Source organism: Phyllostomus hastatus, unplaced genomic scaffold, assembly GCF_019186645.2.
Source record: "Phyllostomus hastatus isolate PE091 unplaced genomic scaffold, TTU_PhHast_1.1 phas_scaffold_501, whole genome shotgun sequence".
In the NCBI taxonomy this organism is placed as follows: Eukaryota; Metazoa; Chordata; class Mammalia; order Chiroptera; family Phyllostomidae; genus Phyllostomus; species Phyllostomus hastatus.
The window spans coordinates 23,719,622-23,989,272 of NW_025334033.1; the positions used below are offsets into that span (position 1 = coordinate 23,719,622).

The 269,651-nt window shown below is 43.2% G+C and overlaps 2 protein-coding genes and 1 non-coding gene across 3 annotated transcripts; 2 read left to right on the plus strand and 1 right to left on the minus strand.

Annotated features, from left to right (window-relative positions):
- Positions 1 to 7,929: 7,929 nt before the first annotated feature.
- Positions 7,930 to 26,421, plus strand: CCNB2 (cyclin B2). Its single transcript, XM_045823061.1, has 9 exons — positions 7,930 to 8,112; positions 10,438 to 10,566; positions 10,649 to 10,762; positions 14,786 to 14,956; positions 15,060 to 15,218; positions 16,873 to 17,109; positions 17,419 to 17,559; positions 24,940 to 25,050; positions 26,139 to 26,421. Exons 1-9 carry the CDS (start codon positions 8,089 to 8,091, stop codon positions 26,247 to 26,249), a joined length of 1,197 nt encoding a protein of 398 aa, XP_045679017.1. The 5' UTR covers positions 7,930 to 8,088; the 3' UTR covers positions 26,250 to 26,421.
- A 5,984-nt stretch (positions 26,422 to 32,405) lies between these two features.
- Positions 32,406 to 232,091, minus strand: MYO1E (myosin IE). The gene is made up of 28 exons (XM_045823123.1): positions 231,707 to 232,091; positions 151,251 to 151,394; positions 143,002 to 143,091; positions 140,125 to 140,219; positions 123,062 to 123,149; positions 119,381 to 119,470; positions 108,254 to 108,385; positions 105,330 to 105,464; positions 103,747 to 103,879; positions 98,030 to 98,226; positions 94,837 to 94,917; positions 94,434 to 94,520; positions 92,051 to 92,137; positions 90,876 to 91,043; positions 89,813 to 89,898; positions 87,714 to 87,795; positions 82,611 to 82,717; positions 77,702 to 77,800; positions 72,355 to 72,499; positions 67,502 to 67,616; positions 67,135 to 67,304; positions 65,046 to 65,191; positions 56,145 to 56,291; positions 54,481 to 54,638; positions 52,001 to 52,093; positions 49,332 to 49,533; positions 37,486 to 37,655; positions 32,406 to 33,502 (listed from the first exon to the last, which is right to left on the minus strand). The coding sequence occupies exons 1-28, from the start codon at positions 231,707 to 231,709 to the stop codon at positions 33,426 to 33,428; spliced, it is 3,327 nt and encodes a 1,108-aa protein (XP_045679079.1). The 5' UTR covers positions 231,710 to 232,091; the 3' UTR covers positions 32,406 to 33,425.
- A 9,242-nt stretch (positions 232,092 to 241,333) lies between these two features.
- Positions 241,334 to 241,436, plus strand: LOC123808991. The gene has a single exon (XR_006783876.1). It is a non-coding gene; the product is annotated as a U6 spliceosomal RNA (small nuclear RNA).
- The last annotated feature ends 28,215 nt before the right edge of the window (positions 241,437 to 269,651 follow it).

Consider the following 269,651-nt stretch of genomic DNA (forward strand, 5'->3'; position numbering starts at 1 on the left):
ATCTTTGGGAGTTGTGAAAAAAATTCAGGCTTTGGTGTCAGGCAGACTTGGGCTTTGAATTGTGCAGCTTTGAACAACTGAAGTGTTCTGAGCCTCATCTTATTTAGAAAACACCAATAGGTTGTTGTTAGAATTAAGTGAGATGATGAGTATGATGAGCATATAGTACGTACTTACGATTATAAGTGGCCGGGTGCTTGCTCCATCCAGCTCTACCACCCAAATACCTGTGCCTTTGATAACAGATGGCAGCACACAGCAAGGCGCTGAGCTGCACATCAGGATTTGCTCCGCATTTTTCCCATACAATCCAAGCAGTTTATTATTAGATTAAAAGGAACACTTCTCTGCAGCCCTTTTCTGATGGGTTAGAATGTTTCTAATACTGCAGAAGATTCCCAGCACACGCGCTCTCCCTTGCCTTGCAGTCAGTATGGGAGTGCGCGGCTGCCCATCAAAACCCTCCCTTGCCTTGTAGGCAGCTACTGCCGGTGGACCCCGGTTGGCACAAGGTATGAAACCATGTGTTCTCTCCGATCGAAAAGAAAATTTTGTGCAGAAACTAACAACTGGAATTTCTCATTCTCTCCTGATTTTTCTTCGCACTGAATTGTGTTGAGCAGGAACTCGGTGCCTGTTAAGAGCTAACAAAGCGCATCCCACTGAGCTGTCTGTGTTGTGTCGGCCTCTGGGGGGTGGGGGGCTTCCTCTTCTGACTAATGGGTGGTGCGGGCTTTCAGGAGAAGCTTTTACTTAGCCCAAATTCCTTCTTTTACTTTTTATTATTAAATGTAGTTGACATATAATGAATTCCAGGTGTACAATGTAGTTATTATTTATTTAACATTTATACACCTTAGGATGTGTCACCATGCGAGATCTAGTGATGATGTCACCGAAGTTAACGCTACTGCTCACTGTGTTCCCTGTGCTGTACATTACCTCTCCATGATTTATTTACTTTATAGCAGCAAGTTTGCCCCTCTTACTTACTTCCCTTCCCCTTGTTCACCCTGTGTCAAGACCCAGTCTGCAGGGTTGGTGGGCTGGGATGGGGGTAAAAGGCAGAAAACTGTACTTGAACAACAATTAAAATAAAATTTAAGAAAAAAAGACCCAGTCTACAGACATCAGGACTTGGGTGGCCCAAAGTTCAGTCAAACTGGCTTCAGTGGTGGTTCCCAAAGCTCTGGGTTACCTCTGATCTGTGGTTTAGCACCAAATAAACTGCCCTCGGGTGTCAGCCAAATGCCAAGATATCTGGCAATGGCTTGTGTCCCAAGCAAATAATGGAAATAACATTGAGAATTCAGAGTTTACAAGTAATTATAAATTCTAACTATTTTGCTGTGTTTTTCTCAATTGTAACATAATGAGAAACCAATAAGATACAAGACTAGTCCAGCAAACAAAAGGACGTATTTGGTGCAAGGATTGGGGATGCTCCAGATAAGCATATCTCTTAACTGTTGTGTAGCGAACCACCCCAAATCTTACTTGCTCATACTTGTGTGATTTGGGCAGGGCTCGGGGCAGGAGTATCGCATCTCACAGTGTGGTATGACCAGCATTCCTCATGTGGCTGCATTCAGCTGGCATCTCTACTAGGATCGAGTGTCCAGTTTGGCCTCCTTTAGATGTCTGATGCTTCAGCTCTGGGGGCTGGGACAGCTGAGAACGCACTGGGTGTTTCTCTAAATGCGGCCTCTGTAGGGAGGGATAGCTAGACAGACCTGTTCACGTGCTGGCTCAGAGCGCCAAGAAAGAAGAAACTGCTAGGCCTGGCACTGGCACAGTATCATCTGATCACTGTCTGTTGGTCAAAGCGAGTAACAAGGCTAGCGCAGATTCAAGTGGGCGGGGAAGGAGAGAGCACCTGTGATAGAAGTGGTAGCAAGAAACTGGTCATCTTGAATCTATCGCAGCAATGTAAAACAGACCCCATTGCTTTGTTAGAATTTCAAGGGCAAACTTCCAGAGCATACGTAGTTTCCCCCACCCGCCTTAACCAAAGTGTAGAATATGGAGGAGCCATATGTGCAAAATGATCTTTGTTTTCAAGTATAATCAGAGGAATCAGTAGTGGAGACACTTTCACTTTCCTGTGCTGATATTTGAGAAGAACTAACAGGGTGGAGATAGCTAAGTTTTTCTGGTCCTTTGATTGTCATATCTTTGTGTAATTCAGAAGTTCTTTGCCCTCCCTGGTGTGGCTCAGTGGATTGAGTGCCAACTTGTGAACCAAAGGGTCGCTGGTTTGATTCCCAGTCAGAGCACATGCCTGGGTTGGGAGCCATGTCCCCAGAAGGGGACGCATGAAGGCAACCACACATCGATGTTTCTCTCCTTCTCTTTCTCCCTCCCTTTCCCTCTCTAAAAATAAATAAATAAAATCTTACCAAAAAAATGGTAATCATCTATTCACAGGTGTTGTGAATAGATGATTGTGATGGTTAATTTTGTGTCAACTTCACTGCACCATGGAGAGCCTAGACATTTGCTCAAACGTTATTCTGGGTGTGTCTGGGGGTGTTTCTGGATGAGATTAACATCTGAATCAGTAGGCTTACGTAAATCAGATTGCCTTTCCCAGTGTGGGTGGGCCCCATCCAATCAGTTGAAGGCCCCAATAGAAAAAAAGACTTGCCACCCCAACCCCTCACCTGTAAGTGAGGGAGAATCCCTCCCGCCTGACTGTCTTTGAGCTGGGACATCACTTTTCTCCTGCTTTTGGACTCAGACTGAAACATGGGCTCTTCCCATGTCTCCAGCCTACCCGTCTTTGGACTGGAACTAAACCATTGGCTCTTCTACATCTTCAGACGTCAGACTGGAAATAATGGGGCTTGCAAGCTTCCATAATCGTGTGAGCCAATTCCATATCTGTCTGGAGGACCCTGACTAATGCAGTTATCCTGCCTCTAGTTATTTGTTCCAGTGATGGTGAGGTCACCACTTACTGAAGCACATTTCTTTTAAAGACAATCATTTTTCTTTGGTAGGTCTTCCTATAACCTCACTTAGGGTCCTATTCTATATATTCTAGAGCAATACAAAAATAAATCTGGTTTCTTGCTATATGCTAGCTTCTCAGATATTTTTTGTAGGACAGTTATCTTGACTTATTTAGGTCTTACACAAGTGAAATATCCTCAGTACCTTTGTTTTTTTGCTTAAACTGGATCTTAAGCTTCTTTGCTATCTTTATTACCATTTTCTGGATACTTCTAGTTTATTGATGTTTCCCAAAGTATGATACCTATTTATGATCATTACTGCAGATGTGATCTGAGCATTAGGAAGGATGGAATTACCTTATTTCATATTATGCGTTAGGTCTTAGACTGGTGGTATTTTTAAAGGGAGCACCGGCTTCCCAAAGGACACATGTGGCAATGGAAGGAATAAGAATGAATGGAAAAAGATTACAAACTGAAGAGACATGGTTTCCGCTCTGTCATCTGTGTGACGGTGGGACCGGCTCTGGTGTCTGCATAGACCTGTGCACCCCACAGGTGCAGCATAGCCCACGATTGGGCCTGCAACTGGAAAAGTCAACTTGATATGCCAACTCAGACATTCTCCACGTTCTTCAGCTTCTTAGTACTCCACTGAAGCTGATTAGGAAATGATACAAAACTTAGAGTGTGTCTCAAAGTTTATCCATTGTAATAGAGAACCAGAAATGCATGAATAATTGAACAGCATACTGTTTTCAATTCTCAGCAGATCTTCTCAAACCTTTTTACTCCCTCTCCAAGCATGAGTGAGTTACAGTGCTCTTCTTCCATGCACCTTATCTCTGTTTTAAGCACCGTGAGGACAGAGACCCAGTGTTTATGCCTTTTTTTCCCTTCGAAGTAGTATGGATAGTACCTTACTTACGGAAGGTATTTGGTTGATTAAAAAGCACTAACAACAAAACAGATAATCCACAAGCTTGAGGTCCAGATTTTAAAGAATTGTTTTGAGTGGAGGCTCATGAAGACTCTGGGAAAGTGTTTCTTTCCACCTCTCTGGGCCTCCCTGCTTCTGGGAAAACGTGCAGGCCCTAGACTAGGACATACCCAAGCACCCTGCCTGGCCAGCTGTAGATTACCTGGTTACCTTCATGCAAGGGACAGTTGGTCAAGGTGAAAGTAATAGGGCAAGATGGGTGCAAGCAGTGCAGAGCAAAGGCTTTCTTTTAGTAAGAAGAACAATTCACCTGCCCCTCCAAAGAAGTTAGCAATGACATTTACTATAATTATTTATAATAACTTAGTTCAGGTAGCTCTTGAGAGAAAATTTTAACCTAACCACTCAAAGTTTTTAAATTATTGTCCTGGCGGGTTGTGGCTCAGTGGGTTGTAGGAATCGTCCTGCAAACCAAAAGGCCGGTCACCAGTTCGATTCCCAGTCCTAAGTGGCTGGCCAGGTTCCTGGGGAGCAGGTCCCTAGGGGGCGCCTACAAGAAGTAACCACACATTAATGTTTCTGTCCTCTTCCTCCCTGCCTTTCCCTCTCTCTAAAAATAAAAATCTTTTAAAACACTTTTAAAAGTTACCATTGTTATCTTTATTACTCACATTCAGTAAATTGCCAAGGTTCTGCTGTTTCTCATAAAATGCCCCTCACACTTTTTTCCCCTCATTCTCCACACTCATCTAGGTCTCACTTGGGAAACCGTTAGCCCCCCAGTGCCCTCTAGTCCATCCTCCATGTGTTTCAGGTTTAGCTTTCTAGACCAAGATTCTGACAGTCGTTATCTTTCTTAAAAGCTTGCCTTGATTCCTCATTTTCTGGACTTTTGCAGCTTTAACATTTCTGTGATCCAAACACTTTAGATTACTTGGTTTTATTCTTGTTGTCCCCACTTCTTGAATGCCTTTGCCATCTCCGCCTGCTAGAATCTATCCATTCTGACAAAGTCCAGCTCAAAAGTCCCCATTCTAGTAAGCCTTCCTTTATCTCCCTCATTTTGAATGAATCTCTCCTTTGTGCTCTGTTTTTTCTTTAGATTCTGCCTCTTAATTTTGTTTCTATGTGTATCCCCTTTCTTGTTTTGAACTTGAAGGAGTGTCTCATACTATATTATTCTGTGTTCCCTGCAGTGCCTGGCACACAGACATTTTATTTTCAGTATATCAAATCTAGTTTGTTTTATCTCCTAGCTAGTTGAAAGAAGGGAGGAAATCAGAACTGGTAGACAGAAGCGGGTGGGGGTGGGAAACGGAAATGGGATCAGAGCAACTGAGGGAGGGAACTTGGTGCTATATTGGGAAGATACCTGGGTTCTGATAAAAATCAGCTGATGAAAGTCATCATTTGTCAATTGTCTCCTTCACTAATGGTGTATAAATTACACTGTGATCTGGAATAATGGCTGCCGAAAGTCACCCAGAAGGGTAAAGTATTCTTCAAGGACATGAGGTGAGTTGGTATGTAACCCAAGTGAATCCTAGTAAAAAGTTTAACAATAAATAAGCACCTTATCTTGTCACAGGCACTGGAGAAGGAATGGGGCACAAAACCAGCCCCTCTGCCCATGTGGAGCACTCGTTCTAGTGCATTTGTTGAAATTAAGCAGCACCTGGGGTTGAGTTTGAGCTGGCCCTGGTGGTCTGCAGATGGGACTTTTAGGAGGGCTGTGAGGGTTCCAGACCTGACCTGACCTGGGCAATTTTTGCCTGCTGAAGTTCTTGAATTCTCCATTAACAGTGGCTATCTGACTGTGAAGTAGTCTCAATGGGGGAAAGTCCTGGGAGTCTGAGAAAAAGAGTCCCAAGACTGGGAGAAAGAGGTGGGAATCTGAATAAGAAATTGGGAGTGTGGAGAGTCTGACAAATAGCAAGCAAACCTTTGGTGATTCAGAAGGATCATCCTCACAGCCATGACTCCAAGACTCTGCCCCTAACTGGGGAATTTAGGTGTCAGAACAAAAGAGGCTCTCCAGGACCAGAACATTTGTGTTGGAATCTCAGAACCTCTGTCTGTTCCCGACTCCCCTTCCATGGGGCTGGACGACACTAGGCAATAGCCACCTTGAGCACCAATGGTTCCTGCTGAACCAAGCCACTCACCTGGTTTCCCATCATGCCAGTCCAGTACTGGTGGTCTGTGCTTTTGTGTGGAGTGCTTTTTGCCTGCAATATTTTCCCTTCACCTCATATTCACTGCAATTTACATGCAGTTCTTTTTGAAGCAGTAAGTCCTTGACCAAGAAATGAAAATAAAGTGAATTGATCGTAGCATTTTACCATACTGCAAAGGGCCATTAGCCTTCAAGAAATTTATCCTTCATTAATTTCTGATTTGATAGCCTTCCCGACTGTTTCAAACTTTCCCCACTCTTTCTACCAAATGTAAATAGAGTGGACAAGTGGTCAATGTAGTAGAAAGAGCACAGGCTTTGGCAACAGATCCAATCACAAATCCTAGCTCTGAAAGTCGTAAGTGCTATGATTGTAGCCAAGATATTTATTTAACTGCTCTGAAACCTAGTTTCTTCGAACTGAGATAATATATGACAGATGTTAATTAGAATTATTGTGATGATCATTTTGCAATATATACATATAGAATTATGTTGTACACCTAAAATATATCAATTATACCTCCTTAAAAATGACAAAAAATTGGGATACTACCAGCTTTGTAAGGATTGTTATGAGGCTTCAAGGAAAAAATTATGTAAATTAGTAGATAGGAGGAGCGATCAATGTTATCTAAGGCAGGAAGGAACAGATCATAAAGAAGTAGGACTAAATGCATTAAACCAGAGGTTGAATCAAAAAGTTTATTTGTAAGCTTCTAGGTTAGTTGCAGTGAGGGACAGAAAAGAAATATTACTCTTATTTTTAATGAAAACACAATCTAGTATAAATTAAAGTAATTGATTATGACAATGTCAAGTCAGTTAATAAGAACACTTTACCATTCATAGCATTTCTGTTTACAAAGCCCTGTATGTCGGCTAAGATTACTTTAGGGCGATGGACACCCTAACATCTCCCCATGCTGCATAGTAGCTGTAATTATTCCTGTTTTATAGAAGAGGAAACAGGTTTAGAAATGTCAGATGCAAGGGTAAAGAATTTAATCCAGGTTATTTAACTTTATTTAAGGCTCATTGGTACCCCAGTAACAGAGAGGTAAACCGTTTTACAAAGAGTTGAATAGGCGTGATAGGAATTCTTGCTCAAATCCTTAAATGGAGCCTGTTACCAGGAGTCATTCCACTACCTTTACTGTGGGCGTTGGACTTTTCCTTACCGCTTCCTTCTCCCCTTTCCATTTCTCACTTTTTCCTCTCTTGTCTTGACCTGATCCTCTTACCCTTCTTCTGCCCAAGGCTGGAACACACCTTCTCTTTCATTTTAAAGCGTTCTGCACATCACAGGATCATTTATTCGACGAGAATTTATTGAGCACCGACCATAACACATACCAAGCAATAGTGCTATTATCATCAGTATTCTGCTTCTCCTGGGAATCTTAGCTTTTGAATAAACGCCACAATTCCCACTTCTTTAGCACACGTTTGAGTCTCAACCACCTAGTACAGTGCAGCCCTGAGCCACCCAGAGGCGTCAGTTCAGGACCCAAACCAAGCCGTACTCCAACTCGAAATTCCCGGAAGAGGAATAAGGAAGAAGTGGCATTTTCCGGGTGTTCCCAAGAACCAACTTCCGCCCACCCAGTACAAGCGTAGCTGAGGCCTTGTCAACATTCAGAGAAGGCGTGCTACGTCTGCTTTTGCAATGAGACAGTTCATTTTTGTTTATCTTGGAGATCAAGGTTTTTTTTTTTAAAGACAGTAGGCAGAAAAACAACCGGTTGTTAGGACAAACTGGTCTGAAAATTTCAGCCAATCAGCATGCGCGAATGCCTCCTCTAAGCCAATGGGAAGAGCGCGCCGTACGTAGGACCGCCCAATAGGGCGCGAGAGGTGCGGTATTTGAATCCTGAAACGAGACCGTAGCCGAACTTTTCCAGCGGTGCGGGATCGGAGCGCTTATCTAACGGCGCCGCGGACATTTGTGTCCTCCCTCTGCAGTCCGCGTCTCTCCTTGGGCTGGACTGGCACTCTTGCCTGTCCTGTCCCTCATGGCGCTGCTCCGACGCCCGACAGTGAGTGTATCGGCAATCCCTTACCTGGGCCAAGGGTTTCGGCCCTCCCCCACCCCCACCCCAGTCCCCTCGGCCGCCGCTCGCTCCTCTCTTCTACTCCAGCTTCTTTGTCCCAGCCGGCGCTGCTTTCCCCTTCTTCCGGCTGTCCGTTTCCCCTGTGGCCTCTCCCGGCCTTGGTTCCGATTTCTGGTTCCCCGCCCCTGCGGGTCTCTGCGCTGGGTTGGGGGAACTCCTGCAAAGCGCCTCGGAAGTGGCACCTGGAAAGCGATCCCCTCGAGCCTGGGCCTAGGAGTCAGGAAACGATCCCGAGTGCTCATTATTGTTAGAGAGCTGTCTAAATACAGGGTTCTTGGGATTTCCTTCCTGTTTTCTGAACCTGTTTTCAGATTCCTTACCCGCTAAGGCATCCGTGGTGGGGATGGGAAGAAGGACAGGAAGAAATACCGTGATCGGTAGTGTTCTGAATGTTGTATCATTTATTTCATCGTTGCAAAAATCAAAGTGTTGATAGTGTTTTGGATATTTTTTCTGCAGGCTTGAATTGTACTTGGATCTACTTTTCCTTTGCTGAAAAATAGAGGGTCAAAACACCTGAGTTCCAACCTCCTGGCTTTAAGACTAGTGTAAAAAGCTGATTTAAATTTAATCACATTACCAGGCTTCCCCCTGTGAGCATTAAACTTCCAAACACTTTTAAAAGTTTCTAGCAATTACTGCTAGAAAAATTGAACAGCATGACTGAATACATTCCGTTTTTACTTTCTACCCTTTTGCGTATTTAAGTCGAACTGACAAGTAATTTTTGTTTAATCTATTCCATGAAGTTCTTTCATAGTCAAATTCTTTCTCTCCGGTAGGTCCATTCATATCCCCTGTTGCGAGATACTTTAGGATTAGAACTCCCAATTTCTGGGAGATAGGCTGTGCCGTTTTTCTTTCTGTGACATGGTTTTCACTTCTATAATAAAATTAACTTTTTAGGTATGAATTACTTTTCCTAAACTCATTTCGTCTAAAACAGGCTAAGATCAACTAGTTTTATTTCATACAATTCCAACTTTCTCTGAATTGGAGAGTAAAACACTTAACCACAAAAACTTTCCTTTGTAAGTAGCCTTAACATGAGGTAATCTATGTTATGGTAACTTCATTTTAAAGGTTGTATCTCTACAAGATCATGTCTACATAAGCACTTAACTATTTCTAGCATGGCATAAGAATCAAAGCTAGCCCTTGCTGGTGTGGCTCAGTGGATTGAGTGCAGACCTGCAATCCAAAGGGTCCCTGGTTGGACTCGCTCTCCAGGCACACGCCTGGGTTGCTGGCCAGGTCCCAAGTAGGGGGCGTGCGAGAGACAACCACACATTGATATTTCTCTTCCTCTCTCCCACCCTTCCCCTTTGTCTAAAAATAAATAAAATATTTTAAAAAATTTTTTAAAAAGAATCAAAGCTAGTTTAGTTTTTTTAATCCTCACCTGAGGATATATTTTTACTGATTTTACTGATATTTTTACTGATTTGAGAGAGATTGATTGGTTGCTTCCCATATACCCATATTTGCTGGACAGGGGATAGAACTGGAAACGTAGGTATGTACCCTGACTGGGAATCAAATCCACAACATTCTGGTGTATGGACAATGCTCTAACCAACTGCACCCCCTGGCCAGTGCGCTAGTTTAGGTTTTAAACACCTTGTTTTTAAAAAGCCTGACTCACTATAACTTTTTAATAATTGTGTTTTAACTGCACTTGTTACTAATCTCTGTAAAGGAAGGTTTTTAAATACTGTGGTACCTTTAATATATAGAGCTCTGTAACAGGTGACATGGGGGCTATATGGGAAATAAGCACTTATCTGTTAAGCTCTTAGTGGGATTATTTTTATAGGTAACATAGATGAGTGATCTGCCTAATTTAGAGTGATGTTATCAAATTCAAATAGTATTTTTAGACTTCCTGAAATATGCCTTTTTACTCTTACAAATAGACCTCAGCATATTAACCTTCCCTAAAGCAATTCTGAATGTGGGTATCTGACACTAATCAGGTATTTTCAATTGTCTCAACTCTTTTCTTTTTTTAAAGATTTTATTTATTTATTTTTAGAGAGAGGGGAAGGGAGAAAAAGAGGGAGAGAAACATCAATGTGTGAGAGATACATCCATCAGTTGCCTCTTATATACCCCTAGCTGGGGACCTGGCTTGCAACCCAGGCATGTGCCCTGACTGGAACCAAACCAGCAACCTTTTGGTTCACATGCTGGTACTCAATCCATTGAGCCACACCAGCCAGGGCTCAACTTTTTATTATTTTTTTTTAGGTGTCCACTGATTTAGAGAATATTGACACAGGAGTTAATTCTAAAACGAAGAGTCATGTGACACTCCGTCGAGCAGTTTTAGAAGAAATTGGAAATAGGGTTACAACCAGAGCAACACAAGTAGCTAAGGTAAGAAACGTGAGGACTGTACGTGTGCCCACTGAGGGCAACATTGCTGTCTTGCCCTGTTCACATTTCTTTTTCCTTGTAGAAAGCTCCGAATATGAAAGTACCTGTTCAACCCACCAAAACAACAAATGCCAACAAACAGCTGAAACCTGTTGCTTCTGTGAAACCAGTACAGATGAAAATGTTGGCTCCGAAGGTAGGAAGCTCTGAATTAACTAACTTACTTAATGAAGTAGACCATTTCTGGCTAGACTGCAAGGTGCCTTTTTCCATACTGCAACTTCTGAAGACCATTCACAGCTAGAGTTCTACTGTGAAACAACTTTTGAATATATACAACGTTTTCAGTGATGATGCCCTTAATTTAATATTTATGACCTTGAATAACAAAATTAATTATCATATATCTAAATAAATGTAGTGATCTCCTAGTGAAATTTGGTTTTATTAAAATAATCCACCATAAGAATGAATTTTCCCATGAAGCTGTGGAATCTCACAGTTCTGAAACCCACACTCATGTAAGAACAAGGAAATACCAACATTCTGTGTTGATAAATTGTAGTCTCTGTGACTGGTTAACTCTGCCTGTTCCCCTTCCACCGTGTTCAAGTTCATGCATGCTCTCACTCCTAGATGAAATACATTCATGTAATTACTCTGAGACTAGCACTGTTGTAGGTGCTGAGACTGCAAAAACTACTTTGCTTTTTCCAGCTCAAAGATATATATATGTAATTGTATGAAATTTTTCAAAATAAAACATTGGTTATATTTGAGAAATATATACACTAAACACTTACTATACACATCCAGTTATATTAAGGCTGAAAAAGAGGCGTCTTGTCTTCAGAATGTTTATCTAGAAGGGACATACATACCTGAAAATTAAAGCACTAATCCTAGGGAATGATGCTGTGGGTAATGCATTTGATGGAATGTCCAATTACTGGGACTGGTGGAAGTGCTGTCCCTTGGAAAGGGCATCGGAAGCGGGGAGAGAACACAGCGGGAGGCAGTAGTCAGGGGAAGCTTCATGGAATGAATGACATTTGTAAGGACAGGGAGAAGCTGATAGGGAAAAGCACCTTTTGGGGGAAGGAAGCAGTAGCAAGAATTAAGGCACCAAAGTGGGAACAGGCCTACAATCACACTCTTCAGGTAAGGAGACTACAAATCTAAACTGGGTCAGGAAGTGAACTGGGGAGTGGCAGCTAGAAATCCGTGTTAGATTTTAGTTTTACAGATTTGATTTCAACACTAAATTCAGGGATAGTCATTATTTTCAAACATAAGAATATTTTATGACCTAACTTTCCCTAATGCAAAAAGTATGTATAAAAGGGAATTAAGCACAACCGTTCATATTAAATCAAAAAGAGTGCCTTTCATTTTTAAATACCCAAGAAATATAGTCATAAAAATGCAAGACAATGCAGAAGTATGTACAGTGCACAGAACCAAAAAGGTCAGTTCATTTTTACTACTCTCCATACCCCCAACATTTCATTCCACTGCATAATGCCTTCCCTAAAGCTAATCACAGTAACCAGTTTTACCTTTCTGCAGCTGTGGGCGCCCGTGTGTTCCCCAGTACACACTCACTGCCGCAGATCATGGGCTGATTAGAATCAGCAGTCTTACTCGGAGTCCTTCCTTGTTGCACTTAATTGACATTGATTTATGACGTAAATGTTATAAATTTAGTAAATAAAAGAACTCTTGTGTTTTACCAAGACTTGTGTAAATATCTGTATATTTGCCTATGAATATTAATCGTTCTCTCAAGACTCAACTCATTCAATGTCAGTACTTGGAGAACTTCAGTAGCCTTTACTTACACTCCACCCTGTCCCTGATCAAACACGAGTTTCTCAAGTTCAGCAAAATCTCACATCTTCATTGTTTCTCTCTCTTTTTTTAAGATTTTATTTTTTAGGGAGAGGAGAAGGGAGGGAGACAGGGAGGGAAACACCAATATGTGAGTGATACATCGATCAGTTGCCTCTTGCACACCCCCAACCGGGGACCTGGGCTGAAACTCAAGCATGGGCCCTGACTGGGAATCTAACCTTTCGGTTTGCAGGCCAGCACTCAGTCCACTGAGCCACACCAGCCTGGGCTCACATCTTCATTGTTTTTAGTTATCTCTTGACAGCCCACACTTGAAAGTTTTTACTCTTTAGGCTGATTTTGTCATTCAGAGGTTTGTGCCACTTAACTAGCTGATACATTTTTTAGTTTTGCATATAGCAGGCACTGGGCAGAGGGTTGTACAATTGGTTCATAGGGCTTAGGCTACCACCCACATGGATGAGTGGGATCTTAGAAAGGATTTTAGAATAATTATGTTGGAGTCCCAAAGGAAAGCTTTTAGGAAATTCTAAACTAAGGACCAAGGCAATTATGTTTGTATTATCCCAGTGGTTTTTGGATATAGCAAAACTCAGGTGTACTTCTGAATAGACAGGTAAATGTTTCAAGCTGCTAATGCAGCCCATGATGATAACCTCTGCCTCCTTAAGCCAGCTTCCTGGAACTGACTGCCCTTCCTGGGGAGAGTGATAACACTTATCCTTGAAAAGTAACCTTAAACTGAAGCTACATGTGCTTATTAAAATGCACATCAGATTCTCATCAATCTTGCTCAGTTCCTTCAGTGGGTTCACTTACCTTAGAGTGAAATCTAAACTCCTTGCTTGCCTTTCTAGCACACCTTTGCATACCTCACACGCGCTCTCCTGCCGTCCCAGGTTAACGTGTCGTCCCCAGACTTGCCTGTACCTCTTGGCTTCCCCTGGGACTTTGTACAGGCGTACCTTTTGCCTACTCATTTTCCTGAGGGTCTTCCCCACTCTGGTAACCTTCTCTGGGTTCCTCCCCGGTACCCCAAGTAGCGTTTCTTACTTATTCTAGCCCCTCGAGGTTCTTAGATTCTTGAACAAATTGCATGCCTACCAGTATACCTCTTGTTCTCTGGCCCTTCCTCAGTTTCATAACTGATGTAAGAGGGAAGGGCTGTTTGAAATGCTATGTGTATTTTGTTGTTATTTTATCCTTCTTGAATAATCATTGAGCTTTCATGTAAATCAAAATTGTTTATTATACAGTCTTCTCTTTCTTTCTATATTTTATTACTTTAATACATATTCTTTATAGCCTAGCAATTCTGTTAGGTTTTACTTTGAGAAGTACCTCTCATTCTTTTAAAAAGTAATGGTTTATTTATACTTCATTACTAAACACTTCTTTTAACTTAATGTATTTTTAGAGGGTGTTCTTTTAAATAAATAATCACTGTCAGTATAAGACAGTCATTACTGGGTGTGCACTTGCTCAGCCTTTGCCCCTCCTCCTATGTTTTTCCTAGGCTGGCATGTGCTTTCCTTCTTTTTAGTTGCCAGACATTTTCTCAATTTAGAATAAATCAGTTGGTGAGAAGAAAACATCACACTTGTAGAAAAGGCCTCTGCTGAAGTGAACTGTCAGCTCTAGGACCCTCTAAACCCAGGTGTCTTAAGTTTCTTCCCATAAATGTTTATCGAGCACCTACTGTGTACTAGGGATGATATAGACACTTGAGATACTTAGTAGACAAAATCAATTTAAATAAATGTAAGCTTAGAGAGCTTACATTCTAGCAGAGGTAAACAAAGTAATACACACCATACGTATGTAAACTCGGTTAGAAGGTTTTAGGTTATACAGGGAAAAACACAGAGAAATGAAATTGCGGGGGGAATAGAAATCAGATGGTCATTTTAAATACAAGTCAGGATAGACCTCACTGAGAAGGTAACATTTAAACAAACTTGAAGGTGAGGGAATTACCCATGTGAATACAGGGACAGGAGTGTCTGGGAAGGGGGAGCCTGTTTGCGAGGAGGGAGGCCAGTAGGCTGGTCAGAGCGAGGGGGGAGAAGCCAGAGGCGGGCGGCAAGGGAAGGGGGACAGCTGGGCGATGCAGGGCCCACAGGCCGTCGTGAAGGTTTAAGTTTTCACTCTGAGTGTAATTAGAGAGTTTTAAACAAAGGAGTAGATCTCTAAAAACATCTGCTATATTGTGAATTATTCACCAATTACTCTGAAATGTATTCGTTTTGGCTTTAACGTATTTCGAAAATGCGTACAATACTTTTAAGCCAGTGGGCTCTGCATGTGTTTGTGATGAAAGCTACTCCTAAGGGGGTGACACATGCACTTTCACTTGTCTGTGTAGGGTCCTTCGCCCACGCCTGAGGATAGCTCCATGAAGGAAGAGAACCTCTGTCAAGCTTTCTCTGAGGCCTTGCTGTGCAAAATCGAGGATATTGATACTGAAGACTGGGAGAACCCTCAGCTCTGCAGCGACTACGTTAAGGATATCTACCAGTACCTACGGCAGCTAGAGGTGCGTGGTCTTTAGTGTTTTTGTTGTGTAAGCAGTACAGAATGTACCACACAGCTGGAAAGGAAGCAAGGTCAGCTTTCTAAACTTTTAATTCTACCAACAGGTTTTGCAGTCCATAAATCCACATTTCTTAGATGGAAGAGATATAAATGGACGGATGCGTGCCATCCTGGTGGACTGGCTGGTGCAAGTCCATTCCAAGTTTAGGCTGCTGCAGGAAACCCTGTACATGTGCATCGCCATTATGGATCGATTTTTACAGGCAAGTGTGACTTCCGGGACTTTGTACCAGTGGCTCACAGAACGTTTCGTTTTTGCAGTGCCTAGATGTGGTAGCTCTGAAGAAATGATGAAAAGCCAATTTATGAGACGCCAAAGAAATTTAGGTGCTAGGATGGGAAGCAGTCCAAGTGTGTCAAACCTCTGATGATGGTGACCAACGTGGACATGTTTGTCAGGTCAGCCTGCTGAAAAGTGCTCAGGGAGATGCTGCATCGCCACAGTCATTCATCAAAGGAAATACACCAGCAGATGGTCTGCCAGTCAGTCTGGAGCTTGTGATGCCTTCAGATGCTGGTGTTCTGGGCCTGCTTGCATGGTTTCTGTAGCTCGGTATTCTTTGCTGTTAAGTTTCCTCTGAAAAGTGAGGAGTTTGTCTAGAGAACTAAACGGTTCCAGTCAGCTGTGGCATTGAATCACGATAGAATTGGGAGGAGGCAGAATATTTTTTTAAAAGGTTTTATTTATTTATTTTTAGAGAGGGAAGGGAGGGAGATACAGAGAGAGAGAGAGAAACATCAATGTGCAGTTGCTGGGGGTCATGGCCTGCAACCCAGGCATGTACCCTGACTGGGAATCGAACCTGCGACACTAGAATACTTTTTTTAAAGGGGAGTATAATCCAGTGTTCTTAGTGTATTAAAAAAAAAGGGGGGGGTGTGTGTGTGGGAAGTGTACCAGAATGTGAAGTCTCAAGTAAAGAGAAATATAGAAAATTAAGCTGAAAGGCAGAAGTAATCATCAAAATATTTATCAATTGGTAATGCAAAACACCAACCACTTAGGAGAAATTCCAGCCATAAACCATTGGTGTGTTATCTACCAAACAATAGCCTTGCAAATTGGATTGATTTATTTAAAGTCAACATTTGTGATATAGATTTAGGTCAGGTACAAAGAATACAATAACTGTGTTTATAATAATGACCCCGAGATACTAAAAAATCCTAAGAAACCATATATTTTGTAGATTTTATTATTCAAGTGGTTGATATTATATAGTCTTTTTTGAGGGGTAGATTTTCAATAATTAGAGTTGAAGCATGAAAAGCAAAGTTCCCTTTTTTTAAAGGGAATTAATGGCAACACTGAGTCTTGACTGAGATTTTCATTGAATCTGAAGCACCTGTGAAAGATCCTTTAGTGAGTAATAAAAGCACTTTTGGGGAGGATTAAGGAAACATTTGAGAACCCCCGTCCTTGTCCCCAGGCGTCCGTTAAACCCCTGCTTTTTGGCATGGCCTCCTCCTGACTCAGACTGTGTTGCGTGCCACGTAGGGGCTTCCCAGACACTCAGACCAGGATGGCGGTCATGGAACAGCGACAGCAGTTGAGTAATCTCAGACTGCTCTCTGGGCCTTTTCTCAGAGGCCATCTGCTTGCAAGTGGGGGGGAAACAGGTAATTCCTACGGTTTTTGTGACAATTTAATGAGAGGATTGTTGGGGTCTTCGTGTTGTTCCTGGCACATAGCGCGTACAGTAACAGACAGCTGTGGTTGTATTGCTATTAGCAGTTAGGTTTCCTGTGTGAGCAGAGTTGACGTCCGAGTCTCTGGGACTCGGTTCCCTCCCTTTCTCTTCCACCCAGATTCTCCGTCTTGTTAGATATGACTCTGACACATTCTTCTTCAACTAGGTTCAGCCAGTCTCTCGCAAGAAGCTTCAACTGGTTGGGATCACAGCTTTGCTCTTGGCTTCCAAGTATGAGGAGATGTTTTCTCCAAATATTGAAGACTTCGTTTATATCACGGACAATGCGTATACCGGTGCCCAAATCCGAGAAATGGAAGCTCTAATTTTGAAAGAACTGAAATTTGAGTTGGGTCGGCCTTTGCCACTACATTTCTTAAGGCGGGCATCAAAAGCTGGGGAGGTAAGTGCCGCCAGTTCTGTGAGGAACTTGTTGATTCTGTTGCTTGTTGTCTCACTCAGAAACACTAATCTGTTTAAAAAGAAGCTTATAATTTATAGGAAACATCTTTTAGGTAAGTCCTAATACTTACCTCATCGGTTCTGAAAATGAAAGACCTCATGTTCTCTGTTGTAACATACTGTGGAATAGAGCAGTTTCTGAGAAGCCAAAGTGAATTATGTGGATTTGAGTCCTTAAGTCTTACCCCCAGAATTTTGCAAGATAAAAATTTTGCTGTGCTCCTTACTGTCCCTGGCTCTTCTTTCATAGGTTGATGTTGAACAGCACACTTTAGCCAAATACCTGATGGAGCTGACGCTCATCGACTACGACATGGTGCATTACCACCCTTCCAAGGTGGCAGCGGCTGCTTCCTGCCTGTCCCAGAAGGTTCTAGGCCGAGGAAAATGGGTGAGTGTTGGATTTAAGAAGAAATTAGGTCGTATTTTAGGCCCTCTTGATAGGGAAGGGCTTAGCATATTCACAACACTATCCTTAAACAATTGTTAAAGTCCAAAGGCCTCAAAGAAAGCTGCTGGGAATGATTCGGGTGGAGAGTAGGTGATGACACCATGGTACACAATACATTATAGAGTTGTAAAGAATGAAGAAGATCACTAAGAACTGATATGCTAAGATTTCTGGGACATTTTGTTAAGTGAAACAAGCAAGTTATGAAGTACACAAGACAAAGCAAGGCCAGGGCCAGACAGATTTTCCAGTACAGATAAAATGAGCCACTTTTAGATTCATACAAGGAGCCAGATGCTAGCTCCATGCCTCACGCACCAAAGAGGACAACACTGAATGAAATAAGAGGGGCAGGGTGAGTGCAGTGCGGGCGTGGGATACCGTTTCGGGCACGAGCAGTGCTAGGCTCCCACTATGCAGCTGCATAGTCTGTAGCTGAATCCTGAGGCTTCAGCAGAGTAAACGCCTCTTCAGAACTCAGGAGGGGGTGAGAAATGGTCTCCTAACAGCCTCCCAGCGGAGGCAGGAGGTGAGTGGGAGCAGGCCTGGGGGCAGCTCCTTCCAAGCCGACCATCCCTTCAGGTTCTGGGAGGATCACAGAGCATTTTGCCAAGACAGATAAACCCTGGTTCGGGCCCTCGCCTGCATGGCCAGTGTGGATACGTGCAAGATGACCAAGGCGCCATGGTGGAGCTGCTGCTTCTACTCAAGTGTGCACAGTGTACATTTTATGTGAGAAAGAAGGGAAATAGAGAGTATATGTTTCTGTGTTTATGTATTTACTAATTTTACAAAAACAGAGGAAATAGACCAGAAACTACTGTAAAGGGATACCTGTGAGGTTAGGTGGGAACAGAGAATGGAGCAGGACAGCTGGTTTGAATTTTTGTTAACTTGTATACAATATAATGTAACTTTTTTGACTTCTGAACAATAGGAATGTTTTATGCAAACCCTGAAATGGAATTAAGCAAAGACAATGTCATTATGTATCAAGTTGGTAACAGAGCATAGGGAAAAATTAATTCAAGTAACTTGTGAACACAGCATTCTACCCTTGAAGTTAGACAAAACAAAGGACCAAAAAAGCTAACATACTTAAAGTTTACTTAGGAGGTTTGTTGTTAATCTGTTGTAATTCTGAAACTATTTTTATGTATTTTGTAGGATAACATAAATAAACATGAATGTTATTTAGGACAAATTTTTACTGTAAGAAGAAAGATAAAATATTGTTAACAATTAAAAACAAAAGGGAAAACCCTATATATTAAGTCTATTTTTGGAAATGTCAGTAAAGGCATAATGAAAGGGCCGAGAAACAAAAACAATGACCACCTAGTGGCAAACAAGATACCTGGTACCCACAACTTGGATACGACCCTGGCTCCTCTGAGAAACAGCTGATCTCAGGGCTATGGCAGAGGAGTTCACAGTGAGCCTAGATCAAATTATAGCAGATAGCAACCAAAGATCCATGCAATGGGGTCACATCTAAAAGAAATGAGAACTCACTTGAAAAGGCTTTTATTTTTTAAATCTGAGCATTACGAAGAATAGTGAAAGTGATAGATTATAATGCATTTTTTGAAAATCCATAGGTCCATACTGATGAAGGAAGAAAGGAACGAAAGTAGATGGAAGGAAGGGAGAGAGGGAAAGAATGGGGTGGGGGGCTTTTTTCTAAGCGGTAGAATGCCAGCTGATTAAAGTAGAAAGAATGGTAGAATTAGAAAATAACCAGTTTAATTTGTCAATTGATGCAAATGTCATTAGGTGAAATAATATTGGGGAACAAGATTCACATTCTTCCAAAATACCACCTCATGGATAGGTAGTAACACTGAAGAAAAACTACTTGTGCGATGCAGAGGTGAGGGAGTTACCACTTTACCCTGCTGATCACATTTGGCATCACCCGTTGGGGGACCTCCTGGTTTGACCTGCCTTCTGGTGCAATAGAACGTACACATTGTGCTGGCTGGCGTAGCTCAGTGGATTGAGCTCGGGCTGCGAACCAAAGTGTCGCAGGTTCGATTCCCAGTCAGGGTACATGCCTAGGTTGCAGGCCATGATTCCCAGCAACTGCACATTGATGTTTCTCTCTCTCTCTTTCTCTCTCTCTCTCTCTCTCTCTCTCTCTTTCCCTCCCTTCCTTCCCTCTCTAAAAAATAAATAAATAAAATCTTAAAAAAAAAAAAAGAAAGAAAGTACACATTGACATTACCCAAGATTAAAATTAAGGAGAGAACCCTAGAGGCAGCAAGAGAAAAGGAGACAGTTACCTACAAAGGAGTTCCCATCAGACTGTCAGCTGATTTCTCCAAAGAGACCTTGCAGGCAAGAAGGGGCTGGAAAGAAGTATTCCAAGTCATGAAAGGCAAGGACTTATATCCAAGATTGCTCTATCTAGCAAAGCTTTCATTTAGAATGGAAAGGCAGATCAAGTGCTTCCCAGATAAAGTCAAATTAAAGGAGTTCATCATCACCAAGCCCTTATATGAAATATTAAAAGGATTTATTTAAGAAAAAGAAGATAAAAAATATGAACAGTAAAATGACAGCAACCTCACAATTATTAACAACCACACCTAACACGAAAACAAAAGTAAACTAAGCAAACAGCTAGAACAGGAGCAGAACCGCAGAAATGGAGATGACATGCAAGATTATCAACAGGGGAGGGCAGGGGAAGGTACAGAGAATAAGTAGCATAGATAGTAGGTAGAAAATAGACGGGGAGGTTAAGAATAGTACAGGAAATGTGGAAGCCAAAGAACTTATATGTATGACCCATGCACATGAACTAAGGTGGGGAATGATGGTGGGAGGGGGGAGTACAGGGCAGAGGGGAATAAAGGGGAGGAAAAAATGGGACAACTGTAATGCCATAATCAATAAAATGTATTTAAAAAAAAAAAAGAAAGTACGCATTGTCCCCCACATAGAATTCATGCCCAAGGTGTTGACACAGCTCCAGTTGTTAGGAAAACTCTCAGACAAATCTAAAATGTGGAATGTTCTAAAAGCAAAGTGGCCTGGATTCTTTAAAAAATTGGACATTATGCCCTGGCTGGCATAGCTCAGTGGATTGAGCATGGACTGGGAACCAAAGTGTCCCAGGTTCGATTTCCAGCCAGGGTACATTCCTGGGTTGCAGGCCATAACCCCCAGCAACCGCACATTGATGTTTCTCTCTCCCTCTCTCTCTCTCTCTCTCTCTCTCTCTCTCTCTCTCTCTCTCTCTCTCTCCCCCTTCCCTCTCTAAAAATAAATAAATAAAATCTTTAAAAAAAATTGGACATTATTTAAAGCCAAGAAAATGAAAAATTTTTTAAAGATTTTATTTATTTTCAGAGAGGGGAAGGGAGGAAGAAAGGGAGAGAATACTGATTGGTCGTCTCTTGTACACACCCCAACCCGAGACCAAACCTGCAGCCCGGGGAGTTGACCCAGCAGCCTTGCGCTTAGTGGGATGACACCCAAGCAACTGAGTCACGCCAGTCAGGGCAGAAGTTTTATTAAATCTGAAAAAGACTAAAGACAAAACAACCAATATGTACTGTGTGTATCTTGATTGGACCCCGGATCTAAAAGGACAGATTTCTAAAACATATATTAGGAAAAATGGGAGAAATTTGAATATTAACTATGTATTAGATGATATTATGGGTTGTTGATAATGTTTTTTATGATCTAGTGGTGGTGATATTGTGACTAGGCAGGAGGATATTTTTAGAGGATACTTTTGGTATCAGCAACTCACCGGCAAATGGTTCAGCAAAACTTGTGTGTTGACCTTCGAACAACACAGGTCTGAATTGAGCAGGTCTCCTTATATGTGAATTTTCTTAAATTGACCAGTGCAGTTCAAAGCGCTGTTGCTGGAGGGTCAGCTCCAAGGCTGGGAGTCTGTGTACGGGAAGAGCTGGCTGCGGGTCTGTACGGGGTTTCCAGTGCGAGGGAAGCCACCACCACCAGCTCCCGAGTTGCTCAAGGGTCAAGTGTGTGTGTGTTCCCTCACAGAGGGAAACCCACATGTACCTTATATAAATGTATATTTTATATACACAATTGTCTGTGTATATTACATATATGTACATATAATTTTCACTGCACTATTTAAAAGTGAGTTGCAAACACCGTGATAAAGTGGCAAAATGTTAATAATTGATGGGTCTACACAAATGATATAAGATGTTCATTAAATTATGCTTTCAGTTTTTCTGTACATTTTAAATTTTTGAAATAAAAAGCTTGAGGCAGAAAAGCCACTGGTATGTGCATGGTACATAGTTCTGGTGCCAGGGGCTCGTTTTAGCCGAACTACGTGACTCTCAGGCACGCTTCTCTTGGCCTCCCCATCCCCTCGGAGCTGATTTCTTAGTTCTTTTTTTTTTTTTAAACCTATTTAATTTAATTATTTTTAAAAGATTTTTATTTTTTTAATGTATTTTATTGATTATGCTATTACAGTTGTCCCATTTCCCCCTTCTCTACCCTCTACCCCCCTCTCCCACCCACGTTCCCCCCCTTTAGTTTATGTCCATGTGTCATTCTTATGAGTTCTTTAGCTTCTACATTTCCCGTACTATTCTTGCCCTCCCCCTATCTATTTTCAACCTACAATCTATGCTACTTATTCTCTATACCTTTTCCCCCTCTCCTCCTTCCACCCCCCTGCTGCTAGCCCTCCATGTGCCCTCCATTTCTGTGGTTCTGTTCCTGTTCTAGTTGTTTACTTAGTTTCTTTTGGTTTTGCTTTAGGTGTGGTTGCTAATAATTGTGAGTTTGCTGTCCTTTTACTATACATGTTTTTTCTTTATCTTCTTTTCTTAGATAAGTCCCTTTAACATTTCATAAAATAAGGGCTTGGTGATGATGAACTCCTTTAACTTGACCTTGTCTGAGAAGCACTTTATCTTCCCTTCCATTCTAAATGAAAGCTTTGCTGGATAGAGCAATCTGGGATGTAGGTCCTTGTCTTTCATGACTTGGAATATTTCTTTCCAGCCCCTTCTTGCCTGTAAGGTCTCTTTGGAGAAATCAGCTGACAGTCTGATGGGAACTCCTTTGTAGGTTACTGTCCCCTTATCTCTTGCTGCTTCTAGGATTCTCTCCTTTGTTTTTACCTTGTCTAGTGTAATTATTATGTGCCTTGGTGTGTTTCTTCTTGGGTCCAACTTCTTTGGGGCTCTCTGAGCTTCTTGGATTTCTTGGAAGACCGTTCCCTTTGCCAGATTGGGGAAGTTCTCCTTTATTATTTGTTCAAATACGTGCTCCATCTGTTGCTTTTCTCCTTCCCATTCTGATACCCCTATAATTCGGATGTTGGAACGTTTAAAGGTGTCCTGGATGCTCTTAAGCTTTTCCTCGATTTTTTTAATTCTTATTTCATCATGCTTTCCTGCTTGGTTGATTCTATCTTCCTTCTGGTCCACTGTATTGTTTTGAGACTCAGATTCCTTCCTTTCGCTATTGGCTCTCCTCCGAGTATCTTCCTGCATCTCTTTTATGGTAATCTGCATCCTTTCATCTAAATTGGGCCCAAAATCAACCAATTCCGTGAGCTTTCTGATCACCAGTGTTTTGAACTGTGCATCTGATAGATTGGCTATTTCTTGGTTGCTCAAAAGGATGAGTCCTGGGAGACTGATCTGTTCTGTTGGAAACATGTCTTATGTCTTTCCCTGTCTCTCCTTTTTTTTTTTTCAGGTCTGGTCGCTCTTGTTACGGTGGGGGGCGGAGCCTTAGGTGTTCACCGGGGCTGGGCACCCCGGTCGCTAGATTGAGACGTTATATGTGGGGGCGGGGGCGGGAGTGGGAGGGAACAATGGCAGTAGTTCCGTTCTCCTGGGCTCAGACCCTTCCTTGGGATCCTGGGCCGCAAACTCCGCCCTGGTCCACAATTGCTGCCCCACTGGGTCCGCCAGCCGCAGCTTGCGTATTCAGGGATCACCGCTGCGTTCTTGCGCCCCGATGGCTGTCGCGCCTATTTTGCGCCAAATTTTCCCCGACCTCCACGTGCCGCCAACCCGCGCCAGCCCCACGCCCGCCCCGCGCCCGCCCCGCACCCGCCCGGCTCATCGTCCTCTACCGGTCTGGATGTACGGGTCTACTTCAACTTCTTGGCTGTCCGACTTCCATTCAGATAAATCCTCTATCAGTTCTGAGTGATATTCTGTCTGTAAATTATTGTTGTTCTAATCTTGGTTGTGCGAGGAGGCACCGTGCGTCCACCTATTCCTCCATCTTGCCGAAAGTCTATTTTTAAAAGATGTTTAAATTTTATTTTTTAGAGAGAGGGGAAGGGAGGGAGGAAGAGCAGGAGAGAAATATTGATATGCAAGAGAAACATCAATTGGTTGCCTCTCCCACATCCCCACCCAGGGACCTGGCCTGCAGCCGAGGCATGTGCCCTGACCAGGAACCCAACGAGTGACCTTTATGTTTGCAGGGTGACACCCCGCCCATTTAGCCACACCAGTCAGGGCTCACCTATTTTAGGATTAAGATCAATTGTGGTTTATTTTCCTGATTATATTGTACATGTGAAAGATGCATTTCAGGTTTTAGAATTTATCACAGAACTGAAGTCAAATCAGGTTATGTATCTTCATACCTGACAAGTCTATATTTCCAGTCAACTGTCCTTTGCTTAAATTTTGCTCCCTGGAGCCGCGGCCACGAGACTGGGCATGGAGGTTTCTCGGAGTGCTCTCTCTTCTCTGCAGGGCTTAATTGTGCAGGGCCCAACAAAAGAATCCTGCGCAGCTCTTCTGGGTTTGGTAGATTAGATTGCTTCCTATGGCCTAGTTTTTGTCGCAGTTCCGGGCTGTCAAGCTCCCCGTCATCACTGTCGTTCAGGCTTTGATGGGAGGACATGCGACATGTATTAGTCCCAGGTCTCGGCCGTAATTGTGAGGGGGGCATTTTCTTGTCGGGTGTGTTTCTACTCTGCCCCACTTTCCATCTCCTTTCGGTGTGGTGAGAGAGAGAGGCATGAAAGCTTTGTTACATGAAGTACTCTACTTAACCCATGTGACCTTCTTTTAAAAATAATACTACGGGAAGTTTGGCACTTGGTTTAGCCGAGAGCCACATAACATCTTGGTTTAGCCCTGCTCGGAGTCGGAGTCATCCCGCACTTGCTGGCTGCTTTGCTCATACCACAGTAGTCGCTAGGGCTATGATCGAATTTCCAGAAGGTAAGATTATTCTTTTATAGCTTTTACATAAGTAATGTCAGCATGTGTAAGAGGTGCTCTTCTAAAGAAGTGGAGGCTTTATCTCGCCCCTTCTTTTTGCATTGTGTTCCAGAACTTAAAGCAGCAGTATTATACTGGATATACAGAGAACGAGGTATTGGAAGTCATGCAGCACATGGCCAAAAATGTAGTGAGAGTAAATGAAAACCTAACGAAATTCATCGTAAGTACTTTCCTAAGCTGTGAAAAGCATTGGATTATAGGTTTTGCATATGAGAGTATGTGTATCTATGTGTGTTTGTTTTCATGGAAACATATTGGCATATGTGAGAGTTTATTTTACCACAAACTGTAATTTTCTCGTACAGCAAGGGATGGAGCATACTGACAAACTCGGAAAGCAGACTCTCTTTAAAACAAGGTAGATAGGCTAACGCTGCCCAGGCTCAGATTAGTCAGCTCTGCAACGAGCAGCCTGAGGGATTTATCCACACCTGCCCCCGTATCCCGGGCAGGGCGCTCAGCAAGCAGGGCAAGCTAGTCAGCCTGTGCTCTGCAACAGTGAGGGCCCACCTCCCACGGCCCTGTGGAGGGCTTGGGCATTCAGGTGATATTACTCAGGGCCTGTGTCCAGGATCTTTCTGGACAATGACTGAAAGGCATCTGCATAGCAAGCATGGTGAAGACGGAGGGGCAAGAAGCCCATTCAGGAAGGGTCCTGTATGGCCTACATGACAAGGAGGCAGAGGAGGTTGGGTGCTGTCCTGTGCTCATGGGACACTGAACGTCAGAGCTGAGCAAGGGTTTGCTGACAAAGAGCAAGGCACTTGTACAAAGCGCCCTCCCATCCTGATTTAGCTCAACTTGGAAGTATAATGTGCTTCAGTCCTGAGGGTCTGGGCTCTGCTAATAAGCACAGGTTGCCACTCACTTTTATTGCCAGTGACTGCTGCCAGTCCTGGCAAGCCTGTTGTGTCCTGACGGCACTTAGTTATAATAAACACAGCCTCTACCTCTTACCCTTCCGGTAGCTTAGGAGAAAAAGCCTGCTCTTCAGACCTGAAAATCTTCTGGCTCCCCATCGCCTGTACTACCAGCTGGGCTTTCTCCATTACTAGGCAAGGAAGGGAATTGTCAGGTACAACATAGTGTGAACCCAGAGCACTTGCTGGCTTCCGTGATTCCGTATCATCCTGCCATCTGCAGTTTGTGGGTCTGGCTCCTCAGTACTTGTACGTTAGACTAGGAACAAGGTGTGGAGGGAAAGGGAGCAGGGTCCGATGTATCCGTAACCACAGGTGACTTCTGCAGGCCATCAAGAATAAGTACGCAAGCAGCAAACTCCTGAAGATCAGCACCATTCCTCAGCTGAACTCGAAAGCCATCCAGGAGCTCGCCTCGCCGCTGATGGGACGGGCCTAGGCCCCGGGGTCCTCGAGGAAAGTGCTTCGTCTACCCACTTCGTCTTGATGATTTGGAATTCTTGACTTTGTATTATATATAATTCTCTGGTCTATTTCACAAAACCTCTTCTCAGACCTATTTTCTAACTATATATTGAAGAAAAATAAAGGTATTGATTTTTCTTAAGGTATCCTGTGTGTAAATATTTATTTGTGTGTTCCATACTGAAGAACTCAGTGGACACTTGCTGTGACTGATTTCTTTTTGAGCTGTTATGAGTAGCATATACAGTGTCGTCTTGATGGCTGTGGGAAACACCCGCCTGCCATTTTCTCAGATGGAAAAACTAGAACTTGGCTTCAGTGAATGCCAACCCATTCCTAAACTTTTCGTTATTTTTTAAACATTGTATTTGTTTTTTAGAGAGGGGAAGGGAGGGAGAAAGAAAGGGAGAGAAACATCAAATGTATGGTTGCCTCTTGCTTGCCCCTTTACTGGGGACCTGGCCCATAACCCAGGCATGTGTCTAGACTGGGAATTGAACCAGTGACCCCCTTGGTTCTCAGGCCAGTGCCCAATCCAATGAGCCACACCAGCTAGGGCCCATTCCTAAACTTCTTAAATATAAAAAATTAATTCACTATGAAAATTTAAAATGAGAGGACAACCACCACAGTTCCCCTTCTAGAAACTACTCAACTATTCTCTTAATTCCTGTGTAGTCATGCCTGGCCCACTAGGGCCTGGCCACCATGACTAATCCTCACAACGTGTCTCAGTCTCAAAGGCTCAACTGAGACCAGGAATGGCAATCCTAAGGGGCCTGGAAAAAGAAAATGGGCCTGTGGCACCCTGTTCAAGTTGAAACTTGGAATTCATTTTTCCATTGTGCTGTTTCAGTTACATTACGAGCAACTTTTTTTGAGTGGGCACGTGATTATTTTCTAGAGGGGAATGCATTCTGTTTCCAACCACTAATTGAAAAAAAAACAAACCTTATAAGGTAAATGAGTCTCTTATAGCAACAACCTTCCAAACTATTAGTTCAACAAGATGTTAATTGGTCTTTTGAGAGAAAGGAGTTAGTAGTCAAGTAGATTTGGGAAACATTGCAAATGCATGTAAGCCTCATAAAGGTTCTGAGGAGCTCCAGTTAATTATCTCAGCATTTCCCAAGCCTGGGGTGGAAAAAGCTGCCTTCTACCTGACAGCAAATCCCACAAGGGCCTGGTTCTGTGGCCCCCAAAGGAGAGCCTCGCTTCTCCTGCTTTCCCTAGGTAGGCCGGGCTGCCTGACGACTTTAAGCATTTAGAGAAACTGAGTATCTTTATATGTTGAAGTCCTAGTTTCAAATTTTATAAACACCCCTAGCTGAGACAGACCTTGTTCGCATGGCAGCCTCAGACTGCCTTAGGTCCCAAGTGTGAGTGGTAGCTGAGTCCATGAAAGGGAGCTTTTGTGGCTCTGAAAAGTAGTTAGTTCCCAGGGACGCTTGAGCTCCAACTTCTCAAGAAACGATGGGTTTTGTAGGCATATTCCAAAGACATTTTACAGCTTCTTTATGACAGATTTTGCTTAGTTAAATATTAAATACTCTGACTCAGGAAACTCCTGCTTTCAGGACGCCATAAAAAGACCTTTAAGATACTTCCTTATGTGCCACAGCAGGCACCCAAAACTAAGGTGTTACAAATGGGAAATGAGTTATAAAAGTAGAAGTCATAACATCATAAACACAAATTAGCAAATGAGATAATGGAACCACAGGAGTTGCAGAGCACAGACCCTGCGGCTGGGTTGTTTGGGTTTGAGCCTCCACAGCTGCGTGGCCTGTGTCTGTAAGAAGGGGATACGAGTGTCCGCCTGAGTGTTGTACTGAAGTGTGTCCAGCCTTTAGCACAATTTCTGAAAGCACTTGAATGTGAGTGGCAGTGGTGGACTCTGGGCATTCAAAGGTATGTCAGACACAGCTCTCGCCCATCAAACAAGTTACAGATTTATAGCTGTTGAGTCCTACTTGTGGATTTTTCTTTTATTTTTAGGGTTTTGATTTTTTAAAAAATTGTATTTATTTTTAGAGTGGGGAGGCGAGGGAAAGAAACATCAGTTGGTTGCCTCTCGCACATGCCCAGAACAAGGACCGAACCTGCAACCCAGGCAGGTGCTCTGACTGGAAATCGAACCAGCAACCCTTTGCTTTGTGGGATGACGCCCAACCGACTGAGCCATGCTGGTCAGAGCTAGGTTTTTGATTTTTGAAAGAAAGATATTAGACACTTAAAGGTTGACAATTAGACTATCCAACTCCTTGTTATTTGTTGAAGACGAACATTAAAAACATGGGCCTTGGGGTTAGATCAGGGTTCAAATGATGGTTCCTTGACTTAAGAGCTGCGTGACCTTGGGCAAAGTAGAAACTGTACTGAACCTTTCATTTGCAAAGGGGAGATTTTAGACTAGGGTATGCTGGTCAGAAGTGGAAGGTACGTTACGGTAGGAGGCATTAAGACTAGTTGGTAGGAGCAAAAATGAGTTCCTGAATTCCAGTGGAACTGTGAAGACCAGGCTAGGTCTTGGGAGAGATGCAAAACAAGGAGGGACGGGGGCAGCATCGCAGGGCGCCTCCCACTCTTGACCACAAAAGTGAGGCGTGCCAGGAACGCTGTTCTTTACCACGGATGCACTGTGCACACCAATCCTGAAACCAGACTCCACTCCCACCCACCAGTAAAACCACCTGGAAACCACCTGTAAAATCTGCCTGGGGGAGGTCCGGAGAAGTATAGAGGGATTCTGGATTACATACATGCCCTGCTGTGTGGCACAGCCATGTTGTCTCTCACTTGTTCTCGGGGGCATCTCTGCCCGGCAGGAGCCCTGCACGGGCTTAAGGAGGCTGGAGCCCTCTCCCTGGCATCCAGGACAAGCTGCTTTCTATACAGAGATGAAACGTCCCCACCAGGAGACTCCCAGCCCCCTTGTAGCTGAGGCCACATGAATAACTTCTGGCCAGTCAGGTATGACTGGACATGGTGAATGCACTCTTCAAGGAACGTCCTTTGGAAAGGACACGGCTCCTCATCCCGTTTCAGCCTTCATGGGGCCAGACTGGGTAATGGTGGTGAATCACCATCAGCAGGGACATGTTGGCACATAGGTGGTTTGCATCCTGTTGGTGAGGCAGCAAGCTCTTAAAAGGGCTTCACCCCTTGTCCTCTCCACGGTTACGTCTTGCTTCCCTGAGAACTAAGGAAGCGATGGGCATTTTGCATGGTTTCAGAAAGCCAGTTGCTCTCCCCGCTGCACCCTGTTCATTAGCACTTACCACTCTGTCATGCTTAAAATGTGGCCTGGGGACCCCTGAGGTTCCCTTGAGACCCTTTCAAGAAGTTCATGAGGTCAAAACTATGTTTATGATAATACTGGGATTTTATTTGCATGTTTTTGTTTTTGTTTTTTTAACTCCAGTCCTGTGAATAGTGGCTGGTGGGGTCTTCCAGAGGCTATGTGACATGCGACAACATCCATCACTCTGGCAGTGAGTGGAATGTGTTGGTGTAAAATTTTCTGTTTGAATTTCTAGTATTGGAAATACTGGTAGCTGTCTATAGCTGACAAAACAGAACTGCGAGGCCCTCAGTAACGCGGAGGCATGCAGAGGGGTTCTGAGGCTTGAGAACTGCTGCTCTATCGGCTGGAACACTTCTGCCCTAGTGCCACCTTCAAGTTTGCTCACGGGTGCTTGGTTGCCTTAAACCTTCAGTTGGAGGCCTCTGCCGCACCTTTACACTGCATTTCTACTGCTCGACACGTGTGGCGTATGCGCACCTGCTCACCCCACATCCCAAAGAGGATGGCCTATCCTAGAAGGCAGGGAAGGCCCCTTGACCCTCTCTAAATCCTAGTTTAAGTGACTCTCAAACTAATCACAGGTCTGTTTAACTGAAAGGTGAACAAAACGGCAGGCCTGGTTACATCCAGGGACTAGAGGAAACCTAAGGTAATGACTTTTACATTTTCTTCATCTGTAATCATAAATTCACCTACCCATTTAAACACATTGAGCTCCTCTGAGTGCCAGCACTGTGGGGGGGGGGGAGGGGGGGGACATGAGCGCAGGAATGGGGTTTTGCTCTGTGATCCCCGTGGGTGAGGGTTCTTCTTGCTGCTTGAGGGGAAAGTCTAACCCAGTTCCTTTTTGGTTATTGAGAGCCCGAGGGGCCCCAGTTACACACACATTTAAAATACCAAGAATTAATTAAAACCAGCCAGGACTGATTTTTTTCCCCAAGTGGGAATTACTTTTTCTTTTCCCTTCCTTCCTGTCTTTCTTTCAATGTTTCGCCTTAGGGAAACTTGTTTAAAGCCAATACATTTTTTTTAAAACATGAGCTTATTTTTTTTTAAGATTTCATTTATTTATTTATTTCTAGAGAGAGAGGGAGAAAAAGAGGCAGAGAAATATCAATGTGTAGTTGCCTCTCGAGTGCCCCCACTGGGGACCTGGCCCAAAACCCAGGCATGTGCCCTGACTGGGAACTGAACTAGCGACCCTTTGGTTTATAGGCTGGCACTTAATCCACTGAGCCACACCAGCCAGAGCAAAGCCAGTACATTTTTATTTAAGGAATTTCACATGTTGTGACTCCTCCCATTGTCCATCAAAGTCACCTTAGTTTCTCCAAAACTTGAATTAGGACATCCTCAAGATAGCCCTTTTTACGAGAATCTATGCTTAATCCAGACTTGTGCTGTCAGCCCCAAATTCTTAAAGTTTGGTTTCTTTTATCCCAGGACTGATTTTTTTTTTAAGATTTTAATTTATTTTTAGAGAGGGAAGGGAGGGAGAGAGAGAAACATCAATGTGCGGTTGCTGGGGACCTGCAACCCAGGCATGTGCCCTGACTGGAAATCAAACCTGCGATGCTTTGGTTCGCAGCCCGTGCTCAATCCACTGAGCTATGCCAGCCAGGGCCCAGGGCAGATTTTTAGGAGGAAAAACAAAAGCTCATACTAGCCAGCTAGGGGTGTATGGTAACGATGGAAGGTGATTTTGTTGTTCCTGTCTGCAAGAAAGCAGCCTGGGCATCAAGACTGGGAGTCCCTGATGCTCCTTGGTTGGAACTGTGGTTCTGTCTCCTCCCTCCCACTTTCAGTGAGTCCAGGAATCTGAGAGTCCTTTATAAAATACAAGGGTTCTCTTGTATAGGATTCTCTTTCCTCATGTCATCTCATGATGGCTCTATTTCTCTTATGTGGTCACACATGAACAACAACCAGGACTGAAATCTACTGTCAAGTTTGCTCCGTTTTTTTTTAAAGATTTTTATTTATTTATTTTTAGAGAGAGAGTAAAGGAAGGAGAAATAGAGGGAAAGAAATATCGATGCAAGAGAGAAACATCAATTGGTTGCTATGTGCCCTGACAGGGGACTGGCCTGAAACCCAGGCATGTGCCCTAACTGGGAATTGAACCAGTGACCTGTCTCCTTATGGAGTGACACCAACTGAGCCACACTGGTCAGGGCCCTGTTCTTGATAAAACACATTATTGACTGGTTTACTTTGTTCCAAATTTGGATAGTTTTTTACATGCAACCCCTTATAGTTGTTTTCCCAAAGACTTGGGGATCCTGAGACAACAAACTGGTGTGTGCCTCTCAAACCGTTTTCCCAACAGCTTCCAAGGGACCGTGGCTCCTGGGAGGAGAGGAGTCGTTGGGAGTCTCCCCTATAAGCCTTCCCTATTGCTGTATGTTCCATTTCCCCCCCAGCATTCCACTGTCACTGCAATCACGCTGAACTGGTTGGCGAAGGCTGTCTTAACAAGACGCCACAGACTCGGTGGCTGAGCAACACAAGTTTATGGTCTTTCAGTTGTGGAGCGTAGAAGTCTGAGATCCAGGTATCCGCAAGGTTGGTTCCTTCGGAGGGAAGGATCTGCTCTAGGCTCCTCTCCTTGACTTGCAGCCCGCTGACTCCACATCATCTCCCTCTCTGTGCCCACCAGTGACACTGCATTAGGGCGCATCCCAACGACTTCATTTGCCTCCGTCAAGAACCTATTTCCAAATAAGGTCACATACTGAGGCCCTGGGGGTTAGGACATCGAAATATCCTTTCGGGGGGATGTGGACACAATTTAACCCATAATGAATGTCGAGAAAGAGCAAGGTGGTTCACTGATTTCTTTATTTATTAGAAGGTAATGGGCATGAGGGGGGCAGAAGGAAATTAATCCGTAGGGAAAGGGCTGGGAGGGGTTTTCGGAGACTGGGCTAGAAAGCAGTAATACTGATTCTACAGTTGAAAATGAGTAGTGCACATTTGTAAGTACCTGGTGTGAGTTTTGTAATAAAACCTACCTTCATGAATAAGTACAGTGGAATACTACTTAGTACATTCATACATGTTTCTACCATCTTGAGATTTTTTAATATATACAGTATATGATCTGTTTTTATAAATGTACAGCTTGAGAAAAAAAAAAAGAGACCCTTCTAGTAATAGGTACAGCATTGAACAGAAAACCAACATGGGCCAGCCACATTCCCACTGAGGACCCAGAAGAAGCAAGGCCCCCAGCAAGGCCCCCAGCCCGGCCCCCAGCCCCTGCGCAGCCAGGCAGCCCGATGGTCCCGTGAAGTGTAAACCAGCGCCCCTCTGCGCCTGTGTGCTCAGCAGGCCGCGCCAGCCCTCGGCACTTGCGCAGGAAGCACCCACTCACGCTGAGCCCAGCCTGCAGAGGGCAGGTGGCAGAAAGGCATGCCATGTGTCAGGTAAGGAAAAGAGGGATGAAAGAAATGTGCTCTTCAACTAGAGGCACTTGTCAGTGGTCACCTACAGCCACCTCCTGGGCCTGGCGATCGAGCGGGGTGCTGTTTGGATAGAGCCAGCAAGGTCTGAGTGGACCTTGCCTGTCCTCTCACCAGGTTTAAATAGAATAAATAAATCTTAGTGGGTGGCCATTTTGCCCTCCCGGGTTCCTATGAATAGGCTATCTTTTAGGGTCATTTATGGAGTGATGCTCCCTTTCCCCAACCCAGTTTTTCAGTGTCCTGGGGAAGGTGCCAGAATAAGTCCAGGCCTTGGAGAAGCAATTGCTTGCGACAGATCAGAAGGAGAGCCCCGAATGTCCCTGCCCCTTCTGTGCCTGAAACTCCTTCGCCCCGTGTGCCAGAGCCTCTGCGCAACTCAGATCTTCGTCACGTAGTTGTTGGGGAACAAGCCCTGCTTGCCCCGTAGCCGGCCCGTCCACCAGCCAGAAGGGTCTGCGGGGAGACAGAGAGGGAAAAGTGAAGGGCAGCCAGGCTGTCCGCTCTGGGCTGAACGCCCTGCTCCTGTGCCGTGCTGCGCCGCATCCCACGGGCTAAGGTGATTGGGCTCTAGCCGCATTCTTTTTCCTTCTTTACTTTCTCTTATTTTAAATAAAAAAAGTTTGTGGCAGAAAGTAACCCCTCCATACAGCAGACATACAACGGGGCCCTCGGTGGGGAGGGGGCCCTCCTCGGGGAAGGACCTGCTGCCCAGCTGTGAGATGTTGCTGTTGGCCCTTCCTCTACACCCCTAACTCCATTTCAGACCCTGCTTCTGGAAGGATCTAGTCTGCAACACTTCCAATCCTTACTTTCCGCCTTAACCTCTGGCCCTGCACCAGTAATAACTATTTGGTATATATTTCTCCCGAACTTCTTCTATGATTATAAAGACATACTCATTTTAAACAGAAATGGACCATTCTGTGTCTTACTATTTTGCATCTTGCTTTTCAATACTTTATAAGACTCTACATATAACCTTTCCATGTCTTTATCTCGTTTTTTAAACAGCTGCACTGTATCTCAAAATGTAGCAGCTACTTCCTTATTGATGGGCATGTGGTCCCAATTTTTCACTGTTAACGCAGTCAACGTCCATACGCATGTCTTTATGCCTGTGTGCAGGTAGTTCTATGGGAGAGACTGCCGAGTCAAAGGATATGGGCCTCCTATTACCCTTGTAAGAAAAATGTTATTTTTATCATAGATAATGCCTTCCCGCATACGTCCAGAAGTTCAAAAGGATGAACAGTGGAAACAGCCACTGGATCCCTTCTTTGAGGGCGAGCAGTGTCGCCTACGCCTGGTCCTTTCTTCAGATATTCCATGTACAAGAAAGCAAGTCTTTATAAAAATGACCCCCACGGTACACAAATGATAGCATACTATGCATAATACACACTCTGCCCTTTTTAAAGCCTTGATAATGTATACCAACGATCATTTCAAATCGGTATGTAAAGAGCGTCTGTATTCTGTCCTGCAGCCGCACGCACACTGCCGGTCCTGTCATTTGCCTGTTTTTCCGTCGGTTGTTGCTCTTCGCCTTGTTGACTAGGAGTTCTTGATATATTTGTGAATATGTCACACGAGTTGCAAATATCCTCCTCCCATTTTTATAATGTTTTACCACATTAACGTTTTAAGGTATTTTAATATATAAGTAGTTGAATCAAACGATCTATTATTTTATGGCTTCTTGGTTCTCTATCATGTTTAGAAATCCTTTCCCACATTACTATTATTAAAGAAAACTCTACTTATATATAGGAGTTTTATTTTATATATTTAAATATATATTTATTAAGATTTATCTTGGTAGAGGGGTTAAATATAAATTCATGACATGGGGTTTTAAAAATGGTGATAAATATTGTTAAATTCCCTTCCCAAAAGTCTGTTTCAAAAGGAACAAGGAAAGAAAGTTACCTATTTCTCTCATTAACTACAGATATGATAACCCATACTCCATTTGCAACAGCAAAATCCAGAATGTTCTGAAAATTAAAAGTTTTCTGAGACTCATTTGATGGTAAAATTTGACCTGAATTGACATGAAGAGTGTGAATGCTCATGTTTCTTAGCAGAACCACTGACTTTGGTCTAGGGTGTTGCCTCGGGACCCTCAAAGGTAGTTATGTAAGTACGTACACACACATACCATTATTAACTTCCTAAGAGCTCCCATGTCTGGTTTCTGAAACACATCCAGCTCCAAGGGTTTGGACAAGGGCATGTGGACCACATGTGATTTGAGTCTTTGCTGGTGTCACAGGTGAAATATTTCATGTTGCACCTCACTGATGACTTGGGAGCCTCTGCCCTTCATTGCCTCGCCAGCCCTTTGCACTTGCAGATGGGACCATTCGTCCTACTCATGTGGAGGAGTTTCTATACTTTAACTGGGCTCCTGGTGCTCTTCACCATGCAGAAGGTTTTAATTTAGCCTTTTTATGAGGTTAAATCCTGTATAGTTTGGGGGCTTGGTGTCTTCCAGCGGAAGGCTTTTCCCACCGGAAGATTAATGCAATATTCTAGGTTCCCTTCTAACAGTTTTATAATTTAGTCATATATTTTTAGATATTTAATCCATCTGATTTTTTTCATTTATGAGGTAGGTAGCTGATTGTATTTTCTCTTCCAAATAGAAAGGAATGGCCTATCCTTGCCCCGACTTCAAAGCCACATTTATCACACATTAAATATGCATTTATCATATATTATCTACACAGGGGTCTGTTTCTGGGCTCTCTTCCACCCCATTTATCTACACGTCTATTCCTGCACTCACACCACACTGTGTAAACCACAGTGATAACTCAAAACATGTTTTGATGACTTCAGGACTCTATATTTTATGTAAATATGCAATTGTTTTAAATATGTCTAATATGTTATTTCTAGAAAAATTTGAAAGTATTGAGAAATGAAAAGTAATACTCATTTAAAATTCAATACTTAAGGAGACCAATTCAACATTTTCTATAATACATATATAATATATAGACAATACAGATAGCTGTATGCATTTTGTATTTTTCCAAAAACGAGACTATAGTCCATAGTAAATTAACTTTTTCCCATGAACATTTTCCAGTTTCAATACTGTACTTTCATATCATTATCTTTAATAAAAATATTGCATAAAGGTTCACTGAATGGATATAGCAGAGCTCTTTCTAACCCATTTCTTTATTGGATATTAGGTTATTTCCAGTATTTTTGCCGAACAAAGCTCATAATAAAGATCCTGTTTGTGTTTATTGGAGTTTATTTCAACAGTTATTTTTACAATTACTTTTTAAGAAGGATATTAAATGGCTTAAACTATTAAAACGTGTGGAGAACTAGATGGTTAAAAAAGATAAAAAGAAACCCACCACCTCCCAGAGACCGGTCAGAAGGAGGCTGGTGCAGGCACCTGGACATCTCTGTCTCCTCCGCACGAGGAAGGAACTGTTCAACAATCCCTGGAACTGTCCTCTTCCTGAACGCTACACTGGCCCAGGCCGCTGTTCACTGAGGCTGTCCTTGCTCTGCTCCTAAACCCCGGTGGCTCTCCAGAGTCTTTGCCCGTCTCCTAGAACCTGACATTCTACAACCGGGCTATACCCACTGTCAGTCATCTCGTCTCCCAGGTCAGCTCCTGGCTGGGGGGGTTCTGCCCGAGGTCGAGCATCGGCTCTTTTTCCTAAAACGACCTGCTTTTTCTAGTCTCTGTGACTTTTCTGTCTGTCTGTCTCCCTACCCCGCACTACAAATGCCCTTTCCTTCATGGTGTTTTTTCTAACATCCTAAGCCAGGCATTACCTTTGTTTTTTTATGCCTCCATAGGTGCTAAAGTTTAATGTGTATATGATATTCTAACTTATCTTCTCTACCAAATTAGTAGAACATTCAGCCACTTTCATAATGGAGGTCACAGGCTGCCTCCCTGGCCTCCATTCCATCAGCTGCATTAGGAGGAGGCCTTGGAGCTTGCGTGGGAGAGACCAACTCCCGTTTGCCAGGGCAGTCCCTGGCCTGTTCTAGCCCACTCTGCTGCAGACATTGCTTCAAGGGTGAGCACGTGACCAATGCGGTCCAGTCCCAGTGAAAGGGAGGGCGTCGCCCAGAGGCTAAGAGAAGTCTCATAGACAAAGCAGCTTTCACATATGGTTTGATCTGTTGGCCTGGTACTGATGTAGCCATTTTGCTACCAGGAGGAAAACAAGCCTGAGGAGGGAAGAGATACAAAGAAGAGGGAAGAGCTAAAAGAAGCATTAAAAAAAAAAAGAAGCTGGAGCCTCGATTAAACTGAACCTGAAATGTGGCTTACCTCTACAAGTTTCAGTTACAGGGGCCCATAAATTCCCTTCATGTTTAAACTAGTTTTTATAGCAATGTGGCTGCATGCTCTTTGGGAGGCTATCCCAGCCAGCCAGCTATGCACTTACCTTCTTTGATAATATCGATAATGTCATTGGCATTGAAGCTGAGTTCGTCTGTGTCCTGAGCATCATAGGCGTAGAGAGCCTTGCACTGTGGCACCTGAGGCTTAGGCTTGGGCTGGGGCTTGGGTCTGCCTCCTGCTGGGGTAGGCCTGCTGGTCGTCTGTCTCCGGACCCTGCGGAGAGAGTGGAGGCAGATGGGAGATGGCACCCAACAGCAGGCAGCAGCACTGTGGAGTGGTTTGGACCCCAGGGCTGGCTCTGCCCTGTTCAAGTTCAAATCTACCTCCATCCTTAGAGGGATATGTCACTCTCTAAAACAGCCTCCCTGACAAGGTCACTGCAAAAGTACACATTTAGTTCTCAATAAACATCAGCTGCTGTTACTGCACCCCCGGCATATTGTGGAAAAGGCAGTTATACAAAAGTTTGTAAAGCATATATATGTATATACACATCTAAATGGTAATAAAACAAATAGTCACGAATCTACCCTCCTCCCCCAACTTCAGAAACAGAACTTTTGCTGGTGCCATAGAAGTCTCTCCTCGGCTGCAGTCCCCTCCAGAACCAATCATCTGTACTTTGTATTTATAATTCTGCCTTTCTTTGTAGTTTTACCGCACACCTCCCTAGATCATCCACACAGTGTGCCTGTTTGAACTGCACGAAAGGAATCCTATTCTACTACTGCTTGCTCCATTTTTGAGTTGTACCTTGTTGATGTGCGTGGTTTCAGTTCATTCATTCTCATTGCTTCATGCTATTCTACTGCATGAATGTGTCACAATTTACTTCTCCACTGCTGAGGGTCACTCGGGACGATTCCAACTTCCATGATAAAAAATGCTATTATAAATTTTCTTGCGTAAGACTTTATCCAGAGCTGCACCTCTACCGCAGTGCTACTGACTTTGGGGTCACTTACTTCTCTGTTGGGGCTGCCCTGGGCACTGTAGGGTGTTTAGCAACATCCCTGGCCTTTACCCACTGGATGCCAGTAGCACCTCCTCCCCTCGGTCATGGTGATCAGAAACGTCTGTAGGACTAGGACCCTAATCCAGCTTCAGATGTGTTCTTTCAACCTACTATAGTGCCCCCCGTCACCATGCATACATTGTCTCAAGAGTATAACCATAGCTTGTTCCTACTCAGTGAGATCTTTAAACTTATATCCGAAACGAGTATTTATTAGGCCTGTTCATAAAAACATTTAGAACAAAAGGAAATAAAAGTACAGAAAACACTCCCCACAACCCGCACTTCGCTTAAGGACAAACCAAAGGAAAAGCCTACATACATTCATTTGCTTACAAAAATTAAGCTTCAGATTTCTCCTGAGAAAAGCTGGCCCGAACTCAACACTGTGGGGCTGGCCATTAGATCTGGCTGGGTCTTCGAACACCTGCTCACACCATGGGAAGAAGGAGGAGAAGGGAGGGAAGCACACTGGGCTTCAAACTCTGCTCTCAGGAGGCCAGAGCCCCACTGTCCTTGCTGAGGTCCTGTGACACCAGGTGCTAACTGGTGCTGACGAGTAAGTCGGATCGTGAGGGGGTGGCTTGGGGGGAGGGGGCACTGGGTGTCAGCCGGGTGGTAGGGCTGTCCCCAGCAGGGTTGGGATTCCTTGGGTGCCACCCGGGGCTTTCTTCCTTTGTGGGTGGGAGCCCACCCCAAAGTGGCACAAGCTTCAGTCTTAGCTTGACCACATCCCTACCCCCCACCATGCACTTTTATCACAGAGGAAAGGCACCTGATAGGTCCTTAGCATGACATCATTTCCTCCCTGGTTTCCTGGAAATCCCCAATCCCTGCTTGAGAGGTGCTGGCTCCTCTGAAAGTTGGCCGGCACACGGGCTTTTAATTAAGCAACCTATATATTAGGGATGTCTGCATTTGGTTAATAAGGGCCATTAGCCTGGATACCGGCAGTCAGGTGATTTCCCAGCAGCAGGGAAAAGGTGGAGGGGTGGGGCGTGTGTCAGAAAAACCTGGGAGGGAGGAAAGCCTCCAGCCCAGCCTGCTAGTTCCAGGGAGCAGGGTTAGGAGGAAATGTTCACACATGTGCGCGCGCGTGTGCGCACACACACACACATACACACACTCCCCTCAAAAGAGCCATAAATGGACATTTGGCTTCTCATATTGTGGGGGGAGGGGGAACCTAACATCAGTGCAGGTTGGTGAGGCGTCTGGAGCCAAGAGTATTGGGACTTAGGTGTGGTCTCTAGACAGCGGAGCCTCTTAGTGGCGAGATAAAGCTGGATGATCCCTGAAAGGTAGGACTCTCCTCCCTGCAGCCACCCCTCCCTGGGCCCTCTGCCCAGCCGCCTCCAGCATTGACTAAGCCCTCAGTTCCTCCTCCTCCCTTTCTTCCCTGCCAGCTGCTTCCTTTCTGAGCTCCCTGAACATCACCCCAGCGTGTTAGTTAGTTCCCCTCGTCCCACACCACCCTCCACCCCCACTAAAGAGCCTTCTCTCTGCTCTTGGGAAATGGACCAAAACCCTTCCTGTGGCCAACGAAGTCCCTGCCAGGTGTGGCCCCTGCCGGCCCCCAGTCTCCTGTCCTGCCACAGGCCACACCGGTGCTTCCCGCCCTTTTTCATGGAAGCCCCGAGCCCTGGTTGGAGTTAGGACACCCTGGCCACGTACCCCTGGCTTACATCACTTTGCTGGTGAAAGACAGTGCTCTCCCCTCAGGCCAGAAACAAAACGGGGTGTCGGCTCTCACCGTGTTTGCTCAGTGCTGCACCGGAAGCTCTAGCCAGAGCAACCAGTCAGGGAGGATAAAAGCCACACAGTTTGGAAAAGAAGTGAAAATACTTCTATTTGCACGTGAGATGATTTACACATAGAATATCCTAAGGAATACACTTAACAAGCTATTAAAACTAATAAACACATTCAGCAAGATTATAGAATACAAGATCAATATATAAAAATCAGCTCCATCTCTGGGCATTAGCAATGAACAATCCAAAAATGAAACTGAGGAAACAATCCCATTTACAAGACATAAAAAAGAAAGTAGTCTTTAGGAGTCAATTTAACAAAAGCAAGATGATTCTGCTTATATGCAATGTCCAGAAAAGGCTATTTATATTGACAGAGGACAGATTAGTGTGGCTGCCTAGGGCTGGGCTGGGCATGGGGGAATGACTCCTTATGGGAAGAAGCTTTCTCTTTGGGATGATGAAAATGTTCTAAAAGTAGACTCTGATGATGGTTGCACAACTGTGTGATTGTACCAAAAATGGGTGAACTGTATTTTAAAGTGGTTGATTTTTTTAAAGAGTAAATTGCACGAGCCCCTCTGGGCTTTGCAGGGCACCGCTGAGACCCATTGTGACCTCGGTGGGTCGCCGGTGTCCCAGGCAGAGTGGGGCGGGCGGGGGGAGGGGGTCTTTGATCCCAAGGCACCAGAGGCTACTTTGTCAGGAAAGTCAGAGTAAAACCGATCGAAGTAAAACTTCCTTGGGGATTACTGGGGAATCTGGGTTCCTGGGTAGACCCTGGGCAACTCGGTTTGGTTGTCCCAGGCCCCGGACAATTGCTGCCATGCTGGCGATGTAAAGCCACCCGGCCCCTTGTCAGCAGGCTGCATGGGTTTTACAGCACTCCAGCGCTGGGAGTGGGGAGAGCCCTGCAGCTTTGAGATGGGTGCTGCTGCTTGGGAAGGGAGTGTGTTTGGTGGGGAATGGGTGTGGAGGTGGAGAACAGCTCTGCACTTTGTATGGGGAGAGGGCAACCCCGAGGTCGCCACTGTTCCAGTAAGGCAGCGTCTTCCCAAAGACAGCCAGTTGGGCACAGCCATCCTCACCAGCCACATCTGCCTCACTGTGGCATCGGGGCACGTCTCCACTCTTCTTGCAAGTGCCAGCAGATGGGATGTCATCTGGCACTCCTGCCTGTAGCTGTGTGAGACGAAGCTACACCTGCCCAGGGCTCTGACTGTCCTGGGCCACGCACCGTGCTAGGCATTTTCACAGATGTTGCTTCATTTCACCTCACAACACCCCCGTGCAAGGCCCAATGAGGGGAGCTGGGATTTCCTGCCGGCTTCCTCCCTGGATAACACGATGGCATTTGCATGAGGCCCCCAGAGCTCTAGCCACACTGGCCTTTCTGGCCATTCTCCCCTGGACTATCTCCACCCTTCAACTGGGGCTGCCATGTCCTGCTCAGCCTGCAGATCTCACGTCAACCCCAGCCACACCCTCTACAGGCCCACGCCTCTCAGGGCAGGGGAGCAGTGCAGTGGTGCAGTGACTCGCACCACTCGCTGTCGGGGCAGGGCCTGCCCGTCTGCAGAAGGGACCCTGCCTCCTGAGTCAGTGCGGTGGGTGTGAGGCCCAGCTCTGCCACTGGTGGCACGTAACAGGGGGTATCGCTTCACCTCTTCAGGTGTCTTCATCTGTTAGGAAAGGGGGACTTGAGCAATGGCCCAGGTCCTCTTTCTAATTCTAACGGAGCTTTACACAGGGCTCCCAACAAAATTTCTACTGTCAGACGTGCACAGAGCACAAGAAGTCTGTGCCCAGGAGATGGTCACTGTGCCTGTATTTCACCACACAGTAGACTTGGAGACCACTGCAGGAAACGGCCATCTTCCAGGCTCAATCCACACCAGATGGGTTCAGCCCTAAACCCAGACTATCTCCTCTGCATCACTAGGTGGCGATCCTGTGTAATCAATAATGAGGACAGACAATGACTTTTCGGTGACTTGCCAGAAACTGATTAACAAGCTCTTTCAGGTGCCTGGAGCCCTCCACTGGCAGCCAAGAGCCGCCTGGCCAACTTGGTGGAGAAGGGGCCGGACTCTCCCGCACAGCAAACCAGGCCCTGGTGCCCGGGGAGCTGGGACGGGCTCAGCCCCGCCCAGGAGAGCAGGCTGCCAGGCGCTCAAAGTTTTCGTGGGTCAGCTGTTAAACAGTCATTATTAAAGATGAAATCAAACACACTTAAGACTAAATAAATTATATTAAAGCACAGGCAATAAATTCTCATGACAACCCTTCCTAATTATTTTACTATATCTCACGTCCACCTGTGCCCTCGATGCTGTAGTCTGTGGCTCACGTGTGGGGACAGCCCGGCCGGATGACAGCGGTGTGCATTGGGCTTCTCTTCCCAGCTCTGCGACCCGGGGAAGTCACAGTGGTAGCTTGCAACTGGCCACAGTGACAGCAGAAACAGGCCCGTTTACGGCTCCAGACAGCCAGCTGTTTGCCAGCACACCTCAGTCCTCACTATCCCTCGTGAAAACTCACACCCACTTATCCAAAAGTAACAAGGAGTAACAAAGCCCAGGTTGGTTTTGTGATGGATATGCATGATGTAGGTCATTTTGTTACTTCTGGAATTTTATGATGTTTGTGTTTCTAATAAACCTGATATGGCTGAAAGCTATGTTTTAAAAACAATGATTTCATTGCCCTGGCTGGTGTGGCTCAGTGGATGGAGCACCGGCCTGCGAACTGAAAGGCTGCCAGCCGGTCCCCAGTCAGGGTGAGTGCCTGAGTTGTGGGCGGGGTCCCTGGCTGGGGGTGTGCGAGAGGCAACCGAGTGACGTTTCCTCTTGCACAACGATGTTTCTCTCCCCCTTTCTTCCTCCCTTCCCCTCTCTCACCAAACAAACAAACAAACAAACAAAATAACCAATCATTTCATTGAGATCATGAGGGTTGGAACAAGAATTGAAGACTCACAATAATGAAATTATTTTTCCCATTTCAATCACAAAGTTTCACTTTATATATATATGTATATATACATATATATGTGTGTGTATATATATATAAATATATAAGTTCATAGTTAGAAAACTCCACGTCACTGAGCAAATCCACGTTTCATTGTATGTAACTGTGGCACAATGTAATTTAGTTTCCCTTTTGCTATTTGACCCATACTTCAGGCTAATTTGTATGCACTTGTCCCTTTATTGTGTCTATTCCCCATTAAGGAAGCATGGGAAGGAGCAGAGCTACACCAGCTCCCTTTTAGAGAAGGCCTTTTTCCCTCGAGAAGGGCCTCAGACCTCCAATGCGACCACACTGTAACCTGCACAGCAGTTCCCAAGCAATCAAGCACGCGACGTGGGTTTGCTGTGCAAGACCGGCACTGCTGGAGAAGCCCTGTGTCAGCGACAGGGCAAGCCCAAGGGGTGCCTTCGCCCTGAGGCGTGGAGATGCTGACTGACATCTGAACCCTTGTGGACAGCTGCCCAGTCTCACAAGATGCCAAAAGCCCACAAGGAAAAAAAAACCCTAAATGACATCAGTGACAACAAAGCTCTCTGAAGTGAGGGTTTGTTCATGCTCTCTCTCCTGGGAAAGCTGTCACTTTCCAGGGGGTGTGAGCTGATACGGTGATTGGAGCAGAGGATGTTTAACCAGAAGACCGTGGAACAGCAGAGCGGGAGGAGTGTGGGGCTTTATTTACGTTGTCCAAACTCAGCTAGTGTCTGTGGCACTGTTGCCGCACAGCTCTGGTCTGCTCACGCTCTGAGCCCACACAGCAGCACAGCTATTGCGTGTGTGTGTGGGTGGGGGGAGGTGTCTCTCTGACTGGTCCCCCGGTCTTGGCTTCCATAGGCTGCCCATTCCCCGTTAAAGCCAACAATGCCTAAGGCGTAGACCCCCATGGAGTCCAGAGCTCTGCAGTTCTTGCAAGAAAAGCCACTGGGCTCTGGCTGCTGTGGCTCAAAGCCCAGCCTGCAAACCAAAGGGTCACCTGTTCGATTCTCAGTCAGGGCACATGCCTGGGTTGCAGGCCAGGCCCCCAGGAAGGGTTGCACAAGAGGCAACTACACAGTGATATTTCTCTGCTTCTCTTCCTCACTCCCTTCCCTGTTCTCTAAAAATAAATAAATAAAATCTAAAGAAAGAAAGAAAGAAAGAAAGGCCACTGGGCCAGGGGACATGCACTTTTCAATCCAGTAGAACATTATTATTTCCCCGTGAGACCAAAGCATGTGAATAAGAGATGTAAGACAAATACAAATAAATGTTCAAATTGCATAGTGCTTTATCATTTACACAACCCTTATTTTACCTCCAAGAAACCCTACCAAGTGGGCTTTAAAATTACATTATTATTATCATCCCTATTTTACAGGGGCAGACACTGAGCTGTAGGCAGATTAAGTGACAAAGGTGAGGCGGCACAGGGGTAGTTAGTGAAATGATCCATGTGCCCAGCATGTGGCACAGAGAAGGCATGGGACCCAGGAAATATTCAATGAATGACTCAACGAAGGGACAAACACAGGAACTGGGCCTCCATCAGGCCACCTTCTATGACCTTCCCTGCAGCTGCCACACCCGTGGGGCGGGGGTGCGCCTAGTTTATTGCAGGGTTAGCTGGGACTGAGCTTCTAGATATCACTTCTCTGTTCTGCAGATGTGAAATTTATGCCTTGAAATTCCAAGAAGGAAAATAATGGCATTTTATTTCTCTGGCTCTTTAAAATATGGTCCGTTCCAAAAGGTTGAATTTATAAACATTACTGGAAACGTGGGAGTGGATGCCAGGAATTCCTGAGCTTCGCGTCTACTCGGGCCAGGAGATGGCTGCTGCTCCTGTAGCTTATGGGTCGAGAAATATTGCTATTGGCCACTTGGAAATTTTAAGCCCCTTGAAAATATGACTCCATTAGGAGATTCTCGTCAAGAGACACCCAGGCAGCATTTCAGCTTCTCTATCGATCCTGCCTTTGTGGCGTGGCCAGGAGCCCCACCGCTGAGCACTCCCAATGCTTTCCTGTTTCTCCAACCGCTGCTGGACAGGCCTCTGGAGTATCTTGACGTTTTTCTGAAGTTGTCCTCATAGGAAATGGACCACAGGATTAGAAAGGCCAACAGAAAGGACATCTCCGGTGTGGGCTTTGATACAGCCAGTAATGAAGTGCAGGTAGATTATATGCATCCCAGTTACTGGAGGGAAAATATAAAGCATGCCCGACTGGCACACCCAGTGCTCCTACCACACAGAGCAAAGGCTGATGGACAAACTGCTTACATGGTTCTTGCTTAACCTGCTCTCTTTCCCTGGGAATCAGCAAAGACCTTTCCCTGTATCAGGTTTCTCAAAAGGTATGCCAAAAGACAACAAGGTGGCAATCCCTCTCCATCTCTGAGTTTTCCTGGATGGTGATGACAACGGCAATGACGACAACAATGATGACAACAATGATGATGAGAAGCAGAGCAACCATGACACACATGTGACAAGGCAAGGGTAAAGGATGCAGAAGGGACAGTAATTAACACAGTGAAGACTTCATGTTCTCAACAAAAAACCCTTCACTGAACCTAAAATACACTAACGAAGACTTTCCTGAATTAACTTGAGGTGCTAATTACAACACTCGATTTCATCCACATTACATGATCCAAAAGAAATGATGGCTTGTGCCCAATAGGTCTGTAAAGAAAAGTGCACTGGGGGCGGGAGAGGGAAAGAAAAGATAAACCCGAGGGTGTGAAAGCCCAAGGAGAGAAAGACTACAGGAATCGTGTTCTCCTAGATTGGCAAAGTGCAGGTCGCTTTTTGGAACCATGACATATATACACAAACTTGTGTTTCTGGGACGGTACAAGCTTGGGATCCCAAAGCTCCCTGCTGGCTGCAGCAGCCTCCTGCGGAATAAAGCCATCCATGTGTTCTTGGCAAAGAGGAGCTATTAAGTGCAGGGAACCATGAGGCTCTTGAAATGCACGTCTAAGGTCTCTGGCCACATTAGAAATTATTTTCATTTTTGCTTTTATGTGTTTTTAGAAAATTAATACTAAGAGAACGCTTAGGCCTTGGACCAGAGTACAATTTCTATTTTTTAAAATATTTTATTTATTTTTAGAGAGAGGGGAAGGGAGGGGGAAAGAGGGAGAGAAACACTGATATGCGACAGAAACACTGATCCTGCTGCCTCTTGCACGCCCCCAACTGGGGACCCGGCCCACAACCCAGGTATGTACCCTGACCAGAATCGAACCCGCGACCTTTCTGTTCGTGGGACGATGCACAACCCACGGAGCAGCAACCAGCCAGGAGGCGGGCTGAGCTGCTGGTAGCTACCGGACTCAGTGTGCCTAATAGGATCGTGAGATTTACACAACTGTCAGGAAAATGTACTGCCTGGCAGACAGCTGTGAACGCGCCCTCTCCTTCCAGCCTCACAGCCACTGCCACAATAACATCATGGGTGCCTGATCCTTAGCCTGAAGGGGCGAAGGGTATGAAAGGCTTAAACAGGGAACTACAGAGCTGAGGGCTGGAAGGGAGCAGCCTCGGTTAAGACACAGTGTTCCTAAATTGCCTGCTTTTGGCTGACAGATGCTCCCAGCTGGCTGGTGTGCAAATCTGCAACTTGCAAAGGCAGGCTGGAAAGACGGTTTTGCTTGCCAAACCAAAGCAAGGAGGAAGCTAGCAGACAGAGCTAAGAGATTTGGTGCATTTTGTTCACTGATTTTAATCCCCTGCCTTCCCTGGGACGTCCAACTGGGCCCGGGAAGGGTTGTTTGATGATTCTAGTGATGTCCATTCATCTGAATAGCGTGTATCTGGATTATGGAGTAATCCAGTTGCCTCAACATCACTCTTTCAATTCACTTTTACACAGAACCTTCCCTGGCTTTAGCAATCAGACTTTAGACCAGCAGTTTTCAAAATATGGTCCCAGGTTCAGCAGCATCTTCTGAGAACTTGGAAGAAATGTTAATTCTTGGGTCCTACTCCAGACCTACTGAACCAAAAACTCGTGAAGTGGGCAGCAAGTTCTCCAGGGACACTGGTGCTCACTACAGGTCGAGCACTACTGCTTTAGACCAAGCAGGTCAGGTAGACCATGACCATTAGTACTGATGGAATATAGCTAGTTATACAAGAGCAGGGGTAGGGCAAGGAGAGAGAGATCTAATGAAGGGTGGAGTCTACTCCACTGATGGCCATCTGTATGAAACTAAGGTGCTTTCATACCTGTAGCCCAAATGAGGTAAGACTTGCCAGGGAAAAAATGAGTACCAGGAGAGAATACAAAAGTTCCTCCCAGGCTGGTGTGGCTCAATGGATTCAGTGCTGACCTGCAAACCAAAAGGTGGTAGTTCGATTTCCAACCTGGGGACATGCCTGGGTGGTGGGCCAGGTTCCCAGTTAGGGGCGTGAGAGAGGCAACATATCGATATATCTCTCGCACATTGATGATTCTCTATTTCTCTTCCCCTCTCCCCTCTCTAAAATGTAAATAAGTTAAATCTTCAAAAAAGAAAAAGAAAGTTTCTAAGGGCTTTGTGGTCTTTGGAAGGAAGCAGACGAGGTGGGGCATGGAGGTGAGTGGGTGGCGGCCTGCCTGGCGGGAGGAGCTGTCGTTTCTCTCCCAGCACTGCTCTGTTTTGTACACGGCTCTCCTGGCCCCATTAGAAGCATCTTCATCCTTCAGGAGACACGAAGAGAATGGAAAATGGAGGAGGGCATGAGAGAGGGGGAGAGTGGGTTCAGCAGAGAGCACTGTCCACGCAGAATCATGCAGAGTTGGAAGATTCCTTAGAAGTCACGTGGTCAACCACGTCGTGAGGGTTGTAGCCTCATCACTATCACCATAACCACTGTCGTCAAATTATAGTTGACGGAGTAGCCCACCACACGCCCAGGACCATACTGGGTATTTACGTATAATCTCTAGTCCTCCCATCAGCTGTGTAAGCTAGGTGGCATTACGTCAGTGTACAGATGAGGAAAATGAAGCTTCGAGCAGGGAAGAGCAGGTCCAACACTAGATAAGTAACAGGGGCTGGAACGGGGTTCTCACCTTTCTCTGCTATTTGATGACATCACTCTACAACATTTCTGTCTGGTGATTTCCATCTCCCCTGTGCCTGAGTAGCTCCAGGGACAAGGTTCTCCTCACATCCTGGGGCTACCAGAATGTTTTTTATTTTTTTTAATTTAAAGATTTTATTTGTTTTTTAGAGAGAGGAGAAGGGAGGGAGAAAGAGAGGGAGAAAAACATGAGGGAGAGGGAGAGAAACATGATTGCCTCTCGTACGTACCCTGACTGGGGATCGAACCTGCAATCCAGGGATGTGCCCTGCCTGGGAATTGAACTGGCGACCTTACACTTAGCAGGATGACGCTCCACTAACTGAGACACACCTGTCAGAATGTACCAAAATGATTTTTTAAAGCTGCTCCCAACATCTACCTCCCGGCAGAGTTCACTCACTGTCTCGCAGTCAGTCAGCCCCAGTTACATGCCTGGTGACGCCACCAGATGCACCCAACCCCCTTTCCACAGTGGTAACTTTTTGAATATCTACACAGAGTTTCAGGAATCTTCACTTCCTCTACTGAAAAAGCCTAGGTTTCTTTTAACTACTCTTCAATTTCTGGTCTAGAAAACCAGAAAAGTTCCCATTTTAAAGCCTTAAAGATCTGTATTCGTAAACAAACGTTTACGTCTCAGAAAGTTCGGGGATGTTATTCTCCATGTGCCTAATGACTCTTCGAGCTACTGTATTTATGCAACTGCAGGCACAGACATAAACCCCAAACCCCATTGTTCCTCAGCCATGCCAGAGAGCAAAAAAGGTCACCGTGGAATTCAATCTCAGGGCTGCCGGGGACCCGTCTTCTGGTGTTTCTAAGACAAGCCCTCTCCGGAGAATGAGTTGTGTGCTATCAAGTTGGCTGTGCTTTCAGAAATGCCAACCAGGCCTCACGGTGTTGGGTCTTGGGTTACACCACGTGGGTGGAAGACTGCACTCGGGTGTCATGTAGAGCCAGCCCACAGGAAGTCTGTGACCCCTGGTGTGATGGACTGAGAGGGAGGTCACGAGAGGTGGGAACCTTACCCCGCAGCACCCTGGTCCGGGACCTTGAGGAAATCCAAACTCTCCGGAGTCTGTGACACTCGGTCTGAGCCGGTGGACTGTTGTCGTGGCAAGGGGGGGCGGGCCATGGAGGTGTACAGGCTTTTCTGATTTGACCTCAGGTTTCCGGGAGCGTGGGGATGTGGCACAAACTGGTTTTTGAGGACGCCATTCTGATGGTATCCTGGAGAGGACAAGAGGACAAAACAGAGCTTCGATTTTGTGATCCTTTACCAAAAGGCTCTTTAAATTTCTCCCATTTATTAACCAAGAGCAACTTATTTAACTTCTCCAGGCCTCAGTTTCCCCATGCAAAAAGACGGAGGGTGTAACAGCTAACACAACGTGAGCCACGGTCAACTACCCAGCAAGCGCCTGGCATGCACTCACATGTGCTGCTTGAATTCGACAGGAGAATCACCAGATGTTCATGGTTTCAAAGCCCAGGCAAGAAAAGGGAAGCTTGTAACCACCTCTCAAGGGAGGCAGGCACCTTCTCGGGTCTAAGAAAAATTACAACACTGTGACTCAAGATGGCTGGCAGGCAGCTGTTTGAACAGCTGGACATCCATTTTCAAAGGACCAGTCTTGGGTGTTCTTTGCAGAAGTCTGTTCTGAGCGGTGGAGGGAGCACCCCACTCAGGCAGGGGACATGGGGCTGCTGCTTGGATCGGTCTCGACAGAGCAAGCTCTCTTAGCCGAAGACTGTTCCCAGTCAGTATCACGTTATCTGGTGAGTAAGGGACGGTGGTGGTGACTGCTCCGAGCCACAGGGCATGGCTGGAAGGGCACTATCCTTCCATGCTCGGTAAGAAGCCCTCAGCTCCTCCTCTCCCAATGACAGATCAGTAACGTGAAGAACAAGACTCCTCAAGCCAGACTTTGGTGAACCCCCTGCTGCCTCTTCCAACTGAATTAAGGGAGAAACTCTTTGGTACCAGTGGGATAATCTTAGTTTATAAGAGGGACTAGGGGTTCAGTTTTGGCTCTGCCTCTGATTGCTGTGTTGACCTTGAGCAAGATATATGAACTTTCAGAGTGTCAACTCTTCATTAAAGAAACAGAGAGCTTGGTGAGACCCCAACTGCTGCCAAGGCTGCCCAGGAGACAGGCCATGAGCTCTAGGGATGTGATGCCCACAGGGTGGGGTGGTCCACAGGTGAGCCTCTCCATGCTGCTTGTCCCCCAATCACCTGCCATTTATCCAGAAATTAAGAAGAAGCATTTAGAAATGTTCACAGTAGCTTCATAGACATATTTCATATTTGTTAAATCTAATAAGAAATGTTGGCTTATTATTTTGCATGCGTTTAAAATTCCATTCTTCTCTTACTTTTTATTTTACCTTCAAGAAGTACGGTGTGAGGTGGATTGAAGATTAAGACAAAAGAGCAACAACAGCGCAGGTCCTTCCCCACAGATGGTGTGAGAAGTGCTGAGCTGAGAAGTTTGGGTCTAACTGCCTCATTTTATTGATGAAGAAACTATCATGTGGAGTGGATGGGTGCCATATTCAAGGTCAGGTATTTGGTCTGAGGTGAGGCAAAGGAGCATTCCAGGTGGTCTGGCCAGGATTTTGCACAAGGGCTGGCACATTTATTAACACAGTACCACACTGGTTCTCTTGGGTTGCTTTGTGCTTGCATTTTCTTCCAGCATAAAGGCCAGGGGCAGAGAGACAGCTGGCCCAGGCAGGGGGGAACGCCAAGAGATGAGATTTAGTTTCTCACTGCTAGGCACAGCGTCCGTATTTTAGCATAGGGAACAAAAGAAATGCTTTTCACTGCTTATCTCCGGCACTGCTACAAATAAAGAGTCTCTTGTCTAGGATGATCTGAATCTAGTGTGGCCCTAAAATGATCCTTACAGCCCTAGAATCCCAAACTTACCAACATCAAGCAGTCTAGGGGCAGATTTTTATAACCGAACTTGGTGAGTGATGGAGAAACATGTCTGTGAATTTTGAGAGTGCCCTTCAAACACTAAACATATTACTAAAGACAGAAAGTCTTATATTTATTTGGGTTTGGATGTTTTTGATCTGTATAATATATTTTCATCATGAAAATGATAAACATGAAACATAAGATCGAAACAGTTTTTTGTATAGAAAATACAATAATTTTTAAAATCAATGTTATATCTCATATTACTTTAGTTGGAGCAGTTCTCCCAGAGCCTATTTGACTAAGAATAAATATTTTCAACTTATTTATTAAGCTATAAACTAGCTGTAAAATATTGTCATGGTATTTGGCTGGAACTGGGAAATGGTGGTGAGGTTATACCTGGTAAACTCCCATTTCTATAAAGGCAGCACCCTGCAACCTAAATCTGATGCCCTTCTTGTCGTCCAGGACAAGGAAGCCCTGTCTCTCACCGACTGGAGGAAGCCTTTCCTAAGGGAGTCATAACGCTAGGTAACGAAATCCAGGTCGCTGACTCAGACGCAGTTTAGTCTCACCAGCTCACAATGTCCCTGGGTTTCAGGGTCACAAGCTGTGCCATTGTGTTGGGACATATCTGGCACTGAAATGGCTCATGGCTGGCTAATATGTGTGCATCTACTTGCCAATGGGTTTCTTCCCAAATATATTTTACAAGTGATGGGTTCAGGTTAATGGCCCCGGTCTAGAACGAGCTTTGCTTACCTGGTGGGGGAGGGGCAGCTCTCACTGGGTAGTTGGGATTGTGAGTACCGCTGGAATAACCTCTGTGTTGAGTGGTGTTCCTTCTGGTAGGACCTGAGATAAATAAGCAAGACAAACTTACAGTCAGTACTACCAGTTGGTTTTATGGCTTCTGAGGGTATTTTGCTTATGCAAAACTTGTGAGACATTTCAAACCCATTTCTGCGGGAGGCTGGTTTCAGAGAAGAGACATTTGAGGGCAATTCTGTTCCAGTAGCCACCTGCCTGGAGGGGGCTGGAGGTTATGTGGATGGAGGTACAGTTTTGAAATGTCACAGATAATAACTGTACAAAGAGGTATCAAAATTTCTTACAAAGGTGAGTCTGTGATCGATGATGACTCTGTCAAATGCATTCCTTCAGAAGACTGTACTTGAACAATGATTAAAATAAAATTAGAGAAAAAAAAAGAGAAAAAGAAAAGGAACAAAATAGGATAGAGAGGAAAAAGTGTGTATAATGGCTTTCTTTATAAAGTAACAAGAATGAAAAGGGGCCTTTTCGTTCCTATTTAATACGAAGATCAGCTAACATCTTTATTGTCGCTATCAAAATCCTCGAATTAATGACCGTGCCTCACATATTGGTTAAATATGCAATAGTGTGCACACTTGAGTTCTAACTAAATATAATTCTCTTTGTAATCTGTGATCTTGAAAAAGTCTGGTGCTACATATATTGAATTTCACCTATAGTCTGCTTTCTGTGTATCATTGAGAACTAGTGGGTACTATTTTTGGAGATCAAACTGTGAAAATGGTTATACATTATTTCTCATAATAAACTTAAGTGAAGAGATACAGAGAAAAAAAGGTGTTTCTGTTTGTGTAGACTTTCAAGAGAGAGATGGGACATTTTAATATTTGCCCCTATGTTCCAAACACACCACAGGAACTGAACACACAAGTGCCATGCGCCAAGGTCACCAGCACGAAGCACATTTCAGCACTAACTGGACATCTGCTTATGTCAACAGCCTTTCATGCGAGAGTTTGTGTTCTACAGTCTTCCGATTGAATGAAGCAGCCGTGAAGGGTAGAAGTGGACTCGCACCCTGGACAGAGACCTGAAGAATTGGAAAATGAGCTAGTGTTACATGGAACAGTATCGTGGGCCAGAATTAGGGCTGGGACGGCAGGGCCACATGAAGCCAGATGAGGCCTGTGTACTGGAGAGGAAAGCAGTGAAGAAGGACTCAAGTGGGACGTGAAGGGAGGCAGGGTCAAACCAGCTGGAAGAGGGGTGCAGAGGGAACTCCTTGTAACGAGAAGAGCAGGAAGTGACCAGGCTGAATAGCACAAAGCAAAGGAGCTGGGTCTGGGTGTCTTGGGACAATGTCACCGTATGAGACAATGAGACAGGGCCCACTGAACACTGCTCACACACACCCTGCTCGTTATCTGCAGCTCTTCCCTGCCATGGTCCGTACCCTGGCAAGAGAGTGGAGGCCAGAGGCGGGAGAAGTTAGGGTATTTATCCCGCTGCTTCCTTCACCCAACTCTTCCTTCTGTCCCTTCAGACTCAGGGGTAACGACAATGTCCTGCTGTTCTTTGTCCCTGGTCTCCACTCTGTTACCTCAACCCTGTGTACCTCTCTGTAAAGAATTCTTTTGTTGAAAAGTATCTTCACAAATTCCCCCTAAATATGCTGTTTTCTATAAGTACTGAGTACTGCACATACATACACCAACATTTTCTGATTGGCTGTTTATTTGTAATGTGTTAGTGTGTCATAGTGCACGCCACTGTATATCTCTTCAGACAGACTTCATTAAGGCCCGTGTTATACCTGGCATCCTCGTCACTAACCATGCATATGGGCTAAGTTTTACAGAGACAGCTGCACATGTCGCACATATGACTACTCTGTTGTCTGTTGTAAATACCATTTTATAAATATTACTTATAAATAAAAAAGGACTCAAAGGCCAGTGAAGGAGGTAGACTGGGGTGTGTTGGTGATGTGTGTCTAATGACGTGCTTTAAATGAAGGGGGAGGTGCTAGACGTGATGCACAGTAACCTAGTGAATCCACTAGAGGGTTGGTAAACGTGGTCAGTTTCTTTAAAAATGATGGAAAGGATAAGTTTTGCATTGCTGACAAGATCTGACTGGAAAGGGCCAGGAAATTTAAAGCCAACAAACTGATTTGTTTTGAACCCAATTAACACTGTGGTGCCAGGAATACCAGACATACTACTAGATCATTCAGAAAGCTTCAACATGCATTTGCCTTGAGGTTGGTTTAGTTGGAAATGTTTGAATCTGAAGAAAATGCAGCCACAGGCGGCAGAGAGGTCCTGGTGCTGTGCCCCGCAGATCTGTGCACGTATCACGAGCAGGCGGTGAGAAGGATGGAGTGCAGCAGGGTGAGGGGAGGCCAGGACCAGCCAGCCCGGGAGCCCAGCCCTGGTTCCTCGTGGGGCCCGCCGGATACTTACGGGAGTTCTTGGGCAGCCCAGGTCCGATGCTGACCTGCAGCACTTTGTTACTGGGCTTGAGGATGGCCAGGTCACCGAAGCCTTGGTGGAACTGCACCTGCCGTGAGCCCCCGGCACTCCAGGGACCCCAGTTCTCTTTTTTCAACTTGACTTCAAGCCTGCAACAAGTATGTTTGTTGGAGTTAACAAGTCAGAATGGAGTTCTACTGGTAGCCAAACCCGCTGCAGAAAGGAGGTAAGACCAGGCAATCTATCACAGGCCAGGGCCCTGAGGAGTGTGAAGCCACAGGTTTGGCATGACAGTAAGGGGAGTCCTGTGGCCAGAGGCAGAAACATTTGGGGCTCAGTACCAATGAGAAACCAGGTGGTGAGGGAGGTACCCCACGACAGGTGCCAATGTCGCTTTGCAGGTGGACTCAGGTGGGACTCCCTCGGGGACAGCGGGAAGGGGACCATACCCAGTCACACCTGCTGTAGTGTCCCCCCATGTCTCTTTCTCATTTCCCCGGGTCTGTGTGGGGAGGACTGAGAGATGCCAGACACACGTTAACTAGTGTCTTCCTTGGCAGAATGTGGTCATTATTTAACTAAGCTCTATTCCGCCACCATTCCGCCACCCCAGGACGGGAAAAAGACAACACTTAGCAACCAAATAGGGAATCCAACCAATAGGGAGGTTTACTTATAATTCCAAATCTCCCCAGCCAGTTTTTGTTTTTCTTATTTCCTACATGCCTAATTCAATTTCATTTTCTGCTTTTTCTAACTTAACATTTCTTCATGTTGTCAGACCGGAAAAGCACAATTTTAAGTAGCTGCTTATTATTCTATTGAGTGGCTTGGCTCTTAGTAGTCTCCTTCTTTTTCTTTATTATTCCCTTACGACAAATTTTCAGACAAAAATACTGCTCCTGGTACTAACAGCAGAACTGTTCCTTGAGCTGTGACGGGTCCGCACAGCTACCCATATCCATTTCAATGCAACCACAGCAGCGTTCGTCAGGGCAAGTTTCCCTCGCGGTGGGATTAAGGCTCTACTGTGGCCTCATTCTTGTGGGTAGGAGGAGATGGAAACTATCTCCATATTACAGATGGAAATTTAAGGGGGAAAAAAGCAATTCGGAAGCTTGACAGTGTACTGGTATCTGGTACATGAGACCATGCCGCTAAAGCAAAACAAGGAGCTGAGACCCAAGACACTGGCCACCTGTGACCTACATGTCCCCAGCGCCCCACCCATAGGTTTTTATTACGTGTGATTTTGGGAACTTAAGCTCCCACTCCAGCCACTTTCTTCCTCCAGTCTTACTCTACTTTCTGCTACTCTCTTTTTGGTGATAAACAAAAATCTGCCTTCCTTGCCTCACTTTGGTGACCTTTGTTCAAATGACAAAAATATACCATTTGATGAAGTCATTGTTGCACAGAAATGCCAAAGTGACCTTTTCAAAGTGTGTAACAACCATCCAGACTAGGTTCTGCGGCTCTGAGATTCCATGGGAAGAAGCTAAGGCAGCCAGCCTGGGCTTTGCTCAAGCCCCTAGAGCCAGTCGGACACCAGGCCCCACCCCACAGGCCTCCCGTACTCTCAGCCTGGACCCCAGCACCGAGTCCAGGGTCCCTCTAGTTTTAATCGGAAGTGTGGGCCCCAGATCCCAACTTACGTATTGCTAAATTTCAGAGGTAGTTGCTTCTGGGTTTTTTCCTCGTAACGCTTTGCTAAGAGGCTTAGGAATTCAGTTTTGAAGACGGATTCAAGCAGACTATCATACTCTTGTTCATGAAGAACAAAAATGTCATCCTGCATAGTACTGCAAAGAGATTAGAAAGATAGCAAAAATTGCATTTTCATTTACTCCATCACTTTTTCACTCATTTTTAAAAATTCTGTAAGACAACACTAGGTTTCTATAGTGTTTCTGTGATAATCTTTATGACAAAACACAGCAATGAATCACACAATAAAGTCACTGAAACCTGCTTTTGAAGAAAGTTCGTAATCTGCCAAAGGCATACACAAAAACACTTCTCCCATGTGACTTTTAAAATCCGGAATTTAAGGAATTTAAAATCCGGAATTTAAGTCTGTATATTTTTAAAAATCCATTTTCAAGTTCAACTTCTATGTTAAGATCATATGAATCTGGAATACTGGAGTAGAACGTGGCTGAAAATGAACAAGTTCCAAGTTAGTAGAACTGAAGACATGGCTACAGCTACTGTAATAAATCCTACTTTGAAGAAGTATAAGCTCAGTCATCAAACAGGAAGCCGACATCCTGGGCTTCACAGGTGCTCATTATTAAGAGCTTTTGAGTACTCCATGCTTGGCTTCCGTGTGCCCGGTGCTGCTGAGTGGACACACGGACCATTGTGCAGAGACACACTGAACAGGTGTACGAACGTCGAGCAAGCACAGTCATCACGTTCGAGCTAATAAATTTCATGGGAGGGGGGAAGAGCACATCCTTGGGGGAACTGCATGTTTGGACAGGGGGTGGTTGGGGGCAAACTCATGCCTGAAGGGGAGGATGGAAAGAAGAGGCTAAGGCGGCGCCAGTGCTGGGGAAAATACCTAATGGCAGCAGGGAAGTGATTACACAGTTCCATCTCCCAGGCCCCATCTAAGACAGCTCTCTAAATGACATTTCAGTGGACCTGGTTAAATATTTTCTCAGGTATTAAAAGCAAATTAAGTGAACTCTCTTCGATGAATTGACCTTGGTAAGACTGTAACCCCTCCACGCTCAGGCAATGCCAACGACGTGTCTTTTTAGTAACCAGAGCTGAGCCGAGCCACACAGGAGCCTGCCCTGCTCTAGGGTCCCCTGGTCCCACCGTACCAGTAGTATTACTGTGCTGTGACAAAGCCAGACGGTGAGGCCAGAAGGAAGGAGTGTGGGGTGTGGAAAATCTTTGAGATGAGAGATTCTTCTCCCATGTAGAATTTGATCCATTTAAACCGCAACTCCTGCGGTCTCTCTGTTCAGTTCCATGAGTACGTAAAATGTTGGGGTGGGTTCTGTGGGACCAGAGGTCTTCCGTGGGCAGAGAAAGCCTTGTTGGATGATCCTAGGCTTCTTAGGAACCTTCTCTCTCTGGAGTGAGACAGGGAGCTAAGGACCTGAACCTGGCCAAGCCACCAGCGGTAGCCACAGTTTCTCTCCCTAAAACCCCAGCCCCCCAGTCTTCCTATAGGAGGGGTTTGGGAATCCACAGGAGAAAAAAGGACTAAGGTAGGACCGCAACACAGTCAGAATTCAAAGGCTCGTAAAGGCAGTGTAAACAAACCACAGGGAGGACCGGGGTAAACTGGCAGCAAGATACCCTCACCAGGGGAAAGGAGCTGGTCCCTCACAGCCATGAAGCCAGAATACTCTGCAAGTATTTTTGGACACATAATGGCCCTTTGGTGGAGCACCCGGTCATTATTATTACCTTAAGAATTTGTTTTCTGACATCCCTCCATTGCGACCAGGCTTCCTGCATACTCTTGTGATAGTTAGGATACAGGTTTTTCTGCTGTGGTGAAGACCCTGACAACCAGTGGTTTAAACAACATAACTTTTTTTATCTGTCACTCAATAGCATGTGCAAAAAAAAAAACATTCAGGGCCACTGTGACAGTTCTACAGTGCCAGGGAGCCAGGCGTCCACTCCTCCCCTGTACAGATGTGGCCAGGAAGTGGTATAATCCTCATATCCCAGTGGCCAGCATTGTGTCACGTGGTTACATCTAACTGCAAGGAAGCCTGAGAATTGTTGTCTTTGGGTAGCCTGCCAGCCATTAATAGGTAGAGAAGAGAATAAATGGGTATTGTAGGACAGCTCACAATCTCCACTATATATCCTCGTTCACAAACTCTTCTGAATTAGGAATTGAAAATTTTTATTTAAGTTTGGGAACAATATACTTCAGAGAGTTGAGGCATCAAACGTACTATCTTGCTATTTCTAGGAAAATTCTGAAATTGTCTCAATCATGTCAATTACAGCAATTTAAAACTCCAAAAGGCACGTATGTAAAAGCTGCTCAAAACAGGTCTTCCAAGTCATGTGGAACTAATGAAGTGAAGTGCAAGCCCCCAGCACAGGAGTAAGGAGACTCGCACTGCAAAGGGAGTGCGCACAGTAGGGAAGAGTGAAAATAGGGAGCACCGCACTTTCTGGAGGGTGGGGTGACGTATGGTGCTCCGGAGTAGGTGGCTTTGATTCCGAGCATTCCTTGACATGTCTGAGTGTGTCTTTGTAAGGCAGTGCTTCAGGTGGGACTGATTATTCAACAGGGCTAAATGAGCCCAACACAAGTAACCTGAAGTAGTTTAATGTGCTTAGATATGTTACGTGTTCATTACCATAAAGAAAAAAAACCAAGCAGGCTAAAACTTCAAGGTTAATAATCAGCATGAGTCTGGAAATGAGAAGAGATTGTTTGGACATTTTGACTTCAACCATCAAATTCAAAAACCCCTCCCTTCCGTGACCCAGGCGTGTTCTTCCAGGCCGGGGCTGCAGCCAGTTCCTTTCTCCGCAGCCCATGCTGCTAGATCCGGAAACAAAGCTTTTACATTTATTTGTTCTAAAAAAGAAATCAGACTTATCTTTGGACCTCACCCCGTCTTATTCTTATGCTCAAGCTGCAATTCGTTACAGATGTTTTTGCCTCGTGGTGAAAGATCCCTTACCATTCTAGTCCCTGCTTGGGCTTTCTGCTTGTTTTTTATCCCCTCATCTTTGTGGCTTATTGTGGTATTGCTGACAACACTAGAAAATTTTGTTTTACTCCCTTAACCAGTACCTTCTTCAAAAAATATTAGTTACAAAACACTGAGTAAAGTCTTAAAGGAGTTTTTTCTCCCCCTTAAAGCCAAAAAGGCAATTTGCTAGGGCAGCCCTGACTTTATGTAAGCCTTCATAAACATTTTTCCTGATTATGAAATACATGCTCCTTTCAGTGAACTGGAAAGTATATAGGTAAATCAAGGAGAAATTAACCTTCTCCAGAATTCTACCACACAGAGAAACCAGTGGCACCAGTTTGGGGTCCCAACTAATTTCTCTGCAAAAGTGCAGATAAAGGCTGTGCCAGGCCTCCTCCCAAGGCCTCCCAGGAGAAGCTCCCCGACCGAAGGTGCAAAGGCCCCCTCCCACCTTTGTACACAAGGAGTGGCTTGTGCATTGCTCTCTGAACACTTGTAACCTGTGAGGCGCAGGTTTACTCAGGTGTCTGCTCCCCGTTCCAGAATGGGAGGGAGCTCCTGCAGGCAGTGACTAAATCTCATTCACCTTTGAGCTGAGCACAAGGTGGGTGGTCAGTACAAAAAATGCCGCCTCTCCCAGGTTCCCAAAGCTCAAAGGCTACAACAAGCCACAATAAGCCAAGATTTCAGTAACGCTTCTGGTCAGCTGAGCAGGTGGTGAAGCTGATTGTTTTGACCACCAGAAGGTTAGGGAAATAGGCAATGAAACAGTCTAGGTGAGAATGGTGTGCCCAAGAAAGCTGGGTCTTCTGCCGAAAGCCCAATTACAGGTTGATTTTCCCATTACATACAAAGATTAGAAAATCTGATCCACACAGGCAGCCACGTAGGCTTTGGTCTCAGGCCTCTGGTGGTCAGCTTTTGAAATGAGGAATACCGGAAGCTTCAGCAGAGAGAGCCCTCAAATATATGATTTGATGGTACCAATTTTACCATCTAAAAACAAAAGAGCAAAAAGCATAGGCTAGGACACCTTGTGGCTACCACCATTCTAGCAAACTGAGTTTTTCAAATGGGAGTGTGGCGAGGTCAGTACTTGGACAAGAGGCAGCTCCTGAAGGATCCTTCGAACACTGGTGCTTGGTCTTCTGTCAGCAGACTCTGCACCTTGGAAGCCCGACGTCTCGACTAGATGTTGGCGTGCCACCTCCTGACAGTGTCACCAAGTCTCCAGGGAAGGCAGAAATCGGACCAGTGTTCCGGTCTAACTTCTACTTAGATACGGATTTTTCCTGTTCAAATTACCCTACCACCCCTTTGAACAACTGTAGTCTGTGTGTCTCTCAGAGTTGCCAGGCCTATACTATTTTTTTTTCTTGTAAGTTAAATATTTTTTAAAAATTTCAATTACAATTTAACTACACGTATTTCAGTATACTTGTAAAAGGTAAATAGTTCTAAAATACGTCTTCTGGACAACTAGAAAAAACTTTTTATTATGGAAAATTGCAAATATATATAGAGTAGCAGAATGCACCTCCACATATCAGGTTTAAACAATTACCAATCCACAGACAATCATATCCATCTACACTTGTACTCCCCCACCCCACACACAAACCAGGTTATTTTGAAGCAAAGTGTAACTGTTATATTACTTTATCCTTAATTTTTCAGTGTGCATCTCTGAAAGATAAAGCTTCTTTAAATAAAAATAACCATAATACTATTACCATACCTAAAGAAATGAACAATAAATCATTCATCACAAATATTTAGTCATGTTCACTTTCTTCAAACTGTCTCATAATTTTTTTAAAAGATTTCATTTACTTATTTTTACAGAGGGGAAGGGAGGGAGAAAGAGAGAGAGAGAAACATCAGTGTGTGGTTTCCTCTCACGTGCCTCCAACTGGGGACCTGGCCTGCAACCCAGGCATGTGCACTCATTGGGAACTGAACCGGCGACCCTTTGGTTCACAGGCCGGCACTCAATCCACTGAGCCGCACCAGCCAGGGCTCATAGTTGTTTCCAAATAGTTGGTTTGTTTGATCAGGGAGCTGTGAGCCCATTTTTGCTTTGACAATGGTTATATCAGAAGAGACAGACAGGGGTTGAAAGATCAAGTTTGGGGACAGTTTGATAGTCCTAATTAGAAGTTATTAGGTGGTCATTTCAGTCAACCCTCAAGTAGTAAGCCTCATATAGTCTGCAAAACACATGCAAATAGGAGTTCTGGCCAAGATGGAGGTGTAGGTAGAAACCCTTCACTTTCTTGCACAACTAAAAGGAGGATAACAACCAATCTAGAAACAATAAACAACCAGAAGTGCCAGAAATCAAATTGCATGGAACTCTGACAATGAAGGAATTAAAGAAACATTCAAACAGACTGACAGCGACACAACGCAGCAAAGAGGGCTGCCCTGCCCTGATGAATACCTAAGGCTCTGTACCCTTACAACTCAACTGGTGCGGCAAGACAAAGAAATGGACACAAATGAAAGAACAGCTCAAACCTCCAGAAAAAGAGCTAAGCAACAAGGAGATAGCCAATCTATCTGATGCAGAGTTCAAAACACTGATAATCAAGATACTCACAGAACTGATTGAGCTGGGTCGCAAAATGAAGGAACAAATGAAGGCTACCCAAAGGGAAATAAAGCAAAATATTCAGGGAACCAACAGTGACAGGAAGGAAATAGGGACTAAAATCAGTGATTTGGAACAAAAGAAAGAAATAAACATCCAATTGGAACAGAATGAAGAAACAAGAATTAAAAAAAAATGAGAAGAGGCTTAGGAACCTCTGGGAGAACTTTAAACCTTCCAACATCTGAATCATAGGGGTGCCAAAGGAGAGTGGAAGAGTAAGAAATTGAAAACTCATTTGAAAAAATAATAAAGGAAAACGTCCCTAGTCTGGTGAAGGAACTAGACATGCAAGTCCAGGAAACTCAGAGAGTCCCAAAGAAGTTGGACCCAAGGAAGGAAATACCAAAGCACATTACAATTAAATTACCCAAGATTGAAGATAAGGAGAGAATCTTAAAAGCAGCAGGAGTAAAGGAGACAGTTACCTACAAAGTAGTTCCCATAAGACTGTCAGCTGATTTCTCAAAAGAAACCTTACAGGTAAGAAGGGACTGAAAAGAAGTATTTCAAGTCATGAAAGGCCAGTACCTACATCCAAGATTACTCTATCCAGCAAAGCTATCATTTAGAATAGAAGGGCAGATGAAGTACTTCCCAGATAAGGTCAAGTTAAAGGAGTTCATCATCACCAAGCCCTTATTATATGAAATGTTAAAGGGATTTGTCTAAGAAATTGAAGAAGATAAAAAACTATGAACAGTAAAATGACAACAAACTCACAACTATCAACAACTGAACCTAAAAGAAAAAGAAAAACAACAAAAACTAAGCAAACAACTAGAACAGGAACAGAATCAGAAAAATGGACATCACATGGAGGGTTTTCAATGGGGGAGAGGAGGGGAAGAATATGGGGGGAAGGTACAGGGAAGAAGAAGCATAATTGGTAGGCATTAAAGAGAGGGGGAGGTTAAGAATGGTATATGAAACTGAGAGTTCAAAGAACTTATATGTACAACCCATGGACATGAACTAAGGAGGGGGGAATGCTGGAGGGTTGGGGGTGCAGGGCAGAGCGGGGGATAAAGGGGGAAAATTGGGAAAAAACTGTAATAGCATAATCAATAAAATATACTTAACATACACACACATATACATGTTAGAACTTTTTTTCTGAAATGCGAGACAACTGTTAAAATATTTCTCTATATCTGGATTGAAATATGTTTAACACACAAGTTTGGTGGTCTGGTACCAATACCAATTGATACTCTGGGTTTGATTCTATACACACCATCACCCATCTGGCTGTATTCCTAACTTGGTTACACTACAAGGTAACCCAGTGAATGAAGGAAATAAGGGAACAGTATTAATCTTGGTAAACGTGAGGTTCAGTGAATACAACAATGCAGAGATCACAAGTTAAAATGACTCAAACTCTTTTTTCCATAGTGTCAGAGCAACGTTCAGGATAAGTACCTCATTTTACAACAGCCTCTAACAAGGAAAGGCCACAGGAAGCAAATGTCCAGACCATGAATACTAAAGAGGAAGCAGGGGAAAAAGCTACTTTTACCATGAGATGCCCAGAAACTGTGAGAGAAGACAAAAAGAGACAGAAGGAAAACAATCACACCTCGATAAGCCTCAAGGACTTGATCAATAAAACAGTGTCGGAGTGTGTGATGCAGATGTTGGTATGGTTATTTATGGTCGAGCGCTCGTGAGCGGCATGAGGGCCGGCCACAGCGCTAGGCGATGATAATAGGAAGGATGGCAACCACTCTCAGCCTCATGAGCGCACGTGCCCCAGAGCTGGGATGAGCTGCAGATAGCCCGGCTCACCTCAGGTGCAGCTGGTCCCCATGCCAGGAAAAAAAAAGAGAAGCTTCCAGTTGCTTCCTTAGACACCAAGAGCAGCCTCAGGGCCCAGTTAGCCAGGAAGAGTGTGGCTCATGTTGTGACTCAGCCAATGAGCCACATGCTCAGGAAGACCTTCTGAGAGAGAACCAGGCAGCTCTGAAGCCTTTTTTTTTTTTTTTAATTCATGGCACTGAGACCTGAGGCAGGGCTACCAAAAGGCTGCTGAGGGGGCTCACATCCTGAGTTGAAATGTTTAAAACACTCGACTTCACTGCACCACCTGGTCCTTTATCAGGAAAACTGAGAGCAGACAGAATCGGAAACCACAGTGACACAAGCAAGAATGGACACCACTTGAAATCTGCTTCGGATTATTTCACTGGAGCCAGGATTCCCAGCCTGGCGGGCCAGATGCCTCAGCACACAAAAGCCCGGCTTTTTCCTGAAAGTTGAGGTTTTGTTTTCTGCGTGGAATAAGAGTTTAGAGATGTCCCGATTCTGGGAGGACATGTTCACAAGCAACTGGAACATATCACTGCTTTTGATGAAATGACAGCCCAAAGGTTGCCTGGCAGAGGCAGCGGTACCCTCAGGAGGGCCCAGGGATGCAGCTCAGGGAGGAAGCTACTCAGCTCAAAAGGCTTTTCTTCCTCTTTTCTTAGCCTCCTGTAGACTGGGAGGATTTCCTCTTATCAGAAGGAAGTTAGCCTGGAAGGATTTAGGGAAGTCTCAGAAGCACAGAGCCCCTCTGCCAAAATAAAGCCCGAGTGCTGACAGGAAGAGCAAAGGCCCCTCCCTGGCTGTGAACTTGGAGTTGAAGGGAGCATTTGGCAATGACTCCAGGGCTACAGATTATAGAGACCTATTTGTATTCTCTCCCTTGTAGGAGCAGAGAGGACCTGAAGGAGTCCAAAGAAACTTCCCCTCCTGGACACTCAGAGGTCACAGCAAACTGAAACACAACATTGGTGCCCTAAAGGCCACCTCTGCTTGGGCCTTTGCTGGTGAAACGGGCTAGACCTTCCACACGGGTGAGGTGGGCTTGGGGGTGGGGCTCTGGACCATTGGCCCCACTCCAGTAACAGCAATTACACTCTGTCTGTTTCATATGCTAGGATTATTTCTCAAATTTGACAGGAACAAAGGATCCGAGTTATCTCCTGATGAGAGGAGCCAACCAGAACACAGCTTTTTCTTGGTATCTCATTCCTTTCAAATCAGAATCCCTGAGACCAATGAAGGTCAGGTCTGCTTAGGGAAGACGAGGAAATTCCGGTCTCTTCATCATGGCTATGACAACTGGGGAGCCTGACCAGGCCTTTCATCTGGTTGCATTTGGGACAGCAGGTGATGATGCTGAGGAGGCGTGGGGCACCCCTGCCTCCCACACCCTCACCACTCACCTGAGGGACACGGACAAGATCCTCTCCATCTCGATTCTCCGCTTCAGCACTTCCTTCACAAGGCCTTTGTCAGGGCCCTGCTTGACCTTTTCTCGGCCAATTAAGTACAGGCACTTCGGCGTCAGAAGCAAGTCTCGCTTTATACCCTGTAAGGAGAGGTGCTTTCAGAAGGCTGAAAGACATGTCCAAGTGACATCTGTCCACAACATGCACATCTGTCACCAGATGAAGGGAAGTGGCCTTGGGTAGCACATGGGGACACTGTTAATAGTAATTAGGCTGTCATATATGAAGTTAATGATATCTGACTCTCTCTGACTTACAAAAATGGTGAACTCACATGGAGTCTCCTAAAGTATTGGGACAGCAGGTGTGAAGGGACTGTCCTGGGCAAGCCCACATACTTGGTGGTCTTACCAATGATCTGCTACAGAACTTTTGTATTTTTTGAGCCCTGACATTTTGACTTTTGAAAATCGATCAATATTCATTTTAATGATAAATCTTAAAAATCGAGTAGCAATGGACTTTGGAATATGTGGGTTCCCAAACCCCATCGAGGACATGTGCACTCATCTCGACACGCAGATTGGCTGTCAGAACAGCTGGTGCCACACTCCGGTTGTAAGAAATGATTTGGCTTTAGCAAAACAACATCATCCTTCCTGCTAAGTTAACAATATTACTTATTTCAATTTTTTCTTGATCAAAAAATAAATAAACAAACCAAAAAAGTTCTTAATGGATCTATGAACTACGGTGTCTTCAGATTTCACTTTTAGGGCCAAGATTTTATCAGGCCAAAGAAAGGTGTCTAAAGGAACAGGTGAAACATCAGTGTCCCTCCAGTGGCCACGTGAAAGTAGTGCCACTCATTCTCTCAGGGAAGGTGTGGAAGAACACTTCGCAGTATTGCTTGATATTCTGAATCCTTTGACCTGATGATTCCATTCCTATCAATTCTAAAAGCATCAACAAACACATAAAAATATGCATGAAAGGATGCTTTTTCACTTCATACTTTTCAAAACATCCTCACCTGAGGATATGCTTATTGATTTTATAGAGAGAAAGATAGAGACAGAAACATTGATCGGTTGTCTCCTGTAGGTGCTGAGACCAAGGATCGAACCTGCAACCTTTCGGTGTACAGGACAATGCTCCAACCAAGCCACTTGGCCAGAGCAACAGATGCTATATTTTTAACAATTACTCATTAATCCATTCTTAGCAGGCTTTTTCTTCTTTTTTTACTATCATAAAAAAAAAAAGTAGCCCTGACTGGGTTGTTCAGTTGGTTGGAGCATCATCCCATCCACTAAAAGGTCTTCAGTTCGATTCCCAGTCAGGGCATATACAAAGGTTGTGGGTTTGATCCCTGGTAAGGGTGCATACCGGAGGCACTTAATCAATGTTTCTCTCTCACATTGATGTTTCTCTCTCTCTCTCTCTCTAGAAGCAATAAAAACATATCCTTGGGCGAATATAAAAAAAAATATATAGTAGCTGTTGAATGGAACTGTACTATGCAGCTAAACAAAATAATTTATATGACGAATCTGTTAATATGGAAAGTTCTCCCTGGTATGTTAAAAAAAAAAAAAATGCCCAAGCCCTGGCTGTTGTGGCTCAATGGATTCAGTGCCGGCCTGCGAACCAAAGAGTCGCTGGTTCAATTCCCAGTTAGGGCATATGCCTGGGGTTGCCTGCCAGATCCTCTGTAGGGGACGTCTGAGAGGCAACCACAGATTGATACTTCTTTCCCTCTCATTCTCTCTCCCTTCCTCTCTCTCCAAAAATAAATAAATAAAACCTAAAAAAGAAGCCCCCCAAATAAACCAGCATATAATGTAGATCTCATTTATAAAACTAAATAAATATGTCTGTATAGAAAACATTCTAAAGGATACACACAAAATGTTAACGGGTATAAGTAGCTATTTTTCCTTTGGCTTCTCTGTATTTTCTAATTTTTTTTTTTTACAATGAACATGTTCTGTTTTGGGAATAAGAAAAACAAAACTGCAAGTGATTTCTACAATTAAGGAATCTGCCTGGTGACTCTCAGGGGCAGGCCGCCAGCACGTACCTTGAACCTCCTGTCATACTTGGTTACTGTGTCTGCAAAATCGATCTTCTCCCGCTTGCCCACAAACTGCTGGAGTTCCGGGTGCTCCTCCATCCCGATGTAATCCCCGATGAAGTTCCTGTTGATGCTGTTTCTCCTCCTTTCCTTCCGGTTCAACAGGAGGTCTGAGGCTGCAATTCCCACATAGGCAGAGAAGGGAGAAGGATCAGTGCCCCAGAAAAAAGGAGGAAAATACACAGAAAAACTCTAAAGGAATGCAAGACTGTTCACACATGACATTATATGCAAAGTAAACTTATAACTTTCATCTAAGCTCAAAATTATTCTTGAGATTTATTAAACACATGGAACAAAATGACTGAAATACCTTCTTCCCTCATTTGGACGTATTTCTTCCGTGCCACGAACTTCCTCCACGTTTTCTGTATCACTCGAGCATACCCATCATACTTTCTCTCTCTCATTTCCTCCAGGAGAAATAGCTGTGAACGTAAAGACAAATGTGAGCCAATTCCTAAGACCCGAGGATGACTTCCTGGAGGCTTATTTCAGGGTTATTTTGTTTTAGTCCAGGCCACACATAAAAAGAAGCTTCTCAGACTTAGGAACAAATCTGAGAACATGATGAGTAGGGGATATTGTTTATGAGCACTATTAACTTTTATCTCTCTATGTATTTTCTTTTTATTTATTTATAAAAATTTTTATTGTTCTTCAATTAGTTGTTCCCATTACTCTCCCTTGCCCTTCCCACTCCCTGCCTCCCACTTTAATCCTCCTCCCTTATCTCTCTATATTTTTTTGATTAACAAAAAAACATAAAGGGAAATAGCTGGATCTGACTGTATTCAGTTGGACCTTAATAATGTATCCGCCCTGCCTTACTCATAATCTCTGTGACAGTCGGATGATTCAGAATTCATCCACTTATTCCCCTCCTTGACCCAAAGAGGATATTAGATGGCTAGATCAAATGAGTTGGTGGAGGCTGGTGTTTAGTGCTGCATATATCGTCTTCAGAGAACGTTACAGTTTTTCCAGGAGCAGAGTTTGTGCTACTGTGGAAAGAGGGCTGTCCTACTTTCAGTTCCATGAAAGCACAGGCTTCCTGCTTCCTGGAATTCTCCAAGGAGAACTGGCGCAGAGGATGATAACCAGTGACTAGAGCGGGACTGCAGACGTGCAGGCTAGGACCTGGATTCACCAAGAGCGACTGAGGCTATTTTGCTTCAGGTTCCATCTTAGACCTGGCAGGTCTTCAGGTTCAGGCCATTTTAACAACTAATACTGATGGTTGCATCCCACTCAATGAAGCTCTGGAATCATGAAGATGATAGCAATGAGATGCTTTACATGCACTTTTTTCATCCAACCCCTCAACAACTACATGAGCCACATATTTCTGTCATCTCCATTTTACAGATGAGAAAATTGGAACCAAGACTGCGTGAGGCTGGAAAGTAAACCGAAGTCCCCCAGGCTCCGCCAGGCTCTCCACTCTGACACAGAAGTCCTTCTCTGTAAACCTTCATTGAATCAACTTGTAAAATGGTGGGAGGCCTTTTGCATTCACCTAGGAAGTGGCTTATATGACTCTCTAGGAAAAAAGAATAAAATGCACGAATAAAAAACCCAAAGTAAAGATGATGAACAATCATTGCAAAAATGTTCCAGAAGTAAACAAGCAAAACTGGTTCCACGGCAGCTGGGCTTGATCTGTTGTTGCTTGTTTATCTGGCTCTGTACTCAGGAGCCACATCTACCCCATCCTGTCACTCAGCCTCTCCTTCCCACAGCCCCAGCTGTGCAGAGACAAGGGAGGGGCCGCTTCGTCCCGTGGCTTGCAGTGCCATATACACCAGGCATGAGAAACAGATTTCAAAAACAAAAGGGAATAATACATGGTTTAAAAACGGGACACAATGTTTACAATGTTGGCCCCGTGGTTGCCTGTTTTAAGAATATGCATCAGTGCTTCTTATCCTGTGTGTTGGGTTTTTGTGTATGTCTTGGTTTGTACTTCTTTCCCAGAACTATTTTGGGAGTACCACAGAAAACACACTTGTGACTCAGAAAGGATGAAGAGGCAACCAATTTCCAACTCCCTATGGACTACATCAAATATTAGCTGGGTTGTAGGTTCTTTTCAAAGGCCATGTGGGTTCGAAGTCAGGGAGGTTGAAGAAACAGAGAAAGGAAAGCAAAAAACAGAAACCCCAAATCACAGACACATGTAACAAATAAGCAAAACCAAATCCTTTGGTGCCTGATGTCTAATGTGGGTTCTTAAAACAAATGAGTTATTTTGTATATTCAGCACATTTACTATAAAAGTCAATGCAAAAATCACAAAGTGGATTTTTGAAAACCAATTTTTGTAAATGTATTTGCAATGTCAGGGCTAAACGTGGATGAGCGAGTGATGGGGGAGGAGAGAGTAAGGTGATGGTGTGCATGAAAACGGGAACGGAGAGTCGAGCGACAATAACAAAGCAACTGGGAGGACAACAAGGAAAAGGAAAACCAAAAATAATCTTGATTTTGGAACTAAAACCCCAAAGCTCCACTGAATCAGGGGGAAAAGTATGCAAAATATGGAACCTGTTTTAGTTATATGTGAAAACTTAACAAGTCGAAAAAGTACAAGCGGGCATGCAACAACAGAGTTCTGCATTGTGCCGACAAACCACCCCATCCCGTTTTAGAAAGAACAGGAACTGTTCTGTGGGTTGCTTAATGGTGCATGACACAACATTTTCATTTTATATTTGGAAGTGAAGCACTGTGAAGCTACAAATAACTCCAAGTAGGAAATGCTACCACAAACTTTTCATAAATGAGCTCTACTGATGCACATCGTTTATTTATTTGATAGCCTTTGTGGTTCATAAAGCCATTCACTAACAGCTTCATCATTTGTAGGTCTCAGGCTAACATCCTATGGGGCAGGCAGAACAGCAGCTGCAGCCCCCTTCTAAAGAGGAAACCTCACCGAGAGACCAGGATTTGACTAAAGTCAAGTGTTTCTGTTATTACCAGCACTGCAAGTTCTCGTGTTATTTCCCCTTGATTAAAAGACTACTTTTACCAAGTTCACCATAGGCTCCTGAAATGGACTCCTGTGATTGTTTATAGGAACCTCAAGAAATGGTGATGCCGAACCCGGTTAGTTCCAGCAGTTTCTCCAACTTAAAAAGTAATGTCTTCACCCCAGAGCTGCAGAGCTCACTGGGCAGAGCGGAGAGACTGTGCTGGATTCCTGCTCAGCAGAGAATGTCTTATGGTGTTCACGGCTCACAGTGACCACAGCCTCATCAGGAAGGAAAAAGCAGCTCCTCCAAATTAATCTCTACAGGCCTAATAAGATTTGTAGATGGAGAGCAGATGACAGCTAGTGGGGATGGAAGGTATGGGGTGGAAGGAAGGAGCAAAAAGGAAAAAGGACTCATGGACATGGACAACAGGGTGGTGATTGCTGGGGGGAGGGGGCATAAGGGGAATGAATGGTAATGGAAAAAATACAGTAAAACATAATGATAGGGTTCGTGCATTGTAATATTGTTTGCATTCCTTACCAGCAAATAGTTGTTTTCTACAAACCCTGAGATTTCTCTTCCTATCTATTCATCTCCTCAATGTCCTTTCCAGGCTCCCTTCTGGTCTTTAAGATATAGTCCTGCGAATTTGCATCCCCAGGCACAGCTACCCCTTCAGAGAAGAAGCCTGGACCTGTTTGGTCAACCCAGATAGGAGGTACAGTTATCTGTTGGGAACTGCCCCGCCTGGTTTCAGAAGCTGTAATCCCCCATGGCTAAGGCTGAGTAAAGGACCTTGGGACCATAAGCCACTCAGGAGACAAAGCTTACCTTCCTTGTAGGAGCACCACCTCTGCCCCTTTCTCTTCACCCTGCTTGGCCCCAGGTGGATGACTGGTTAGCCAATGATGGGTAAGATTCCTCAAAAGAGGGACGACTTAAGACAGGCATGGTCGGCAAAGAAATCCTCAGGGAAGGACTTGGGGTGCTATAGAAAAAGGGGGTGGTGAACTCTAGCCTCCTGGCTTTGACGTAGCCTGAGCCCTCCTTTTGTCTGCAAAAAGTCTCCTAATCTCTTGGCTGCCTCACTTCCCCTGCCTGACTTAAGCCTGAAACAATGCCAGAAGTGGGTACGACCCTGTGCTGGAAAGGGCAGGTCCCCTAGGGCAATCAGGCCTAAGAAAGGATGCATAAAATCCTATGAAACCTACTTTGTTAATATCCTCAATTTAAATGATAAGGGTCCAAGCAGGAAGTGAGTTTGTTCCCCAAAGTTTTATGGCCCTTTAACTATCTGACTCTCATTCAGAATAAGTCCTTAGAGTTCTCGGAATGTTATCTATTGTTTAATCATTTCTGCCTGACAATGATTGATGAGTTTTACGTATACACCCTGTATTCCTGTGCAAATTGAATTCAATAAAAGCTCGTCAAGGCAAGGGTCGAGGCACTCTCCTCTTGAGAGGGTGGCCGAGGTGCTCCAAGGAGGCTTTTTCTCCCCTTGAGAGAGAAGCTGCGCCATCCCTTTTCTTCCACAGGACTCGGCAGTCTGTGTGAATTTGTCTCGTCTCACCCATAATGCCGCAGACCACAGGAGCCGGGATCCACGACAGTTATCCAAGCTTCTTTTGTGGGACAAAGAAGTCCTCTTAGCTCAGACACGATTGGATACTGTGAATAACTATTGGGCACCTCCCATGAGCTGCTTTCCTTTATTTTTTTAAATTGATTTTTGAGAGAGAGAGGAGAGAGAGAGAAACATCTATTTGTTGTTCTATGTATTCATGCACTCATTGGTTGATTCCTGTATGTGCCCTGACGGGGGATCGAACACACAACCTTGGTGTATCAGGATGATGTTCTAATGAACTGAGCTACCTGGCCAGGGCTATGAGCTGCTTTCTATATGAGGCTCTGAGTACACCATGGCATACAAAACAGACAAGAGTCCCTGACCTTAAGGAGATGATCATCGAGAATGGGAAAGACACTAAGTAAGAAAAGAAACCATTATATGATGTTGAGTGCTCTGGAGGCTGTAGGGCAGCAGGGGTGGGGAGAATGACTTATACTTTGGTTGGGAGAGGAGGAAAGCCTTCTTTGAGGAGACAACACTAAGGCAGGAACCAAAGAATGAAGCAAAGAAGCCAGTCATGCTGTGGGGAGGGGCCAGCCGCACACTCACAGACTCGGGGGCTTTGATGAACACTTTGCTCCTCCCAAGCTGGAACTGATCACTGTCCATGTTGACAGACTGCAGCAAGTGGAGGACACCTTGTTTCTCGTCTCCTCTCCACGCAGGCCAGGTTTCTTTGGTCAGGATGGCATACCTGTGAGGACATTTGGGGAAAGAAGGATCAGACTCAGACTGGACCGCCACCCAAAGGCACCTGGTGTTGCTGGGTCCCGGCAGTCCATTCACCTCAGTTCAAAGGCTTAGGGACTGGCCTCGAGAACTGCGAAGTCCACTGGGTCTGGGATGCCTCCTACTCCTCCCTATCTGCCTGTTTTCCTGTTAGCACTCTGGGGAAAATCTGCTTTTCCCTTCTATCACTGTCTAAAAATAGCATTGCTGAAGGTCACCCATGATTCTCCTCAGGCAAAATCAGATGGTCTTTTCTCAAAACCGATTTTCCCTGATTTCTTCAGAGCACTTAACAGTTACTACAGGGTTTTATAAAACTCCCTCTAAGTAGCCACTGTTGTTATGAGATATCACCTTTCGCCTTTGGAATTCTGTGCATCTTGAGTCAGTCACAAGGCTATCTCCTCCAATCTCCTCTCTGCTCACCCTCTGCCTGCGCTGCTCCTTCTACCAGGTGTGCTGTTCTCCAAAATGCTCAAGTGGCGGCTCCTGGTCAGGGGGACTCTCCCTCAGTGACACTTCCAGAGAGGTCTTTTTGGACCACCCAAGCAAAAGCACTCCCTTGCTGTTTTCTCCCATACAAAACCTTTTTCTTTCAGATTGTGTATCATCAGTTGTAATTCTATTCATATTTGTGCTTATTTGTTTGATGTATGCCTCCTCCATGAGGACCAGACCTCCACAAGTGGGTGCCACATCTGTGTGGTTCACAGTGCACACCAGCACCCCCAGCGTGCCTGGCACACAGCACTGATAACTAACGTTAATAGCCAGCATTCATGGGTGCTTTCTCTGCATCGGGTGCTATTCTTGGTGCTTAAATGTACACCCTAATGTTATTCTCGAAGCAACTGGATCAGATTGGCCTTTCCATTTTGCAGGGTGGAAAGAGAAGCACATAGAGACTCACTCAAGGCTACTTAGCTAGTATCAGTGCTGGGATTTGAACCCCAACCTACTTCTTTAATCATGGAACTATACATAAGCCACAAATTGGCTGATGTGTGTGTGAATATTTCTTTTAAAGGGTTACGCACTTCTGCATGTGTCTGAGTTGGAACCATTAGGCTGACATACCTGAGAGGCTGACATAATAGAGGAGAGAGAAGCACATTATGGGATGTCAAATACAGAAATTACCAAAGACTTGAGGTGGAAGAAAGGAAAGAAGGATGGCAGGAGAAATCAGAGAATGTGCACATAGGTGAGAAGTTGGGGTGTGCGGTCTGTATGCAGGCATCTCTCCAATATAGCCAATGGATGAGCCCCAGGCGTCTAGAAAAGTCAGTTCTTCCTTTATTCCCAGAAGCTACTACAGGGTCATACTGGTTTGCGGTTTGCATCGTTCAAGGGAAGAGAGAATCTTGACAAGAGTGGCCTGTCTTCAGGATCCAGGGCTCCCAGGAGAGCGATCCAGGTGTTATCGTAACCTTCGAGCCAGCTGACTGGGACTAAGGTGATCCTAGGGACCCTGTCCGCTCCTCCCAAATATCCACATCTTTTCTGATAATGTCATAAATTTCCTGGAGCAACAAATCCTCTCATTCCATAATTAAAGATAAAAAGCTTAAAAATGAAAATACCTCATTAAGGCCACACATTAGCACAAATGTATCTCATATATGGTGTAATGAGTCAAACGAATGAAACCACTTATGAATGACTGATAACAGAATCTTTCTAGATGTCACTGGAGGACCTGGTAAGAATCGGCAATGTAGCAATCTAAATGGATGGGGGAGAAAAATTTATGCAGACTATGGGTAAGAAAGAAAAAAATCAGACCTCCAAGTCAACAAGTTTCTGAAAGCGCAATTTTGCCTGGCTTGGTCTAATCGAAATGATAAAGTATCCTCATTGTGCAACTGCAACTCACATTTTCCCCCTATTAAAATAATGCTGTATTTCTCCTTTGATTTTTTCACATTACGAAGCTTGTTTTGCCGGGATAGTCTCTCCTTTTTCCATACAAGGCCTCCTAACAGTTTGGGTCTGGGTAAGACATGACTGTAGCCTGCCATATCCAGAGCCCTCTCACCACAGACCAGTGGTGGCGGTCCCCTTTGCTTTCATGAAGCCCGATGCATCCTCCTCATTTCCTTTTCTTTCCATTGGAGAGACTAGGGCATGTAATTCTGGCCCAATGCTCTCCTACTAAGTAAGTACACCCAGTACATTTGTTTATTCTAGGACATACCAGTGGGCACAGGATGCACACGACAATGGTACACTACCTAATAGGTGCCTAATAGGTGCTAAAAATAGATAATTTTGGAGAGGTGAGGATAATAGCTTATCCTCCTTTCATCGGGTATTTTCAGTTTAAGACTCAAATATGCCAGTATTTCATTTCAAGGCCTTTGCACCAGATGTTCTCTCTGCTCAGAATTCTCTTCCCTGCCCTTAGAGACAGGTAGGCTCCTTTGTTATCACTCAGGTGATCAAACCAATGTTTCTTCCTCAGAGGAAATGCAGCTCAGACCCCAGTGACCTCTAGCTGCTGGCAGTTCGAGTTACGATCTTGTTTCCAACCCCCAAGAACACAAAAATCCTGGCATCCACTCGGAAGCTCTCTACATTTCATGCTTTCCTGAGTTTTCTATTCTTTCTTCTCTCTTGCCTATGACATGGAATGCCTTTGTGCATAAGCATCTTTTTTCTAGCCCCAAATTCTAAGGGGCTGGGTCAAGGTCAAGGGAAATATGTTTGTGAGAAAGTGTAAATGGGGCTGTAAGATATTTTGCAAATATCTTTTATGTTTCTATCACATTTTTCTTACTAAGAATCAGAATCCGCATTTAGGCTGACTTCTCCCAACCACAGTAAGGAATACTCCCTATCCAGCTCAAAAGGTGTTTTCTAATTTACAGGTAATTTCCCAAACTGAGACTCCAAATGGCTATCATTTCTTACAGATTTTTGAAACTTTCTAAAGGCAAGAGCGTTGTATTGAACAAGTGGTAAGTAAGGGATCTTCTCTCTATGGCTTAAAGCAGAGAAGGATTTATTTCAAGAGCACATGTCCCGTGGTGGCGAAATTAAGGCATCTTTTGATTATTAGTGTCCAGTTCTCAGTTAAGAGGGGGTGGTTTTGATAAAAATGAAGGATTTTTAGCAAGATAAAGGACACATACAAAAAGACCCTATTTCCTATTTTTTAAGATCCAGGTAATGTCTGGTCCACTGGTCTGTTCAGAACTGTGGGCTTCCATCCCAGGGAGGGGCGTACAATGCACGCACAATGCACGCACGTGTGGATAGTTGTGCTGGGCATTAATACATCCTTTCCCTTCAGGTTGTTGCTTTCCATTTCTCACTTGGCAGCCTTTCGGTGAACATCTAGAAAACAACTTTATAAACCAAGCCTTTTCTCTCAGCCACGGAGAGTGAAGGTGTGAGATGGGTCACCGAGGATCACATGCTGAGACCGCCAGGGGCAGACTCACCCATCTTATGGAAACCTGCATTGTCTCTGGAGAAACAGTTCCTGCCCATTGACATACACAGCCTTCCAACTATTTTCACGTGGGAGACTAAAAATGTACTTTTTATTGAAAAATAAATTTTCTTCCAAATTTTATTATCCTCCCACTCTTCTCAAATCACAAGAAGTAAAAGCCTGCTATTCCTAAGACAGGGCTGTCTATCTGTCTCTTCTGAACGGAAAAGCCCACAGCGGGAGGGCTAAGAAGGCAAGCATCTAAGGACAGACTCATTTCAATGACAGCCCTCGACATAAAGAGCATAACAGGCATTCACTACATGTTTACTTTGTCTAAGCGACAGAAGACGGTGTCATGCGTGGAGTCATGAAGGGTGTCATGGCCCTCGAGAGAGGTGAGAATATTATAAGCAACAAGGTCATTTCACAGGTCATGTAAGGAGCTGCTGCAAACAAGTAACATAACCTGTTCGGGACACCTCAGACCTTCCTGTGAGGACAGTGTGGACTTCCCGCTCTTCCCAGGGCTGTGAGCTCACAGCATTGCTGCTGAGAGTCAGGTTTGTTGGTTTTGTGGGAGGAAAAAGGTCTCCAGAATTGATTTCTCAAAAAAGGTCAAAGTTAGATTTTTAAAAATATCTGATCAGTTTTCAATAGTAATGCCAATCAAAGAGAATTTGCAAGGATCCAATAAAGAGTTTTAAGTAAAGGAAAAATATTGGAGAATAAAATTATGAATGTCTTGGTATTATCAAGGCAGACTTTTGTTACCCTTGTGTTACTCTAAACCGGCCAATTACTTGTGGCTACTAATTTATTCTACAATAAGTGATGACTAAAAGAATTCTTAAGTTACAACTTAATAATAAAAAGAAAAAAGAAACTCAATTAAAAAGTGGGCAAAGAACCTAAACAGACATTTCCCTAATGGCCAACACCACATGAGAAGCTGCTCAACATCATTTCCCCTGAGGGAAATGCAAATCAAAACCACAATGAGATACCACTTTATATCCATTAGGATGGTTAGAATCAAAAAGCCAGATAATAACAAAAGTAGACAAAAAGGCAAATAAATTGGAACCACCAAACACTGCTGGTAGGGATGTAAACTGGCATAGCCACTTCGGGAAAAAAAGTCTAGCAGTTTATCAACAAGGTTAAACATAGAGTTACCATATGACCCAGCAATCCCATTTTGAAATATGAAAAAAAATGAAGACGTATGTCCACAGAAATGTGTGTGAATGTTGATAGCAGCATTGTTTGTTATTCTTAACAGCCAAAAAGTGGAAACAACTGAGGTGTATCCACTGATGAATGAACCAGTGATGTGGTATATGGGTACACTACTGGAATGCTATTCCGCAATGAGAAGAAACGAAGCACAGACATACGCAACAACGGGGGTGGCCCTCAAAAGCATCATGCTAAGTGAAAGAAGCCAGGCACAAAGGACACATACTGGATGAGTCTATTTACATGCAATGTGCAGAATAGGTGAATCTACAGAGACAGAAAGCAGGCTCTGCCTAACTGTGGGTTAACAACCAGGGAACTGGGGTGTCTTTTTGGGGTGATGAACATCTTTTAAAGTTAACTGTGATGATGGAGGCACAACTTTATACATTAAAAGCCAATAAGCTGTATACTTTAAATGGGTGAATTATACGATGTGCGAATATTTCAATAAACTCATTTAAAAGAAAGTCACCAGTTCATTACCTTTGTAGGAATTTTTGGAAGACACGCCGATAAGCATAGCCAGCTCTCCTCACTCGAATGTTTTCTTTCAGACCCAGGTATTCCACTTGGTGCTTTACCCTGAAAGGCAGACAGTGGGGCTGCAGCATTACTGGGCAATTCTTTCACCCTGCTCTGCTACCCACCAGCCCACAGCCTCCCAGATCTAAGATGCAGAGAACATACGAAAAACACCACAACTCATCGTGTTCAAGTCTGAGATGACCACCAGGCTATATAGCATTAATTAAAAAATATTTTATAACAAAATACAGCAATTACGGACAAGAATTTACATATCTATTTTAAAAGAGAGTAAAACAAAAGGTCATACACCTATCACCCAGACTGTGAACAAAAATATCAGTTTTCAAAAAGACTAATGAAACATGTCACTTTTAAAAAAGATTTTATTTATTTATTTTTAGAGAGGGAAAGGAGGAAGAAAGAGAAAGAGAAACATCAATGTGAGGTTGCTGGGGGCCGTGGCCTGCAACCCAGGCATGTTCCCTGACTGGGAATCGAACCTGCGATGCTTTGGTTTGCAGCCCGAGCTCAATCCACTTGAGCTATGCCAGCCAGGGATGAAACATGTCACTTTTGAATTGAATGACACTAGAACAGTTTTTGTTATTAACTTTAAGTTTACAGTGATTCTAGGGGTAATGAGATCACTTTATAGGTTTTTAAAATATAAGGTGAGAAAGGGTATATAAAACAATTAATTTCAAATGACTGAGTTAACAATGTTCTAAAAATACGTACATTAGTTTCAGTTCGGTTTTATAACACTGAACCACTGGCAGTGTATTTCGGAAAATGCATGCAGGGCAGTACTAGACTGATGCTCTCACACAACGATCTTCACGTCAGAGACCTGCCCCATGCCCCATCTCTGCACCTCGCACGCTGGTTTAGTAGCCCTGGTGTGTGGAGTGTCTGGGTTGGTGCACAAACATGTGAACTGTGACCCCCACCCCCCAACACCGAGAAGCAAAGTATCTTGGAAGTTGAGCGACACAGACCCTTGATACCAGCTTCTGATCGTCCTCTCTGGGGAGATAAGTAAGTCTGGTCTAATACAGACACTTGGAAACATTAAAATGTGAAATAACTAGTAAATTTCATCTTTTTTTTTGGACAGATGTCAGAGTGTGCTGTGACATGAAGGCAGCTCCCTATTCCCCTTCTCAGTGCAGTTGGGGTCACCTGCACTGTTGATGAAGGGAACGGGCCCTTTGTGAGTCCGCTGTGCAGAAAGGGCAGTTAGCAGCATCCTCCTCACAGCTTCGCCCAGGCTCCCGACAGCTGTCTCCCCAGCAAGGCTCTCACGAAACCTGCCACTTCCAAGGAAGCCTCGCACTTGCTGACACCCACCATGTGCCCCTCTGTACAACACTGTGCTAGGTCCCAGGGATGGTTCCTGCTAAAGACCTCACAGATAAAACAGTGGTTAAGGGCCAGGCACACCCCTGGTTCTGTCCCTATGCAACACCTCTGTGCCTCAGTTTCCACTCCTATAAGATGGGGATGGTGACGTTGGTTCTTTCATTCTGCGTAAAGCACTTAGCCAGCTCCTGGCATGAGTCATAAAAAGCTGTTGTTATTCTAATAGTCACAGCTACCACAAGTAAACCAGGACAGGAGAACTGAGAGAATGAGGGGATTCTCAGAAGCTGTGACATGTGACTGGGCCTGGAAGGCTGAGTTGAATTTGCCAGGTGCAGAGGAGGGAAAGGCAGGGGGCACAGTGAAAGCAAAGGCACAAAGATGGGAGGCCCGTGGCCCAGGGCGGTGGGAGAGGAGGAGGTGGGAAAGGTAGGCTAGAAGAGGGGGTGGAGCCTCGATGCCCTGGGAAGGCAGAGGTCACACAGGACGAGATGTTTGAAGTATCTCAGGTCTGATTATTCTTACTTGAGCCAGCATCCAGAAAAGTCAGCCCATTTGAGATAATTAACTTTAAAAACTTTATATAAAGAACTAATATTCAACATCCACATTTGATTGTTTAACTACAGAAGAAGGAATCTAATTTAGGAAAGAGATTTTCCTTTTTCCAATCTCCCAAATCTGACACTCACTATGGGCCTTTTCTGTACTAAGTAAAATACACATGAGTTTGCCAGTTACAGATATTTGCTCATTTTAAGTACTTTTCATAAATATTGGCATTATCCCAAGCTTCTGAGGCAGGGAATGCATTGCCCACTGATTCAAGTAGAAATGTTCTGTGCCCATGAATCACCTATGAAAGACAGTGTTCAAACGCTGTTTCCTTCATTTTAACTTCCATCTCCAGGAAATTTCTCATAGGAATTTTCTTTAACAGGACAATCAGATTAGCAAATTTTGTAACGTTTACTTTCATGTAATCAAAGCATCCAAGTGCATTTTTTGCATATTCTTGGATGCTGTCACCCCCACAGTAAACAGCAGCCAGGCTGACAATGCCCACTTGTCCCTTCATTGTTCTATCTCCTCCCCTCAAGGGGAGGTAGGGAAGTCCTCTTCTGGAGTGTCTTTGGCCGTGAACACAATTAGGTCAAGGTCTGAGAACCATGCTAGGGCAGTAATTCAGAATCCAGGACAGGCAACTTTGCCAGGGCCAAACAAAAAAAATTTTCCACAGGAGGAGGAAAATGAACCACACCCCATAAATTTGTGGATAGTGTAACCCTGTGCACTAAGAATTTCAGTCGACTGTGTAATTTTTGCCAGTGGAGCCCGGCCCTTCCATGGACCCCAATGTTCCACACTCACGGGAGAGGTGAAACTGTCTGCCACATAATAACCCTGAACAGGAATAGGGGGACCCCAGGAAGCAATCCTAGTAAAAATATAAATCAACAACACTTGACCAACAAATACCTTAGAATTCTTAAAACCAGTTCACATGAATGTATGTTATGAAGTTCTTTGCTACAAGTCAAATAAGGGGTTTGATTAAAAAACTCAGCATGATGGGGAAGTTCTAGAAATGTACCACTGTCTTAACTTCTCCATTGTCTGATATTCCGATGAATCAGATTGGATTTTATGAGAAGGTAGCATCATGGTTGGGGAAGTTCCAACCAGCAGCTATTGCAAAACCTCTATACTAGAGGGACTTTCAGCAGAAAATATATATGGGGTAGGGGATGGTATGCTGGGGAGGTATTGCATTTGCAAAGTGAGCAAGATTACAGTTCTGTTTGTTTAAGATTAAGTTTGTTGGAAAGGGTTGGGGAAGGCAAGCTGGATGAAATTTGAAGTGGGGGGAAGAGTGAGCTACAGCACGCATTAATAATAGCTTTGTTTCTCAGACTCACACAATTTGTTTGTGAGGTTTCCTATGACACCACCCTTCTGCTGTGTGTGTACAAGAGTGAGAGTGGTATGCATGCGGGCAAATACGATGGGGGTGGTAGTGCAGGAGTGAGACAGACAGACAGAGGCAGGTTGACAGACACGGGGAACAGACCTGGGAGAGTCCATTCTGTCACACTGAAGGAGATACCATTTGGCATTGACCCCCTTAGAGGAAGCAACTGCCATTAAGTATCTCACTTAGGTGACAGGCCAGCACCAGGACACAGTTCTTCAAAATCACAGCCCAGTCCTTTGCTCTAGACCAGCTGCCCTCCAAGTATGATGCCTGGACCATCATCACCAGCATCATCTGGGAGCTTCTCAAAAATGCACATTCTAGGACTCCATAACAGAAGCCGTAGATGTGAGTCTGCTGGAGCTGAGCAGGGCTGTTGAGGACGGGACACTGAGGACATCACTCACTCATAGGGTCGCCGGGAGTCAGAGCTGACTCAGTGGAACGAAACATGCACAAAGGATCGAGTGTTATCTGTCTGCATCTTGCTGGCAGGGTGGGAAAGGGACTTGTATAAGTCTCTCAGAGGAGGTAATTAGCAGTCATGAATTTTAATCCTGGTCTTCCTGTTCAAGTTTAACTTTTAAGTCACCTGATACCTAAGAGTCTACCTACTTTTTTCTAAAAGAGTAAAAATAAAAAGACAGCAATTCTGGTGTGTTCCAGTCCAGGGACTTGATTATCTGAGGACAACGGCTGGTTCCTTTCTAGAGTCCAAGCCACCACAAGGCCTCTCCTCAGTTCTGTCTCCCGTGTTCCAATGGGCAGTGGGACCAGGCCTCTTTGGAATGTGTGCCTGGGTCCCCCAGCTGGATGCAAAAACCGCACTCTCTAGGTGTCATCCTAACACTTCCCTACTCAATGCCCGGATTCTGTCTGGCACAGGCCACGCCCCTCAACGCCAGTTGTGGGAGAGCCAGCGACACAGCTTCCTCAGAAGCCAGGTGGGAGGGCTCACTGCATGCCTGTGCTCCCTGCCCCGTCTCCTTTTGGCCAGTTCCCTCCCGGAGAGTCGCTTTGCTCCTTAACCCAGGAGACTTACAGAAGCTGAAGTATGTCCCCAGCATCCTCACGAGCAACAGTAAATAAGAGATTGCTTTTTGATCAGCAATTTGGACCTTCACTTTCAACCCCGAGCTAAGCATTCTAGGCCACATCCTGTGGGTGCCAACGAGGAGCTGAGTGTACTAAGAATGTCTACAGAGCCTCAAACTAATTTTAAAACCATCCCGACTGCAGTATAAAGGTTTTTTTTCCATCTGCCCCCAGACTAGCCAAGATAAACATTATAAATTGCTAATTCTGAACCAAATGGCACTGCTAACATTTTAGGAAAAGGCAAGGAGGGAAGAAATATATATAGTTCTCGTCCTGAAAAAGTGAAAGACAAAGGACAGGAAACACATCTGAAGGTAATTTAAACTGCTTCTGCCTTTGGCAAAGGGCAGCCCGTGGTGAGAAAGGGGCACACCGTGCCGGGGCCCGAGGAACCGGCTCTGCCCTCTCCGCTTACAGCCTTCACCGTACCTGCTCTCCTCCCAGTCTCTGGGCTTCTTGGTTTCGTTGGGTTTTATGCAGCGAATGTAGTGAGGTGTGCATTTCATGAGGGTGCTCACAAGGTCATTGGCTTGTTTCTAGAAAGGAAGAGTAACCTCAGTTAGAAACATGGAACTTTCTCTGAAGCAGACCAGTTTTCAAGGAGACTGGTGGAACTTTAGTGTGGAAATATACAGCTAGGAATTAATCTTCATGACAATCTGTTCATTAGGCTTGACTCAGGTCGACCACACTTGCTTAAAGCTCTACTGACTTTTACGATGATTTTAACTCTCAAATGGGTTTGAAATTAGATTTTTGAAAGCAATTAGGGCTTTTTAGTACAGTTAATAAAATACTGAAATCCAATAAATCTCCATGTACAATTTTTAAAATGAGAAACAAGGGAGTATGCAGTTGTTAACAAATTAAGTTAATTTCACAAATATTCATACATTGTTTTCAATTTTTTGTTTGGAGGGCTAGAGAAACAACTTGTTTGCAAGGATAAATCACCAAAGTCCCCTGAACTCTCTTTTCTGGCAATCCAAACCAATGAAGCATCATGTATTAAAATGCTGGAAATCTGTAGTTAAAGGTGTGAGATCCACAAAATCTCCCTACTTATAAACCTTTAGTATGCCATTTCATTCACCTTTTCCCTCAGCATGTCCTTTTACACACCTGCAGCCTCTGAGCCTTGCAGTCGGCTAGGAGACTTACACCTTCACAAAGCTCACGTGTGAGATCATCTCATACTACCTGTGCCTGGGGTACCCAGCATGGCATTGGCTTTAAGCAGAAAAAGCCACAGAAAGCTGAACTTGCAGACTAAGTATTTCAAGTCATAAGTATCATAAGTGTAGTCTGGAGAAACAGGAGCAGAGCCCACAGCTGCACTCGCACCAGCACCCACAGCTAAGCATGCCCTGGGGGCCACGGTGGGGTGCACACGCAGACTCCCCTCTCCCAGGCAAATCAGTGGGAAGAGAGAAAACCTCTGAAGAAAAATACAGAGAAAGGGATCTCCGAAGCCAGGAAATCATTACAAAGTCAGCAGAAGGGATTTGCCTGCAATAGACAACCCTCTCTCAATTGGGGCTTTTCTGTTTTCATGGGTTTCGGAAATCTGAAACCCTTGAGAAAAACTCTGGGGCGTATTCGAAGCTAGATAAATCAAGTTCTCTGTTTAGATGTGCAGAATATAGCGTTCTTTGTAATTCTGGGAGTCAAGGGCAAAGCTTCAGAGATCACATGATCAAAGTAAAGCCCTATGAGGAAAAAGTAAACTGATTCTTAATTGTCTTTGTTGATGTAGATTGTACTTGAGAACAAATCTGATAGTTTTTGCAATACCTAAGGTGAAGAAGCTGGGGAGGGACTGCTTATAACAAGGCTTTTTTTTTTTTGCCCCAAAACTCTTAGTTTTTATTAAAAACATTTTTTATTGTCCTAGCCAGTGTGGCTCAGTAGGTTGCAGTGTGGTTCCATAAACCAAACAGGTCCTGGGTTTGATCCCCAGTCAGGACACATGCCTTGGTTTCAGGTTTGGTCCCCCGTCGGGGCCGTATGAGAGGGAACCAATCGATGTTTCTCTCCCTCCCTTCACTTCTTTCTAAAATCAATAAGCATGTCCTCGGGCGGGGATAAAAACAATTTTTTATTTAATTAAAACTTTTTGATTTCGATGAATAGTTTGGTAGACCCTTTAGTCCTAAGCATTTAACAGCATTATCTTCTTTTCACATCAGCATAAGGAAACACGGGGGCAAGTGTGACTTAAGTCTGTGCCACCTGACACAGTCCTTTCTAGCTCAGAACAGCAATGGGTGGCATTACTGAATATGCACCACCGGCTGTACACATGGGTTTTCTCATTTATGCCTCACATTTCTAAGAGGCAGCTACTCTTATTATTATTCCTGTTCTTTAGATGAGAAAAGAGGGCCTTAAAGAAATAAAGCATTGCTCAAAATGACACAATTAGTAAGCAAAAGAATGGAGGTTTGCACCCAACTCTGAGCTACCAAGTCTGATTCTTAACCAGAATGCTCCTCTGCCTTCCTAAGGAAGGTCTGGGGTAATTTAGTGTGATGTGAAAGGAACTGAGCCAGGATTAGACAGAGCCCTTAGGTTTCAGCAAACAGGAATACATCTTATCTTAAACCATTAAAATCATCCACAGACTTTAACTATGAGTCAACTTTAGATGCCCCCCAAAGTGGTTAGGAAACAGTAACTGGATTCACCCTGACTCCAGGCAAGAAGAGTCCCTGAATCCATGAATTACCAAAGACACGTGCCCAACAGAGGCTCAAGTCAAATCTGCAGAATGGACAATGAGAAAAGACAGGGCAAAAGCTCCTTGTGCTACCCTCAACACATTGTTAGCAAGCCTGAGCTGGGGGCCTGGCTTTGCTATTTGTAACCTACATGGCAGATCACTCAGTTTCTCTGGGCCTCCGTCTCTTCATCTGTAAACTAAGTAGGCTGAACTAGAAGACTTCTAACATCTTAATCTAAAGGTTGGATAGGTGGTAAAAGTTAACCAGTCCAATCACCGCATGGTGCCTGCGTCTGTCAGGCGCACTCCTTTAGAGGCCGAGTCTCACTCACAAACAGCTGCAGTCCGGGCCACTGCCAGCTCAGAGCTCGACTCCACTTCCCTAGCACATCGGTCTTCGGCTCCAAGTTCAAAACTGGTCACTTCCAGCCATGATGTAGAATTTAGTGGAGCTTCAACGCCAAGTGTTACTAAACTTATAATACTTTCATTTATAAACAAGAAAATGGGAGTTTTCACCAAATGCATATTCTATTAATTAAATCCTATAGATTAGCTTTACATTTTAAAGTATTAGAATACAATAAAATACCCTAGAACTATCTTAAATTTGATTTTTCTTCCAAAAAACTCAGGATCTTTTTAAATGCTTACACCCCAGAGATATCATTAAGATGGTACTTAACATCTGCAAAAGACTGTGGATATGAAAGGTGTAAGAGACGGAGCCATGGCTATGCAATCTGAAAGGTGTCTCAGAGGGGACAATAAAGCAGGGAGACCGTCACTCCTACGTGGAGGCAGGGCATCAGACAGGTCACACAGTCCACCAAGGAGGGCACCTCTGGAGGGGGGACATGCACCATAAGCTCTCCCCCAAAGATAAGATGGCTGACTTCAGGTTGACTACCCCCCTTCCCCCCCAAGATAGCAATCCTTGCAGGCCTTGGAATCCTGCACATTTTGAATCTGTCCAGAAGGTGGCAATTTTGAGCATTCAACTAGACAAGAAAATGAAGGAAAGAAAGAAGTCAAGTCTTCCAAGAAGATAAAAAGGCCCCTAACCCCGCCCTCCTTTTTATAGGAAATAAGCTCCACTGAGAATCCAGACCACTTGAAAGTGAGTCACTGCAACCTTGATGATCTGGGCCCCTTGGATCTGAATGTGACAGTCTTGTGACTAGATTTTCCAGCCCAGAGCTAATCCTTACCCTTGAAGTGAAGGCATGAGTCAGAAGCTTCACACAGACATTAATATCTGGGGCCTCAGGAGAATTACATCTGCTCTCTGCCCTCAACGCTCTGCTCCAGGGAACTCAATCCAGAGATTTACGTTTCTCTAGTTCTTTGAACATGACTGTCCCTAATCTCAGAGGATTCTGCCCTTCAGCTCAGAACCCAGCTTGACTTCCTCCACAAAACCCAAAGGCTCCTCTTGACTGGCTGGCATCTTCTCATTGCTATGAGGTTTCAGTGATGGGTTCCTTTATTCCAGCCAGTGTTCTGGCCCTCCAGGGCGGAGAAGCAAGCTTCCCTACATGCAACATTCAGAGAAGAAAGAGCAAGTGAACAGAACAAAACAATGACCATGGTGTCCAAGAGGCTGGGGTTAATGCAGGAGGACACTGAGAAGGACATGTAGGATTTGGACACATAAAAACAATGAGGGGCAAGGTCAGTCTAGGCAGAAACCCAGAATGTACATGTAAGTGCCCACAGGATTAAGCAGAGACAAACAAGCATGGCCTGTGGGGAGGGGGACTGACAGAGCAGAGTGTAATGGGAGATAATATACGTTGTGTTTACTGTTTCAGACAGTGAGTTAAATGTCCTACATGGGTTATTGTATTTAATCAACTCAATACCCACCTTGAGACAGGCGCTAAGATCTCCACCCTCAAGATAAAGCAAAAGAGAGTAAAAGACAGAAAACTGTACTTGAACAACAATTAAAATTAAAAAAATTAAAATTAAAAAAATTTTAAAAAAGATAAAGCAAAAGAAGCATTGAGAGGTTGGGCCACTTGCTGGCAACCACACAGCTAGGAAATGCCGACGCTGGGAAGTGAATGGGGTGCCGCGACTCCGGAGCCCTGATGTTAGTCACAGGGTGATCCTGTCAGTTATGAAACTGGGGTGGCCTTTCACTGGTGTGATCTTTAAAGAATAGTTTAGTGACTATTTCTGGAAGAATCACATGATTAAGTGTGTCTGACACAACCTCTAAATTTGCCACACATTGGCTCCGATGACAGAATGCACTCTCCACGGGGGGCCCCAAGGTGCACTATGAGAACTCCTTCTGACTTGGAGACACTTCAGGGCCAGATGTGCCATAACTCCCCCAAAGCAGGGGCTTTCTAGATCCAGGGGGGTGGGAGGGCACGCAAGCTGCCTCTATCATACCCGGAACTTCAAGTACGTCAAATTCCATAATGGCAAGTTTGATCTTGTTTAGCAAGTGATCATCAAAATCCAAAATGTGGCTCTGAGTCATCCAAGCGCTCTGACAGTTTAATGTGAACTCTTCCAGGTTCAGTTTGAAGCCGTTTCCTCTTAGAAAGTAGCTGCTTGTCATCTGCTGATGGTTAGGCTCTGAGGTACTTAATATCCATTTGGGGTTCCAGTGCAGCTGAGTCAAGTTCAGCTTTCATCCTGCAACCTTTTGTCAATCAGCCACATTACTTCTGGGCATCTGTGACGAACCTGCTGATCTCACTAACGTCACCGTGGCTCAGGGGTGCGGTTCCTGATGCCTAGAAAACCCTGCCTCTTATAGGAATCTATAAGCTTCCCCAAATAGAACAAACCTTAATTTTGCTTCCAGCAGTAGTTGGGCGCCCTTTCTTGTCAGCTTGTAAATTTTCCGGAAATAAAGACTTTATAAAAGGTCTGGAAAAGGAGAAAGAGAACAGATTAGCATCAGAGGGGGCTGAAAGCCAGCTTCCGCAGAGAATGGAAAGGAACATGTGACCTTGGCGACAGAAAGGCCCTCCCACGCAAAGCACAAGCCATCAAGATGTGACCCGGGGAGAAATAAGCAACCACAGAAAAAAAACAAAACAAATCACCTGTCCCCCAAACACAGAGGACAAATTCTAAGATATAAGTATTTTGGATTGAAACCTAAAACATAAATTTGAAAACTTTGCCATTTGAATCCCCCACCCTCCCACTAGAGTGGAGGGACATCTTGACAATGGGACACAGCACAGCTTGGGCTTGCCGAGTTAGACAAGACAGACCAGAGCCCGGGGACTTGAACTCCTTGTCTGGATCCGATGCAGATTCTGCTTCGTTCGAAAGCAAGGTTTCCCAGCCTCGGCGCTACTGATATTTGGGATTTAGGGCTGGATAATTCTTTGTCGGGATGCACGGGGGAGGGTGCTGTCCAATAAATATATCATAGGATATTTCGCAGCGATAATGGACTTTGCCCACTAGATGCCAGTAGCACAGTGCAGGGCAGAGACAATGTCTGAGACACCCGAGTGCCCTTCTGTCTGGCAGGTAGCCTGGGACACAGCAGGTGCTCAGTAAATATTTGCTGACTCACTGAATAAAGTGATTTATGTCAATCTGAAACTCAAATTCAATTCCTCCTAAACGGCTCTTGGGGAATCTTGAATTTTCTAGAAATTCTCCCCAGCAATCTACTTTTAGCTTGACCAGACATAATTATAGATTTTTGCAGCAAATATGTCTCATAAATAATAGACCATGCCTATAGGATAGGAGTTTACGTGAAAGCATCAATAGCGCTCCAACTTGGCAGTAATTTTAATAATTAGAAAAAAATCTCTAAAATCATGTCCGTATCTGACTGTCATAAAACCCACAAGCCAGGGCTCGTGGCTTACCTGACCTGTTAAGAGAAACAAACAGATTTTATGCGTTTTCAAATGAGAAGAAATTCAGAAACTCCAAAGTCAGGAGGTGTGAGTGCAAGGAAGTGCAGGCACTTGGAGATGAGGGCTGGGAGGAGTGGGAGGCTGGGGGGAGGGGTAGAGAGTTAAATGGAGCAGAACACCCCTGACCAGGGCCTGAAAACAATACTTAGTTTTGCTTTTATTGTAGTTCAGCCTTTCTTAGAAAATTATCAGGCTTGCTGCTGTTGACTAAGGGAGTTAACCTTGATAATCTGACAGTTCGAGTAACAGAGACTAAAACGGCAGCTATTACTTGCAGACAGCTCTAAAACTAAATCTGGAAGACTGTGCAATATGGTACTTGCCTGGCATATATAGCTCTGATCATGTAAATTATGTACCATAACTGTTACCCGGGATCTTGGGAAACTTCACAGGGAAGAGGGGAGGAAGGGACACAGCAGGGCTCATCCTTAAAGTTTCAGCAGTTTGCAGGGGACAGCCTCTGCTGCTCCTACCTCTGTAGCTTCGATAGGGTCTTGGGAGTGAAAATAGGTCTCTGAGACAATCTGTCTTGACTTGCCCCTCCCAGAGGTCCAGAGCCACTTCCCAATTGCTTCAGGGACTCAGATTAACTTGGGTATTTTAAAGCCATTGGCCATCTAAAAAAATTGAGTGACCAGGAAAAATTCTTGGGATGATATTCCAAGGGCAAAGTATCACAGAACCAGACCCTTCCACTCTTAGATGGTCAGACACAGCCATCCTCTGTCCCTGATAACAGTGTTGAAAACAATGAAGCTAGTGGCCCTGAACGGCTTGAAGACTGCACTTGGAATTTCAGGGCAGGAAGTGTTAGGGATACAAGGGCAAGGCTGGGATTGGAAAAAGAAAGGCTGTTTTGAGAAACCAAGTTGTCCAATGATAACCCAGACTCAGCAGCTCAAAGAAACGAAATGCTGACCAATCCACAAGTTTGTTTTGATACTGAACCTTGATCAAACCTCTATCCCACGTCAGATAAGGCGAAACACACTTACAGCTCACTGCTCTGCATGAGCTCTATCAGGTCCATGAAAAGCACATCGCGGTTCCTTTCACAAAAGCCATCCATGTCATAGGATACCTGTCCAAGAATGGGAAAAAATCCAATTTTACCCTTTAAGTATTTTATTGAAGAAAAAAACCCCAAGCAGGCATGGCTATTCTTATCAAAATGTATATATTTCCAGATTTCATCATGAATTGCCACATTAAAGCTGTGCATTACTTACTTAACTTGTTAGCCAACTCAGTCAGTGATGGCCTATGGGCACCGATGGATGGTATTTGGCTGCCCACATGGCCCAGAGGATCTATGTCTCACATACCCCTTCTTCAGTGGATTCATAGGCATGTCTAAATAATAAACTTAATTCTTGCCCTACATTTCATCTAAGATAGAATTTTTAAAAAAAAACTCCTTATATTCATTAATCCATTGCAATGGGCCATGTCATCTGAGGCTTTGCAATTTCTCTGACAAATGGTGTCAGAGTTGGATCAACTCGGCTTAAAACTCTTGCTCAAGGACTCGGGTTAACAAGGACGAAAGGTGAGACCGTTGGATCTCCACAGGACTAGAAAGTCCCTAAACATCATGACCTCGAGTTACTTTGTATCACCAGCACCCACACAAAGCCAGTACCCAACAGGCACCAAATAATCATGAACAAACACCACAGAACAAACACCAAATGTGAACCTTGGTCCCTGTCTATATTCCAGGTGGCCACGGTCAGGTAAGGATCGAAGGCTTGTGAGTGCAGCAAGAGGCAAAACAAAAAGCCACTCCTTCAGCAGTTAACATATGTGCCAGGGCGATTGTGATTACAAAGTACACAATAGTATGTACTGCCTTTAGTATTGCCTCCCTAAATACTTCACAGGCCCCATGTTGTTGAATGAAATCAATGCTGAATGAATGAAACACAGCAGGTGAAACTATATGGGCATTGTTTTTAGTTGCCTCATGAGAAAACATGACAGACCCAAAGGCTTGAAACAGGTCGACCATGAAAAAGATAACGTTTCCTTTCCTGTTGACCCTGGCTCTGGTCATACCTTCCCAGCATAATGGTGAATAATGAAGCCTTGGTTCCAGCTGTTGAAGTGCTCGTGATTCCCGATCTGCATCTGGAGCTTCTGCAGCAGCGTCTGGTCCGCCCCCTCACCCACCGCATGCATCGTGGCGCACACGTCATCCAGGATGCTCATGATCCCAGGAGGGTTCTGATGGGACCAAGAAGCCAAACCCCAAGTCAGCGACTGTTCTTGAATACATACAATGCTTATCAGGTCTTTACTTAAGTAAAGAAATAGCTCCTTAGATTCAAGATACTATCTTGAAAGTCACTCTTTCTTTCCCTTTGAGCAAGAATGACATTAATAATCCCAAATGGGAGTCACCACTTATATCTAATGATGGAGAAAAAGTCCATTTTCCGAAAAAAATTGTTTAATTCCTGGAAGTTCTATTCAAAGTCATACACAAATCATTATCTGCTCAATCTTATTTGTACTAAGCTAATTTTAAAAACCCAAAAGAAAGATTGAAACATTTCCTTGGACGCTAATCCATTCCTGAATGTTTGCTGTCAGCCTATGGTACATGTAGGCATGGTTTCCGTGCCACACCCACACATTCCATCATGCATTACTCTTCCCACACAGCACGATTTTATGAACAATCTTCGTGTTTTATACAGTCTTCACACTTACTCTTTTAATGGCTATACTCCCCTGCTCTTATATGCTACAGTTTACTTAACTGAATTAATTGTCTAGGGAGGTTTTCACTGTTTCCAGTTTTGAGTGTTATTAAAAGACAAAAAACACACCCCCAAAATGGTACTGTAGAGATCTCTGTCCACATCCTTCATGTTTTCTTTTGAATAATTTCTAGGGCTCACGTCCTAGAAGTGGCATGAATGGTCTGGAAGGCAGGGCAAGCTGCATGTCTCTGTACGCCAGGCCATCCACACCAATGACAGCTTCTTCTCTTAGAATTCAGTATCACTTCTCTTTGTAAACTGGCCTTTCACTCATACACACAAGATCACATTTATAAAAATTAAAACCTACTGCTCACATATACATATACATAAAATTAATGGACTTGCTAAAATTCTGTGCAAACCAAAGTTATTGCTTTGTCTATTCTAAAACAATGACTCAGAGATGGAAACTCACTTAACGTGAACCCGGGGGCAGTGAAGAGACACCAGACCGATACTCACAACTTTGTTCTCTATGAGGTCGCACACGATTTTGTTGTTGAAGTAGTCAATGGGCGTCCATCGTATTCCCTCCTGAACATACTCTTCCTGCAGGACAGAGAGCGGGAGCTCCCGTTATTACCCAGTAATAGACGCTATTACGAGCAGACGAGGAGAAGCCCGTGAGTACGGGTATGAAAGGCACACAGATCACCGAGAAAGAAAAGCTTGAATGTTCTGTGACAAAGACTTGGAACTTTAACTTTTTGTTTGTTTGTTTGTTTGTTTGTTTGTTTTCTAAGAGGGGTAGAAAAGGAACATTTCATTGCTTGGTAATGTAATTTTTATTCAGTTCAAGCCATATGAAATTGGTACCACACAATCATTTTTTACATTCAAAAATGGCAATTTAATGTGGTTTAACCTATAGGCCTGTGTCACAATAATCTCTGAATTTAACATAGGACAGAAGCACAGATTAGCATCTGGGGACTTAAGGGGAAGGTTACTTGCTCAGGTCAAGTACTCATCTGACCTGACGAATAGCACCACACTCTCCTACTTTTCCTCCTTCCTTCCCAGTATTGCTTTGTTGGTTTCTGTCCAGATGTTCATAGGGTGCAGAATCTCAGGCTCAATCCCCAAGCCTTCTCATTTTCTCAACCCTTCTCTAGGTGAGCTCAGTCAACACCATTAGTACGTATAAACTAATGACCCTGAATTAACTTCTGTAGTCTAGACCTCCCCACTGAGTTCCAGACTCATACACATCTGATGTTAGAATCAGCACTGGGATGTACAACAAGCCTCTCAAACACAACTTGTTCAGCAGAGTTCTGAATCTACATTCCCCACCATCTCCAACCAACTACTCTCCTAACTGTGCCTTCAGTAAATAGCCGCAGCATTGGCCCTGTTTATCAAGCTACAAGGTGGAAATCATGCTTGATTCCTCTTTCACTCTCAGCTGACTGCTAGTTACCCTGAGTGATCATGTTGGCTCAGTCTCTGAGACACAAACTGGACCTGACCATCTCTCATGCTGTCACCATCCCCACCAACGCATCACGGGCTACGCTCCACCAGTTCTTGCCCAGCCTCCTGCAGTGGTCTCCTGTTTTAAAACTTCCATTCCTGTTTGCTTTTCAGGTCTCACCCCACTCTGTAAGTCCATAGAGCCGGAGTGGTGACCTTTTCAAAAACACAGAACACAAATCAGCCCGTGTCACTCTCTGCTCAGCATGCTGCAACGGTTTCCTATTCTACTTGCTATAAAATCTCAAGTTTCTGCCATGCCCCACAAAGTTCCTATATGAGGTAGCCTCTGCCTGCATTTTTCTGTCTCAGCCCATCCCACGCTTTCCGTCGGCAGTTTGGCTCTAGCTACTGCAAGGTGGTAGGAAGGCTAGACTTTCTGGGCAGAGGCTTATGTGAAAGTCACTGGTCATTGGGGTTTCTAGGCAGAGGGATGAACACCTCCCTGACTAAATGTTCCCAACACAGTCTTTCATATGTGGAGTGCATTGAACGTGTCCCCCAAGATTTCATGTCCATATAAAGTCTCAAAATGTGAGGTTTGGAAATAGGATCTTTATATAATAGATCTAGTTAGCTAAGGATCTCGCAAGTGAAATCATCTTGGATTTACGGTGATCCCTTAATCCAGCCATTTGGACACACACTGAAAAAGGCCACGTGAAAACAGGCAGAGGCTGAAGTCATGTTGCCACAAAACAAGGAAGGTCAGGAGCCACGGGAACCTGGGAGAGCCAAGGAAGAGCGCTCCCGCCAGAACCCCTGAAGGAGTGTGGCTCTGGTGACACTCTGATTATGGACTGTGACAGAACTTTCTGGTGTTTTAAGCCACCCAGTTTGTGGCACTTTGTTACAGCAGCCCTCGAATCAAAAGCCAATGCTGTATCCAGAATTAAAGGGAACCTGCACTGGACTTGCCGAGGAAACTATAAGCAGCACATGTCACCTCAAGTCAGAATTAAAATATCAGCTTTGTTAGACACAGCTATTTATAGGAAGAACTGAGAGTAAAGCAAATCTGAGAAAACCATGTTTTTCCTTTGAAACACAATATATGCCATAGATACTTGGGCTTGGGACTAGGTTTCCATTTTCTACTTGGCCAATGAGTCAGAGAGCAATAAAAGCAGCCAGTCCTAAGTCCAACTTCACAGCATCCTTTGCTTAAAGCAGAAAGAAAATGTAGCAGATGGTGTTTATATTTCACCAACTAAAATGTCAGCATGGCATGTGGTTTTTCTGCCTGCCTCTATTAAGTACATTTCCTAAGACAAGACTCAAATCAGAATGTTACTGAAAGAAAACTCTATACCCTTTAAAATAAACCAAGATAGATGTAGCACAGGATGAAGGAAGGGGGAATCCTCACCTGTTCTGCCTTTAACGTCAGTTCAATAAAAATCTGCTGTAATTTTTCATTAACGAAATTGATACAAAACTGTTCAAAGCCATTTTTCTGAGAAAGAAAAAGAAAAAGAAAAAGTTACTTCCATGAATTATTTCTGCAAAATCATTTTGAAGTAATTTCTTGAGTGATTTACTGAGATGTTTCCATGTGAAAAGCCTTAACAGAAATGTTGGAAGCACCAGGAGAAAGCTGCATAGTTTATATTTAGGAGAAACTAATTTGGTAAAGGTACACAAAGAACTCACAAAGGCGAAAATTGGACCATAGTGAGGATTTTTTGTCATTGCCTAGAACTAATTTATTTCCTCAAGCCAGAGGAAATGGATCACCCGCCCCAGTCCCCAATTATTCAAACTGGCCCTACCTGGAATATTTCAAAGCCATAGATGTCCAGAACACCAATGTTGTATTCTTCGTGGTCCTTCTCCATCGCTTTGTTGATGGACTAGGAGAAAGCAAACAGCATGGCAATTAACCCTGTTTCTTTCATGTGAAAAATGGGCACGCATGGGGGAATGGAAAGCAATTCTGTGCACAGCTAATACTAGTGCCTGCCGGAAACCAAGAACAGTAAGGACACAGGTGACCTACAGCCTAGAGTCACGGTGCAAAGTCAAGTACTTGGGGAAACCACCAGGATTGCAAAAAACTATTATGGTAGGATAAAACAAGGTTTGCTTAGTGACGAAAACCATTAAATTTGGCAGAATTCATTTTCTTCAGGAAGTCTTGAGAATTGAAAGAAAATGTCACTTTGGATAATCAAAGTAAAACCTATTTTACATAAAGAACCCCATTCAATAGTTATGTCATGATCACCTAACACAGTATGCCAGGGATATCAAGAAGACAATCTGTTCCACGGAGCTTATAGGAAGGGGAGCCAACTATGAATAACACCAGTAATTGCCGTTAAAGCGAGGATAATAAAAGCAGCTTATACGTATTTAACATTTACCTGTCCCAGGCTTTGCTAAGAGCTTTCCACATGCAGTTTCATTTAATTCTCACTGCAATTCTAACGGCAGTGATAACACTGCACTCCCTGAAATCACACTGGGCAAGAGGGAACGTCTAGGATTAAACTGAAGTGATATGATGCCTAGCTCTGTGTCCTTGATCTCTGTGAGAGGAGATGTGCAAGTTGATGGAATAGGCTTAATGACAGGGGGGTGTGAGGGGGCTAGTGAGGACTGCATGGGAGAAAGGAATATAGGAGAAAAATTCCTGGAGGTGGTGAATACCTGGATGAATCCTGAAGTACCAGAGTTGTCTTTCAGGCAAAAAGGCAGTAATATATAGCACTGACCCCAGTACTTGGTACATAGTCAGTGCTCAGTAAATGTCAGCTCTAATTAGTATCTCTTACACGGGGCATCCATCCCCCTTCACCACACAAAAAACTGAGGAAACATGGACAGGAAATCAGGTGAGATGCCCAGCGCTGGAGGTTACGCTGAAAAAAGAACCAGGAGATGTGGTTTCTAGTCCCAAATCTGCATGACCTTCTTGCTGAATGGCCTTGGGCAAATCCGCCGATAATGGGGTCTAAGGTTGCCGGGTCAGTAACATGAGGGCTCTGCACAAATTAACAACGTGGCTCATGTTTGGCATGCCCTTGACCTTCCCAAGCAATTTTACCCTTAAAATAGCCAGGAGGAGTGCACAGAATAATTACCGTATGCTGCTCTGCCCTAGCATACCCTAACCACACCGTATCATACATTAACCCTTGTAGATGTTGTGGCCGAGGTGCAAACAGACTTTTGGGGTCTTTCTAGCTTGGTTATAGAAAAGGCAGAGAAGTAGAGGAGCTGGAGCACTGTGAGTTACCTGTGCTTGATTCCTAGCTCTATTACTTAATAGTGTTGTGACCTTAGGTAAGTTCCTTAACCTCTCAGTGCCTCAGTTAGCTTATCTGTAAAACAGAGATAATAATACCTAAGTCACAGCCTTGCTGGAAGTACTAAATGAGACCTTTTTTCCCCTAAAGTACTTAGAGCAGAATCTGGCACATAGTAAGTGCTACATAAGCGTTTGCTATGACTGTCCTCCCATTCAGAGGCTGCGGTGATTTACACAGACTGTCACTGGCAGTGCTACACCACCGAGAGACCAATTTCAGGATTGCTATGTGGTATACATAGATAAATATGTATATATATGCAAATGTGCATGTAAGTATATGTATATGTTTATTCCATCATTAAAAAATATCTGTGGTAGTTTTACAATATAGAATCTGTGGTGGGTTCAAAATACAGATATACATAGGAGAGTGGATCCAGTACCCCCGTGGACACCACGATCCATGGATGCTGAGGTTCCTTAAGAGAAAGGGCACAGAATTTGCCTACAACCTAGCGGCATCCTCTCATAAACTTTAAATCATCTCTGTATTATTTAAAGTGTCCAATACAATATAAATGTTATATAAACAGTTGTTATACTGTATTGTTTAGGGAATAATAACAAGAAAAAAGCCTGTACATGTTTAGGTACAGACACAGCCATCATAGACCTAACTACATAGTCAGCAACAACATAACATTTATTCATTTTTCAAATATTTTTGATCCGTGATTGGCTGAGTCCACGGATGTGGAATCCACAGCTATGGAGGGCCGGCCGTACACAAAGTCTGATACCCCTCCCTTAGATGGTGGAGCCTAATTCCTCTCTGCTTACGTGTGGGCTGTACTGAGTGACTTGCTTCCAACAAGCAGAATGTTGCAGAGTGGCAGTCAGTCCTTGAGTGCAAGATGAGGACATTACGAGTAAACGCCTTGTGATTTCTGCCTCGCTCTCTCCTCGATCACTCACTCTGGGGGAAGCCAACTGCCATGTTGTGTGCACATTCAAGCGGCTCCAAAGAAAGGACCGTGCAGCAAGGCCCTGAGGTGTCCTGCTAATAGCCTGGTGAGTGTGGCATCTCAGAACCAGGTCCTCAACTCTGATCCAGTCTCGGGATGACTGTAGCTCCCATCAGCATCTTGACTACAGTCTCACCCTTGAATCAGAACCATCCAGCCACGTCACTTCCCAAACGAGAGAATACGTGTTTACTGTGTAAGCCACTAACTTTTGAACCAATTCTTAACACAGTGAGGGATGGTATATAAAACATTCCCACATCTTCAGGCTCAAAATCCAGACAGCCGCATGACCACGGGTCCTCTGCTTTCCCGGTCCTCAGTCCTGCCTCTACAAGTACAGGGTTGGGCAAAAGTGGGTTTACAGTTGTGAGTACATGAATCACAGAGTTTACTCTTATATTATTATTTATTGGTTGTTGTATTGTTTTCCGTACAAACAACTATAAAGCTACCTTGCCCTACCCTGCATATTGTCCACAAGACGTTGTTACCGTATTAGTGTCTTGGGGTAATTCTAGAAGTAAACGCAGGATTCAAGGATCCCAGGATTACATGGTAAAAATGGGCGTAGTAAGGTAATGGCTAAAAGGAATGAGCCAAAACACAAACACCAACCTTTAGTGGTTTTAACTCTCTCTGGCTACAATGAAGCATCGCCAGTGTCACCCTGTGTTTACTCACATCTACCAAAAAATCGAAGACTCGGGCGTGCAGGGCCTTGGCGAGCGCGTCCCTGGTGTAACAGGCCTGCTCCACGTTGAGGGTCACGTGGATGGACTCCGACTTGCCTCCCCACTTGCTGTCCATCTGCCGGCTCGTTAGCTTTTCCTTCAGCCGGTCCTGGTTTATCCCCAGGAGATAAGCAGGGAAAGCCAAAACTACAGAAAACAAAATAAACCAAGAATGTCATGCAGAATTTTAACAGTGCGTATCGCAAACACGCGGGCTGCGCGTGCACGCACACACACGAGATGCCATCTTTCGTCCCCAAGAACTTTCTGTCCAGTGAAGACGCTTATCAGCAATCGCACACACATCCATCCACTTTGTTTTCCCCAACTGTTCATTTCATGAGTCAATTCCTCTGATGACCGAGACTTCCAATACTACGAACCAGTGAACCAAGAAGGGTGGCAAACCTATCGCCCCTGCTGAGATCACAGCTGAATGCCTTAAATGGACATCTCTCCAAGCTTGCAGCCAGGCAGCCGGAAGGAACTAAATCAAGAAACATTTCTTTGGCTCTAAGTATTGTTTTCTTCCTTTCTGACACAGTGTTTCATGGCATCATTCCCAAAGAGCTTGAAGCACCTGATATCATCAAACTAATCGTTACAACCAGTCCCATATTTTTTGAGTAGTCACCATGTATAGGGTTATTAGAGAGAGAGGACAGGGCACAAAATATTGGAGACATCTTGAAGACAATGCAGGGGAGACAAAAAAAGCAGTCTGCCAAATAAAGGAGCCTACGAAGAAAAGTTAAATTTGTGACACAGACAGACAATAAAGTCTGGGAGGAATTTAAAAGAAAAAGATGTTATTGCTTGCTGGGGAGATCAAGGAAGGTGTGGGATTGGGCGAGGTCTAAAAGCACGGACAGGATCTGTATAGATGCGCAGGAAGAGAAAAAGGACCATGGAATGTGTAAAGGTGAGGAGGCAGGAATGTAAGAGATGTGGTCGAGGTACAGCGAGCAGACTGATACTGGCTACAGCGACGAGTTAAGGTAGATGATTAAAAGGTCAGGACAAATTCCAATAGTGGAGGTCGTAGAATGGTCCGACTCATTTGGGCTGCAGTCACAGGGGCCTGGACAGCTTTGGGAGAGGGGTGTTACAAGCAGATTTCTCTGGGCGTGATGTATGGGATGAAATGGAGGGTGTTAGCATTGTTCAAGCCACAGCCTACCCGCCCCATCCTGAGGACATATAGCCTCATCCTGAGGACTGTAGTCATGTAGTTTGTGGCTTTTGGGCAGCAAAGCTGAGGCTCCCAAGGCTCAGTGGCTTGTTGGGGCGGAGAAACTCTCCCAGAGGAGGGTTAGTGATAGAAACGGGATTTCCCCCCCCGCTGGTTAAAACACACCAATGTGAGTAAGTGACACCATCCTTGGGAATGAAAGGATGCTCAGACTTTTTCTAACATTAATGAAAGATTTTTATGGGCACAAATCAAAATTCTAAACTGGAATATGAGTCTTCTTTTCTGCATAAAGCTTTACAAAAATTCTTTGATAAATGCATTTTGTTAAAAACCTTATTATGATAATGCTCAAAACTCACAAGCCTCCCACTAAAGGATAATGTGTTTGAATTTCACAGATGGTGTTAGAATGAACAGGCTGACATTTCTTAGTATATACCTTCCAATGAGATGAAGTCAGTGACTGCATTTTGGAGAAGTGTGATGCCAGAACTAGGTATATATTATCTGCGTGAGCGTCTCACAGAAACGCTCTGACTAGCAGAGGGCTCCCTTTTTCACAAAGGGCATGTGAACAAAATCAAGTGCATTAATTTGCCAGTGCCATTTCCGTGAGTTTTTAAAATTAAATTTTGGGGGGTGACATTGGTTAAGAGCATTATATAAGTTTCAAGTGTACAATTCTATAATATATCATTTGCATAATTCATTGTGTGTTCACCATCCAAAGTCTAGTCTCTTTCTGTCACCATATATTTAACCCCCTTTACCTTCTTCATCGTCTTCCTACCTTGCTTTACTTTAGTTTGAATATTAACTTGTGTGTTTAGGGACCTGGATGTGTCTTCCAATATACAGTAACTTACCTCTGCACACAGCAAAGACATAAGATTGGACACATGTAGGGTTGTTTGGTAAGAGCCATTTACCGAAGTGACTGACATGTAAGAGGTTCACTAAGGGAAGCGGCAGTGTTGATTACCGCCCTCATCACCAGGCGGACAGTCAGGTGCATGCGCACCTCACTTGACCCAGTGGTCTTCCTGGGTCTACGGCACACTCACCAGGGCCCCTCCCTCTTCATGATAACTACACAGCGAATGGTTTGATGTAACAAATAATTAGCCCCACTTTGTCTGTTTTGTAAATGTAAGCTTCTGCCAAGCCTATAATCATGTCAACGTGGGGATGAGGTTCAAATATTTGGTGAAAAAGTTTATGCCATTATCTTTATGACCATAGCTAAAGAACTATAACAATACGGGCTAAGTCTCTAGGTCCTTGAGACAAAACAGACAGATGAGACAGAAAAAGAAACATGCCGTCTACACACTTCCGTGGCTCACACCTCTTCTGTAGAAGAGGGCACCAGTGAAGGACTGCAGGCACTCGGAAAACAAGGCATGGAGTTTCGCCAAGAATCAGAACCACAGCTTAGGGAAACAGCGAAGAAGTCTGGAGAGGAAATCCAGTACTTGCTTAGAAAAACAATCCATGCCATGTGTTTCAAGAATAACCTTTTATGACCTCGTATTTTCTTCAGTGGCTGCCCTGGTGTTGAAATTATAGGGCTGCTCCTATAGACTTCCCGGGCTGTGAATTTCCACGAGGGTGTATGCGACTGAGCCTGGATAAGAGCAGCACGGAGGCTTGGAGGCCTTGGGGAGGCAGAGGAAGAAGCAGGCCTCGATTAAATTAACATGCTGACGAGGTCCAGTCAGAGCTAAAGTCTGGTATAGTTCATCAGAATTATGAGGAATATAAAAGAACCTGCTAGAAAGTAATGTTCCAGCACATTTTGGCAATGCAGATAGAGTTCTATTAGTGCCTGAAAGGATAAAGCAAAGTCAGATTTAATATGTCCATTTATGAGAAATGGCAAAGTAAAAAGTTTTTTTTAAAAAGTAAGAAATTAGCCCTGGCTGGCGTAGCTCAGTGGATTGAGCACGGGCTGGGAACCAAAGTGTCCCAGGTTCGATTCCCAGCCAGGGTACATTCCTGGGTTGCAGGCCAGAACCCCCAGCAACCGCACATTGATGTTTCTCTTTCTCTCTCTCTCTCTCTCTCTCTCTCTCTCTCTCTCTCTCCCCCCATCCTTTCCCTCCCTAAAAATAAATAAATAAAATCTTTAAAAAAAAGTATAAAAAAAAAGAAATTAACGTGGCAAACAAGGGCATTGTTGCTTGTGCTCCCCATTGATATTTGTGTTGTATTACTTTCCTCCAACAAAATTCTTACATTAATTTGGATTTAATATCTTTTGAGCAAGACTTGTTTTCAAAATACCATCTCAGTCTGTTGGCAATGACAGGGCACATGTGCCCAAGCGGAGGTGTGTTTGACCTCTCAGCGATGCAAAGGTTTGACTCAGGAAATTCTAAAGCTCCAGGAGTCGAAGGTCAGGTAACAACAAAATTTGTCATTATGAATGGCTATTTTGCTTCAGCTGTGATGGGAATCTTGCCATTTTCCCCACTATAATAGCTAGAGCAATTTTGCTTTCTTCCATTATAAAAACATGGTAGCCCATGTTTTTTATAGCACTTCCCTCTACAAATTTATTCCACTGAAACACTCAAATATCAGGAGCATAGCACAAACCAAGTTCTTCATTTTAGTAGTATTCATTCAATGTTGTAATAGCAGAAGATCTAAAACCATCTTAATGTCCACCCATAAAGAATTAGTTCAATAAATTAAAAAAACAGCCAAACAATGGAATACTATGCAGCTATAGAAAAGATGGAGCTCCTCAGTGAATTAATATAAATTAATCTTCAGGAAAGAATGTAGATTATGTTGTATGTCCCCATTACTGCACAAGAGTGGGAAAAATGAGCGAGTGTGTGTAGTTGCTCTGGAACATATATCCCATGAAAGGAATGCAAGAGAGGAAACCCTGGTTCCCAGCTGGGAAGGGAACAAGCTGACTAGCAAAGCGGGAGCACAGAGAGCGTGGACAAGGCACCCATCTGGAGCATGTCAAGGTGTTAACCGAGTGAACAGGAAACCAAGTACTGGCAGGAGGACACTTTTCTTTGTTAGACCTCTTTGGTTTCAAGCACAGCTTTTCCTGATCACCATCAGTCCACCACCTCCCATCCGGCACTTGCCAATCCCGGGCCTGACCCAGTGGGCTGTGGAGGCTACTTCTTGGCTCAAGTATATGGGGAAATGCTAGCTGTGTCAGAGCCGTGCCTCTCTTTTCCAGCATAAAGGGGCAGTAAAGGCTTGCAAAATCCACAAAGGCCAGAGCAATCTAGTTCCTTCCACAGAAACCACCAAGAAACCAACACCAACAAAGTTGAAAGGCTGAGAGTGTTAATGACTCTCCTGGACACACACATGCTTTTGTTAAATGGAAAGGGCAATGCCCACAAAGTCTGGAAACACAGTTACTACTATTACTATTTTTTAGGTTGTGCTTCTAGACTCTGGACACCCTGTAAATTTATTGTTTTCCATCCCATTCCTTTCCCTTGTAAACATAATTCATCTTGATCTTTATCAGATGGACATTGGAAGTTAGCAGTACTTCCCTTTTTATCACAAAAGAAAACAAAAATATAAAAAAGAACCTTATTTGGAATGGAAATAGCCTCACTGCACTGTCAGCAATGAGTGGGATACTATTTATTACTAAGCATCTAAATTTATCATCCTTGAAGAATGCTGAGAAAGGAAGAAATGTCTTCCTGGGTGCTTGAAGGATGGGTGGGTGGCTTCTGAAAGCAGCCTGGGAAGCTGTCTGATGCCGAAGAGGCTGCAGCCACCCGCCACGGTGAGTGTGGTAGATTGCGCCATGCACATCAATAGCATCTTTGCAGGAAGGACTTGAGTTATTCTCAAAGAGTAAAAATGATCATTCAGGTCTTCAGGCTCTGACTGCTATAGAGGTGACCATTAAAGGTGATCATTAGCAATATCAACACAATAGTCAACCCCCCCCACACACACATTTTCAGAAATCCAATCTAATCCAACACATGGGACAAACTGAATCTGTGAGCTTTCCATATTCACATGTAGCCCACCACTTGCTCTTCATGATCTTTAGGTGAATGTAGACCCTAACAATCAGTCACAGAAAAGATTTTTATTAGGAGACAAATCTTTTGAGTTATTCAGCTATTACTCTAATCTTCATTAAAGTATCACTTTACTTTTAAGCCTCCATGTGAAATTCTGCCAGACTTCCCCAATGTTAATGATAATTGAAACCAATTCATTGATGGTCTGGGTGTAGTTCTGGCTTAGTTAATGTGGGATGTGGTAGGAGAGGGGCAGGTGCGCCGGAGAGGCCTGGACCCTCACGGGCCCTTTTGTTCTGCCACAGCAGGACCCACATGACTTCTTGTCTCTTCCCCAAATACCCGGGTTGAGATCTAAGCAAAGGAAAGCAGTGGGTTACTTCTGATGGAGCCAAACAATGGTTTCCCCTCGTCCAACAATCGTGAGCCAAAGCTACTCACACTCTTCACTCTCCACTGCGGCATAATTGCCAACTTCTTTAAAGCTGATGTTTCCCAGGTGGAGAACGCCTGCTACTATCTGCAGCACCAGCGTCTGCTCCTCCGCGAAGATCCCGATCACATCCATTGCGTGCTGGAGGGAAAAAGAAAAATTACCCACACAGGCTGGTCACCAGCTTAAGGAGTACGTAATGCAGGAGCCCAGGCTTAGGCTGGGTGGGGCAGCCGTATGTGGCTCGGTGAGCGATGACAGCTGGAAGTCCGCAGAAGACATTATCCCTGACCAACGCACTCACACATCCTTCTCAAGTCTCAAAATAGCACCGGGAAGGCGGTTCTGTCCCTAGAGAGAGCACGCAATCCTCCAGGAATAAGGGCACAGAGGGCTGCAGGAGGAAAGGTACTCAGCCAGAGCAGTAGCTGCACACAAAGGCAACAAGTCTGTCCTCATCCCTTGCTGTGATCTGGTGCCACCCCCTCCCTCTAAGGACACTGGTGCTATGTCCAGCTGCTCCAAATAGACTCGGAGGTCTTTTCCTTCACTGGGAGGACTGAGAATAGCTTGGACTTTCAAAAAGATCTTGATTATAAATCCCCAGGAGATCAAATACAAACATCATCAGAAAGTCTTATTTCTGAGGTCCACAAAATTCAAAAGCAACTGAAAGGCTTGAGTCTTCGATATCCATCTCCTAAAGGAACTATACCCTTGGAACAATGTAGGCCCCTTACCTACATTGCTCCACCCAGCTCCTTCAGGGCCACGGGGCCTTTTTGATGTCCTCTCTTTTCCTGACACCCAGGGATAACATCCTGACCCTTTCACGAGAGGACATCAAAACAAATATCAGCTTCCTTCCAACTGTCCCTCCAAATGCCCATTCAGGGTCTCCCACTTGGTTCTGGATCTGGGCTGACGAAGAGCCTGGCTGGTAGCTGATTCAAAGGGCACTGGTGGTGCACTTTTGGGGGGCTAAATGGGTGACCAACCCTCCTCCACAAAGTTCTACATTGACTTATTAAGTTGTTTCCTGGAGGATGTGACCCCTCAGTAATCCAGCTGGGTTCACCCTTGGTACCATAACGTAGACACCACGTGAAGAACGTGGAGAGAGATCACACTCTTGACCTGTACAGTGCAGAGGTGAAGAGAGTGTGGGCGGAGAAAAGTTTGAAGGTGTTTTAAAATTTCTAAACCTCATTAAGATCATAAGAGCCCTCTGCTTTGCCTCTGTAAGAAAATAGCCCGACAATTGTGCAAAAGTCATCAGCAAACAGGAATGGTAAATATATAATGCACAGTAGATGTTATCTTTTCATCAGAGCTCCTGCAGGGGTGTGATGATGCATTCACTGCTTTTCTTTTTAAACTATCTCAAGAATCATTAAGTGGTCCTTTGGCAACTGGGCAGGTGGTTACTTAAGGGTGCTGAAACGTGTGTTTTACGAAATGGACCACGTAGAGCAGAAGGAGGTGGAAACCTCACACTGTTCTTGGCTGGGCTAACCCTCATTGCCCTTTCCACCAGCAGCAGCGTCTCATCTGCACAGCAGATCCTGCCTGGCACCATGCCAGCACTCACCAACGTTTCCTGAAACTCCCGCCTGTCATCGATGTCATCCACTTTGTAGGACCCAGAGAGGCTCAGGTAGTAATAATAGTCCATGCTGGTGATGCCGAGGCTGTGCTTCTGTTCTGCAGAGGCACCCTCGATGAGCTGTAGCAAGAGAAAGTGGGGTGCGAGTGTGATGTGACCCTCCAAGTACTCAAAGGCACCTCATGTTTTTTGCTGCCACCACCCCAAACACAAGCGATGGGCCTGTCTAGCCCTGCCCTCTAAGATGATCTGTGGTCCTCATCTCCAAAATATGATGGGGCTTCAGGATTTCTGCTCTACTTGTGACAGCCCAGAGTCATCTCTGCAAGTTCTGATTCTTAACTCTCTGATCAGACCTGCAAGACCAGAGAAGTGTCCTTTGTCCAGTAAGCGGAAAGGCCTGCAGTGCTTCAGTGGTGAGATCCATCAAGAGAGTGCAGACTTGGCCAGATTATAATTACTTCATTCCTGCTCGACTGGCTTGTGAGTGTTTAAAGTGCAGACGGCCCCTCCATGCTTCTCACTGCAGGGCGCATATTAGAAAACCACTCAGGTCCCCCACTCCCAAACCAAATAACTGTCCCCGACCCTTTGTTCCACTTCTGGTATCTATCTGCGCCTTCGGTCTGAGCAAGACTCTTGTAAATTGCTCCCATCAGGGATGTGCTGGAAATGTTTAACCATCAACTCTTGTGGGGAAAATGGGTTTGTAGTGTTTGCCAGTTTTCATGGTGTAAATACTCCTGCCCTGAGTGATTTCAAACTATTAAGAAAGCGCCACTGAAGAAAGAGATGGAAACAGATTTGCACAGCCCGTGCACGCCAGCTCCAGCACCCTGCCGTCTCCAACCCAACAGGATTTAGGAAAACAAAGACAGTTCCTACCCACACTTCTCCATTGTGGTCAAATTCCTCACGACAACTCAGCAACACACCCCCAAAATGGGGAACCTCATTTCCATTGCTGAGAAGTTCTAGGCCATCCCACCACATGGGATTCCCTTAGTTTTCTCCCTAGTCTCTGAAATCTTTTTGTGCTGCCCTCTTCCTAGCTTTCTCTTCCATGTTGTTTGTTATCTGAGAAAAAAACTTGTCCTTACCTCTTTCTCAGTCTCCTCCCCATCCACAGCACATAGCCCCCCTCAGCTGTATCTCCAATATCCTGCTCTCTCTTCTACTACAAACGCATGGTGTGTTCTGCCTTCTGTAGAAGCTTTTCCTTGGCTCAGTGAACTTCTTCAAGCTGCAGAATCTACTTTCTCAGCAAGACTTAACCACCTGTACTCTGGCTCCTCCCTCACCATTCTGATGAAATGACTTCCATGACTACTTTCCAGTGGCTACATTCAACAGCCCCTTCTTGGTCCCCAGAACTCTGCCCCAGGCCTCACCTGCAGGAGCTCTGAGCTCTGATCCTGTTGCGCGGCCCCCTGGCCCTCTCCTGGCTTCCCTCCCCTAACTCCTTGGTTCCTCAGTCTGCAGACAGTCCTGTATATGCATGGATTTCTCTCCATGCTCACTCCCACAGCAGTCTCATCGATTTCACAGTTTCAACTTTATGTCAGAATCTTTAACTCCATCTTTTCCAAAGCTCATCACTTCCACAGCCCCTAGTCTGATAGTTTCCAGCCTCTGGGTAGAGGACTTATGAGGCAAGATACAGCGGGTAATGGGCTGGCATTTATTGAAAAGGGTCCTAGAAACAACTATAAATTTTGCTCTAGTGCTTAGTAAATAAAATATTATGTGTGTGATACACAACATTATTTTTCAATCATCTGCACATGCTGCTTTGATTAATACAATTAAAAGTACACATTACTGAATTCACAAAAGCTTTTGGTCATTTAGGTATTCTTTCAACGAAGAGCTACCAACTAAGAAGAATTGTTTGTCATCATCCAAGATATCTATGCAATTGATAAGACTAAACGTGAGCTACCAATACAGTTTATCCTCCTTCTAATCCAGTGATCTTCAAGCTGGAACAAAACAAAAATAAAACAAAAAATAGTTGCAGGGCGCTCTTCAATGAAAATCTAATGTGGATCTCCAATACATGAAATGCTAATATATAAGCTCGTACAAAAAGAAATAGTCTATGGATTTCTGCTCTGCTTGGGGTAGACTACTTGTGATATAAAATATCATATTTTAAAACACTTAAAAACATTTTAAAAACTAGTTGAATCAGATGATCAATGAAGACAAGGACATATTTTAAAATCATCTTCCACACTCCTCTAGCCCAGAAGTCTCCACAGCTTCTGAGTATCTAAGTCAAAACTTTTTGACCTAGCATTAAAGATCCATAGCCAATGGGGGAAGTAGGAGAAGGTAAAGAGGGCATAACAGGTGCTTAAAAAAAAAGAAAGAAAAGAAAAAAAGATATGTAGCCTATTTTGAGTCTTTCATCCCACAGTTCACCCTTGGAGACTTCGGCCCTAGCACACTGGTTGAGGCCTGGCTCACACGTCCCCTGCTCTGTCCCGGCCACCTGACCTGCTTGAGCCATCTCCCCTTGCACATTACCCGGAACTTCTCGAGTCACATCTTTCTCCTGACCATTCCTGTCAAATCTCCCCACGTGAGTTTTTATTTGGCAAAGAATCAAAATTGTGTTTTGAGGTTGTATCGACACTTCGTTAATTATTTAGCTTTCAGGAAATTTTTCTCTTCTCACTCCAACCAGAACTTACTCTCCTTTACGGTCAGGGTCATTCATTCCCAGAGTTCTTTTGCACAGTGACTTACACGTACCACTGTGATAGACACCCCTTGGCTTGCCAGACTAGACTGTCTAAACCTGAGAGCTGACAGGAAAAAACAAACACACACACAAACAAACAAACACACAAATATGGAGAAGGAACAAGGAAGTAGGAAAGAAAAAAAATATGAAGGGAAACCTGGTAAAATATGTGAAAACTCCGCTCTCCAGGGTTCCTCATCACCACCCTAGATTTTTCCAGAAGGAAGTTGGAGATCTTTCCGCCATCTGGTTCCCCACCTGGACTGAACTGGATTTCAAAGTATTTTCCCTGCAAGAAAGGTAAGGATTTCCTTTAGTGGTTAGTAAACAAAAACATGATGTTCTAAATAGGCTTTAGATGCAGTATATAATTCAAGAAAGGTCATTAATGATGGATACGTTCTGAATTACTCCTAGTTCTAGTTTAGATCTCCTCATGTCTTCCTTTCAGACAATAGCCCTACTCTTGTACAATCACACAATTCTGTAGTGAGAGAACCTATTATTCTAGCCTGACTAAATAAGGATTTGTTATATGACTTGCCCATTGTCCCCAGGTAGGAGCTTGCTTGCTAAGTCAGAAGCCGTAAAGAATGGGACAGGGTATCACAGGGTCCCTTTGACCTAGACAAGAGCGAACTCTGTATCAGCCTCTCTCAGAAGAAGCAAATTTTCCCTCTGACATACCTATTTCATTGGCTTTGAGCCAAAACAACCCCTTTTACCTCTGGAGGATCTAAAATTCTTATATAAAATAAAAAAACCTGGTTAGAAATAAAGTTCGTTCCAGCTAGTGTGGGTGTGGGGATTTTTGTTACTGTTGTGGTTAATTATTTCCTTTTAAATTAATTCTAATAGGGAACAAGGGAGAATAAAACTTTGGAATTTAGCTAGAAAAGGTGCCCAGATTAAGTAATGACATTTTCCCCTTCTCATTAGAATCTAGCTTCCCTCCACTCCTCAGAAAGGTCTACAGGGGTAAACGTAAACGAAGGAAAAGACGAGAATGGGGGCGTGCAGGAGGGGTGTGGCCAAGGGTCAAACCGGAAAGCATGTCCAGATTAACTGTATTCACATGTAGTATTTTAAAAATATGTATGTAGATGAATTCCACCCATCTCAGAGCTGAATCCTGCCAGGCCGCAAGTCGGACTGGAACCACAAACTCAGTAAGGACAAGAAGAGCACATTGCGCATTTTTTCCTACTGCCATAGCACCCAGAACCTGCTGTGCTCTGGTTAAGTTACTTGCTGATTCCATGTATTGGAAAGGCTACAAAAGCTGCCCTCTAATGGTCTATTTGTCTTAATCTGATGAATCCTCCCCATCCCCTTCCCAAAATAAACCCTAAAACAAGCACCCAGAAGCATCAGACAGAGTGGAAGCACCAACAACTACTCCGATTTACAGCGGGTTCTCAGTAAAGCTGGCTGAGCAAGATGCCCTGTGCTTCCCCTTGTGGCCTTTCTTCACCATCTTGTTTTTTTTAGCATGTTTTTCTGGAGGGAATAATTCAGCGTCTGTTCACGTAACGACCACTCCCCACCATTCTCCACCAAGAGGCGGTGGAAATGAAACCCAATAGGACATTACATCTGGGAAGGGAAGATGTTATAAATGGCAAACTCTCAAGTCCTTCTAGAAGTGGTTTGAAACCTTGGTCTCCTGTTAGAAAGACCTGGGGGGCCTTTAAGAAATGCTGGTGTCCAATGTGATGTAGGACAAGCAAATCAGAGTCTCTGGGAAATGGTGCCCAGATCTAACCAGTTTTAAACAGTCTGGGTAATTTTTACATATAGCCACGGTTGAGAACCACGGCTCTAATGTAACAGACTTATACATAACTCAAAATTGTTCTATAAAAGTTGGACCCTATAAGGGTCCAACTTTCTTTGGCACTCTCTTGAGCTTCCTGGGCTTCCTGGAAGTCTATTTCCTTTTCCAGATTAGGGAAGTTCTCCTTCATTATTTTTTCAAACAAGTTCTCAATTTATCGCTCTTCTTCTTCTTCTGGCACCCCTATGATTCACATGTTGGAACATTTAAGGTTGTCCCAGAGGTTCCTAAGCCTGTCCTCCTTTTTTTGAATTCTTGTTTCTTCATTCTTTTCTGATTGAATGCTTATCTCTTCCTTCTGCACCAAACTGTTGATTTGAGTCCTGGTTTCCTCCTGTCACTGTTGCTCCCTGTACATTTTCCTTTATTTCACTTTGCATAGCCTTCACTTCTTTCTTGATTTTGTGACCATACTCAACCATTTCTGTGAGTATCCTGATTACCAGTGTTTTGAACTCTGCATCTGATAGGTTAGCTATCTCTTTGTCACTTAGTTGTATTTTTGCTGGAGCTTTGATCTGTTCTTTCGTTTTTTGTTTTTTTTTTTACTTTTTATTTTTTTGGTCTCAGCAGCCTGTTATGTTGTAAGGGGCAGAGCCTTAGGTATTTGACAGGGCAAGGAAAACCCAGGTCACTGCGTTGTCATGCTGTATGTGGGGGAGGGGTCCGAGAGGGAACAATGCTGCTTGCTTGGCTCTCTGCTAGATTTCAGTCACTTCCTCCTCTACCCAAAGCAAATTGGGCTCTTCTGGTGCTAATTCCCGGGTTGGTGGTTTTGTGTATGTCCTAGGACCCTGTGGATCTCTCCAACGAACTCTCCTGTGAGGCTGGGAATTTTGCCCACTGCTGCAACCCCCACAGGTGTTTTCAGTCAGAGGCTTTGGGGCTTTATTTCCACGAGCTGGAGCCCTGGATTGCAAGGTCTGTCTCATTCCCCAGTTGTTCCCTGTACTCGAATGTAGGACCGCCCACTCCACCAGCCTCCACCTTGCCATGCATCCTCTCTGCCCCAGATGCCCATCTCTGCTCCTCCTACTGGTCTGGATGAATGTTTCTTTAACTTCTTGCTTGTTGGACTTCCATACAGTTCAATTTTCTGGCAGTTCTGGTTGTTTTTTGTTTTAAAATTTGCAGTTGTCCTCCTTTTGGTTGTGCGAGGTGGCACAGTGTATCTACTTACGTCTCCATCTTGGCTGTATGTCCACTGAATTTCTACCACTACCTTTTTATCCACTCATATATTGATGGGCACTTGGGTTGGCTCCATATATTGGATATTGTAAGTAATGCTGCAATGCATATAGGGGTGCATATATTCTTTCAAATTAGTGTTTTGTTTTTCTTTGGATATATCCAGAAATGGAATGTGGGTCATAAGGCAGTTCTATTTTTTTTATTTTTTGAAGAACCTCCATACTGTTTTCCATTGTGGCTGCACCAGTCTGCCTTCCCACCAACAGTGCACAAGGCTTCTCATTTTTCCACATCCTCATCAACACTTATTGTTTATTGATTTATTGATGGTAGTCATGCTGACAGGTGTGAGGAGATAATTCACTGTGGTTTTAATTTGTATTTCTCTGATCATTACTGATGTTGAGCATATTTTCATAATATATGTATGTCTATTACCCATCTGTATGTCCACTTTGGAGAAGGGTCTAATCAGGTCCTCTGCTTTTTTTTGTTTTTAATTGTATTGATTTTTTTTGGTGTTGAGTTGTTATGAGTTCTTCATAAATTTTGTATCCTCATAGGATGTATCATTGGCAATTATCTTCTGACATTCAGTAGGCTGTGTTTTTTCATTGATGGTTTCCTTTGCTATGCAAAAACTTTTCAGTTTGATGTACTTCCATTTGTTTTTCTATCATTTCCCTTGCCTGAGGAAATATGTCAGAAAAATATATTGCTAACAGAAATATAGAAAACAGTATGAAGGCTCTCGAACTATTTTTAAAATTTTAAAAATGTTTAAATAAAAAATTTACTGCTTATATTTTCTTGTAGGAGATTTACTGTTTTTAGTCTTACACATATATTTCATGCATTTTGAGTTTATTGTTGCATACGGTGTAAGAAGGTGGTCTAGTTTCATTTTTTCTGCACGTAACTTTCCAATTTTCCCAACACCATTTACTGAGTAGACTCTTTAACCCATTGTATGTGCTTGCCTCTTTTTCATATATTAATTGACCATATAGGTGCAAGTCTATTTCTACATTCTCTATTCTGTTCCATTGATCTATGTGTTTGTTTTTATGCCACTACCATGCTGTTTTAATTACTATAGCTTTGTAGTACAGTTTGATATGAGTAGCATGATACATCCAACTTTGTTCCTCTTTCTCAAGATACTTGTAGCTATTCATGGTCTTTCGTGATTCCCTACATATTTTTGGATTATTTTTTTCTAGTTCTGTGGAAAACTCTATTGCTATTTTGGTAGGAATTACATTGAATCTATAGATTGCTTTGGGTAGTATGAACATTTTAATGATGTCAATTCTTCTTATCCCTGAGTACAGTACATGCTTTCATTTTTTGTACTTTCTTTAACTTCTTCTTTAGTGTCTTATAATTTTCCCAGTACAGCTTTTACTTCCTTGTTAAATTTATTCCAAGGTATTTTATTTTCTTTTTTGATGCAACTGTAAATGGGATTGTTTTCTTAATTTCCCTTTCTAATAGTTCATTATTGGTGTACAAAATTGTAAAAAAAATTCTGAACATTTATTCTGTATCCTGCTACTTCACTGAATTCATTTGTCAATTCTAATAGATTTTTGGTGGACTCTAGGGTTCTCTTTATACAGTATTATGTCTTCTGCAAATAATAAGTTTTACTTCTTTCTTTCCAATTTGGATACCTTTTATTTCTTCTTGTTTGATTGCGGTGGCTAGGACTTGCAGTACTATGTTGAAAAAGAGTGGTGAAACTGGACAATTCTGTCTTGTTGCTGATCTTAAGAGAAATGGTTTTAGTTTTTCCCTGTTAAGTATAATGTTAGGTGTGAGTTTTCCATATATGGCCGTTATTATGCTGTGGTATGTTCTCTCTATTCCCACTTCACTGAGAGTGTTTATCATAAATGGTGCTGGATTTTTGTCAAATGTTTTTTTGCATCTATTGATATGATCATATACTTTTTATCCTTTATTTTATTTATGTGGTCTAACACATTAATTGATATGTGGATACTGAACCATCCTTGTATCCTAGGAATAAATCCCACTTGATCATAGTATATGATACATTTAATGTATCACTGAATACAGTTCAATAATACTTTGTTGAGGATTTTTGCATCTATGTTCATCAGGGATATAGGCCAATGATCTTTCTTTGTTGGACCTTTATCAGGTTTTGGAATTAGGATAATGCTGGCCTTGTAAAGTGAGTTTGGGAGTCTTCCCTCCTCTTGAGTTTTTCGGAATAGTTTGAGGATAGGAGTTAGTTCTTCTTTGAAAGTGGTTATAATTTGCTTGTGAATCCATCTGATCCAGCACTTTTGTTTGTTGGGAAGTTTTTAAATTAGTGATTCAATTTTGAACATAATGGCTCTGTTCTGATATTTCTGTTTCTTCTTGCTTCAGTCTTAGAAAATCATAAGCTTCTAGGATTTATCCATTCATTCCAGATTATCCAATTTGGTGACATAGAATTGTTGGTAGTATTTTCTTACAGTCCTTTGTGTTTTGGTGGCATTAGTTGTCACTTCTCTTTCATTTCTGATATTATCTTGATTCCCTGTTTTTCTTTATGAGTCTAGTTAAAGATTTATCAATGTCATTTATCTTTTCAAAGAAACCATTCTTAGTTTCATTGATCTTTTGTATTTTTTCGACTCTATTTAATGTTTCAACTGTGATTTTTATTATTTCCTTCTTCTATTCACTTCAAACCTTGTTGTTCTTTTCCTAATTCTTTAGGTAAGGTTAGACTGTTTATTTGAGATAAAAAAAAAAGACTGTTCATGTTTCTTGAGGTCAGTTTGTATTATTATGAATTTCCCTCTTAGGACTGCTTTTGCTGTAACCCATAGATTTTTGGGTTGTTGTTTTCAATTTCATTTGTCTTAAGGTATCTTTTAATTTATTCCTTGATCTATCTATTAACCCATTCATAGTTTACTAACATGTTATTTTAGCATCCATGTGTTTTCCCATTTTTTTTTTTTTGCTTGTAATTGATTTCTAGTTTCATAACATTGTGGTTGGAAAAGACATGTGATCAGATTTTAATCTTCTTAAATGTATTGAGATTGTTTTGTGGCTTCACATGTGGTCTATCCTGGAAAATGTTCCATATACACTTGAAAAGAATGTATGTTCTGCTGCTTTGGGATGAAATACTCTGAAAATATAAAGTACTGCATTTGGTTTTTGTGTTATTTAAGATGGCCATTTTCTTGCTTTTCTGTCTGGAAGATCTACCCAGTAATGTCAGAGGGGTGTTAAAGTCCCCTACCATGACTATATTACTGTCAATCTCTCTTTTTATGTCCATCAAAATATGCTTTAAGTACTTAGGTGCTCGTATGTTAAGTGTATAAATTTTTACAAGGGTTACATCCTCTTGTTGGATTGATTGCTTTATCATTATGTAATTAAAGTTCTTCTTTGTCTTTTATTATTGCCTTTGTTTTAAAGTCTATTTTGTCTCAAGTAAGTATTGCTACTCCCGTATTTTTTAGTATCCATTTGCATGAAATATCATTTTCCAACCCAACACTTTCAGTCTGTTTGTGTCTTTCAATCTGAAGTGGGTCCCTTGTAGATAGCATGTATGTGGGTATTATTTTCTTATCCATTCAGCTACCCTATGTCTTTTGTTTGGAGCATTTAGTCCATTTGCATTTGAAGTGATTATTGTTAGGTATGTATTTATTGCTATTTTATTATACATATATATGTCCTTCCCCTCCTTTTTTCTTTCTTCTTCTTCTTAAATTAGTCCCTTTAACATTTCTTGTAATACTGGTTTGGTAGGGATACATGTCTTTAGCTTTCTCTTGTCAGGGAAGCTTTTTATTTCTCCTTCAATTTTAAGTTATAGCCTTGCTGGGTAGAGTAGTTTTCACTGTAGGTCTTTGCCTTTCATATATCTGAATATTTCATGCTATGCATTCTAATCTGAAAATTTTCTGTTGAGAAATAATATGATAGTCTTGTGAGAGTTCCCTTGTACATAACTGTCTTTCTCTTGATGCTTTTAAGTTTCTTTGTTTTTAACCTTTGGCTTTTTAATTATAATTTTCTTAGCATGGGAGTCCTTGGGTTCATTTTGTTTGGGATTTTCTGTGCTTCTTGGACTTGTGTGTCTTTTCCCTTCAGGTTAGGTAAGTTTTCAGTCATTATTTTTCAAAAAAAGTTCACAATCCCTTGCTTTCTTTATTATCCTTCTGGTACTCTTATTATGTAGATATTGTTATGCTTCATGTTGTCCCTGAGGTCCCTTAAACTAGCCTCATGTTTTAAATTATGTTTTGTTTTTGCTGCTCTGATTGAGTGTTTTCTGCTGCTTTGTCTTCCAAATCTGATCCAGTCCTCTGCTTTGTCTAATCTACTGTTGACTCCTTCTAGTGTATTCTTCACTTCAGTTATTGTGTTCATCATTTCTGACTTGTTTTTTTTTTATGATTTTGATGTCTTTTTTAATGGTTACTATCTCTGTGTTGACATTTTTACTGAGTTCATCCATTCTTCCCCTAAGTTCCTTGAGTATTCTTATAAGCATAGTTTTGAACTCTGTATGTGGTAGATTGTTTGCCTCCATTTTATTTAGTTCTTTTTTTTTTTTCTGGGGATTTCTGCTGTTCTTTCATATAGGGCATGTTCCTTTACCCCTTCCCATTTTGGCTTCCTCTTCATGTTTGTGTCTGCGTATTAGGTAGATCTGCTATGTCTCTCAGCCTTTGAAGGTGGCCTTATGCAGTAGGTTTGCTGTGAGACTGGCTCAGTGGAAGAGTCTGCATGATCCCCTGAGCTGGATGCTCCAGGAACATCCCTGTGTGGGCTATGTGACCCCTCCTGTTGTAGTTGAGTATTGACTGCTGTTGGTCCTCAGGTTGGCTGACTGTGAGGATGGATCCTGACCACAGCGTATGGGGGCACTGTGTGGGGATGACCCTAAGAAGCAGAATTTACCTTAGCAGGGTTTGGTGCCTGCTAAGACACCCTCTTTGGATATGCTATTTGTAAAGCTAATTGGATTGTGTCTAATGTGATATGAAGCCAGCCTCTGGGTGTGTTGGTTCTGGGGCCTCTTGGGAAGGACTTCAGTGCAGGTCAATGTCATATACTGCCTGTGACCAGCCCTGGGTCACCTCTTAGGACATACAATACAATCCATGGTTGGTAACTGCCTGTGCTAGGCCTGTGTGTGTGCGGGAGGGGCCAAGCCACATACTGAGGCCAACTGTCACTAGTACCAGGCTGGGGGCAGATCAGTAAAAGGCCCAAGGCACTCCAGGATCTGTCACTGCCTGCTGGCTGCCCATCATTTAGGCTCAACCTTTGAAAGAGCCTCAGGAATTACACAAGTTGTGTGAAGCACAGTCTCAGTGAGTCACCACATAGGGGAAAGTGGTAGTTACTAGGTTAATACAGATTCAACATTGGCACTACTGTTGGGTCTGAGGCCACTCGTCAAAAGTGTTAGGGTACACCCAGGCCAGCTGCCACCCAACTGGAGCCTTCAGTCCTTTGTGGGTGATGAGGGTCTCAAGGAATTGTTAGGGTGGGAGTTCATCAGGCTAAAACAGATTAAGATTTGGCCAAGTGGAGGGAGGGCTTTGCATAGGAACAGTAGCATCTGTCAGGTACACATGAAAAAAAACGGCCCTTGGCCTAAAGCCACACAACTCAGTCTTTCCCTCTATGTCTCTGGCATTCCCTGAGCTTGCTCAGAATTTCTTGGGAGTCTTTCATGAAAAGACTCCAATAAGGGCCACTGGTAGCAGATCCATTCACCAGGTGCAAGCCAGCAGGGCAGGGACTCAGGGAGTCAGCAGGGTGGGGCCAGTGTGCTTCCCCAGGCTAATACCCAATGAGGGGAAGTGCTCAACCCAAGAAAGATGGTGTTTGTGTGCAGTATGGGCAAGGGACTCAGCACAGAGACATTGGTGACTGTCCCTCCAGTCCTGTCCCCAAAGCCACACAACCCAACTGCTCCCTATATGACTCTGGTTCCAAGTGAGCTACATCTCTCCAACAAATGAGATTTTTCTGAGCTGGCCCTTTAAAGGGCACCTTGGTTTACAGCAGTCTCCCGTATCACTTGGGCAGATGGAATTCCTGCTGATTTTCATAGCCAAATGTTATATGTGCTCCTCTTCCTGGTACTGGTGCTCCAGGCTGGTGAGCCCAGCATGCAGTTGACACTCCTCATTCCTTAGGAGAAACCTTTGCAGCTGAGATATCCCTCTGTATTCTCTATGGCCTCATGTAGTTGCAGGGCCAGCCCTTTCCACATCTCTGCCCTTCCTACCGGTCTCAACGTAGTTTTTCTGTATATCCTTAGTTGTAAGACTGTGTTCAATTAGTCTTCAGATGGTTATCCAGATTGATTGTTCTATGATTTAGTTGCAATTTTGACAGGGAGGACATGAATGTAACTTCCATATTCTCTACTACCATCTTGGGTCCCCCATCCTTAACTGTTTTATATAATGTGCATTTTAAGAGAAAAATTGGCCCATGTTGCAAATATTGTTCCTTAGCCTATTTTTAAAAATTTAAGAACATATCAAGATGATGAATAACTTTTTAAATAACTTCATTATTACTGGGAACTTAGATATTATGCCCTAAAAGTATTGCTGGGTCAAAGATAATGAGCACTTTCAAAGTCTGATAAAGATGGCCAAATTACTCTCCCGGGGAAATATGTCCATTTTTAACAAATAATGCCTTTTCACTGGTATTATCCATCTCCTTAATGTTTGCCCACCTGAGAGACAGAAAATGATATATGGTTTTAATTAACATTTTTCTCATTATTTGTGGCAACAATTTTGATGCCCATTAGATGCTACTATGTGTGTGAATTGCCCATCCATACTCTTTCCCATCTTTTCATCAGAATTATTAATATTATTTTGTAATCAGAAAAATAATAATTGCTGGGTATTTTTGTTTTGTTTTACAAAAATTGATGTATCATCCTTGTCCAAGGATGAAGAATAATTTGTATTAGGAAAAGTCAGAGAAATATTGATTTAATTATTTTATGGTATCCAAGGAAGGCGAATGAGAGGGGATGGGTAGCAAGAGAGTTGAATTTGGTCAAGTCCATTTTTACAAGGCAGATGAAGTTGAAAAGAAAAAGAAGATCAAATGGAAAATTCATTCACATCTTATTTCCTACTACATTACCTAGAAACTTCTGCTAGATAACACAACCCAGGTGTTGAGCAAAGAAATAAGGGAGATCAACAAATGAATAAATAGTTTGAATAACATTGAACAACAAGGAAAATGAGGGCAATGCTAACAGATATATATAAATCACCAGGGAACTTAAAAATTACTGCATGAGAACTGAATAAGAATGCTCTTGGAAAATAGAAGCTTCCTTACAAAATAGAAGGGTGAAAAAGAAATAATTTTTCTCCAAAATTCCCATTTATTTTAAAATGCTCCTGCATCAGCCTCACAGATGGCCCCTCAAATGCTTTACTGCCAGACATAATCTATGAGATAAGATGCAAAACCTACATAAATCAAAGCTACTGAGAAAATCCTCATTTTCATCCTTGCCAGCTTTCCAATTCTCAGGAGACACTCAGACAGAAAAACATTTTCATAGGAATTCACAATGATGCATTTGGCTGATGTTTTCATTATCTTGGGTAAGGGGCCAGCTGGAAGGCACCTGTTAGGTTACATGCACTCATTTTGGGGTGTTATTATGTTACATGAATATACATAAAAAAAGACCCACCCAGCTATGAGGGTTGGGGGAGCCTGTCAGTTCACTTTGCCTGACAGAGAGGAGGAAGTTTCTCTTCAAGGTGTCTGATCAAAGTGTCTATTCCCTTCATTTTCCACAGACCCAGTCTGTGAAGCAAAAGCAAAGCAGGAAGATTTTGTGATCTAGTCAACTCATTTCTTTGTCTGGGAAAGCTGTCTTTTCTCCAGGACATAAAGTAAACTCTTCTAGCACCATAGCTGACACTTTTATCAATTTTCATTTTCCTCAGTAAGGCAACTCAAGTTGAGAACTGTTTTAATAAATTATCTGATTTATATACCAGTGGTTTAAACATAACTTTAGTTAAAGGGCAGACTGAAGCCTGACAGAGTGCTACTAGAGAAAATGAAGAAAAGACTGAAAAGGCAGCATTCTAATGATATGTGATAAGTCCTTAGGGACACTGGACTTAAATCAGGAATAGCCACATGATCAACCAGGTGACATTTCGTGAAAGAGCGAAGACTTACGAATCGGCTGGAGTTGTTGTTCCGGACAGTCTTGGCATTCCCGAAGGCCTCCAGCAGCGGGTTGGACTGCAGGATTATGTCCTTGACGTGCTGTCACCACAAATAGACCAGAGGTTAGGACAGTGCAAACACCTGCCACACCGTGCAAAGCTCAATGAGGACCTAGTTTCTGGATGCAGGCAAGGTGACAGGCCTCAAAAATGTCCCTGTGGTTTCTGGAGGATTGATGGTACTCCTAACTTTCGACAGACTTTAACCTGTTTGTGCCTTCCAACCTGAGGCAGGATTCCAGGAGCCAGGGTGCCACCAGTACATCGGGATGTACAAACATCCCTGGACTGGGCTTCCACATCAGATGTGCTCTGCCCTGCAGCCCCTGGTGTGCGGCACTCACAGCAGGAAGGGCAGTGAAGCCTGAAGGGGTGTCTCCTTGCTGTTCTGATCAGAATCTTCACTGTCACTATCCCTTCTCTACCCAACTGCTCTATCTGCCTGTTGCATTCCCCACCTCCATCCTCTTCACTATAAGTGACAGGTACCTTAAGGGAAATTAAACAGTTTCTCCTCCTCAAACAAGGTTGTAGACACAGAGTTTTGTGCTTCCCAAACTTTAATATGTACAAGTCACCTTGGGATCTTGTAAAAATGCAGATGGGGATTCAGAAGGTCTGAGGCAGGATCTGAGAGCCTGCATTTCTAACCAGCTCCCTGGTGCAGCTGGCTCTGCCAGCATGGAGCCACATTTGAGCAGCAAGGGCCAATGCCGGCTTGTATGGAACAATTCCTGGCCTACAGGAGGAAACGAATTTGGGTTTCAAATACCTTAGTTCTATGGCAGAGTGAAAAGTATGCAAAACATCCCATGGGCAAGACAGCCCAACAGATAGGAGCTGATGTTGGAGAGGTCTTTCAACAAGTGAATCATTCCTGTACTTCCAATTATGCACATGCTATGGTTAAACACATTCCAGAAATAACAAGTCTTTGGTTTGTGCTCTGTAGCTACTGACTAATTTCAAGACAAGGGCTCTGTATCATTGTCCTCATAGGAAAACAGGAAGAGAAAAGTCAACATTAAATGTTTACAGTCTGGCCACTAAGTCATGGTCTGGAGAAAACAGGATTAGATTAAGGCACTAATTACTAATAGACTCTGTAACAGCCACAGTGTCCCCTTTGGCACCCTCCTGAACAGTCAGAAGAGGAAGACCTGGAATTCCACGGACCAGGGACATGTCATTAGCAACGGCACCAAAAGCAAATTCTGGGTGGTCCCTCCATGGGGTTAGTTTTAAAGATTAGAACATTACTTCCAAGCCACCTATTCTCCTTTAAAAAGTCATGGGTTTGTATAAACTTTGCTTCTCTTTGAAACATTAATTTTGATATATGTATCTTCTCTAATCCTTAATATCTGCTTTTGCTGATCAGACATACCTATACCACTAATCAACACTTAGCTTCTGGTAGGGATAGAACAAAAGAAAGGCTTTTCCTTGTCTCTTGCCTTTTTAAATTACTGACTTGTTAGTTGAGAATCTTTATGCACATTTCCATCCATTTGTCCATTCATCTATCTAACCATCCACCCATCCACTATCAATATGTCTAATAGAATTTTGTGCTTAGTGTACTGGGGAAAGAAAAAGAGCAAATCATAGTAAAGAAACAGCCCATCAACAAAATAGCATCCTGGATCCTGTCTCCATATCAGTCTTCTAGGGAGAGGGCGTGATTATGTGAATGGAAAAAAGCAAGTGGACCATACCACACCAACCTAGGTTCTTGACCTGCACTCCCGGCCCAGTATGGAAGCCAGGAGCCACATGTGGCTTTGATCTGCACATGGCTATCCTGACTGAGATGTGCCAATGTGCCATAAGGGTAGAATTCACACTGGATTTCAAAGATTTAGCACCAAAAAGAATGTAAAATATGTCATCAATTTTTAAATTTTGATTGTATGCTGAAATAATAATGTTTTGGATTTGCTGAGTTAAATAAAATGGATTTTTAAAATTAATTTCATAGGCCAGTTTTTATTTTTTTTAAAGATTTTATTTACTCATTTTTAGACAGAGGGGAAGGGAGGGAGAAAGAGAGGGAGAGAAATGTCCTTGTGTGGTTGCCTCTCACATGAACCCTACTGGGGACATGGCCTGCAACCCACATGTGCCCTGACTGGGAATCGAACGGGTGACTCAGGTTCGCAGGCCAGCACTCAATCCACTGAGACACACCAGCCAGGACTGTTTTACTCTTTTTTTAATGTGGCTTGAAAATTTTAAATTCTGTACATGACATGCACCACATAGTGCTGCTCTAGGTCTTCCTTTTGTTCAGCACATACAGTTATGTGCAGTACATAATATTTGATAATAAACAGCTATGTTGACGGCTTATATATTTACTATACTATACTTCCTGTTACGTTAGAGTGTACTCTTTCTCCTTTTAAAAAAAGTCTGCTATAAAGTATGCTGTGTTAACTGGCAGTAGCCTCATGCCTCTCATGTTTATCACATCTCTTGATTGCATCATTTTCTGCTGTGCTTGATTTAATCTCATATTGTTTTGTACAGGGACATTAAAAGCAAGGACCTATAACCTGGATTGCTCTATCCAGCAAAACTATCATTAAGAATCGAAGGGCAGATAAAGAGCTTCCCAGACAAAGTAAAGCTAAAGGAGTTTATCATCACCAAGCCATTATTACATGAAATGTTAAAACGGACTTATTTTAGAAAAAGATAAAAACTATGAACATTAAGATGGCAATAACTTCACAACTATCAACAATTGAATCTAAAATACAAACTGAGCAAACAAGCAGAACAGAAACAGAACCACAGAAATGGAGATCATTTGGAGAGTTATCAACTGGGAGTGGGAAGAAGAATGGGGAGAAGAAGCAGTGATTAAAAAGCACCAACTGGTAGGTACAGAAGAGACGGAGGATGTTAAGAACAGTATAGGAAATGGAGAAGCCAAAGCACTTACATGCATGACCCACGGACGTGAACTAAGGGGAGGGGTGCTGCTGGAGGGAAAGGAAGGTACCGGGTGGAAGGGGACAAAGGGGGAAAATTGGAACAACTGTAATACCATGATCAATAAAATATATTTTAAAAAATCAAAATTGGAAAAGGTACATTTTCTTAAGCAGAATTAACAAGTCAAAGGTGCATGTATGTAGATTTGACAGTTTGCTGAAAGGCCCTTCAGCAAAATATACTAGTTCATGCTCTTACCAGGAATGTATGCGACAGGCTACGTTTCTCTTTTTACCCACAGAATCTTTAAAACACTACAAAATTTTTGCCATTGTGACACTTACGAAAGAGTGTTTTGGTACAGGTTTAATTTGCACTCTCTGATTATCATGGAGGTGAGCAAATTTTCATTGTATGAGTCATTTATATGTCCTTTTCTGAGTTGTCTTTCATGCTCTTTGTGTTTAGTTTTCTTTTGGATTATTTATCTTTGTACTGATTTGTAGGAGTTCATTCTATATTGGCATCTCCATCTCTTAAACACGCTATTTCTTTGCAGATTTCAAGTTTCTTGGTTACAGAACCAGTATCTCTTGTGTGGAAGAAAAATTCTTTTTCAAACAGCAAGTGCAGCCTCTTACATTTCACATAGGACAGGGTCCCAAATGGGCCCTTATCACAAACTCACCTGGACTTTGGGGCCCCCGCCAGACACCCTGGAGATGTAACCCATGATGTACTTGGCCGCCACTGTCTTTCCAGCACCACTTTCACCACTGAGGAAAGAAAGACAAAATACTTAGCCATGAAGTGGATTACAACCAGCTCCCTTCCCTTGGATCTCCTGCACCCAGAGAAAAAAGAGGCAGAAAGAAATTCAATAAAAAATACACAACACTGATTGAGAAAGACAAATCAGGGCAGGATCAGGTCACACCCATGACTTGTATGAGTACTATCAACATGGCGTGTGGACCAGGATCTTGGTAATCATTGTCTTGTACACAATAGGCAATTAAGTATTCTAAATGCCCCATAATAGATGACAAACTCGGGAACTTTATGAAATATCAGAAGGATGGAATGTTGTACAAAAATTACAACTGGCATGAACAGTACAAACATAGAAAGCATATGAAGTAATGCTAAGTGAAATAAACCTGATTCAAATTATATATAAAGCAGGTTACAAAAATGTAAAGAAAAAAGTGCATATGAAAAAAAAAAGACAAAATCTAACACAAAATATTAGCAGAGGTTTGGAAAATGAAAAGATATCATGGGAGACTTCTCTCGGTTCATTGCTTATCAAATATGTAGTGATGCATAAATTACTTCTATAATTAAAAACAAAGAAAAGAAAAAGAAGCTTTCTTGGGTTTCAGCCCCTGTGCCTTGAAGTGATGCAAGCAACTTTAAAACTGAAGTTCTAAAATTAAATGATGAGGCAATATTAATCACATCCTGAGTAACAAAGACTACCTTCCGTTCTGTGGCCTTACTGCATGGGGAAGCCCCTTTGTTAGTACAGTCTGCTCATCAACAGACCTGTTCTTCCTTCAAAATTCCCTTGAATTAACAATAACCTCAATTCAAAATACTCAGTGCAAAACATGTGTAAGTCAGTCAGGTATCTCATTTCTCTATTGGTACCCTTTGTGTTACCATGATAGAATCAAAGGAATCCATAGCATGTAAAGTGGTAAAATTTAGAATGAAAAATTCAGACAATATTTTTGTTTGTAATTGGTAATCAAGAATTTTAAGGTGTAAAGCAATTTATTTTTTTAATGAACACCAAACCTAATGAATTATTATCGATTACTCAGTTACTGAAGAGAAAACACTTGCTTAGAGTACAAACCAACCAGGTGACCCTTACCCTCAAAAGAACACTGAACTATATTTTGGAAAAATTTAATGTTTCAAAACAAAACAAGTAATTAAAGTAGCCATAATAGCAAAACTCAGAACTCTGTTCAACTTTATTGAACTAATGAGAAAGATTATAGGGAAGAATGGGGAAACCATACTCTCTGAGAACCTCAGAGGTCTGAATCCATTTAAGCAGCTCATTTATCATCCTAGTACTCAGCGCCTGGCTTCTGTCTGAGTCACGTGAAGTTTCATAAGGAAGATATGGTGGCAAGTAGAAAACCAAACTGAAATTTCAGAAGGTGGATGTGGGGCAGTAGAAAACCAGTGAGTTTGGGATGATGTATCATACAATACAAAGAACATACTTACTCATAGGCACACATATAGTATGTAAATATTTCAGCTCCATGAGAAAATTGTTTATTTTTTAAGTATTTTTATTGATTATGCTATTACAGTTTTCCCAATTCCCCCCTTTATCCCTCCTCCGCCCTGCCCCCCAACCCTCCAGCATTCCCCACTTAGTTCAAGTCCATGGGTTGTACATACAAGTTCTTTGAGTCCTCTGTTTCCTATACCATTTTTTATCTTTCCCCATCTATTTTATGCCTACTAATTATGCTTCTTCTTCCTTGTACCTTTCCTATTCCTCCCTTCCCCCTCCCCACTCAACTCCCTCTGTGTGATGTCCATTTCTCTGATTCTGTTCCTGTTCTAGTTGTTTGCTTAGTTTTTGTTTTCGTTGTTTTTTTTTTCTTTTAGGTTCATTTGTTAATACTTGTGAGTTTGCTGTCATTTTACTGCTCATATTTTTTATCTTCTTTTTGTTAGAATAAGTCCCTTTAAGGTTTCATATAATAAGGGCTTGGTGATGATGAACTCCTTTAACTTGACCTTATCTGGGAAGCACTTTATCTGCCCTTCCACTCTAAATGAAAGCTTTGCTGGATAGAGTAATCTTGGATGTAGGTACTTGCCTTTCATGACTTTAAATGCTTCTTTCCAGCCCCTTCTTGTCTGTAAGGATTCTTTTGAGAAATCAGCTGATAGCCTATGGGAACTCCTTTGTAGGTAACTATCCCCTTTTCTCTTGTTGCTTTTAGGATTTTCTCTTTGTCTTTAATCTTGGGTAACTTAATGATGATGTACCTTGGTGTGTTCCTTTTGGGTCCAATTTCTTTGGGATTCTCCAGGCTTCCTAGAATTCCAGGAAGTCTATTTCTTTCACCAGATTAGGGAAGTTTTCCTTCATTATTTGTTCAGATAACTTTTGAATTTCTTGCTGTTGTTCTTCTCCTTCTGGCACCCCTATAATTCAGATATTGGAACATTTCAGGTTGTCCCAGAAAGTCCTCAGCATTTCTTCATTTTTTTGGATTCTTGTTTCTTAGTTTTGGTCCAGTTGGATATTTATTTCTTCCTTTTGTTCCAAATCATTGCTGTGAATTATGGTTTCCTTCTTGTCACTGTTGGTTCCCTGAATATTTTGCTTTATTTCATTTTGGGTAACTTTCATTTGTTCTTTCATTTTTCGACCAAGCTCAATCAGCTCTGTGAGCATTTTGATTACCAGGGCTTTAAATTCTCCATCAGATAGGTTGGCAATTTCCTCATTGCTTAGTTCTGAGGTTTTGCTCTGCTCTTTCATTTGGGCCATATTTCTTTGTCTTGGTGCAGCTGATAGGTTGTAAGGGGGCAGAGCCTTAGGTATTCACCCAGGTATAACCCAGGCAAGGTGACCCTCTTTGTTGCATTGCCTGTTGGGGAGGGGCCAGAGAGGGAGCAATGCAGCTCGCCTGATCATCTTTAGCGTGCATTCCAACAGACTCTCAAGTCAGACTGGAAGTATCTCCCACTGCGGCAACCCCAGCCTTAGCCCACAGTCAGCTCTGAGTCTCAGTTTCCCCCTTAACTCAGTCCCTCCAGAGCAGCTCCAATGAGCTCAGCAGTCAGCCCCACCCCTCAGCCGCCCCGGTTTTTCCGAGTTGGCCTGCTCGGTCTGCCTTACCAGTCTGGTTGCTTTGGTTGATTTTTTCTTTAATTCCTTCGTAGTCGGAGCTCCATGCAGTTTGATTTTCTGGCATTTTTGGTTGTTTAATGATTTTAGATGGGTCGTTATCCTCCTTTTGGTTGTGCGAGGAAGTGAAGGGTTTCTACCTACATCTCCATCTTGGCCAGAACTCCAGGGAAGTATGCTTAAATGGTCCAAATAATCAAATGATTTATATACTAGACCCAGGGTCAAAACATACACTTTTGCTCATTTTTAGCACTGGTTTTATCAACAATGAAACTTCAGTTTTTAATTTTATAAATAATGTGAACATTCAAGAATGCTGCAAAGTCCCAGAGTACAATGGTACAACCACCCAATATAATATTACAAAGACAATTAAACAATTAGAAAATGACATGACAAAATAAAGACAATGCAACTACAGTGGCAACATAAACAGAAAAATTATATCCGCAGTGTAATAAAATAATGTGTGCACAAGAATGGAAATGGAACAAAGAAAAAATATTTGACTTGTTGGTGGGTTGATACTTGGATGACTCTTTGTTTCTTTTGGTATGATTTTTCTTAATGCTTACATTTTTGAGGCAATTACCCATTTTCAGAAAGAGTGGGATCACATATCACAATGATAATCAACAAGGGTCAATTTCTTTAGTTACTCAACTTCCTATCCCATGATGAGTAAACATATTTTCATTTTAGAAATCCTTACAGCAAACTGTGTGTGTGTGTGTGTGTGTGTGTGCGTGCGCGCGCACATGGCAAGTGAAAGAGAGAGGGGAAAATAACAAATTCAATATAGAAATATGAAATAAAACTATAGTGAGTCTCCCACTGTGTCTTTGGCAAATGGTGTGATCAGACATAAAACATCTTGTCTCTTTTGTTGGAAGCAAAAGAAAAGAATAATAATGGAAAGTAACTCATTTCATATATTAAAATAAGTATGCCAGAGCCAATTAATAGGACATCTATGTTCTCAGAAATTGTGATATTTTCCAGGAGATTTAAAATAATTAGTTCTGGATGAACATTGATCAGAATTTTCATTTCTTGGTTTCAATTTACAGACACTTAAAAAGAAGTTTTATTGATCAGAAGCCGGTAATTTGCTCAGAATATGGTACAATAATGGAAACTTGGATAATTACTTGAAGCTTACAGTATATGCAAACATGATTATACTGGCCTTTCAGTACGGGAAACTATTGTTTCTGTCCCTGGACTAAAACCCAAGTTAAAAGAATACGAAGGTATCAGACTAATTCTATAGCACATCCAAATCTTTGTTTAATTGTGCACTTGTGAAATAAATATATGTATTTATATACATGTATATGTCTATGTAAAATTTCTTTTAAGTTGTCTTGCTCAATGGCTGATGGAGATGGTCAGCAGACAGCTGAAAATGTGAGCCTGAAGCACAGGGGAAGGTTCAGGATAAAGACAGAGTGATGTCAGTGATCAGCTTTTAAAATAGAGTTGAAATGGTGACAGTGGGTGAGATTACCAAGGAAAAGTATGACTAAGAACAGGGTGACCTAGGACCTCGGGGACTATAGCGGCCAGTGTTTGTTCCCACTCACGCATATTCCCCACTTCCTCTTTCCTCACAATATTTTGATTTGCTTCTGGTGTCTGTCCTCGCACACGAGGCATAGGGAAACTGGTCCCATTCTCAGCGAAGACTGTCTGCATCTGATCCCCCCAGCAATTGTCTGGAGTCCTTATTAACAGAGTCACCCAATCAGACTGAAGGGAAGGACTAATGGGAGAGGTGTCTCTCTCCTCTGGGAAGTAAGGAAGAACATTCCTTTCTGATTGCCACTGGCAGCCACCTGGAACCAGTCTTATGCTGTGTGGACTGTGATGCAGGGAAGTGAAAAAGAACCTAGGTCTTTGATGGCATCGGTGGACCACTGAGTCAACCAGCCGTGGGGTCTGCACAATCTCTGTAGGTTTTCTTATGTAGGATATGTTTCCTTAATGTCTAAGCCAGATCAAAGCAAGTTTAATGAAATGGGGGCCACTGACATTTCAGGAGCATGCTGAAGAAGCAGCTCCTCGAGGAGAATGTCGTGGAAAGGTGACAGAGGCACAGGAGGATGGGGGTGGTGGTATCATGACGCTCAGGGACTTGGGGGTCAACCTTGTCAGTGTGGCGGCGGGAGATCCAGGAGACAATGAAGTTCTGAAAAGTCCCACTGGGACTTACTCTCTTCGACCTTATGGTTTGGATGTAGGGACACTCTAGGATTGAACTTGACTCTTATTTCAAAAGGTTTAACCCAAGGATAAAAAATATACAAGAATAGTTTTGATAAAATGACCTTTTCTAATGCTAGACTTATAAAAGGTGACCATATTAGTGACTGAAAAGTAGTCCAGAAAATTGAGAAACAATGTCAATTCCAAAGGAGGTTGGTGGTTAACCATCACAAATTGGTGGTTGTCACGGCAAGGGCCTGGGAGTGGGTGAAATGGGCAAAGGAGGTCAAAAAGTATAAATTTCCAGTTATAAAATAAAAAAGTCACAGAGATGTAATATATGGCAATGTGACTACAGTTAATAATACTGTATTGCATATTAGGAAGCTGCTAAGAGAATAGATCTTAAAAGTTCTTTCTCATCACAAGAAACAAATTTTATAACAGGTATAGTGATGGATATTAACTAGACTGATTGTGGTGATCATTTCACAATACGTACATTTATCAAATCATCTTGTACACCCAAAACTTATGTAATATGCCAATTATGCCTCAATAAAAAGAGCAAACTAAAATGTTCTGCATGTGATAACTGTAGCATGTGTCCATCGAGTGTTTGCTGCACACCAGGGTCCGAAGCAGGGGCTGTACATATACCACTCATTTAACGTGGATAATAGCCGTGGGAGGGTGGTGCTATTCTTATCCCATTCCTTGGGGGCAAATGCTAATCAACATGCCCAGGGACACAAAGCTAGTGAGGGGCATTGCTAGGAAAAGACTTAGACAGTCTGACTCAGGACATACACTGCTTCAGTCGAGGGTATGTATTTAAAAGTCTCATGTGAGTTAGATAGGTGATTAAAATCTGCAATATTTCCCAAAGTAACTCCATGAATAGCACAGTCGGTAGTATAATCAAACTTACAACCGCTCCTGAATCTTGACTGATACACCTCCTTTTAAGTAAGGCTTCTACCAAAAACAGTTATTATCTCACACACAGCTAAAACTAACAAATAATAGCCTGCCTGCTTGTCTTGTGTGATCACAAGACAAGATGTGATTGGGAGTGAGCATCACATCAAAGAAGGTTCTGGACAGGCTTCTCTAAAGACTCAATTCCCACACTCCCTTCCTGACAGCCCTCCTGGGTCTGGGAAAGAACGAAGACTCAGGTGAAGTGTCTCTGTTGCCTGAAGAGAAAGGGGTGATCTGTCCAAACCTTGCAAAAACACTGGAAAATAAATCCTCAACAATATGCAGTGGCTAAATGTATAAAATGCAAAATGAAAGAGCCATGCCACAGCGACTGAGCAAATGGCAAAGATTCAGTCTTGAACATGATGAGGAAAGTGTGAACAAGACCAAGACCTGTCATTGCTTCCCAGTCAATGAGTATTGTCAAGCAGACAAAATGTTATCTATAGACAATGGCTGTGTGGCATTGCTCACCCGGGCCCAGCCCAGAACAATCAGAGGAACTCGCTATGGGGTATGGAGACCAAGTTTGAGCCCCAGCTCAGCTACTCAGTAGCTCTTTCCAGCAGGTATTTTTACATCACTCCTGAACAGTTTTTAAGAAATATTTACTATGTCTATTTCCTTACTGAGCTTTCCTTACATTCCTCTAAGGTATTAATCACCATTTTGCAGATGAAGTGGCCGAGGCTTATAGAGGTCACACACATTAGACAGAAGAGAATAAAGAATCCACCCTGTGACTCAGCCCCAGAGATCTTTCCACTACACAACGTGACTGTGGGTGGTAACAGATTAACAACCAGATAACCTGACACCCGCTGACTCAAAGCAGCAGAGAAGTGGAAAGAGTGTAATAGTGGACCAGGCAGCCCTAGCTCGGAGCACGGCTCTGCTGCATTGCAAATGCAAGATGTTTAACACGTTTCATATCTCTCTGAAATTCAGTTCCTTGGTCTGCAAAAAGGAGGGTAGCAATACCTAGTTTGTCAGGTTGTAAATGATATACCAGTCCATAAAAGATGCCAAGACAGAAAGCAACCACCCAAAAAAGGCGAATTATTAAGATTAGGGATAACATATTAATTAGCAAATGAGTCAGCCCTCTTGAGTAACACTCTGACTGATGATGAAGGAATTGCAGCCCCCACACAGATTATAAGGTAATATCTGCAGTGAGCTTGGGAAGAAAGGTAGACTGAGGCCCTGCTCTCAAACCCCCAGCCTGAGGGCAGTCCTCATGCAGACACCACAGTGAGGGGTATGAGCGAACAGGCCCTCCCAAAGCCAAGCCAGATGGACAGGGAGACTCCAAGGCCAATCCATGCTCCTGTGATAATAAGAAATTGGGTGGATCAACAGAAACAGAAAAGAGTTCCAATACTAATAATAAAAGGTTCCTGAAATACCACAAAGACAGGAAGACAACTTGAGAATCTGTGAGGCACTTGTTGGTGCCTAGGTAGAGACAAGACACAAGCCAAATATTAGAGTTGCTCTGATTCTTAAAACCTTCTAGTTTTTAATCTTTACAGTCATCAATATTAAGGATTTCAAATCAGAAGTATCTTTTGAAGCAGACAGGTCAGAAATCTTAGATTCAACAGTGACAATGATCTCCTTTTCTGCTACCAAAATTCTCATATTCTATGAGTCACCAAATCCTTTTGATGTACGTTCAAAATATCTTTCATGTCTTTATTTATTCAGCAAGTATTCAGGATACAATCTACAAGACTTTGCAAACTGGTGTCAGACACATTAAAGACAGAATGCCCTACTCTGCAGAAAAACCTGCTGAAGAATATTTCAAGCAAAAAAAATTAGAAACTGCACTAAATGCAATGCTTTCATATTGACATTACATGTTTTGAAACAGGGTAGGACAGCAGGAGCTGATGCAGGCAAAAAGTGACAGAAATTCATTTTTGGTGGAGCAGTAAAACTACCACAAAAATTTTCTCCAAGGCCCCGTCACTCTCCATCGAGGGAGGTCGGTTGACAAAGGATTCAGAAATGCCTCTGGCCCCAATGTTAAGATCTTGTTTGGTGATAAGAGATGGTAGAAAATAGAGGGAAACTTGCTGTGCCTCCTTCCCCTTTAACACACAAGATGATTTTATAGAATAAATTTGTGTAGATGTCTCCAATAGATCCAGCAATATAAAATATGTAATTCTAAAACACAAATCCAAATTCTGGATTTGGGGGAAAAAAAAAAGGTGATGAGCCAAGCAGATATTGGTTGCTCATTTACTGAGCTCACACGTGTGTCCACCTATATCTTCAGGTGTTCATCATTGTCAGTGACACTAATGCAGCTACAGCTGTGGCATTTTTCTATTGCCACTGCCCAGAGTCCACATTCACCTCTGTTCGTTTATTCCTTCATAAGCTTATTGCGTGTCAGACATCAGTTTCCTGTTTGCCTTTCCAGATCAGGCCATGCCCTCCATAACCTCACTGGACGTCTGTATTCTCTCAAGATCCCATCTGTTTTCTCCCAATAATGTTATCTTTGTGAACGAACTTTTTGGTGGTGTCATGTCCCTGCTCAGAGATCTGCAAGGCCTGCAGATTTATCTGCAGATCACTTGGCCTATCATTCCAGGAGGTACCTATCACCCAAACAATTGTATCTCCCCAAATCAACCTATGCTGAACTACTGCACAAAGCCTATATGGCTATTATTTAGAAACAGAGGTGGAAACCCAGTGTGGACCTGGGAGTAACTGACAAGGACCATTTGTCAGTGGAAGTCTTTTTCGACAGCTACACTGACATCCTCCTCTTCCCGCCCCATCACACAGTGTGGGTTCCAAAGGCTAGCACATCATTCATGCATTCTCCTTCCCACACATTTTAAAGGGAAGACCCAAATCAAGTCCAAATTCCTCCGTGATGCCTTTGCTGGCTATTTCACTCTAAACTACATTTACGTAAATGCAGTAGCACTTATAATAGGGTACTTCAAGCATTGCAGCTTCAGAATTATCATCAAACCTTTGTTGTGTGTTCCCGAGAAACCAAAAAGCACACACCAGTTTCCCATCATCAAAGATTGAAAAACTACTTAAAAATGCTCACATGCAAATTTAAAAAATAATCATATTAAAAAGGTGCCGACGATGAGGAGCATATGAGATGCTACTGAAATTCAGAGGCTGGAAGTCACTGGGTTGGGGTAGGTAAGAAAGGCTTAGGTGGGGGAGATAACTCCAGACAGGGAGACCTACCTGGGCAAGAACATGACTCATCTGAGGGAAAAGAGTAGAGCAATTTGGTCAGAGTAGAAAAACATAAAGTTGGGTGTGTCCCAAGCTAGGGACTTTGGACTCTACTGAGCACTGGAGAGACACTGAGGCATTCCAGCAGAATGCTGGTGAATGATACAATATTTAAGGAACATTCAATACAATTGATACAATAGTTAAGGAACATTCATCTGGCAACTGAGTTGGGAAGAGAGAGTTGGTAGAAGAATAAATTTTGGGGTAACATAGAAAGAACCATTATGAACTCGTTAAATCTGAGGTGTTGGCTTGTCACATAAATGCAGTTGTCACAGGAGTAGCTGGTGCTCAAGGCAGGAGCTGGCAGACTTCCTGTAAAAGCGACTAAGCGTGGTCTGTCCTTACAACTCAGTTGGGCAGTTGTCGCACAGCTGAGGATAACATGGAAACAGATGGCTGTAGCTTTGCTCCAATAAAACTTTATTGAGAAAAATGGGCACTGGGCCATAGTTTGGGAACCCTCAGGTTAGGGGAAAGGCTATGCCGGAGATATAGGCTCTTTAGATTCTCACAATTGGAGTTTCCTGATGTTCATATTATAAGACAGTGTAATGCCTATTATATTATTTATAAATAATGATTTCAAGTTTTAGTTTGAGAAGAACTCAAATCATTTAAATATGTTTCCTTTAAATTGATCAAGAGAATATATCTATTTAAACTCTTAGCTTCTTAAGCAAATATTAACCATTTACACCATCAAGAGATTTTCTAAATTCTGAAAAGATAAACAAAAGTCACATTTACTGAAAACTTACTTAATGTTTATTCGATTTGTATTATTTCATATCCACACTGCACTCTCCTTGATAAGTGCACACATTTATACCTGCATGGAGTAAGGAACAAACCATGGGACAAGAAGCAGGCATGTCTGTAAACCAACGGGCTTTCTCAGTTCATAAGGGCTCCACAGAGCTGGTACCCACACTGCGATGGAAGGAGCCGACCTAAGTGGGAAGCACCCAGCAGAGGGAAGGCCCTCAGGAAGCGTGACTTCCCTGGGCTAGCTAATGGTACTAAAGACGAGAGGTGACTGGGATATTAGGATTTCAGGAGCCTCATTCTTCATTCTCGACTAGCAAAAATTAGGGAGATTGAAAAAGGATATCAATGCTCTGGGCCCACCATAAATCATCCGAAACAGAATTTCTGGATGTGGAGCCCAGATACCTGTAGAGCCACTGAGCTAATGAGGCAATATAGGAATTGGACACATATATCACTGGCAAGTTGATTAGTGAACACAAGGCATGGTGGATAAAATTAGCATCTATTGCAGCCACTCCCCTGACCTGCCTGCCAGTGGACTGTCAGGATAAGCTTGGGAAACGTCTAAGGCAAACCCTGGGTGTTTATTCCTGACTAGACTCTAACCTAAAAGATAGCTGGGGTGGGCAGTACAAAGTGTAGGTTAATAAAAGGGGCTGACCTGCATGGAGTCAGACTGATAGGATACTCAAGAGTTAGAAAATTTTAGTTTAAGTAATAGCTAATAAGCTTAGTAATCAATGCATGTAACAGCTTTTGTTCCAGGTACTGAAGGTATGACCCACCCTGACTCCAGGAGACCATAAGCAGCTCCACCTTTGTGCCACAGGAGGACTGCAAGCAACTCAAGATGGTATGTGAGCCATTGTCCTCCAGGGTGAGACGACTACCACCCAGAACACAGCTAAAGACCACTGCCTGGGGCAGAGCTATAAAGACCACCGCCCAGGGCGAGAATGCTGCAGTTTTTTTAATCCAATTAACTTTTCCCTGAATTCCAAACCTCTTGCCTATACTTTGTTCATCTTATAGAAGGGGCCATTTTGGAAAGGAATTTAAGATGGTCTGTTAGCATATGAACCAACCAGTTGTCTCAGATCGCCAGCCATCTGAATAAAACGCCCATAAAGATTTAATCCCTGTCTCTACTTATTGGGTTCAGTATGTGACAGGCAGCATGAACGCTGGTCTTTTCTGGTTTCAGGAACAGGAAAATAAACACCAGAAATGATGAATTTTCCCTAGGTGAACAGACTACATGGAGGAACAGAGCAACACCCCAATAGGGGTGGGGGCCATGACCTGTTGACAATATCCAGTATGGTCATCCCTCTGTCCTGAATTCAACCCTCTAATGGTAATCTGGCTTCCCTGGGCTGTGTTCCAGAAAACAATCAGCTGAGCCATCCATGGGCAGAATTCTCCTTATAAACTCATGAGCTGGGATCTAATTCACGCTCATTTGTGAGTTGTAGGCCAGAGTCAGTCTACTTGAAGCTGCTCAATTCCAGCTATTTTGACAGAACAAGTCTGTAGACGCATGAAATTCAAGTCCAAGCCTTTGGTGGAGACCTGCACTTGAGAACACAGCCCGTCTCCTTCCTTGATTTCTTTCTCTCTGAATTCAGTTTGTTACACTGATTTCCACTCCAGAAGTAGCCAGCTGCCAGTCCCTCCTGTGAGCATATCCACCTCTTTAGAAATCATGAGTAAGATTGGGAGGAAACTGAAAATCCTGCCTCTCTTTGCCCATTTAGAGTGTGTGTTTCATCCTGCACACAAGGTCGCATGAGGGAAATTGGGAAGTGAAGGTCTAAAAAGAACATTCGAGAGATTAGGTCATTTGTTTTTCATTTTCTAATTAAACAATAGAAAAAATTCTTCATCTTTCCAGCTATGGCAAAAGCCTGTGGCAAAGGAGCACATCTCTCCTCCAGCCCCAGGAGAGCGGGCTGTGTTGCTGTTCACAAATGCATGCAGGCCGTCCGCACTGGACTCAGCCCCTAGTAAACAAGCACCTGGCTCCCAGTGTCACTGGCTGCAAACTTGGGCCTCTCTACCCACAACAGCATCTCCCTGCCTTCCCTTCCCTCTGGCATTATTTGGAAGAAAGAGCTCCAAAACCAGGGAAGAACCTCAGAGGTCATCTGGTCAATGAGTTAACTCGCCAATGAAGAAACCGAGGTGCAGACTAATGTTACGTGTGCTGCCCAGGGTCACAGAGCGGCTAGAATGAACCATGGCCTGCTAGAGGTAGCAAATTGATTTTCTCAAAGCAGACAACCACAGATCTTAGGTAATAAAAAATTAACAGAAAGAGAGCTTTTGCCCTGGGCCACTAGGGGTAATCTCTAGAGCCCTGGAATGTCCTGCCTGATAGAAGTTTCTGTATTTGCATGGGGGCTCTGAGATAGTCTAACAATATGACTTATGATAAAGGCTTTAGAAAGCACCATATAATTTCTGACCCCCTGGAGGAGCTGAAGACTAAAGGTCATCCATGCAGTGACTGCGCCCAAATTAAAACTCGAGACACCAAAGGCTCGAGTAAACTCCCCTGGTTGGCAATACTCCTGCTTGGCAATACTTTTGCCATAACTGGAAAGAAGTAACACTTTGCATGATTTCAGGGGGAGAGGATGACCAGAAGCTTCACATTTGGACCCCTTTCAGACCTTGCACTATACGTCTCCACATTTTTTTGTTTCTGATGGTATCCCTCGGTTAAAATAAAATGGTAGTCACGAGTACAGTGCTTTCATGAATTCTGTGAGTGATTCTAGCAAATTATTGAAACAGAGAGGGTGGTGGGAACCCCTGAATTTGTAGGTAGCTGGTCAGAACTGAGGGTGGCCTGGGGACCACCCCTTCCCCCCAACAGTGTCTGAAGTGAGGACAGTCTTGAGGAGGACGGTGCCCTTAACTTGTGACGTGTGGCCTGACTCTGGGTAGTTAGTGAAGGATCCTACACGTGGGCACGAGTCCTGCTTCAGTGCACATGTATCTTGCAGGGACATATTCAGGGGGCCCCGAGAGTGGGAGAGATGTGGGCTGGGCAAGACAGAGGCAGCTTCCAGACTGTGAAGTTCATTCAGCGAGACCATTCCCTTCTTTCTCATCTCACTAGACGTTCCACGGGAAGGCAAGAAGGCCAGGGACTGAAACAGAGAACTCATCCTGTACTCGCACTGGATTCCAGGTAAGAAGAAGTTGCCCCCTCCCACCCCTCTACTGGCCAGTGACCTCACTTGGGGTCAAAAGGAAGCATTTCCTGTTAAGCAACCCAACTCATCATCACCCAACTATTTCTTCCAAAGGGGCTTTACTTGCATGTATATAGTATCTAGATCTAACTTCCAATTTACAGAAAACCCCGTTGAGGGAATTAGTGTAATGAGATCATGAGGAAGCAGTGAGCTAAATTTAAAGGGTGTCCACAGGAAAATTAGGTTGGTGTCTTCACCATGTCAGTGTCATTATACAAATAAGAAAGCCACGGTGGTACCAGGGGAACTGTGGGAGGAAACCCCTGTTCCTTGATTTACATAAGCCAGCAGGAAAGGTCATATTTGCAAGAATTAGAGATATTTGAACGTAGATTGCTTATACTTAGACTATATTAAATTTTTGTTAATTATTTAGTTGTGATACTGGTCCTGGGGCTAAGAAAAAAAGGGTTATTTTGCAGAGATGTGTATGGAAATATTTAGTCTAGGTAAAATATCATGAAGTCTATATTTACATCTCGAAATATTTCAGCATTCTTTGTTTTATAGTTTTGAATTTGGAACCATGTAGGTACTTCATAGAATTATAAAACAAAATTCAATTTAAGAAAGTTAAATCCCTAAAACCCAAAATGAAATAAATAAACCCAACTGCAGGTCAAGTTGGAATGTTAACAACACAGAAAACCCAATATTTCGACTCAATAGGATATTCAACTGTATATCCTATGGAACAACAAAGAAATTTTAGAATTAATTCAGTATTGCTACTAATAACACTGGTATTGTTTTAAATCATTATCAAAATTACAGATTTGCTTTATCCTGTTATATTTATTTATATGTTTACTTAAAGTATATAGATACATATTTATTTGTACTTTTTAAAATTTTAATCATTGTTCAAGTACAGTTTTTTCTATTTGTACTTTTATATGTGCATTTACATTTATACACATACAGTATAAACCAAGTAACTGTGATAATGTCATTAGGAACCAAAATTTTCAGCATTAAGAGAAATGAGGTATAAATATAAAAATCAAAGATGTAAAAATCCTATAATCTTAAAATTAACTGAAAAGTATCAGTATGAACTTGTGTTCCATTTTTTTCTTTTTCTTTCTAAACATTTTATTTATTTATTTTTAGAGAGGGGAAGGGAAGGAGAAAGAGAGGGAGAGAAACATCAATGTGTGGTTAACCGCTAGCGTGCCCACTACTGGGGACCTGGCCCACAACCCAGGCATGTGCCCTGACTGGGAATCAAACCAGAGACCTTTTGGTTCGCAGGCCCACACTCAGTCCACTGAGCTATACCAGTCAGGGCCATTTTTTCTTCAGAGGACTCCTTTGTCCTCTGAAAAGAACTAGTAGCACCGACTAGGTTGGTGGTCTTTCAGTATCATTTCCCATTCAAACGAACTCGAGCTTTTTGGTGAAATGGCTGATTCTAGGGCTTGGCAGAAAATGGACAAGATGAGTCGGGAACATCTCAAACAACAAAACTACCAAAGACTACCGGGGTCCTGTCAAATGGGGCAGAGGAACCAACACAAAGAGCTCTCACTGGTTACAGTTAGGACCTTTTGAGCCCAAAAGAAAAACTGCAATGTAGTTAAACAGATAATATATTTAAAATCCACTCATTTGGTATGATACTGAAAATAAAAACATATTACCTTGGGAGGTTGCTAGCATCAACTCATTGCTTTGGAAACTGGTCAAAACAACAAATCAAACTTTTTATGTAGTTCTTTCATATAGATAGTATTTTAAGTTAACCAAATAAAAGAATTCCATCTAACAAACATAGAGGAAATAATAGAATTGGAAAATAACTACTTTTCAACCATTAATTAAAGAATGACTGTGAAATGAGGGTGTATAATGGACGGACCGCTGGCAACCTGGACGCCACACAAAGACAGACCGGCAGGCACTGTTCACTGGTAAAAGCCTCAAGTTCACAGCATCACTGAAGAAGCATTTTTGCCAAAGCACTGAATCTGCACCTTTTAAATCAAGCTTTTAAATATAAATATTGATTTACAGTGTAATGCCATGGCATTCAGTCAGCTAATCCTAGGCTGCAGGAAATTCTGCAGGACAAAAAGCCTTATTCTTTAACAAATAAATGCCAAGAAAACAAAAAGCGGAGTCTTAAGAGACGCAGCAACCCAGGGCAATGTGTAAGCCTTGTCTGGAGTCCAAATAAAAACAAACCAACTATAACAAAAATTTACTAGATGATATATTATAGAATTGTACACCTAAAGCCTATGTAATTTTATTAACCGATGTCACTTCAATAAAGTCAATTAGAAAAAGGAAAGAAAAAATCACACACACACTTTACAAAATAGTCATGGAACAGACTGATGTTATTAGATGATGTTAAAAAAGTATTCATTTTTTAGGCATGATATAAATGATCTTTTAGAGGTCCATAATAAATTATTGACTAATGAAATGACTTGCTACCTAGGATTTGCTTTAAATGACCAAGTGGAAGCAGGGCGGAAGAATTAGGTAAAACAGGATGGGCCGCATATTAATGAATGTATAAGCTGGATGATAGACACACAGGGGCTTATCATAACACTCTTTTTAATTTTATATATGTCTGTAAATATCCCTAATAAAACATTTTTCAAAAGTGCTTCAGTAAAAATTTAAAGAACTAAAAAAGATGAATGCAAATATGACAAAATGTTAACAACTGTCAAGTTGTAAGAGATGGGAATGTGGATGCTTACGTTTTCCTCATTTGAAATGTTCATAATAGTAAACAAAATTGTAAAAGCACTTAAACCCAGCAAGGACTCAGAGTGGGTCCTGTTAAAAGGATTTTGAAATGTAACTACAGACATCTAATGCTGGCATTTACCACTGAAGCCCACAGAAAATTAAAAGCAAATGACAAAGTACAGCAGAAAGTTCAAACCTGAACCAAATTATCAGGGAAAGAACAAAGAGGGACCTAGACAAAAGGACTCTAGCTGACAGAATGGTGAACCTTACGACATAAAGGATCTTCAAATTAGAATAAAGCCACAGTATGATCACATGGGAGGGGCGGTGTTTTCTAATTTTTAGTTCAGGGGCCCCGAGGATGATCAATAAAAGACCTGGCCACCACAATGTGCCCTAAAGCCTTAACGCCTTAGGCACCAGGGTATAAACAGCAACCCCGTGGAAGCTGGAAAGTTTTATGATTTGGAATTATAACAGAAACCAAGACTAAGCAGACAGCATGACTGTGACTCAGATGGGTCAGCAGCAATTGCAAAAGCACTGCTTCTCAATAGGATCTCAAACTGCAGCATGATCTCACATCCTCTGTGCACCATAAGGCTCTTCCTGTACCTGATGATGACACACTGGTTCTCTCTGTCGATGATCATGTTTCTGTACATGTTATCTGCGAGAGCGTAGATGTGCGGTGGGTTTTCATACTGTGCCTGGAAAAGCAAAACAGACCACAAAACCACAGTCAGGTAGAGCAACACATTAAATTTCTTTACTTGGCCTTGGCCTATGCCACTGTATAGTTCCAATGCCTATAATTACATCTTGTGGGTTATATAACACAAGAATTCATAAACGTATTGAGGTCATGAGCAGCTACACCTAACAAAATACAGATGGAATCTGGAAGGACTCTTCTGCAGGTATTCATGTGATTCAGCCTGCAGGCATGACCCAGGCCTTCTGACTCGCCCACTCACACCCGTCCACACCAGCACACCTCTGCAGGCGGTGCTCCACCGCCAACCGTTTCTAATGACCTGGGTCTGACTTGGCCAGAATCCTAAATTCCTACACAATTTTGTTACAAGAGACAAGTTGGACATAACAATGAATGAAGAGAGAAACTAAAAATTTCCCATAAGAGGGCAAGAGGCGTGGTTCTTTAAAGTGATAAACTGGTTTGCTCAGTTTGCTTCCTCTCAGCAGGGAAAAAAAAATCCAACCACGCTGAGATATTCTCCGGCACTTTTAGTTTTATGGGTTCTCAGCTATCAATAAATATCAATGCACCAATAAATTCACTGTGTCAGGACAACTTCAGACCCGATTTCCCCAATTTCTTGGCAGCTACCTCCACCACTCCCCTCAAAAGAAAAATACTAAAGAGAAAAATACTTCACGTGGTGTAAAGCTGGAGAAAGGACACTCCTTAAATCTAAGGCTATCTAACATAAAAAAAAAAAAAAGGTGAAAATGAAACCAGATCCAGAGTGAGAAGATAATAATGCCCATGCTACAAATGTCACAGAGTAACTGGGATGATGGATGCGGAAGCAATTTGAAAGGTAGAGTATTATGCGAAGGCACAGCATTGTTTATAATCCAACTTTGGGCCTTACTTTACTACGACTTATTTGTATTATAGAAAAAGGGGCCTGTCCCAGAAATTGCCATTCATTGCGATCTCTGGCAAATCAGGACTGGGTGACGAGAAGGGGTGAAAGAGGGTGTCTGGATGCCTGCACAAGTATTAAGAATTGGTGTATCCAGTGTTCGCGCTTCCCCTCAGGTTGTGAGCATGAGGCTCCCAGGGGAACTGCCCAGTTAGGGCAGGAAGCTATTCCTGGGACATGGAGGTGAAACAACTCCAAACAGAAACAAAAATACACCTCCGCCTTCACCTTACAGTCAGAGGGCATACATGGATGGGCCTCAGGACGTAGTTTTAAAATGGCCTTCAGGCCTAGAGTGCTTTTGTAGGATTATTTCTAATATCTCCTTGAAGATAAGAAAATAGACTACAAGAAAGAAAAGGGTGGAAAACAGAAGGAAATCAAGTAGGGAGAAAGCTGTGGACGTGGAGGGAAAGGTGTGGGCAAGTCACTACTCAATAAGGCTTTAAAGCTGATTAATTAGTTATACTTGACCTTTGATTGTCTTTTAAGTTGCTTTTCAATCTATGGTCCCACAGAACCTTTCAGCTACATGAGAATTATAGGATAGGTATCTCCTTTACCTGATTATTCCCTCTCCCGAAGCCCCTGAAATTCACTGGGACCTGACTTCAGCTCCACCACTCAGTAGATTTGAGTACTTTACCTCTCTGAGCCTCAGTTTCCTCATCTGTGAAATGGGGATGGGAGAGTAATACACAGCCAGCACTCAGAGCTGTTTTATTATTGTCCCAAGTATAACATAGCACCTGGCACTGTTACCATGAGGAGTTAAAAATAAACACATATTTTAAAAATTCTAGGGCATTTCTTTAAAAAAAAAAAAACCTCATCAAAAGATGAATGCACTAAAAGGGATTCATGTAGCGATGCTTTTCAGAGAACAGGAAAGAAACAACACGAACACACAGCACTGCATCCACCCCGCCTTGGCCATTATTGAGAATGCCAAGCCAGCCCCCCGCCTGCTGCCTTGTGGCCCACCGCTCAGGCCCAGGGCAGGGCCCGGGCTCTGCTGACAGTGTTCCCCTTGTGCTGGGCTCCCATAAAGGCAGCATTCTCAAAGGTCTTTCGCGTGGCCGCCTCCTTCGGCTCTAGCGACCAGCACCATTCATCTGGCAACAATGGGGTGGGCTCTTGCTCTGGGTAAATTGCCTTCCACTTCAACTGATGAATTTGTGTGGGCTCTCTTTTGTTTGTTTTCCAGAGGTCAGGATTAATGAACGCTCTTGTGCTTCTGCTGCGAAGAAAAGAGCGAAGGGAAAAAGATGCAGAGATGGGGAGGCCTGGGGAAGTGATGAACCACGTAATGAAACATTAATTAGGATTCCAGTTTCTGTTTTCACCACACAACTGAAATGACTATGGACCTGAGTGTGCATTAGGGTCCAGGGTCACATTAATAAATGAAATAATAAAAGACTTCTTTTTCGTGTTCCAGGCATAGCCACAGCTTAAGTGGGGTTCTGATTCAGACAGAGTGATTTCCATCACCCAGTGTATTTTTTACCCATTACTGACGTTTCAGTCCTTAGAATTTTGTGGCATGTGTGGGTGGGGGAAGATCCCCCAAGCTGTGGGACTTACATCCTTTTTAACTAATTTTGTATCGAATGGTCCAATGTTAAATAGTCCTATGCTTTTTTGAGCTGCACTTGAAAGAGTAGCACATCATTAAAAACCAACACTACACCTACTTAAGCTTCCCCAATAATAATTCATAATAAGGGAATGCAAGTGTATTGCAGCATCAAGAAAAACTACCCATGCACCAAAGAAGCCAAAAACACTCCAGTAATTTGTGTGGCATGTTACTTACCGCTCCTTGGTACATTTCAATTTCTTTATCCCCAAAATATGGCATCTGTTTAAAAGGGTTGACGGAGATTAATACGGATCCGATATATGTCTGAATTTATGTCCGGTTAAGGTCCATTGTTAATCTTCATAGCTACACATTTTTTAAAATTAAGTAACCAGATGTTATCAAACATTCATAATGATTGTCCGGCGAAAGCTCATGTCCTTGTTTTCTAAAAGACCGCAAATAAAGACAAAGGCAATTACCCACTAGCTCGGATTTCGTTCCCCTCCAGGAAGAGTAATGGACTTCATTACCGAGGTGCTACAAAAAGATATCACTGTTTTAAAGGGATTGAAGCTTATTCTTTTAAGGCTGGTGACATGTACAGCTGGGGGGTGGGGGGGGGAGGCGGGAACAAAACAGAGCTGACCAAGGAGCGAAGAGCAGTTATCATTCTTCTCAAATGACATTATTTGTGCCTTGGAGCTTTCTTATCTCAGGTATACTAACTGCATTCATTTACTCATTTAACAAATAGAGGGATACAAGTTGAATTTAACAGCCCTGCTCTTTTGAAGCGCAGGGAACTGAATCGTTCCTATATTATTCAGAGCAGAAAATCACAAACCCACACAGGTCAGGTGTAGGGGAAGGTGTCATTTCTGCATGGGGAATCCAGGAAGGCCTCTCAGAAGAGAACGTATTTTTTTTTAATTAATTAATTTATTTTTAGAAAGGGAAGGGAGGCAGAAAGAGAGAAACATCAGTGTGCAGTTGCTGGGGGTCATGGCCTGCAACCCAGGCATGTACCCTGACTGGGAATCAAACCTACGACACTTTGGTTCGCAGCCCGAGCTCAATCCACTGAGCTACGCCAGTCAGGGCAAGAGAACATATTTATACTGAGTCTTCACTGGTTTATACAGCATTTTAACATGCCCAAATAAATCAAGTCTTATTATACCATAAAAATATTTCCACTTATCCATTCAATGATCAACTAGTCTGAACTGGGTGTCTGGAACATGCCAGGGACTGGTCTACATGCTGGGGATACAGCAGCGAACAAAATAGATACAGTGGGGAAAACTCCATGTTCATGGAGGAAAAATCACAAAAACCAAAGAAAACAATAAAAAAAAACTAAAAAAACCCCCCAAAACTAAACAACACACATACTCAAAATTGTTTTCTTTTATACTCGACAATTCCAAAATGTTTAGAAACTTTGCGGTTGAAGACGCAGTGCTATGGGATTTCCTCCCCCAAGACACATTCACATATTCACAGGTCAGGACCCATGCGTCCAACGGAGCAGCGCACCGAATCCGGTCAGACCGCTGCGCTCCCCAAGTCCAGTTCTTCCCTGACCTCGGGTAAGTCATATCTGAGAGCTGTGGTTACGTGGCATGATATGGGGCCTACCTGATAGGGTTTTATAAGAATTCAATGAAATAAACAGTATAAAACACTCAGCACAGTGTCTGGCATGTAGCAGATGAAATTTCCTTCATTCATGGCCTTCAAGATGCATGTTTTGTCCCATGTCAGCATCTCTGAGACACAGCTTTGGTGCTATCACTAAACACAGATGAGCCGAGTGCTGGATAAATCAAGAGCATTTAAAAATTAATATTTGTACACAAAGGCGAGAATGTGGAATGATTTGGTTGGTGTTGCTGCCGTTTTCACTGACCAGAAAGATCTCAGACTTGAAAGGGCTGAAGCTGCAATGGCAGTAGAGAAGATGGGGTAGTTCTCAGAGCACACCTGATGTACCCGGTGTTGGTGAGGGGGCAGTCCGCAGCACTGAGGGAAAATGTGAGTGAGACAGTGAATCATGACGGAGAATTGCCAGAGTCACAGAAGGGGAGACGAGAGCAAATAAATTCCAACTGGCAAAGTTAGATGAGGCCACCAATAGATTAATGGCCTACTTTTAGGGGGACAAAATTTAGCTCAGATAAATTTATTATTAAATGTCTATAATGCTGTAGACTAAATGTTGACAATAACCCTGATCAAACACATACTATGTGGTACCAATCTAAACTCCTAATCACAATCCTGTTGGCTGTTTTAATCCTATTTCACTGTGAAGAAACTGAGGCATAGACGGATTTTAAAACTTGCTAAAAGGCCCAACTAGTAAGTAGCAGAGCTCTGATTCAAACCCAAGCAGTCTCGCTCCGGAGTCTACACTCTTTATTTTTAAACCTCACCTGAGGATATGATTATTGACTTGAGAGAGAGGAAGAGACATCTATGAGACATCAATCGGTTACCTCCAGTAGGAGTCCCAACCAGGGATTGACCTACAACTTAGGTATGTGTCCTGACCAGGACTTGAACTCACAGTCTTTTTGGTGTAAGGACAACGCTACAACCAAGCAACCCAGCCAGGGTGAGAGTCCATACTCTTAGTCAATAAGCTATATTGCTTTTTCTGAGATTAACAGGTTACACTGCTATTGTTATTGGTAGAGTTGCCAGATTTAGCAAATAAAATAAAAAATGCCCAGCCCCAGCTGGTGTCACTCAGTGGACTGAGAGCCGACCTGTGAACCAAAGGGTTGCCGGTTGGATTCCCAGTCAGGGCACATGCCTGGGTTGTGGGCCAGGTCCCCAGTAGGGGGTGCTCAAGGCGAGCGGCAACCACAATAGGAAAGGCAACCACGCATTGACATTTCTCTCCCTCTCTTTCTCTTTCCCTTCCCCTCTCTAAAAATGAATAAAGGAAATCTTAAAAAAAAAAAAGCCCAGTCAAATTTGAAGTTCAGATAAACAATAAATAATTCATGCATGTATATCCCAAGTAATTATGTCCCAAGAAATATTTGGGACATACTTGTACTAAAAAGTTCCTTGTTATCTATCTGAAATTCAGACTTAGCCAGGAGTCCTGTATTTTCCTGGCAACCCTAAATTGGCAGCACAAGGACACCATGCAGGACTGAGAGGTATTCAATTAGAGAGCTCTACGGTCTCTTGCAAATTAGATTCTGTGATTCTTTGAGTACTCAAACCTCTGTCTCCCTTAGCTGATTTTTTTTTTTTTTCAGTATCCTGACTGCACGATAGGGACCAAATCAAAACTGGATAAATAAATAAAGTTTGGCCCTCATTCTGGTTCTTGTGCTAAACAAATATAGTAATTTTTATGGTAAACCCATTTTCAAGAAATAGAACCCTGCTACGACTCCCCCCATTTCAGAACAAGAGGATGTCTGTCTGCACTTATCTCGAGGCAAAAACAAACGTGGGTGGTATGTTTTTATGAAGGAGAGGCTGTTCGTTCCCTTAGGTGGAATGATGGTGCTGGGACCGCCACCTGTCCTGGACAGACCGCCACCTGTCCTGGACAGACCGCGGCTGCACACAGGGAAAGAGCTGCCTGTGGACAAACGTCAAAGGAACCACCTCCTCAGCGATCCCTTCCTACCCACCAGGCCCTTGGTTACCAAACAAATATGGATCAGATTGCCTAAGGGCTCTTAAGGGAGCCAGCGTTTTTTCACTATTAATAATCTGCTACGTAAAAGTGTGTGAAGTCTTGACTTTCAATCACTGGTCTATATACGTTCTGGTGAGGGCCCGGGAAGGGGACAGCCACAGAAAAACTTTCAGACTACCCTAGGCCAGTCCTGAACCAGGGTCTGCGGGTGAAGGAGGGAAAACTGCAGCTGTTCCCCAAATCTCCCAGTTGGGCTCCGAAGGGCTGTATTATCTGGGAGGATTCCTGGAAGAAAAAGTTTGGTTTGAAATGGAAGAACTGAGGCAAGAGAGTTTAATTTAGATTTAAAGGAAACAAACATATATTTAGTTAGTGAGAGATTGTTCCTCTAATTGCCTGTCCTTTTTTCCACCTGGCTGGGTCAACAGCTACCTTCCTGAGAGCAGAGGCCTCCCACTGGGTTGGGTCACATCTCCAGAGCTCAAAAACCTCACTCCTACTCCCTACTACATAATTCAGGTGTGTCTTTGGAAAAAGCTCTTCTCAGCATTGTCTCTACCCACATAATCTTTGGCTATGAAGGTGTGGCCCAAGGTTAATTTTGAAAATGGACGGAGCTACAAGGCTATGGTACAAAACAAAAAAGAAAAGCCCAGGAAAAAATATAAATGCCATCTTATTTAATAGAATTTGCAAGACAGAAGGGACCCAACACATCTTGGTTCCCAGATGCTTGCTGTGAATCTTTGAGTTTTCACTGACTGCAGCAAGGACAAAAAGAGGAACAATGCCTGGCATTGTTTGTAAAGCTTAATCTGTGCAATAAAAAAGGCTGTCCTGTATTCTTAGATGATTTCCTCCCCATTTTGGGGGTTGTTAAAATATTCTTTCTTTTAGGAAATGTGTGGCAGTGCAGCCTCTTTATTTAAAAATTTTTTTACTGATTTGTGAGAGAGAAACATGGATTTGTTGTTCCACTTACTTATGCATTCACTGGTTGATTCCTGTATGTGCCCTGACCAGGAATCGAACCCCAGCCGGGGTGTATCATGTCGATGCTCTAACCAGCTGAGCTAACTGGCCAGGGTTTGCAAGTTTGTTTTTAATGGTCTTATTAGACAAAGATAAAAATTTAACTTAAAGAAAAATTTCAGTAACTAATGAATGCCCCCAAACCACCCACACTGACCTAATCAACGTCCCTGTTCTTATCACTGAGGTGGGAGGGGGAGCTGATGCGGAGAATGGTCAAGCTGGAACTTGAGCCCGTGGCTCCAGCCGCCAGACCAACCTTCACCTCACGACAGCCCCTCAACAAACCGACTGCCAAGGGCCAAACCTCACGGGGAACAACTGCATGGCCTTCAGCTCCGGTTGGTCTGGCACAAAAGTCTCAACCCCTCATCCAAGGCTGAAGTTGCCAAATGCTCTTCAGTGTGGTCTTTGAGTAAAAACAAGTTTGGAGCAGGCTGAACCAAATGGGCACAGAGTGCTTTCACACAAGGACTACTTCGTCAGCCAAGTGGCTCTAACGATATCTCGCCAGGCATAAGAGCAAATACTGCAATGTTTTCCTCATGTATTTTCGAGTACAATGCATTGTAAGGGGTGTGGCAACATTCAGGAAAAATGGATGGTAAATTAAACCTTCCTTGTCTTAGGATAAATAGTTAAAAAATAGGCATTTTTATTGGTAAACGACATTAGCATTTTCTAAATAGATGTTCTTCTAATGTAAAGCAGAGAAATGTGCATCAGCTTGAATGCATTAGCAATTGATTGTTCCAGATGCTGACCTTCAACACAAGACAATGTGCTGGTATTAGATGTAGAAGAGGTGAAATGAGCAATTTTATAAATTAATGTGAAATCGAATCTCTCCTTGCCTTACTTATTAAGCTTAGGAGAAAGGGGAGGAAAACCCCTTCTTATTTCAAATAATCCATTAAAACAATTTTTTTTAAAAAAGGGCTTTTATCACCTATCAGAGGAGAAGATTTACAGCTCCACTCCTGGTATTATTTTATAAACATCCAACAGACCCATCAGGCTTCCTTGGAGCTGAAAGCTGCTGTGTGCTATTGATGGAAAGCACATTGACGCTGAGTTTCTCCTTTACTGAGTGGGCAGAGATTTCTAAAGCACGAAGTCATTAGTGGTCAACTAACTCATTTCCTTGGTAGAACACACGATTAGTCAGTCATTGATTCAAAGGCATTAATTCAAAGGCTCATAATCAGCCCCCTCTTTGTGAGTCATTTAAAAATTCTGCCGTCTGAATATAAAAAGCAAGTTTCAGTAGTCAACAAATTTCAATGAACATGTAATACAATGCACCATGCCAAGAATTATGCAGGAAACTAAAACAAACAATGGAAGAGAATCTCATTTTTGTTAAAATTAATAAGAAAGCACATATATATGCATGTCAATATGTGGATAAATTGAAAAATATACAGCAAGAGGTTATATGGGAACTAATCCTACTCATATATGGTGGGATTCTGGGTGATTTTAGTGTTCTTCTTGGTGCTTGACTGATTTTACAAATCATGTTAAATAAAAATGTATTGCTTTAAAAGGGTTTTTAAAATTTTGTTTTTTTAAAGAAGACATACTAGACATAGTCCTGTCCTCAAGGGATCTCTGGTGTTTGTGGGGGTTAATGACCTTTGTGGGAAGAAATGAGTATGTCTAGGTTGGCTGCTGTGATAACATCATACTTTTCTTTTCTTACTCAACTTATCAAAACCCATGTTTCTATGTAAAATAGTGTAATGAGCTGAGCCTACATTCTACGAACATTCCAATAAACAATTTGTTCAACTACATGCAGGGGAAGTTAGTTTTTTATGGTATTGTCAATAAATTAATTCTCCATTTAAAAGTTTCCAGGATAAAATGCTTTTGAATTTCCAATCAGCATCTTTACAACTGAATCTTTGAAATGTAATTCAGAAATACAGAAATAGGGGAGGGACTTGCACACTTGCCTTAATGTACCATAACAGTAACTAAGGCTGATTGCATACTTACTCCACTCACTTTTTCACCTACCCTATAACAGCCTCGGATGGGAGATTGTACTGACACTGGCATTGTACAGGTGAGGAAACTGAGGCACACAGATCCCAGAATTTCCAAAGGTCACCAGCCCATGCAGAGTAAGGTTCAAAGTCAGGTGGCTCAGGCCTACTTCCTGCACCCAACTTGTTCTTCTGTCACCTGCCGGTTTCCATATGGCATGGGTCTCACACGTAACAGTGATTTAAACGTTTTGATGGTGATAAACCCAGATAAAGTGAGCGTATTTCCATTTTTTTCACCAATAAAATTTAATCTTACAGCTGAATGCAACTGCTTTCACAGTTAAGTTAAAGGAAGTTCTGCCCAGGTATCTAGGAGTTAACAAAGATTTTTTTTTCTGTAAAGGGCCAGAAAAGTAATTATTTTAGACTCTGTGGGTCCTCTGGTCTGTTGCAACCACCCAGCTCTGCCATTGCAGCGCAGAGCATCCCCAGACAAGAACAAAACAGCTGAGCACGGCTGTGCTCCAATAAAACTTCTGGTACAAAGTGGGCAGTGAGCAGGGTTTTGTCTGCAGGCAATAGGCTGACACCTGTGATCAACATGGCGAATAAATCCAAATATAGCTGTTAACACTCGAAAGCAGGGGTTTAGGGGTTTCACTCCCCAGATATTTGGTAAAAAGCTCCTGTGGTAAATAGGAAACACCACAGTATCAGAGCCGACCCAGTGCCTGGAATCGTGTATTGTTCCATAAACACCTGGTGGGTTGGAAGGTCCTAACGACGTGACAGGCATTCCCTGAAGAAGTACTGTGACAGAGGGACAGGTGCTTTTAACTAGAAGTCAAATGACCAGTGCAGATAACAAACAGAAGCTACTGACGTGAAAACTGTTCTCTCCATGCTTGGGGTTTAAAATCTGAAACGCACATTACAAGGGTTGCAAACCTCCACGTGTGATGGTCTTCCACAACACCATACCTTCAGAAGTCACCAGGAGCACCGAAGTTAAACTGGCCGGTACCACCATACAGGTTTCACACAAATCTTCATGTGTCTGTAACCAATTCTATAATAATTCCACTAAAAAAATCTTTACCTAGTTGCACCAGACAACTAACGCCTGAATCCTGTAGGAACTTAACTATCACAGTTCTCTTTTTATAATGACGTCAACACGCATTTGAATCAAATTTCCATTCTGAATTTTTAAAAAGTCGTATAAAAATGGCATCTGGCAAGCTAAAATTGAAATACAAAGGACAACTCAAGAACATCAGGCATTTTCAACAGGTGATCTTCACTTCTCATGTTTCCTTTAGTAAACATAAGAATGCAGAAAAACTGACAAAACTGCACAGAGCTTGCACGAGGCGATCTTTTTTTAAACCTTTTAAATCGAATGTTAATTGCCTTGCAATTAGGCAGCACTATCGACAGAACTCTGCAGATCAGGACTTCCTCTAGGACCCGCGGAGCCTGTAGGCGCCACGAGCGTGGCCAGAGGACGTCAAAGGTGCAGTGCCATGGATTAAAATAGATGGCTACCGGCTGCATCTGGATTACGGGGAGTGCCAGGGAAATGATTGAGCATCGTCGTTGCCCTTCCCACAGCCTGAACCGAGGGACACAGAAGCACACAACCACATTCCGAAAGGCTGAAAGTGACCTGAGCAAAAAAAGCGCTCAGACGGAGCGTCTTACACCGGGAACAAAGCCCCGTTTTACTGTGGACACTGCCATCTCATTTAGCAATGTCCAAAGGAACCTGCAAAGGATACAAAAATGTAGTCATCCATGTATCTCTTCTTGAGATTCTCCACGATGGCGTTCTCGGTGATCTTGGAGAGAAGGACCATGTCGTCCACGCCGCTGTGCTTGACATTGTGGCTCTGCCAGTGGTACCGGTAGGCACCTTTGCTTCCCTGCAAATGGAAAACGCATAATTGTTAGGATAGTTTACTTTCTCCTAGAGTTAAAAAAAAAAAAGCCACTCATTTCCCAAATATTCCTCATATCAAATGCATCAGAGCAGAGTGAACGCTATCGATAGACCCGACTCAAGTTTCAGCTTGAATTCAAGCTCCCAGATGAAGTGAGGTGGGGAAAAGTTAGCTCAGCTCACTGTGCCACTTCGGCTTCTCTTTTCTCACTTGAAAAATGGGAGAAATAAGCCCCGCTTTATAAGTTGCCGTAGGGATTAAATAACATGACATATGTAAAGCACTGAGCAGGGTCTGAAGTATAGCACAAGAAATGATCAGTGGTCTCCAATAATTCCTTCAAACTCATTATTTTATAATATTTATCAGTGAAGATAAGCAGTGAAATACAAACTTTATAGATTTGCTTTGCAAATTATATGGCAGAACTCAGAAGTGGAAAAAATATGCATCACACAATGACTAGGTCACATCACCATCATTTTTCCTTTGTAAATTTATCACTTGTCATTGTAACAGTGGCCCTGCTACATTCCAAGAGTAGGCTGCACTTTGATGACAGACCACTGGTATATTAACAAGGAAAGGGACAGGAGCCCGAACACGATCACAGAACATGCTACGTGCAGGAGGACGTCATCGGGCCCCATGGCCTCCTGGGACAGATGAGGCTGGGACCCTTGTCTGCTTATTGAAGTTATAACTTAACACCGGGAGTGGCTTCTGACCACTCTGTGGCCTGCAGGGGTGTCTTTAACTTAGCATTTCTGCAATGGAACCCCCTGCAGGTCCAGCTGTCTGCTGAACCCTGGGATCAGGGGGAGGATGGGAACACCATGGTGGCTGCATTGGGAGAGTTCGCCATCCATGGAAGGACACCCAGCTATGAATCACCCAGATGCATGAATCACACCTGTCGAGGTGTGATTCACACATCAGCAAAGGTCAAATATAAGCATGTGTTAAATGGGGGTTCTGGCAGCAGGGGAGACTCCTTTATCCTGGGAGAGACAGAAAAAACTTTCTGCAGACAGTGCCACTTGATGTGGATCTAAAACACTTCCAGTTTTCCAGAAGAGGAGAGGAGGAAGAGTATTCTTTCTAATGTACCCTCGCTGGGGCAAAAAAAAGCTGACACATGTGAAATAATGACAACCGACACATGACTAGATATTAGAAGACTCCCCGGTTCCCTTCCAACCCTTCATGAATCCTACTGGACAGGACACACAGCCAACACTCAGCTGCAGGCCCTGTCTCAGGGGTTCACTTTTGGGGGAAGTTTGGACAAAGGAGAGAAAAATTCTGCGTAGGGGTATCTGGAGAGGCTGCCTGATCAGTGTCAAAAGTAGAATGACCAAAGGTAATAGGAGGCTCTTCAAGAGAAGGGGGAGGTGAAAGAAAGCAAGATGGACACCATTTTCAATTTCACTTTTTAAAATTGTTTTCTTTTCTGGAGGCATGGGTCCTTTGATAAAAGCATATTCTAAGAGGCTCTGGGAAAGGCAGTTTTAAAAAACCAGCCCGGAAAGGGTCCCCCCCTAGGAAAAGCACACCAGAGCCACGGCTCAGGCTCCAGGAGGGGGTCTGGAAGGCGTGCCACCCATGCTGCCTCGCACAGGGAAACTGTTTATGTGATATATTTGGTTTTCTCAGAACAACATGTGGCATCAGTTCTACAAAATTGCCTCAGACCTCACCACTCCTTCTTCCTCTTGTGGCAAAGCAGAAAGAGAAAAAGCACTGGCCACAGCATGACTCACTGCATCTCCATGGTTTCCCTCCAACCAGATAAAGATTCCCGGTGACGCCTCCCTCCTTTCCTCCTCGTTTATTCTTTTCTGGGCCCCCAGAAAATCACTCCAAGAAGAAAACTAAGGTCCCAGAGTAGCTAACCAGGAGGTGTGTTTGTATATTTGCTTTTAACTCCAATAAATATCCACCCACTTACAAAAGACAAAAAATTTTACTTTTTCTTTGGGTGGCATGAGCACAGTTGACCAAAGCAGGACTGTTACTAAGCCGTTGTTTAACTTCTGCAAAAGGCAAGACGTTGAGGGGCTCTGTGTCCCAGTGCATGTGGTTGTGCTGACCCACACAACCACCTTCTCAAGGTGACCCGGGCTTTCCTCTGCGTCACTGGAGAGGGACGCACTCTGTCCCACTTCGGAGGTGGTGCCTCCTCCTTCTAGTGGCAGTTGTCCCAGTGGAGTGCATGAGCCTCATGGCCCAAATGTCCCTTGACACTGCAGAGTCCCACGGCTGGGTCTCCAGACCTCCCTCTACAAGACAGTAAGGAACCCACAGTGGGACTCAACAGTCGCTATAAGCCAGGCAATGAGCCACTTGGTTTGCGGTGGTTGCCCCCTTTACTATTCCAAACCACCACCTGATGAGAGGGGCTAACATTCCCATGCTACAGCAGAAGGAAGCAGACTTCCCAACTAGTCAAGTAGCAAAGGTGAGGCAAGAACCGAAGTCTCTAGGAATGTGAACTCATCCAAACAACATGGTTTCCCCACACTTTCTCCCTTGTGACTTATTGAATGTCTCCACCTGTTAAGTATACTGAGATGGCAACAGAATGATAGACTCGTTCCAAAATATCATTAAAAATTCATATATTCTTTGTTAACAACCCACCTTCTCTTAGCATCGAAGATGAAAACACTGGAGTTATTTTTTATTTGACGCATTTCCTATGTCCCATTGGTCATGAATCTCAATCTCTCTCCCTCCCCTACTCCCTCCCTTCACCTCTCTCTCCCTCCTTCTCCCAGGCAACTAGGGAACTCATTCAACTTTCACAACCACTCCCCATACTGTGTATTATTGTCTCTGTTTTACTGATGAAAAAAACTGTCCACGGTGTTCCAACTGCAACCCCTCTGTCTTTACTGATGGCCTCTTTCTATGCCTTTCTCCTTCCTCTACCTGACCCTCCCCCCAAAAAACCCCACAGTTCAGATGATGTAAAGGGAGGGAGGGTGTGAGCACACAGAGCCTTTTGGGGACAGATGACCTGCTCAGATTGTCAAGGACAAAGCCAGGACACACCCAGAGATGAATGAAAGCTGGGAGAGGAATTTCTACTACAGGCTGGCAACTTCATGAGGGAAGCTATAAGCTAAAGGTGGAAGCATAGGCTCTCATCCCAGCTGATGGAAGTGTAAAAGTTCTCCAGAGGGCAGCAGAAAAACTCCTTTCTGTTCTGCTGTCAGGGACACCAAAATGTGATCCCGGCACGACTTTTCCAGAGGCCTTCCTGCTAAGGCAGCTGCTCCGTCTGGGAGTGTGTGGAGAGCGGGGTGGGAAACAGTTATCACTGCACAGCCCTAGACCGTGTCGTCGGAAGTGGAAGCAGAGGCTGACAGTTGCCTGCGGGCCACAAACGACTGTCCTAGAAGTGTGAGAACATGAATTATGTTTCTGGAGCAAATAACCTCGGCCCCTTCCCCTCCTCCTCACCCTCCAGGTGGGGAGGGTGGCGGCAGAACCGGCTGCCGTGCCTACTGGGAGGAGGAAGGGCAGTGACAGGGACTTCCCCAACACTGAGGAGCGTCACCCTTCTCAGACGGCAGAGGCCCAGTTTACCAGCCTGTCCTCTCAACAAGTGCCAGCTTCCCTCCCTTCTGTGGGCTTCTATTTGGCTGGGAAATGCCTTTTTGCTTCCCCACTAAAAATGGTTAACTTTTTAAACAAGGTATTTCATTTCGCAACAGCTGTGGAGGAGTGAGGCATCACTGCACAAAGGAAGGAGTGTAGCCGACATGCCAGCTGAGAAATAATAATGAAAGTAATAAATGATAATAATTATAATGATGGTGAAAATTTACGCAGCCCTCTGACAATTACGACAAATTACAAGGGAGATATTTCCCATTAGATGAGGCTTGAGTGCTGCCTATCTCGGGTCAGTATTTAGTCTTTTATTAAAAAGCAATGGATTCACACACATGTTCTAGAAAGTAGGGTAAACCATATCCACATAACAGCCTGGTTTATTCCTCCCATTTAGGAGCGGCCCCAAGGCACAGGAGTCCCTCACAGGGAGGAAGAACCCAGGTCACTGCTTCTCTGACTGATTTGAAAGGCAGAGTGTCGCCCACTGGTGTTTGTTTACCAGGGTGGGGACTAGGAGGAGCGAAGGTGAGTCAGCACAAAGGCGAGGACTGTTCCCTCCTGAAAGCCAACCTTCACTGGAGAAAGCCCCAGTGTCACCCGCCCGCCAGCCACAGCCCCGTTCTGCAGACAGACACTCTCTCTAGTGTCTCAGTGAGCATTTCCTTCTTTGGTTCATCCAGGAGAGAAGAGGAGACCACATACTGGGTAACCACAGTCTTTAAATGCCCAGAAAAGGGAGCCGTGGATGTGCTGGGTACACACAGTGGGCCCAGTGTTGGGCAGGGCCTGGGCAGGGCAAGTGCCCATATTCTAACCCTCTTCTAGGGGGAGTAGACTACACAGTAATTGTGGACAGCAGTGTGGAAATAGGTATCGAAATTTTAGTCCCACAGAGCAGTATGTGCACAGTTAACTAAATAAAAGTGAAATTCACACCCTCTTTGACCCAGCGATTACGTTTTTAGAACTGGCCTCTAGATACACTCAGGTACCCACACAAGGTCGCTCACGGTGGCGAAGCGTGTAACAGGGAAGAGCCGACACGGGGGTGTGGACAGACTGGGGTACGGCACGCGCTCCCCAGTAAGGAATCTGCTGGCACTAACACAGAAAAATCTTCAAGACACACAGTTCCATGAAGGTAGCAATCAATGTGTGGAGTAAGGAAAGAATAATGGCATCTGTCTACATTTTTTAGAAGATGTGTTATGACGGTTTTCTTAAAAGACACACAAGGGTCCATTGGGGAGAAGGGGGACTTTTACTTCCTATTTTAAACTTGTCTGTCCATTTTACATTTTTAAAAAACACATATGCATGTCTTAGTAAAATTTAAAAATAAATGGAAACATTGAAAACAATGTCAGTGCTATCCAGCATTTTCGAGTGGGGGGCAGTGTTGGGTGGTGACCGAGCTATCCCAAAGCTGGACCGTCACTAAACCCGGGTTCTGTGTGGGCTCAGGGTCTGACAGGTGGATTGGGAGCTGCTGCCTGGATGAGCAGATGCCATGTCTGGGATGATTGGCTGGTCCATGAGCACAACAGGACAGCAGACCCGATTTCCAGAAAACCTGGGGCTGGAATGCCCCCATGTTACAAGCGTATCACCCTGAGAAGCAGATAAAACATATTCTTACTGTGAAAAGTGGACCATGGTTAACCCTCTGGCCTGCCATCGAACTTGTGTCTTTTGTTCCAGTGAGTCATAACAGGAAAGGCACAGAACTATCTCTTAGACTTTAATGTTTTAATTGACAGTCTGGGGAATTCTACCTTTGCAGTTCTGCTACTTGACTGGAATGAAACACTTACTTTCATTGCAGATGAGTGGGGCAGGTCAACTATAAATGTTTGTCTCCTATGTGCCAAGCACAGCAAACCAGATTGGGCTTGCAGTGTATTTCAACACTATGGAATTTAGACCCCCTCCCCTCACTGTTATGGTGTTGTGCAGATGTATGTTTGAAGCAAGTGTGTCTGTGTGTGCATGCTGAAATACAGTGAACAGAGTGCAAAGAAGGAGTGTTTCTGAAGAGTAGGGGGCAGTTAGTAGCCAACCAGCATCCCCATTCCCCTCAACCCTTGGGGTAATTGGAACTAACATGTACTAAACCCATAAATATGCGCCAACGCCTTACATGATCTCATTTAATTCACACACCATCTGCAAGACATGAATATTACAATTCCTCTATTACTATTTTGCAAATGGGTAAAGTTCAGGTCTGGGATTATAATGTACCAAGTTGCCTCTGCTTGGAGGAGCTGATGATGGGAAAGTATTTGTAAGATTGGCACACTAAGTGGGGGTGAGGAGGCTCAATGAATGCAGAAGATGTGCTCATATGTGACCCCCAAAAAAGCTCAATAATTGTGGGATATTTCCACATACATGTCTCAGTTAATCCCTGGAGCAAAGGGCCAGAGCTGAGGCTTGCCACTGGGCCTTCTGACTTCCTTTTCTTTGCTCTTTCTGCTATACCCCGGACTCACCTCCAATGTCACTGACAAGGCCATGTATAGACTCTAGCTCAAGGACCACACGGTCCAGAGGTCACTCTCTTAGATGCAGTCGAGCAGATTTTAACCTTCCTGGAAGCGACTAAGCAAACATAATGTATTGCCCAAACTGGGACACTTTGTGTGCAGAAAAAAGAGTTGTTAATAATAAAGCTGGACCAAGAGGCATAAACCAGCAGTGCCTCAGGTACATGGTTGTTTCTGTGGCCAACTTGATCTGAGGAAAGCCACAGTAAACTCTTCGAGACCAACCCTCCTAGCAGAAACCCAGGCTTCTTAACCATAGGGTCTCCCACAAACCTCTCTGCCTGTCTGGACTCTCAGCCCCCTGCTCAGGGACAGGTTCCTAACATGGCACTGCACCCAGAAGCCACTGCCAAGATCAAAAAGGACTGACAGGGACACCAGCCCCCCCCAATCCCTCCAGGGCACAGTTGGTTTTATGTGATGACAAGACCGGATGCCAGAGTGTGGACGGTATGTACCAGACTGGCAACACTGGTTTGACTAACTGAGAGGGAAGAGAATAAAAGCTTGCAAATAAATAAACAAACAAACAAGTAGCAAGAGATGGTAAGGTGCCCAAATTTTGTTTTAATTGCATATAAGGTTTGTCCAGAAAGTATCCAGCCATGCAATATGAAAAATGGAGGCATTTATTGAAGAAGATACAAGATACAAGAAGCACTGTACATAGAACAATGATGCCTCAGTCCCCTTCAAAGTAGGTACTTTGGAACCTCACACACTTCTCCCAATTGCCATCAGCTGAACTGTCGTATTTTCCTGAATCTCACTGATGGTCTGAAATCTCTTCCCTTTCAAAGGTGATTTTAGTTTTAGGAAGTCAGAAGTTGCTGGGTGCCAAATCTGGGCTGTAGGGGGGCTGAGTCACCTGGGTGATTTGATGTTTCACCAAAAAGTACTGCATGAGACATAATGCATACGTGGGCACATTGTCATGATGAAGCTGCCGATCACCAGCAGCCCATAGCTCCAGCCATTTTCATCGTATTGCATCTCTCAACCAACGAAAAACAATGAGGTAGTGTTCTTTATTAACTGTTTGGCCTGGAAGGGCATACTCATATGGACAACACCTTCCTAATCAAAAAATACCGTTAACGTGGTCTTGATCTTGCTACAACTTTGTTGCACCTTCTGCGGGTGTGGAGATCCAGGTGACTTCCATCGGGAAGACTAGGCCTTTGTTTCCAGATCATAGCAAGAGATCCACAATTCATCTTTGGTTGTGACTTTCTTGAGGAAATCTGGTTCATTGGTAGGGGTCTGACTCAAGTCATTAACAACTGCAGCACGATGTTCCTTCTGCTCTGATACCAGAAGCTGTGGAACGAATTCTGCCATGACACATTTCATGCCAAGATCCTGCATCAAAATCTCAGAGATGGTAGTTTTGGGAATCCCCAGATCAGCTTCTAGTTCTCACACTGTCAGTTGCCGATCTTTGTTGACTGCAGCCTGTACATGTTCAGCATTCTCAGGTGTCCTGCTTGTTGCAGGCCGTCCAGAACATGGATCACTTTCAACAGGTTCTCGACCAGCCTTGAAGCGTCTGTGCCACACTTGTACTTGTGCTACACTCATTGTATCATCCCTGAAAGCCTTCTGAGTCATCTGAATAGTTTCCTTGGAGGAATGTTCAGGCTTAATGCAAAATTTGATGCTCTACTCGCTCAGTCAGTTTGAATGCAACGGCCACACAGTACACATGCTCAGCCAATGGCATCTACAGCCCCCACTGACTAGTACAGTGAAGTCGTCACTGTTCGTGCATGCGATTTCCAGTCCACTCTCCTTGTCTGCCAGGTTACATTGATGTCACTAGACCGTACTTGTTATATTAACAATGGCTGGACTTCATCTGGGCAGACCTTCGCATGTAATGCCATTTCTACAGAAAGATATCTCTATGGAAATACAGTTTGTTTATCTCTAAGTGGACTTTCTACATGGTTTTATTTTTCTACTGAGCACATGTTTATAAAACGTGCACACACATATACGGATGGCTGTTTTCATGGAAAAATTAGATCAAATAAGGTAAGGGTTATGAAAGTACTCAGTAAAATGAAATTTTTGCCCTATTATTTGTTATTCCATGTCAGCTCAGGCCTGCAACCCTTGTTGCTTACCCCAGCCTGCAGCTTTAGTAAACTCTTCAAATAACAACGGGGCCCAAGCAGGAAAACAGACAGACTTTCTTATCCTTTCTCTGCACGAAATGTTTCTCCCAAAAGGAACATTTTCTATGTCAATGAAAAGATCAAATTTAAGATGTTGTAAATGAACATTTAGCACATTCCATCAATACTAAGATGTATTTTTTCTTATTCTAACATTCTGAAATGAGAAAGTACCTTATAATCAATGCTGTGTCACAGCTCAACCGGCAGTGATTTTTTTTGTTTTGTTTTTTTTTTAGACAGAAAAATAAGAGAATGATGTGTCTTTTACAACCAGAAGCATCTTAGGCACATAACACTGAAGAAGGGGACAGGCACTGTTCTACCCACTTTGCACATATTACGTCAATATTTAGTATCATCAAAGATATAAAGTAGTGTAAAGATTTCAACTGTTCTGGAAGCATTGTACCATGTATTAATGTCACTTCAGGAACTGTGCAGTGGTTTTTACCAGTGGGGCCGATGACCACCCAGTCCTAGAGGCTTTGCTGTGAAAATTTTTGTAGCTTCCCACCCCTCCCCCATCCCAAACAAAACAAAGGTGAGAGTCTTGGCTGACAAGCTGCCCATCACCGGACCACAAGTTTGCGCAGCAAGGTAATTTCCTCTGCGACTTGTAAAGGCACATTCAGACGTGCATGTCTTTCAACCTAAAAGTTCCTTCAGTGTTAAGGCCAGCTGAAGCAGGAAGGGGGGCCTCCCCTCATCCCTGAGGTGATACAAGAGCTATACTCCAGTGCTTCCTTAGCCACTTTCAACTACTTCTATAACTTTTATAATGTGTCTGTATCAACTACTTTGATAACTTTTCTCATCTACAGGACAAATTCTACCAGCCCTATGCTTCACAGTTTTCTAGTATAAATTATCCTTTTAAATTTGGCTAAATCCTAAATTAACCATCTCCTAAAATCACTAGTTTGGCATTCGTTTTATTTCTTCGAGATGTATTAAAATAATAATAAAGACACATCATTTAAAACATACAACTCGAGGTCATACACCCTGATCTCACCATCCACCCACCTTGGTGCCCCGCCCCACACCTGGGGACCCACTGCTGTTCTTTCTGGGCCTGTTCCCACCAATTTCAAGTCATGCCTCATGGAACTGAAATGACTTCGGTTGCGGTTCCTGAACATCCTTTTCTCTCCTGTGGAAAATCTCACACGGGAAGACCAGGTTCCTTGTGACACAGTGAGCTCGAGCCTGGGCATTGTTTCCACAAGCAGCAAACGCCCTGCATTCACTGCCCTGCATTCACGCTCCGTGTCCCCGGAGCTCTCCATCAGGGGTCCCGAGGACCCTCCTGCGGTCCTCTCACTTCAGCAAGCGCCCCCAGCCACAAGTGGGACAGTCAGCAGTCCCTGGGGGGAAGGCTTGTCTCAAAGCACAGGAGGAAATTCTCTCTTGGGCCCCTGTAATTTATTCTTTCTCTCTAGGGAAGCACTTCCTGCAAGTATTATTATCAGCACGTTGGATCTTTGTCTCTCTCAATCTCTAGGAAACCGAGAACGGGGACTATCGTCCCCTTGGGAGAATATTCTTCTTCTCACACAACAACTAATCTGTGTCACATATCAGCACCGTTCTAACATTTTGTACATGATAATTTATTTAATTCTCACAACGTTACCAGGCAGGAAACTGAAGCTCAGAGAAGTGAAGTAACTCGTCCAGCTCCAACAGCTGGGCTTCAAGCCCAGGCTGCCCGGCTCTCTAATCTTTAGGCTCAACCTTTATGCACACTGCCCCTTGTAATAAGGTGAGTGGCCACCGAAAACAGCAACAATTCTAAAGTTAATAGCAGCTGCTATATTGCAGACTCAGTGTGTGCCATGTATCAACTTCTTTTATCTACACAACACCATGAAGCAGGCACTCGTATCACTGGTACGTAGGATACCTAGTGCAAAGCCTGGCAGGTACATGGCATTGCACAGACAGAGAAAACTCCGTGCCATGACATCGGCCATGGGAGCACGTCTGTTCCCTGCTGTGTCCCCAGCATGCAGGCCAGTGCCTGGCACATGGTCGTGTTCAATCACTAGTCCGGTGAAGAAACTCCATGTCGCTTGAGCTCATCTCATCATAGTGTGGCAGCTACAGGGGGGAAAACGGGGGCCCTGGGCCCAGGGTCTGCCTGAAGTAAGAAAGAAGTTTCAAAAGCTTTCTTATTGCCCCCAGCTCAGAAGATCAAAGGGAAAAAATGTTGGCCCTAAAGACAGATCTTCTCTTATTGTCTACGGTCGTCCAGGCTGGGATAACAAACTCGTCTTGATTGCAGGGGGAGGACATTTCAAGTTATAGAAAAAAGTGAATCAAATGGTTGAAATCCCTTTATATGAAAAATGTTCATTTTGCATCTGCCTCTATTTATAGTGTAATCAAACAAATGATGAAGAGTCACACTGGTCAGTCTGTCTTTTCAGCTGAATAGCATCATGGAGCACTTATCAATTCCTCGGGGACTTCCCTGTCATCACTCCTGTTTCCAAGTACAAAAGTTGGGGCATGCAATTCTGTTTGCAAACCCAGCAGTTGCTCAGAATTGACAGACTTGGATTCAAGCACAAACCCTACCTTTGTGACCTTGGACAAGGTCATTTTCATGGAATTTTATTCTTTACAATTAAGACAATCTATTAAACATGCACCTAAATGTGGTTCAGGGTTTGCAACTCCAACGACAAGATTTTCATTAATAAATAGCTTCATAAACCAAGAAAACAAAACCCTCTCAGATGATGCGTCCTAATTTTTGTTTTCAAAATTATAGTCCCTGAAGCAATGATAGCTGCTCGGTACATTTCTTTAAGTGAATTAAGAAGTCAGAGTAATGAGGCAGGCAGACTGTTTACAGAAACACCACAACCAATAGCTCTTTTTCATATTATTGATTAAAATGGGAATAAGAGAGAGGCAACTGAACAATTTCTTGTTACAGAAAATGAACTATTGTTCTGTACCATGGAAAAAAGAAATCCTAATTTAAATGCTGTTCTGAGAAAATAGAAAAATATGCAAGGACTCATCAGCAGAGTGCAGCAGACCTGGTGCTGACCCCATTAAAACTGGTCTCCCAGGACCCACAACCATTCATATCACCTCTCTGCACTGACTGTAAAATGTGCATTATTTAGGGCATGCAAAATAATGAAGGTATGACAATACTAAATAATCAACTTATTTTATGGCTTTTAAAAATATTATTTATTTTTTTTCTGAAAAACAAACAGCTCAAGCATATCTGAATGAGAAAACTCAATAAAAAAAAAAAGCTTTGTAAGGTTGATGGAATTCTTTTCTTACCTATGTTTTTAAAGCCAGTGTGGAAGAGAAAGGGCACAGAGGAGGATCTCAGGCAGAGGTGAGAAAGGTGAAGGGTGACATGTTATCTCCCACTTGAGGTGCTGTTCAGGATGTGCTCCGTGGGGAGAAGGGCCCGGAATGTGATCAGGGCTGTCTCAGGAACGTGGGCGGCCCATGTCACAGGTTAGCCATGGGGATACTGAGTCCAGGATAGAAGCTGAGCTCTGGGGTGAGGGATGTCCCCTGAGCAGAGTCACTGGCCAAGGCCGAACCAAGTACAGAAGTGAGAAATGCCTTCTACACCTCTTCCTGTGCTTGGCACGGGCGTATGCGGACCCTATGCTTGCTTGACTTGGCCTCATCTGTGGCATCAGATGCCACGTTCCTGTAGGGGGCAAAATGTAGCTGAGGGCGTGGGTCTGGGAGATTTTCAGGGTATAAACGAGACCGGATCAGATCCAGAGAGGAAGGTCTGTGAGTACCTCTCAGGGGGAGAAGCCATCAGAGCAGCCACTAACCAACATTGCAGAGCAGCGTCACCAAGGGTCCTGCAGGCTCAGGGCAGCATCGTGGGAGAAGATAAAACCTGGCCCATCCTCTCACTCCCTGTCATCACCTGGCCATTTCTTCTCACAGCCCACACCTAGCACTTCACGAACGGAAACGAAAACAGGTTTGAACTGAAGGAATTTAGGAGGGAGAAGAATCGTGTTTGCACTTGATAATTCAATTAAAAGTAGGCCTTTGCCTCCTGCCTCCCCTGTTATCAGCTAATCTATCAGACGCCACACCCGGACTGCAGAAGCCAGGAGCCCAGGTGGCCTGGGCCCAGGCGTCACAGGCACGCCAGTGCAGCAGGGAGGAGCAAGGACAAGAGTATCCTACCTTGTTTTTGTGTCCTTCCCTCCAGAAATTTCAAGGGGTTTTTACTACCTACCTGCTGTGACCCCCACCTCCAAGTTTAGAAAGTAAGTTATGGAGATGCATTTGCAACCAAACAAACTTAGGATATCAGCAGAGCTTGTCTGTGAACTTATTCAGGACTCCAGTTATTCAGTTCTTTCGGGTTCAGAGAGGCCACTCCAGCCAGCTGAAATCCTTACTAGAGCTTCAACGGCAAGCAAACACAGATGTTTAACAATACAAAAATTAGGAAGGTAAAGAGAGGTTATGGAAGGGGAGAAAGAAGATTCTATCTCTCTGAGGGGAAGGGATTCTTACTGAATAGAGAGAGGTCTTAGATCTACAACTAAAAAGTCTTTTAAGGAAGTGAAATATTTCAAGGACATTCAGTAAAAGTGGCATCGCAAGGATTCCAATCTCTAAGCCTCAGTTTCCTTTTCTGCAAAATGGGGATAATGACAGTATCAACTGTCAGTAAATGATGCTTGGAGGGGCCACATGACACTGCCTGGCCCATTGCGAGTGCCAAGTAAAGTTGTCAATCATCATAAGTGAACTGGGAACACTGGGAGCCAGGAACAGTGAGTGCCCTGACTGGACACCTGACGTTTCAAGAAAGAATCACAGAACCACCATCTCATCTGGCCAATAAGACAATAACAGCAGAGACAGGACTCGATAAAGAAATATGGAACTTCTAAAGTTTCAGGACGCTCAGGTGGTGCATGCTCGCACGAGACATTTTAGCACAGAATTCTCCGAGAACAGGGATTTACTACAGCGCAGCAGAAGAAAGATGGTTGCTGCAGAAGAGACACATGGGGAGTTTAAGAGGCCAACTGAAAAGGGAGCCAGTAATGAAGAAATGCAGTGAGGACCATCTTGAGTAACAGACTAATGCCTTATAGGACCCGCCCCCCAAAAGGTGAAGGTGTTTAAACAAACTACAAAAGAAGCAGGGTAAGGAAGGGGCAAGGATAGTTCTATGGTTACATTCTGAATCCTAAAATTTCATAGCTGGAAGGGGCCTTGCCTTATTGATCGATCAGGCCAAAGCTCTTACTTTACAAGAGTGGCATCTGAGGCCCGGAGAGCTGATGCATGTCCAAGGTGCCAGCTGCTTAACAGAAGAACCGGGACTACAACCTGGGTCTTCCAGCTCTGGGTCCAGCACTGTGAGGCTCTCTTCCGCAGTCCCTTCTGGGCAAACCTATAGTGAAGGTTTGAATCACCAACACAACTTCTAGAAAGAACAATCAAATGAAGTCTAGTCATTCAAATATTTTAATTTTTCAAATAATAAGCATTATTATTCCAAATCTTGACCTTTTGGCAATCAGATTGCATAAGGCAACTGGTGTCCATCCAAATATCGGGGGGTGGAGTACAAGTCTAGGCACTGGCTTAAAAATCAGAAACAAATAGATAAAGGAGAAAAGCACTCTCTAGAAGATAAGGGGAAATGCCAGCAGAAATTCGAAAACTGTAATCTAACTAGAGATCTCTAGCTGGAGAATTCCGTGGTGCTCCTTCCAATACTAACTTTTCTTGCCCGGAGTCACTGAACTTGAGAAGAAAACACAGACTAACCACGTCTGATGCGATTATTGGGCATGAGTGAGTCACACCAGCCTACAGCTCACGACTCCATGGAAAATCCAAGAACTTTTGGGTGATCGCTGCCCATTGCTTACTGTACTTTGTAATATAATACAGCATCACAAAGGCAACTCACATCATCATGAAGTATGCTCCACGGTGTTGAGGGAACAGGGCATGGACATTGCTTTTCTTAAGCACCTACTAGCACCAAACACTACGTTTGCTGCTTTGTTTCATTTGGTCTCAAAAAAATTGTAGACCCAGGGAGATACGATAATCCCCATGTATCTGATGAAAAAATTGGCCAGAACGCCACGGAGTCCAGATATGTACTTGGGTTTGGTGGGTTTAGAAATCCACAGCAGCTTTCACTGAGGCTATGGTGAAAGACAGAAGAAATGGATTCCCCACTCTATGAAAAAATCTCAAGGGAGACGTTCTCTGATAGTGAGAATTCAAACAGAGCACCTGAAGCTGCCTGTAGGTCCCATGGGGCAAGTTGGATGGATTGCGTTGGCTACGGAACAGACTGGCCACGGTAAACAGAGGGGCATTTGGATGCATGATACCCTCTCCTTCAAAGTACTCCTCATAGCCACTTCCAAAGACAGAGCCCCACCCCAGGCCTTTAGTAAGTGAATGCTTCTCCTTCAAGTTTTTTTTTTGAATGGATGATGATGTTCCTTTGTAGCATCTTAGCACAATAAGGACATTCAAATATATTTAAAAATGTCTTGAACAAAAAAATATTGCACTTCTGGCCAAGATGGAGGCATAGGTAGATGCACATTGCCTCCTCGAACAACCAAAAGAAGGACAACAACAAATTTAAAAACAAAAAATAACCAGAACTGCCAAAATATCGAACTGTACGGAAGTCCAACAATCAAGGAATTAAAGAAGAAATATTCATCCACAATGGTAGGAGGGACGGAGAGGATGCACGGTAAGGCAGCAGCTGGAGGACCACACCGGGAAGTACCACATCTGCGTGCAGATAAACTAGGATGAACAACTGGAGAGCAACATAGACCATGCAACCCAAGGTTCTAGTGGGGGAAATAAAGCCTCAAAACCTCTGGCTTTAAAAATCTGTGAGGGTTGTGGCAGTGGGTGAAACTCCCCGTGTCACAGGAGAGTTTGTTAGAGAGACCCATAGGGTCCTAGAATGAACACAAAACTACCCACATGGGAATCAGCACCAGAAGGGCCCAATTTGCTTGTGGGTAGTGGGGAAAGTTACTGAAAGCAGGGTGAGAGCCTAGCAAGCAGTATTGTTACCTCTCTAACCCCTCCCCAACCTACACAGCCACAATGCAGTGACATGGTTGCCCTGCCCTGGTGAATACCTAAGGCTCCACCCCTTACAACGTAACAGGTGTGCCAAAACAAAAAAAAGTATGGCCCAAATGAAAGAACAGATCAAAGCTTCAAAAATAGAACTAAACGATGAAGAGATAGCCAGCCTATCAGATGCAGCGTTCAAAACACGGGTAATTAGGATACTCACAGAAATGGTTGAGTATGGTGGCAAAATAGAGAAAGAAGTGAAAGCTATGCAAAGTGAAATAAAGAAAAATATACAGGGAACCAACAGTGAAGGGAAGAAAACTAAGACTCGAATCAATGATTTGGAGTGGAAGAAAGAAATAAACATTCAACCAGAATGGAATGAAGAAACAAGAATTCAAAAAAATGAGGAGAAGCTCAGGAACCTCTGGGACAACTTTAAATTTTCCAACATCAGAATCATAGGGGTGCTGGAAGGAGAAGAGGAAGGGCAAGAAACTGAGAACTTGTTTGAAAAAATAATGAAGGAGAACTTCCCCAATCTGGCAAAGGAAATAGACTTCCAGGAGGCTCAGAGAATCCCAAAGAAGTTAGATACAAGGAGGAACACACCAAGGCACATCATAAATACATTACCCAAGGTGGAAGATAAGGAGAGAATCCTAGAAGCAGCGAGAGATAAGGAGACAGTAACCTACAAAGGAGTTGCCATCAGACTGTCAGCTGGTTTCTCAAAAGAGACCTTATAGGCAAGAAGGGGCTGGAAAGAAGTATTCCAAGTCATGAAAGACAAGGACCTACATCCCAGATTGCTCTCTCCAGCAAAGCTTGCATTTAGAATGGAAGGACAGATAAAGTGCTTCTCAGATAAGGTCAAATTGAAGGAGGTCATCATCACCAAGCCCTTATTTTATGAAATGTTAAAGGGACTTGTCTAAGAAAAGATCAAAAGTATGAACAGTAAAATGACAACAAACTCATAACTACCAACAACTGAACCTAAAAAATACAAAAACAAAAACAAACTAAGCAAAGAACTAGGACAGGAATAGAATCACAGAAATGGAGATCATGTGGAGAGTTATCAGCAAGAAGGTGTCAGGGGGAGAATGGGGAGAAGGTAAAGGGAATAAGAAGCATAAATGGTAGGTAGAAAATAGACAGGGGGAGGTTAAGAATAGTATGGGAAATGGAGAAGCCAAAGAACTTAAATGTATGATTCATGGACATGAACTAAGGATGGGGGAGAATACTGGTGGGGGCGGTACAGGGTAGAGGGGCAGAAAGGGGAGAAAAAAGTGGGACAATTGTAATAGCATAATCAGTAAAATATATAAATAAAAAAATCTTCACAGAAATTCTTACTGGGACAAAAAAGGCAAAATAGACATCAATTGCCAAACAGTCTCAAGTAGGGAACCATTGGAGGGAACTATTATGTAGCTTTCAAAGCCAAATCACACGGCACTCTCAGCCCTGTAAAGTCAAGAGCGGGTAGTAAACTCTGGTCTCCCTTGTAATAAGGACAGGAATGAGAGTCAAGGGGGCTAGAACTGACACGCAAATGATCCCAGTGCAGCAATCACAGAAACCCCTTTCTGTGAGGAACTGTGACAAACTGGAGTGTGCTCTCTATGTTAGGTAGAAAAGAGCGCGGTGCCTACCCAGTGATGGAGAAAACAGTGCGCTCTGTTTTGGCCGGGACAGTGAATAGAAAATAGATGTCAATATCACCACCTCCCCGAGAGGGCTGTGCTCAAAAACTGCCAGCAAGACCACAAGTGGATTTGCAAAAACATTTGCATGGTTTCTGGTTGCAAAAATGCTGAAAGGGTTTGTACTACTCTCTGCTCCCAAGTGCACAAAAGTCTCTTTCTGACCGAGCCCCGAGACCCAAAACTAGAAGGAAAAGTAGTGCCAGCAGTCTAATATCCTCCCTGGCCATGACTCCTTCTCCTCCAGGGAATTGGGCCAAAAGCACAGTACAGCTTACTGATCAAATAACCAACACCCAAGATCCCTGGGAGTGACCACACGCTCACTGGAGTCAAAAGCAAAAGGTTTTGCCATATGTTTGACAGCATTTGTATGGGTTTAAAGCACAGACATAGCTGCTAGCTTTGCACTTGAGAAAACCTCATTTCAATTTATTTTTTTTAATTCAGCAGAGTAAGAGGAGTACAAAGGTTAAAAAAGAGAGAAATCGCTTGCAATCCTGAGAAAGATAAAAGGCAAATGATTTAAATTAAACATGCGGGAAACATTAAAGAGGGAGAGGAAATAAAACAACTCTAGATCTAAATATACAACAAAAAGTTGTTTGATCGTAGGGCAAACCATGTGAATAAAATACCATCAATGCTTTAAAGGGGAAAAAAATTTAAATAAAAAGTTTCCTTTCAACTTCCATTGTAATGAAACCATCATTTTTTGGTATAACTCCAGTTCACATGCTAAATGGCTACCAAATTCAGCTTTAAAAAGCCTATATCACACCCTCTAGTTTTAAAAAACATAAGTGAACCAATCCTTTCCAATCAGTGGGCAAATTTTGTTTGCTGGGCGGGTTTGTTTTGAGCAGCTATGAATAAAGGCAAGCGTGATGTTATTTGATTTGATTTTTGTCATTTAATATGTTCTCCATTTAAAAAAATCCCTGGTTGTTTTCCAAGGCTTCAAAGCCAATTTATCAGTTTTGAAAAGTAGTTTGAATATTTTAAAACATGCCCAATTGGTGTTTCCCTTGTCTCCAAATCAAAACTTGTACAGCCTTTCTTCAAGGTGTTTCTGCAGCACTTCTTGACTGTGAGTTTGTACACTGCTACAGAGTGATCATTATTAAACTTCCATGGCTGCACTACGACGGGCAGGCATGTGAGTTGTGAAAGTAAAAGTGTACCACGGCAGAGACAAAACTAGAGTTGGGCACAAGGGCGGACCACAGTGTGCAATGCCACAGATGGCAATGGGAGGCCGCACAACAATGGGCAGTTCCTTTCTATTCTGTTTTGCCCCATTGTGTTTCGAACAGACTGAATCACTGCCCAGCTTCGGGGGCCAGCCTCTGAAAGGGCCCATTGTAAGGGATATGCTTTCCAGAGCTGAGTTAAGGTTGCTGTAGTAACCTTCACTATGAATTTCCTGACCAGAGTGATGAAAATCTCAACTGGATTGTGACATTACTATAGTTATAAACAAGACTGCAAAATGAGCACGGGCCTGCCCATATAGGGGGTCTTTTTCTTATCAGAATGTAACCCACAATCTGCTGCCTACATCATTCACACAGCCAAAGAAGGGGCTGAATTTCTAAGAGCCAGAGCTTGAGAAGTGAACCTGTACTGGGTGTGTGTTGGGGGTGGGGTGTCTCTCCTATGGCTTGCAGATGGTGGGCAAATGGGAGTTTGCAGGCCAAGGAAAGGCCTCAGAGCTCATGAACTGTTTCAACTATCATGTCTGCAGGGCTGGGAAAGCCACTTTTTTTGGAACTGAGCAGGGACATGGATACCCATGGTCCAAATGCCATAAGCAAAGAGTAAGTCTGCACTTCACTGGGAGAAAATAGTTCAGGATTCAGCAGAGTGCTGCTTTATTCCATCATGAAGAAAAGACAATCACCCTGATTTACCAAATGGAACACTAAGCTAGAATGAAATCCCTGTCCAATGAACTCTGTTGAGGGCTCACTGTGTACCACACTGCTTACATGTATTAATTCATTAAATTGTCCTGGCAAACCCTCATGGCTGGTATTATTCTTAATCCCCACTTTAAGGGTGAGGAAACCCTAGCACTGAGAAGTTACATCATTGCCCCGATCAACAGCCTAGAAGCACATATTCTGGTTCCAGAATCTTTATCGAGCTTTCTCTATCTTTCCCACACAGGTGCTGGGTGTTTGGATCTGGCACTCTGGGGCTTAGGAGCCAGAAACTGGCCAGAAACATCAATTTGGGAGTCCTCCATTGGCTACTAAGAAATTGTTGCCATAGGCATGAGTTAGATTGTGCAGAACAGTGAGCAAATGGGAGAGAAGAAAACTGAGGACAGAAAGTATTTCATCCCTTTGTTCGCTCATTCATTCCCATGGTTACGCCCCTACTAGGAGCCAAACACTATTCTAGGCACTGGGGTAACACTTGGAGACCACACAGACAAAGCTTCTACTTTCATCAAGCTTACTTTCCCGTTGGTGAGGCAGAAAACAGACTAGATAAGCAGGAAAAGTAGAGGTGGCTGAGAGACGGCCAGGAGGGCAAGGCTGAGTACTTGGCAGTGGAGACAGGAAATAGGCAGCCAAAATGGAATCCCCATCAGAGTGCAGCCCAGGTCACACAGAAAGACTGTCTTCCTTCCAAAGGGAAAGGGCCCAACTACTTACTCAGATCCCCATCCAGTAAGAGAAATAACACCCTCTTATTTGTACATTGCTTCCAGTGTTTCACTACTGAGCTATTTATCATCCTGTGTGAGTCCTCAAGCAACTCGGTGAGGCAGGCAGGGAGCAGGTATAATTATCTCTATTTTGTAGCTTGGGCAGGCTGGCAAAATTTCCCCGATACTTTAGGGGACCCCAGAGGAGTAGTAGAGATGGGAGAGGATTGAAGAGCAAATTTCCTGTTGGGCTCATCAGCTTTGGAGAATGTCCCTCTGTTTAACTGCCTATCATCATAATGGCTATGTCACTTATTCCTGGGTTGTTATTAAGCTGGGCTGCGAGTCTCTCCGTGCTGGATCTCGCCTACCTAGGAATAGAGAGGGGGCAGGAGGAGGGAACCAGAACCAGAGACAGAGCTAGACTGCTTTTAACCTAGAGGCAGGGCAAAAACAAACAGCTCTTTAAAAACACAATTTCTAAGCATACTTAAAGGTAGCAATTGCAGCCTAAAAGCCTCTCAGCTTGGTAATGCACCACCCTCAAGTAAAGAAAGGGCAAAATTATCCAGGCAGAGAAAGGCAGAGACGTCAGGCGGTGGATGAAGGCCCTACGCCATGCCAACTTCTAAGTAAGATGAGGAATTACAGTAATTCAGCCCACAGCGATTTCCCATTTTAACTGATGTTTCCTGTTTTCTATGCTGGGCATCGTAAGGATTTTCAGAACCAGACCCGGAGTTCACAGGCCGTCTTTTCACTGGGGTACATTCTTTTTGGTCCACTCATCACATTATGTGCAACATTACAACCCAAAACAGATCTGTTTTCCTACTGACCTCAATTTGCGGCCACCGTTACTGTTACTGAGAGAATTCTTGGCTCTGTGGGGCGGAGACAGAGCGAGCAGCCTAGCAGTTCCCGGGCCTACTGCCCTGGAAGTAGAGTGGGGACCTGCTGGTGGGCATCTCAGCAGGAACCGTCCACAACTGCCCGGGTTGGTCTGATTCAGGAGTGAGCGCGAGGGGCAGAGAGGGGGCGGATGTCTCTTCCCAGGCCTTTCATTAGCTGACTGCTGACCCATTCTGGGGTAGAGCAACAACTGAGGGTTTTGTTACTCTTGGTTTTGATTGCAGGATAACCTTTCAACCCTTTCATTTTGAAATAACTTCAGCATCTCAGAAAAGTCACAAAAAATTTGGGTATACAAAGAAGTCTTATATTTGTTACCAATATGTAACATTTTGTCTTTTTACTACTTACTACTTTAATGTGTATTTCCTAAGGGACTTCTCTTATATAACCAGAGTAAACAACTTCAGAAAATGTAACATTGATACATCATATCCAAGTCAACATTCCAATTTCATTAATTACCCCAACTATGTCCTTTGACAAGATTGTTTTTTCCTACTGCAGGATCACGTATTGCCCTTAGTTTTCATATTTCTTTAGTCTCTTTTCATTTCTAACAACTCTTTAGCTTTTATGATATTGACATTTTAAAAAATTTGGGCTAGTTTTTTATAGAATTTTCCTCAGTTTGGGTTTGTCTGATGTTTCCTCATAATTAGATTCAGCTTTTGCATTTCTTGGCTAGAATTTTAGTCAAGTAATTTTGTGTTCTTCTCAAGGTATCTATCATGCTTGGAGGTACATGGTGTTTGTGGGTGATATTCATCTTTTTCACTTGGTTAAGTAACTACCCCATTTCTCCACTGAATCATTTCTATTTTTTTTTTCTGTTTTAAGTGCTAAGCAATTTGGTGGGGGGGATACTTTGAGTCTAGGTAAATATCTCGCTCCTCATCAAACTCTGACAGTCAACGTTGATAGAATTAAAATCTAAAGCCCAGTTACGGGGCATTCAGGGGGAATGCATTACTCTCAGAAGCTGAGTGTTTCAGACACAGGCTGTGTCTATGGGGGCCTCTTAGAGACGTAGTACCTGCTTTCATCACACCTGTGGGTTCTGGAGAGCCTGAGGTTGCTGGGTGGCTGCACCACTCATGTGACACCTAGTTACACCTCCACAAGGCGTGAAATAAAGCATTCCTAGAAGCTGAACTCAAAACCAGAAGTATGAGTCAAGGCAATTCTTAATGGCCTAGCCAGCACCATGCAAAGAGGCAGACAAGGAGATCAGGTCTGTCCGTATGCAAAACTATCATGTGCGGGAAGTTTATCCCAGGTTCCCTCCAGCAGTGTGCCTACGAGCCTCACCCCCTGGCCCCAATCCCATTCCTCATCCCTTCTTCAGCTACTTCAGTGAGTGTCTACTTACAAGGTGGACTTGGTGGAAGTGTTCTGGGGCCAGAGCTGAAGCCAAATGGGGATAAGAGGGTTGGGGGTTAAGAACAATGTGAGTGAAAAGGATGAAGTTCAACCAGTCAGTGCAAAGAGTGCCAACAACTGATCCTGGGCCCCAGAGAGGGAAGACCTCGATGTCCGACCTGAGAGCCCAGCCACTCTCGTTCCCGCTCGGGAGAGTCATCACACATTTTCTTTCGGATAAAAGTTATCGTGTGGAAATGTTACCTCAGAGGACTTGATTATACAAGAACCAGCAGCACGTGGCCACTCCCATGACCAGAGAGGCTGGGACAAAGCTGTAGAAAGAAACCCCAACTGTCTCTACAGGAAAGTGTCACAGACTTGGAGGCCAGTGAGCCTCTCTGAAGACCAGCGATGCCCCTGTCCCTGTCGGCATTACAGCCACGTGTGTCACCGGCCTGGAGCCCGCTCCGGAAAGGTTCGTGGAGCTCAGTGATTTCAATAGCTACCGCTGAAACAACACTGGAAAAATAAAAGTTTTATACTTTTTAGGTAAAAAGCTTCCATTTAAGATTGATTTTCCCCCTTCTAGCTTGAGTAATGAGGCAGAAAGTATGGGCAGTGTACTCCAAAACTCTCAATGATCCATAAACATAAATAGGAACTGGCACCAGTAACAGTAATTTCAGGGATGGCATTCTGTTAATAACAACTGCGCCCTTGTGGTCTTTTCCCTGAGCCACAGCCTGTGTTTTCCACATATCCACTCACTCACCGATTCGGGCCTGTACCCAGTCAACAAAACCTGGGTGAGGTGCTGTGCCAGGCCTTGGGGATATGCCGATTTTTTAAAAAAGATACAAAGGTTTACAAATTAATCACTTAAGTCTACGGCTGTAGTTCCAGCATGAAGAATGAATTTTGATGACCTAGGATTCCACTCTCTCATTTATAAAAATGCTGAAAGGGCTGGTGACTACCAGGACAAAGAATGCAATGCTGCTCACACTGGGTTGTGAAATGTTGCCCCTGGCGGCCAGGTAAGCTGAGAAGGTTTGAGTTCGCACAAATCATTGGTCTTCACGGGCCGGTGAATTCTAACCCAAATGACCTCATTTAAAAAACTCCGTCATTAATTTCATTTTAGAAACACCAGGCCAAGCTCTGGCAGACAATGATCAGCGCTCATCATCATTCATTCCATTTAAATTAATAAGTTGATTAGATTTTTCTGGAAAAAAAATATATATATATTTCCCCCCACCACCTCCAATGTTGCTTTTTTTTAAAATCTCCATGCCCAGCTGTGAGACTCAGAAGTTTGGTGTGAGGAATGTGACACCACCTCCCACCTGGCAAGAGGTTTTAAATATCCTGACTGGAATCCCTAAATCTTTAATGTAATGTAAGATCTTGATCAGACTTTATTGCCACTGGGAAACTGAAAGGGCATCTGAGCTACTGTTTACAGACCAGTTAGCTGCTCTATAATTTACCACCAGGTAAAGTGTTGAGTGTTAAATGCCCGGGGTTTTGGGTCCTCTTGAATCTCTTCTAGATGAAAATCTAGGGCAGCTCTTCCCAACAGGTAGGTCTGACACAACCAGCCCTCGGACAAAGGCGGAGGGTGGACTGGGTTTTCTTGTTCCTAAAGCCCTGCCCACTCGGTCCATGCTGGAGGCCGTCCCACTTCCTACGTCTTATTGGCAAAAGACATCAAGCATGTAGAACCACGGAACCGTCTCCACCACCGTTCTCAGCCACCCGCCCTCCCCACGCGCCCCCGCACTCTCAGACTAAATCATGGGAGGAAGTGAATCTGCCTCTGGTGCTGTCACAGTTTTTGAAGACTGGAAGTGGGTCACGTGATGTAAAAGAACACTGGTGGAAGACAGCCAGCTGGTAAGGGACCAAGAAACCTGCCATAGCCTTCTGGATGGGTTCAAATTTAGAAAGACATTCCAAAAATGACCCTCTTTGGTTGGAGGTATGGTTATGAAGAGTTTTGGTAGGCTTTCTTGAAGGGATTGTAGCCTAGCTGTAAGAGACTATCCAAATGATAAAATTATAGTTATAACAAGAATAATAGAAATAACAAACTCTTCGATCAGGCTTATTTTATACTTTTTAAAAATTTTTTTAGCAGTGACAGCCTATGAATCCTCAGGATTTGTTTAAAATGTCTCCTTCGTTAATGGCCTACATTAGTTGATATACCCACAATCCACAAAGCATCCTCTCTGGAGGAAAATGTGGACTCCAAATTAGAATGTGTATTTACACCTAAGCACTTTATAATAGACAAAATTCCCCATTTACACTATAGAACCTAGAAGTCACCAGAGTCCCCTTCTTTCCTCAGAAATGCCCTCACTCCTTGGCAATCTTACCCCAGTGGGCTGCACTCCTGAAAGCTAGCCTCCTTCTGTGCCACACTCACCGCCTCACAGATTTGTCGGCAGGAGCCCATGTCCAGGGAAAGCACTTAGGATCCTCAGCAGTGCCTCAGGGGCTAAGGCCAGAGGCTATAATTTATAATCGAGAAGATCCTCTTGGACGCTGGGAGGAAAAAAATGAGTATCGACCACTCTCAGTACTTGAGCCAAGTTTAATATCACTAAGCCCAGGCTGTGTTGTGACCTGGCAGAGAGCAGAGGCCCAGGACTGGAGCCTGAAGAGCAGACTCAAATTTCTTCTGCCAGTTACTGGCTGGGTGGCCTGGAGGATTTCCTTCAATGCCCTGTTCCCAGCCTCCCAGGGTTGTTAGTGGGGGACCAGTGAGATAAAGAACAGGAAAGTCCTTTGTAAACCTTATGGTGCCCTATAAATGAGTTATTTTGATAATGTCAAGAGAGAATCAGGGATGCTATTTATAAATTTATGCCCTCACACAGATTGTGATAGAATTTACCTTCCCCATCCTCAAATCTGTTGCCCCAAAACTGCAAGAAGAACACCTAAATAAAGGTGAACTTCTTCACCGCCTGGTAGAAGTAAACCCTCTCTGTTGGAAGTAATGAGAGAGGATGGGATCTGCTAAAACCCCAGTCAAGTCCCGGGCAGGATGAGCGTGTGATGTGGGGAAAGGTGAAGCAAGAAACGGTGAGAAACTGTGTGCCATGACGCTAACAGAAACTAGCGCGGCAATGAGGAGATCGGCTAGCTACTAATGTAAGATTTGGGGACCTGTCCAAACAACTAAGGCACTTTCCTAAATGTCTAGAGAGACAAGCAACCCAAAATATAATTTCCTTACAGTCAACAGAAATTAACCTTGTCATCAATATGGCAACATGCTATGAAAGAATGCTGGTAAGGGATGGACAGTACGCTGGGGTGGAGAAGGCCAGTGCTTAGAAGGCAGACCATCTTAGCTGGGTGACCACGGCAGCCACTGAAGACCACTTGCTCTCACTTTCCTCATCCATGAACAGAGTGTCAGCGCCAAACTCACAGCAATATTAAGAAAAACGTGCAATACCTGAGACCCATCTCAATTGTTGGGTTTGACATGCTGTCCTGACATTAATTAGACATAATTACAACTAATTCTTGGACTTGACCCTGAGTGCCATGTGGACAGGGAAATCTATGTCTTTTACTCTGACTTCTCAGTGTCCACTTTGTGCTTGGCCCAAAGTTGGTACTCAAAAGCTTATTATACTGAACAAGCCATGTGGGATACCCTTCGAATAAAATAACACTAAGAGAATATAATGGTTCCTTTCCTGGCTATATGGCATTTCACAGTGAAGAGTTTTCACGTACACCCTGGCTGGTGTGGCTCAGTGGATTGAGCCCAGGCTATGAAATGAAAGGTCACGGGTTCAATTCCCAGTGAGGGCACATGCCTGGGTTGTGGGTCCAGTCCACGCCTAGGGCTGTAAGAGAGGCAACCAATCGGTGTTTTTCTCACACATTCTCTCCCTCTCTTCCTCCCTTCCTTTCCCCTCTCTCTAAAAATAAATAAATTAAACCTTTTTTTAAAGTGTTTTCATATGCATTATGCTGTTGGAGTGATGACTGAAGTACTTATTATAATAAGGCAAGCATCCCTAGTTCCATTTTCCAAATGAGGAAAGTGATGGTCAGGTACTTGGCCAAGGTCACATATAAAGCAAAAAGGCAGAGTGAGATTCTTACTCCACTCAATCCCCCTCAGGAATAGCCCCTTTTGATCTCTTCACAAACCTGGGGTGATACTGACACTGAGAAGTAACTGGAGCTGAATTCTGTTTTGGCTGTGGAGTTTTCCTTTACACTTCTGAAGTCCACTGAGAGTTTTACAGAGGCTGTTAGGACAAAGGGCTATCTCCTGACTAGGTATGACACAAAATAACTCATAATGTGACTTTTGCCTTTTTTCCCCCTCCATTCAAATGATCTTCTTTCCAGAATAACTTTCTTTCCAAGAGGGCTCTACTGAAACTACCCCAGTTTAGGTAGAAATACTCAAAGGATGAGGATCTTGGTTCATAGTTCCCTTCGAAGCACAGGTAAGGGGGAACTATAAATGAAAAATTACTTGCGGATGGAGATGAAGCTATAACTTGAGCTATTCAAAGTTCAAACCTTAGAAAAATAGAATGTCATTATTTTCCTGTCACAGTCAAAATCAAATGCCTTAGATTTGTGTCATGCTTTGCAGTTTTAAAAAGCACTCTCACACATATTCTTTCATTTCATCTTCACAATGTTCTGAAGTTGCTCTTAACCATCTTCAGTTTATAGATCAGGAAACGAAACCTTTTAGAGCACAGGTGGCAAACACAAGGCCCATGAGCCAAATCCGGCCCTCCACCCTGTTTCTACCTGGCAGCAGCGCCAAGCTCCTTGCCCCTAGTTAAGGAGTAGTTTCATTTATACAGTCCTAACATTACATTCGGCCCTTTGAATTCAGGCAATCATGAGGCTGATGTGGCCCCCAGTAAAAATGAGTTTGACACCCCTGGTTTAGAGGTTAAGGAATGGGCCCAAGGTTGCAGTGGGGTCTCTTGTAAATGAACCCAGCTTTTCTGAATATGTAGGACTCCTTGGATACACGACACACACAACATGGCGATGTCTTGCAGCTGAAGACCACAAGGAACACACCTGTAGCTGCACAAGTTGGGTTCCAGGGGAACCGTGTGGCCATCACAGTAAGAGGGTATCAGACCTATCACAGGATTTGGGCTTTGGTTGGGTGGATTTGGGGGAGGTCTAAGGAAATGGGTTTGCTCAAGGTTGGGTGGTATCAGCAAGTGGGCAGTTCTGTGATGGGGCTGTTTCAGTACCTGTGTCTGCAGGGAGAGCTGCCTGGCACAGAGAGAGCCATAAAATGGTAAAGAAGCAGCAGTCACTCCTATTAGGTGGGTGAGAGGATGTGGTGGGCCTTTCTGTGTGGTTTGGACGAGAACTTTGTTTTTGTCTGCTTAGACAAAACGATGCAGTGGCCTTGCACGGTCTCCCTAGACCACGGTTTCTGAGTGACGTGGTCTGAAGCTGGTGTCGGGCGAGCACACTCCTGTCTGACAGGAGGACAGCGTGGCCCGGCTGTGAACGCCAGGCCAGCTTCCAACAACGCCGAGACCCCGCCCTGAGACCCAGCCCCGTCAGACCAGAGGACGTCGGGGCTTGCTTTTTTCTTCCTCCAATGACTGCCTCTGAGCAACCTTCCTATCTACCAGAAAGTCAGGAAGCTCATTCAATATAACTTAATTTCGGTGAAACCTTTACTTAGTGAAACCCCAAATACAGTCAAGTAAACAATCCCCAGAACGCCCTAACAGTTGTGATAAGCTTTGAGTCACAACTTTCTTGCATGAACTTGTCCCTTCCTCCATTCTGATTTCCTCCTGTCTGAGTAATTGGTTGGCTGGCTCACTCACTGGCCAGCAGTGGGCTGAACTGTGACAGGGCCTGGGAGCTGTGCCCCAATGTCTGTACTTCCTCTCCTTCAGAGATATAATCTCCGGCTTGTCCTGGGGCACAGGGCTACTCAGAATAAAGAATCCAGTCCTGGATTCTTGAGCAGCTAGGTGTGGCCAGGTGACGTAAGGGGTGTATGCCTGTTCTTGGACTGTCAGGAAGAGAGAGAGGGGCGTGGTCCCACTTACCCCTCCCTTGCTCAAAACTGGCAGGTGGTAGCCAGAGTGCTGCTGGGCCCATGAGGGCCAGGGCCACACCCTGGAGGTGGCAGAGCAGAAAATGGGAAGCAACCTGCAACCCAGGCAACTACAGCGCTCTGCCAGCCTGGCACTACCTACAGTCAGAATGCCAAGTGGGAAAGAAGTAAACACACCACGTAGAAATTTTTCCATTTAAATGGGATAAAATTAAATGTACTTCCTGGAGTTGTTTTATGGCACCAAGCTTACAAAAATCTATCCCGACTTGAATCCCTTTGCTTTGCATTTTAGTCCTCCCCTCTTCTCAGCAATGCACAATGCAGGGAGAGATCTGTTCATAACACTGTTGTATATTGCTGTACACACTAATTGGCTTATGAGTGTATGTAATGTATATCCAGTTATATAGTACACCTTCAATTTTTACCATTTTTGTCTCATTCTTTCCCCAGTAGCCACAGACCCATAACAGGGGCATAAAAAATACTGAACAGCCCTGGCTGGCATAGCTCAGTGGACTGAGCGCGGGCTGGGAACCAAAGTGTCCCAGGTTCAATTCCCAGCCAGGGTACATTCCTGGGTTGCAGGCCATAACCCCCAGCAACCGCACATTGATGTCTTTCTCTCTCTCTCTCCCCCCCCCCGCTTCCCTCCCTAAAAATAAATAAATAAAATCTTAAAAAAAAAAAAAAGACTGAACAGATGTCTGTTTTAATGAGCCTTCAAAGACTCTATAATGACTCTATAATGTAATCTCATTTTAACTTCTACCGATTCTTGTATTCACTTCTCATGCTATGTGAGATATTCATGTTCACGGATGGACAAAAATACACACCTCAGCCAAACTGCACGTTGCTAAGGTATCACTCCACAGGTTGGCAAAAACTCAAATGTTAAATTTGTGAGTGCCAAGAGTTTGAATATATAAAGTGCCTTTATTTGTAATAGGTCTCAAAGGATTTTTTTCACTGTTGATTCCTCATACCCCTTATATTTGTAAAACCATTTGCAATTTACCAAAGTGCTTCCATATAATAACCGCCATCCCACAGTCTTTGCAGTCGAGCTGCACATGAGTGATTTGCAGGTCACAGACAGGAGCTAGAAGTTCTGAGATGGTGAGTCACTTGCTCATGCCGCAGTTTATCCAAAAACCCCGAGAATGGCCCTTTGGGCTATTTTCCTGGTTTCTGCATTCTGACAAAGGCAGTAGTAAGCCTTCCCATGCCTGTTCTCTTTGCACCCAGGGCTCACATTTCTGCAGGGAAGGAGTCTGAAGTGAAACTTCTGGTCAGGGATTTGAGGAAGAGATGTGAGTAAGTAGAGGGGGCACTGGGAAGGTGGTCCTGGCCAGGAAACAAAGGCGAGCACAGGAACGGAAGGCCAGGGCCAAGGAGGTGGCCCGACAGGATCATTGCCCCAGTTTTATTTAGCTGGAAATGTAGGCCACTGCTCTCTAACTTCAGAGTGAAACCAAGTCCAAGTGGATGGCACCCAGGGGAGCTGCTGGGAAGACCTGGGCAGTGGCCCCCCTCCAGCATCTCAGGTGGCACTCGAGACACTGGGTTAGCCAACCACGTCTGCCAGAGGCTACAGGAGCACTGTGGGTCCTGGGAGGATGAGGGTCAGCTGAGGTGTTCTTTATCGGAAGGACAGCAGCAGGACTTGGGACCAGCCAGTGTAGCAAAGGGAGAGAGTGAGAACCAGATTCTGTCTCTCAAACAGACCTACATTAATCCAAATCATAATTCTGACATTTCCTTTTCACCTTCCCTCAGGGTTTCCTTCAAGTATACTTGAAGACTTCTAATCTAGCCCTTTGGGTGAGCATGCAACTTATGATAGGGTGTTTAAGACAAACCCTCTACAGCAAGTTATATTTTTATACCTATTTATATATTTTTATATTAAAATATTTATATACTCAATATATTTGTATATATATTTATTTTTATTTATGTTTTATTTCCAGAGATTCAGAGTGGCAGAAAGAGTCCTAAGAGTCAGGAAACCTGGAATAAGGAAGAGAAAGACCGAAGAAACAGAGGGATGTAGGGGGGATAAAAATATAGGATGGGGAGAAAGTAGACTTACAGTTGGGAGTATTTGAAACAGATTATTCTTGTATTATTGTTTATGAATCATTGCATTATTTGTCCCTACAAACAACTGCAAACCTACTTTTCCTCACCCTGTGCGAATTATGCACCAACTCTGAGCCAGGCACTCTCCATACAATGACTGGTATTCATCCTCACAATGACCCTACAAGAATAGTTTACTGGTCATGTACTAATGTGAAAATGAAGCTTTGAGAAGTTAAAATACTGTCCTCTGAAAAACAACAACAACAACAACAACTAAAAAAAAAAACCCAGACTCAAATTTTCATCTTCCAACCTGTCAGGAGACTTCCCACTGTCCCAGGGTTGTGAAAAGGAGCTAATGGATGGGAACTCTCCTGCAAGGCGGAGAACAGTGTGGTGATGACACTGGGACCTGGTCATTATGTTCACTAAGGATGTTTGGGTCTCCCTGGAGGTCAGCTGGAGCCCAGCCCCAGGTCAGATGACGGCTGGAAGTGACTTTTGCACATGGGGCATGTAGGGTTGCGTCAGCCATTCACAGAGCAGGTTATTGGTGGCCGTTCCCTTACACCAGGGTTTCAAACTCATTTTCATCAGGGGCCACGTCAGCCTCGCGGTTGCCTTTAAAGGGCCGAATGTAGTTTTAGGACAGGATAAATGTAACTACTCCTTAACTAGGGGCAAGGAGCTCAGCACTGCCGCCGGGCAGAAACAAGGTGCTGGGCCGGATAAAACAAGGTGGAGGACAGGTTTCCGCCCGCGGGCCTTGTGTTTGCCACCTGTGCCTTAGACCAAGACACTCATTTACAGGTTGTGGGCCAAAAATTGTGTTTTTTTTTCCATTTCTCCTTTAAAAATATCTTTATTGTCAAGGTTGCTCCTCACTTTCTTTCCATCTAATTTCCACTTTATTACTCCCCTTTCCAACACAATAAAGCATAATTCAAGTTACATAATTGAAGAAAGATAAAGAGAAGCCTATCCAAAAGCCGTGTTTATTGTCATTAAATATATAATACATACACAGATATTATATACTTACACATACACACACATTTTTCAGTAGGCTAAGAATTACCCTTGACTCCTTCCTCCCCCTACATCCAATCCTATTGGTTCTACCTGAGACCTGTTTCTCAACTCCACCCCCTCCTCTCTCTTCTCAAGGCCACTGGCTTACTTAAGGGCTCATTACTTCTCCCCTGCATTAGCACCCTAACAGGTCTTTTTGGTCAGCTCCCCACCTCCTGTTGCTTTGGTCCTGGGTACCCTCCCTTCATAATTACATAAGTGAGCTGCTAGTATTACAGGTGGTGAAGGCTTCCTGACCCTCCCCAAGAGCACATGACACATGAGCACAAGAGCACATGGCCAGCTGGGGTATCACAACAAGCTCACTGCCTGCCACCTTGTAGGTGAGGTATGTCAAGTTCATTCATCAACTTACTCTGTCTAGCTGGGGAGAGGATTAGCAGGCCATGTGCACATGATACAAAGCAGCAGATTCAAGTCTAGGGCTTAATTAAAAAATTCGAAGAGTTCAGGGAAGGGAAGCAACCTGAATCGGAGCAGGAAAGGGTCAGTGGAGGAATGGGAACTTAGTTAGGCTGGGCCTGGAGACACCAAAGAGTTAGCTGACCGAGAGGAAGAGAAGGCCTTTCCAGGGGCAACACAAATGCCAAGTCTTGGCTCCACCCCAGACCTACTGAAGGTATTGGGTACCCAGACCTGCTGCGGGTATTGAGGATGGGCCCAGCGATCTGTTTCACAAATTCTCCAGGTGATTCTGATGCAGGATTTTGGAGAACCACAGCTCTAGAGAGAAGACGTGCTTTAAGTAAGCTTATATTAGTAATATCTGTTCCTACAAAAGAAACTTTTCAATCACCTCTCCATTTCATTTAGTTCTAGATACAACTTCAATGGTGGTCTAGTGATGTGTGCTGGCACCAAGCGGAGATACTGTGTGTGCACATGTGAGTGTGTGTGTATGTGCATGCACATGGACCAAATCAGCCACCTGACTGCCAGGGAGTAACTGTTAATACACATCTGAGAAAAAGCTAGAAAAATTAATTATTTAAGGCAGCAACACAGGACTGATACCAGAGTCCTATGGGACAAGAAATCCTATATACTGAAGATAAAGAAAGTGATTGAACTGTGGTTACTTAGGACCCAGAAATAATAACAGGAGTGTAGATCCAAGTACCTTTTTTTGTCACCCCATCACTTTTTTTCTGATCATTTGGTGGCCAGTTCTCATATTTCCACATGCCAGAGATAAGATCAGCACACTCTTTGTATTTTAAGTTTCTGTACTTGAGGACCTCCGACTTTGCCTACTTTCACCACTCCTGTGCCAAACAAAGGTCGGGTTTCTTTTGAATTGTGTTGGGTCTGCAGCTCCTCGTTAAGTAAACTAGGACTCCGCATCTGGCCAATGCATTCAAGAGAAAAGTAGAAGGAATCATAGTGGATTGTAGGGAGAGAAGCAGGGGGAAGTTCCCTGAAAGTCTAAAAGTAGGAACCAAGGATGGTATTTTTGGCTTGGGACTTTCTGTGCCACATGAAATTATGAGAATGACTTAATTGTTCCTGTGCATTCGAAACCCAAGAAAGACCATAATGGCTGGGCTACACCCAGACCGAGGGTGCAGGAGTTAGACAGGGTGGCCTCCCGCCAACTAAACCTGCTCTGCAAACACGAGTGACTGCATTGTTCGTGTTTTCGGGGCCGGCGAGTCTGATGACAGCTGTCTTGGCTTTTTTCTCACAATCTCCCCAGAGAGTATGGGGTGGTGTGTTACAGAGGGCTCCCGTGTCAGGAGTAGCCAGAGGGGCAGGGTAGGCTCCAGGAAGCCTGGGTTCTAGGTCTTTCACTAGTTGCTATGTACACACAGGCAGCAATTTCAACTTTTCTCTCTACTCCACTTACCTCACCTACTGAGCGACAAAGGCAACTATGTGCCTTACCTATCCGACATAATGATGGGGAGAAGAAAATGAGGAAATAGATACAAAGAACATCATTTGGAAAGTTAAGATTATTATACTACAGAGATCTATTCTTGTTCTTGGTGGTCGCATCCTATCTTTTGCATGCCTTCTTCTGATATCTTAGGATGGATACCTATTGGGTTTCCTGTCCTGATTCCATTTCTACAGGACGTGGCAGTCATGAGGATCAATGCCACCTGGCCACAGGAGAAGACCCTGGACTCAAGTCAGACCAATGAGATTCTTATTCCCAAAAATGTACAGGAGAGGCATAGAGACTGAGTTGGTGGTGGTTTGGGCTCATTATACGCTATCCCTATGGTTCCCATAGGGGTTGGGTGGGGCATCTGGCAAACCTAGATTCATTTTTGTTTGTCATACTGAGGAGAGGGCACTACTGGCAACCACGGGGGAGAAACCTGGGTCGCTGCTAAACATCTTTCAACACACAGGGCAACCCCTGACATCAAAGAGTTACCTGGCCCAAAATGTCCCGTCAAGAATGAGGATTCCTGCATTAGCAAAGAGGTTATAAGGCAAGTGCCCGCAGGGTCGGGCAGGTAATACAGGACTGACTCAGGCACTGGGGAAGCTGGGCTGCCAGGAGCGGGAGCGGGAGCATGAGGAGGGGCAGCCACTGTGCAGCTTCAGCCAATTGTTACCATAGGAAGTAAAGACTCAGTGAGGCCAGATCTGATTTTTCTAGAGGAGTAAAAATCTGGATTTTCCTGTGAAATCTGATTTTTAAATGCTGGCTCAAATTTATTTAAGTGTGTGGGCCAAACAGATACATCTCCAGACCTCATGGAGCCCGGGGGGTCACTAGTTTGGAGCCTGCGATCTAGAGAGAAGATCCAAGTCTCCTCAACTTGAACTTCCAGAAGCTACTAGCTCCTCCCTCCTCTGCCTTGGGTGTGGTGAGGTGTTCTAGGGTGTTACATGCACCCCAAAGGTTTTTTTTATTGGATTGAGTTTTACTTTCATTTTTTAAAAATTTTTATTGAATCTATTGGGGTGACATTGGTAAATAAAATTATATAGGTTTCAAGTATACAATTTTCCAAAAGGTATTAACTACTCAACCTCTCTCTCTCTCTCTCTGCCCCGCCCCCTTCACTACATCTTTGGTCCCATGTGAGTGCTATCTCCATTCACGTAAGAATTTGAATCTCTAGGGTTGGAAGGGATGTTAGAATAGGTCTAGTCCTGACCTCCCCCCAAAAATATTTGGCAAGTTAAATATTAATCCCTCTGTCCCTTAGTTTCCTCGTTTGTAAAACATGGGTGATAATTAATACTTCATCAGGCTGTTAGGAAGATTGAGTGAGTTCACACATCACCTTAACCCCCTTGATTCCTCTGTCTTTGGAAATAACGCTCCGGTGCTACCGCTGCTGCTGATAAACATAACAAAACCAGCACATCAAGATCAAGAGTAACGTTAATATTAGTTTGAGGCTTGGCGTAAAAACTCACACAGCATGGAACTTGAACATTAAATCAGTCTTTCCTAGGACAAATAAGCCATGTCTCATCAGTTACTTAGACACATTTTTGGAACACTTTGCAGACACCAAAGAATATTTTGTGTGTTGATGCATAGTGGGCCAGCAAGTACTAGGGTGATTTGGCTCATGATAATTCTGAGAAGGGGAAAAAACAGCAGGGTAGTGGGTGAGGAGAGGGCAGCTGTCAAACTACCAAACCTACACACACACACACACACACACACACACACACACACACACACACAAGTATACAGTACAAGAAATTCTTGGGCCAGAGTGCAACAATCTCTCACCATCTGAAGAATTTAGTGAATTCAGGTTTATGGGAAATCTAACCTGTCACAAGGGCTGTGGCATTCTTTCCGGCAGCCAAGTCATTCCAGCCTTAGTTCTTGCCAAAGCTACTTGACCCTCATAAAAATCCTTGACAGCAGAGTGGGTGCCATTTTTTTCCCTCTGCTTTGAAAAGCTTCCTTGATGGCACTCATTACAAAGAGAACAGGGTCTGCTCTCCAGACTGGAGGCCAAAATGCTAATTAACTTATACCCAAGTCTGCCAAAGAAATTTGTGGGCAGCACTCTCTTTCCAGCAGTATTATAGAGAGAAGAGAAAAAATAAAAAAAAAATAAAAGGAAATGGAAATGAACAAAATCCAGAAAGAATTCTGATCTTAAGACCAAATGATCACATCTGCTTTTCCGCATTTGTCCTCCCTACTTTACTTCTGATCACTTTTTGCCAATATAAATGGGTCTGTCAATAACAAAGTCCACTTCATCACGTATGAATTGGACACTGGCTTCCTTGCTTTCCACAGCAGACTTCACAGGGGATTTATGTGAGGTCTTCTGGGTTCACCAGCAACTCTTTTTCCCTATTTCTAGGAAAGCACTGTGCTATATAAGGAAGATACACAAAGCAAACAATGCATACTAAAGATCAAAACTATACTGGGGAAGTAAATCTGAATTTAGTCCAATGACCTGTAAAAGTTGATGTTATTAGATATCACTGATAAATGCTAATAACCAACTCCCCACAGCCTTATCAGCAGCAGAGACCCCAAGAAGACAACAACAGTTTAGTACCCCAAGAGTATTCTGAAACATTGAATTAGTTGTATTCTTGCTGCAAGTGGTTTCCCCCCTAAGGCAGAGAAGAAAGTATACCTGGTGTTTTGCCATGTGGAAATGCCAAAATAGGCATTATGCTTTTCCACGTTGCTCTATCCATCCATCCATCCATTCATTCATCCACCCACCCATCCATCCATCCACCCAATATATATCCACTGAGTGCCTACTATGTGCCAGACACTTTGCTATGAGTTGGGAGACAGAGAGGAACAAGACAGGTATTGTACTTTGCCTGCCCTCACAGAGCTTACTGTCCAATAAGGCAATGAGGCAGGTCAACAAGCAACTCCAAGAGTTTGATAAGAGTCATGGAGGGTAAGACATGGCCCTCTCTCCTCTCCAAAGAAAGGTGGAGCAAGGGGTTGAGAACTTTAATTTGACATGAAACATGAAGCAAGACTCTTAGGGGCAAACTCTAAACACACAATCAGCAAGGTAAATTAGCAGAGGAAATAATTTGGGGAGAGAAGAACAGCAATAGAGACCTCCATAAAGACAGCTAGTGGTGCACACAGGACCACCACTTACGGGTTTCATGTCCCTAAATACAGCATGCCTGCCTCAAAGTGACTACACGGTCTGCTTTCAGTGGGGCAGTGCTGGGTTTTGATACCTGTCCCACGCTGGATGGGAAGCCTGGGTGCAGGTGGAGGAGTGTCTATTCACCAAAGCAGCAAACCCTGTATAAAAAGGGGAGGCAGAAATGAGGAACAGATTTGAGAAAAGAGACTCTCTTGCTCTTTGGGAGCCAGGGAGTTCTAAAGAAAAATAATGACAGAAGTGCTAGGGAAAAAAGGTGATGTGGCTTTGGAGAGGGCATGGGATAATTAGAACACTCTAAGGTAGGTACTATTATTATCGCTACCATTCTGCAAATGAGGAAACTGAGGAAGAGAGGCTATAAAGCTTGTCCATGGTTATTTGTAAGTCATGGAGCCAGTACGGAACCACACCTAGCCTGGCTCTAGAACCTTTGTCCCTTATTACACACGTGCCAGAAGACACGAGACACACCTTAGTGGGAAATGGGAAGTCGCAGGGCACTTTAAAGCAAGGCACCATGTAATTAGAACAGTGATTTCAGGAATTCATGTAGTCACCAAACAGAACGAACAGGACGGGAAGGGGGACGGTAACCGGCATTTAATGAGTGCCTCAGGGGCGCCTGGATCTCTATAGGTATTATCTCATAATCCTACTTCATTACCCAACAATCACTGTGGAAAAAAAAAAATAGATTTCCATTTACCAATATTGGAACTAAGCCTAAAATGGTTCAATAACTTGCCACTTACTCCCGTATGTGGTGGAATCAGAATTTGAACCCAAATGAGGCTACTATTAAAGTTACTGCTTTTCTGTCCTGGCTGGTGTGGGTCAGAGGATTGAGTGCCAGTCTCCAGCCTGTGAACTGAAAGGTTGCTGGTTTGATTCCCAGTCAGGGCACATGCCTGGGTTGCAGGCCTGGCCCCCAGTTTCGGACCTGTGAGAGACAACCAATCGATGTTTCTCTCCTTCTCTTTCTTCTTCCCTTCCCCTCTCTAAAAATGAATAAATAAATCTAAAAAAAAAAGTGACTACTATTCACACCATTTTGTCCTAGAAATGCTGAGGCAAGAAAACCAGGTACAGATTTTTATAATTGTCGAAACAAGAAGCCATGAGAATTAGAGGAAAGGGTTAGTGGAAAATTTGATAATTGACTGGACATTGAAATCAGGGGAAAGGTTGGAGGAAAAAAGAAACAATATCAGGATTTTAAAATTATGAGCCTGGAACAGTTATGGTGTCATTCATAGAAATTAGGAAGTTAAAGGGGATTAAGACATTTTTATTTTACTTGAGTTTGGGAGGCAGATAGTAGTAAAAGAAGCCTACCTAAACAGTGACTAAGAATACTAACATTCATTAAGCACTTATTATTTGCCTGACATTATAGTAAGGGTGTTACATGCACCAACTAATTTAATTCTAACAAAACTCTATGAGACCAACTAACTTAGTTTTCACAAAACTCTTTATTTTCCCTATTTTAAAGATGAAGAAAATGAGTAAGTTACCCAAGATCACACCATGAGTAAACTGGTCTCTCCAGCTTCGTGTCCTATAGAAACTGGACATTTCCCGTGTCTCAGAGGAGACAGGAGACAATGGTTAACGAAGACTGGCGTGGCTAGGCGATTCTAGAGAAGCAGAACCAACGTGAAATGATAAATGTCATAAAAATAAATTTTAGCTCAAACATGAAGTTTCTGTGGTAACCTGTATTTATTCTAATTTCAAAAGAAAATAAGTGGATTATATAAATTTAAGAAAAAAAAAAACCTGAAAGCAACACAAGCGCCCTGACATTTCTAATATGTTTAGCTGTTCAAAAATAAACAGGCTCCCTTCTGAGGCAATGAGTTCTTAATCACTGGAAATACTCAAGAATATCGTCAGAAACTGGCAGAGAGATTTCTGGACAAGGACAAGCCGCAAGATAAGAACACTAAGATAGTTATCTTTGTCTCAAGGATCCTTCCTGCCTCTTCCTTTCATTTCTCTGGTCATCTCTGCATGTTACCTTTCTGACTGAATGATGTTTCCAAACTCCACAAAGTGTCCTTTGTGTCACCTTTATAACTTACAAAATTGTCAAAACGAAGCTGAATCTATACCTACAAACTACTTTGACAATTTCAACCTTCAAAGCTCTTTCTTAGTTTTGAAAAGTAAAAGAAAGAAACCCACGGATTTTTAAATACAAAAGCCCAAACCTTTTGTGGTTAAACAAATCTAGCATTTAAGAGTACAGTCAAGTGTTTATCAAGTTCAAAACGCTTACCTAGCAGGGATAAGAAGGAAGCTGAGAGCCAGGGGAGGGCTGAAAGGAAACTGTCCTGCTTACCTGGCTATTTTAAAAATGTAAGTAGCTCTGTAGAGGGAAAGTGAAATCTAATCAAGCCCTGACCCAGATTGTATCGATTCTAGGAAGCAATTTGGGAGAAAAGAAGGCATATTGTTTTGTTTTTGCATTTTAACATATCTGAAATCAAAACATACCTTACAATTGATGACATGTCTTAATTTAGTTACAGCATGTTTCTTTCTCAAAGGTACATAAAAAACAGTGCTTCTTAAAAATCAATGGCAACAGAAAATGGCTATAAGGTTGATGAGAAATAACATCAGCATCTTAAGAAAATAAACCAATGGAGTCTTAGTTTTGATGAAATATAGTAATTTCTGAACATGATACAAAATGAAGCAATTTCAACATAAGAATTACAGTTCAGACCTCAGAATTGAGGACAGTATGGAGAAGGGCTGTGTGTGCTCATTGATGAGTGCGTCAATGTTGGTGTGGGCTGCAGGGCCCCACCATGCTCAAGGGAGGGGGACCTCCAGGCGAAGGGACAGCAGCGGGCTTGGGATCTGGCTGACCCAGGAGAGTACCTCACTTAGGGCTGGGACCTTCTACTATCACTACAGCTTTCCAGGCTCTGCTGTTCCAAGTCTGGAGCAACAAAGACCCTTCCATGTGCCCACTGTGACTTCTCCAGCCCCACAACTGAGTTAGTTAGATCTCTGTGATGATTAGTGACATTGCACATTTTTTCATGTCTTTTGTCCATCTGTATGTCCTCTTTGGAGAATTACCTATTCAGATCCTTTGCCCATTTTTAAATTGGATTGTTCGTCTTCCTGGTTTGAGTTGCATAAGTTCTTTACATATTTTGCAGATTAACCACTTACCAGATGTATCACTGGCTAATACTCTCCTACCTATACAGTGAGTTCCTTTTTCATTTTGTTGAAAAGGTTTCTTCAGTTGTGCATCCATTTATTTACTCGTTTTTCCATTGCCCTAGGGGACATATCAGCAAAAATATTGTTCTGAGAGATGTCTCAGATTTTACTGCCAATGTTTTCTCCTAGAATTTGTATGGTTTCACAACTCACATTTAAGTCATTTATCCATTTTGAGTTTATTCTTGTATATGGTGTAATTTGGTGGCTACTTTCATCTATTTTTTTTTTGCATGCATCTGTCTAATTTTCCCAACACCATTTATTGAAGAGACAGTCTTTACTCCATTGTATGCTCTTGCCTCCCTTGTCAAATATTAATTGATCATATAGGTGTGGGTTTATTTCTGGGCTCTCTGTTCTGTTCCAACTATCTATATCCATGACCAAGCTGTTTTGATTCAATGGCCTTGTAATATAGTTTGATAGCAGGTATTATGATACTTTCAACTTTGTTCCTCTTTCTCAAGATTGCTGAGACTATTTGTGGTCTTTTTTGGTCCCATATAAATTTTTAGAATTTGTTCTAGATCTGTGAAATATGTCTTCAGTATTTTAATAGGAATTCTATTGAATCTATATATTGCTTAATGATGTTAATTCTTCCAATCTATAAACACTGTATGTGCTTCCACTTATTCGTACCACCCTCAGTTTCCTTCTTCAATGCCCTATAGTTTTCCAAATACAGGTCTTTTACCTCCTTGGTTAAATTTATTCCTAGGTACCTTATTTTTTTGTTGTTGTTGCAATAGTTAATGAGATTGTTTTCTTGGTTTCTCTAATATTTCATTTTGGTGTATAGAAATATCACTGATTTCTGGATATTACTTTTGTATACTACTACTTTGCCAAATTGACTTGTTACTTCTAGTAGCTTTTTGGTAGTGTTTGTAGGATATTATATGTACAAAATCAAGTCATCTGCAAATAATGACAGTTTTACTTCCTCCTTTCCAATTTTGATGGCTTTTATTTCTTCTTCTTGTCTGATTGCTATGGTTAGGACTTCCAGTACTATGTTGATTAAGAGTGGTGAAAACAGACGCATGATGTTCACTGTGGGTTTGTCATATGTAGCCTTTATTGCATTAAGGTATGTTCCCTCTATTCCCATGCTGATTGTTTATCATAAATGGGTGTTGGATTTTATCAAATGCTTTTTCTGCATCTATTGCTACAATCATGTGGTTTTATCTTTCATTTTATTTATGTGATGTATCATGTTTACTGATGTGCATATATTATACCAACATTGCATCCCTAAAATAAATCCCTTTTGATTATGGTGTATAATCCTTTTAATGTATTGATGGATCTTGTTTCCTAATATTTTGTTGAGGATTTTAGCATCTGTGTTCATCAGGGATATCAGTCTATAATATTTTTTCTTTGTAGTGTCTTTATCTGGTTTTGGAATTAAGATAATGCTGGCCTTGTAAAATGAGCTTGGAAGTCTTCTCTCTTTTTAAATTTTTTTGAATCATTTGAGAAGCATAGGTGTTAATTCTTCTCTGAATGTTTGATAAATTCACCTGTGAAGCTATCTGGTCCAGGATTTTTATTTGGGGGGAGTTTTTTTTTATTACTGCTTCAATTTCACCAGTTGTAATCTATCTATTCAGATTCTCTGATTCTTCCTGATTCAGTTATGGAAGATTGTATTTTTCTAGGAATTTATCTATTTCTTCCAAATTGTCCAATTTGTCAGCTTATAGTTGTTCATAATATTTTCTTAAAATCTTTTGTATTTCTTTGTTGTCAGTTGTTACGTCTTTTCAGTTCTGATTTTATTTATTTGGGTCCTCTTTGTGGTTTTGCTTGATAAGTCTGGTTAAAAGTTTGTAAATCTTGTTTATATATTCAAAGATACAGATCTTGATTTCATTGATCTTTTGTATTGTTTTTTTATACTCTATTACATTTATTTCTACTCTAATATTTATTATTTTCTTCCTTCTACTGACTTTGGCCTTTGTTTTTGTTTTTCAGTTCTTTTAAAGTATAAAGTTAGACTATTTATTTTAGTTTTTTTCTTATTTACTGAGGTAGGCCCATAATGCTATGAATTTCCCTCTTCATCATTATTTTTAAAAAGCTACTTAAATGAATTAAAATTAAACCAGCATTTCCTTGTTAAGCTGACCTAGGCTGAGCAAAAGCTGCTGAGTATAGAAGCAAGTGTTTATTTTCACATCTGTAGTGACCCTATGTCAGCTTAGGCAAGTCTTTAGACTCTCAATATCTGGTCTTGATCTTTCTCACCTGATGAATGGGAGACACGGATTGGTCTCCACAACCCCTTTCAGCTCTGACCTCCATGACCTATGACCAGGGCTGTGCAGTGAATAAGAAAGTGAAGGCATCAAAAATCTTCTCACAGCACAAAAGTAATAAGGAAAGTCACCGTGCATTCTTCATGGTTTTTAATTCTTTAGGACCAAACTCTAATCAAACTTAAAGGTCTGCTTCCTCTTCCATGAGGTACATTTTTTATTACCAGGTGCTTACTTGGGGGGAAACCCAGATGGCTATATATTTCTTAATACACAAATAATTTTCACTTCCTCTGGAAAACTGCACAGTAGATTAGGTGAGTGGTCAGCCTGAACCCATCCATCTTCTAGCTTCAAATCACATGTTTTTCAATGGCACATCAACAAATGATATCTGTTGGTTTTTTAAACATTCCTTTGTGTCTAAATCACTCCAACCTAGTGGATTTATGACTTTATTATTTCTTCATTCTGGTTTGCTCATTAACCTTTCTTTTTCTTTTGTGTGAAATTATACATGGCTATTTGTATATTTTATATCTATGCTTTAATTAAAGATGATATAATCGATACATGAATTCCTCCCTTCCAAAATATAGAAGATTGGACACTGGAAAATTACTCAAAAGCATTCAGTTCAGAATTCACCACCTATTGGCTGAGTGACCAAGACCCACCCATGTATGTGAGAAGGTTGTGTGAAACTGCAAGTCCGGGAACCCTTTACAGGACAGTATGAAGGTCCTAAGCCATCAAGGTCAAGGCAATCAGCTATATGCACCTCTAGGAACTAGAACCTGGGTGAGGCCTCAGTAAAAGAAGGAACATGCCGATGCCAATAATACCATCGCCCTTTTATTGGGAAGGTATTTCCCTCCTTGCCTATTTCACTGAGCACACAACTCCATGCAGGAGTCTCCAATCTGGCCCTCACTTGGTGGGGAATGCTGCCAGGCTCCAGCAGCTTACCTTCTGAATATCTACACCATTTTGTATTTTCAGAAAATCTAGTCCTCACTACTACGTTATATGCTGGTACATAGTAAGCATTATATAAACATTTGCACTTACTTTAAAAACAGCACCATTGTGTGGAGAATGCAGGAGGCCAAATGTAGAGGCAGAGAGAACAAATATGAATATATATACCATTTGAGGTGAGAAACGGTGGTCATTGGCTTATAGTAGCCACTGTGGAGTGCTGTCAAGCTGTCAGATTCTATGTATCCTTATGGGTAGAAATGCAAGACGTGCTCATGGCCAGGATGTGGTGGGTGAGGGAAAGAGTGAAGTCAAGGAAGGGCTAGGTTGGGTTGCAATTTCCAGACACATCCTGGGCAGCCCCGTTAGTGGGCTACATGGACACCCTGTTCCCCCTTCCCAGCACTGTGGGAGCTGTGCTAGAGAGAAGACGCCAGGCAGGAGTGCGGAGGCTCACCCCTTGCTGAAGGGAGACAGAGAAGGCGACACCTCGCAGAAGTTCCTGCTTCTGAAGGAGATGGAGTCGGGTGGTGGGACTGAGGTGATGGTGGGGCTGGTACCAGCAGGAGTATTTATGATGGTGACAGTTCCTGATTCCATTGTGCTGTGCCCAGCAGTCCCAGGGCCAGGTGACAGATGTATCCACAGAGAGAGTGAGAGAAAGTTTATCCCTGGGCATTAACTGGGCAGCAAAAGGCCTTGTGCAATTTGACCTTTGCTCAAGGACAGGAGTGGGTGCAGACCAGTGCATTTTCTTGCACTGGGCAAGTGGCTTCTTCTTGGCCCTGTGCCATACCTCCCAGACAGTGTGGACTGGAAGAGACTCTACAGGAGGAAAGAGAGCTCAATCCAATTCCAAACTCAAACCAGCAAGGCTTTGTAAGCTCTGAAAAGGAACTGACCTGAAGTGGGTTGGTGACTGACCAGACAAGGAACCAAAGGGATATGGGGGGCAAAATGGGGGTGGGGGTTAGAGAGTTAATTTTACAACTGCTGTGAACCCCCAGACATACTGTTGTTTTTGGTCTCTCTACAATTCCTCTGACATGAAGGAGTAGTGTCAATAGTATTTTATGAAGACAAATCATGGAAACTTAAAGGACATACACAATTCCAGCTGCTCAGAGATAAGCCTTATCAAAACACAGCTGTTTGATCACTGTGGAGAGGAAATCTGGCCGCTTGCAACAAACCTTCTCAACCTGGCTGTTCCCCAGGGAGAGGACCTCCCCAGGTACATCCTGGGCAATCTGCAGTGGGGTCCAGGACAAGTGAAAATTCAAGAGGTGAGTGAGAAAGGGAGTTGCTACAGAGTTGTTTATCTCTATATATCCTCTGGAAGACTAAGACCTAGTACCCACTTCAGCTCTGTGACAGGGCACCATCACCCCAATGTACAGATGATGAACTAGCTCAGACAGAGTAGGCAACTTCACACATGGGCTAGTCAGGGCAGCAAGGATTAGAACCCAACATTCTGGTGACGCCATGGCTGCTTCACAAAGATCACTGTCCAAGGCAGAAGGTGAGGACAGGGACTGAAATTGGAGCTGGAGCTAACGGTAACATACATAATAATAAGTGAGAGAATGTTATTTACTAGTGACAGTAATAACTAACATTTATAGGGTTTTAGTATGAATTTCTTTGACAAATATTGATTGAGCTCCTTCTGTGTGCCAGGCACTGCTAGTGGCCCTGGGAATACAGCTTCCCCACGGAACTGACATTCTCACAGAGGAAACCCCAGGCCAGGTCCTATGAGTTATTCCTTTTAATCCTCAAGCAACACTATGACATACATACTGTTATAACCTTCATTCAGTGGGGAATGGGGGAATCAGGGATGTTAAGTGATTTACCTAATGTGTCACAACTAGAAAGTGGTGTGGGGCCAGGGCCAGAGCTCTCTAGAATCTTATGACCAGTGCAGTGCATTAGGCACCTCAGCAGTGATCCTAAAAGTGCATTATTAGAAGAAAATGGGCCAAAGACTCAGAATATAAACATCTGGGGTAGCTCCAAACCAAAAGAGATTTTGACATCTGTTCAAAAGAACTGCAGGAACGCTTTAAAAGACATTCTATGACCTCTGCAAATCAGAGCGGGGAAAAGCCCACCCAAACTTTCCCACAGTTTAGTGTTCCTTCCAAGTTCATGGCATCATATGACTGTGTGTGGAAACTGCCAGCTGTCAAACAGTGGGCAGGCCTACTTCCTGTGTAACTACAGCTTTTTGATTCTCTCTTAAGGTCTTTAAAAGAGCAAACCACAGTCATTCCCACTTCCCAGAACCCTCTGCTGAGCACAGCGTGAGATGGTATTTCAAACATGAAACACTGGAACACAGATTAATAATTTACCAATGACTCTAAACAAATATTGTTCGTGGGGGGGGAAACTCTTCTAAATGGGAAGTCAGATTACCTCAGTCCTTGAAAAAGCAAACTGCGAAATAACCTTCTTGGAATTCAATATTTATTAAGGCTGATGGTTCGTTTTTGAAGAATTAATCATTCCCAGCTTCATATTCAGCTTCAGCATAAAGTTCACTTTATTGTGCATGTGGACTCCTACACTCTCTGCCCAGATAAATTAATACATATTCCAGAGTCTGGGGCCACGATCAATGAAAAACCACAGTAAATTCCTAAGCAGTAATAGATATTCCACATGGCTTGAAATGGTTGAAGGAGAATTTTTTTTAAGGTTAAGAATCAAAGTACTGTAATTGAAGAACTTACAAATCCAGCAGCAATGGCTTCTCAAGGCATCTGATGTTGACTTCAAGGACCATTTAAGGTAAACTCGCCTCTCCCAGTCCCTCCCTGCTCTCCCTCTCATGGAGTTCCCAGCTCTAAGAGTGGTACATTTCATTTCACTTTATTTTATTATTATTATTTTTTATTCTCACTTGAGGACGTGCTGACTGATTTTAGAGAAAGAAAAAGAGAGGGAGAGAGACAGAGAGAGAAACATCGATGTGAGAGAGAAACATCAATCATCAATCGGCTGCCTCTTGTACCTGCCCCAAATGGGACCTAACCTGCAACCTACGTATGCGCCCTGACAGGGAGTCAAACCTGAGACCTTCAGGTTTATGGGACGACACTGGTATTTTAAATTAGTTCAGTGGCATTCATATAAAATGAAAGTGAAATGTGGAAAATGGCAGGCTAAGTGTATAGAAAAGTAAATACTTGAGTGTTTTTAAAAAGTAAATACCTGAGAAATATTTGAGAAGTAAATATTCCCAAAGTCTGTTGCCAGGCCTTATAATTCAATCGATTGGTATAGCATGTAAAGGACTGATAACACAGTCTTTTGTAGGTATATTTCTAAGCAAACTTTTACAAATCTATTTTGGATTCAACTTTCAGGAGTTTACAAAGTAACATTCTAAATTAATTAAATGCATTCCATTTAATAGAAATGTATCTGTCCTATGTTCATGGAAATGATGTAAAACAGGGGTCAGCAACCTATCGCCTAAGGGCCAAGTCTGGCCCACTGCTTGTTTTTGTAAATAAAGTTTTATTAAACTACCATGCTCATTCTCTCCACATCTATGGCTGATTTCACGCTACAATGGCAGACTTGAGGAGTTTTACTGAGACCATATGGTCCACTAAAATATTTACTAGATGGGCCTTTACAGAAGTTTGTCGACATGATACAGGCAAACTAATTGAGGAAAATCCCCAAAGCTGTGACAGCAGCCTTGCCCAGTCCACGGCTGTGCTCACTATACTGTGGAGAGACCGAAATGTCGGGAGACCTGGCGAGCCTTTTAAAGCACAACTACCTTTCTTTTCAAACTCTAGTCTATAATTAAAAGAAGCATATCCTTGAACTAAGGGAAGAACACTATGTGGAAGCAGAGGTCAGCACCATGTCACAAAAGGAATGTTTTAGAACCCAGTAATTGCCCCATGTTTTAGGATAAGATGGAGGAGGTGAAATAATATATACAAATGGCACAAAAAGACAGGACAGACTTCCTCTGCTATGAATTGCAATCTATCTGGTTGTCCACATTGTCCCCATACTGTTTCTCAATGGGAAATTATGTATATATATCACTCCTCTACCCCAAAAGCAATGAACCAAAATAAATTTAAGTCCCAAATCATCAAACCTCATTTTCTTACACAATTTGAAATGTACTTATTTTAACAGTCAGTAGCACGCCTCTAAAAAAAAAAAAAAAAAAGGTAATCCTGTTAGAGCTATACCTGTGGGGCATTTTCAACTTGATTAATTATTTTAATCAGACCGCTTTTCTCTTTACCTGTAGCTACTTCTGGCTTCGCAATTCTGGGGTTTCTCGGTTTGATTTCACTACTTGTAGCTCTGTTTTATTACTGGAGGATAGGGGTGACGTTCAAAGGAGAAGAAAGGAAAAAGAAAGACTAATTTTAAAGTAAGGATAAACTAGGGCTAATTCAAGTACAGTGAAGCCCAAGAGCTCTCATTCTTAGTGTAGAATCTAGGCCCCAGATAAAAATTGACATATGAGTACAAATTAATTTGAAAGCAAAAAGTACCCTACAGTTTTGCAGCACTTTACCTCTTGTCCCACTCTCAGCCCTCAGACAACCCTGTGACTGGAAGGAAACATTATTTCCATCTTGCAGATTAGGATCTGGGTTTGCAGAGAGGTTAAATCAGCTGCTCAAAGTCATGGGTCAAGAATCCAAAGTCTTCTTCTGATTGCTGCTGCTTCTCTCGTGACACTGAGTGCATGATAAGATCACAATGTCCAAGAATGCGACCAATTTAATGGAAACAAACGCTTGGCTTGTGTACAGCGCTTACACATTTACCTTCTCAAAATTCATCATAAAGCTAATATTCCCAGTTACAACTCCTCGTTAGACCAGAATTAGTGAACACTGACCCAGGGCGCCCGTTATTTGGTGGTCTCTGGGGAGGTGAGATTCATCCTCATTAGAATAGAAATTAACCTGAGTAACACCAGCAGCCTAGACAGAGGTATTTCTACTTAATATTCCCAGCACTGTCATTGACCTGTCTATTGCTAAAGCCACATAAACTAAATGTCCCCATCACTTAGGTCACATCTTTATGTTACTACTGAAACAGACGAGATTTAAGAAATTGACTTTGTCAGCTTTTGCTGAACGCAGCCAATTAGATCAGCAAGACTGTCTCCTATTGTTTTTTTAATCAAATGTTTCCTATTAGGTAGACAAACCTAACAGTATTCCCTCCTCCCCTGCCCCCGACTGTACCCCCTATAAAAGAAGCTGAGCTAGGCAGAGACATGAGTCCCAAACTTTTTCCTTTCCGAAAACTTGGTGGTCTTACCTGGATAGGCTATACATAGTAATCTCACGAAGTGGCTGTTGTTTAGTGAACACAATCTAAGTACAATCTACTAAGAAATGTCACATTTCTTTTAAATTCTGAAGTCATACATTCCAGTTCCACATCTTGCTTTTCAAGGTTCTGCTCTAATTACCCAGCTCTGTCGCTATCTACTTTCGAAGACAGTCCATCCCCTTGCCAACCTCCTCACACACTGTGAGACTTGCCGCTGCCACCCACTCCCGCCACAGCCACTAGACCAATTCCCCACTGGTGGTGTTTCCTTCTTCCTCCGAACAAACTGATTCCTCATTTCCTTCTAGATCGACTCTCTCTTCCTGTCTACTTTTCAGCCTCTAGTTTTTCTTCCTTTTCCTCCCTTTATTCCTATAATGTTTAGAGTTGAAAGCTGAACCACAAGAGTGAATTCAAGAAATATGTTTTGCATGTCCACCATGTGTCCAGCATATCCTCATAGGAAAAAGCTACTTTTTATCCTCTGAAACCCCCTGGAAATATGCCCTGGAAATGGGGGAGAGTGGAAAAGGTAGAGACTTCCTGACTGAGGAGGTCAATCATATTCATCAATTAACTGTGTAGTGGCGGATACAGATGAAATATAAAGAATCTCTTGCCCTCGAAATTTTTGTGAACTTATAGGCAGTTAGCTTTCCGTTACTTGGAATTATCCCCAACCTTATTTTCATAGCTCCACTCGTTCACACCTTTGGTGAACATGTAAACAGGCAAAACTTTTCTGGAAGCCAATTATGGGGTTCCTCTCAAAGTGTCTAAGCATATACCGTATGAATCAGCAACCCTGCTTCCTCGGGAACACCAGCAGGAATGTTTAGCACAAAATGGAAGGAATCTAAATGCCCACCAATACTGAGCACGTCTGAGTAGCAGAGGGCGGCAGCAGCGAGTGGATGATGGTGACACCACCGAGGAGAGCTGCGGCGCTAGAATGGACAACAGAGACCTTCGTTCCATCCATCACATCGCAAACAGACCATGACCTTACGGAGTCTGGTGGGACTTTACCTAAATTCTCAGCCTTCCAAAACCCACCAGCCAACCAAACAGCCTACGCACAATGCAACTGATTATGGGAATTATTAATTTTTGCAGCTGTTCCCAGGATCTCCTTTTCTATTGGATTTTTCATTCAGTTAATTAATGAATTACTTCAACAAACTGAGCTTCTACTCTGTGCCACGGACACCTCTAAGCCCTGGAGAAAAAGTCGTGAAGAAGACAGAGACTGTGCCTCCCGTGGGCCCGTGGCCTTGTGGGACTGTGAGACCAAACGGAAGCTGATGCCACGGGGACTTCCACACGGGGACTTCCATGCATCCCCACTGCTAGCTTCTGTTTGTTCATCCTGATCGTTCTTACGACAGACACGATAACTTAAAATTAGAGGAAGTAATCAAGGTCTCAGAGCTCATCAACATTAACAAAATGCTTTGCTCTTCAAAATGTGGCCATTTTAGACAATTTCTCAGATGAATATGAGAAAACACTACCACATGCCATCTTTTTCCAGTGTGGTAGTGGCATTTCCCCCACTGGTGACGAAGTGGCAGGAGCTGCCACAGGCTCAAAGCAGAGTCAGATGGCAGCAATAAAACTGCCACCAACTTGACCCAAATATTCTTCAAAGCCTGTTAGGTCTCCACACGATGCTGATACAGAAATCAGTCAGGTGCAGCAGCCCCTTCCTGTCGCACTGCCAGGTCTTTTGGTTCGGGCTGGAGGGTCCAAAACAGTAGGGAGTCCTAGAGAAACTAGCCAACTCTTTAACATGGACTATTAGCATGACTGATTGATTGATTTAAATTTAGAACAGTTTATTACTAATATTACTAATGCAAGAGTGTGGAAAAACTGGTTCCCAAATAGCTTCCAATATCAGTACAAATGTAATGATTTATAAAGGTAGTATTATATTATATTATATTAGAAAAAGAAAACATTAAAACCCTGGCTGGTGAAGCTCAGTGGGTTGAGTGCAGGCTGTGAACCAAAGTGCCGCTGGTTCAATTCCCAGTCAGGGCACATGCCTGGGTTGCAGGCCATATTTCCATTGGGGGCCACATGAGAGGCATCCACACATTGATGTTTCTCTCTCTTTCTCCCTCCCTTACCTCTCTAAAAATAAATAAATAAATAAATAAATAAATAAATAAATAAATAAATCTTTTAAAATTTTAAAAAATAAATAAAGGCATGGTTATATAGCCAGTGGCTTTATTTTTTAAAAATTGTATCTATATAAAAAGAAAACATTAGCCAATAAATAGTACTAGGACAATTGGCTAGTTGTTTACTCAGTTTTACATAGTCAGTTATCTCCGGTCACCAAAACATTTAGAGTTAAATGTTCAATAAGTAACTATATCTTGTTTTTACATTTGCAATTTTTTTCAATTACAGCTCACATTTAATATTACTTTAGTATTATTTTCTTAACAGGCTGGCACAAACGTGGCCATCTTTTTGCCCAATCCATCCACCCACAGGTGTTGTCTGAGGGTGACACGTGCAGAAACCTGAAAGGGAATTACTCAGCACACAAAAGCTTCTTTGCAAAAACCACATCCACAACCCCTCCTCTCTGTGCCTACTGCTGAAGAAGTTCCAACAAATGTAGCAGGATAAAGATTTAAGCCTTTAATATCTTTTGTAAGGAAAACCTAGCACGATCGAAAACCGTCACGAAGGATGCTCACGCCACCGTGGGTGCAACTATGAAAGAGGGAAACAGGGGCCCTGGCGTGGGGCACAAGCCCACTCAGGATAATCTTTGTTAGTTCCTCACATAGCTCATGGTCTTATGCTGTTACTGTTAAACAAGGTTGAAATTTGATGTTAAAATGAAATAAAAAACAAACAAGAATTGGCACAACTTGGTGGGTATATGTACTAGTCTTGGTATGTATTGAAAGGTGGACTATCATCAAAGAGTTTGTTAAAATTACTTGAAACCACACTCAGACACTTCACTGGCAAGCACGGGCTTCGGTAGCATGAAATGTGATCCACCAAATACCATCAGAATACAAGATTTGAGGGATTTTGAAAGGAGCGAGTGATGTTTCATTCAGTGGCCACATCAGGACAGCATGTTTTTTGCATCAACAGATCTGTGCTGAATATGAATAGCAAAAAAGGCCACTTGATTCTGCGTCAAGGGCTGCTTTCCAGTTGTCCCGTGCACATGCCACAAGACGCTCAGGGCTGGAAAAGTGGGAGGGAGCTGGCCCGCTCACTCCCTCCCAGATCTCTCTGAAGTCCAGCACCTGCTTTTCCTAGCTACTTGGAGGCTAGGAAGGACTTGCACTTAAAACGTATAGACACTTCTTGCCCCAGAGAATAGCCACTGTTAAGCAGCCTGTGTATTTATCGATAAACTTTGGCAGACACGATGGGAAAAAGAAGTAAATCCAAAAGACTCCCCTAGAGGATAGTGGGAAAGAAACTGTATCATTTGAAACTGTGCATGCCTTAACTTATGCGAGGAATGCCAGAATACATGCAGCACTGTTTGCACACGTGCTCTGGCACCTCCGTGGGAGATAACCTCCTGGTGGCGTGGTGCGGCGCTCTCTCTGGTCACTCGGAAGGACCAGTCCCTCACTGACTTCTATGTGCTACTCCTCTCGGCCACTCCACTCAGAAAATACCAAAAGCAAAAGAAAACCTTGAAGTTGTTTCCTGGATTAAAAAAAAATGGTTCAATATTTAGGTTCTTTCAAATCTGGATCTCAGAATGTCATGACAAATGTCTTTTATTTTTAAAATATGTGTTTTTAATAGGACCTGAATTTTGGACACACGTTGGGCCATCTGGAAGGACCTCTGGTACTCCCCATAATCCACACAGCCCACCCCTAAACATCCCCTAGTTTTAAGGCAAATATATGCTTATATAATACTTCCTGGCAGTTAATAAATTATTTACAGTTTACAGTACACTTCCAGGAACTTCATTGGATTTGATCCTTATCACAACTCCAGGAGGTGATTTATTATTATGAATATAGTGAACATTTCCATTACAGATGTGAAAACTAAGGGAACTGCTCTAAAATCACAAGAGCCAGGGCTCAGACCAGGCTCCATACTACAAACTTTCACTGAATACTTTTCAAGTATAACCAAATTGCATTTACTACAGATAAGAAAATAAAACCCGTAAAGGCAAGTAATTACGATGAAACCAATTATCATTTTTCTAAACATGAACATCCATCAGATAATTTTTATAATGTAAAGCACATGCTTTAATTCTGCTCTATTTCATATTTGGCAGGAAACAGAGCTTCAGTCTGCAGTATCAGATTTAAAAGAACACTGAAACTACCATAGACTAAAATATCTTGCTCAGAACGTTCCTATAGGACAAGGTAAAACCTAAGATTGGAAACATCTTCACGTAAGTAATAAAGCAAATAAATCACTTACACACTCCCTATGTTCCCCCGTCCATGATGTGGTTACTGTGGTTAAATTAAGCTAGTATTTTCCTCCTACTCAGCTGGGAAATGTCACCCAAGAGTGTCAATTAATCAAACTAAATCCTTCTGAAGGAAGAAAGCTTTGTGGTATTTGCAGATTCAGCTACTAGGTGTAACAAAAGTGGCCTTGTAGCAACAATCGCATTGTGAGGCAAAGCAAATGGAAATATGTTTGGGAAAAAAAATGTAATAGATGGCTTCAGAGTTTGGTAGCCTCTTCTATTTACATCTGAATTTCTATTTTCATTAAGAGGAACTTTTTTATAATAGCCACGTAGGCTAGGTCAGTGTTAAAACTTTCCTTTTGCTTCGGGGAGGAGCTGAAATATTTTAGTCAGTACACAGCACATTCCTGATTCCCAGATCTGTGCCAAGCAAATTTTCTTTTTCAACCTGTTGGTTAGGGAGAGAACTATATCATTAATCCATGAAGGCAAATTGTCTGCTGAATTATGAAGTGGGAAACAGAAAACTGTTTCCGCTGTGGTTTCGGAACAGCCACCCCTAAGCTGGCTCCATACAACACTGAGCCAACTCCGTTCCCTGCGTGGACTCGGCGGCCACCCAGGACCACGTTACATCTATAGGATCTCAGGGGTGTTAGAGCTGGAGCCTGCCGACCAAGGAAAGACAACAGGGGGGTTTTCAGCCCTCTGCAACCTGTAACCACTTCCCATTGTCAGGAGGAGCAGGTTCCCACAAACTGCTGTGGCTAAAAATTTAGGATGCTACCAGATAAACAGGGCAAGAGGACTGACTGAGCTGGGAGTGAAACTTCATCAGCATTTTTAAATACACACTTAAATAATAAGGACAACACCCTATAAAGATGTCAATGACGTTATACATCTTGAATTACCAATAACGGGTAGTAAACTCTCAATGACCATTTTACTACCTCTTGCTAGACTGAAATCCTTCAGGGTTTCCTCGGCTGTGGGTCCAACAAATGGTTTTGAATTATGGTAACTGTGCTTCGATGTACATTATAATGTGTAATAAAACACATCTGTTTCCCTGTGCCGGGTTCTCTGACCAAATGTTCAACTGACCTGGTTCCCAAGTGGAGCCCCGGATATTAGGTAACCTAGTTACTTGAGGTGGAACATCTTTGACAAGACCTATTCTGCATGCAGAGGTGGTATTTCTCAAGTCCACTCCCCTGACACCCAGAGTTGTCCAGTCTTCTGTTGACCACTTTGGCCAGGCCAAAGCCCCTCCCAACAAACTCAGAAGGGCAGTTCTTGGGATGTCAGGCTCCCTTCCCAGGTGTTCCTTATTTTGATTCATCTATTTTCCTCTTTCCCTGTCATATAGTCAACTATCAGTTTCTTTTTCTAAATATTCGCAGCCAAAGAAAGTTGCAATTTGAACATGTAGCAACCAAAGTAAAAATATGCATATTGGATTCAATGTATAGAACTTCCATTAGTTGAGTGGGAATAAATGTACTTGGACTTGCAAAGTATCTTTCTCTAAAGGAACGAGGAGCAACTGCATTCTTCAGAATGAGGAGAGTTCCAAACTCAGCTCCAATGACAGGCAGAGGTGAGCACAAAAACCTGAGGTACAAGGTGTTGCAGAACTCAGCAGTAAAACCATTTCAACGTCGACATTCATGTGAGTATAGAACCACAGTATAGAAATACACATGAGTACAGAACTGAAAATCCTAAATAAATTGTCAGTTCCAGGAATTCCTGGTCCTTTCTGTATTAGGAAGTTTCTAATTGTTATTTCTCCTCCCCTTACTCCTCCCAGTAATGGCAAACAGATTTTATTGTAACACATACATTGTTTTCCTAATGACTTCCTAACCCTTTCTTTTTCTGTTCTTTCTTTTATTGTTTTTTACAGATTTTATTTATTTATTCTTAGAAAGAGGGGAAGGGAGGGAGAAAGAGAGGGAAAGAAACATCAATCCGTTGCCTCCGGCTTGGGCCAACCCCAAAACACAGGCCTGGCCCTGACCTGGAATTGAAAAGGCAACCTTTCACCGTGTGAGAAGACACGCAACCAGCTGAGCTGCACTGGTCAGGACCTAGCCTTTTCTTTAAAAAGAAAATCAACATTCAAAAAAAAATCTCACGTCTACTTCTTTTGTAGCAGCAGACTATAATGTGAAAATATGAAGATGAAAAAAATAATTAACTTCTTGGGTATAGAGGATACTTAGTCCTTCTACATGAAACTCTTGACTTACTACTTGTTAGAACTGGATTGACTACGCCTTCATCTTTAACTTTGGCTTTTATCTTAAAATAGGATTGATGAACTACTTTTTATATTCCCAGTGATACAAAACGATTGAGGAAAGACAAGGAAATGCAAAGAGAGAGGTACCAGGAATGGGGCATTATTAATTAGTTATTAATAATGGGGGGTTCTTCTCCCATGCCATCACCTGGAAATGGAAGGGTATTTGACCTGTGGATGTAAGAACATGCACCAATTACCAGAATCCTCAAGGCTTTCTATAAACACATTTCATAGCTGACATGCATCTGGATGAAAAAGTAATCTTACTATTTATTTTGCCTTCACATAGAACTTGCTTTAAAGCCATGACAAGAATCCTGGGGTATCCGGCAATGACATTCTTTATGACTACAAGTCTCTTAACTGTAGCTAAAACACATGGAGTTAGTTCTTCCTAATACATTTGAATATCACTTTGTAGTTTGAAAAACACTTTTCTGTAAGTAGTTCTTATTTCATTCCTGGGATTATTCCTTTTTCCTAGAGGTTCTAAGCAAAAACCTGGCTTCCACTTCCAAATCTTCCACTCTGCAAAACAAAAGTAAAACACTTCTCTCCTCTTTAAGCTTTTCACTGTACTTTCCTGATCGTTAGGAAGAGAAGCAACATCCCTGAACATCTGGCCACAATTCAGAAGCACAGGATGTGTGTGTCCTGCTACCAGTACATTCAGTCCAAGCTCTGCCCCTTTCACACCCAGGGGCCATACATACAGCCACCATGCATCCTCAGAATGATGGCCTGATGGTCCAACACACTCTATTAATGAAGAAACAATTTGGGGTGAACCAGGCCCTGGACAAGTAGCTCAGTTGGTTAGAGTGTCGTCCCACTATGCTAAGGCTGCAGGTTTGATCCCCTGTCAGGGCATGTACAGGAATCAAACGATAAGTGCATCAATAAGTGGGACAACAAATCGATGTCCCCCCCACCCTCTCTCTCCCTTCCTCTCGCTCCAAAAACAATCAATAAAAATAACATAAAAAGACTAGTTCTTCTAAAAAAATAATAAAAATGGAGTGAACCAGAATGCTACAATCCCTTCATAGTCAGATAAATGAGATTCTTATTTAAATTCTGTGGGCTGCAACATGATATCTATTAAATTAAGTTATAAGGAAAAGGTATAAAAATATTTTCCAAAAAATATTATAGAAAGATCCCATTCGGACCAGGAACAGAAGTTATAAAATGCCAGTAATGAACTTAATTAAAAATGTAAAAGACCTGCGTAAGTAAAAGCATAATTAATTATCTTGAAGCTCCTAAAAGGAAGAGCTGATGGAAATGGTGGATAAAAAGAATCAGCTATAAAAATGCTTGCCTTCTCAAACTGCTCTGTAGAGTCTCCTCAACTGCAATCTAGGTTCTAAAGAAATTCTGTTCTGGAACTTTGACATTGACCCTACATTTTATCTGAAAGAGTAAAGGAACATGAATTGCCAAGAACTCATTTTAAAAGGAATAGGACTAGGGAGGTCTTGCCCAAACAAACACAAAAACATTCCAAAACTAGAGTAATCATTCTAAAATCATCGATGGAATTGGAACGGGCCAGAAACATATCAGAGATGTAAACTTGGTCTAGGATGAAGACAGCACTTTAAAGCAGAGGATGAAGAATGCATTATTTAATAAACTATTTTTAGGACCATTTGGAAAAAGTTATATGGTATGATCCCTCACACCAGAAAAATAAACTTCAGATGATAAAAGCCAAATTTAAGAAAATACATAAAAGTTGTAGAGAAAATAAGTATATGATTACAGTCACGTGCCACTTAACAATGGCATATGTTCTGAGAAATTCGTCGTTCGGTGAGTTCATCAGCGTTGCAAGCATCCCAGCGTGCACTTACACAAACCTAGACAGCATGGCCTACTACACCCAGCCACACACCTGGGCTATATAGTATGGCCTACCATGCCCAGGCTACCAGCCTGTACAGAATGTTTACCGCACAAAACCTGAGATTAAATAACGCACAAGAGAAATGGTGCAATCAAGAGATGCGGCAAATGTGAGAAGTATGAGGCTGTTTCTGGCATAACACAGCAAACTGTTCTATAGCAAACTTATTTTTTGTAAGGAGAAAGATTATATTCTAGAATGACAATTACAAGTTTAGTACAGCCCTGGCTGGTGCGGCTCAGTGGATTGAGCGCCAGCCTGATAACCAAAAAGTCACAGGTGGAATCCCCAGTTTGGGGTGTGCAAGAAGCAACTAGTTGATATATCTCTTATGCATGTATCGATGTATCTCTCCTCCTTTGCCCTCCCTCCTCCTCTCTCTAAAAATAATTAAAATATTTTAACATAGTATAATAAATAAGTAAACCAGTAATAATCATTTACCACTGGCATTATGAACTGTACATAATTGTAAGCACCATATATACTTTATATGACTGGCAGAACGGTAGGCTTGTTCACACCAGCATCTCCACAAGCACGTGAGAAATACGTGGGGTTAGGATGTTAGGATGGCTATGTCACTCGGCAGTAGGAACTTTGCAGCTCTATTATATAATCTTATGGGAGCACCATCGTGTATCTAGTCCATCGCTGATGGAAATGTTATGTGGCTCATGACTGCACGTGATTTGGGGTAAGAAAGGCCATCTAGGAGAGACACGACAGAACCACTGCGCATGACGCAAGACCCACGCCACTTTAGGCTTCACGGCTCTAGACAGCAATGACTCTCAGCCATCCCATGGTTCCCCAGAATCACTTGGAACTGTTGTGAAAAAGAGACCCCGGGCCTCATTCCAAACCTGTTGAATCACCTGCCCAGGTGGAGGGGGACCCGGCCATGTTGTGGAGGCCTCTTGTCCAGGGTACACCACCAGAGTGGGGTGGGGGCAGGGGGATTCAGGTTGTAAGGCATTCACCAGCCTGCTGAAGAAGCCCGGTCACGACTGAAGGCCCCCAGGTGTTGGTCACACAAACGTTCCTCTTTTGTGAAGTCCCCTGGGAACCAGCCTCCTTTTTACAGAAGTCAGTGGAATTAAACAAATACCCTCTGCTATCTCTCTGCCGCCCCCGCCAAACCCACACCCCCAAACTTCATAAGTCCAGTGGTTTGTTGCAGCATGGCAAAAGACATCCTGACCGATGCGCATGTGGCGCTACACCACATCATGCACAGGCAGCCATTCTTGGGTATCTCGGACCAGTGGCTCACAGCCACGGCTGCTTTTAGGAACCACCCAGGAGGCTTTCAAGGCTATTCAGGTGGGTCTGAGTCCCACCTGCAAAAACTCTGATTTCAGCTGGTCTAGGGTGGAATCCGGGGACTGACATTATTTTAAAGCTCCACAGGTGCTTCTAAATTAGATTGAGACCACTGGCTAATGTCCAGAAACAACCCCGGCTCTCTGGAGTTGCACATCTTAATGAGACAGAGAACCCCCTTAGTGCTAACACAAGGTAGACCCATGATGTACGAGGTAAGAGCATTTCAAATGAGGCGCCATGCACATACAAAAGAGCAAGGCTTGTCTGAGGGGATGGCGTTTGGTTGAACCCAGATCTAAAATGTTATCTAAGACCTGGCCATAGAGGGAGGGCACCCAGGCAGAGGAGAGGGAAAATGGGATCATTTTCCTCCCATAATTTCTTATATGCATATGTGAGGGGGGGGGGCGGTAAAAAATGGAATTTATTTATAAAAAATTGTGTGCTTATTCTTACACGTTTAAACTTCAGTCACCTTCAAAGTACTCTCCATTTGCTCAATACACCTATGGAGACTTTTTTCCACTGCTCAAAACAGTGTACTTATTGATTTTGCTGCCTTTTAGTGCTTCTGCTGTTATTTGTTTCACCTCTTCCACATTGACAGAACCTTTCCCTTTGAGGATATTTTTCATCTGAGAAAACGAAAAGGAGTTGCTTGGGGCGAGATTTGGTGAATAGGGAAGATGAGGCACGAGGGCCATGCCGTCTTTGGTCAAAAACTGCTGAACACTCCGCACTGTATGACCAGGTGTGCTCATAAATCACCCATCATGAAATGGGCAAATGCCTTGACAGACTCTTCAAAAAACAATTTCACTGAAAACGAATGCAGCCTCTCACAACAACGCCAACTAGTCCACTGATACAGCTGGGATCCTAGAACACTCACCTACTGAGGGAAGCCTGTACTACAAGAGGCCTGGCCCTCCATTAGATAATTTCAGGATTTTTTTGCTTCCCTGTGTATATATATATACACGCACACACACATATTGACTATATATGCTTCCTTTTTATTTCTTTTTTTAAAAATCCTCGCTGAAGGATACATTTATAGATTTTAGGGAGAGAGGAAAAAAAGAGAGGGAGACATTGATGTGAGAGAGAAACATCTATCAGTTGCCTCTCTACACGCCCTGACTGGGGACCTAACCTGCAATGCAGGTACATGCCCTGGCTGGGAATCAAACCTGCAACCTTACAGTACATGGGACAGCACTCCAATGAACTGAGCTACACTGGCCAGGACTACTTCCTTTTTAATTCTACTTGCAATTATAACTAAGTAACAGATGATTTTGTCATACTACAGATGAAATGGATATAATCATATGGTTATTCTGCTTCTAGACAAGGCTGTACTTCCACGGGCCTAGGGTAAGGCAGAAATGGTCGTCTTTCCCCTACCCCCAGAATGCACTTCAAACAACCCACCATATACAAAAGGGTCAACTGAACTATTCAGAAAGTTCAAATGCAATGAGCCTACTTTAAATTACCCAGCCAATTAGGAGGAGGAAGATGAGAAATCCTGCCAAGAATTTTTCAAATAGGCAGACTACGCTGCCCAGACTCAGTGAATACATTACTAATTTATGTCACTCTGGTGTTTCTCTTTGTCATTTGTTCCTCCCCAGACCAACAGATATGAAAGTTTGAAGCCAGGAAAGAAGGTCAAGAAGAGATGTGTCTGTTTTCTTGAAACATGTCTAACCTTCCTCAATTGATTCTAATTTTCATGTTATTTCCTTAACAGGCAATGTGTAACTCAAAGACAGTCTCTTAAAGGACTGAAGATAAATGGTACAGTTTCCTTAAAGTTCAGAGAGCCAGGACCCGAACAAGTGGGTTAGAAAATGCAAATGTAACATCTGTATTGGGGATAATGCCTCCAACTCTGGGGTGAGGCAGGAGGGCCGGGAGGGGCATCTAGTACAGAACTTCAGCAGTGATAGGGTTGTGGCGCTTTACCTGTCTCAATGATTGGCTTCAAAGTAGTCTATAATGTTCTTATTAATACTCAAGGCAGCACCCTAGAATGCAAAATGTAAACTATTCTTGCTTCCTTTTTTTTAAAGAATGAAATTGAAGTGCAGAGAATTAAGTCACTAGTTCTATTCAGTTCCCGGAAACAATGAGAGGGGAAAGAAGCCTTTCCCAATCACCAGGCAGGCTCCTGCCTCCCCCTCAGGGTGGAACAGATCACCGGAGAGGCCTGAGGTGGCTCCTGACTCACCTTCACACCCTCCCCAGCAGACCCTGAGTCACGGGGGCATTAACTTCTCTTCACTAGGAGAGCACCTGGAGAAATCGACAATGGGGAGTTCCAAGAACTGAGCAGAAGAAAAAGAGAGATAAAACTCAAAAGGACAGAGTCTGTAGCCATCACTCAACAAACTATAGATGACCAGAGGACACAGTACCTGCCCCCAAGGACCATAGGCATTCCTAGGGGGCGGAGGTACCTGTTCCACAGCTGAATGACCAGGAATGGGGAGGGCATACAGGAATGTGGAAAGGCCAAAGGAAAGGATGACAAATTCTGCAGAGTATAAAGGAATGTAAATTGCTTGACCTCAAGGGGCTTACACTCTATCTGGGCAGTATGACTTATACGCAGACACCAAGGCAAGATCACATATAGTTAAGTACCAAATAAATAACTCCAGGGCAAGGGCTACGAATATAAACAAGGAATGATTTCAGTGAGCTAAAGCAAAAGTTTCTAGGAAATGAGCCTTTATTTGGATGGACCTCAAATAATTCCAATACATGGCAAAAAAGGGAAGGGAGGTCCAGTCATGGAAAATGGGCTGCCCAAGTTGTGTATTCCTGCCAGACTGTAAAACATCAACATGAGAATCAGCTCATTCATTCATTCAATCAATCAATCTTTATTGAGAAACTATTGTGTGCGGGCACTATGCCAGGAGCTGGTAGTGAGAACAAGGCGTCCGGATTCAGGCTGCCCTCGTGAAGGTTCCAGAAGGACCACTGAAAAATAACAATCAGACAGAGGCAGCCTGGATTAGGTCTGTGGCAGTACCACACTTCGGGTGTCAGTCTGTCCTCAGTAAAAGCTGAGTTTCTGAGTAAGAGTGACAAGCCCTAAGCTGTATGCTAGCAGGAAGGTGATTCAGGCAATGCTGTTTCTGTGAATTATAGGGGATGAGAGTGAAGATCACTTCAGAAACTCTTGTGATGGTCCCAGTGGAAAACAGTGCAGACTCAGACTAGGGTGACAGCTGTGGAAAGGAAGGGAGAAGGCTGTGAGGACGTACTCATGGGGCTTGGGAGCCAACAGGAGTCACAGTCTGGAACGGAAGAGAATGACCGACAAGGACCAGAATGTCTCCAGCCTAGATGTGTGAGGGAATTCTAAAAAGAAAACCAGTTAGGGCAATTGCACTTTCTCCAGCCCCAGGACTGGAAGGGTCTGGAGGTTGGTCTCTTTTCAATGCCCTTCTCTATTTTCATGCTATTGATATTCCCATCTGGACCTCTTTCTTCCTTCTCCACCCAGACAAAATCTGCTCTTGGCTACCAGTTCACAGTGAGGTGTTACTAACTGACAAGCAAGCAGCATTTTTTCAAGAACAATGCAGTAGCTCAGAGGGATGGTAATGGTAGAAAGCTTGGCATTAACAGCAGCCATGGAAGAGACATTCTGGGTGGAGAAATTTCCAAGCATGCAGTAGACAACCACCGTGCCTCTATTTTAGGACTGCTGTGCCTCTATTTTAGGACCGCTGACTCCAGAATTGCCTGGGAGAAAACTTTCCCTCAATACCACTCCTGAGCTTTGCCCTGTCAGTTTTGTTTGGGCAGCATAATTAGAGGTGATTGATTAGTGGCTGCATCCCTGAAAGTTCAGGATGCTTAGTTGCATCCCTGTCCTTGAAAGGTGACAGGTGGGAGGACAACTGTCAGGCTTCCTCTGGAGACATGTCAGAGTCACGTTACCTTGCTTGGACCACAGTGTTCCTGTGCACTAGTGCCTTGCAATCAGTCACCCAGGGATCTTGTTAAAAGGAAGATTCAGAATCAGTAGGTCTTGGGTGGAGCCTGAGGTTCCGCAGCTGCAGTAATATCCCAGGTGATGCCTGTGCTTCTGGCCTATGCATCCACAACTTGAAAATGCATGTTCCTAGGGATAGACAGCTCCTCTCCAAAGCAGACCTTAGATTCTGGTAATGCTGAACTTAAATCGCTTTTCTGCCACTTGTCAGATGGGAGACTTTGAGTAGGTCACCTAACTCACATATATTTTCCTTGACTGAAAACCAAGAAAAATTACACCTACCACTAAGGAGGTACAAATGCTGGATAATGCAGAGTGGGCCCTCAGTAACTGGTTTATCCCGACAGCAGATTATGTTCTCTTCAGCGGGGTGGAAAGCAGTTAAATTCACAGAAGCATACCACCCCCCACTGCAGGCTAACGTCTCCAGACGGAATTAGTGAGAATGCAAAGCACAGAACACCCTCAGAAAGTGGAAAAGCCATTGAAACCTCTTTACCATCATGTAACCCTGCTTAATCACAAACATAACCAAAAATAGCATCATCCTGTATTCGTCTGAGTGTCCATAACATTAAGATCTACGTGACTTCCCAGCTCTGAAATTCCCAAACTCCAGTTGGCAAGAAAAGGAGGACAATATATGTAGATTCAACCAAAATCGGTATAGTCAAACTTCTGCGACCTTCACATTTCCCCTTCCCAAAAGTCAGATTCTCCCTGCACTAAGAATGACAGTCCTAGTGCATTATAAAGCTATTTGATTTAAAACATGTCACTGACACTCGACTTGTAAAAATATATTTTCTACATGAACCAGAATAGTCTTATACTTGGAATTCTTTGTCCTAGGTGAAGAAACAAACTTTGTCCACATTTCTACGTTTTGAAAAGCAAACCACAGCTTTGTAAATGCATAGTTTTTGTGAAGCTAACTATCAACATTCCCTTGCATGCATTAACCTTTTAACCCCAAAAACTAAAGTATGTGAGCCAAGCAAACATAATGTCAGAAACACCAGCTCCAGAATAAGGTACAGTTTGTTGTATAGATAGAGCGTATATAATCTTTTTTAATCCTCCCCTTTCTCTCACTTTCTCCGCCCCACACCCAGAAAAAAACGCCTGTTTAGAGAAAGCCACACCTATCACTAAGGGCTAACCACCCTTTCAAAAAAAACATTAAGAGCACACTTTAAGAGCTATTCAAAACCAAAAAGAAGTGCCCAGACAGTGGGAAGAAGTTTTACTCTCAATGCAATGAAGCTACTGGAATTTGAGGGGCAGAATCAACAAAACAATTAAGCTATTAGCACGTCTCCCTGGAGGTCATCCGGCCTTTGGAGGAGAGCCAAACCAGACCTCACTTGGGCAGGTGAGTGGTTAGGCTGTTTAGGGTAAAACACAGGCCATCCGGAAATTTTACATTCTGAAGTTCCACACAGCTGAGCAAGGAAAACCTTCTTATCTTTCTATCTTCTTATCTGGGGGGGGGGGGGGGGGAGGGCCACAGTGGAAAAGCCCTAAAGTGGGGTCACAGGTCACAACTGATGTGGAAGTGTTCCTTGTGGTGTTGCACACTTTTCATTGGAAAGGGTCCTGGGGAATTTTGTTTTCATTTTGCCTGGAGAGCTGCACCCCCCTTCAGGGAATAAATTGGGATTCATTGGCTGGCTTTGGGCAGTCACTTAGCCTCTCCAGGTCTCAGTGGCAGGAGGGTTAGAAGACAAGGGAGTGAGTAGAAGCCACCGCAGCCCGCCACCACCCTGCCCCCAGCTTCCCTCTGCAGTGTCTGCCTTCTGCAGGAGCTGAGCTGAACTTGCTATTATCCTGTTCTATTAAAAGAAAACTCAAAAGGAAGCCCTCCTGGTTTTATCTGAGGGGGCTATTTTTATCTTTGAAAAACATTTCCAGTTTACAATTAGTTAACTGCCTACTTCAATCCACCCGCTCTCATCAATCACTCATTCACTGGAGGCTGAGGTGTGACAACCCAGTTGCACTGGAAGGTTTTCCGGCTTCCCTGGAGGAGTTTGGTTCAATTCAGCAGAGTCCCACGTGACAGACACTGCATTAAGTGATGGAAACACAAAAAAAACGAGCATAACCAATTGTCCCCTTTAAAAGTTTACAGCCTACTAACACCAAATAATAAACAAATATGTAATGAATTAATATCACTCAAAAGCCTCCCATTGGCAGAAGGACCCAACTTACCTTGCCTGTCCCAACTCCCCCCTTCCTGGTCTGCAAGTCATTTAAAATCCCTCACAGAAAATGTTCTAACTGAAGGTCACACATACCTTTCTGACCACCCCCCCCCCACCCCAAGTTACCTGGACTTTCCCCCTCCCCTCTTGCCTCACCTTGGAGGCCATTCCTTTTACACTTTGGAGAGCTCAGACTACCCTCACCCCAATCCACCAGGAGCTGAGCTTGGAAAATTTTTTCCAAAAAGCTCCCAAAGTGCAAATCTGCCCATTTTGTCAGTTGATCAGTTCCAGTACAAATATTTCCCAAAGAAAGTTTGAATTTAACAGTATTTAGATTGCCTGTGAATTTTAACCCTGTCCTCCAAAACCACATACAATAAAAAAGCAGATCAAAAACTCCATTTCAATTCTCTCAATTCCTTCTTCCATCTATTATTCTGCCTATTTCTTAAACACTCATACCTGTGAAAATCACTGGCAACACAGACAGTAGATTCCGCGTTTTCTAGGAGAACTGTCTTCACAGATTGTGAAAGAGTTGTGGTGGGGGTGGGGGGCTGGGGTCAACAGCACAGCCCCTTGATGAGCGAAGAAAGGCATGATGACGGGCAGGCCGGTTCACCTGCCTTTCGTGACAGAGTGGCTTGGCTTTCAGCTGCTCTTTTAAGCATCTTTATCCTTCTCCCTGTCCTCACCATTCCATCTCTCCCCAGGGCAGGCTGAATGCAGTGAGGAGTGACACCTGCATCAGATGACCTCATTCCCACTAAAATCAAAGGCTCTGGTGACATTTGAATCACAGTGCACTTTAACTGATCAACTAACTCCTCACCTGTTTCTTTCCATTAGCAGAGCAATCAAGAACAGCAGGTTAATGGAATGCGTTTTCAGAGTTTTTCTCTTGGTCGGAAGTTCAGTACTCTATTGTGTCCCTCAGTAGAGGGACCTAGGGACAGTGTTAAAGGAGGTATACTCACACACAGCAGAAGGAAACGCACGCACTATTTCCTCCAGGACGCTTCAACTAGCTCTGTACACCTGCTATGGCAAGTCATAATAACGGGGCAGAAGGTGGGATATAAAATGAACAGGAAAGGACTCTACCTGAAAAGTAACTGATCAGAAGGGAAGATGAAATGGGCATAAAATCATTAACATTTTCGCATATAAAGAGCCAGGGTATTTAAGACAACTTTCAACTATGAGACTCAAGAAAGTGCAATTGGGTCTGGCCCAAAAGGAGAATTAGACCGTGGGAAAGGGGGGTTGGGGGGAGAATTGATGGGGACCAGATGTCAGCCAAAGGTGAGAACACCCAGGCCTGTAAGGGGCACAGCAAGTAGCTGAACTTAGCCAGATGATGTAGGTGAGAGACAAAGCAAAAATGAGTGTTTAAGAGCTGAAATCCATAGGACTCGGTGGGTGGTGGGATCTGGCAATTCACTACATCTCCTATCTACAGTACATAAAATACACCTTTACCAACTGATGCTAAATACAGGTGCTGAAAAAAATGAAAACTTTGATCCATAGCCTGGAAGAGAACAGCACCTTATTGTCCCTGAAGAGCAGATAACGCCTGACACACTGGTGCGCCAGACTCACTGGAGAGGTGCTGAGCAGGGGTCCATGGAGGAGGAGGAGAGGGATTGCCTTCTTTTGGCAGCATTAATTATATGTTCTCACTCCTGAACAGGTGCAAACTGCGTTTCCTGCCTTCTCGGACCCTCCTATTCATCCCTCCAGCTTCTACAAGGACAAAAGCCTTGTGGGAAAAGAATAGAATGTTAGGTAGACAGACGGAGGCTTGCAGCAAGGGAGACAAAGAGCTGGAAGCAAGAGACTACCCCAAGTCCATTCTTCCCTATATCACAAGCCCTAGTCCACAGCCTAGCAATTTCCTTCTTATTATGTGTCCTCAATAAGTAAATACTAGTTTTATAATTAATAACAATGAATCCCTACCCGGGAAATGAGATTTTAATTATTTACAAAGTCAAAACCTAATGCCCTTGATTTATATTTGAAGTTGGTATTAGATGTACTCCTCTCTGTGATCACAGGAGAATATAAAAAACATAAATATAAGACGAATGCTGTGACTCTATTTTTATGCTTTATTATTGTTCTGAAAAAATCAAGTTAGCTGTCAACAAATAATACCCACCATCACCTCATTATAACTTATATTGGTTGGGTGCCTCTGGGGATCTTACAAAAAATTACTTTAACTTACTACTTTCAACCTCCCTTCTAATGCTTTATTATGTGTGATTTTCAAACACTGACAATAAAAGCAGGTTGAGACTTCCGTCCAAGACGGAGGAGGGGGTAGATATACTGTGCCTCCTTGCACAATCAAAAGAAGGACAACAACAAATTTAAAAACAAAAAACAACCAGAACTGACAGAAAATCAAACTGTATTGAAGTCTGACAACCAAGAAGTTAAAGAAGAAACATTCATCCAGAGTGGTAGGAGGGGCAGTTACGAGCAGAGACGGGCAGCCGGCGGAGAGGACTCGTGGCTGAGTGTGGTCTGGAGAACCAGGCGGTCCCACATTTGCTGCAGTTAAACCGGAAGGAACAACTGGGAAGCAAGACAGACTGAGTAACCCAGGGCTCCAGCGCAGGGAAATAAAGCCTCAAAACCTCTGGCTAAAAACACCTGCGGGGATTGTGGTGGGAGGGAGAAACTCCCAAAGTCACAGAACAGTTCATTGAAGACACCCACAGGGTCCTAGACCATACACAAACACATGCACCTAGGAATCAGCACCAGAAGGGCCCAACATGCTAGTGGGTAGCAGGAGAAGTGACTAAAGGTGAGGCAAGAACTGAGCAAGTGGCATGTTCCCTCCTGGACCCCTCCCCCACATAAAGAGTCACAGCGCAGTGACATAGGTTGCCTTACAATGGCGGATACCTAAGGCTCCACCCCTAACAGTATAACAGGTGCACCAAGACAAACAAATATATATATGGCCCAAATGAAAGAATAGATCAAAGCTCCAGAAATAGAACTAAGCGATGAAGAGATAGCCAACCTACCACATGCAGAGTTCAAAACACTTATAATCAGGATGCTCACAGAAATGGTTGACTATGGTCGCATAATAGAGAAAGAAGTGAAGGCTAGGCAAAGTGAAATAAAGAAAAATATACAGGGAACCAAATGTGAAGGGAAGGAAACCAGGACTCAAGTCAAAAATTTGGAACAGAAGGATACAGAAATAAACATTCAACTAGAACAATATGAAGAAACAAGAATTAAAAAAGATGAGGACAGGCTTAGGAACCTTTGGGACAACTTTAAACATTCCAACATCCGAATCAAAGGAGTGCCAGAAGTAGAAGAGGAATAGCAAGAAGTTGAAAACTTACTGAAAAAAATAATGGAGAACTTCCCCAATCTGGCAAGGGAAATAGACTTCCAGGAAGTCCAAGAAGCTCAGAGAGTCCTAAAGAAATTGGACCCAAGGAAGAACACACCAAGGCACATCATAACTAAATTACCCAAGATGAAAGATAAGGGGAGAATCTTAAAAGTAGCAAGAGAAAAGGAGACAGTTACCAACAAAGGCATTCCCGTAAAAACTATCAGCTGATTTTTCAAAACAAACAAACAAAAAACAAAAAAACAAAAAAAAACCTTGCAGGCAAGGAGGGGCTGGAAAGAAGTATTTGAAGTCATGAAAGACAAGGACCTACATGCAAGATTACTCTATCCAGCAAAGCTAGAATGGGAGGGCAGATAAAGTGCTCCCCAGATAAGATCAAGTTAAAGGAGTTCATCATCACCAAGCCCTTATTACATGAAATGTTAAAGGGACTTATCTAAGAAAAAGAAGGTGATCAAAACTATGAACAGTAAAATGCCAACAAACTCACAACTATCAATGACCGAACCTAAAAAAAAAAAATGAACTAAGCAAACAACTAGGACAGGAACAGATTCACAGAAATGAAGATCACATGGAGGGTTGGGTTATCAGCAGAGAGGGGGGAGAATGGGGGGGAAGGTACAGGGAATAAGAAGCATAAATGTTAGGTACAAAATAGACAGGGGGAGGTTAAGAATAGTATGGGAAATGGAGAAGCCAAAGATCTTATATGTACAATCCATGGACATGAACTAAGGGGGAGGGATGCTAGAGAGAGGGATGGTGCAGGGCAGAGGGAGAGAAAAGGTAGACAAAAAATGGGACAACTGTAATAGCATAATCAATAAGATGTATTTTAAAAAAATAAAAGCAGGTTGAAGACCAAGATCCCTGGACTGTGTGTCAAGGGACTTGTATTCTATTGCCAACTCTTCTATGAACTTTCCAGGTGAGCTTAGTTAGGCTACTTAAATTCTTGGGACCCTCAAGAGTCACAGGAAGGCCATGGACCACATCAGGGGTTTATGAATCTTCTTCCCAGGAAAATATGCACATGTGAATGCAGATGCAAACTTCAGCTTAAAATTTCATAGAAACCCTCAAGTAGTCTCGAGAGTATTTCCCATCTTGGCATTCTATGTTCAAGGTATCTGACCACTGAAAGAAACAAGTATTATGTGCATAACTATCACCATGATACACGTAGGTATAAGAAGGAATGAAGAGATTAAAAACCACAAACTGGTTCTACCAATCATCCCTAAAGACTGCCTGAGCAGAGCTGGCTGGGACTGCAGGGTGGGGACTACCACTGCTGTCCTGCACCCCAAGACAACAGATGTCAAGATATCACTGCCAAAAACTCCTGTGAATGAGACTAGACCAAGCTTTAAGAAGTACACCTTATTAAGAAGTCTACATTATTCTGTGGAACAAAGCCTTTACTGTTAAAAGTCAAAGGGAAGTTACTTGCTTTGATTCTGAGACACACCCCCTTTTCCTGCCCAAAGAATAGTTAGTGCCAAGAGCTGAGTTTTGCTTTATTTCAAAGCCAATGTAACATATACATAGGATGAAATGATATGATATCTAGGATTTGCTTCAAAATAAATCAAGGGAAGTCGAGAAGAGAGGAAAACAAAACTGGACAAATTAGACAACCTAGAAGAAAAAGATAATTTCTGCAAATATACAACCAACAAGACTGAATCATGATAAAACAGGAAATCTGAACAGACCAAATACTAGTAAGGAGATTGAATCACTAATCAAAAACCTCCCAATAAAGAAAGGCCAGGACCAGATGGCTCCATTGGTAAATTCTACCAAGTATTTAAAGAAGAAGTAATGCCAATCCTCCTCAAACCATTCCAAAAAATAGAAGAGGAGGAAATACTTCCGAACTCATTTTACAGGGCCAGCATTACCCTCATGCCAAAACCAGACAAGGACACTACAAGAAAATCACAGGTCAAAACCCCTGATGAACATATGCACGAAAATCCTCAACAAAACATTAGCAAACCAAATTCAATAACACATTGAAATGATCAAGTGGGATTTATTCCATGGATGCAAGGTTGGTTCAACACTCACAAATCAATCAATGTGATATGCCACATAACAAAATGGAGGAAACAAGACTGGCCATGAGTTTTCATTTCTCAAAGTTAAGGGATGAGTTTTCACCCATTTGTCTAGTTTTAATTTTTTTTAATTTAAAAAGTGAGGAGTAGATCTACCTGGTGTGGCTCTGTGGGCTGGACATCTCTCCATGAACCAAAAGGTCACTGGTTCGATTTCCAAGCAGGGCACATGCCTGGGTTGTGGGCCAGGTCTCTGGTTGGGGGCTCTTGGGAGAGAAAACCAATTGATGTTTCTCTACCTCTCTTTCTCCCTCCTTTCCTCTCTCTCTAAAACTGAATAAATAAAATCTTTTTTAAAAACGAAATGAGAAGTAGAAAGACAAAGTGAAAGATCCATAGGTTAATGGAGTTTTCGAGACCTAAGCACAAAGCTAAATTAACCCAACTCAATTTACATCTTGTTGAGGAGCCCACAGATAGCACAGTGTGTGGCTCCCAAAATATGGAATTGACACAGTGTTATTTTGGGAAGCATCTTACAGTCCAAAAGGCATGACTTTCAACCAAGACAAAAAAAGTATTTTTGTGTATGAGAGAAATGCCTTCCTCTGCACGCACAGCTCTGTGCTGGCTGAAAAGGCACAGTTAGGCAACAGGCAGTACCGTCCCCACCTGTTCCAATGGTATTGTTCCACCCCGATGTCCAACAGGCCATCTAGCCCAGTCTTGTTTGGCCATGATTCACTGTTCTCTCAGCCTGGACTTAATTGTAAAATGCTTGTTATTTTCACAAAACTTCCGTTAACAGATAGGAGTGATTTTTCTTCTTATTATTAGCTTCTGCTTTGACTTTTCCCCCAACAAAAATAGCCATTTAAAAATCATACTGAGTCTCCCCTCTGGAAAAAAACCCTGCAGTTCCAATTCCTCACGCTTTGGGAAAATAGCAGTGAACACATCAGGAGCCATGGAGGCTTTGGTCACACACAGGGGCTCAGAGGGGCAGCCAGGGAAAACAGGTGCTGCCACTCAATCTAGTCCTGCTTCAATGTATTCACCCCACTGAGGAAAGCTGGAAGAGAAGGTTGGGGGTGGACAACTGCATCTGAGCCCCCTGGCAGTCCTCTCCCATATGATTTGCTTTGGCCAACAGGACAACAGCAAGCACGATGCCAGCAGAGGTTTAAAGCATGCTTATTCACTGGGACTTGCTTTCTCTTTTGCTGTGCTTGGGAACCCTGTAACCACTACTACGTAAACAAGCCAGGACTAGCCTGTTGTGAAAAGAGATAGATGGCCAAGTCATCTCTACTGCCCCAGATGAAATTGTGGCAACTATCAGACATGTGAGTGAGGTCATCTCCCCATCCCTGGCCAAGCTACCAGCTGACCTCAGGGATCTGATGAGCCAGTCCAGCCCAGAACTGTCCAGCCGATGCATAAACGCATAAGAAGTAATAGATGTTTGTTATTTAAGCACCAAGTTTGGATGGTTTGTTATACCAAAAGCTAACAGACACAATAGAGTAAGAACAGGTGACTAAGAGACACAAAGATGCAGTGAACCTCCTGGGGCGCAATCACTAATGACACTTTACATAGCACTCCATGGGACACAACCATTGGGTCCATTGTATTCAACTCTCAATAAAACAACATGACGTAGATCCAAAACTGAACACACTCCCTAATATTCATCTCCCGACAATGATTGCTACAATTTTTGGAAGAATATTGCATGGGCTTGGGAAGTTTATAAACCACCTAAAATTATAAGAAGAATTGTATGTCTATGCATTTTTTCTTCTTAATTAGAAAAAGACATTAAAACTATGAAGAATAACATAAATGTCTATCAGCCCAGAATTAATGATATTATTTTATCATATGTGCTTCTGTTTTTTTAACATGTAAAGCAAATAAAACATTACTGATAACATTAAAGTTAGTCCACCGACTGGTCCTTTTCCTTTCCCCCTCTCCCCTTCAGCAGCTTGAACTGGGTAGGTACCCTTCCAGTCCATTGATTTATATTTTGAAAAGAACATACACGTACATATATACATACACAACTATATATTCCCAAACAATATATAGTCTTGTTACATGTTTTTAAATTCTTTTTTATAGTTTTTTATTTAAAATTTTTTTACTTACAGTTTACATGCAATATGATTTTGTATTAGTTTCAGGTGTACAGCATAGTGGTTAGACAGTCCCATACTTTACAAAGTGTTCCCCCGATATTTCCAGTACTCACCTGGAACCATGCGTAGTTATTACACTATTGTTGACTGTACTCCCTATGCTGTGCCTGACATCCCCATGACTATTTTGTAACTACTAATCTGTATTTCTTAACCCATGCATCATTTTGACCCAGTCTCCCAGCCCCCTCCCCTTAATTTTTTCTTAAATGGTTTTACATTACATGTATCTTTCTAAAACTTGTTTCTCCATACTACCTTTGTGACATCTATTCATATTGGTATTCTATTCTCATTGTCATGCCTTTATGCATTTCTTTACTAATGGACCTTTAGACTATTCCTTTTCATTTGTTTTTGCTATTACAAACACTGCTGAGGAACAGGTCAATAGCTTGTTTTCAGAGGACCCCAGGACACCTATTGCAAATATTAGGAATCTCTGCCACTCTGATGGAGGAAGACCAACTGCCATCACTTTGCACCCATGTTTCTGCATGAGCACATGGCCAAGTCTTGGAGGAGGCTGCCTCTACACCCTGAAACAGCTGAACAGATACGACTACATTCAAATCGAAAATCTCCTATCACAAAAGTCTGCCTCTAATTGGGAACACACAAAAAAACAATTTTATATTTTTGTTGTTGTTGAAAATTAGCTTTAGGGCCACCAGTGAAACCATCCAAAACGTGGTGATCTGTGGTAAAGCTTGGTTCTATGCTTTCCTGTTACCGGTGATACTATGCAAAGTTGCCCTCAACATCAAATGCCAGTCATGCCAATTAAACTACTAAAAGACTAAAAATATTTTTAAAATAAATTGAAAAAGTAAATGACTAAGAGACTAATGATATATTTAGTTTTTTCCTTTGTCTTCTGTCATGTATACATGAACTAAAGGGCTGAGTTTCTTCTGGTTATTTCATTTCCCTTGTTTTCTTTCTTTTAAACCTAATTGAAATCAGGGAGCTTCCCAGCATGACTTTTACTCATGCTTCCTCCCAGTGTGATATCATCTGGTCCCAAAACTGTCATCTACAAAGCCCCAGAATAAAGAAATTACAACCCGGACCGTTACTTGTCATAACAGACAATGTTCTTAGGTCTAAATTATCCCACCCTGGTATTATGGAGTAAAATTAGCTAAAATAAATAATTTTTAAAAAAATCAACCTTGCCTTCCCTCAAGAGCACGTGAAATGATGAAGTGTTAATACAGATACTTGGGCTCAGGAATTCCAAACTTAGAAATAATCAAGTGCTTTCAAACAAGCATAAAGTTAGCCGACGTGGTTCATGAGATACAAGCTGTATGGCCCTGAGCAACTCCTCCTCGCCATGCTTTTTTTTTAACACCTATAAAAATGGCAACAAAAACCATCCTTGGTACAAGAATGAAATAAAATCACTTGTATGAAAGCCCCCTGTTACCATTTCCCCACTAGCCTGTGAGCTTGTCATAATCAGAGGCAGTACTAAATTCACCTTGGATTTCCCGGCAGCTGCCACCACGTTTGGCAAGAATGCCTACATATCAAGCATGTAGGCTAACCACCTTGGCAACGTCTGTCTTCTCCACTTCAGGGATCAAAGCTCTCCATCTCCAATTATTTGCATTCTCTGACAAGATCACTCATATTTGCCAAGTTGGAGCCAGAGGCCTGAGCACCCACTGGTGTCACACATTCTCATGCCAACACCATACTCTAGGGGCAACACCACCAGTTCCCACCTTTGGGCCAGGACCTGGGAGTGTGCAGCGCACCCCGCGCCTGCCTGTCCTGCTCCAGACTCTGTACCCAAGACAGACTGCATGTCTAAGGAGTGACAGGATGCTGAGCATCAGACAATGACGCTGTACGAAACAGGAGAGGTCTCTGTTGTTCTGACCCAGATTGGGCAATCAGGTGACGTGGGATTATTACACTGCCACCAAAATATGGTAAGTATGCTTAACAAGGAAAAGGATTTATAAAATAAGTGGGAAAATACAGAGCACAAATCATATATTTGCCCCATAATTACAATACATAAAATGATGTGTGTTTTGGATAGACTAGAAGAAAACCCAAAGATGTGGAAATAATACCATTAGGGTAGTATTGTTATGGGTGAATAATTCTAAATTTACTTCTTTAATCTTTCAAGTTAAGATAATAATGAATCAAAAATAAGTACCAACCTTCTAGCTCTACGCAGGCTTTTTTGGATGGTCTTATAGAAAATTACCTGGTCGTGTCTAGACTCTAAGGAAATAGACTCTAATCCACCATCAAGGTTTGGTAGGAAAGCCTGATTAGACTTTCAGAAAAGTCTAATCAGAAAATCTGGATTCTGGCACCAGCTCAGCAAAACCTAGCTCTGCTCTGAGACTGGAAGTCATCTAACCCCTCTAGATCTCTGCGAAGTCAAGCAAGAGGATTTAGGACAGAATTCTGAAGCTCTCTTCTGGACTCCCTACAGTGTAGCAGAGGATTCTGAAGTCCTGTGACTGAATCTTTAACAAACGCATCAGAACTCAGAACATAAGAAATGTAAGAAATGTAAGAAACTCAGAATGTAAGAGAAAATGGCCCCCTGCAGAGAAGTTCTTATACTAACTCCTGGAAGGAGCCACCTCCTCTTTGGCCTCCGCGGCCTGTTCTACGCGATACTGCACATCTTTTGTAGGGCCCATTTTTCCTCCATTGAGGCAGAATGTAAGTTCTAGAACAGCTCAGAGGAACTGGGTACTAATTCTTGTAAGATGAGTGATCAGGCTGAACACAAATATTTTAGGTCATAAAGGAAATTTTAAAAAAAGGTTTTTAAAAAATGACCATTCTAAAGTGCTTCAAACAATGTTAATGACGTTTTTCTCACAGTGGCAGATCGGAAGGCAGGGCTGACAGATGTACAGTGTAAGTTCTATAGCTGGCCACGGCCACTGTCACTATTTTAGGGAAGACTCTCAAGAGTTCCATTTCTCTCAAGTGTGGCTGTCATAAAGATACGTAAAAAAACAAAATATTTTGCTAGGATGCCCAAAAACCTTTCATCTCTGCCAAAATAAATTCTGAAGTTGAAATTCAAAACATAATTTGTTTACCATTACAGAATGTGCTTATAAGGCTGAGATTTTTTTTGGAGATGTTTATTTTTAATACCTTTGGCATTTAACCCTTAACCCCTTATTTGATCTGTAAATATTTAGTCTCAGCAAGGTAAAAAAGAAAAGTTAAAAACTCACCAAGGAGAAATTCATTTTAATCACATATTAATAAGAACGTAAGTTGCCGCATCTTTGTCAAAACAAAATAGTAGATGACCCAGACTTGGAAATCCACGACGGTACATACTTTCTATATATCCTATTTTGTAGCTTGTAACACTTTGTACTTATATAGAGGTTTCAAAACATTTCTACTTTTTGAAGCTGATGAAAAAAGCCTTCGTAAGTTCCTACCAAGTAATAAGACTCAATCCTTTCCTCATCGGGAAATGCAAAGTACTATACGTTCTCTTTCATTGAGTGTCACATGAGTTCATGGCATTAACATTACATACAGGAGCAAAAGGTTGCATTCCAAATCATATTTACCAAACTGTTCATTATGTAGCCCCAAGAATAACCCTTGAAATAGACCTTGGATTCATGAGATTCAGCTGGGAAAGGACCAAGAAAAGAGGTGCCATATATAATATTGGTGGGCAGGGTGTATTTTCACTGGAGGAGGGAGTTGACGGGTTAAGAAAGAGAAGTTCAGTTTATAGCCACCAGTCAGAAAACTATCTCACTGGTGTTTAGATAGCTCCAAATAGTAGCAGCTGGATACTAATTTCCCCTGTTTAATAGCTCAGAGATTCCATGGGCCTTGGCACTAATTGGCTCTATTAAGGGAAACCCAGTGGGAAGGTGTTGATTTATCAATAAAAATCTAACAGCGTTGCTTGGCTATGGGGCTCAGGTTTAGACATTCCTGCTGGTGAGAGAAAGGAAGGAAGTGCAGTGTTCTCAGGCCACCACTCGGAGCTTTACAATGGAATAGCTGCAACAGCTGCCCTGGAGGTGTTTGACCTCTCCATGATGATCGGAAGAACACTTTTAAAAATTGACCAGTCTGGTATAAAAATCTGGATTTTCAGCTTCTCTTGAAAAAAAGACAACTTGGTTATACAGTTGATGTAACCACGGTCGAGGGTCAAGTAATGGTGCCTCTTTAGATGGGGCATACGTTCCGTATTTACTCCCCAGAGGCCAGCCTCACTCCATCAAAACCTATCCCGACCTCCCTGGACATCTGAGTTTGCAACCACTGACGGAGCTGAAATCCCAGGCAAAACAGTGGAGGGGATGGTTTTCAGCTTCTGCAAATGTCCGCTTGCTCCACTTTTCCATCCTTTTGCATTCACTGCCCCGCTGGGCTTCCGTCCCTGCCCAGGGCTGGCCAAACAGTCCCCACCAGGCTGGCCTACCCACATTCACCCTTAGAACATGTCCCGGACTCCAGATCTTTCCCTCACCCCTCTGCCTCCATCAAAACTTTTCTGCATTTTATCCTGTTCCTTTCTGGTTTTGTTTTGTCTTATTGTGTTGTTTTGGCCAGGAAACTACTTAGCAGTCTGATAAACTAATCAGTGGGAGTGGACTAGGTTACCTTCCCAGAAAACATATTTGAAATGGATTCCAGACTTTCTAAATACATGTCATGCCTTCAAGACCCAAAGGAACTTATCTACCTTATAGTCAGCCATCCATCAGATTTCTAAGTCCGTAAGTCTATTTTTGTGTATTTTTATGTGTAATATCTTCAGATTACCCATAAGAAATATGCAAGCAAAGACAAGGGAATGTATCTTGAATATATTCTGAGGTGATGGCCAATTCATATTTACTTAAATATTTCAGACTATCTAAACCGCAGAAGACCTATGAATCATAATTTCTGAGTCCAAAGTACGCAGCAGAGTTATAACTTGGGTTCCAGTCCGTCAGCAGTACAAATTGCTGCAAAAGGAGAATGTCCTTTGTGGACGATGAGAAAGCCAGAGTCTATGAAGGAAACCTTAAAAATTTAAACTTTGGCTTTAATTGAAGTCAAAACAGATTGTCATACCCTCCTAACATACACAAAATTATAAAGACATCAGGGATTTTTTTTTCAGTTCTTCAAGTCTCTAAAAAGTTTCTATTGCCTGCTAGTGCTCTTCCTTCTCCAAAGATGGAGAAAAGTGTCCCAAAGTGAGTTTTCAGAAGGAAGATATCAGGTAAATATAAACTGTACATTGTATTCATAAGTCAGAAAATGGAAATCTTCCTTCTGAGTCACAACGGAATGAGTCTTGGCTGGGCCTTGGGTACCTGTGCAGAGCCTTCCTAATGGAGAGCTGCCAGACTTCCTAAAAGACTATGAACAGAGAGAGGAAGAGAGAGCGCACTCCGCAGTACAGGTGCTCTCCTTACAGTCCAGCCAAGGGTCTGATCAATTCTATTCTCCAAGCTAACCATCAGCCACACCCACAGAAAGCAATGCCCCTTCTCTTCCACTTCTAAGCAGCTGAAGGATGCAGCTGGGCAGACCCAGACACATGTGAGGCCTCATTTGGCTTAAAGGGGTCTTATATAAACAGAAAACATCATAACTGAGGTTTCTGCCTATGTAAGAGGCTAATGCTCACCCTGACCAGTGTGGCTCAGTTGGGTGGGGCATCATCCTGCAACGCAAAAGGTCATGGGTTTGATTCCCCATCAGGGCACATGCCTGAGTTGCACTTTCAGACCCCATGGTGGGCTCTTGTAAGAGAGGCAACCAACTAATATTTCTCACCCTCTCTTTCTCCCTCCCTTCTCCTTTCTCTAAAAATAAATAAATATTTTAAATAAAAAGGCTAATGCTCTGTTGTAAGGCAACTTCACCTACCCAACACACATTTAATTTTTCAGGCCAGTGAAGAAATTGTTAATTTTTGCCAAATTACTCTAGATCCAGTAGATCAAGTGATGGCACATCTCCTATTTCAGGACAGCCAGCTGTTTCAACTTTTCTGTCAGGGAGTCCCAGCCTCAGTGGCCTCAGCAGCCTTGTCTGATGCACAGATAGTCTCCAGCCGCCCACAGCACAGCCACCTGCGCTGCCGGCAGGGGAGCCATCAGTAGGTAAGCCACACTCTGTCCTCCCACACATGTGCCACACAGCTCTGGAGACCACAGTCTCCCTTCTCATTCTCCTCTACATCCATTGGACCGACCCTCTACTTCAACAGCAGTGGGGTCAAACGGAGAACTAAGTTCCCCGAGTCAGGAAACCAAGTGCTCTAGACTAGCTTTGAGTCCACCCAGCGTGAAAAATAAGTGAACTAAGGGCAAGTGAATTTTCTCAAGTACCACTTGCTCAAGTATTGAAATCCAGAAAGATTCTTTAAACTCTTGACAAAACGCACTGATTTAGAAATATTTAACCATGGAAAATAATTATAGCAATCCTAAAGTACTAGGACTATCACATTGCTTAAGTTTAAGTGGCCAATTAGGCAGTGGCCCCATTAGGTAGCACCGCCCAGACAACACGCTCAGATGTAAGTAAATGGTTCTTTATAGGTGTTCCAAGAATAATTCAGGACAGACCGATTCTTAAACCCTAAAACTGAAAGAGGAAATTTATTTGGAGATCAAGTGTCCTCTGAGGCAGGGGCAAAGGTGATGTAATTCCTTTGAACAAACTCAGCACTAGGTCAAGTGCTGCTTTTGAGTTTTGTATGTAGGTTCCGATGGGCCTCGGCTACTTGTCCCTCAGGCTGGTCACGCGGGATCGATTTTTGCAGGCGTGCTGTTCTGGTTATCATTTTTACTTAGCTCTACTTTTGCAGACATTAAAAAACAGAATAAACCAGAAGAGAACCAGTTAGTTCATCCGCCTAAGCAAGATTGTTTGAAAAGAACCAAGCGCGGAAACGATGAAGTTTTGCAGTAGAACTTTATCTTTTTTCTTTTCATGGACTGCCAGTCGCTTCCAAACAGAGTCCTTGCTTTTGTGCTTCGGAAAGTAAAGTACACCAACGCCCGAGGGACAGGGTCAGGTTGTTGGGGGCGGGGGGGGGGAGGGGAGACGGGGGAAGGCGGGGGGGGCGGTGGCGTTGGGGCGAAGGAGGAAAAGTCAAAATAGGAGTCCGAGAAAAAGCCAGCCACTTCCAGGTATTCCCAAAGTGCCAACGGAAAAGGAACAAAAAACTCGACTTCCTCCCGTGCGAACCGCGCACCGTACACCCGAAAAGGGCCAGTCACCTCGCCCTGGGGAAGGGGTGAGAGTGGGGGTGGGGGGTGTTTACTTCGCCTGTGGGCGCAAAGAGCCCCCCGGCCCGCTCCGCTCCCAGTCCAGGCCAGCGACGCTCCGGGCTGCCCTCGGTCACTTTCACTCTCGGGCGCCTGCCTTCCGCCAGGTGGTCGCCCTACCTGGCGCGCCCGCCGGCCTTTGTGCTGCCCGCGCCGTCCCAGCCAGCGTGCGGAGGGCCAAGGGACAGTTGCGGGCGCGAGCCGGGCGGCGGCCGCGCAGAGTGAGAGAGGCAGACAGTCCGCTCCGGTGCCCGCGGGCAGGAGGGGCGTGCGGAGACGGAGGGGGCGCTGCCGGCCGGCTCTCACGCCAGCGTGCGGGCGGTTCGCGCCCCGGCCGGTGGGACCAGATGGGCACAGGCGGCTGCCCCGTCTTGCCGGGAGAAAGAAAGGGACTCGCCCCAAGGGCCGTGCCCCTGCACACACCCATCTCCCCACACTCCAGCTTCCGACAGCTGGCAGCCATCGCAACCCACAAAAAGTTTTGCGACGCCGAAAGCGACTTGAAGGAAAGTTTTCCTTGGCCCCTTGCTCCCTCTCTCCCAGTCCCTAGTTAAGGAAAACAGTAAGAAATAAGAGATCGCGACGTGCCTACTCCGGCGTCCACCTTCTCCACTCCGGGCTTGGGCAGCGCGCCCAAGGTGGGTGCCCAGCGCCGAGGCTTCCTGCCCCAGCCCAGGGTCAGGCGTCCTGGGACGCTGCGCGGCCAACTCACCATGGTGACTCGCGGCGCGGTCGCGCCTCTGCCGGGTCCGGCTGCCGGGGAGCTGGGGCTGCTGGAACGCAGTCGCCTGGGCGAACTTCAAAAGTTGGTTCCCTTCGCCAGAAACAGGCTCTCGACACCCAAGCACTCACAGGAGCCAATGGGAACCCTGGGGGGACTCCATCCAGGCGGGATCTGCTGCGCTAGGTGAGGGCGACGCAGAGGCTCCTTAGCAGCGGGAGCGCGTGCAGCCGAGCGCCGGGGTCCACTCGGACCGGGAGCTCGCCGTCCGCCTAGGTGAGCCCGCTGCTCTCCGCGCTTCTGCCTAGCTGCCTTGCCTCGCTCCTCTTTCTTCGGCCACTTACTCCGTACTCCTCTGGCTGAGCCTCGGCTCGGGCAGGGCAATCTGTCCATAAATGGAGAATTCAGTTCAGGCCTGACCAATCAGGGGTTGTTTTCAGAGCGTCACTCCTTAGGGAAACTGCAGCAGCCAACAAGCTTGTAGCTGTTGGAGTTTCCAAAGACCTCTGGATCCTGTAGTCCTCCACGCCAGGCTCCGAGCGCGCCGCTGACCCCGGCTCGCTCCCGGGTGCCAGACCTGAGCTGTCAGAAAGAAAACTGAGAGAGGTCAACCTCTCACTTTTTTTTCCCTTTTTAACTCGAAAGTTAGACTAGGTGTAGCTTCCAAGCTGAGGTGATATGATTTTCCCGTAACTTTTTTTAGAAGGAAATATTTTATCGTCATAAAAGATCAGAGTCGTGGCAGCAGCCCAAAGGAAATCCTTTTTCTTTCCGACGTCTGAATTGTGAGGAAAGTCAAAAATACCATTTCCCCCACGCCTCCTTTTACCTGAATGTCCTTGAAAAACAAAGGAAGGTTTTGGCGGGGCCTGGGGGGACGTTTGATGAAGGTGCACGTGCAGTGAGCAGAAGGACAGTGGAGACCGAGATGGGTAGAATGCCCTGTCCGACCTCAGTCAACCCGCATCTGCTGAGAGCAGTTAGCAGGACAATCAGAACTGTAAAGGTCGGAACATTATTCCAGAGAGAGGAGTTTCAAGAAATCAGGTGGCCACTAGGAAGGAAACTGGGTTAGGGGAAAAGCAGAGTCTGAAATAAAGGTAAAGAGTCTGATTTTACTGTTTGAAGGGTTCCGGAAGTAATCTGGGTGAGTCACAACAAGACTGTGCTCCTGGGGTCTGTGATAAGCTTTGAAAACTCCAGGGCACGGAAACACTATGAAGCATAATGATTTACTACTGATTTACTTTAAGAAATGTGGTGGTAGCAATTCACTTGAATATAGGATCCTAAAGTTGGAATGGATGTTTAAAATCATCTTGTTGCCCTGGCCAGTGTGGCTCAGTTGGTTGGAGCATCATCTGGTAGATGCTCAAAAGGTCCCGGGTTGGATTCTGGTCAGGGCACATACCCAGGTTGCAGATTTGATACCAGGTCAAGGCTCCTACAGGAAAGCAACCAACTGATGTTTCTCTCTCCCCACCACCCTTTCTCTCCAAAAGCAATGGGGGGAAAAGCATCTAGAATGGATAAACAAAAAGCATTGGGTCCATACACTGGAATATTATTCAGCCATTAAAAAAGAAGACACTATGACATGCTATAATGGGGACGAACCTTGAAAACATTAAGTGAAGGAAGCTAGTCACAAGGACTGCATATTCTGTGATTCCACTTACATGAAAGGAGAGAGTGGAGAAAATCTATAGCAATGAATTAGCCATTGCCAGGGGCTGGGAGGTGGGGAGGGGTATGCGTTTTCATGTTGGGGCAGTGAAAGAGGCAATGGTGATGCTTGAACAACTTTGTAAATATAAAGGGTGAGTGTTATGGTATGTGAATTATGTCTGTCCTTGAAAAATTGAAAGAAAATCATGTTGACTACATTCCTGTAATAATCATCCACACAGTTAGGCAATAGATAGAATTGAATGCCTACTCTACAGGTCAGCATGGCAACTGTGAGCACATGGGCCTCTGCCTCCACTGAGCTTGATTTTAGAATAAGAGAGAGAAGATAAGTTTTAAAACAATAAATGATTATAGGAAAAATACAAAAATAATGTATTTGTTAGAGAAGCAATGGTAGTTGTGTGTGAGCAACTGCCATCTTTGGAGCTATCCTTCAGGTTACGAAACTCATCTGGTAGTGGTCTGCAGTACAGACTGTCCGGAAAACAGCGAGACGTCTGTCGAGCACTCACTGTGTACTAGGCATTTCTGGGTACATACGGATGTGATTCGCCAAATTCACAGGCAAATACGACTCCATGTCTCAGGGGGCACACTAGCTTCAGAATATGATTGAGCGTTTTAGGAAGTGAGGATCAGAGATTGCCAAGAGGGGAATTTGTGTTTACCAGCACAAGAAACGCTACACAGGTTGAAAATAGCACATTGCTCAAGCCACCATCCAGCGCAGGGTCACCCTGGTCAGTAGTTGGACTGGCGTGGGCTCCAAGTGATACAAGCCAAAACGTTGTTTTCCTTCAGGTTAAGCCAGGGATACAATGAGACACCGAAAGTCAACTAGTAATTCATCAACAACCTATTAATTGTGGATTTCTCTAAAACTACCTTGACACCATTTATCAGCTGAGATTTTTAAAAAATGCTTACTGTTATTTGTCCTAGTAATCTCTTTCCAGTTTCAAGAGGTGTTACCAACTCTAGCAAGTAGGACTTTGATGAAGATCTATGCGTGTATTTGTTTTCCATGATTTCATAATAAAATTCCTTTCCAGATTGACATACAAATATATATTAATTTTTGTGTCTAAGGAGTATTGAGATTATGGGATTTGTTGACACCTAATCCTGAATTTGAAGTTTTCCTTTTCTACTTCACTAGCTGTGAGATCTTAATTTCTGAAGTTCAGTTCCCTATCTGTAAAGGAGGTGGCTATGACTCTGAAAGAAGTGTGTGTAAGAGTGATCGACAAGTGTTGGTTCCTTTCCCCTCCTCCTGTGCTATGTGTTCCTAGGTTAGGGATCCCGACCTGGGTCCCAGGGGGAGATCCGACAGACACACTGTGGCCCCTGGATTGCACGCCATGTGGTGGGGGCTGTTTGTGTGTGCCCTTCTCTTTCGGGAGAGTTGAGAGCTTTCATTAAATTCTCAAAGATGCCATAAACACCCGAACACTGGGAGCCACAGCTCTGGATCATGTGCACATTGCCTTGTTGGTTTTTGTGTCCATCGTGGTGTTTTTCTTCAGGAATAGGGGTTAGAACTAAGTCTGATAGTACAAGGGCAGATGTTCGGCTTAGATTCTCCAAGCGCCACTCACTAATTCAGTCTGAACATAGAATAGAGTGTGTGATCATTTGCTAGAGGCTATAATTCAGGGAGAACCCTTTTAAGCAAACCTCGTTCCATTCCCATTCTAGGGAGGTACATGGTCAGTTTTGGCTAAGGTGATGATAGTTCTGGTTTTCCTGGGAGAATCCTGGTTTATGCCATTATCCCAGTGAAATAACTAACTATACCCCTCCTGCATTCCCGGAAAGGCCTAGTTTGAATGCCAAATTGTGGTTAGCCTAGATTTTTTACCAAATTCACTCCCTACCAAAATCCTCACTTTTTTAAAATGAAAGTTTTTCAAGTTTTCTTGACTTACATCTAGTTTTCAGAGCACTCAGTAATATATTACCAGGTATTTATTCTTATTCGAGGTCATAGTGGCAATGAAGTGAAGTCAACTTTTAAAATTGTAAAACTCATTCTAGACACATGATGGAGCTAGTCAGATGACTTTATACATCTGTTGTTATGATTAACTGCATTTATCTGGGGCTGAATGAAAAGGAAAAAAGTAAAAAAATAAATCAAGATGGATACAAAGCACAATTTCCCATAGGAATCCATCAGTGAGAGAAAAAAATCACTGCTTATACATTTTGGGAAACAGTAAGATTTATGATTACATAAATCAATGAAGCTAGTTTCCATGTCAGGACCATAAAAGAACATTCTAATGCATTTACAATAATACAATTAAATAAAAATTTGTTATTGGGAAAATGAGACCAGAAATTTTTATCAAGATGCTGAGAAAAGAGAAACCTGTATCACATCAAAGTGAAATGTCCTAAGTAATCAGTTTCTACTGTAACAGGCATCATTTATCAAGTCGAGTAGGTGTCAGCTACTTAGCTTACTGTGCAATATCTTATTTAATCTTCCACACAACCCTATTAACTTTATTTGTAGTTAGTAAACTCAGTAGAGAGTTTAAAATAATTTGCCTAAGCTATCACTCGGCTACCATGCATCAAATCTATGTACTATGTTGCCTGACTCTGAAGCCCAAACGCTTACCTTCGAAGCTGTAACTTTGTAGTTGGAAAGTGTATCAGAAGAAATTTGCCTTCCTGCAGGGCCAGTATGAATAGAAACACGCTCATTAAAACCCTGGAAGCCTCTCCAAACCAGGGCTCCTAGAAAAGTTCTTGCTGTTTTATGGGGCACACAAATTACATTTGTGTAGAGAATTTAACTCAACTTTAAACATCTTTGTTCTTCACCTAATATGTTAACATTGAATGGTAAAAAGGATATTGCAGAGAATTTTCAATGGGTATGTAATGTCATATAATGCTGATTAATATAAAATGTTTTGTGATAATGTAACAACTATTTTACTGAAATAAGGGAATTATTTTTACCAAAATAAAGGAACAGAAATATTCAGCTTATTAAATGCATGTTTGTATACATTTATTATATTTTCTCTGATTTAAGCCAGTATTTTTTCTTGCAGTTTCAATTTGATTTTTTACATCCAAAAGATAATCCCTGACCTTTCTCCTGTTTTAAGAGCAATTAAATAATGAGTAACACTAGTCAGTGTCCCGTGACATACCCAGGAGCGAAGTGTTCCACAGAAGCAAACTTTGCAGAGGTCTGAGTCTCCCGGATCATTTCTGTGCTCACGCCCTGCTCTTCTTTCTCCTTCCTGTCAATTTATGCTATCTGATTGGATTTTGTGTATTCTTGTAAGTCTTCCTTAATCTTTGCTGGAACAAGGCAAGGCATGCATAAATAAATACATGCATTACAAAAACTTAAGCATAGCAAATAACTGCATGAGTCTTACCTTATTAAAGCACCAAAACTTTTTAACTGGAAGGAAAATTTTTCTGAAGTAAACAATGTTTCGCCACCTTTAGAAAATATGCTGAACATCAAGCAAGCTTGGGCCTGAAGATCAAGGTCATCCAGGTAAAGGCCGAGTCCCTCACAGGGTTGTCCTGAGTGGCAGCCTGGGGACCTGCGGGCGGAATGCCTGTTTGCCAGTATACTCCCTGGACTGTATAGTCCAGGTGTCTGTATAGTCCTCCTGTCTGTTTGTTTGTTTGTTTGTTTGGGGTAGTTTTGTCTTTTTTTCTTTTTAAGTTTATATCCTCCGTGGTCAGAGACTGTTTATCCTGCTATCTGCTGTTCCAATTTAGTCTCTTTTAGGAACAAGAAGGAAAAAAAGGGTGGTAGGGGAAGGGGCACCTGGGTTGCTTCATGAGAAAAAAATTTTAAAGGAATATATGCCCAGGAGCCCAGGGCAGGCAGAACACAGAAGAAGGTAGGGTTTGTGCGGGCTCTGTCCTTTTCTGGCTTTGTGGCCTCTCTGCGTGGATGGATGTTCCCTGTCCCTCCCAGCTTTCCCCACTTACCCACAGTGGCCCCTCCTTCTACAACTTCAGCTTGCAGAGGGTCTTTAGTTTGTCATCATCCTGACACGGGCCCCCAAACTACCTTTCAGCAATGCTGCCCATAGCTGCTTGGAAAGTTGCCTCCAAGTTTCTTGAGTCAAGGTCTAGAGAGAGAAGAGGAGGGAGAGAGAGAAAGAAAGAAAATCTGACTCACCCAGTTCAAGCTTGCACACCACCAAACCACACCACCCAGGTCACAGGTCACTAGCAAGCCGTGAAAGGATCTGATTGACCCAGATGTGTGTACAGTCACATTCCAAGCAAATGTTGTCACAGGGTTGGTGTCTTAAAGCTACTGCCCCATTAAAAAGAGATGGTGAATAAGAACAAAATCTTGGAAGAGGAGACATTGCAGGTACTCCAAACGTGGGTCACTTGGCAGTTTGTCTGATGCCTTAATCTACACACCATTGTCTTGGTGACGCTGTGAGGGCACTTCTATTTGCCTCTTCAACAGAGAAAAAAATGCATGGGTTTTGCAATAACCATTGTCCTTTCAACCTCATTGTCATACACCTATAAATGTATTTGTGTATGTAAGGTATGGCATATGTTTTGCCTTTATTACCATACACTTATAGATGTGTTTACGTATGCCTATAAATATTTGTGTATACACATACTCGTGTGTTTAAGATGACATTTTTCCAGATTCCATTACAAACACTTGGGGAGCTTTACTTTTTTAAAATAGACTTTACTTTTTAGAGCAGTTTTAGATGTATAGCAACACTGGGGGAAAAGCACAGAGATTCCCCACATACTTCCTGCCCTGACAGGGGCGCAGCCTCCCCCGTTATCAACAGAGGGATTTATGGGAATAGCGAGTTTCCTGGTGTTGGCGCGTGTGGGCAGCATGGTTCCTGCACCACAGCTGTTTCACTCTCCACCACAACAAACATTTTCCGGGCACGGGTGCAGGCCCTCGCAGCTTCCCATCACCTCAGAAACACAAACAGCACGAGGGCTTCCTATCGTCATGCACAATGTGCTCCTGAAAACACACACCAGTGTGAGGTGTATTAAATTCAAGAGCGGATGTGTGTTTTTTAAGGAGAGGTTTTTGTTTTCAGAGAGCTAAAATACACTATAAAAATTCCTAATTGTGCCTTGTCTCTTAGATCTAGTCTTAAGCTAGAATGCCAGCATTTAGTAGATGTTCTTTTAAATTTGGGCTTCTGCATGACAGCTGAACAGCTGGCCATCCAAAATCCAAAAGGCAGCTTTCTGATTTGGATGGGTCTGTATGGGCCTCTCCGTGGTTCACTAATTGTTTTTCTTTATCTGTAAAACCAGACAACGACAGTACCTCCATCATGCATTTCTCCCATAGTACTGTGAGAATGTGGTAAATTAAGTCCTAGAGAGCAGTTAGAAGAGTGACTGATGCAGTTCTCAGTATGAGTTGTCATTATCAAGGCTAAAGATCCACCACCTTGTGCACACCTGATGATCTTCTTTGTCTCTGTTGTTCTAAATTTTGAGAACTACACTTCTCTTTACTGGTGTTTCCATTTATATTTTTCTCACATTTCACTAACTTTCATAAAGCAACAAGGCTAAATGCAACTTAGTTGGAACATAGCTGTTCAATGCCTCTTGGTTGGCAAAGATGGAACGGCGCTGTGAGATGAGCTGGCAGGAAGGGTGCCCATGAGATCAATACAATGTTCCTTTGTTACCTGGCTTTTTGCCTGATGCTGCATCAGAAGGATGGCTCAGGTGCATTAACTTGTAGTGTCCTTATCTGTGCAGAAGTGAATGCACCCGGGTTAAGGGCACCAGGAGGATGCTTTGATAAAGGTATTGGTAACAGAGGAGTTCTATATTTGACCAAGAATGTGATTCTAAAAGCAGCTCCTCTAACTTAAGTACAATATTGCTCCAAATGGCATAAAATGGATATAAACGTGCACTTATTTAAAGGACTTGAGTGATTGAAAAGTGTGCTCTAGCACATAAAAATACCACCACCCAGCTATCACAAATCCTATCAATATAAATTTGCCCTAAAATAGTATCCCAACTCCAATAACTTTTTTCAATAACTATTACTTAAATATTTCATTAAAAGTTTTTTTCCTTAATTTCCATTGAGTTTAAAAATTTGGAGTGGGTGTGAGAGTGCTGGCTGGGGTGGGGAGATGCTTAGGAATAATTTATAAAGAAATAGAAGTAATGTTTTTTCTTTGATAAATTTCCCTATAGCATTAAATTAGTCGAAACCATTCTCCTAGGCACCTGGCAGGGAAACAAAACAAAACATCAGAATAAAAAGTGACTGTGTTACCAGAAAGGGGCCTGGTCCGGAGCGGGTATGCCCGGGGCCAGCTATAGTGTGTGTGTTCTTGACTTCGTGTAGGAAAGATTTCACAACACGAGTCCAGATGACTATGAGGATGTGCTTATTAAAGGTGGGTCAGTGAAACAAGGACGGGCCTAACATAGAAGCAACAGGAGAGAGCCTAGTCTGGGCCGCCTTAGCTCTCTGGGAAGTCAGAGAAGAGGGGGCTTTGGGACAGGTTCAGGGGGTTAGCCTGGGACAGGCTGCAGCTGCCCACTGCCTTAGAGTTTAGAAGTCTTGTGCCTGTGAAGGCAAAAATGGGGGGGAAAGAGGGGAAAGGGAATGGCATGGGCTGCTCCCTGGAGGGAGAGTGCACGCTGGGTCCTTTGTCTTGAGGCTTTTATCCCTTTCTCCCCGCAGGCCAGAAGTTTAGGGAAGCCCTCAGGCAGGGTTTTAGTAGAATATTCAGCAGTTCTCCAGGTGTGCCCTTTTAGGGCCAGGTCTCCAACTGACTGACTGGTCAATGACAGAGCAGGGGTTGTTGGTCATTGTGGTTGGTTCTGGTGTCCACCTGGTTTTGCTGCTTTTCTGGGCCTGGAGCTGAAATACAGCTGAAGCCTAGATGTTATCTCCAGGGAGGTGACCTTCTCTATCCGGCTGAAAATTGCTCGGCCACTGAGTTCAGCTTTCTGTCTCAGTTTCCCTATTCCACTTGCCAGGGAATTTTCCTAGCTTCTACTATCCTGTCTCAGTTGAATGGATAAATTAAAAAAGAAGGAAAGGAAAAGTCTAGTCACTTCTGTAGAAAAAGTCTAGTCTACTTTTGTAGAAAAGTGACTAGACTTACATTTTTTTGAAGTCCATTACTATTGGTTTACAATCACAAAAGAAATATGCACTCCTTATTATAGAATAAAATATACAAATTTAGAGTTTGTAAAATAAGAAGTGAAAGTGTACCTGCATACACTTTCTCCCTCAATATTTTAAACGAGAGAATCCAAGAGGAGGCTCCCAGTTTAGTGAGTTCCGAGTGAGGTATGTTAGACACATTCAGATGGAGCTAACAGAGGTTCCCTGGTGTCTCTGGGAGAGACCGGTTGAACCTCTGGGGAGATGTCAGGTCTGATATTGTTTGTGCCTTTGGCAGTTTTCCTCTTGTCCTCTTGTTGCTTTTGATGCCAAATGACTCCTTCCTAAATTTCTCTCCCTTCTTATCTCTCTGTTGGCAAGGCTGGGAGGAAACAGGTTTCTTCTGTATCTTTGGTGGGAGTATAAATAGGTAAAAGCTCTCTGGAAAGCAATTTGACACCTTCGAGCAACATTACAGCATTGTGCAGTCTCTTTTCCAACCACTCTGCCTTTGGGAATTTATCCAAGGATGTAGATGCACAATGCAAATTAACATATGTTTACAAAGCATCATTGGCTAGCAAAAGATTGGAAACAACCCAAATGTTTATCATTAGTGGAACTGGTTAAATATATTAGGAGACAACATGAAATAGTATTTTTTTTTTAAATTTTGAAGAGGATTTAAAAGAGAATGAGGAATTACTCTCTGAACCGATATGGAAAGATTTTTGTGATGACTGATAAGTTAAAATTTAAAGAGCAAAGTACAGATGTTCCGGCAGCACAAATACTAAGAATGGAATAATATAGAGAAGATTAGCATGGCGTCTGAGCAAGGATGACAAGCAAACTTGTGAGGCATTCCACATTTAAATAAAAACAGACATACAGAATAGTATGTCTATCAAACTATAGTACATATGTGAAGCAATAGTATGTCTATCAAGAACAGTATGTAGATCAAGCTATCTTTTGTGTAAGAAAATAAGGATGGAGAAATAATAGATTAGTGTTTATGTGTACATGAACACATCTTGGAAAAGACACGAAGAAACTCAAGCACAAATAGTATTTGTTAGATGTAGGAGCAAGGGCAGGAGCAAGACAGTATGCTTGGATGTGTTTTATATGGTGGATTTTTGAACCGTTGTAAACATATTATTCAGAAACACTTAAAATATTGTTATCAAGCAGATTATATTTGTTACCTATGGCAGAATAATACAGAGGATTTGAAGGGGTCTTGTAAACAAAGATTTTGAATGCAGGAGGAGGGCTTCTCAGAGTGGCGGCATATGAATTGCCTGGTCTAAACGATTGAGTTAGAAAGTGAGGAGTTAGCCTAAGATCTTCTGGCTGTTAGGATCTGCGTAAGTGAAAGCCCAGGGATTTGAGAGCTTATTGAGTTGACTGGAAATGCTTCTCCCTGGGATACTTTCTCAAACTCATTGAGAAAATAATGAGCTGAGATTCCACTTTGGTGTCTTTGGGACTGTAGCAAAATGAATTTGGTTTCTCAGTCTTCACTCACTGTAAAATGTAATTTACCTTGCATTGAATATACTACTGATTCCTTGCTCAGGCATGTCAGTGTTCATCTTTTGTTCATCTTTGATAAGAGTCACCATGTAAATGTGAAGTTACCTGTGCTGGGAAAATTGAATCCTAATCCATTTTAGGACTGGACTTATCAGAAAATTCAAATGATTAGCACTGGCTGGTGTGGCTCTGTGGACTGAACGCTGGCCTGTGAACTGAAAGGTCACTGGTTTGATTCCCAGACAGGGCACACTCCTGGGTTGCAGGCCAGGTCCCTAGTTGGGGGTATGCAAAAGGCAGCTGAGCGATGTTTCTCTCCTTCTCTTTTTCCTTCTTTTCTCCTCCCTCTAAAAAAAATAAATGAAATCTTTTTTTAAAGAAAATTCAGATGATTCAATCTGATTTTTCACCTCTTTAACCTTAGTCAGAAATAGGTCTATTGCATCTGAAGATTCAGGTTTATGAAATTATTTAAGTATTGAACTTGTCATAGTGTGTGCCTTAGTTACATTTCTTATCTTTACATCTTGTTATCCTTTGATTTCCATTTTGATTTACATCTCGTTATCCTTTCCCTTAAACAGCAGGAAAGCAGCTGAATGTTACATGATTTCTGTTGACAGGTAAAGAAAAGTCAACTTGGTTTTTGCTCAATAATTCTAAAATGAGTCATTTTAGAACCTTAAAAAATCACATTAATCCTGTTGCTTTGAAAAGAGTGCTCTTTAGGGAAGTGGATTCAATTATGTTAAAATCAATCTCTCTTTCTGTCACACACATGCATGCACACCCTCCCCCCATCTATGCAAAAAACAAAAAGCTTTGAAGGAAATATTAAAAATGTTTACATTGATGGCATTCAGATGGGAGGGCAATGAGTGATTTTTCTTTTCCTTTAACTATTTCTGTATTTCTCAAGTTCTATTTAATGAGACGAACTACTTTTATAATAAAAACAGAAAAGTGAAACAATCAAAGCACGTGTTTAAAGGCAGAGTTTGGTGAGCCAAGCTCCAGCATGCAACTCTCCTCTCTTTGTTTATCCCCCAGGAAGCCCTGAGTGGGCCTGCGGCCGCCGTCCCTTGTCTCAGTCAGAGACCTGTGGTCACCCGTTCTGAAGCCTTCACACTGTTGGACCCGGAAAGAGAAATGGATGCCTGATATTCCTTTCAGTTAGTTAACCCAGATGCATCTGGGCCTTCTATAGTTCCTACCGTCACTCCAAGATCCTCTTCAGGCCTCACTCAGCACTTGGCCCTCTCCCTCAGTCACCCTCCTCCAAAACAAGGAAGCAGGTCCAAACCTATAAGCAATCTTGGATAATAGAGAGTTCACTGACATTTCTTTGGGGAAGTCAGGCGAGCTCCTCATAAGACATAGTAAAATTTCTCCCCAAATATCCGTACATGCTTTTTTCAAAGTCCCTCCCCCAGCAGCTGCTTCATCCCCTTTTTGTCCAATTGCCTCCTGGGAACTCTCATGCCGACATTGTTCCTTTCTTCCTTAGCTGGCATGTGCCACCCAGGAAAAGAAGGTCAGTTGTCAGCCAAATTTGAACCACCTCATCTTCTTCAGGCGTGTCTCCAAGGTCTGTAGTTCAACTGAATTAAGTTTAACAGTTCCTGGAAGCTGGAAGAAACTTATGTTCTGTTTTATACCCTAAGCAACACAGACATGAAAACTAGTATGGGATTTGTGCAAAACATGGCTATCAGGATGAATTCTTTACTCAATGCCCTGTGAGACAGAACCACTCTTAGGTGCCGAACTAGGGCAGCTTGGAGACTGGGTCGGATGTGAGGTTGCTCAGTGTGTGGGTTCAGCGGGACCACCGAGCCAGGTAGGCTCGAAGCCTTCTGTCCCAGAAGGTGGCAGGCCGGGGTGTGGAGTGTCATTGGCCCCAAGACAAGAGGACAGATGGAGCCCACAAACCATATGTCTAAATATCATAAAATTATAAATGAAGCTAAAAATAAATAAAATATGTTCTGTCCTCCTACCTTGACAAAAATACCTGCAGTACAACCTGGAAGGTTTAAATTTAGAACGCTTGGACTCCTCAGAGTTCCTTGTCAGAATGTGGCAGCACCGAGAGAGCCAGCCCACGCCTGGACCCTCCTTCCCATTGCCTTTCTCTTCCCCCTCTCAGCAGGGACCCCTTGTATGTCCATACGACTTCCCCAGCTCTCACATCCAAGTTCTTTCCCTGCTGCGTCAACGCCCACCCTGAAGGCTGTGGTGCACATACCAGCCTTGGAACGGCTGACCTATAAAACGGACTGGAAGCAAGCTTGGGGATGTTTGGGCAGAGGATCCTGAGGTCCTATGTATTGTCCCCAAAAAAGGGACAAAGCCATGTTGTTCACTCCTAACTCATATCTTTGAAGGTCCTCCCCTAGATGACTTGGGGAAATATAAGGTCAACGTCACTGTTTATTAGCTGCCAGCACTGCTAGGAGGCAGGTGGGTGGATTCCATGTCTGCTGAAGGTTATTATGCCAACTCAGTCTCCTCTGCTGAACACGGTGTTGGGGGACCCCAGTGGGCCATGGTCTACCTCTTACGCTTTTAGTGCCCTTTGGCAAGCTTCTGACAAGAAGCAAAGTGCCCCTCTGTTCCTCCCAGCTTTCTGCCCTATCAGGGATGAGGACCAAGGGGGAAGATCTTTCAAGGCAGAGCATATTAGCAGGCAATTTTAGTTTCCCTCATTAGGTCACAAAGAACCGTCCCTGGTACCTAGGCTGGGAGGCAGAGGTGGAGTGTGAGGAGAGGAGTTAAACATAAGGACTGGAGAAGGGCCACCACGCATGTTGTCTCTGCATCTGGGGTTCAGGTGGGGTCACAGCTGTTGGGAGGCAGGAAGACCAACTGTAACACCCCGGAGCCTTCAGACCCTTGTCAGGTGGTGTGGGCCCAGCCAAAAGCAGACAGGGCTCTTCTGGAGGTCCTTAGTTCAGAACTTCAAAGCATGTGGTGGGAGCGCCCAGAAGCTGAGCACAGGCCCTGGGGCTAGATGTTCCCCTGCAGCCCCTTTCCTTCCCCTGACTCAGGCTGGGAGGGAGATTGCACCAGCTTCTTCTCATCCCCCATCTCGGCTGCTAGGGTCTGAAAGTCTCTGCCTTGAAGACTGCTAGTTCCATGTGATCTCAGCCAGTAATGACATAAGGACTGGACACGAAAACTCCAGAGAGGGCCTCCCCTCAAGGCCTGCCTTTGCAGAAGAAAATGTTCTGGGGTAGGGCAGTTGGTGAGAAGTTAAGGAGAGTCCATAACGCCTGACCTTTCTTTGAAGTATACGAGAGTATTCCTCTCATCCCCATCAAAAAACATACTTAGAAGTAAGTTTGCTGTCTTGGTTTTGAGCTAAATGTCATTAACTTGATACTTATTCCTCCACTTGCATTTTCATTTCAAAAATAAAGTCACTGGGAAATGCCACTGGAGTTTGGAAAGAGATATGGCTAACTCCTGAATATTATGGGTTGAACAAAACAGAGGCCAGGCTTGCCATGGGCTCTCATAATACCATCCTTAGGAAGCCACGGTTCACTCCATCACTTACGCTGTGAAACGCCAGCAGTGGTCCCAATTAGTGAGAGACAAAACCTTGTAGGGCTAGAGAAGGGGTAAGGGAGGGAATACGTGGCATGCCATTGATAGTAACAGGAAGTAATAATGAAGAGAAGCCTTGAAGAAGTTATTCTAGGGTCTTTATACTAGAGTCTAACCTCCAAGATCTACTTTGCTTTTATGTGTGCCTAACATGATTCATGGGAGAAGATCCCCTTGATAACCAGCTATCATAAGAAATAATATGCATGTTATGAAGCATCTTTCTGAGATGACCTCAAACTTGAATTCTGTGACATCACAGAGTCACAAAGCACAAGTCAGCCCTTAGCTTGGATTTTACAAAAAGATAAATTGACATCATGAAGGATTACCAGATACAATAAAGGACACTTTTGCTTTTATTTGCTCAATCTGGCAACCATGGGTCCCCAAATTGCCAATTTTCTCTGATTTCTTAAAAAATAAAAATTCCTTAATGTGTGGGACATCTGAGGTCTTAGAAAAACATCACATGGGGCTACACATAAAATGAAAAGGGCCCTGGCTAGTGTGGCTTGGTTGGTTGGAGCACCATCCCATAAACCAAAAGGTCATGGGTTCGATTCCTGATCAGACCACATGCCTGGGTGCCGGGGTCAATCCCGTCTTGGTGTGTACAGGAGGCAACTGATCAATGTTTTTCACAGGTGAGAATTAAAAAAAAAAAAGAAAATGAAAAGAAAAACTCCCATGGAAAACTAGAGTGTCTCTTCCAGTAGACATTTTCCATTGGGCAGATTTTGGCATCTTCCTTCATAGTCATGTATATCTATGTGAGAATACCTGCTTTGACTACAAATCAAAAAAAGGAAAGTTCTTAAAACCCATAGGCAATACGACTCACTCAATGAGCACCTACTATATGCTAAGCATTGTAAGTGTTTTATGTAGGTCATCTTGTTTCACCTTTACCATAGACATCCTTGAAGACAACTATTTTTTTTTATCTTAAATGTAAAGAGGAATCTGAAACTTAGAGATATTAAAAAACTTGTCCTGGGTCACATATATAGTAAGAGGAAGAGCCAGGATGATGGTGATGATGATGATGGTGGTGGTGGTGATGATGGTAATGATGAAGACAGCTAACATTTATCAAGAATACATTATGTGCCAGCCAATGTGCAAAGTGAGCTATACTCACGAACTCATAGGATTATCACAGCCATCTTTTCCGATTGGTATTCTCATTAACTCCATTTTAAAGAGGAGGAAACTCATTCACTGCTGGTCTGCTGTCTACGAAACACTGACTCTACTGTTAGCCAGCACTGCTTTTGATCTTGCCTCTCCGCCTACTGGGTCCTGACATCCCACTTCCGCTCCTCCTATTGTGGGTTGCTGAACACATTTGCAGACCCAGCCACTTCCTAAAATGTTAACCCTTAGACCTGGCTTATTGGTTCTTGGAAGGTGATGCAGGGTAAACTCTTCGCAGACAAATGTCTGGTCAACCAGACTCCCTACCTTAAATCTGGCAAATTCTGTGTTTTTGGCCTTGAAACTACACTTCTTACAAGTTTCATGCAAATTACTCTCAGAAGCTGACACATAGCCAGAAAAACAATGTCAGCAAAAACTTTCTCAATCTTACCTCCAGGAAGCACTTGGTTTTTGCTGACCTCAATCTCAGAGAAACTTCCAGCCCATCACATAGACAAGTCTGGCCTCATACCAACATGACAAATCTGGTTTCTGTGCCATGGTGCTGATGCCACAGATCCTATCTGGGGGATGTGCTTGCCCCATTGCCTCAGAAGCAAGGTCAAGGTTAGAGAGAAAAATGGGGAATGAGCACGAAGCTTCCATCCCCACCACCCACTTCCTCTTTAGACTATGCAATATAATTTTCCCCCAGAAAAGGGAATAAAATTTCAAACATCTCCTCTTGACTTACCCTGGAAAGACATTTCTTTTACCTCATTCTTGTCTCTGTCTTCAAAAGATGGTTCTCCTTTGCCTGGATTATCCCACACCCTCTCTCCCGATGCTTCCTGAGTGGGCACATTGGAAGGTAGTGGAGAGGAGGACGAGCATAATAGTTAGAGAATGCAGGCTCCAGACCCAGGCTGCCTATATTTTTGCATGAAAACTTTGGCATTTAGTCTTTTCTCTGCCTCAACTTCCTCATTTGTAAGATGGGGATGACAGTAGCTTCTGTTTTTAGAGGGCTGACGATTAGGTGAACTAATGCATCTAACACATATAGCAGCTGGTCAATAAGCATTAGCTGTTGTCATCCAATGGGCTTTAACTCCCTGAGAGCAGGAACTCCATTTTTAAAAATCACATTTATCTCTAGTACCCATCACAGTGTCTGGCACATAATAAGCAGCCCTAAAATACCTGGTCAATGTTAACAGAATATGTGGGAAGGATCTTGAATGCCAAGAGTCCTTGCTGTGATCCTCCTGGAAGGACAATCTGTCCCTGCTGGGAGTCTGGGTGACAAGGGGAGCCCTGCCACCGTGGTCACATGTGATCCCTGGAGCCAGGGGTCTGGAGGGCTGTTTACCAGAGTAACATGTGCACAATCAGTGGTAGGGGTGGGGGGTGGGGGTGGGAAAGAAGACTTCACATAATAGAGAGAAGTCATTTTATGTGGGTTCCTGTGGCATTATTATTTTGACATTCATTTATTTTATATGAGTTCTCTGGTGACTGCACGTAAATAGATATGGCCAAGTTGGATTTTCTGACCCTTGTGGTAAAGACTAAACTTGCATAAACCCTCATGGGCATCTTTTGGGGAGTGGAGCTACTTTGTGGAGTCTTTTGGCAAAAGCCCTAGACAAGAAATTCTTTTATTGTTCCAAGCTGTGGCATGGACTGTGGTTTTGGAGCTAGAAAAGGAGAATCCAATGGAATATTACATAGCAAATTAACTAGTCATTTTACTTAGTAAACACTCTGCATCGAACAAGAGCTATTATTGTAGCTTCTGCTGGCTTAAGATAGTGAAGGTCTAAAAAGCCAGCATAATTGAGACCTCAACCTTGTAAGGTTGTCAGATCGCCCAGACATTTGGACATTATTCTACCACTATTGTGTAATTATTTATATTTTAGATTGTGCTTCTTTCTAACTCTTGGCCATTATTATTTTTGCTTATACTTTGAAGCCTTTATCAATTGCAGATGAGCCAATTAAAGCAGAAACCCTTGGTGTAAGGCTGTAAAGCACAGTTACACTGTATTTGACCCCCTGAAAGGCTCTGGGGCCAAAAAGGGGAATCAATCAGCATAGACTTACTGCTGGAGTTTGTTAAAGAGTGTGTCGTCAGAACTCATCAATGCCGCTACAAACGAGTGGCTCTCTTCTGATCTGCTCACTCATCTTATCTTCCTGAAATTGTCCTGGCAATCTGTTTCTGCAGCTAATGTTGGAGACACCAACGCTGGGTATCAGGATTTTCCAGATTGCTTTCAATATTCCAAATGCCAGACCGTCAGAGTTTTAAAAATTATTTTTGATTTGCCAAGTACCACCACATCAGAACATGTAGACTCGGGGATGCCAGTTTAAGACATTTTTGTGTGTGTTTTTTGCCTTGTTGTTTCCTGTGGGTTTAATGGTGGAGGCAGGAGACCCGTTCCCTAGACTAGCTCGGGCCAGTCCTCATTCTCCAGTGATATTCTCAGGGGTCTGTCTCTCCCCCTTGTCTTCTACTTCATCTGATTCCCCATGTTTAAAGTGAGTGGCCAAACCCTCCAGGGCAAGAAGGGGAAGAGTAGTTAGAACACCACATCCATGTTAAGAAGACCCTACCTACTTTTCCCCCTCAAAATAGGAAAATTGAGTTTCTTCTTCAACTAGAATGAAAAATGAAACATCTTAAGTGGACTTCTTGAAGAGGCTTCAGAGTGGGGGTATGGAGGGAGAGCATCATCATCTGCCCCACCACACTTTGGAGATGACCTTCTTCCATTACTATGGCAACAGTAACAAGTGGGGACCTGTGAACTGAAAGACCAGGGGTCACTGGGGGATGCAAAGGCATATCCAAGTCAACTTGTCCAAACTGACTCATGCTGTCACCTCCCCAGTTTGTTCTTCTTCCAGTGTCCCCTGCCTCCATGAATGCACCTCCATACATCCCAGGGCTCAAGTGAGGAAACTAACTTAGCTGAGCATCTCCTCCCTCACCCTGCACATCCAACCATTCACATGCCGCAATAGCTCTCACACCTGCCTCCTCCTCTCCATCTCCATTGCCCCATGCTGGTCTAAGCTTCTGTCTCCTCTCCTGACTTACAGCAGTGGTTGTCACTCTGCCCTGCACCTGCTCAGACCTCTCTAGTGTCTAATCCTGCCACAGCCAGTGGTATCATTTCATAGCATAAGATGATCGTGTTTCCTTTCCTTTGCCACTTGCAACCTTGTAAGGGGTTTCTTACTGTGGCCCATGCAGTGCTGAGCCACCAGGTGCACATCACTCCTTCTCCATCAGGTGTCATTCCCTTCCATTATCCCTCCAGTCCAGCCATTATGGTCAACTTTCAGCTCTGCCAACACTCTGCACTCCCTTCTGAGGCAGAGCTTTCCTGCAAGCCACATGGCTCCTCCTGCTCCCTGCTATTGCCCATCAACCCCCTGTTCTCAGCTCCAGCTCCTGTTGCTTTCCTGGGGAAGTTGCCCCTAAACTCCCAGTCTGCTAAGAATCCTCCTCTCACATGTTCCATGTATCTTTTCCTTGGGATTTCACACGCACTGACTGTTTGATTAACATCCCCCTGGCTGGATCACCCATTGGTGCTCTGGAACCAGTTTATGCACAAACATGAACCCAGGACAAGGAAAGTGGGACTCAGAACTGTGCTCTGTATTACTGGTCAAATATACTGCGATAAATATACTGGTAAATATACTGGCTCCTTTTCATTTGAAACCCTGAAACTTCCTCTAATGAGCTTTATTTAGAATAAATAAAATTTCCTCTAATTTTACCTTTTCATTAAATAGTTTACAATGTCTCCCAATTTGTAGCCACAATGAAAAATGAAAATACTTGGGAGGCACTAATGGGAACTTATTATTTTAAAGATAAAGATAAACCTCAAAAACTTAAAGAAGTCTGCTTCTTTTAAGAAAGACACATAAGAAAGGGCTTTGGACCATTTTCCATCTCAACCCCTAATCCTTACTGAACAACAAAGGCTTGTGTGCTGGGCTCTCTTGGGCCAATGGGTGCTGGGCCCAAGGGTGGGCCCCTTGTTCCTCTGGCAGATCTTGGTCCCCGGTTCTGTGTGTATGGTCTACCATGTCAAAATACAACAAAGGAATTTTTAGTAGGGGATCCTTTCAGCCAAAGGACTACAAAGGCTTCAGATTAATTCTGGAAACATTTCCTCTTTGCATATTTAGAGGGAAAGTTATCTTTTAAGTTGAGACCCTAAAGGATTATTATTTTATATTACGTTTGCTATTGCTTTATAGTGATATAAAGTAATAAACCCAAATTTCTCTCTATGAGTGGAAAGTAGGATGGTGTTATTTTAATGTCTCTTAAACTGTTTTGAGACTCAAAACATTTCTGCCTCAGCTCCAGCAGGGATTTGAGGGTCAAGAGTCCTAGGAGAGCTGCCCATTCCTCTGTCTCGCATGTTCTTATTCTTAGAAACAAATGTCACGCCCAATATAGTCACCAGAGGTTACAAACTGTTGGCCTACAGGCCTGATTAGTCATTTAGATGTATTTTGCTTGGCTAGATGGATGTTTAAATTTGTTTTTTACCATTTGATGTTAAGTGTATTTGAATACTTTTTGGCAGATAATGTCTGCTTCTGCTAAAATACTTGTCATCTGTCTGGCTCCTAAGAATAGTAAATTGGAGACCCCCAGAAGGCCATGCTTTATGGAGGGGGAATGGACTATGTGGAGACCTCTCAAGTGTGGGGCATTGAATTAATGGGTCTTGGATCAAATGAATGTATGGATGAAAATTAGAGGTCACAGGCATAGGGTCCCCAGCTGAGACACCAGAGCTTTCTTTCCATGCACACACAGAGGAAAGAGGGAAGGCTGTGTGAGGACACAGCAAGAGGACGGCAGATGTGTAAGCGGAAGAGAGAGGCCTTGCCAGAGTCCAACCTCGCTGGCACCTAGATCTTGGACTTTGGCCTCCAGAACTGTGAGGACAAATGTCTGTTGTTTCAGCCTCCCAGTCTGTGGTGTTCTGTAATGGCATCCAGAGCAGACTAATACTACTTTTCCCTACCCTGGTGTCTCCAAGTTGTTTTACAGAAAGATTTCTCTGGCTAGAAAGCCTCATCAAAGGTCATCTTTTGGTCCAAGCAATGGAAATCTGGTTAGAATTGTAGAGATGTTTCAAAAAAGAAAGAAATAAAGAATGAATTAGCACAAGTGGCACACTGGGATGTAATTGGTTCTTTTCATGTTTAAACATTTTATGTAATAAATTTCCTCCAGATCTTAATAAATGTTTTCTCCAATGTCTTGAAGAACCAATGTCAGAGAATTAGTGCAGATTGAATTATTTCTGAAGGTAAATCTCCACAAGCAAACAAACAAACAAACAAACAAAAAAGCAAAACTGTTTATTCCTGGGGTGGAGAGGAATTGGAGGCATGTCCACTTGGGAGCCTAAACTGAAAACAGAAGACCCACTGGAAAGAGAAAATAGGAGGAGACACCCTCTCCTCATTTTGGTAATGTGAGGTCCACGGTCCTTACTTCTCTTACCTTAGACAGGACAGGGTCTCTCAGGTGGAAGGGGCTGCTCCCTTTGGTGTGAAATTCTGTGTTAATAGTTTGATGACAAAATCCTTACACCCAGAAATCTGTTCTCCTAACAGTCAGAATAACCTTCTATAAGTTAAATCTCTTGCCTCAAATGCTCTCATCACACCTAGAATGAAATCTGTGTTTCTTGTGGCCAGGAGGCCAACAGATCAGGGTCCTGACCACCACCCCAGACTAATCTTTTACCACCATGCCTGCCTTACATTCTGCTCTAGCTGTACTGGTTTCTTTCTGCTCTTTGAACAAACAGAATTCACCCCAGAGCCTTTGCAAATCCTCTTCCCTCTGCCAGGAATGCTCTTCTTCCAGACCTTTGCTTGTTTTGATCCCCCAAGGGTCTGCAAAATGTCACTTTCTCACAGAGGTCTTCCCTGACCACCCAGTCTAAACCAGCTACCCTATCTCCTGCATAGCACATATGTATAGATTCATGATTCATGTGACTCCTTGCTCATTGTGGGTGTTTCCTGTTAGACTAAGGTCTGTGAGGGTAAGGGCCTTGTCTAGGCCAGCCTCAGGCATATAGTGGAAGTTCAATGTATACATGTTGAGTGACTGAATGAGCAGGTAAGCCTGCCAAGGACAAAGTGGACATGGCGTAGGTGAGGATGTGAATGATGCAACTGTATGTCTTTTTTTCCTCCAAGAATGACTGATGCTTCATTCTGTCTATCCATGGTCCCTCAAAGCATCAGAATAAATTGTCCTCCATACACAAGGTGAGAACAAGCCATTGAGATGACTTTTAGGACCAGGCCCCTTCCTCCCACACTGCCTCTTTCTAGAGGCAGGCTCCACTTATCCCGTAATGCTCCTAATAGTCACACTTGACATTTCTGAACTTGTGTGAAGGACGAGCTCAGAAATGTCAAGCGTCACATCTAGTTTCCTGAATCATACCGATCTTAGAGCATCTCTTAAGGTGGCCTGCTAGGGACAGTCACCCAGAGGCCTGGAGCCCCTGCAGCCTCCTGCTCTCTCCATGGGCCCCATAACAAATCTCACTTCCTTCATCCTCACTGCTTGACCCAGGAAGAGGCAAAAGTCAATATCCAGAGACCCCTGGAAAGGGAGAGTAGAACCGTGGAACTTCTGGACACAAGGGCATTGGTGGGCCCAAGAATCTGAAAACAATGCTACCACATGATCTTTCCAGAGCCTTCTCATTGAAAAATTCAGAATGAACTTTCCTTCCCAAGTCAAGAAATGATCAACACTCACCCCTTCCAGTAGGACATCCCCACATTCCTAGTTCTAGGATAAATTATAACACTATTAGAAGCAGTGGCTTCAGGGCCATTGTTGAGCTCAGTAAGTGCTTCCTGCAAGTTGTCTCATTTAATTTTCATTCTGCTTTAGAGATACACATCATCATCCCCCACTGTACACATGAGGAGAATGAGGCTGAGGGCTGTGAAGTCATTTTCTACAATTCACATGGTCAGGACTATAATGTAGGTATTAACCACTATGTTGTTTGGCCAATTTAAACCAATTTGGCCAATTTAAACCAGTTACCTACTACATAAAAATAGCCTTTAGGGGGACATACAGAGGGCCCATAGACATATAAAAGGATGCTCAACATTATTAGCCATCTGAGAGATGCAAATTAAAACCACAATGAGATAGCACTTCACACTGGTCAGAATGGCCATTGTAACCAAATTAACAAACAACTAGTGCTGGAGAGGTTGTGGAGAAAAGGTTAACCTGGTACGCTGTTGGTGGGAATGTAGATTTGTGCAACCACTGTGGAAAATAGTATGGAATTTCCTCAAAAAAACTAAAAATGGAACTGCCTTTGGATCTAGTGATTCTACTGCTGGGATTATACCCTAAGAATCCTGAAACACCAATTCAAAAGAACCTATGCACCCCAATGTTCATAGCAGCGTTATTTACGATAGCCAAGTGCTAGAAACAGCCTAAGTGCCCATTAGTAAATGAGTAGATTAAAAAAAAAACGTGGTATATTTACACAATGGAACACTATGCAGCAGAAAGGAGATCCTACCTTTTGCGACAGCATGGATAGAACTAGAGAATATTATGCTAAGTGAAATAAGCCAGGTGATGAAAGACAAATGCAATATGATCGCACCTATAAGAGGAAATCTAATGAACAAAACAAACAAGCAAAATAGAACCAGGGCCTGGAAACAAGGAACAGACTGACAGCGACCAGAGGGGAGTGGGGAGCAGATAATGGAGGAAAGAAGAGGAAGTGTCTAGTCTAGGAACAGGTATAAATGACCCATGGGCATGGACAACAGGGTGGGGATTGACTGTGGGAGTAGGGGGAGGGGTTGGGAGGGACAGGAGAGAAAAACAGGGGAAAATTGGGTCAACTATAATACAACAATTTAAAAAACAACTTTTAAGGGGAAAATACAATAAAAATAATTAAAAAAACAAAAGAGTTTTAGTGAGGCATAATTCACATATCATAAAATTCACCCACTGTAAGTGTGCAACTCAGTGAGTTCAGTGAACTTACGGAGTTATGCTGCCATCACCACAATCCAGTTTTGGAACAAACACTTCCATGCCCCAAAGTGTTTCTTCGTGCCCATTCGCAGTCAATCCCCACTCCTACCCTCAGTATGAGGCATCTGTGGGTCTATTTTCTGTCTCTGTAAAGGAAATCATCACGCCTTATCTTTCATTTTATGAAAAGCTGCATTTGCGTGGTGAAGACTGTTAAGTCAGTTCTCGACATTTAGTTCAGAGGCGGGCTTTGGATGAACACAAGAAGGAAGCGCTGTGCCCCCACTTCCTAGGGGGCCTGGAGGGAAAGGTTTTGTTTGTTTGTTAACAATTCCAGGCTTCTGAGGACATACACTTGAAGTTGCCAGACTGGAGGTGGAGAATCAGGGTGGGGAGATCATACGTAATGATTTTTTTATTCTTTTGCCTCTAACTTAAAACATAAAAACAATTTATCTTGATTTATGAGCTCCAGTCCAAATAGTTTCAGCAATGCCTCCATTTTACATAAAATACAGAGTAAAATGAAGCCCTACAACTCTAAGCAAAAAAATGTAATCCAACCAAAAGGGCCAACCTAAAGATGCATCAGCCTGTTCCTACCCAGCAAAGAAGCTCCTCCCTGAAAGGGCAAGTGAGGGAGACAAGAGCAAAAGAGCCACTTTCATTCCCTTCCCTAAATACCACCCATTAGGGCCATGAACACTGCAAAATTCCCCTCTGTTCTAGATCCAGGTCTCTTTAAGGATTGTGTTCTCCTGCCTCTGGATCTTCCATTACCTCTGAGATGCCTTTCTCTGAGGCAAGGCCCAAGGTACCTCTCCAGAGTGGAGACAAAGGAGGGAGCTGAACCTTCCTCTGAATCCTCCAGTATCCCTGTTCATCTGAATGAAATTCCTATTCCACCTAGTGGGAGAACAAAAACGCCCACTGCATGACCAGGCTGCCTATTCCCGCTCTTCTCATACCTGCTTCTCCTCTTACCAGGAGCAATTAATTGTCTGCCCAAGTGGAGAGGAGACACCCAAGGCAACGTGATGCTCTCCCTCCCCACAGATCGCTCTCAGGGGCCCTCTTTTCTTTGCCCAGGCAGACCTAAAGACAAGCCAGTTTTAAGTTTTATACACAAGTTTCTCTGATGCAAGAGTTGGGAGGGAGGCTGACTGCTGAATAGAAGTCTAACAACAGCAACAGTAATAGCTAATGTTGCCCTGGCTGATGCTGCTCAGTTGGTTGGAGCATTGTCCTGTATCCAAAAGATTGCAGGTTGAATTCCAGGTCAGGGCACCTGCCTTGGTTGCGGGTCTGATTTCTGGTCTGGGCACGTATGGGAGGCAACCAGTCAATGTTTCTCTCTCTCCCTCCCTCCCCCTCTCTCTCTAATAGCAATGGGGAAAAATGTCCTTGGGTGAGGATAAACATTTTTTTCTTTAAATAATAGCTAACATTTACTAAACACATACTATGTGGCATGCTCTGTGTGTTTCACCTATTTTTCCCTCATACAGTTCTCAGAATAACCATAAGATCAGTAGTTTCATTAGCCTCATTTTACAAAAAAACTATTAGTATTATTAGTACAGATATTATTAGCTTATATAATTATAAGCTTATAATTATATAATCTATATAATCTATAATCTATATAGTTATCTATATAATATACCTATGTATATTATATATAGATATTACAATTATTAAATGATTAGTAGCACAAATATTTTATTATTGTATTGTTAGCACAGAAATTATTAAAGTGTAGAAATTATTAGTAAAGAAAGTAGTATCAGTACTATTAAGTGCAGAAATTATAATCATATTACAGAAATTAGCACAAAAATAGTATCATACTATTATAATACAGAAAAGACTTCAGTACCATTAATATGGTACAAAAATGATCAATTATTATAATATAGGTATTATTATTATAAAGATGATATCCATACTCTTATTCTAGTATAGAAATTATTAGCCCTGGCTGGAGTGGCTCAGTGGACTGAGTGCCAGCATGCAAAGCCATGGCTTGCTGGTTCTATTCCCAGTCAGGGCACATGCCTGGGTTGTGGGCCAGGTCAGGTGCCTAGTGGGGGGCATGCCAGAAGCAACCACACATTGATGTGTCCCTCCCTCTCTTTCTCCCTCCTTCCCCCCTCTCTAAAAAATAAATAAAATGTTTAAAAATTATTATTACAGAAAATAGTATCAGTACTATTATTACTGGTCCCATTTTCCAGAAAACTGAGTCTTAGAGAGGTTAAGCAGTTACTTAAGGTTACATAGTTTGCAGTGAAGCTAGCCAGATTCATTCAGCTGTTAACCATTAATGCTCATTCTCTGCACCCCCGGTGGCCCCCCAGGGCAGGGGATGAGTGTGGGGAGGAAAGCACAGGGGAATGTGAGCTGGAACAATGAGAACATCACAGTGACAGAATGAGAAGGACTGAGGTATTTTCTGGTGACTTAGGTCCAACAGGAAAATGTAATTAACCTAGGAAGTATTCCCACATCCTGTGCTCTGAAGAAAGAAACCTTTTTAAAAGTTAGAAGCAAGTTGGAACAACACTGCATTTAAGCTAAGCTCAAGCAACAGGTATTTGTTGAGTCTAGATTTTACACTAGGCTATTTATTTTGTTTTTGACAGTGATGTTGAATTATATTACCTTTATGGTTACTTTATTCTTGGGTTTTGCTCAATGAATAAGCCCAACTCTCAGTCCCAGGGGTCAAGGAGCATGGACAGAGCACAGGCTGGGATTTGCTTTGGGCACAGTCCCTGGGGCAGGGGTCACACTGGAGGGGAGGGGCTCTTTCCAAGTGAGGCTGTGGGGGAGCCCAGAGCTGGACTGGACTGGATGAACTTGGATCTGCACTGGTACATGTGCATCTTCCAGTAGAGACCACTGGAGTTCCCACTGAGAAAATCTGACCAAGAGTTCAGCTGCAAGTATGACTAGGGGCATGACTGCACTCGGAGTGTTAATGGGAACTTACACAGCAGTTCCCAAACTCAACACAGCTGCACCACCTCTTCAGAGCAGAGGAGAGACAGCTATAGGAAACGTTTTGGTCCTCTTCCCCTCAGGGGAATTAAGTCATCTTCCTCCGCCAGAGGAGTGAAATGCTCTGTCTGTATCTCTCCTAGGTCCACACCTCTGGGTGGAATCTTCTGCAGCCCTAGATGGAGTGGGTAGGAGACGAAGGCGGGGGAGAGAGAAGGGGACTGGGACAAAGTCAGGGCAGAGGGGTGAGGGTGGAGCAGGGCAGGGACAGTGCTTCGTGTAGAGGGGCTGGTGATCCAAACTTGCCCTTGGAGCCAGCTTTGCCGCTCCTCCCTGGGGCTGGAGATTATGCCGAGAGATCAGGGCTCCTGAGTGGTAGGGGGACTGGGATCCATGAGATCGGAGAGGTAATGTTGGAAGTTTGGGGCAGAGGAGGTAGCATCTGTTTTGGCAAAGAGATTTCAGAATTCTTTGGGAATGGAAAAGACTTGCCGGAGCTCCGTGGGTCTGAGAAGGAGTTTCTGGTGGTTTGGGAGGTTGTTTCTTTCAGTCAGAGTTCATGTTCCTACCCTGGGGGCTGGTTTCCAGACCAAGCAAAAGACTCAAAGAAACAGTGTTTGAGCTGGTCCCTTTCCCTGCTCTTTCTCTGCTCCTGTCTGCTGTGGAGTAGCCCGAGGGGGCCTCGGGGCATCTGGGGTGAGAAGACAGAGGGAGCCCTTCCTGAAGTTGCCATGGGCCTTTCTGGATTTTCCTCTGTTGGCTTTAAAATCAGTCTTCAAGCCATTGAGAAAGGTCTTCCCTGAGCCCTTTGCAGAGAGGAAAATCAATGAAAAAGTAAAGAGTGAGAAAAATGAATTAAACGGTGATAACCATGCTACCTCAGGTGAGGGAGGGTGAGGCCAGGTGCAGGTCAAGAGATAGCAACCGGAAAGAGTGTCACAGTTTTGTCACACTCACAGCCCCCTGGGGAGAACCAGCAGCCAAGCAGGGCCACTGAGGGGAAGCACCCTGGTCAGTCAGGCTGCCAGGGGGAAAGGGGAACTGTGGGCAAGGACCTTGTTGTGGTTTCCGTGGGAAGGAGCAGGGGAGGCAGGGTAGGAAGGCTTCGAATTGACTCATGTGAATAATTTCAGGGACCTCGGGGCTGCCCCTGGTTGTCTGGTACCTGGCCCTGGGGAGGCTAGAGTGGGTCTCTAGCAGCCCCGAGTGTGAGAGACCGGAAGGGGAGCGGGTGGGGTGTGGACTTGACTGGCTGCTCTGGAAAGCAGAACTGCCTGGCCTCGTGCCAGGCCCTCCAGATTTTATCGAGATGGCATGTTAAAACAAACAAACAAACAAAACTATATTATACCTTATGAACATAGAAATGAATACTTCATTTTCATATTTTAAAGGACATAAACCTGGGAACCTATAAAATTCTCCCCACTTAAACTTACATTTACAGAGTTCAAAGCCATTATCTCCTGTTCTTTATTTGCATGCAAGAGTTCTTTTTTCAGCCTTTGGTAGATGGTTGTCTCTGTTCCTCAGGAAAGGGGCTGGAAACCTATTTGCTTGGAAGCCACAGCTTCCTCCCATCATCCTTAGGGAAGGGAGGGGTGCAGGTCAAGCTATGAGGCTCTGGTCAGTAGAATAATGGCTCCCCCAAAGATGTCCACATCCTGACCCCTGAACTTGTGAATGCTACCTTACGTGGTCAAAGGGAATTAAGGTTGCAGATGTACTTAAGATTGCTAATCAGTGGTTTTTGAGATGGGGCCAGTCTACTCAGAGGAGGTCTTCAAAGGGAAGAGGGAGGCAGAGAGAGTGATGCCCTGTGAAAAGGGCTTGACCTGCTGTTTCTGACTTTGAGGAGGGAGGGAGTGGCCACATGCCGAAAAATAAGGGCAGCCTCTAGGAGCCAGAGAAGACAAGCAAACGGAGCTGTTTCTAGAGCCTCCAAAGGATGCAGAGGGCTGGATGACCGCCCAGTGAGACCTATATCAGACGTCTGACATACAGAACTGTAAGAGAATCAATTTGTGCTGCTTTAAGCAACCCCATTTATGCTATTTTTTAAAATGGCAACAGCAGGAGTAGTAGAGAGGCTGAGAGGGGTTTAACTGTCCTTGAGTGACAGATTTCCCCCACTGAGATGCACTCTCCTGTACTTCTTGCTACTAATTATATTTAATACCAAAGATTTGTTTTTAAACAGAAATGGTTGTCTAAGGGACATTCAGTAGCTTGCAGAATCTCTGGGGGGGCCATAGACCAGGCTTTGGAACACAGCCAACAACAATGCCCAACTGTGCTATGGAGCTGCTTTTCTAAAACATTTTAAAACATCTATTTATTGACTTTGAAAATAGCAGGATCAGGAAAAACAGCAATAATGTGTGCTTCATATGACAGTCACCAGTGGGAGCCACCAGGGCTCAGTCCTGCTGAGGACCATCTGGGAAAGGGTACAAGCTTCCCAGTGGTCGTGTCAGAGGATGGGGAGACTGGAGCTTGTTTCTGTCACCTCCTTTACCCCATGAATTGATGGTTGACCCTGAGGGAGTCAAGTGCCTTAGAGTGCAGGCTGTATCTTTGCACGAGTATTTTTTTTAAAAAAATATTTTATTTATTTATTTTTAGAGAGAGAGGAAGGGAGAGAGAAAGAAAGAGAGAGAAACATCAGTGTGTGGTTGCCTCTCATGCACCCCCTACTGGGGACCTGGCCTGTAACCCAGGCATGTGCCCTGACTGGGAATCAAACCAACGCCCCTTTGCTTTGCAGTCCCCCGCTCAATCCTCTGAGCCATACCAGCCAGAGCTAGCACCGGTATTAGCAGACTCCTTTCTGCCAAAGAAAGCCCTCCAACAGGGAAGCAGAGAGATCTCATCACTTGAGGTGTAAATTGTTCAGTGCGGCAGAACCTGTGACCCACAGCTGTGAGCAAACTCCAACATGGGTTGAGGGGATATGGCTTAGGTCATCAACAGCATCTGCTGCAACCCTTCCGAAGAGTGACTGCTAACATGTTGCCACCACTTTCCATCTCTCTCCATACACCCACATACACAGCAAACACACAGCATTTATCGTGCACAGGGCACTGCTCATCTCTCAAGTCCTTGAGTCTCCATAATGACCTACTGGGTGTGTTTCAAATAGCTGTGATGCTTGGATATTGAAATTATTCCAAAGTGTGTTGGAACAGTTCAATTTTAAAATCTCATTACACTAAAAAGTAAAAAATAAAAATGAAATGAAATATCATTACACCAGAAATAACATCTTTTATGATTATTTGAACTTATGGTGAAAATTTTAGGTGTCAACTTTAAAATGTACATGGGTTTATTTTACTTAGCATAATGTTCTCCAGACGCATCCATGCTGTCTGTCACAAAGGGTAGAGTTTTCGTCTTTTTTATAGCTGAGCAGTATTCCGCAGTGTAAATGACCAACGTGAAATAAGCCAGTCAGAGAAAGATAAATACCATTTGACTTCACTCCTATGTGGAATCTAATGAGCAAACTGAACTAACAAGCAAAATTGATACAGACTCTCATATAGGGAGAGCAGGATGACAGCTAAGGCAGGGAGGTGAGGGGGTGGAGGGATTGAGCTGGACCTGGACAACAGGGTGGACCTGGACAACAGGGTAGTGATTGCTGAGGGGAGACGGTGTAAGGCGACTAAATGGTAATGGAAAAAATACAATAAAAATAAATTTAAAAATAAAATAAAATATTAAAATGTATATGGAAGTGGATAGTTTTGCAAAACTCTTTCTGTGGGTAAGCAGCTAGAGTTTGTAAACTACCATTCTAAGCTTTTGCAGGTGAGTCTTGGGTGCTGTACTCAGGGTCACTGAAGGGGTTGGTGGGGACGGGGTGGGCAGGCTGGAGGAGTGTGTGGTGAAGCAGCTAGAGGAGCTCCTGTCCAGTCACTGTCCTGAAAGAATCCTGTGAAATAACTTAAAGGAAAATAAAAATGAGAGACTGTAAATAGAAAGTGAGTTCAGCTCACTGAAGGTCCGGATGGGTGAGCACTGGGTCACCAGGCTGTGCTCCCAGCCTCCTGATTTGTCCCTCCCTCAGATGCCATCCCAACTTGTCATCTCCCCTTTTACATCAACTTGATTTTTGGATGGTTGTCTCCTCCTTAATGTCAAACTCTAGGTGTTAAACTTACCCTATGATCTATATAGCAATGTGAAAAGAAAAGACTCTTTCTATGTAGCAGGAACGCATGAAGGATGCAAATGTTTTTTTTTTTCTCCTAGGGAACCAAACAAACATTGTAGCAGCAGCTTCATGGTGTGTTGAGGACACAAAATGAGCTGGGACGTGGTTCTAAGACTGTGCTGCCAGACTAGTACAAGGTAAGGCCACAAACAGTGGGGACAGGAAGCCTACCATATGTGGAAAAGACATGCCTCGCATACCATTTATCCAAACTGATTTTCACACCCACTCAGATTTGTGAGCTGTGACCCCACCTTTCACCTTTTAGAAATCCACATTCTCTAACTTACAGAGATGAGCAGGTTGGTTCTGTGGTCTCTCTTGAATCTATTCTCTCCCAGGGTGAAAAAGAAAGCTTAGAAATGTTGCAAAAGTGCCTCTTAAGTGTGGTACAATGTTTACGTCAGTTCACTTATTTGGCTATTTTTTTCTTACAAATGTCCATGCTAATACTTGGCATGGTAGAAAAAACCTTAATGATAACTTCTCTTGCTCTGATTTCTTTCTCACACCTGGTAACAGAGGGACAAGAGCTTGAGCTTTGAAGCCAGATGGGCATGAGGTTACGACATCATTAGTTATTAGTTGCGAAGCTCGGCTAGTGCAGAGTCAGGGTACTGTCCTGTCTCTACAGGCCTGCTGTGACGAATCAAAACAGCCATGTGTGCAGAGAGCACAAAGCACTGGTCGACAACAAGTGGTGGCCAATATGATCCTTGTGATCTATAATGTGGTTTCTGTATAGACTGGCTGCAGGCAAAAATCTTATGCAAAAGACTGACACAAATCTTTTGGCTGTTTTTTCTTCAGTTGCAAAATCAAAAATTGATATTCTGGTTTTAAACCACTACTGGTAGGTTTGGCTACTGAAATCATGTAATCAGTTTGATTAACTCTGTAGATAATAAAACATTTGCAAACACCATTTCATTTAATTCTCATGAAAACCTATGAGTCAACAAAAACAAATAGTGTTATCCTTTTTCTCACTTAGGGAAGTGAAAATTAAGATTAAGGGATATTAAATAACTCTCACTTTTGTTCTCAATTTTCCTCTCTAGGAATGCCCTTAATCCCTCTGCTAAGAACTAGAATGGCACACCTTCATCAGGGCCCATTGTAAACTTTCCTCTACTCTTTTCAGAGAAAAGGAACTCATTCTTTCAAAACCTTCTATAGCACTTGAATTGTGAACCATATAATTTAGCACTTTATTACTCTTTCATTTCTTTCCAGTAGTGTATGTGTGTGCCTATAAGACATATAAAACATATAAGTGTACTTTAACTCTGCCCAGCAAGACAAGAAACCTCTCAAACCTAGGCATCATGCAGCTTAAACAAATTTTGGGTCTTACTGCCCTTCCTCCTGTCCCCTTCACAGCCCCAGCCCAGGACCGGACTCAGAGCAAGTGTCTGGTCTAGACTTGATTGAGTCACAGAAAGTTTATCTGAAATGATAGCCTAGGAAGTCCATTGCAGGATAAAAATGGAGAATCACTCCTCAGGGACTATCATCTAAGAAGCAGAACAAAAGCATTCCTGGAACTTAGGAATGCAAAAGGCAGGAAGTGCACCACTTATATGCAGCTACTGACACTGATTCTGGCAATCCCCATCGTGCCCCTGTAAGTTGGTATGACCAGAACATGGCTTTTTAAAAAAGGTTCATTTAATCTTTATTGTGTTTTTTCCATTACCATTTATACCTTACCCTTTTCCATTACGCTTGTACCCCCCTTTCAAATGGGTCATGCCTTTAGTCACAATATCCCCCAGTCATGCCCCTGTGGTCCTGTGTAGGTGGGGACATCCTTCTGTGGCTTTATGACACTCTGTTCTCCCTTCTGCAGTGGTGAGAATTAATTCATTGTCTAAACAATTAAACAAATCTTAAGTGAAGGAAGCTAAATATCAACTGATATTTTTGGAGGAGCTCTTAAATTAGGACAGCTGGGTTTAATGGAAAAATAAATGTTTCACACTGAGTATCAATTGCATATCGTTGCATACTAAATGCCAGCCTAGACAGAATTTTCCCTTTTATCACACTGTTTGTATGATTTATTATATAATCAAATAGATATTCCTTATCAATTACAAATGGCAAGGTATTACTGGGGTTCTTTTATAACCCCAAATTCCAGATATTTCCCAGTGATTCCAGTGACCAGGATTCCTACCTCCTAGACTATTGTTTCTCACACAATGAAGAAGACCAGCTCCTGATGACTGTCAAGTTCTGGTGTGGTCATGACTGCCAGGTGAATACGTCTCAGGCTTTGAGGTGCATAGGAATCAATTAGAAATCTGGTTAAAAGGCAGGTTCTGTTTCATGGATCTAGTGTGGGACCCATGAATCTGCATTCTAACGCAGAACTAGTGCTGGTATGCTTGATCTGTAGACTGCTTCAGGTAACAATGTTTTAGAATTGGGGCTCAGTGGATTGACAGGTGTCTGGAAGTTTGGCCAAAGATTTTTTTTTTTTTTTTAAGATTTCATTTATTTATTTTTAGAGAGGGGAAGGGAGGAAGAGAGAGAGGGAGAGAAACATCCATGTGTGGTTCCCTCTCACATGCCCCATACTGGGGCCCTGGCCAGCAACCTAGGCATGTGCTCTGACTGGGAATCAAACTGCGACCTTTTGGTTCGTGGTCCAGTGCTCAATCCACTGAGCCACAAGTCAGGAGGCCAAAGTTTCTTGTGTGGAAGCAGATGTAGTCCTCATCACTGGAGGTCAGAGGCCTTTTTTAAAAAATATTTTTTGTTGATTATGCTATTACGGTTGTCTCAATTTTATCCCCTTTGCCTTCCTCCACCTGGTACCCCCCTTCCCTCCAGCAGCCCACTCCTTCCAGTTCATGTCCAGGAGTCATGCATGTAAGTTCTTTGGCTTCTCCGTTTCCTATACTTCCCTTAACATCTCCCTGTCTATTTTGTACCTACCAATTTGTGTTTCTTAATCCTTGCACCTTTTCCCCCATTTTCCCCCTCTCTGCTCCCAGCTGGATAACCCTCCAAATGCTCTCCATATCTATGATTCTGTTCCTGTTCTGCTTGTTTGCTTAGTTTGTTTTTTAGATTCAGTTTTTGATAGTTGTGAACTTGTTGCCATTTTAATGTTCATAGTTTTCATCTTCTTTTTCTTATTTAGTTCCCTTTAACATTTCATATAGTAATGGCTTGGTGATAGTGAACATTTTTAGTTTTACCTTGCCTTAGAAGCACTGTATCTGTCCTTCCATTCTAAATGATAGCTTTGCTAGGTAGAGTAATTTAGGTTGTAGGTCCTCACTTTTTAGTACTTTGAGCCCCTCCTAGCCTACAAAGTTTCTTTTGAGAAATCATCTGACAGTCTTATGGGAACTCCTTTGTAAGTAACTCTCTGCTTTTCTTTTGCTCTTTTTAAGATTCTCTCTTTATCTTTAAACTTTGGCATTTTAATTATAATGTGTCTTAGTGTAGTCCTCTTTGGGTCCAACTTGTTTGGGACTCCATGTTTCCTGGGCTTGTATGTCTATTCCCTTAACCAAGCAAGGGAAATTTTCTTGCATAATTTTTAAAAATAAGTTTTCTATTCCTTGCTCTTCCTCTTCTCCTTCTGGTACCCTTATGATTCGGATGTTGGTACATTTGGAGGTGTCCCAGAGGCTCCTTATTCTATCCTTATTTGTTTTAATTCTTTTTTCTTCTTGCTCTTCTGACTGAATGCTTTTTTTCTTCCTTATGTTCTAAATTGTTGATTTGATTCTTAGCTTCATCCCCTTCACTGTTGGTTCCCTGTAGATTTTTCTTTATTTCACTTAATGCAGCCTTCATTTCTGCCTATGTCTTTTTTTATGTTACAGTACCCAATGATTTCTTTGAGCATCCTGATAACCAGTGTTTTGAACTCTGCATCTGATAGGTTGTTTATCACCATTTCATTTAGTTTTTTTCCCTGGAGTTTTGTTCTGTTCTTTCATTTGGACCATATTTCTTTGTCTCCTTATCTTGGCAGCCTCCCTGTGTTTGTTTCTATATATTAGGAAGAGCTGCTTTGACTCTCTGTCTTAGTAACATGGCCTACAGTAGAAAAGGCAACTGTAAATTGTGTGAGGCAGAGCCTTAGATAATCACCAGAGTGGGGCAACCCGTTGTACCACTTTGTGGCTCTGTGTGGGAGAGGACTCAGAGAGGGGACAGTGCTGCTGCTTGGCCTCCAGAGATTGCCCAGGAGGAAGTTGTTTCCCGGCACTCACCCTGTTGCCAGTCACTTCATTTTCTCCCCTTCTCCCCATATGACCCTTGTGCCCTCAGCTGTTGTCCTGGTGCTGAATCCCAGAGGAGGTGGATCTGTGTGAGTCCTAAGTCCACTGTGGGCCCTTTAACAGGAAGCTCTTGAGAATCCTACAGTTTCTCCCACCACTGCAACCCTCACTAGTTTTACAACCAGAAGTTATGGGAACTTACCTTCCTGGCACTGAAACCCTTGCCTGGGTTGTCTGGTCGAAGGCTAGGATCACTCGTTTCTGAAATATCCCTCCCAATTTTTATCCACCACACGTGAATGTAGGACTGCCCATTCTGCCACCTCTCTGCACCTCTCCCTGCCTCTCTGTGCCTCTCTGCCTCTCCTACCTGTCTGGATGAATGTGGCATCTTTAAATATTTGGTTATCAGACTTCCATACAGCTCGATTTTCTGACAAATCTGGGTGATATTTGTTTTGTAGTCTAGTTGTAACTATTGCTGTAGTTGTGCATGGAAGCAAAGTGTGTTTACCTATGCCTCCATCTCCCATAAAAGTCTTTAAATCCTAGATGTCCTGCTTTCAAGGCAGGATGAGCTGGGGAAGACTTGAGTTTTTGAGGGAAAAAATGAGTAGCAGATCTTCCTCCTCCTCTTCTTCCTCTTTCTTCTTGGCTAATAGAGACCAGGAAATCAATAAGTGTTGATACTCTTCCCTTCTGCCATCAGTCTTATCTCTGTGTCTAACTAGCTGTGTGACCTTACATAAATCAATGGAAATGCTGGAACAACCAATGAACATATACTACATGTGATCTGTATGGTACCTGGTTCACGTGCACATCACTGCCTTTAGCCCCAGCAGTCCTTAAAAACCATGTCATTGGGGGGCAGAGCTTGTTTGTCCCCTGGAATGCTTTAATGTGGGACCACCATCCTGCCCAAGAACTTGTCATTCATTGTATCATGTAGACACTGATAGATCATGAAAGACAAGCTGTGATTGTAGACCTCTGCTATCATTTAGAATAGGAACTTTAGGTTCAAAGAGGAGGAGCCCCTGAATTTCAGAGTTGGAAGGATGGTAGCTTCTTAAGGTATACTAGGAAATGTCTATTGCCTGGGAGCTCTCCCTGGTGCTGCTTATGGCTTCTCCCAAGCCTGCTTTCCTCACAAAATGGGCTCTTGAATTTGTTCTCTTTGTCTAAAACATCCATATAAATTCTTGCTTGTAAATATGCCCTAATTGGACTTTTCTCTTGACTTTATCTCATATTTATTGCTGGCCAATACCTGGAGCCTTTAGTCTTGCCTGCAAAAAAGTATTGAGTTCTTTAAGCTCTTTTTGTGGGGACAGATATTCCTAAACCATTAAACTCTGTCTATCTATCTATTATCTCTGCTTTAATGTGAAATTCTTTCTGACAATATCTTCATAAACAAAATAAGGCAGAGGCACATAGTATTGTCTGCATGTAGTAAGTGTTAATATACTTTATAAAATTTGCATAGGACTTACATAAAATGAAATCAACTGTTTAAAAGTGTACTGTTCAGTGGCACTTAGTACAGTCATTGTTGTACAACCACCACCTGTATCTAGTTCCAAAAAAACATTTAATGCATACCTTTTGAAAGCTGTATGGAAGCAAAGATTACTTGGGTGATTCAGAAGAAATTTTTGTCACTTATTGTATTTACTACTCAATTTATTGAGTCTTACAATTGTAAATCTCTTAACTATATGAATACTTTTCACTTTGTTTTGTATTTGCCTGTGCAGGAATAATAACAACAACAACAACAATAATAATAATAATAATAATAATAATATCAGCTATTATTCATGAAATGCCTACTATATGACAGACACTTTACATATATTTTCCTATTTAAGCCTCAGAGCAACTTAATGAAATAACTGTTATTAATAACTTTTGACAGAAAAGAACAGTGAAGCTCAGAGAATTTAATTAACTGCCCAAGGCCACATAGCTATCAAGTGGCAGAGCTGAGGCTTAATTGAAGGCAGTCTGACTCCAGGCCTTGACCTCTTAATCACAACACAATAATGCTTCATGTGGACACAGTATGAATTACACTAGACTCTCAGCAAGCAAAAAAATGGGTGTATGTGAACTCAAGATTAAATATATGGAAGAAAGAATAAGAAAAAGCTAACAAAACACCAGAAATCTTCACCAAACTGTTCAAAATTAAGGAATTCTTGCTGGAACTTTTTCATACACTATAAGGAACTTATATTTAACTGTCTGTCAGGATTTTAAAATCCCTATTTATAACTTTTATCTCCTTTCTCTTGCATCACAGATTTCTCTCCCTTTACGGGATCACTACTAGCAAAAAGAAACCTCTCTAATGTCTTCTATTAAAAAACAAAAACAACATAAAAACAAAACAAAACAGAACCACTCTTGCTTCTGCATCATACGTTTCTGGCTCCCCTTCCATTTTTCTGCTCCCCTTCACTGCATTGTATATGGTCACTGCTTCTTCACTCATCTCCCGTCTTTTCCCCAACCTGCTCCAAAAGAGGTCGTATCCCCATGACTCCCCTGAAAGAGCCGTTTAAAGGTCACTAATGACCTCCAGTTGCCAAATCCATCACTTCCTTTTTTAGGCCTTAACTTCTGAAACTTTTCAGCAGCCTTGGACTCAGTTGACCACCGGGTCAACACTTTCCTTGAAACTACTCTTTCACCTTCTAACAGTTGTTACCCTCTCCTCACTCCCTTTCAACTACAGTGTCCTCCCTCTCAATCTCCTTCCCTGGTTCTTGGTTCTGATACCAAGCATCTGGTTCCTCCCTCTTTGCCCAGGGCTTGGTTCTGGGACCCATGCAATTCTCCATCGGCATGTCTTCCCTAGATGATCTCATCCAGTCCCGTGACTTTAAGAGTTCCTCCCATAAGCCAATGCCAATCAAATGACATCTGTTCAGACCCTCCCTTAAACTTTATGTGCAGAATTTCAGCAGCCACCTTGGTATTTCTTCCTAGAGGTATAGCAGACATTTCATACTTCCGAAGTCCAAAATTGAGTTCTTGATTGGTGCCCCTAAACTTGCTCTTTTCACAGAGTTCTCCATCTCATAAATGGTATCATAATTTACCCAGGTGCTCAGATTAAAATAACAATAATGGCCACCACCTTGATTTCTCTTTTCTCCATCCCTAACTAACTCATGACAAGTTGGTTGAAATCT

Coding starts and splice junctions, on each gene's coding strand:
- CCNB2 (XM_045823061.1), top strand. CDS start 8,089: ATGGCGCTGCTCCGACGCCCGACA. Junction 8,113..10,437: donor CGCTGCTCCGACGCCCGACA/GTGAGTGTATCG, acceptor ATTTTTTTTTAG/GTGTCCACTGATTTAGAGAA. Junction 17,110..17,418: donor GGGCATCAAAAGCTGGGGAG/GTAAGTGCCGCC, acceptor CTTCTTTCATAG/GTTGATGTTGAACAGCACAC.
- MYO1E (XM_045823123.1), bottom strand. Junction 91,044..92,050: donor ACCTCATAGAGAACAAAGTT/GTGAGTATCGGT, acceptor TGGTCCCATCAG/AACCCTCCTGGGATCATGAG. Junction 65,192..67,134: donor AGTATGACAGGAGGTTCAAG/GTACGTGCTGGC, acceptor CTCTCCTTACAG/GGTATAAAGCGAGACTTGCT.